The 285,579-nt window shown below is 38.8% G+C and overlaps 1 protein-coding gene, 1 non-coding gene and 2 pseudogenes across 2 annotated transcripts; 2 read left to right on the top strand and 2 right to left on the bottom strand.

The window, feature by feature from the left end:
- Nucleotides 1–22,204: 22,204 nt before the first annotated feature.
- LOC130876152 (uncharacterized protein C4orf19 homolog) lies at nucleotides 22,205–23,328 on the bottom strand (annotated as a pseudogene).
- A 22,707-nt stretch (nucleotides 23,329–46,035) lies between these two features.
- Nucleotides 46,036–179,093, top strand: LOC130875602 (leucine zipper protein 2-like). Its single transcript, XM_057771620.1, has 10 exons — nucleotides 46,036–46,104; nucleotides 56,579–56,692; nucleotides 62,365–62,435; nucleotides 67,645–67,726; nucleotides 79,868–79,930; nucleotides 135,781–135,843; nucleotides 142,135–142,197; nucleotides 172,391–172,465; nucleotides 178,006–178,170; nucleotides 179,079–179,093. Exons 1-10 carry the CDS (start codon nucleotides 46,036–46,038, stop codon nucleotides 179,091–179,093), a joined length of 780 nt encoding a protein of 259 aa, XP_057627603.1.
- A 36,945-nt stretch (nucleotides 179,094–216,038) lies between these two features.
- On the bottom strand, nucleotides 216,039–216,145 carry LOC130876678 (U6 spliceosomal RNA). Its single transcript, XR_009057330.1, has one exon. It is a non-coding gene; the product is annotated as a U6 spliceosomal RNA (small nuclear RNA).
- A 66,903-nt stretch (nucleotides 216,146–283,048) lies between these two features.
- Nucleotides 283,049–285,579, top strand: part of LOC130876159 (phospholipid phosphatase 2-like) — a 3,835-nt pseudogene continuing 1,304 nt past the window's right edge.

Genomic DNA, 285,579 nt, shown 5'->3' with positions numbered 1-285,579 from the left:
CAGGACAATGTTTTATATATATATTTAGATCATGTCTGTTCTTTAGCAAATCATTTTATACTTTGAATATTATAATAGTATGAGAAATAGTTAGAAAAATATAAAACATTGCCTTGAAGAATATTATAAGAATACTAAGATTATATTTGTAGAGTATATCTATAAGGATTAACTTTTTAAAAACAACTTTAAATTTCCAAGTGTGTGTGTTCATGTGTGTAGGTTTGAGTAGAGACCCCCAAAGTCCAGAAGATGCTGTGAGATCTACTGTCGGTGGAGTTTTAGTTGGTTGTATGCCACTTAATGTGAGTGTTAAGAACCAAGTTGAAACGTCTACAAGAGCAGTATTTGCTCTTAACTCCAGCCCCAGAACTACTTTTTCATCTGTGAATAGGAGATATAGAAGCTAACCAGTCATGGATGAATGCAAGGTGTTTCACATAATTTGACACAGAAGGACAGATTCACATGCCCTTTTCATTTTATGTACCTTCAGGTACATAAATGTTTGCTTTATTCAATGAAGGCAAAAAGATTAAGAATGCACCTAAGTTCAAACATTCTTTTCTTTTTAGCATAGCAAACCACTGCAATTACACTAGTAAAGAATGAGTTCTGGTGCTCAAATTGATCACCAGTCTAATTATATTGTCTCAATATGTAAATGACAAACTGATAGTTCCAGTGATGAACGCAGAACTATTGAGGAAGTGCTTAAACATTATTACATAAATATGAGCCTTTTGCATCACAGCGCTTGAGACTCTGCTCAGGAAATGGTCCCCAGGTAGAAGACAGATGCACTTCGAGGGTGTTCCATGTTTCTAGTATCAATAGCTGGTCACACACAGCTGATTCACAGCTCTTTGTGGGAGAAAGACTATTCTAGTACTGCTTACTCTGCAGAAGAATAAGATCTGAACAATTTTTCAGTAACATAAATGAACAATGTATACTTTGAGTATAAGGTTTTTAATTTAAGGAAACTGTTTTATTCCTGTTAACTTAAAATGTAAGAGCCGATTAAAGGCTTTGTTTTGCTTTCTTCCATGAGAATAATAGTCTCATGCTGTTACCTTTTGTTCAAGAAGCAGTGAATATTTAAACTTTTTAAACTTAAACATAAATATATTCATACTGCACTACAGAGAGGAAAAATATACTTTATCTTTATTTTGTAGAGGTAAAAAGAGAGAGAGGAAAAAAAAGAAAGAGCGAAGAAGAGAGAGAGAGTAGACCTTTATTGTAGTAATGGCCAGCACCTACATATGAGTACTTATCTACCAACAGTTCTTCAGCAGTACATACCCACCAGCATGTACCCATTAGAACCTACGCACTCACAAGAAACTATCTACAAATGCTTATCCACTCTTACCTGTCCACCAGCATCTATTCTTCAGTGTGCAACACCTCTGCCATTTCATCTGTAACTATCTACTACTACTTATGCATGAGCACCTGTCCACCAACACTTATCTACTCATGCCTGTCTAGCTGGAGCTATGCCTGAGTATTTATCACAGCACAGGTTACCCTAAACCTAACATGCCTAATGTGTGTTTAGGACTTTATAGTCTTCAATGTTAAAATTATTATTCCCTACAAAGAGAGTAAATCACAAAATACATAAATCATTTTGCATTGTGCACACTTCAGAGCAGCCTTTTAGAGAAGACTGTTACCTGGAGGACAGAATAGAAGTAATCCTACCAACAAGATTTTCAGAAGTGTAGATTTATATATTGTTGTGTGATGGATTAATCCCTCACAGACTTAGTCATGTGCAAATGCTTTATAGAACAGTTCCGTGAACGTTCAGATAAGATGTGTCCATTTGTGCACAGCTGAACCTTAATGCTCTCAGCAGGAAAAATCACAGCTTATGCATGGAACACCAAACTGCTCTTCTCCTTTACTGTGTAGCTGATGTGAAGGGGAATTCTTAAAACAAAACTAACAACAACAACAACAAAGAAATATAGCATAAGAATTCTAGGGTAAAGGTCTTGTTCTCAGGGATGCTATCAGCTGGAACTTCAGAGTTCAGGGAAAACTGGAAGGGACAGTTTTAGAAAGTGAATTAAGAAATGATACCAACTTCAGCACCCAAACCATTGCTTCCTTATCTTTCTTTATTTGAGCTCAAACAGGATAACAGTGTTTTTACATCCTGTGTAATTCTTTTCTCTCACTTCTCCAACTCCTTCCTTGCCCCATCCTGTTTTCACGACTACTACGGTTATCACACACACACACACACACAGAGTTAGTTTTGCACTTATTTGCAAGTATTTAGAGCTGACTATATAGGATTAGGGCCTCATCCAGGAAATGAGATCTTTCTCCGACCATCAGTTTTGCAGTTCCTAGAGAAGTGTGCCCTTGAGAAAATGGACGGTTTGGTTATGCTGCTGTCTAGTGACTTTCTCAGGCACACTGAGATGTCTTCCCTCTATCAGTTGTTGCTAACACTCAACTCTGGTTTATCTATTTAAATTTCATAAGGCAGCTTTGATTGTGCATGATTTTTTCTTCTGTTTTTCTTCTCCCTTCTTTGTTTCAAACTTGGAGAAAATTAATTGTGTCCTAAGTATTAGCAAGTGACTGTATGAGAATGAAAACTCCTCAGTTCAATACTGGGTTTTCTGAAATGGTGTCATATTTTAATTTTTAATGCATTATGTTTTCACAAGTAAACTTTATAAAGTTAACTTTATTAACCAGTTTACTCTCTGGATCAGCGCCCTAACTATCATAAGTCTTCTTGTGTGGTAGCTATTGTCGGAACTTTCTTGTATATAGTATAGACACAGTGTGCGAATTGACTTAACAACTGCTCTTTTAAAAACAAGGACAACATATCAGTACTCTCTTTGTAAGCTTCCCACTTATGAAGCTTGCTCGTACTCAGAAAGATCTCAGGAATAATAAAAGAAGGAAAGAAAGAAAGAGAGAGAGAGAGAGAGAGAGAGAGAGAGAGAGAGAGAGAAAGACAAGAAGAGAAAAAGAAAACCCTGAGGTGGCTAACAGTAATAGTTTCAGAACCATATGTTCTATTTTATTGGAATTCATTTTTCTTGTCCGGAAATGAGCATACTAGAATACCTTGACTCCTCCTCATGATGTAAAAATGGAAGTCAACAAAGTACCTTCCTGATTAAGTATCAGTATGTTATTTTGTGTTGCTTTTATTTCTTCAATTATTTTACAGATATTTTTATTGTATATAGAAAAAAACTTGAGCTTATAGGGATTAAATACATTGCTCAATGTACTAAAACTAATCATCAGACCCTTTTCCCCATGTTCACTGATCAAGAATTTGCCTTCCTCCAATTCAGATCTGTTGTCCCTGTGTCATGTGGATGACAAGGCTGGACAATGATCTACAAATGCTGACATTTCCTCTCAGATGGAGCTGAGCTAGAGTTAACCCATTCATTGAACATAATAACACTTACTCAGATGACTGGAGGACATCACATTCAAATGCAGTCCTGCAAACCTGCAAGTCGCGCATTTCTGTTTCCTATCACTCTAAAAGTACATAACTGTGTGACAGATACAGATAAAGCACCACTACATCTGTCCCTCCTACTCTCCTATTATTTTCCTGTTCTTGATTGATGTGGGTTTTATGTTAACAGATTTGTTTTTGTTTTTTGATTCGAAGTCTTAAGCTTTTAGTTTATGATTTGCTTCTTCCACAGTTAGGTTTCTGCTCATCAGAAGAGTTGTTTTGATAATTCTCATTTATAACAATAGGCTGTACTGAGACACCACCTACACCCTAAGGTAGAAAGTACCTTGGATAGATTACAAGCACACATAGGTTGGAAAAAAGCCAGTGATATTGGCTGGGTACATGTGTAGCTCTATTTCCACTGGCCTGTTTTTGCTCAGTTTTTATCTCAGTTTGGATTCTCCGTGAGGGCATAACGAGAGGCACTCCACCCCAATGCTTACTTTGCCATGTCTCTCTCAAGTGCTTTTCTGTATTTCAATGACCACGGAAGGAGTTATAACTGCAAGATCTCATCAGAATCAATAATATAAACACTCTCTTGATAGGAAGAACCATAAGACACAGAGACAAAGCATGAATGACTTTCTCAATTTTTTTAAAAGATTTTAATTGTTTTCTTAAACTTTATGTGTGTGTGTATATATCTGTACATGAGTATATGCAAGTAAATGTGGGTTCCCATGTATGCAAGAAACAAGTATTGGGTCCCCTGGAGCTAGAAGTATAGGATGTTGTGAAGAGCCTCACACGGGTGAAGGGAACTGAACTTTGGTCCTATGAAAGAATAGTAAGTCTTCACCACCAAGCTGTTTCTGCAATCCAGAGACTTAAGCCATGAAAGCAAGAGATTAATGCAGATTTCTGCATTCCCTATTTCTCTTTTAACCTCATTTTCTTACTAACAGCTATCACTAAGTCATAATATACATGTGCAGATAGGGAAGCATTTTGTCTTTGACTATTTTTTCTTCATTATGCAATCAGTACACACAATCCATTTTCATGATTGTTACAAAGTTACTGTTGTTTATATTAAGACATGATTGAATTATTCCTGATAAGGAATAAGAAGACAGCATTATTAATACCAACTGAAATAAATACATTAAATTTTTCTTGCTATTAATATAAACCAACATAATCTGGAAGGAATATGTTCAGAGAATTATAAACTGAAATCATGTAACTATTATGTGTTTATTGGTAATGAACTTCTCCAAGCATCGTGTTCCTCATTAAGTAATGGTTTATGACAGAAACCTGTTGTCACCTTCTGCTTGAAGCGTCAACTATTTTGACCAAGATCGTATAGCTAAGACAAGATTAGAATATGCATTTTTCTTTTTTCTTTTTATTAAAAATAGATTATCCCCTCTTCTCTGCTCCCTGTCACCACCTCTTCTCTCTCCCAGATCCATTCCGCCTTCTCTTCTTTTTCCCTTCAGAAAAGATCAGGCTTCCAAGAGAAAACAACCAAACACAACAAAACAAGATACAATAAACAAAGGCAAAAGCCCTCATATCCAGGCTGGACAAAGCAACCCAAAAAGAAGGAAACAGTTCCAAGATCAGGCAAAGGGCTCAGAAACACACACAATCCTACTCCCACTCCCCAGTCCTCTATGTTATGACTGTTAGCTTGATGTTTTTGCAGAAAATACATCTTTCAAATATGAAGTCACTGTCACTTTCCCTGAAGAGCCCTGTTATGACATTTGAAGAAATAAAGAGGCTTGCTATGTTACATGGGGTAAAAGATCAAGTGTTGCTTACTTTAATCTCATTGGAATAGCACAACAAAATTTTGCAGACTAGGCAGCTCGTGTAAACCATGTCCACGAAGCCCTCAAGGCTAGACTACTGTTTTCAGGTTCTCCTTGATTCGGTGTTTAGGAAATACATTTCCTGTCCTGGTGATTTGGTGATGGTACCTTCAAACTGAGTGTTTGATATTTATAATTATAAAGAGAGAGAGAGAGAGAGAGAGAGAGAGAGCACTTTAAGCCTTATTATAGCCTCAATTATTCTATCACCAAGTGAAAAGTGAAAACTCAAATGAACAGTCAGACATCAACACAGGAAGTTGTGGAGATAGAATTCAGTCCCCCGAGGACTAGAAGCATCTCTGCTAAGAGGACTAACAAATACAACAAAGATTGAGTTAGGCTTTACAAGGTGTTTCTGTGGTGGCGCAAATGAATGTAGACAGATTATATAGATATATACAGCTTTAATAAGGAAATAAACTTACAGGACCAAAGGTTCCCACGGTGTACCGGAAAAGCGGAGCAAAAGAAAAGGGGCTGCTGGGCTCATGCCCGGCAGATTTATCCGTAAACATTAGCCCGAGGCGAACACGCCCCCAATGGGTGGGGCTATGTCCCTACATCTCCCCCTTTTGTCTAAATAAGATAAAACCAAACCAAATACAACTATATACAATAATAACAAATAATAAATATAACAAACAATATTGAGAACAAAACTTTTGCTAAACATTCTATCTCAAGGAGTCTAAATAACATAGAGAGTAACTACAATTATATAATCTTCAACTCCATCAAAGATCTGAGAAGGGAATAAATATTACTTAACAATCGAGAGATATCCAAAAATGTGCAACAATTGACAGAGACAACTGACTACCTGGGCAATCACCCAAAGTCTCGTTTGCAATGTTGAGTCAACCAACTTTGGCTAAGGCCTAACATAACTGGCATACCATTATTAAAGGCAAGGAACTTTCTTAGGACTATCCTACCCTGTCTTGGCAAGATAAGACAATCCTGTTTCATCCACTTAGGGATATTCTGTATCTTTGTCAGAAGTTGAGGTATGGGCTTTTCTTAACCCAAAGGCCAGTTCTGCCAAGAAGACAAGCTCCCAGTGGAGTGTCTTTGGTGCTCAACGTTCTCTCGGGAGTAGAGTGGTGTTGCCAGGAGTAATTGTGTCTCTTTGGCATAGAAATTTTAGGTTAGATTAAAGGCCATTTTCTACAGCTCTTCGAAGAGGCTGAAGATCATACTATCTATACTAAATATAATCTTTATGTAACTAAAAGACCTGATAAACTTAAAAATAAATATGACAAACATATAATTCTCAATACCTATCTAACTTTGAAGACTAAAAGAATAAACAACTGTGCAATATATGAAGACAATGATCTTCAACTGTAAACAATGTCATAGTATCAGAGGTAGAAATGTACAATGTAATATGGTAGATGTATCAATACAATATAGACAAAGTTATAAGCATACTCATACAAAAATAGAGGTAGGAACACTCACATTCAATATTCAACATATCAGTATACAAGAAACAGTACCAGTACAATTTTCTATAAACAGTAATTCACAAATACCAATCATCCCAAAAAACCAGTTACCCCCTTCTTTTCCTCTTCTTTTTTTTTTTTTCAAAAAAAAAAAAATATCACCCCATCCCCTCAACCCTAAACCAACCATTAAAAGATGTCCCCAACCCTGAGGGCAAACTCTGTTGGGAGAGGAGATGTCGTCCTCTAAGATTGCTTCTAGCTGACATGGGGGCGACGTTCTTCTTAGGGGGTCCTGTGAAAGCAAATGATGGTAAAATTCCCAAATTAACCTTTGACCTAAGAAAATTATAACTAGTCTCAGAGCGTTTTGAGAAGGTCCGACCAGAGTGTTGTCAAAAATGTGCACCATTCAAAATTGTGTCTTGTAGTTGGTACCAAAAAACAGGTCTAATATTAGCGCTTTAAAAAAAAAAATTCATGACGTCATAAAAACCAGATGAAGTTGATGTTGTGGGGCCCCATCTTCATCCTGGAAACTTCAAAGATTACTGTAGGAAAATTTGTTGCTTGTTATGGGAAATTTAAACATTAACAACAAGGACATATACTGACATATAAAGAAAGACACAGATATGAGGAAAAGCAAAGAAAGTTTAAGACATATATATATATATATATATATATATATATATATATATATATAAAAATTAATACTTACAGAACAAGTCCCTCCATCAGTAATTAAATATTAGGAGTACCTTAAATTCTTTGAAGATGGATATTTTCCTGTGGAGATAAGAAGAGAACCCTACCCCCAACCTATCTGTATTACTTACCATCAGTATGATTGCCATCCATGTGATTGAATTGTTATTTATCTTTCCCAACTGGCTTCTCTTCATCAAAACGAACCTTTATCAATTTTGTTGGAATCCACAATTTTTCCTCACCTGTGGAGACAAGAGCAAATCCCCTTCCCCAACGCAGCACATCTCCTGGCTTCCATTGTGAGGTCAGCACGTCCTTGAAATAAACTGGTTGATTTAGTTCAGTAGACTTTTCCATTATCCAATGTCTTTCTGCAGCCGATGTTCCCTTCTCATTAGCGTTGAGGAAATTCAAGGTTAACAAAGCATTATGTAACCTATTTCTGGGGGTGTTTTCCACCCCTTTCTGTTTGTTCAACATATCCTTTATAGTTCGATTTGATCTTTCTATGACTGCTTGACCTGTAGGATTGTATGGTATACCTGTAACATGCTTGATATTGTAATAATCAAAAAACCGTTTCATTTTCCTAGAGACATAAGCAGGACCATTATCTGTCTTTATTTGTGTAGGTATACCCATGATAGCCATGACTTCTAATAAATGAGTGATAACTGAATCAGCTTTTTCTGAACTTAAAGCTGTTGCCCACTGAAAGCCTGAATACGTGTCAATGGTGTGATGAACATATTTTAATTTGCCAAATTCTGCAAAGTGGAACACATCCATCTGCCAGATTTCATTCCTTTGGGTGCCCTTTGGATTAGCCCCTGCAGGCAGTGGCGTTTGGTTATAGAAAGAGCAAGTAGGGCATTTCTTTACAATCTCCCTAGCTTGTTGCCATGTAATAGAAAACTCTTTCTTCAAACCTTTGCTATTAACATGATGTTTTTTATGAAATTCAGAGGCTTGTAGCACACTACCAATCAATAATTGATCAATTTCTGCATTACCTTGTGCTAGAGGACCTGGCAGACCCGTATGGGATCAGATGTGTGTTATGTACATAGGGCAAAGCCTGTTCCTAATCAAATCTTGCACCTGGATAAACAAAGAGGTTAGTTCTGTATCATCAGGTATAAATTCAGCAGTTTCAATATGTAAAATAACTCTTTCTGCATATTGTGAATCAGTAACTATATTAATAGGTTCTTTAAAATCCCTTAGCACCATAAGAATGGCATATAATTCTGCCTTCTGGACAGAATCATAAGGACTTTGTTCCACCTTACCCAAGTCTTCTGATTTGTAACCTGCCTTCCCTGATTTATTGGCATCAGTATAGAACGTACGGGCTCCAGTTATTGGAGTATCACGGACGATTCGAGGAAGGATCCAAGAAGTTCTCTTTATGAAGTTAAGCCTCTTGCTTTTTGGATAGTTGTTATTAATGTCTCCCAAGAAATTAGCACAAGCTCTTTGCCATGGTTCATTATCTTCCCATAATTTCTTTAGTTCATCAGCAGTGAAAGGCACTATAATTTCTTCTGGGTCTATGCCTGCTAGTTGACGAAGTCTCAACTTGCCTTTTATAATTAACTCAGAGACTTTTTCTACTTAAGTTTTCAGTTTCTTACTTGGTTTATGTGGTAAAAAGATCCATTCCAAGATAATATCATCTCTCTGCATTAAAATTCCTGTAGGGGAAATTTTTGATGGTAGTATGACGAGAATACAGTCGAGCTCTGGATTTACCCTGTCCACATGTGCCTGTTGTAATTTTTCCTCAATCATCGTCAGTTCCTTTTCTGCTTCAGCTGTTAATTCTCTGGGACTGTTTAAATCTTTGTCACCATCCAAGGTTTTGTTCAAATGAATTATTAGATCAGGTGTTATCCCAATAGCTGGCCGTAGACTGGAAATGTCCCCTAATAGTCTTTGAAAGTCATTAAGAGTCCATAGGCGATCTCTCCGAATTTGTGCCTTTTGTGTCTTAATTTTTTGTAAACCTATTTTATAACCTAAATAATTAACAGAATCTCCCTTCTGAATCTTTTCAGGAGCAATTTGCAATCCCCATTTTGGTAAAAGTATTTTTATTTCTTCAAACAGTCTGTTCAAGGTATCCATGTTTGAATCGGATAACAAAATGTCGTCCATGTAATGATATACTATCGATTTGGGAAATTTCTTGCGTATTATTTGCAATGGTTGATTCACAAAATATTGGCACAGGGAGGGGCTATTTAACATACCCTGGGGGAGGACGGCCCAGTGGTACCTCCTCGAAGGTTGAGAATTATTATAAGTAGGCACTGTGAAGGCAAATTTTTCTCTATCTTCTTTTTGTAAAGGTATAGTGAAAAAACAATCCTTTAAATCAATAACTATGAGAGGCCATCCTTTTGGCAATAAAGAGGGCAAAGGAATTCCAGATTGCAGAGAGCCCATAGGTTGAATAACCTTGTTGATAGCCCTGAGATCTGTCACCATTCTCCATTTACCTGATTTTTTCTTAACCACAAATACAGGAGAATTCCAAGGGCTGGTAGATTCTTCTATATGTCCAGCATCTAATTGCTCTTGTACCAACTGTTCTAAAGCCTGTAACTTTTCCTCAGTCAAAGGCCATTGCTTTGTCCATATTGGTTTCTCAGTCAACCATTTTAAAGGCAATGCTGTTGGTATCTCTGAAGGGACATCAATTGCTTGTTCTTGTACAGCCTGAATGGCCGGTTTTCTCCGTTTGTAATATCTTTTAATATTATCCCCAGAAATATAGGCTCTAGAAGTAGCAGGAATGTTAATTTGGGTATTCCATTGTTGTAATAGGTCACGACCCCATAAATTCATTGCAATATTGGCTACATATGGCCTTAATTTTCCTATTTGTCCCTCTGGACCTATACATTCAACCCATCTCGTGCTCTGCCTTACTCGAGATAGGGTTCCAATTCCCAGGAGCTGAACATTTACATTCTGAAGAGGCCAATATGGATGCCAAGATTCTGGGGTAATGATACTTACATCCGCACCTGTGTCCAGCAGGCCAGTAATAAAAATGCCATTTACACACACTCTCAGCTTTGGTCTTTGGTCATTTATAGAAGTTTGCCAAAACACACGGAACTCATCTTTCTGATCATTATTGCTTGTAACAGTAGGCATGGGGCTTTCTAATTGTCCTGACGAGTCACGTTCTCTGTAGTAACTGGAAATGACTGAACCATGTTTGCCATGGGGGCCTGTGAGGCCCCCCCTCTCACGTTTCCCGTCTGTATCAGGTTGCCTTGTCTATCTCTTGTAGACCTGCACTCATTCGTCCAGTGTCTGCCCTTTCCACATCTTCTACATAAACCTGAAGGCTGAGTCCTCCTATTTCTGTTATTTCTAGAAGATGCATTATTATTATTTCTGAAAATCCGTTGTCTACAATTCCTTTTCATATGACCCATTTTGCCACAATTAAAACATTTGGTATTCTGATGTCTCCTTTTACCATTGGAAATTGCTTCTTCTACCCATGCTTCAGTGCCATAGTCAAATGTATCAACATCTAGTGTATGCAAGACCCATTCTTCTAATGGCGCTGATCTGAGCTTTAAAGGTCCCAAAATCCTTTTGCATTCCACATTTGCATTTTCATAAGCCAAAGTCTCGATCATTATACGTCTTGCTTCTGGGTCAGATATCCCTATTTGTACAGCTTTAGTTATTCTTTGTAAAAAAAGAATAAAAAAAAAAGAAAAAAATACCTTAAAAAAATAACAATAGAAAACAGAAAAAAAAAGAAAAAAAATTTTCTTCACTATATTTAGTAGAGTACGTATGTTTTCATTACATGAGACTATCTTGCATGCATAGAATGTGCTTTTTTCAAATATGCACCTACTCTCACCATCCATGAATGTTAGCAGGTAGGAATAAAGTTTTCATGTCAGCCTCAACTTGATTTCTCCGTGTCCTATGACTTGACTATGTGATTTTCTATCCAACAGATCCTACCATCAAATTCCGTAGGGTAACCAAGAACAGTAGAAATAGCTTGTAGTGTCTGAGTGTACATAGTCAACATTCACAAATGATTTAAAACAGGTAACCCATACCTAGCACGGGGCATTGCATTTAATGGTCTATGGTATCTGGGAGAGGCATTATCCCCCAAACTATAAAATAACTCCATTTAAATGAGCTTTAGGTGTATATATTTTAGGAAAGAGACTACAGTCATATATTTCCATTAGGTTTTCTGCAAGGTCTTAATGTTAGTTATTCATCAACATACTCTCTCCACTGTGCTCTCCCATCATTCCTCACTTCACAATTTCTGCTCCAGTATTTCCAATTTCTGCTTTGTATCACATGTACTCTATTCCCCAAACAGTGAAATCTCAACTCTTTCGCACCTTTTATTTTACTGATATATATGTGTACTCCAGTTAAGTAGAGATACATGAAAATTCAAAACTAGAATCTGCAGGAACCAAAAGCTACGGAGAAACCCTGTCTCAAAAATAAAAAAAAAAACTAGAATCTGCATATGAGCACATTTAGCATTGTCTTATTTTATCTGCATTACCTCATTTAATCTGGTAATTCTAGCTCCAATCATTGCATGCATAGTTCATAATTCTATTTGAACTGTGTTTTCAGATGAATAAAATTTAATGTGTACATGCATCACAGTTTCAATATCCATTCATCAGTTGGTGGACATCTAGGCATATTCAATTTCAAGGCTATTGTGAATAGAACGACAATGAAAATGATCAAGAATTTTTATAGTCGGATATGCAGTACTTTTGGTATATTTCCAGGATTGATAGACATAGTGGATAATGTAGATATCTTTCCATACTTTTAGAAATCCTTAACACAAATTTCCATAGGACCTACATCAGTTTGTGTTCCATTTTACCCACATAAATGTCAGCATTTATTGTAATTTATGTTCCTTGGTAAAATGAAAGCTCAAAGAAGCTGTAATTAATATTTCACTGATTGCAAAGGAGATTGAACATCTTTTAACTCTTTCTCTGTCATTTATATTTCATCTGTTCTGAACACCTAGTTTAGTTCCTTGTGTTTTAAATGGGGTTGCTTGATTTTAATCGATATTTAAGTAAGTGTCAGTTGACAAGACCTTGGGACCTACAGTTCCTGTTATCCTAATTCTCTGATTTTGGATTAAGTTAGAACATTTGAGGTGTAATCTTGAAGCCATTCAATATTGCTGGGTGAATGGGTTATTCGGTGTTTGTAGTCTGTGCATGAGTGCATGAGGCAGCTTCTCTTGCCATATTGGGCACCATTACGTGGAAACACATGTTGATCTTTTGTGATTTGGGATATTTTCCTTTACATATTTCTTAATACACTTAAAAAAAAGAGAAATTTATCCTTCTTTCTCCTATCCTTGTTCTCCCTCCCAGTGTGTTCTCTGCTTACTCAAGGAACTTGCTATACATACTCCTCATGTACAGTATTCAAATCTCTTTTATGTCTCAGACTTAGAGATTCCAATATTCCAAGCTGTTTTATTGTAAATAGCTTGACTTCACGATAGCTCCATGACCAAAGATGACACATTGGATTTCCAAATACACATAGAGTGCAATAATTTCTACCACTTAACACACATATGATCACAATGTCTTTTATTTCTAAATTTTTTCCACTCTCCTCTCAAAAAGTTTTTATATCTGTGTTTTCTTTGCTCCCTGCACTTCTCTTCATGTTGGAACCTTCTTTGATCTTTGATTGCTCCAATCCCCTCCCTCTAATCACTGGATATAGTTTATAGAGGTTTAAATACCTTTGAGTTACGGATAATATTAAAAATTGTTTTATTCTACTATACTCTATAAAAATGTGGCTCTGGATTTTGGTTTTAGCCCTTCCCCTTCCAGATCTGAGCAAGCTATTCAAAAGTTTCTTTCAAATTTATCCAGTATCAGATTGGCCATCTGAATTTACAACAGGGAGAAGAATAAAAGAGAATAGTACAGGAAAAGACTCTGTGTGGTTTAAAGTATATAGAAAGCAATATTTTCCTACAGAGATTTTGGCTGATAACATGCTCCCCTCACTTATATCCCTAAAACTCCTGCTAAAGTATGAATTTTGCCTTAAGATTTTAAAGACAATTTTTAAAAACTTATTTGTCTGAGGATTTGTGATTTACTGGGAGTGGTTTAAAAATACATGAAATAATTAACAAAAGTCAGTTAAAATTTGTAACAAAAGACTTGATAATTAAAAAATCGGCTTATGTGTAATTTGGATTCGTCTTGTTTAAGAAAACTCATCAGACACAACATTCTCTATATGTGACTTTGATTCAATTTTTTATCTAAAATAGAATTTACTAACAGTAAATATTTGATGAATGTTTCTAAAATACAAAGTTTATAAGAGCCTAATTAGGACAACAGGAACTGATTTTGGGAAGCATGTGTGAGCAGTTATGTCATTGGTAACTGTGTTCAACACTAAGCATCTAGACAAATTAGATAAGAAGCTACATGTGTTTAAGAATAGTTACATTTGATAAATAAAATTTACAAAATCCTAAATTATATCCATGCTAGGAGAACCTGACTTGAAGGTGGACATATATCCTCTATGTCTTTGCTAACTTTATAAATATTTAACTATTTGAAAAAAACTAAGTCATATAGGAAGCTGATATTCTCTAAAGGTTCACTATGAATGAATCACAAAATTAATGTTCCCAGTCTCACTGTGCACTTTATTTATTGTTAGTATTTTATTTTGACACTAAAAAATCTTCACTTAAATCTTTAATGCAAAATTTTAAGACTCAAACTTAATAGATATAAAACTGTAAAATTGTAATTAACTGTTAGCATAAAAACAGACATGTGGATCTATGGAATTGAAATGAAGACCCTGATTTTTATCCAAACACCTATGAACACCTGATTGTTGACAAAGAAGCCAAAAATGTACAATGGAGTAAAGAAAGCATATTCAATGAATGATGCTGGCATAACTAGATGTTGAAATGTAGAAGAATATAAATAGATCATATCAATCACCATGCACAAAATTCAAGTCCAGTTGGAACAATGATCTCAATATAAATTCTGTTACTGAACCTCATACAAGAGAAAGCGGGAAGTAGCCTTAAACACCTTGGCACATGAGATTGCATCCTACATATAATATCAGTAACACAGACACCGAGAACAACAATTAAGAAATGGGACCTCCTGAAAATGAGAAGCTTCTTCAAGACAAAGGACACAGTAAATAAGACAAAAATGGCAGCCTACATAAAGAGAAATATCTTGACCAACCCAACATATGACAGAGTACTGATCTCCAAACTAAATAAAGAACTCAAGAAATTAGACATCAAAATACTAAATAATCCAATTAAAATGGAGTATAGCTCTAAACAGATAATTCTCAACAGAAGAATTTCAAATGACTAAAACAAATTTAAGAAATTGCTCAACATCCTTTGTAATCAGGGAAATACAAATAAAAAAAATTCTGAGATACAATGTTATACCTCTCTTAATGACTATGAACAAAAACTGTGATGACAGCTTATGTTGAAGAGAATATGGAGTAAGGTGAACCCTCATTCACTGATGGTGGGAGTGCAAACTTGTACATCCACATTGGAAATCAGTATGGTGGTTTCTCAGACTGGAAATCAATCTACCTCAAGACCCAACATTACCAATCTTGGGCATATACACAAAGGTTGTTCAATCATACCACAAGGAAACTTGCTCAACTAAGTTCATAGTATCATTAGTCACAATAGCCAGAACCTGTAAACAAGCTAGATGCCCCTCAAATGAAAAATGGATGAAAGAAATGGTGGTACAATTACGGAATAGAGTATTAATCTCTTATAAAAGCAATGACATCATGAAATTTGCAGGCAAATGAATAGAACTAGAAAAGAATTATCCTGAGTGAGATAACCAAGACCCAGAAAGACAAACACAGTATATACTCACTCATAAGTGAATATTGGTTGTAAAGCAAAAAATAACCATGCAATAATTCGTGGCCCCAGAGAGGCTAGGTAACAAGAAGGGCCCTAAAGGAGATGCACAGATCTCCCTAGAAAGAGGAAATAGATGAGATCTACTGGGCAAATTAAGGGTAAAGGGGTAGAGGAGAAGATGTAGGGGATGGGAACATGAACTACCGAGATGTTCGAATTGGTGGAGGGACAGAGAGGGAAAGCAATGAAAGAGATAACTTGGTAGAGGGAGCCCTTATGGGGTTACAGAGAAAGCTAGCCATAGGGAAATTTCCAGGAATCTATAGCATTACTATAGCTAAAAATCCTTGAAATAGTCAAGATGGTATCTGAACTGGCCTTCTTCTATAAACAGTTTGGTGACTCCCCTCATTGCTCCCAGAGGGCCTTCATCCAGTAACGAATAGAAGCAGATGTAGAAATCCACAGTCAAACACTGGGTCCAACTCAGGAATCCAGTTAAAAAGAGGGATGAGGGATTATTAGAGCATGAGGGGCAAGGATATAATGGGAAAACCCACAGACACAGCTGATCTTAGCTCCTGGGAGCACACAGACTCTGGACTGACAGCTGGGGTGTCTACATGGGGCCCTCTCTATGTGGGTGACAGTGTGACTTGGTCTGTTTGTGGAGCCCCTGGTAATGGGACTAGGATCTGTCACTGGTTCATGAGGGGGCTTTTTGAAGTACATTCACTATGGTGATATTCCTTCCTTATCTTTGTTGCAGGGGGAGTTGTTTGGTCCTGTCTTAACTTGATGTCCCAGGTTTTGTGAACTCCACATAGGAAGACTTATCTTTCCTGAGGAGTGGATGGGGGATCGGGAGGGGGTAGAGATGAGGTGCAATGGGAGTGGGGGGGATCTGTGGTTGGTACGAAAACTGAATAGAAAAAAAATTTTTTTTTTTGGTTTTTCGAGACAGGGTTTCTCTGTGGCTTTGGAGCCTGTCCTGGAACTAGCTCTTGTAGACCAGGCTGGTCTCGAACTCACAGAGATCCGCCTGCCTCTGCCTCCCAAGTGCTGGGATTAAAGGCGTGCGCCACCACCGCCCGGCTTAGAAAATTTATAATAAAAATAAAATGAAAAAATAAAATGAAAATAAAATAAAGTTGTAAACTATAGAAGATAATTAAGACATGCAAGTTACAATCCCTTACTTCAAACTCTACTACAGAGCTACAATACTGAAAATAGCCTGGTATTGGCATAAAAACAGGCAGGAGGACCAAAGAAACCAAATTGAAGACCCAAATATTAATTCACACACCTTTGAACACATGATTTTTTACAAAGAAGCAAAAAGTATCAAATGAAAAAAGGAAAGCATATTTAACAAATGGTGCCTGCATAACTGGATATCAACATGTTAAATAATGAAAATAGACCCATATCTATCACCATGCCAAAACTCAAGTCCAAATGGATAAAAGAACTCAACATAAAGACAACCACACTGAACCTTATAGAAGAGAAAGTGAAAAGCACACTTGAATGCAATGGCACTGGAGACCACTTTCTAAATATAACTCCAGCATCACAGACATTGAGAGAAGCAATTAATAAATGGGACCTCCTGAAACTGAAAAGCTTCTGTAAAGAAAGGGACATGGTCAACAAGACAAAATGACAGCTTACAGAAAAGGAAAAGGACCTTCACTAACCCCACATCAGACAGAGGTCTGATCTCCTAAATATACAAAGAACTCAAGAAATTGGTCATCAAAAGAACAATCAAACAAAAATATGAAATACAGATCGAAACAGAGAACTCTCAACAGAGGAATCTAAAATGGCTGAAAGACACTTAGGAAAATGTTCAACATCCTTAGTCATCAGAGAAATGTAAAACAAAACAACTCTGAGATTCCATCTTACCTGTAAGAATGGCCAAGGAAACACTCCTGCATTGCTGGTGGAAATGCAAGCTGTTAAAGCCCTTTTGGGTGTCAGTGTGGTGATTTCTCAGAAAATTAGGAAACAACCTTCTTCAAGACCCAGTAATACCACTTTTGGGTATATATCCAAAGGGTGTTCAGTCATGCCACAAGGACATGTGCTCAACTATGTTCATAGTAATATTGTATTTCATAGCCAGGACCTGGAAAAACCTAAATGCCCATTGACAAAAGAATGGATAAGGAAAATGTGGTACATTTACACAATGGAGTACTACACAGCAGAAAAAAATAACGGCATCTTAAATTTTGCAGGCAAATGGATGGAGCTAGAAAACATCATTTTGAGTGAGGTAACCCCGACCCAGAAAGACAGTTATCATATGTACTCACTCATAAGTGGTTTTTAAACATAAAGCAAAGAAAACCAGTCCACATATTACAATCACAGAGAGCCTAAACAACAAGAGAACCCTAAAAGAGACATACATAGATCTAATCTACATGGCTACTAGAAAAAGACAAGATCTCCTGAGTAAATTGGGAGCATGGGGACCTTGGGAGAAAGTTGAAGGATAGGGGAAAGGCAGGTAGGGGAAGAGAGAAAATGGTAGAGCTTAATAAAAATTAAAAATCAAAAATCAAAAAAGACATGCAAGTTAATGATAGGTTACTTTATAAACAATCAAACTTTTTAATGTACTCAGAGTGATGCTCTTTATTATGATGAGTACAAATGAAATGAGGGCAATTTTTAGCCTTCTGGATGTTCTATCAAGGGCAAGTCTGAAGAAAATAACCAATAATAAATAAAGTCTGTCTCCAATAAGGTGTAAATAATAAATTATATTATGTCCCTCAATGCCCTCAGAGAAATCTGCTGAAAATGGAATTTAAGTTACTCAGTGAAAAAGGCTTCCCATGATAGTCAAAAATACCAGCTTCTACAATCAGCAGCTGAGACTGTCCACAAACATAGCAGAAACAGACTCCACTTGGATCTTACCTCAGCTCTGAAAATTTGCACTTCTGGGCTAATAAATAGCACATGCTTTACCCACCACCAGGTCCTTGCCAGAGTGTAGGAACTATTGGACTGAATGTCATATTCTGCCTGGCCAAAGAAGGTTAGTTTTCTCAAGTTTCTCCTCTATAGTAAATCCTCATAGTTCTGATGGTTGAAGACTGATGCTGCCCGTTTGGCTGCCATAGCCTAAATAGTGTCTTGCGTGATATTCAAAGAGTGACAACCTCTGCTTCCAAAAAAGTCATTGAGAACACTATGGAGGAACCCAGGCTGACTGCCCAGGTATCTGGTGAAGTCTCTGTCATTTTTACAGATATAGATGCAACTTAGATTATATTTCCTGTTCATATTTATCCTTCTCAGATCTCTGATGGTGTTGCTAAAAAATTGTAGCTTTATAAGTTTAGCATCAATAGGTAGATCTACTCAGCTCCTCCAAACAAGGTTGTAGCTGCATAGTCAGTACATATCATATTTGAAAATCAGGTCTTGTTGTTTTTTTTTTTTTAAGATAATAGGTCATCTGCTCAAGAAGGCAGACTCACTGATAGGATTACATTGCTGACAGGTATCACACTGAGAAAGACAATCTCACAAAATAGGTTTAAATGAAAACTAAACTGATGTTACCATGATATTACTAGCAAAAATTTTTTAAAGATTTATTTATTTATTATGCATATAATATTCTGTTAACATATATTCACCAGAAGAGGCACCAGATCTCATTACAGATGGTTGTGAGCCACCATGTGGTTGCTGGGAATTGAACTCAGGACCTCTGGAAGAGCAGCCAGTGTTCTTAACCTCTGAGCCATCTCTCCAGTCCTAGCAAAAAAAATTTAATATTATTTTATTTAAAAGAACTTCTTTTTATTGCTTCCATTAATCAACCATTTATGTACCCTGGTAAAAGATGAGATGGGGCAAAATGGTTTAACATTGATGTAAATTTTGAGAGTTTTCAGATATGTAAATGTAAATTATCAAGGTCTGAGGAAGCGATTTAAGGCTTGAGAAAAGGAGATTTCAATATTTCAAAGGAGAAATTGTATTAATCAATGGAGATCTGATAAGCTATTTATTTATGTTTGACAAATATAGATATATTAATGAATAGAGATCAGATAAGCTTATTTATCTAGCCTCGCTAAAGCATCATAGTCAAAGGGCAACATTTTTAATTTAATTTCACTGTTTTCTGAATTTAGATTTATAAGTGGTTCTGATTGTGGTGAAAACATCTCTGATATTCATATTCAAATTCTGGACAAAAAAACAGGGAAAGAGTGTTCATGTTTGTATTCCCCTTTGGGTTCCAAGATTTTCCTACAGCTATATAGAATAAACCTACTGCACCTGTTTATAGACACCAATGAACTACTTTTTCTACAATGAGAATTTCAGTGCAGATCACAGGAAGTGATCATGGTAATGTATCTAAAATTTTTATCTCTATCTGTGAACTTGAAAATATTAAAAATATTCATGTAAGATTCAGAGTGGAGACTTTTAGCCACCTCTGACAGATCAAACAGACTCCAGATAAGTGTTGTTGTCAGTTAATAGTGCAAGCATTTCTGCCTACTGCCTATTCCTGAGGATTCGCTCTCTACATGCCCTGGTCTTGGCACTCTTTCTACCTCCTGTTTTACTGGTTTATTAAAGTTTCTATGCTCTGGATGTATTCCTAAGAGTATTTAAAATGACAAATAAATCAGTCATTTCCAGAGTTTTCTTTTCACTTACTCTATAACACCACAAATACTTAGAGGCCTAGAAGGGTGATTCCTGCTCACAGAGAAGTACATGGCTTGAACTTTCAAGAAATTACTTCTCAGTAGAGGACCCTCTTATTTTAGAATCAACGTTCAAAAGAACATGGGTAACAATTATAGGAACAACAGGGAAAAACAACAGGAAATCTGAAAACTCAAGTTAAATAACTCCTCCACAATATCATAGGTAACAAACAAATGAAGTCAAAGGTATTCAGAGAGATCAAATGCCAGATGAGTAAATCAAAAAGTGAAAAGATAATGACCTAGAGGAAAATAAAAACAAGCAAGTGAATTCAACTGGGCATTGAGACAAAACACAATGCTGTACAGGAAGAAAAAGTCTGAGGGGGAAAGGAAAAAAGCACTATATATGTATATGACTCAGTACTAAGAAGACAAATAAAAAAATACAAATACTAATAGGAAATTGAAATTCCTGGGGAAGGGAATAACAAATAGAAATGCTTGAAATAAAAATTACAAAACCGTCAATAAAAACACTGGAAAGTGACTCCAGCAGAACTGACAAGCAAAAGACAGAGTGTCAAGCATGAAGAATGTGATTTTTCTAACCACCACATTAAAATATTAAAGAGAAATTAATGAGTAATAAACCTGACTACAGTGTCCAAACTCTGATATCCATTAAAGAGAACCATGTGGGATAGGAGATGCTAAGATATCTATTAAAGACATGGGTATTTAACAGAAACTCTCCAAGTCTGTAGAAAAAAACCAAAACCAAACATCCAAACATATGACATTTAGATCCCTAAATATATGTAAACAGGGTGGAAACTCTCCTTTTCCTATCTGAGTCAGTGTGTGTAAAAATAATATAAGCTAACCATAGAATCACAGCATGAACAGACACAAAATTTAGTAATTTCCCTCTTTTTTTCTCTAACTGACTAGAAAAACAAAGAAGAGGAATACAATGGGCTGTAGTGGATTAATGAAAGAATAAAATTTGCAACTGAGTTTTACATTTTTGTGTTTATAATTCATTATTCTTAAAGGAATTACATGTGTACAGGGAGCATGCACTGTCATGTAGCCAGAATACCATCAGCACAGTCACACAAGTACTTACGTAGTGATATTGAATGATAGATCCGGTTTGCTATCAAAAAATATCTTCGTTACTTGAGATAGTTCTACTGTGATATAAATTGGAATAGAAGCACCTAGGATTATGTCAGCCTTCATAAAGGTGCTGGACATCCTGTATCTTTTTTTTGCTCTTACCAGACATTTAATGACACAAACCCCTCCATAAATGACTTTGCTGTTCCAAAACACTCATGAACTTGAAACTAAAACATGACACTTATTTTTAAGAAATATTTTGGCCAGACCCCACATCCTAAAGGAGATTAAAAAGTAATAGTGTAAAAAAAGTTAAGGTGAAGGTGTTTTCATAGCACGGCTAAGGACTAACCATTTGTTCACTGGCCACATCCGGTTCACCCTGAAAGCTGCAGAGTTTAACCTGATGTCCAACAAGTGGTTAGTGAGTAGTTCCCTGGGTGCCTGTTCCTGAAGTTAACCTCTGGTATACAGTAGGCACTTTAAGTGGATAGTTACCCTATCTAGGTCGGGTGACATATTTGGCTCTCAAAAAACAAGGTAAAGAAATACATTCAAATAGCACGGCCCATGTTTGTGTGCCCCTAGGATCGGGTGCGGGGATATATATCAAGGCATTCTCATGCACATCTGGACAGATGTTCCAGGGGAGCTTCCAGGGCCAGCAAGCAAGCTGCCTAACTTCTGCATTTGTTGTGGACATGGTCATGATGGCCCACACTTACTCTGATTCTAGCATTCTGAGTCAGAGTCCAGCTGCACAGAGGGGTGCCGTAGACAGTCGGCAGCCTGGCACAGGTACTGGCGATGGGGAGAGAACAGATGTAAACAAATGGTGCAGATGGTGAGGCCGCCTGGGGATGCCCGCAGAGTGGTTAGCCCCGTGTCCACCTGCTTCTTTCAGTGTGACTGCAGTTCACCTTATTGGGGCCCTTCACCTAGCCCCTCCCCTAATCTGCCTCTTCTGCATCTTCTCCCGCAGTGGCAGCTTCTAATGCTGCAAGGGCTTCGGCAACCTCAGCGTCCTCATCTACCATAACCCTGTCCCTGTCCCCATTGTAGGTGTGGGGGACTTCCCGCTCACTTCTAGAATCCACCACTGACGGAGGGTGAGTGGGACCCTCTTCTTTAAAGCAGACATTCAGAACTTCTGTTGGCCCTGCCTCATTCAGTGAGTCCCAGCTTCTCTTCAGGGAGAAGGGCAGGTTCAAACCCTGCTCACTCACGCTGGGGTGAATTGCCGGCAGGGGCTCCACCTCAGAATGGTTCTCAAAAAGATAATCCTTTTCTTCAGGGTCTTCACGGTCTACTGCAGGGCTCCAGAGCTGGGGGTAATCCGGGGCTGGTATGTGTAGGATGTGGTCAGCCACCGCCAAGACCTCAGCAGGGGCTCTGCAGTCTCCATGTCCCACCGTCTGGGTCTCTTCCGAGGTGGACACCGTGTGGCTTTGCTTCCGGCAGTCCTCTCCTTCGAGGAAGGGTTGAGCTGGGTGAGCACTGTCTATAGTGCCTTCCCAGGGGCTGCTGGCCCAGGAGCCACCGTCATCTTGGTGGGGCCTGACCAAATGCAGACTGGCAGTGGGGCTGATGCCATTGACAATACCCTGCTTCTCTGCACAGTGTCTCTTCTGAGTCCTCCTGAGGGAGTGGTCCTTGGTGAGGTAGACCAGATATATTATCTCTGTTCTCTGGCTTGGTCAGGCTCCCAGCATGCAGCGCGTTCCGGGGCACCTCAAACTCGCTGTTCTGGGTGCCTTTTAGTCTGACAGTGTCCTCCTCCAACTTGCAGCTGCTTACTTCGTTGACAAAGCCAGGGGAGGGCACTTGAACCGGGTCGAAGAGATAGCTCTGCATCATCTTACAGCATCTGCACCCCATCTGGATTATTTTTTGTTACCATCTGTTGGGGAGTTGGGGTCCATTAGGCTTCTATGGTGTTTGACTTCTCTTCCTGCGGCGGGGCAGCGTCTCCATGGTTGGGGCGCCCATGGCTTCGCTGGCCTCGGGCGTCCGCGCTGGGACTCATCAAAGAAATCTTAAGAGATGTCGTTTTGTAGTTTTAAGAGATTGAAGGAAAAAAAGAGATTTTTTTTCTCTAAAATGCAAATGGATCACTGCCATACTTAGGAAAATCTCATCACTAACATATTCATGGTTTGTTGGAGATCTTTTCCTTCAGTGAATGTCTTAGAGATTTGCTTTCAGATTGCTAAGCATCGCCTAGAATATAAAAACCTAAATGTTTCTGCTAATAATACACTGTCCTTAAAATGGGAATTTAACAATATATCCAAAGCAGTGATTCTTGATCTCAGCATACAGAAAGATGAATAAGGCTTGTTAATGTAATCAGGACCATGCAATTTTACATGCAGTTGAGGCATCATTAATCTCTCCTTAGTTTCCCATATTATTCTGTTCATTAAGCTTCTCATTGACTTTAGGAAACAAGTGAGCATAGGGCATTATAAAACATAGATCTGAAAGTTCAGTGTGAATATGCAACAATCTCCTGTTCCTAAAATATGCATCAAGGGTGTTCATTTTTACCTACTCCCAAAGTGAGCATTTTCATGCCAGCCTCCTCCTCAGCTGTCCAGCTCTACTACAAGAGCCTCTGGAGAGTCCCTTTCAGATTTCCTCCATGCTTTTCACCATAAGCCCTCAAAATGTGGAGCCCCACAAGCAACATTCCCTTCAGTCATTTTGTACTTAGAGTAACAGAAAGCTAATGAAATAACAAACTGAAAACTGGCCCCTCCTCAGGACTGATGTGTTGCAGGCTCTGTCTGACTGGCAGCTTAGACCATGGTACCTGGTTCTCTTCCAAGGTGTAGTGGACCCACCAGTCCCTAAACTGGACTATTCCAAGCTCGGAGTCTTCTCCTGCATTTTCACCTGCCGTCTGCTTGAATGCAAACGGGTTTTCTCACACTCTCAAACACAAACATTCCTGAGCCTTCCAGGCAGGGTTTGCCTGTCTCCCTGTTATTTGTTTATTTTCTTGTTTACAGAAAAATTTAAATATAAATTAGAGCACATATGTATACACATAATTCATCCACATGCACCGATATCACTATTTATTTAGAAAAAAAGACTGACGTAAGAGAACTAGGAAATAAACAGACATCTACTTTTGTTTCTTTGCTTTTGTCTTATTAAAAATTTCTATGGCTCATTTTATAAAGGACTGGATGAATTTCATTTTTTCAATCACATCTAATATGTGTAAGCGCTCAACACATTTTAAAAACATTTTTCACTTATGAATGAACTAAAATAATCCAGCAATAGTGATAACCTAATTTTGTCAAGGTAGATAGACAGATGTGAGGCAAACTTCAGCATTTCGACTCTGAGAGCTACACCTACCAAGTCCCCATAGTATCCTGCCTCTGTGCAAACCTGGCCTAGAATCCTTTTCCTGCACCCCAATTTGCTTGTTGTTATTGCCCTAAAATACAAATGTATCATGAGTCATTGACTGTATCACATTAAATATGTCCTCAGGTGTTTTTGTACTACTGTATAGCTAGCTCCAAAACTTGAACAATATTTACTTCAAAACATGGATCAAATATTTAACATGAATGTAGGTGCTTAGATAGACAGTTATTTTTAACATTTGTTGATTAAATCTGAAATGCATCGGAGGAGAACAAGGTTAGTTCAGAGGCTTGAGTTTCAGAAAATGCACGGCATTTCCCAAAGTGGATTTAATCTTGTCAAATGAGAAGCAAATTTACTTGCAAGAGAGTTCATATCATTACTAGGAAAGATTTATCCATCTTGAAAGGTATTTTTTTTTTTGTTTTTTTTTTGAGACAGGGTTTCTCTGTGGCTTTGGAGTCTGTCCTGGACCTAGCTCTTGTAGACCAGGCAAGGTATTTTTATGAAAAGTATGGTACCAGGTTGTGCCCAGGCACTGAGCTTGCTGTGCGGTAAATAGTCCCCACTTGATATATGCCATGTTAGGACATGAATGTAAAGGGGGACTTTTTTACCTCTCATTTCGAATCCAAGGGGCACTTACAGTAATTTCATATGCTAAACCCCCAATGCTAAACTGCTTCCTTTTCATTGGATCATAAAATAAAACGTGTTAGTTGAAAAGACCTTTTGTCACTGGGTGATAGTAGGTGTCATCAGCGCTAAGAAGTGAGGGCTGGCCTTGGGTTCAGACCTGAAGCGCTGACCCACTCATAAGAGTGCACACTTTTCAGTAGATGCTCAATTCTCTTGTGATGCGTTAAGCCATCAGAGCGCGGTTACCCTAAGTAAAGTCACCAGGGATGTAATCCAGTTCATTCTGATGGAACAGCAATGGACTGAGATGGGGGCGCAGGGAGTGAGAAGTCTCTCCCCTTTTCTATTTTAACCCATTTACTTCTCCATTCCAAACTCTTAATTAGCCTTTTCTCTAAAAGGGGCACTCATGTCCCAGAAGGTTTTCAATTAAAACCACAGCCAAAAGACTCTCTATATGCTGTTACATTTTATCGATTTTTCCATTTTAAGGGAACTGTTCCAAATGCTTTATTTTGAAAGGTACACTAAGATACAAGTTGCATTTCCTTTATTGTTTTCATGAAGGGCTTAACTATTAGATTCTGTGTCTGAGCTTTACGAGAACCCTGAGATACTTGAAGTTACACTTGGGATAGCGATTCCTCAGTGTGCATCTGTCATAACTGGAATTACTTAGCTCCCTTACCTGCTGATATTGTGACCTCTGCTTTCATGGCTCCTATCACTAGATTGTCAGCCCCTAGCTGTAACGGTGGTGTCAATGTTAGTTGCCACTACATAGACAGAACACAAAGTTGCTGAGCCTCTATTGCATTAATAACAGACTGGGAGATATCAGATGCTTATCTGCATTGGGTTACACATGCTGTGCAAGGATCTAAAAGCACTTGACTAATTTTGATAAACTGAATGAGAGGGGCTCTACATTAGGGTTGCTCTAAAGCCACGTCACTGAAATGAGCTGAAATGAATAATGGAACATAAGATAGAAGTAGGCTATCGGTTGTGAGCAAATTGTCAAAGTTTCAGGAAGTTTTTAGAAAATCAAGACTTTAAGGGTAAAGAAAAAAAGCCTAGTTTGTCAATAGAGCAGACCTCCATACTACCTGGAGATGTGTGACATGGGGATGGGATTAATTCTTCTCCAACATAATCCTGGAAATACTCAGATTTGTAGTTTAATCTTTGCTCACAAAGTTTACAAAGCTGAGTAGAGAACCTCTGGAGAGGCAGGAGGGTGACGTGTTATGGCCTTCTTCATCCTTATGTCTTCTTGTCTGAAAGTTAAAAGCAAGTCTTTAAGCACTGGTTACAAAACCAAAAGATAAATCCTTAACAGTATAGAGCCATCTTTAATCTATTACTGCCTGAAGAGTGTTAACCTGGTGTGGTGTTACTGTGTTAACCACTTATCCTGATCCAAACATAAGAAAAGTAGAACTTGGGCTATAGAAAACATCAAAGAGCCAAATTCACTAATAATTGAGAATACCTTGCTATCAAATGTCACACTTAGTAACTTCCCAAGCCACATTATGCTAGAATGGGAAGCCTCCCATGATCACAGACAGACCATGACTTCTGAATGTTGTAGCCGTCTATACTCATAAAATTCCTTTCTTGACTTGTATGAAAACCATATAAATATGGACTAAACTCTATGGGATTTTCACTTTTCTCTTTATTTGCACATGATGTATTATTCATGTGAACTTCACAGGATTTATGGTAAAAGCTATCAAATATGCAGTGAGAAATATGTTAGAGCCATGTCCCTTTCCCATTAACTAGATGGTGTCTTGAGTTATTCTGAACTACTTATGATATCATTTACAAAGGCAAATCAGTTTTAGCACATGGAAATTCTAGCTTAAGACAATTAACAAAATGCTTTTACCTCTTAATTGTAGTACCTGTGAGACTGTGGTGAGTTTTACTTATTTCAAAACATAAATCATTTCTGGAAAGATTTCAAAAAAGTCACACTATAATAGGTATTGTGAAGTGTTAAGATGGACTACAAGTTTTAGGGAAAGAAGAATTAATTTTGAAGTATTTTATATTAGTATAAATACTGTATATATTGAATCTATCAGTTCAAGATGCCTTAATGATGAGGATAATTGTATTAGTGGTAAACTATGACTCATCCTCCATGTGGGAAAGAAAAGACATTCATCAATCCAAAACACATTAAGACTCCACTGGACCCAATGGCCTAGGCTATTTCACAGTAAAAAACAATGAGAATGGCATGGCTGTGATTACTATTACCTAAACAGAGGACAGGTAGGGACTAAAAGAACAGGAAACAATCATGGAGCCACCTACATGAGACTGCATTAGGTCCTCTGCATACTTGCTGTGGCTGTTTAGCTTGGGTTTTCCTGGGACTCCCACAACAGAGGAAGTAGGGGTGTTTCTGACTCTTTTGTCTGTCCTTGGGTCCATTTACCTCCTACTGGATTGCCTTATCCAGCCTCAGTATGAGGGTGTATGCCTAGTCTTATTTCATCTTGTTACGCTGGGTTCTGTTAATATCCCTGTGAGGCTTGTTATTTTCTGAAGTGAAAAAGGGGAATGGAGGAGCAGTGGACCTGGGGGTGGGGAGAGGAGGAGATAAGGGAGGAGTGGAGGGAGGGGAGGCTGGGGTCAAGATGTATTGTATGAGAGAAGAAAAAATGAAAAGACAAAAAGATTATGAAACACGAGGCATCAGAGAATGAGTTCTGCCTCCCTTTCACTTCTTATTCTGCTCTGCATATTTATTGACTTCAGAAGTGTTCTTATTTCTATGTTAGTCAACATAAAACCACTCTGTGAAGGAATTAAAGGGATTGGAGATCACAGACTTTTAGAAGTAGGGCTTTTAGAGTAATGGAGAAATCTCACATGTAGAGAGAGTCCTTAACAAGATTAATCTCATTTTTATTTTTGAATAGCAGTTATTGGACGAGAGATATTTGTTGCTTTTTAGATAATTATCGAAACCTCAAAGAACAGTTTAAGTGTAGGAGAGAGCAAAAAGTAACCCCAGATTGGGTTGACACCCAAGAACATGAGTGTAAGCTATGATCATAGACAAGCCAACATCACCTCAATTGTGCTTTCTTCACAAATAGAGGTAACACATTTTCCTCATGTTTTATCAATTACTCAAGAAGCACAGGAGTATCAGTCATTACCACAGGGTTGATCATAGGTTCATTATCACCCATAAGCATTTTTTTTTTTTAGTTTATGAGACAATATACAGTCACGAAATGGAGCTAGTAGCCAGGCGGTGGTGGTGTACGCTTTTAATTCCAGCATTTGGGAGGCAGAGGCAGGTGGATCTCTGAGTTCAAGCACAGCCTGGTTTACAGAGCGAGTTCCAGGATGGTCAAGGCTACACAGAGAGAGGCTGTCTCTGGGCGGTTGGGTGTAGGGGAGGAAGAAAGAAAAAAATAGGACTGGCAAGCACAACGAAGCAGACAGGAAACAGGTTCCCGATTCAGCCCACCTCTGGTCTGTCCTTGCAACCCCTGCAGTCTGACCCTTACTACCTCTTGTCACTCATGGTAACAGTACTCAGAGGAAAGCTCACTGCTTCCAGGTCTGGGCTGGACAACACTGCCTTTGCACTGAGGAGGCTCATCCAGGGCACTGTTCATTGTACTCTGTGAAATCTCCACCTCGGGGTCATCCTTTAAAGAGATTTAAAAACTTCCTGACATGTTTGCCATTTAAGCAAGCTGAGTGCAGTTAAAGAAGCAGCACGGGACCTGGGAGCGACTTTAGGAAGTATCAAAATAATGAGTCTTGTTCCTTTTCTGCAAGAAGGCCTTCAACACCTCTCTGCTCTTCCTTATGCTTGCCTCCGGACAAGGTTTTAGTTTGGACAGTTACTCTCTTTGGGGTTTTCAGTTGCTCTTATATTTTCTATGTTCCCCTCTCCCTCACTTTTATTTTTTTATTTCTGCTTTTATTTTGTTTTTCTTCTCTTCTTGTTGCCCTGTTATCAGTGAGGCAGTATGAACTGATGCCCTACGATTTGTGAATTATAAGAGGCCATAATATCCCACGCTCAGAAATGCTCAGGGTCCTGTGGTAGGAAGATACTGTGTTTCAGTGCAGTTCTTCATCTTGGCTGGACTGAGCATGGCACCGTGCCTATAACTTGGGATATGTGGCTTCTCTCCTACACACACCGTTTTTCCCTCAGCGGTACCCTCATAGCCCTTCTCTCCTACACACACCGTTTTTCCCTCAGTGGTATCCTCATATCCCTTCTCTCCTACACACACCGTTTTTCCCTCAGCGGTACCCTCATAGCCCTTCTCTCCTACACACACCGTTTTCCCCTCAGCGGCACCCTCATATCCCTTCCCACTCACTATAGTTCGCTTTGTTCCTGTCTTCCGCTCTTGCATCCTTTACGAGGTGCTCTGTTGTACCAGGCTTTTTCTTATGGGTCACCAACCAGCACCCAAATCATGACACAGAGACTTATTATTAGTTTTGAATGCTCAGCGTTAGCTTAGCTCTTTTCTGGCCAGCTCTTTTAACTTAAATTAAACTGTTTCTGTATCTTCTGCCTCAGAGCTTTCTTTCTTTCTATACATCTTAACTTTCACTGCATCTTGTGTCTGACTGGCAGCTGCCTAGCTTCTGGCCCAAGGGGCTCTCATTCTCTCCTTCCTCGTCTCTGGAGCCTAGAGTTTTCCTCCTATTTATTCTTTCTACCTGGAAGCCCCACCTATCCCTTGTCTGCCTAGCTATTGGCCATTCAGCTGTTTATCAGACCAATCAGGTGCTTTACACAGCAGGGTGAAACAGATGTAACCGCATCTTTACACAATTAAGCAGATGCAGCATAAACAAAAGTAGGTGCGTCTTTGCCTAGTTCAGATAATATTCCACAACACTGTGTGCTCAACCTCTCCTTTTCTATGATGTCTAAAGGGACCACTGACCTGCACACCAAAGCCTCATACAGAGCCAATATACTCCTCTTGATTGTCTTTACTCAGTGTGTAAGATCTTGGCCTGAGTTTATGCTCTTGGAGTCAGCCCCAAGAACTATCATTTCTTGTCTTCCATCCTATATTCAAACATTAGCCAAAGATTAGAGTTTATATCTACAATATTTTTCTCAGATTGTTTTCACCTCCTCTCAAAAAAAAAAAATCTCAGAACTCTTTGCAAGATGTTATATGAAGATGTTAGAGTGATTTCACCAGCCTTTCCTCTCTCCTTACATTTCCTCCCTGATCACTAAAATCATCTTTCTGAAGCTCCGTTTTATTTCCATCATTTTGCTGCTTGCTTCTGTCTGCTGCTCCTACATACATAAATGATAATATTTAAATATGTTAACACAGACTCCATCTTATGCTGTTCTAATCCTAGTTCATCTGGTCTCCTGTCACTCTTCATAGAGTGCTCATAGCTATGCTCCATATACTGCCTTCACTTCTGCTTGATATGTTCTCTGTCCTAGAGAGTCCCCATCTGGTTTCCTTAGGCCATGCCAAATTGATATAGTTGTGGATAATGTTTTATTGCTCTGCCCTAGACACATACAGCATGATGGAACTGTTAGGAAGCTGAGAAGACAGGAGCAGCTGTTACCAGCAAATAAGAAATATGGGTTCTATATCCTTATAGGAAGACACTCCAATGTGTTCTTTGCTTTATGACAAAGGTCCCTATATTGGATAGTTTTATGTCAACTTGACACAATCTACAGTCATTTTGGAGGAAGGTACCTCAGTTAAAAACATAACCCTACTAGTCTGACCTGTGGGAATGCATGTATGCATTTTCTTGATCAATGATTAATACAGGAGGCATAAGCTTGCGGTAGATGGTGCCACAGCTGAGCAGGCAATCCTGGGTACTGAAAAAAATGAAGGATGAGCAAGGTATATGGAAAAAGATAGTAAGCAGTGTTCCTCCATGGCTGCTGCATCAGGTCCTGCCCTTCTCAGTAATGGAGTGTGACCTGAGTGTTGTAAGATGGAATAAACCCTCCCCCCCCCAAGTTATGCTCTGTCAAGTTGTTTTAGCACAACGGAAACCTTAAATCTGTTCACAATTATACATGACTCGCCAGGTCTCACAGTGTCCATCTGCTCCATAAGTCAAGTCTAGAACTTCTTTTTCCTACCTTTCTGACCAACTCCACAGCTTGACTTCAAAGGATCAACATTCATGTGGACTGGTAGGCAGACCCTGTTTCCTAGATCACATAAAGCACAGTCATTCCTGGATATCACCTTGAAGTGATGTTCACTGATTTTTGTAGCCAAAAGAGAGTCATTCATTCATTTATTTATTTTTTATTAAACTGTGTTATTCCTGATAAGGTTGTTTATTTTTTATTATAGTTTGTTTTTGTTGTGGTTGTTTTGTTTTATTTTGTTTGAGAACTGGTCTGGCTATGCATCCCTAACTGGCTTGACCTGTGGCAATCCTTCCTCCTCAGCTCGCTGGTGCTAGAACTTCAATATGAACACCACACTTAGAGTAGGGCTGTTTCCTCACAGTCGTGATGTGCACTATGGTCCTGTTTCCAGTGTCCCTCTGCCACACTCACTGTGTCAATAGTTGCACATTTATTGAGGCTTGTCTAGCAGGGTGAGTGATCTGATTTGTGAGTAGTTGCTTGAGGTGTTTATTTTGTAGGTGTGAGATAGCACGCCATGCCTGTCGACAATGATTTTGTCATGAGGGAACTCCCAGGAAGGCAGTGGCTTCTAAGATAATGACATTGTTGTCTTGGAGCAGTGTGTTCTCCAGTTCATATGCTCTCATGCTCCAAATCAGGTACACAGCCTCTATGCTTGTTTTTTTTCCTGTTTCTTTTGATGGGTGGCAGAGACATTCATTCTAGTTTTGAAAGGCAAATTCCATATAGGTGTAGAGGAAAATGATCTTTTTAGAGCCTTTAGAATATTAAACACTTCCCCATCCTGGTTCCAGTTTCAATTAACCTTTCACATTTTCATTTGCCTCCCTGAGTTTACAGACCCCAGCTTTAGTCTGCTGGTCTCTGGGGCACACACCCACTGCCCCCACGCCTTCCACTCCCCGGAGTTGCTTTTTATCATGGGTGTCTTAGTATTTCACTCAGACTGCTTTCTGCGAAAGGAGAGGACTTCATGCTAATTCCCCACCCACACCTACGTTTCTAACAATTTTTGAAAATTATTTTTGACCTTCCTTGATGTATATTGATTGCTACTTTTATAGAAATTGTATTAGCACTCTGTAATTGTTTATTTTCCTTTTATCACTTTATTCCCTTAAAAATATCACTCCAACAAATAATTACACAGTTCAGAATGGAAGATTTCTTTTTAGTGATGAGGACAGGGCAAGTGGCCAAAAAATTCCTCAATATAAACCTGTGTGACAAACTGGAAACAACTCTTTATTACTTGTTTATATTTTTATTTATTTTTAGCTTGACATTTCTCTCATGATTTTGGCCTTTTGCCAAGAATATTTTCTAGGCCACATTTTTGCCTTATATTCACTTATCTTTATCTTAATCCTTCCTTCAGAAGCTATTGATATTGTAGAAAAAGAGTTTCCCTCACTTTCTTCGACAAATATTTTGAACATTACCCACTGATGCTCTGGTACTCAAGTAAACCTTAGGGAAATTGCACCTTAACAACTGTTGGCTGTCCTTAAACATTCCCTCTTGTAGGGAAGCTCACTGGGACTCAAAATACTAAAGGTTTCTTTCTTTCTTTATTTTTTTTGTTGAAAAAAAAAATTCTGCCTCCTCCCCGCCTCCCATTTCCCTCCACCTCCCCCCACTCCTCTCCCCCTCTCTCCACTCCTCTCCCTCTCCCCCTTTCTCCACTCCTCTCCCCCTCCCCCTACTCCATTCCCCCTCCCTCTGGCCTGGGACTGAATAAGCATGGGATAAAACAGGACTCTCTGAACATGGTGGACAATGAAGGCTGATGAGAAGCCAAGGAAAATGGCACTAGGTTTCGACCCTAATACATGAACTGGCTTTGTGGGAGCCTAGCCTGTTTGGATGCTCACCTTCCTGGACCTGGATGGAGCAGGGAGGACCTTGGACTAAAGGCTTCTTAAGATGCTAGAGAAGTCGTGATTCTCAGGAGGCTCTGAAACTTGCAAGACTCACAAAGTTTCCAGGTCCCAAAGATGAATAAGCAGTCAGGACCACTGAGGAAAGAAGGCTCAACGTGCCAATGCCCAACCAGTCTTCTGGACATCTCCAGGGTTCCAGCATCAATGGCCACCAGAGCTGGACTATGCTTTCTGTGAGCTGCCTTTGATTTAACCACACTCCTCGAAAACTGTTCATTAATATTATTGTTTGTAACCCCAGTAATCTGTCTGTCATGGGTTCCCTATCTGGGAAGAGAAGAGTTTGTATGTCTCTCCCAGTGTCACACAACAAATGACGATTTTGTCACACTGAAGACAAATGCCAAACCCTTGGATCTTTAAGGAATAGCACTTAGCTAATTGTTGCCTCTTTGCAACTCTTGACTCTGTCTCAATCCTTACTCACCTGCCTTAGTCTAGTGCTGAGGCTACTAGAGGTAATTACATTATTTTACATCATTTCAGAGATTTCTACACTCTTCCTTGTGGATAAATTAGCAAACACAGTGTTAATTCTTGAGACTGAAGAATTGTTTCTTGTTCCTCTGTTTTCATTATGCAGTGAAGGAGAAGAGGATATGTCATAAAATTTTTATAGTTAAGATTTCAGTAGTGTTCGGAAGAAGAAGAGAACTAACTCTGCGACACAGAATTTTGGCAGAGTTGCCTGCTTTGTCATTTGCAGTCTCTTGTGGCTGTTTCTAGAAACAGATGACATTTCATGCTGGTCACATTTAGCGTTGGAAGTCCTTTAGCTCCTGAGTCAGTTCTGCAACACAAGCAGCACTGAGCCTTCATGCAGATGCTTCTGTGACAACGATGGAGTCTAATATAAAAGGGACCTTTGCCATGCCTTATAAAGATCTCCTTGCTGAAGTGATTCTGTTAAACAGTGCAGCAAATGTTCTTCTAAAGTACTTCTCCACACTGCTCTTTTTGTAAAGGTCTAAGCCCATTTGTCAAAAGATAAATTTGATGTAGCCCACTGACATTCATAGTATAAAATCCACTGCTTTGGGGACTCTGACTCATAGGCTTACTTACAGATTTTCTGTCAGTTTACAATGCTTATTACTTTCAAAATTTACCCATTGTTTAATTTTATTTCTTAAGAATTTTCCTAAGTTTCTATCTTCTCACCCACAATCCGAAATTATCAACTATTTATGCTGGAGTCTTGAAACTCATGCTGTTTCCTTGCCACTCTCTTTGAAGTTTCTCAGTAACTTGATATAAAAAATTAGGTTTAGCAACTTCTTATAATGCCTTTGGAACCAGTAGCCTGTGCTATATACTGGGCCATAGTTAATGCTGCATGATCTGGGATTAGGACAAGAACATACAAGCATTGCACTGTAAGATTTTCCACTCATGTGGATTTGGTCCACTTGAAGGACAGTCTTTATATAGATAATAGTTTTTCTTCTTATGTGTTTAGTTTCCTAACCTATGGAGTGAAGTGTCATTATTTTCTTAAAGTGTGTTGATAAGAATAGCATCATTGGTGATTTTACATGCTCAGTCACTGTGTGTGATGCTGTTGCAGTTTGCCCACAGTACACCTAGGAGACATACGGCTTCATGAGACCCATTTTGCATTGACACACTGAGTCTAAGAGGTGGTACACTTAATCAGGAACACAAAACGGCCGAGACACAGAAACTCACTTAGTCCTGATTGAGTTTTTCTCTGCTCTGAGATCATCTTATGTTAAATTTCAACATAATGGCAGACTCCTTATATACTTCTCTCCTCCCTAAGCTTGCTATGCCAGCTCAATTTTCTGATTTTCTATACTGTAACTCCTGGTGTGATACACTCTCACTACTAAGGCTCAGACACACTCTTCATTTACACATGTGTCAAAAATAGTCTCTGAGACTCAGTGAATTCCAAACATCTTTCCCCAGCTGACCTGAGGGTTTAATGTATTTGACTCACTCAAGTTAATGCTAACGTTATTAGTAACAGGCATTACTAACTAGCAGGGTGTTTGGAGGGCAAAGGTCCTGGTACTCACAGATCTACATGGAAAGCAGGAATGCTAAGCACACATGAGCATCCGCTCAATGGAATAGACACACAACCTGTTCTTCCATCCAAAAGATAGAAAGATTGGAGGTGATTCACAGCCTGGCGATCTGTGTTATCTGTTGGGCCAGGCCATATCAACCTCCTACAACCAGGACAGTAGATGGCTAATAATCTAACTGGCATTTACATTACCTGTACAGTTAGTGGCTTCCCCAAACACCGCAAGCAGGTCCAGAGATGACTACTAGTCCAAATGACCCCTACAGAATGTATGACTGAGACCAGTCAGATCCTTCCCTGGGCCCTTAAACTAGGACAGACAGCTTGTCTCGAGAACCCAGCTTCTGGGAAGAAATAGCACGTGCCTTGAATTGAGTTTCTATGTCATTATGTTTTCCTGTGCGCTGGGGATTGTATTACACCAGGAAACTTCCAGATTACATTGTGTTTAAACACACTGGCCATAAACTGCCTGGTGTCAGATCCCAATCTCACCTCTTTGGGGTTCTTTCCCTGCCTGACACCTGCAGGAACTCCCTCAGCTTGGAAACACTGACACCCTTTCAAAGAAAAACTTCCTTATCTACACTCTCACTCTAAGCCTGATGACCCTTTTCTTTCTCTCTGGAGCTCCAGGCTCATCTCAGAGAAAACTCCCTTCTTAGTATCTTAGTGTCAGTTGCATTCACTATTTAAAAAAATTAGAAATATTTAGTTTGTAATAACAATATTGGGAGCTGCAAAAACAAAAGTAAACATAAATTCTTTGCAACGTGTCACAGTCCCATTTATTTCTCTAAAATACTCATTCTTGTTCCCGAAGAGAAATCTGTGAAACACAGACAGAGTTCAACCCTCCCTGGATGTAGGTATGGGAAGCTCTGCATTCAGAATTTGCTACTTTAGAATTGGCTGTGGAAGAATTGCACTACAGAGAAAAGGTAGCATTTGTGTCCTGTTATTCTGTGCCTATCTTAGCAGTCTGATGATGGGATGTGTGCTGGAGAAGTGAGAATCTTCTGCTGTCCATTTTGACTTAGTAACTAGATTCCTCTCTTTTCTGAAATCCCCTGTCCTTTAAATTCACGCTCTGAGTGATCTCTTCAGTTTATTCATATCCAGGACAGAAGTGAGTGGCTAGTAGCTAACACTTTTCCACTTCTTGCTTATTACTATTGTAGATCACCAAAGTCAGAAACCAGTAAGATCACCCAAAGGTCAACTGTGCTTCGTTCTGACTTCCATCTCTCAAACACCCTGATTCCTGAGGGCTATGCTCTGTTTGCTGAGCACCACAGCTAAGGTTGGCCATGCCATCTCACTTCCTGGTTTTCTCCATCAGCAACAAGAGGATGCAGTCAAAGTTCCCAGCATTTGCTTCCCTGTTGTGATTCCACTGTAGTTAACAGTTCCAAGAATATTAACATCCAGATGCACAAATGACTAGAATCTCTGCTGTTCATTAGAACTGGATTATGCTTCTAACACAAATTTCTTTTTTAGTTTACTTAGCTTTCCTTCTTTAATCCCCTTCCCCAAACCTTTTCTCTCTCCTTTCCCTCCCCCCCCATATCCTTTCCCTTCCCTTCTCCACATCTCTCCTCTTCCTTTTCTTCCCCTTCCTCTTTCCTCTTCCTTAGCTTTCCTTTGGCCTAAGCTGACTCCCCACCCCTCTTCTTCTTTCTTTTTTCCCTACCCCTTATTGTTCCAGATTTTTTTTTTGTCCTTTGCTTCTTAACTGGTGTCTGAACGAAATGAATTCTCACAATCTCTACATCATACAACGGTTTTTCCTCTGATCTTAGAAATTGTAAAGATGTGTATAACAAGGAATGCTTCTTGATTGTTAGCAGGGATTCTAGGACACTTGCCTAAAGGGAAAATGGTGTGAGAAATCAATTCTTTTAGCTCTGGAATCACAGATTTTCCTCAGTAGAATTACAGCACTTGATATTGCTAAGTCTTCATTTCTGTAGTGCTTAGATAACCATTTTGCTATAAATTAATAACTGCATTCCTTGTTAATTATTGATGGTTAGTAATTAAAATTCTGGTGACTTGCAACTTTCTTGAAAATAGGAGATTTTCATCATACCTTCATGATCAGAGGGCTTTTAAAACAGAGCCTTTGAAAAAAAATTTAAAAAATTCACTTCCCAAATCTGGACTTGTTTTTAAGCCTGTTTTAGGTACGTTATCATCTGTGGAGCTTCCTTATATTGTAGAGCTCTAACTGCACAAATTTCTTCCCAGGCCACTGTAACAGACCTAACAATATGCTTAAGCAGTTTTGGATTTTTGCAACATTAGCCAAAGTTAAAACATATGGCATTATTTGTTAAAGATTTCATTTTATTTCCTCTCTCATCTCTTTCAAAATTTCTTTCCTTGATATCTACTTCTATGGTATATCATAATGACAAAGGAGAATAGGTACCAATATCCAACATGGGCTTTATGAACTATGCATACATGACTTGTATTCCATTATATCATTTCATCTCATGCAAAGAAATTTCAGATATCAGTCTTCCAGATGCCATTGTATGAGGTACAAGTTTGGTCCAATCAGAAAATTGTCATGTGCTTCAGGCCCCTACATCCCCATCTAGTTGTAGAACAAATGGGAACTTCTTTAACTAAGTAGGTGGCAAGGAGAACATTCCAGACTCACCCATATCCATTCCAGCACAAGTGTGAGGAAAGATGTAGCATAGCAGTGGCAAACTTGTTATACATGACTTTCCAAAAATACAATTCATTGAGTTTCTGGGCTTTTAAAGGTAGAAATATAGCATTGCAAGAAGCTTCACACATATCAAAATGTTTTTTATTGATTCCAGAAGCCTGTGTTTCAGATCATGTCATACAGTTATACATGTCATATTTCTGAAAAGGTCAGGTGCTTCCAGGTCAAATGTCAAGAAAATAACCAGGAAAGACTGTTGGTCCCACTAAAAGTTCTTTAACAGATTCGTCTCTAAACCAATACTAATAGCAACCTTGTGTATCAGAGATATTATTATGGAATTTATTTTGAAACTATAGAATAGGGGGAAAGTAACTAAAAAAGGAAGCATAGAATTCCACAGAAGTATAGAATTTTCCACTTGATAATATGTAAAACCATTATTCCTTTCTATCTATAAGACTGGAGTTTCTACATGACTCAGAATATATCCTAAAACATGAAACATTCAATGTTTGACAACTGTGGATCCATGCACAAATGCCCTTATGATCTTTGTGACTTAGACTGCATACTTAATATCAAGATAGCTTCATTTCACAGCGATGGTAAGCATAAGGAATGAATCTCAGGGAAAAGGGAAACCCAGAAATTAGTGAGAGATCAGGGACAGAAAAATAAAACAATGTGTATGTAACATACCAGTTGGCAGCTTGAGAGAGAGTTACAAAGCTAGGCTGGCTGAGAAAATTCTTTATTACCTTACACTGAAGTTATACCGATTATTTCCAAGTTGATGTATACTATGTGCGCTGATGTTTTCTGAGTTATGTATATTATGTGGACTGATGTTTTCTGAGTTGATACATACTATGTGCACTGATATTTTCTGAGTTAATGTATACTATGTATACTGAAGTTTTCTAAGTTGATGCTCACTATGTGGATTAATGTTTTCTGGGTTGATGTATACTATATATACTGATGTTTTCTGAGTTAATGTATATTATGTAGACTGATGTTTTCTGAGTTAATGTGTACTATGGGGGCTGACTGGGAGGTTTTTTTCTCCTAGTCTGGTTATTGATACTTTTTAGCACTCAGCCATATATCATCTTTGTTCATTCTAACCTAGCATTTTTCAGTAACACAAAAACTGTTTAGTTGCAAAGCACAAATTGTTTCTAGAGCATTTTAAACTTTCAACTTCTTTCTAATTCATCATGACTTTTGAAATCAGAACAAGAATATGAAAAATGACCTGGGTACTTTCTGAATTCATACCTATACATGGGCACTAAGTACTGAACCCATGAAATTCACAACAGTGTAGCTCTCAGGAAAAACAGAGGCCATAACATCTATGCAGAGTTCTAAACTGGACACAAAGATACCCACACCTTATCCTAGATTCTTGAGAGACTAAGAAGGATGATATGAGTTCAAGCCAGCCTGAGCAACCTAACCAAATCCTACTGAAAAATAAGTTCTTTGTGTAAATAAATAGAAAAAATGTTCTATTTATCATATAATTTATTTCTCATAATTTTTAGGATAATGTCCTAAATATTTCCCTTACATTCATTATGACATTATATATCCAACCAGAAAGTGCTAGGAAACAGGACAACCCTGTGTTTGTTTGAGACAGAAGTGTTTTAGCGGTATTATTGCACATTTATCACAATATCTTAATCAAGATCAGAAATACATACACATATAACAAAATTTACCTTAAATTTATATCAACAAAGCAAAATTTTTACCAATGTAAATTATTCATATCTATATCATATCCCTCTTTAAATGTAAAAGAACATTTATAAACAATATTTGGGAATATGGGCGCAGTTATTTCTCTCCAAACTGCTTTGTGCTGAATGGGGGTGCTGTTAATCAGGTCTTTCATGGTGTATCCTATGTGCTAGGTTAATCTCAGTCACCAGTTGAGTGAAGTAATTTTCTGAAGGTGTTGGTGACCTCTCAGGAGGGCTTGGTCTACCATACCATAGTGGTCTAGAAGCAATCCACAGGGTTTCATCTACTGTGAAAGCAAAAGAACCTATTTTTCAAAGCATCATATCCGTAGACCCAAATATTAAAGTCAAGATATCTTTATAATATATATGCTGATTTGGCTTAGCAGACCACACAATGAAATGTCTCTCTGGGGCCGGTCGGTGGTGGCGCACGCCTTTAATCCCAGCACTCGGGAGGCAGAGGCAGGCAGATCTCTGGGAGTTCCAGGCCAGCCTGGTCTACAAGAGCTAGTTCCGGGACGGGCACCAAAGCTACAGAGAAACCCTGTCTCAAAAAACAAAACAAAACAAAACAAACAAACAAACAAAAAAAAAAAACAAATGTCTCTCTGTAGTTAGCTCCTTTACAGTAAAAAAATTAAAGAAAACACAATAATATAAATAATTCAGACTCTGTGAATTTTATATTTTTATGTGACTTATTTTTACTTTTATCACTTTATTTTGCCTCTTTAAAGACTTTACCCCCTTTTTTTAAAGCATTAACTTTATATTATTACTATTATATGCTCTTTTTATTTTTTCCCAAGCCTCTGTACATTTATTAAACATTGTGACCCATTTAGAGGTCACTTATGTCTGAATCTGTCCCATTGTGAATCTTTAATTCTTTACTATCCAGGAGCACTTCTTAAAATGCTGAGCACTTCTTAAAAAGTTAAGTTGTTCCATGTAGGTATAATATGGTACTGCCTGTTTCCTACAACATCTAAACCTTAACTTTGCTATTATTATGATAAATACAATAATTTCTGCCTGAGATCATCACAGTTCAGCATGGCAGAGCTGTTCCTGCCTAAGAGCCATTCAGTGCCCCTGAGCCGCACACAGTTCTAGGCACACAGCCTTCTACATTGCCATTAAGCAAGCCGTAGCACTCTACTCACAAAACCACATCCAAATTCTCTGTCTCCTGCAAGAGACAGACAGAGGTTACACTAGGAGCATAGCCTAGAAAGCTGGCGTTTTAAAACTGCATGGCTTTTTTTTTTTTATCGCTACAGCTGAATCAGGAAAATTTCTCTTCAGCATGCCCCCAGCAAATAGCAAAAAGCTATGCTAAACTCTGTTTTGTTTTGTTTTTTTTTTCTGTGTGTCTAGAATTCCTTTTCAAGCCCTCTCAGGTTTTATGTGGAGTTAGTCGACCATGTTGGGTGCCACTCTATAGTAGAAGGAGTGGGCTGCATCCTGGCCACCTGGCTAGCTTAACCCCGCAATAACCACACAGAAATTGCATTCATTTAAACACTACCTGGCCCATTATCTCTAGCCTCTTATTGGCTAACTCTCACATATTAGTTTAACCCATCACCATTAATGTGTATTGCCACTTGACTGTGGCTTACTGGCATAAATCTAACCAACGTCCATCTCGGGCAGGAAAACCATGGGTTCTGCCTTTCTCTGCTTTCTTCCTCCCAGAATTCTGTTCTGTCTTCCCCGCCTACCTGAATTCTACCCTATCAACTAGGCCAAGGCAGTTTCTTTAATAACCAATGAAGGCAACATAAACAGAAGAACCTCCTACACCACACAGGAAGTCAAGATTTAAAAAATAACCACTTTGCATCTCCTTTTGTTCGATTTTGGACCTTGGGGTCTTTAGAACAAGGTGTTCTTGCCCCTTTAGACATCACCAAGAAGTGAAAGGCTATACAAAGTGGGAGCTATGAGGTAGCTTCAGTATACCTTTTCCTTTCTTTGTTTTGTATTGGTAGCCAGCACCTGCTTTACCAAAGAGCTTCCCCAAAGAGGGTATTTCTCCTTAATCTTTTTTTCCAACCCTTGCTCATGACTTACTGGAAAGCAAAACAAATGTTAGAGTATGAACCCAAACACACATTTTTAAATTTAGGAATATAGAAGTCATTCATAAATTGAGAATCGTGAGGCCACTGATAACAGGGAATCTAGAGGCTAGGTTTCAAAACCTATGTACACTGACTATTCTGCTCTATATTTACCTAGACACATTGCTAGTGATACTAGTAATAACTTTGAAAACTTATGCCTGTTGAAAATTCTTTGAAAATGCATAAGATAGGTGTGAATTCAGAACAGAATGTTATGTACAGAAGGCAAGGAACTGTAGTTACAATATTGCCAGTAACTCCAGGGCCGGTCATGTGCTCACCACTGTGATTACACACCATGACTAACACAAGTTTACTACAGCATCTGTGCTATTGAAAAGTAATATCTTTTTCCAAATTAGCTACTCATTTATTATATGTGAATTGAAGCTTTTAGATTCTGAATCTGAAGCAGGCCTACTCATACCTCAGGTGGGAAAAGTAGATGCAAATGATGAGGCCAGACTGGCTCCCTAAAGTTCAGTCATGCAGAAAAGGTCTCATGATGATGAACATCAAAGGACAAAAATGTGTCCTGAAGCCATCGTCTACTTAGAAGGTTATCGGAAACTTTAAAGGTCTGGCCTCTAAGGTTTCCTCTCAGGGTTCAAAAGAAGGGCTCTACAAAATAAATAAATAAATAAATAAATAAATAAATAAATAAATAAATAAATAAATAAAATCTGAGGGTTAAGAAATCTACTCAAAACAAGTTCTTTCCATATATGTCTCCTTATTGCTTGCTTTTCCATGTCCCCTGCTCTAATTCTTCTGTCTTGACTATAACTTCTTAGCTCGAATTCTTTGTCTCAGTTCTAATTCCAATTCCAATTCTCTGCCTTCTTCTTCTTCTTCTTCTTCTTCTTCTTCTTCTTCTTCTTCTTCTTCTTCTTCTTCTTCTTCTTCTTCTTCTCCTCCTCCTCCTCCTCCTCCTCCTCCTCCTCCTCCTCCTCCTTCTTCTTCTTCTTCGTCTTTCTCTTCTTCTCTTCATTTTCCTTTCTCTGCTAACTTCTGTGATACTTCAGTTCCAACTTCTGACCCAGCTTCTGTCAACTCTCTTTGTTCTCACCCAGATATATAGACTCACAAAATTTGGCAGGCATAGAGAGCAACCAGGCAACCTATGTAAATAGACAAGGGAAGTTTGTGGCCCTTGACCCTTTAGCACATTCTTCAAAATATAGCAATTTCTGAGGGCCTTTTAGCTCTGAAGTTTACACCTATTGCTCTAAGTCAGAGAAACAAAGAGGAGACCCAAGCCTCTAAATTATCAGACCTGGAGCTTGATGCCTATCAGAGGTATCAGTGGAAATTTTTCTTCCTCTGAGCTGTGAATAGATGATTAATTATGTTTCTTAAGAGTAAGACTCAAGCAGTAAATCTCCTGAATTAAAATAATCATTAAACTGAGTTGAAGGTGAGCATGAGGAGTTAGGAACATTTTAATGCAAGGTTTGTTTTAGGTCATTGTTTTTCTGATCTACAAGGTAAAGCCAGGGCATCCTTTTTTTTCTATCTATCTTAGCAGCTATGAATCGAAAACTTTGGGCATGTAGTAATTCTATGTCCTTGGGTATCTGGAATATCTTAAATGAAATACTTTTGTCTAGGTCTTAAACACTGTCCAAATGCCAGTCAAAAAAATATAATTGCAGGAAGGCAGATCTCTACATTTTCATTGAAGAAAAGAAAAGAGACATGGTAGTGGGAAGCAGGTTTCTTGACTGCGTGACTGTTTGCACAGATAGCTAGGGGATGTAATCAGTAAACCCTAATTGCATAGGGGAAATTGTACCCTGATCAAATAGTGCTGAACTGTGGAAGATAAATTCCAAATTGTAATAAATGGGGATAAGCTACAGAGAAATCTACCGCAAGAAACAACCAGTTTATTCATCAGGCAATAATTCTAACATGCCTTGCATCTTGGCCTAATCCTCCAGCAAAGTCTTTGGCTCTGATATATTGACCTCGTGGAATAAGGCTGATTAATTATTGAATGATCCTATTGCTCATAGCAGATGTTACAGAATGTGTCACCTTAAGCAGGCTTTATAATGGCAAGGGAAAGATGCCCTCTGTGCATCCATTTCCACTGTGAGTCTTGCAATTATGGGACATTTTATTTCTCAGATCAAAGGAGAAATTACATTCTAAGGTACATAAAGCTAACAGGACACTGGAGCTTTTGTCTGGCTCTTTCCTTTTACAAAGTTGGAGAGACAAAATAAGGCACAGTATCCTAACTGTTTATAGAAGATTTCAGCAGGGATAAAGTATCAATTTACTGTTTATTGAGTGGCAAAAAGGTATTACTTTTGTTGTAATAACAGAATGTTAGCATATAGGATTTCTAAAGCTTCCTCATATCTCTTTTGTATGTATTTTTAACTTTTTTTTGTCTTGGCCATTGAGGAGCATTAGTTGAGAGCCTGCCTCTACTTGGAAGGTTCTGGAAGATGAATTCCATGCTGCCCCTTGCTGTCCTTCTGTTCCTTCCTCTTTGCGGTTCACTTGTAACAGTGCCAGTTGCCATGGTGACCCTGCTTTCTTTGAATGCTTCCCAGAATGGCACTAACACCAGAAACTGGGCACAGCAATGGAAATATATATGCACAGCCCTGAAGTCCTTTCAAAATCCGACAAGTGTCCAGTAGCCCTGCTTTTCAGTCTGAAACTTGGCCTGCAGATTGGTAATTTTTATACATCTGGCTAATTTTCTTAGTTCCTGGTTTCCACTGCTTCCTGGGTAGGTAGCACTTTTCTCCTCTTAAGCATCTTCCCACATCTTTTGTCTTCAAACATCTTCGCTTGTTTAGAAGGAAATGAATGCCACAGGAGGTGTTCACAGTAAGAATGTAAAGGATCTCATCCTTACCAGTAATGCTTTAATATATCTCACCAGTACTCAGACATTGTTGGATACCTGCCTGATATAGGTATGAATAATTTGCATTGGTATGGATTTTAAGGTCAATTTTGTTATGTGTATATGTATTTCTGATCTTGATTAAGGTATTGTGATTGTGTAGTTCATTTAAAAATGTAATGTATAATTAGGAAATATAGGTTGCTAATGGATAATCATCAATAATAGTCAAATTTGTAGTCATGTTAGTTAGATTTTCTAGATATATAGAGATATATTTCAGTTAGATAGACATTCTTCATATCTTTCAAAGACTACAGAATATGGCATTTAAATGTTTTAATAACTTAGGACTTTTTATAGAAATGGGTTAGATCAATATGTAAGAACTAGCCAATAAGAGGCTGGAACTAATGGGCCAGGCAGTGATTAAAAAAATACAGTTTCCGTGTAATTATTTCGGGATATAAGCTAGCCATGCGGGCGGCTGGGTGCTGGGGACGTAGCCCCGCCACTCTTATTACAACACCTGCCCAGGGTGAGAGATCTTGCCCCCATGACCTGTGTACCTATGTCCTTCCCCTTAAGAAAAGAAAGAAGTAAGTGTCTAATGTCTAGACAAGCAAATGAATAAAGCATACATTGGATAACTAGAGAAATTTATTTGGCTAACTTGTATCTAAACATCTCTCTCAAAGAATGCAATAACAATGATGGGGTTTGAAGCAGCGTGTTAAGGGATATATGGGATGGTTTAAAGGGGGAAAGGAAGGAAGAAATGCTTTAATTTTATTATAATCTCAAAAATAAGTGAAGAGTAAGTGAAAATAACAGTGTCACAGGGAAAGTATAAAGAGAACAGAATTCTTAGAGATGAAACAAAACTGGAGTTTCATGTCTGAGCTAAATCTTCTGACGTCTCCTTTTTTACAATGTTTAAAATTAGCATTCAGTCAACAGAAAACCTAGTTGAGGTTTTGACTTCTGATCTTCAGAGAGAGGGTGAGATGAAGCATTGTGCTTAGAGATGCTGAATAGATGGCAAGTCAGAGACATGAGGGTGAACCTCGGATGCTGTGCAGGGTATTTAGAGATGCTGAAGAACTGGTAAGCCATAGTGAACCTCAAGTGTTCTTCAGGGCACTTAGAGATTATGAATAACTGGTGAGCCATAGACACCAGGTAGAACCATAGATGCCCTATAGGCCACTGTGTTGCTAAGTTTCTAAGCCCTGACAATTAATTGGTCATGTGGATTGAAGTGCTGAAAGCATTCTTTTTGACAGGGTCTTCATGTAGCTCTGAGGCTAGCCTCAAGCTATCAATCCTCCTTTCAACATTCTTTGGGGCTTGGATTACAGGCGTTAACCACCAAGACTAACTCTAAATTAATTTTTATCTCATGATATTTTCAACTTACTATGAGTATTTGGAGGATTTAACTCCACAGAATATCAAAAAGACACTTGTATAGCAAATTTGAAAGAAACTGTAAGGGATAGGAAGTGGGAGACAAGCACATGTTTTGCTAATACACATACGGTTTCAATATAATACATTTTGCACACACATGCACACACACACTTTGGTAGTTATGTACATGTTCTGTTCACCACAGATTTATTCATTAAAAGTTCATTTTAATTTTCCCAGGAGTCATTAGAACTTTTTCTAGATAATCCTTCTTTGAAATAAAGTTTCATTAAATAGTGCCTAGTTTTACACCCAAGTTTCCTAACATTTAGATACAATCATATAAACTCTGTTGCTATTTTCTTCTCTTTGCCTCTGTCCTCACATTTGTGTTGGTGCACCTGAAATGCATCTAGAGATGGTAGGAACTGTAGGAGACTTTAGCTAAACAGGACTTCCTAGTCCCAGGAGTACATCATGGAGGGAAGTCTCTGGCTCGAATCCTTCTGGGACATCTTCCTCTTTCAGCTGCTGTCTGCTCTGATCCTGAAGCAAGAAGGTTTAAGGAAACCTGAGGCAGGTAGGACTCGGTCCTTTTATCCCATTCCTCCCCTGTGGGACACAGCTGACAGGGAAAGCCCTTCTGTTGCCTAAGCTATGGTTATGCCCTGCTGGAGTCAGACTCAGTCAGTGTTCCTATGGGCCTCAGTAAAGGGCTTTAGGAGTGAAAATAAACATGAATGGATGGAATTTCTGAGACACTGTGAAGTCTAGAAAAGAAAAACATGGATAAATGTTATTCATGGACAAATGAAAAGTGATCGTTTCATTATTCCAGAGTTGCCTTTGGAGTTGTTGTCTGTGTAGAATTGGATGAGCCACAAAGACCTTTGGCGGTCATTTTACTTCTGGCTTTAGAAAATCCTATCCTCCTCCTCCTTGTTCCTCTCTCTCTCTCTCTCTCTCTCTCTCTCTCTCTCTCTCTCTCTCTTTCTCTCTCTCCTCTCCCCTCCCCCTTGCTCTCTCACTCTCTGACTAAACACAGTCTTCATAGGAGCTGAATCTAAAATGAGAAATTGGCTAAAGCAATAAAGTTTCCACACATAGCCAGGCAGAAGATTCATTTCACATATCAGACAGAATTTGAAACCATAGGTTCTTCTATTTAGTGGGCAAGGTGTTTTAGCACAGATACACAGCATTAATAAAACAACCAGCACATCAATTCTGTGTCAACTGGGTTCTGTTTCTCTGTGATGAATGGTCTGGTGATGCCTAGGGCAAGTTCTTCTGAAAATATTTATTACTTATCAAAAATAGATAGATATTCTATCTCTGGTATGAACTTTTTAATCACAAAGGATTTTAGTGCTTGATTTATCCATGAAAACCAATATTACCACAATCTACCCCCCGCCAGCACCTGTAAAGAATTAGTTATGTTTCCTTACAACTACGGATTTTATTTACCATATTTTCAGCAAACACTGCATAAAGGTATGATACATACTTTACCTATGGCTAAATATCAGTCATAGCTATAAAACTGATTTCAAAAGAAGAAAGGAAAAACAAGGATGAAGGGAGTAAAGGAGAGGAACACATGTTTGCTTAACATACCCTCAAGAAGAAAAAACTCAAAATATTTTTTAAAGTATCGAGCGTATTGGGTAGTTCCACAATTACGGAGAACAAGCCAAAATCCCAGTTGTGGTCAAATATCTAGCGACTTCTCTTACTGGAGTCAGGTATCTGCTAAAGTCCACATTGATCAGTAAGCAGGATGTCTGTGCTGTGACCTTTAGCTTAACCTGGGAAATGCCCCTCTTTACCTCACACCCTGTTAACACTCTGTAGAAAATGGGTGTTTTCTTCAGTCTGCCACTATGAAATAGCTGCATACATTTCTGTCCATCTTAAAATTAACTCATCACTCACTCCAAGAATCATGCTTTCTGAAAAGGATTCCTGAAATAAGCAAACAAGAAACAAACAGATAGGCACACATGAATACACACACACACGCATGCACGCACACACAACTAATGCATATATAGATGCATGTTCATACACATATGCTTGCATGTACATACATATGCACATACACGTGCATAGATGCATGCATGAACACATATGCGACACACACACACAAGCATGTGCAAGCAGTACTTAAGATTCAAGGGACTTTTTCCAGAGCAGTTTTTCTTACCAGGAAATAAGTAAGTTTCTCTTCAAAGTATCCTACACTGAATTAAGTGTCCTGTGAAATTATGTAACTTTGTAAATACGAAAGCAATTGGAACTTTTCCTGGGGGTGTCTTGTATATTTTCATAAATATCTCAAAGAGACTAAGCATCTCATTAAGTTTACCAAGCATCGTTTTCTTGTGAACTGTTATAGAAAATAGAAATATTAAAGTACCAAAAATAAATAGAAGACAAATTTCCCTCTAAACTTTCCCAAATCTTCTACACAGATGGAATGGCTTCCTCAATTGTTTTTGTAGACAGAGTTTTGCTTTTAATTTTTCTTTTTCTTCATACTTAATTTTTAAATGTTACTTCTTCCATATAAAAGCAGATACATTTACAGTCATGAGATTTGAACCAGCTGTTACTGAGCAGAGATATCAGTATAAACACTGCCTAGCACAGCTGTATTAAAAAAAGACATTGTGACTCCCATCTCACATCTACCCCTGGTATATGCTCAGTGAACAGCATGTATAATTGCTAGTTACTGCTGATTTTCTCCAACATGCTATCTTTGCCATACTTCCAATGGTACCTGACTATATTTGGAATAAATCCTAGTATCCCAATAGGAACACAAAAGTAGGGGGCAGGGCCATGGCATATGGCTTGAGAAATGGACTGTAAATAAGGCTGCTGTGACAGATGTCTGAATTCAAGAAAAGTGTAAGTGATAATTCCTTCAGTTAGCCTGAAATTATTTGACCTCTCATGATGTGATATCAAGTTGAAATATCTGCATTTTAATTTTAAAAAATTATCCCAGATGCTGTCACAGTAAGGAAAGCACTTCATTTTCAAATCTTTAGCATTTCAGAGTGAAGGCATAAAAGGTTTTCTTTATCAAAGGAAAGGAACAGGAGTAGGCAAAGCTCATGGTAGTGGGCTGATGAGTGGGCAGGGATTCTAACCAACAGCTGAAGAGGAAATATGTCTGTATCATCAACTGTCTATAACAAGGGAGGTTAAAGTGCACATTCCATTGCTTGCTTCAGATCTTGAACCCGAAACACATAAATAATATTTAAAAGAATACTATAGAAAGTGCTTAAACATAAGGTAAGAAAGCCTTAAGGGCCTCACAGAAAAACATAAACTCACATAGTTTAACTAGCAGTGTGTCCTCCCTATTAGCATGCAGATATGCTTCTTTAATAATACTGTATATGTAAATTAATTGTTGTAAAATAACTTTTGATGATACATGAACGGTAGTTCCATGATTCATACATGATTCATACATGTTCTTTGCATTTTTCTTAGCCAGGATTACAATAAGTTTATCTAGTGAAAATGTAAATTTCTCAGAAAGGATGGAAAGCTTTAGAAGCTCTAATCTAAGAGATTTTTTTGCATATGTCTGGCAACCTATGAATAATAGCAGAAACAGAGTGTTCCAAAAAGTGCATTCTGGTGACTCTGTGAACTACACTTGCCTAGGAGCAGGGTGTGACCAGAGAATGAGGTGGGGCTTGTAATCTGCTGTTACAGACAACTCAGCAAAGGCAGAGAATGAAAGGAGTATAAGGGAATAGCATTTACAGAATGGAAACAACAAACAAATCCCGTTAACAGCTACAACAAAATGACCAGGAATCTAAGAACACATTTTTGTGCATTTCAGATAATTCAATGCCCATAAAAGAATAAAAGAAAAGAAAAGAAGGCTTATCACAAACATCTGTGCAAAGTAATGAAGCTCTCCACTGCAATCAGGAGACAGCAAGACGATTATACAATAAATTCTATTAGATACTCAAGAATAAATATATCATTGAGTTTAGCAATAGATAATGGTAATAAAGAGAAATTACCATTATTTAAAATGCTATTGTTTATTATGTAGTAAATTTAAGTTTTTTTCAAATAAGTGTTTTAATAAATTTTCACTAAGAACAGAATCATGTATAAACATCTCATTCATATAAAATGGGGGTTTAAAGAGTTAATCTTGCTAACCACACTAGCATATTCTCAACATCTTTCAGCTGACTCTAAGTGGCAGAGAGCCATATCAGTGATAAAGAAACATGACTTTATCACAATAAAATGTAATTGAGAAAAAGTATTAAAGGCTGTAAGTATTTAGTAATACATGGAGTATGTAAGCATCAACTACAAATCTGCAATGGAAAGCATTAAGGGTATTGAAAAAAGCTAAAGGTTGTGGGAGCATCCTGGAGGGGAAAATATGTTAATGCCATTTCTGCAACATGCTCAATTTATGAACCACATTGTCATGCATACTACAGGTAAAATCAGATGCTATTCAAAGCCACTGAACTTACTGAATTTTATTTATTTATTTATTTATTTACTTACTGATTTTAAAAATAATCTTAAAAATATCAGTAGAGACAACATTAGGAAGTGACAAAAATTCTCTACCTGTCCTACTCATTAACTGACCTGTGCAGTTTGTTGACCACAGTTATCAAACAATGTATGACTATGCAAATATTCTGTGGAACACTTATTCCATTTATAGGCATTTAAATGTTTTCTGGTATGATCATATTCACATCTTAACAAGACAAGTCATATGAAATATCCATTATCCATACCAGTCAAAAGTACTATTCATAAACACACAAATAGTGGAATTTGAAGTAAAGATTGCCAAAATATTGTAAAGAATGGATATAAACAACCTGGTCATGCTTCTTTGGGCGAAATTATTGTGATGAAAGGGTGAGTGTAAATTGATGTTTCTCCCATATTTTCAATTCCTTAAATCTAAGATATATGTAGCATTTAATGGCTCATGAATTGTTTACCTGGGATTATGTCTGTTTGTTTATTTTTCTGTGTGTATCCAGTAACACAAGAATATTCATATTTACAAATCTCTGTAGTCAAGAATGAACCCTATATGATACATTTTTTGTAATGGATGAAAAAGTTTTTTTCTTATTTTCTCTTTTCAACATCACTTTGGAATTTCATCAAAGGGAGGGGTCACTGAATACATAGTGAAACCAGTTATGGGAGTGGGTAAAATCACATTGCTCAAAGAAACATGGTTTCCCATGCAAAGCAGTTGAAAATCAAGATGGCTATGAATGGATGATACATTGTCTGGAATAAAAAGATTAATTTACATAATTCATGGTTTCAAGAATAGGAGTATTCAATTGGCAATTAAATGAAAAAATATTCACAACAACAATAAGTTCAACAAAATGAGTAGTAATTACATATAATAATTCCATTGTGGTGCTCAATTGTAAAGTCCGCTGGAACAATATATGAGACTATGTGTATTGTTAGGTGGCTAGATGCCCAGATGTTATCTATGTCCATAACATAACTGAGTGAGTACAGTTTCAATTAAAATCTACAGAAAACTAACATTATAATTCTAAAATTCATTGAGAAGATTCAAAATGCAAAATCTTGTTGGTAAGACAAGAACAGTTGGAGGAAGCAAACTTAGGAAGAATGAGGATTAAACAGACTTTTAATGATTAAATCATTATATTTCTTTGAAATAGAACTTTTTTATAAATGAATCCGGATATAACACAAAAATACATTTGTCTCTTTTTCTTTTACTGTTCACAGACTGGTAAGTGGTTGATAGCTGATAGGTGATGATTGTGATAGATAAGTAGTAGATACATAAATAGATATGAGATAAAATATCAATTGATAAATGATAGATAAAGAGAGGATTCTTTTATGATGCATAAGAGATAATGAATAGATACATAGGTAGATAGATATATAAACAGGTATTTTCTACATAGAACAAGTATCAAAATCTATAACAAATAATGAGTTTAGAAATAGATTAGAGCTCCAGGCCCAAATGAGGAGCAGAAGGAGGGAGAACATGAGCAAGGAAGTCAGGACCACGAGGGGTGTACCCACCCACTGAGACAGTGGGGCTGATCTATTGGGAGCTCACCAAGGCCAGCTGGACTGTGACTGAAAAAGGATGGGATAAAACCAGACTCTCTGAGCATGGCGGACAATGAGGGCTGATGAGAAGCTAAGGACAATGGCACTGGGTTTTGATCCTACTGCATGTACTGGCTTTGTGGGAGCCTAGGCTGTTTGGATGCTCACCTTCCTAGACCTGGATGGAGGGGGGAGGACCTTGGACTTCCCACAGGGCAGGGAACCCTGACTGCTCTTAGGACTGGAGAGGAAGGGGGAGAGGAGTGCGGGGAGGGGGAGGGAAATAGGAGGAGGGGAGGAGGCAGAAATTTTTAATAAAAACAAAAGAAAAAGAAAAAAAGAGATAGATTAGAAAGCTGTCATGATTGGATTCTCTCTCTGTATCCATTGATACTATAACCTTTGACATATTAGAAGTAAATTCATTTGTAGATAGAATCTTTATAAAAAACAATCAAGTTAAACTATGTTTGTTATGTGGGGTATAAATAGGATTAGATTCTTATAAAAGGAAATAAATTGAACACAAAATCACAGGAAAAAATGATGTGCAAGAAATTGGGAGAGGACAGCTCTCTACACTGTGAGAATATTCTGTCACAGTCTCCAAAGAAGCCAAGCCTGAACCAGCTTGAATTTTTAGCTCAAGACTCCAAAATTGTGACTCAAACCATATTTTCATCATTACCCATTCTGTGTACTTTGTTGTGACCATCTTAACAAGATCTAACCCTACTAAAAATTAGGTAGAACTGATCCAGACAAATGGAAGCAAAAACTATAAAAATGGAGCCATTATCTCACAGAATACCTGAGAAGTATTTTAGAAAGTAGCTATAAATCTGTGCTGACTAGTTTCTGTCAAGGCAGCACAAGCTAGAGCTATGCAGAAGAGTGTGCCACCATGGCTGAGAAAATGCCTCTATAAGGCTGGTCTAGTGATTGGCATAGGAGGGTACAGTTCACAGTAGGCAGTGCTACCCCTAGCGTTAAGTCCTAGGTATCATCAGAAAGCAGACCGAGCGAGTCATGGAGGAAAGGCAGTAATCAACACTCTTCTGTGACTTCTGTATTAGTTTTTGCTTCCTGGTCTCTGTCTCGAGTTTCTGCTGACTTCCCTAAATGATAGACTATAAGCTGTAAGGAGAAAGAAGCTCTTTATTCCCCAAATTGTTTTTGGGTCATGGTCACTGTCACAGAAACAGTAAAGTAACTAATATAGATGTCATTCCTGTGCCATTTGCACATATTTTTTTTCAAGGGTAAAACAGTAATTTCCTTACCTGAACATGTAGAAAAATATCAAATATAAACGAATGTATTTTAGAGAATTCAAGCTGTCTAGCACATATTAAAATAAACTTACTAGTTTATGCCACAGAAATAATCAAGAAAATATGTGTATGGCCACATAACTGATTTTATTACTCTGTAAGAAAAAGAACAGTAGGAACATGCTAAGCATGCAGTGATAAGATTGATTGAACTGCACACAGAACAGAATGTGTCATAGCACCTGGCAGCAGGTAGAACCTCCAAGAGACACACAACCTATGGTAGAGCATGGGTGAAGGGTGAGCCTTTTGATTATTTATGTCTCTAAAGAAAAGTTGTTGGAAGATAAAGAAACACTTCCTTCAAACAGAACAGCATACAGTGATTGCCTCTGTCCATTTCCACTCTCTAGAGTTATGATGTAATCATAGAAATCAAATTAGAAAATGCCGATAATTGATTAAGTTCCATGGCTCTATTTCTCTAATTATTGTATCTTGTTCAAGATTATTGTGGCATTAACTAAGCAATAGATTGTTTAAAGTCCTGAAGTGCATTTTATCGCAAAGTTTAGGAGCACTAAATATGATAATGTAATTAAAACTGATTGCAAACTGTATGAAAATAGCAAAAAAGAAATAATAGTTATATTTAATTTAATGAAAAATCATCAATGATAAGCTAAAGCAATAGTGAATATTGTTACATGTAACAAAGAAGGAAGAAGCAACAGACGATAAATTTTATGGAAAGCACACTGGACATTTAGCTCCACACTCATAGCCAGGTCACCATTCTTGCTCTGATGTCAATGTATTTTTAGAGCCATAGCTGAGACAGGGAGCATGGAACTGACTGGTAGACCACTTCTATAATAGTGTTGCCCTTGGAAGTGATTTCTTATCTTATTGATTCAAATATATCTACTGGAAAATAGGGTGACCAGGAGCACTTACCTCCTGGAGTTCTTGTGAGTACAAAATGAGTTATGTGATCTCTCATGCAAAACATGGCCAATGTGTTTTTTTCATCAGTTTGATTTATAATGTATATGGTATTCTGGGGACATGTTTATTGTACAAGAGAAACCAAAGGCATGAAATCACACTGTACTTTTAGGTGAGACAAAGATGAATCATTATTATTATTAGACTCCCAAGACAGTCTAAAACTGGATGATTATTGATTAATCTTTGTTGGATTGGGTCATCTGCTTCAGGGCCATTGTAGAATAACTTGCTCCGCAGTTACATACCATTCCAATTCCCTTCATGCAAGAAGAACCTGAAGGGTGGCAAACACCTACACTTGGCAAAGAAACCACAAAAACAAAACCCAAAGCAGTCACTGAAGCCTACTCTAAATGAAATAAATTTCTTAACCACTGCTAAACTCCACAGTGCAAATGATTGTTCTACATGTCTGCAGAACACCCATGAAATTCACTAAGTTTCTCAGGAATAAAGACAAGACTCGTTTAGAAAACCTCATTATTTACATTGGAGGTCAAAACTCTATAAAGTTACAATTTAACACAAAAATGTGGGGGAAGCCAGTATCTCAAGTTTTATAAATGAACTAACATAGAGAAAGTCTGGTGCCCTTTTCTACAAGATCACAACGGAACTCAGCCACCTTTCACTGCGCAAGCAGGGCTCTCTAGCATTTCCTTGGTGAAGGGCTAAATAAAAGTTGCTGAAATCTTACACATGGCAACGTCACTACCGCTGTCTCTATCCAAAGAGCATGCAAATAATTTACAAGAGCAGGTTTTGTATTCATTTTATTTCCTTTGATGGAAGAAAATCAGTCTCTGTGTTTTCCTGTTTATTTGCTTTTCATGTAGTCAGGCACTCTCTGGTCTGGATCATTGTATGTTGGCTTCTGTGCCCATTCTCCACACCTTCACGCCAAGCATTCCAAACTCCCAATCTGGCCTTGTCTTTGCCCGACTAGAACATTTTCAGTTCACTATTATTCTCCAAACAGGGTCCCGAGTCCTAAACGTCACTTAGAAGCCTGCTGTGTCTCTTTCCCTCTTCCCACGTTTTCTTGCCAGATACCAGATCTCCCACTCCTTTATCGGAGCTTCACGGCTGACATGTATTCACTTAAAATAACTTTATTGACACTGGCAATACAAGTGCTTTCTCCCTTAGTCTAGCTAATTCATATTTACCTTTAACATATTTTCTTTCTTGCCCCAGTGTCCCATCACTCGAGCAAACACACATTTACTGCAGGCTGAGCTTTTCCTTGAATGTCAGCTTCATCTTTCTGTCCAAGTTCGCTGGAATTTCTGTGCTCATTGACTGCGTTTCAAAGTGGTTGTTCTTTTTCCCGCCTACCTTTAAGACCAATAGTGGTTCTTGGACATGTGTAAAATGGAATTCATTTCTCTTTGGGTTTTCTTTCCTGTGGACCAATGGTGAACACAAGTCCCCTGCTTTCTATTTGGCTCTACCCTCTAGTGTATTCCACAGTATAAAAACCTGCCTAAGCCTTTGGGATATTTCTCCAAACCCCGTCTCTTGCAACAGATATAAAAATGCCTAGAAAAATATAGTGCTATTATAGAAATCTTCTACTTTCTAAACCATACCGGCTAGACTACATTAGTACGTAGAAACTGTCCCGTGCTGGGGACCTTCGGTCTGCCTAGTTCTTTCTGCAAGTGAAATATTTCACCAGGCAGAGTGTGTGCGGGGCTCTCACACCTTTCTTCTGTGTTAGACAGGACTACGAGGAGCTAGAGAAGCAGCTGAAGGAAGTGTTTAAGGAGCGCAGCACAGTCCTGAGGGAGCTGACAAAGACGTCCCGAGAACTGGATGGGATCAAAGTCAACCTTCAGGTGAGCTGGAAACTGATTTTGTCACCCACTGGACGGATATACATTTTTAAATAATTTTCTCTACATTTCTGGGCTTTACCACTCCTGTTAATATTTATTATTGTTTTAGTTTTGAAATTAAAAGTCTTTTGAAATGATCTAGAGACCTGCAGTTTCCAAACAGCAAAAGGAGTTCTTGACATTACAAAGTGAGAAGAGAAATTAGACTGAGAGTCAAAGAATTTAGGAAGGATATTTAGAAGATAAATTTAGATTTTTTTTTCCCCTAGGATAGTTCTAAAGATCCTTTAAGCAACTTCTTTATAGAAATGGATAAATGTTTTACAAAGGAGACTATCATGTTTAAAACCAGAGAAAATAAAAGAAAGATACATTTCAGATAAACAAATCTTTCTAAAACATCTAGTAGTACTTTATTTTTCCTATGAAAGTACTTTTTGTCTTAGTTAAAATAGAAACTTTTTTCAATACGTTATGTCCTAATTATGATTTCTCCTCCCCTGATTCCTCTAGGTTCTCCCCACCTCCCCTCCCACTAGGATCTACCCCTTTCTGCCTCTTGTGAGAAAATAAACAGCATCTAAGGCATAATAATATAATAGTATAAAACAATCAGAGTAGGACAAAAACAAACAGAAGGAAAAGAGCCAAAGAAAAGCACAACAAACACATAAAGACACAGATACACCCATGTTCATCCCCATAGGAAACCCATAGGAAACATAAAAGCAGAAGCTAGAACGTATACACAAAGGACTGCAAGGTAAAAAGCTTTATGGACACAACATTGTGAGACAAAGAGTGACACTTTTTGATGTCTGAATTTGCACATTGCATTCACTGAGTACCTACTGTGTACTAAGTTCTTTAGGGGCACTGCACGGCTTAATTCTTTTGAATAAGTAGAGGAAATGGTACTTTGTGATTTTTTTATGGTGCATAAGCAATATATTCTAAAGACAGTAGTTATGAAAGTCAGTAAAGACTCCATCATTTAAATGTAAGCTAGTTTGCTCCAGAGACTTTTCACATACCACAGAACTGAGGCTGTCTGTGTGTTGTCTTGGGCCTCAAGGTCTGTATTATAGAATGTTGCCATGATGATACTATGGGGAAGATGATGGTGTGATGGCCTTTGGGAGACTGGACCAGGTTGGAGCATGACTTTTGGGTTCCCCCAAAAGCTCCTATATCCCACCCACCCAGCTCTCTCTCTCTCTCTCTCTCTCTCTCTCTCTCTCTCTCTCTCTCTCTCTCTCTCTCTCTCCCTCTCTCTCTCTCCTTCTTGCACTCCATACCTTGAGGTTGGACCCCTGTTCCTGTTCCGTGAGTTTTCCCCCTTAATAAAGAAAGGCCTTAAAATACATCATTTTGGAGTCAGCTTGGGATTATTTGACTTGCGTTCTCCCCCCTGCCACAAACACCACCACCTTTTACCGTTCAGCGTTCAGCTTCAATGGTGGTGGTGCAGTCAACCACTAGAGCATTGGTTTTGGTCCAGCTCACATGCTCAGTTATCTTTCCATAGTTCTTAGTTAATTCCCACATGAAAACATTATTGTAGTTACTAATCTTCCTTTATAGGTGCAAAAACAATGTTCAGAAAGAGCACACAGGTAAGCAATGAGTGGGACCAGCATTTGGATTTACTGTTTGAGCTCTTGTGCCACTTGTGCTGTGCATTGAGAGAGTAAAGCAAACCCCCACCCTACAGGAGTGGGATGCATGTAGAAGGATTAGAAGGTGCATGAAGCATAGTTCTGTGCATCTGGGCATCAGACTATGAAGAGTGAAGAGGAAGATTCATGAGGCTACACATTGATCTAGTTTTATTAGGAAAAGCCTAAGCAGAGATTACGGAGAACATTAGCAGGTAAACAAGCCTGGGAGGAATATTCACGACATCTGCCTGTCCTCATGGGGATGGAACACCTGGCACAGGAACTTATCATGAGCAGATGGCGAAATGCCCTGGAGAGATCAGTGATTACTGTGTTCCCGGGACACTCTTGTTTCCTTAGTCAAGGTGTCTTCTTATACACCAGAAAGTTGCTTAAGAAAAATGATCATGGAGCTGTGATTTTTAAAGGGGAAAATTGTCCCTGAAATATTGTTACAAGTTTGAGAATGACTTTTTTTATTTTGTGGCATATAATACACAAAATGGTCTTTTTTTTGTTGCTTAATCTTAATAAATCCTCTTAGCAAATTTTTCGCAAAATTAGCATGGCATTACGTTCATTATAAAGTGAAAAGTAGAGACTTAAGTAGCTCACTGGAGGTGGGTAAGTCATTCACATAAAAAAAGTGAGATCAGATTTCAAACATAAAGTAAATACATATATAACTATGTGTTATGGGACTTTTCCTGACAAAATATGAACAAAATGACCATTCATTCCAGATAGGGAACTAGTGACACCCCACAGGAACTATCCGACCTATGTTCAGCCTGGTGAACTGATGAGTTTACATGGAGTTTGTTAGGGGAGATGGGGGACATGAGGCTTGGACCCCAAGCAGTTACCCCATCTCACCAACCTCCAACAACCTCTGCTGGGACGTTGTGTTTCATTTATTTGCTTCAAAACAGGCCCTAGAGTTTACTTTGTAGTCACTGATGAACATGCCCATCTGGTCTTCATGCCTCCACTTCCTTATTATCAGGACTACACACACCTCCTGCTATGCCTACTTCTTTATGTAGTACCAGACTGTGTCCTGGAGATCTCCACATGCTAGGCAATCATTCTATATGCTGCTGAGTTGCATTGAAAAACTTATCCTGTCTTTAATAAGGTGATATTATTGGGCCCAGTATGGGGTAAGGCAGTTGGATGTAACCAGTCACTCTGATTTCAAAATAACTGGCACGTCCTGCCCAGAAGACAGAGTTCCTCAATACATTCAATAGGTCTTCCTTATCTATTTAGTTTACTATTTTATTTAAAAACATTTCTCTTTATTTAGTTTCTTCCTTATTTCTTAAAAGTATTTATTTCTTCATCTGTTTTTATTTCATGTGAACAAATGCTTTGCCTGCACATACCTATGTACCATGTGCATGCAGTTCACGTGGATTCCAGGGGGATGCTAGATCCCTTGAACCTGGAGTTACAGATTGTTGTGAGCCTACATGTGGGTGCTTGGAACCAAACCCATTTTCATTCCTCAAACTGTCCTCTTTGTCTGTTAGGGGAAGCTATTTTTCCTAAACACACAGAGCACTACTTACTGAATTCTTCCTACAGGGAGTCTCAGTTAACCCTTGTCAGCCCCTAGGTACCTCTGGTAAAGCGAACAGTGTATTATTCTCTCTTGAATACCAGGCAGAAACTGTTCGGGCAGCACCGTGCTTTACAAGTTATAACTCAGGCTAGGTGTCTGTTAAATAAACATTAAGGAACAATACACTCACCTCTAAACTGCCGTCATTCCTCTACCTTCGCAGCTACTCTGTAGAAACCTTTATTGCTATCTAAACTTTTAATATCCAGTATAAAGGTTACTCTATTGAACAGTTTACTGAGTATAAATAAGGATGTTATTAGGAAAGGTTTTATATGACAGATCCTCTGAGAAGAAGAACTTGTGGGGGAGCTTCTCTGTTCTAACTGACGGCTTCTGAATCCTGAATTTGCAAGTATATAAGTACTAATGACTAGAGTGACATATGTTATTTTCTTAGTACCTGTGTATCGTGACAAGGAATAAAATTACCTGGTCCTCTGTCTTTTTGTATCCTAACACCTTACTTAGAATAAGATACAGACATGAACAAAGAAGCACCTGCCTTTAACTGCTTTCAACTCCCATCAGGTTATTCTCTGAACTGTGCAGGGAAGCTTTATATGAGACCTCCCATTTGCTGGAACTACATAAGAGCTAATTCAAAATACCTTCCGTGGACACACTTTAAAGGAATGGGAGAAGGGATTTTTTTTTTAATTTATTTATTAAAGAATTCTGCCTCTTCCCCACTACCACCTCCCATTTCCCTCCCCGTCCCTCAATCAAGTCCCCCTCCCTCGTCAGCCTGAAGAGCAATCAGGGTTCCCTGCCCTGTGGGAAGTCCAAGGACCACCCACCTCCATCCAGGTCTAGTAAGGTGAGCATCCAAACTGCCTAGGCTCCCACAAAGCCAGTACGTGCAGTAGGATGAAAAACCCATTGCCATTGTTCTTGACTTCTCAGTAGTCCTCACTGTCCGCTATGTTCAGCTAGTCCAGTTTTATCCCATGCTTTTTCAGACCCAGGCCAGCTGGCCTTGGTGAGTTCCCGATAGAACATCCCCATTGTCTCAGTGTGTGGGTGCACCCCTCGCGGTCCTGAGTTCCTTGCTCATGCTCTCTCTCCTTCTGCTCCTGATTTGGACCTTGAGATTTCAGTCTGGTGCTCCAATATGGGTCTCTGTCTCTGTCTCCTTTCATCGCCTGATGAAGTTTAATATTCAGGATGATGCCTATATGTTTTTCTTTGGGTTCACCTTCTTATTTAGCTTCTCTAGGATCATGAATTATAGGCTCAATGTCCTTTATTTATGGCTAGAAACCAAATATGAGTGAGTACATCTCATGTTCCTCTTTTTGGGTGTCTTACCTCACTCAGGATAGTGTTTTCTATTTCCATCCATTTGCATGAAAAATTCAAGAAGTCATTGTTTTTTACTGCTGAGTAGTACTTTAATATGTATATATTCCATACTTTCTTCAATTTATTTGTGAAGAGACTTGTTGCAAGGAGAGAGGGCCTGTTTTTTTCCTGGCCGCCCAGCTAGCTTACACCTGAAATAATCACACAGAAACTGTATTCATTTAAATCACTGCCTGGCCCATTATCTCTAGCCTCTTATTGGCTAATTCTCACTTCTTGATTTAACCCATCTCTAATAATCTGTATATCACCATGAGGTCACAGCTTACTGGGAAAGATTTAGCATGTTGGACCTGGTATCTCCATGGGGGCTCTCTCACCCTACTTTCTTCCTCCCAGAATTTAGTTCTGTCTTTTCTAGCCTACCTAAGTTCTGCCCTATTAGGTCAAGAAGTTTCTTTATTAATTAACCAATGAAAGCAAAACACAAACAGAAGGACCTCCTACACCATATTCCCTTTTCTGTTTAAACAAAAAAGGCTTTACGTTTAACATAGTAAAATTATACATAACAAAACGAGACTGAGAAGCACATGAGATAACTCAGTGGGTGAAGGTGCTCTCCAGGAGAGTCCAGTGGCTGAAGTTTCATGCTTGGGACACGCACAAGTCTGAAATAGAAGGATTAACTCTGCAAAGCTGTCCTCTGACCTTCATATCTGCCTAATCACGTGTTTGACAACCCATATATAACATGTACACAATGCACACACACACACTTGAAAATAAAAATATTTAGTATTTACTTGAAAGAAAATGAGGTATTTGCAGGTTGTTTATCTCCAACATCTGAACAGTGAGCCTCCGCTCAAAGCTGTTCTTGTATTAAGAGTTTAATTTGACCAACTGTGCATCCTGAAACCTTGTGTGTGTCCTTGACACCATTAGTAGCTGGGAGAACTAATTTTTATATCTTTTATATCAATAAACCAAGTGCCTTAAAACCTGGCACTAAATATAGACAATAAAGTAAATGACAGGGTTTTATCTAAGATTCCTTTCCCGCATTTCTCTTTCAGTCTTTGAAAAATGATGAACAATCTTCCAAAACAGATGTTCAGAAGCTTCTGGAGTTGGGCCAGAAGCAAAGGTAAGACTGGGGTTCTATATTCCTTTCTAATCTTTCTTTTCTTTTCTTTTAGTTTAAGACTTCCTCCTCACTCCTATTTTTGCAATACTATTAAAGTATAGCCAGGGAGTTTATCAAAATCTATGTACTGTAATGTGTGAACTTATCTTCTTGTGGACACTTGAGTGCATATGAAATTTATCCAGTGCTTTGTGTGAAGAACTTCTCCCATTCGGGAGCTGTGGGTGGGATGTGAGAGTCTGCATTTCAGGAAGTAACTCGGTAAAGGTTAGTTATGCTCAAAACAATTAAGTGAATTGCTAAGACCTATATCCCTTGGGTTTGAATATTTTTTTAAATGGTCAAATTCATTCGAGTCCACATCATTCCATGTGGTCTGTTTGGTCAACAGGCAAAATGATGTTAAAAAAATTACACATCTCAAGTAACAGAATTATGTGTTTCTTAATCGTGTGTCCTGTCATCAGCCTGGGTCCCCACTGCTGACCTTACATACTGACTCTGAAACCTGTCATTGACGTGCTTTCACTTGAGGTCACACTGTGGTTAAAATATCCATGTCATACATTACTCTTCATTGTTTACAGTGATGAGTTATTGGTTTTAGCTATTAGATGTTAATGTTAAAATAATTTGATAGTTCTTTGTTTATTGTCTTTCTCGTGATTTATTTTAGCAACAGCAGTGGGCTATAGGCATGACAGACCCTTAGCCGTCTACGGTCTGGTTAATATTTAAACCCGTTTTTTCTTTTCTTTTTGTTTGTTTGTTTCTTTTGGTTTTTGTTTTTTATTTCTGTGTGTTTTGGGTTCCTCATTTGCAAAGTAAAGCTAATTATCTTAATGATTATAAAAAGGGCTCATTTGAAGGAATCTAAAGACTTTGACCTCTTAGAAATGGGAGTTACATAGTCTCCCCCATTCTACTGGGGCACTTGAAGTGTTGGAGTTGATAAAAATTGATCAAAAAAAAGAGATCTCATTTAAAAAGAAAAGTTTGGATATCTATTGACCAACACAATAACAATTTAACAAGGAATATATTTCTAAGAAAGCATATGAACAAAAGGAATCAGCCAAAACAAACTAAGATTTGTGGAAAATACTTCTTTAACAAAGAATTTTATTTAAATCAAAGCAGATGAATAAAAAAAAACATAATAGGGAAAAAAACACAAAAATAATATCTGCATAACTCATCAATTGTCAGGGATTAAAGAGGCTGGAGTAACTGGGTCTGATGCAAAACCTTTGAAGGGATGTTCCAGAGGGGATGAACTTTAGTGTCCAGCATTGAGACCTCACAGTGGGTAGCTCTGCAGAGAATGGAGCGGTTCATTTCAGGAGAATTATTATGCTGACTCTGTTGAGGATGAAAAGGAGATGTAGGCAGTTGGGAAGCCATGGTTTCAAGAGGAAAGGAAGGACTGTGGAAGGAAGACACATTTTTCTTAGAATCATATGGCTTCAGAAAGTTCAGCCTCCCTCACAGGAAAGCACAGGTGTGGGGCCTGAGCTGTGACAAAGACACAGACAATCCATGCCTTTGTTTTCACTATACATTCTCAGGTCCCTGTGTATGTTTATAACAACACAGAAAGCCTTTAGGTCAATCAGGAGGACAGCATTAAGTCTGTAAAATATGTTTAAGTAATCATCTACACCCCAACTTCATACATAAGTTCTCAGAGGACTAAATATCTGTTCCACCAAAAAGGTGAAAGAAAGCAGATATGTTCGCCCTGAAATATCAGAGTTTTACACAAAATTAGAAAAATTGGTGAATATAAATAACTCATTTTATGTGTATCATTAAAGTCAGCATAAAAATCTTCAGTAAATTTTAGCCATGGCTATAGGTAACTTTTTCAAAACAAAACTGTCTGACCTAGAATTCCCCTCATGAACAAATAAAGAACTTACAGAGTATTTGTGTGTATCTGGGGACAAATTTTTAAGTAAATCTAGAGGGTGTGAGAGATCCACATACAGCTACATGAAGAGATAACTGGATGGTTCACTGCTAACAAGAGAGAAATATGTTTGTAATAAGAGATGTAGAAATAACAGATTCTAAATAGCTTATAAGTGCTTGATAATCACATTAATAGATAAATGATAGATGGCTCACGGTGCCTTATTTCGACTATTAAATAGTACATGTTCATAATATATAACTACCTGGATAATATTCACAGAAGACCCTTGGGTTGATAGAGAGACATTAGACTACATAATGTCAGTACTAAAGAGCTGTAAGCAGAAAAACGACCCTGGGAGCGTCCTCAAGTGTCTTTAGAGTAAATGAGAAAGCATACTTTGTTCTCTCTGGTGACTTGGGGGAGGACTCAGAGTGCTATGAGACTATTGACCACTGATATGCTTTCTGAAAGCCAGAAGGAAGCTTGGGAGAGTGACAAGCCTTTACTCTGTAAATTACTGATTGACCCAGCAGCTCATCACCATCTGAAATTCATGCCTTCCTGAGAAAAAATGGAGATTAAAACCGAGATGAAAAAGCTGCCCAGTGCTTGCACAATATGAGAACCTATGCTAAGATAAACAAGTGTGTGAGCAATCTCACCCTGTCACTGGAGCTATCCAGTCTTAGAACTAGAAAGTTACTTCAGCATCAAAGAGGCCCCAAGGCAGCCAGGCCTAACTGGTCAAATCTTCCTGAGGTGTGGTGTGGTGTTGAAGCAAAGAAGCCTGAAATCATCTCGCATAGCATAGAAACTGTGCGCCTGGTCTGGGAGTCAGGCTCTAGAAGCTGGAGAACAGTGGGCTGGTTAAAATATATATATATATTAGAAAGGAGGACAGAATAAAGTGTGCTGAGAGTTGGTTGGTAGATGTAAGGCCAACTACCCATCACACAGTAGCTCTGCTTGACATAGATATGTACATTTCTCTGCTTCTACCATCTAAAAATATTGGACTCACTTATATTTATATTTGTGTATTTTATTTTATTGCAAAGGGTTTTTCTGATCATCTGTATGTGTACCACATGTATGCCTGGTTCCCATAGAAGTCAGAAAAGGGCAACTGGTCCCCTGGAACTTGATTATGGTGCTTGGAATTCAATCTGGGTCCTCCTACAAGAAGAACAAATGCTTTTAACTACCAACTCCCTCCAGACACTTTGTCCAATTTTTACTAACATATTACTGCTTGTTCTTTCTTGTTTCCTATTTGCCTATATAGCATGATATGGGATTTTTTTATTCCCTTGTCTTTTGTAATATAATTTTATTAGATTATTATTCATTGTCTAAAACTAACAATAGCTAGTCTAAACACAAAATTTAGAATGAGAAGTAGTAGTTATTATAAAATTATCTTGACTTTTTGTTGACTGCATAATTCATATTTTAACCTGTACTTGCAGAAGATTGTTTTTCCTTCTTCCCCAGCACCCTTTCTTCATTTTTCCCCTCTCAATAAAAGAAGTGTAATGCTTGTCTACATGTGTGTGCACATATGCTGTGAACACCTGCCACTGTCCCTGTGGGCCTCAGTTTTCTATCACTCACAGATAACATATTTAGATGTGATAGGTAACGTATGTATATCTATTGCATATGATCATATTTTATATTATATTGAATTTAGTATTTGAATATCATAGCAATATTTAATTATTATGTCACAAAAGTTCTTCAGTTAAAAATCTGGTATTCCAGATAAAAATATCCATATATGAATATACCCCCGAAAGTTGAAATTTAGCTTTAAACCAGGGATTATGGATTTGGCCGGGACCACAATGATTCCAAAATTTATTCTTTCTCTCCTACCTCCCTTTTGTTGTCTCCCCTGAAAATTAAATTTGGGTGATCGCAGTACCTAAAGTTGAGATCTAGAAAGCACAGAGTGTTACTGCTAGAGGAAAGAGCTTGTCCTATGGGGTATCATGAACAAAGAGTATACTCAGGGTCTCTATGAAGTTGTTTTCTTTTTTTAATGATTGTAAAATAAGTACTTTTCTCTTCTATACTCTCTGCTAACCATTTTGTTTATTGTGTCATTTAAACCTTGCCACAAGCTTACAAAGGATTTTTATTATTGTGTCCAGTTTTAAATGAGGAAATTTACAAGGAGGGAATTTTAACACTTGCCCAAATTACCAGAGCTAGTTTCCCAGAAATTGATGGCCAAATTTAAACCAGTTTTGATTCTCATGGAATAGAACAACACTTTGCTTGCTTGTTGTTGCTCTTAGGCAACTTTTCTAGGCACAGTCACATATCATATATGTGCACTCTATTACACACACATGTGCTTGTACATACACATGTACACACACACTAACTTTTATAATCTAATATTTTTGAGGTGATAGTTTGAGTGACAAAAGTCAAGTCAAAGCAAGTCAATAGCCTTAATCCAATATGCACAAATTGTAAATCTTTAAAAGAAATGAGTAAGCACATAAAATAATGGCTTTCATCTTGACATTCACAAACATGCACACACATGCATGCACATACACACACACACATAGTCACTGCATGATTGTTATTGCTCATTCCCATAACCCTTACACTGAGAAACTCTCTTGGCTTCCATTGTATCTGTAAGAAACAATGTGATATTTATCATCTCCAACCCCTGCAATCAAAACACATAGTCTGTGCATACTAATGATCTTGGGGCCCAATTTCCATGCATTTAGGTCATATATTTTCTTTCCTGTGCCCATTAAGCAATAGTTAGAATTAAATCTATTTTCCTTGTGTTTTCATGAAAAATTCTCAGGTTATAGCTAGGCCACAATACTGCAAAATTAAGAAATTAATGAGGATCAGAAGATTACCATAATTTCTTTCAGAATTCTATCATGACTTTTGACTTAACACGTTCACGCCCTACATGTCATCAGTGAAATTAGCTTTCCAACTTGAGTTGGTATATTGAGCTGATTGAACACATTCATTGTTCACATTGATTCACACACTGGGATTCTTATAAAGCCTAATAACAAGGCAATTTCCCTTAAATATCACCTGCTTTATGTGTGTGCATGAAAAGAAAGCCCTTTATTATCAGAGTATTTAGACGTAGCCTTTTGTATTGCTGTAGATTTTCATAATTATAGTTAGCTGTTCCTTAAATGTATTGATAGACAAACTTTTTTTTCGTAAGGTTCATGGGAAACAGTGGAATCATGTGGTATCTCTTCTTTGTTCTTTTTTCTACTAACCTAGGGAAGAAATGAAGTCTCTCCAGGAGGCCCTGCAGAATCAGCTTAAAGAGACATCTGAGAAAGCAGAGAAACATCAGACTACAGTGAGTGTGTTTGTGCCTCTTCTTTGGGTAATAGCTTAGGGTTGAGAAGTTATTTCTTCCTTTTCTCCAATCACAAAAGAAAAATACACTATAAAAAGAAAATAATGAAGTCTCCACAACAGAAGCTTCAGTCATTTTGATCAGCATAATATTTTGCCACAATTTACTATAAGAAAAGGGTGAACATTGTGTTTAATTTGGCAATCTTCTGACTCTCTATAAGGGATGAAGCAAGAGGCTGACCAGGCAGAGAACTGGATCACTTTAGTGATCACTTTAGTTGTTCCTGGGTAGTGTAGAAGCTGAACTGAAAGCCAGGTAACCTATGTAGATCCATAAGCTGTCCCAGACTACCATGGCATGGGAATCACTCAGGGGCAGGGCCATACTATCTGCTTGGTCATCCGTCCCACAGATTTTTCATAGGATAAGACCTATACTTTCAGGGTCCAACTGCTCCCCAGATCTTTTCAAGATGATGTCCTTTTGACACTCACACTGTGGCTCTTATCAGTGATATTCACCAGAGACAGGAAAATTGGCTCCTGAAGCAATGCTGGGATATCAGTCTCAAATTTATTTCTCAGACTCACTTTTGCACCTCTTGCAAAGATAAGACTTCTATATAATATCTAGTGCCTGAATCTCCTTTTAAAATTTATATAATACCAAACTTTGTTTGCTAGAGGTCAACAGATTTGAATGTATTACTGAGAAGATGGATGGAATGTTATACCCAGGGCCCACGAGGGGAAGGCTAGTGCTGGCCAGCAGAGAGAACTGGACAGTAGATCCCATTATGATTTCAGAGACAGTGCAATGGAGAGACAGCTAAAGAGGCTCAGAATGGGCAGTGTGAACAACACATAGAAGACATAGGAGCTACCCCACATTGTGGATCTAAGTCACTAGGGCAGGTCTGAAGTGGTTTGAAGTGGCTCTAGAGTGTGTTATTCTTCAGCTGATTGTTATTTGAAAGTATGGTCCTGAGAGTACATGACCTATTGTGGCTCCAGGGAAGGAGGCAGGAAGAGAGAGAAGGGTATTTCAAGCACATTATCAGGCTAGTGAGAAAGAAGCTGGTCCAGCACATGGTTCTTGGAACAGACTCCTTCTGGAGTGCCAATAAAATATAACATCAATTTTAGAAACAAGATTCATGAAGGTATCCATTTTGTTCAGTTACTGGAAGCACAGGCTCTCTAGAAACTGTGGTGAGCCTTTTATTTGCAAAGCTTCTGTAAACTTTGGCTGAAGTGAAAATGCCATGGGTACAGAGTATGGCCCCTGTGCCCCACCCAGCATGCTCTCCGTACCTTTCTTGTGGATTTCCCTCAGAGCTGTGACAATCCTATCCCCACTTTCCTCATATTTCTATTAAGCCCAAACCTGCTTGCGCAGACTGGCTTAGCATTCTGTTCTGAGGATAATTCCTAGTGAAACAGGATTCTGTGGACTTGATCAATTTCTGCCCGTTTGCTTATTTATCCAATTAAGACAGTGTAACACATTAAAATAATAAGGGCTATTATTACTATTAAAATAAGAATACTATACTATTAAAATATGAAATTTATTATATAGAAATTATATTATTATTATACAGAAATATTGTAATATATTTATAATTGAAGGTGTAATTATGTCTGGCTTATAGGCTATAGTAGACTTGAAAGTGATATCCCGTCCTTCCTTCTCTGCCCACCATTTTTATTACAAATTCACATATGATCATTTCATTTCCCTCAGGCTCTCCTACTGACTCCTACAAAGCTCTTCATTGGTGATTTTGATTCTATGCACACAAGGTACTAAGCAGAAGAGATGATGAATTGTAACTAACTTCAAAACTGTAGGCTATCATTGCCACTACCACCCACTAATGATACAGGAAGCATTCTCAAGGATGACATAGGATTAATGTCTGACAAGGGAAGACTCACATAATGTAGTCTGTTCTGAATCATTGGGGATGTTCTAATGTTTTATGCTAAGTCATTACTAATCAAAACCATTTAGTTACACAATCAGGACACTATCATGCGTCTCCAGCAGTTCTTCCTATAGGTTGACAATGAGCTATGTGAGATTGATCTGATGTTCAGAATCACAAAGGTTCCTGTCACAGGCGTGAGCTGTAGCACTGATCTGACGATGATCTCTGACTAAACACCTGAAACTTCACTGTATTTAGTAATTGCAAGACAACTCAATTTTGGTAATGCTTTGTATTTTCTTACCTACAGATGCACTATCATTGTTATTTAGTATAATTGTTTGAAATATGTTTAAAGTCACAGGCGTGCCCATATTTAGAAATACGTAAACATACACTAAAGTGTATGTAGACACATGATGGTGCTTCAGAATGATCATGTGCTGGGAAACAAAGAATTGTATTACAATATAAAACATATATCCTTTAGGCATTATTTGTGTTGGAAGATTATAATGAAGAAAAGTAATTTTCAACCTAAGCTGTCATCATTTTTTAATATTGCTAGCTCTAAGGCAGTGGGATGATGTGAAGAAGTACCATACGATAGGCTTCATTCCTGAAGTTAAAAAACTCGTCACATCACCCAACGTGACAACAAAAATCATAAAATGTATGTGTTACAAAGAGAGCAGCTCATAGAATAAAGCAAAGATTCCAAGTGACCAACTTCAAAGAAAGCCTCTCCTGAGGTGAGTCCAGGTGCGGAAAAGGAAGGACTCTTCTCGTTTTCTTTGATCTTCCCTGCAAAGAGATGAGAAAGAGATGAAAGGAAGATGGTGGGGATAACAGCAAGTATAATTGAGTAACGTTCAGTGCAGACACTGTATTTCCATAGTGGGAACTCTTTATGCGACTGAACTTTCATGGAAACTGACAACATGGAGCATCCAGGGACAGGGGGTGATCAAATATCTATGTGAGTTGTGTTAGTCCCACACACATAATGGCAGAACTAGAAGACTACTAAATACAAGAAGAAAAGCAAGCAAGCTTCCAAACTAACCAAATTCCTGATGTATTAGAAACCACAATGAATTAAAATAGTTTAACTATATTAACACAAAATCTTAAAATGGGAGCAATAAAGTTAGAAGTATTGGAAAATGTATATAAAGATGCTAAATTTGAAAATTGAAACTTTTACTGTTCATCATGAACAAATTAGGAAAATGAACACAACATAACATTCAAGGAAAACAACTACCAAGATCGTAATGTTTTCTAGAGAAAAATCTTTACAGACAAAGGTGTTACTAGCAATAGCTTTGCAAACCCCAGGAAAAACTGAAATTATCACACTCTGCTTTGCCCTAAGCATAGAACTTCACACACACAGCTTCAAACCCATCAATCTATATGTAAGAGCAAAGCAGAGCAAGTGACCAAATATTGTTAAAATGCCATCAGTAGTGTAAACTATTACAAATATCTGAGAAATCTCCAATAAAGTTTCTAAACAGGTGAAAACATATGATGTATAATAAAAAATAAAACATGAAATGGTACAAAAGTGATATTATATATTAAAAACTACTAGTTCTATATTAAAAGTTATTCTAGTTCATTTTTGTTGTGATTATTCTGTCTATTTAAGAGACAAGCCACACCAACTCCCTTCAGCCTCTCTCTCCCTCACCATCTTGGCTCTCTTTCTCTGTTCCTTTCTCTTCCCCCTCTCTGTCTCTCTCTCTCTCCTTTCTCTCCCTCTTTCTCTCTCTGGCTCTCTCTCACCCCCCTTCTCCCCTTTTTCCTTCCTCTCCATAACTCAACTAATAAATATATAATTCTATTCTGTATGATGTGCCCATTTATGTGCCTCCCACCTGCTGCCTGCCCACACCTTCCCAAGACCCACTGTCTGCCACCACAAGGATCCTGCAACAAGCTGCCAGGACCCACTGCAGCCACCTTGGTTTGTGGACCTGCCGTCACCGGGATCCCACAGCAAGCTGCTCGGGACCTGCACCAAATCCATAATATTTGGTGCCGTTAATTTATTTGCAATGGATGCGTCATTCCCTAATTTTGAAAAATACAGACCAAATTTCTCAGTATCATTTATATTAATGAGAAATAAAAATAATAGTTTGCAAAAAATGCTTAGTGATAGATTCCTTTAAGTTAGTTTGTTAATAAAAGAACTAATAACAATTCATTTAAGCTATCTTAAAAGTAAATAAATAATGACAATGGAATATTTACAAATGTGTCTGGCAAGGCCACATATGGCACCAAGAGCAAATGGCAAGCAATTATCTTCACGAACAATGCTGCAGTTACAAAACAAAATAATATCAAACTTGTTAAATCAACAAATTATAAAAAAGATTATTTATGATGGAAAAGTGAATTTGTAACAAATAATTAAAGGATGGTTCAAATATTTGCATTAAAAAATAATGGAAGCATACCATATCAATAATATCAAGATGAAGAATACATGATCAACAGATACACAAAAGGCACTTGATAAAATACAATCACTTCATGAAAAACTGAATGAATTAGGAAACAAAAATCTATATCTTAATGTACAGATCCCTTACAGACTCAAAAAGCTAATATTATATTCAATATTGAAAGTTTGAAAGCTTTATGACACTTTGAGCAAAAAAAGAATGCTAATTTGTCATGTTTTTTTTTATTTATTTTATTTTTTTAATTAAAATTTCTGCCTCCTCCCCGTTTCCCATTTCCCTCCCCCTCCTCCCACACATTGCCCCTCCCCCCACTCCCCTCCCCCTCTCCTCACTCCTCTCCCCCTCCCCCCACTCCGTTCCCCCTCCCTCTTGATACTGAAGAGCAGTCCAAATTCCCTGCCCTGCGGGAAGACCAAGGTCCTCCCACTTCTATCTAGGTCCAGGAAGGTGAGCATCCAAACAGGCTAGGCTCCCACAAAGCCAGTTCATGTATTAGGATCGAAACCTAGTGCCGTTGTCCTTGGCTTCTCATCAGAAAAATAAAAAGAAAAACATTATATATATATAATGTATTTGTGTGGTGTCTATACTAAGGACCTGTATGGTTAAAACCAAGAATACAACAAAGAGCCCTGACAAAGCATCAAAGCATTTTGGGTAAAAAGCCTTCAAATTGCCACTGAGTTCCTTTTGTGTTGGCTGTCTACTGGTGGGCATTGGGCCTGGCCTTAAAAGTGGTTTGTATATGCATTGAGACTCAATTGGAGGAAACTAATTTTCCCATCTGTTAATGGTTATCATTTGGAGATAGCTCCTGGGCTAACGATGAGGTCTTATGTCCACTTCCTATCTCATCATGGGACCCCATCTGGCCCAGACCTGTGCAAATCCTGTGCAAGCTACCACAGTCTCTGTGACTTTGCACCATCCTGCCGTCATTTGTTTCCTTAGTGTCCTTCACCCCTTCTGTCTCCTTCACACGTTTCCCTGAGTCCTGAAAGAGAGGAATTGATGGAGACATCCCATTTAGGATGGTCTCTCAATAGCTTGTGCAGACATCCCTTTTAGAACGGTCTCTCCACAGCTTGTCCAGCAGCAGGCTTCTGTATTTATTTGCATCTACTGTAGTACAAACCTTCTCTGCTGCTGGCTGAGGATGACACTGAGCTAAGTAAATCAGAACACTGTTAGAAGTCATTGTACTGTAATGTCACTTCAGCAGAATGGTAGTATTTTGTTTTCCCTTAAGGTCTCTGGCCTGTCTAGTCTCAGATTCTTGGCTGCACAGGCAGTGTCAGGCATAGGTTGCATTTCCTGAAGTGGACCTTAAGTTCAATCAGACATTGGTTGTTACTCACCAAAGCTTTGTGTCTCTACTGCACTAGCACATCTTGCAGGGAGGTCACCATCATATATCTAAGGTGTTGTAGCTGGATTAATGTTTACCTTTCTCCTTTGGAAGTGTGTGGAGTAACTTTGAGTATCATGAACACTGTTCGGTAGGGATGAATGCTTTACACAGGCACCAGTTCAATTTCTCCGTGTTTAATGATTTGTGTAGGTGTTTTCTTCAGTAATAGGCCTAGAGTTCCCATGGGGTCTCTTTGACCAACACTTAGATTAGATGTGACCCATTCCTGGAACTGGAGGCTTCATTTGGTGATGAGAGATGTTTATTTGGGGTTTATTTTCCCCATTACCCCATTACTTGGCCATTCCATTTAGATCACCTTCACATGTGTTTTAGAAAGCTTCTGCTGGACTAGGTTTCCATATGACCCCTTAAATGACCCTTAGTTTTTGTTCGCCTCACCAAGTTCCTTCCTACACTGACCTCCCTCTTCCTCCCTGTTTGATCCTATTGTTCCAGTGCCCCCACCCACAACATCCATCCATAACTATCTATTCTATCTGCCTTTCCTAAGATAATCCAACTTTCCACTACCCCTGGCACACCAGCTCCTAACTCTATACCTAACCTCTAGTTATGTGAATTGTAGCCTGCTTACCGACTTAACAGCTAGCATTCACGTATAAGTGAATGTATAGACTATTGTCATTTGGGATCTAGGTTGCCTTACTCAAGATGATTTTTTCCAACTCCATTCATTTATCTGAGAATTTCATGATTTTATTTTTTAACAGCTAAAGTAATATTCTATTGTATAAATGTATCACATTTTCCTCATCAATTCTTCAATTGATGGATATCTAGGCTGTCTCTAATTTCTGGCTATTATGAATACAACAGAAATGAACAATGGTGAGCAATTATCTCTGTAATAAGATCTAGAGTCCTTTGGATATATTCCCAAAAGTGGTATTGCTCAGCCTTGACACAGATCAGTTCCCATATTCTTGAGTAACCTGATTGCCGTCATGGGTGTACAAGATTGCACTCCTCCAGCAATGCAGGTTTCCTCCTCCACATCTTGTCTTCATTATCTGTCATTCTTTATTTGGTCTTGGCCATTCTGACTGGTGTAAGAAAAAAATCTCAAAGTAATTTTGATTTTCATTTCTCCAAAGACTAGGAAGTTGAATATTTCTTTAAGTACTTCTCAGTTATTTGTGGCTTATTTCTTCTTTAGTCATCTAACCCCTGGGGTGGTGCAACCCACCTTCAGGTAGGCTCCTGCCTTCTCAATAAAACCTCTCTGGAAACTCCTTCACAGATAGCTTTATGAGTGTTTCCCCTGCATTATCTAAATCTAATCAAGCTGAAAATGAAGATTAACCAGCCCAGAAAGCATGCTAAGAAAATGAAATCTTTATGTCAAAGAGCTTTCATCACTCTTGTGCTACCTTAAAGCCTGTCAAAGAAGCCCATGAGAGTATCCTGGTGTTCATAAACAGATCAATAAAGAAAATCTAGGACAAACACACAATGCAAACTTTTAATCTTTCCAGTGATTAAAGTTTTACTTTATACTCAATTGGGAAGACAAGGTAAGAACAGTTTGATGAACCTCTAACAGAACAGCTTGGGATTTTTCTTTCTACATAAACATCCTATGCTAAACATTGAATACATTTGTGTGTTGGACAAGTCTACTATTGCAAATCAATCACTAATTATTTTGCCTTCTAATACTTCTACAGTAATTAAAGTTGTGGTAAAAAAGGAAAGTTTTTGTAATTGCCTTGCCCTCGTTCTGATGGGGAATTGGATTTCAGGCTAGTAATATCATTATACCATTTCTGTAGTAATATGAGCTGCGTTCCTGGTGCCCGGCCGCCTGCACAGCTTTACCCGAATTAATTACACGGAAACTGTATTCTTTTAAACACTGCCTGGCCCATTAGTTCCAGCCTCTTATTGGCTAGCTCTTACATATTGATCTAACCCATTTCTAATATTCTGTGTAGCACCACAAGCTGGCTTACCAGGAAAGATCTTAACCTGCGTCTGTCTGGAGTGGGAGAATCATGGCGACTCACTGACTTGGCTTCTTTCTCCCAACATTCTGTTCTGTTTACTCTACCCACCTAAGGGTTGGCCTATCAAATGGGCCTAGGCAGTTTCTTTATTAACCAATGAAAGCAACAGATTAATACAAGATCCACCTCCATCATTTCTCCTTTTTCTGTTTAAACAAAAAAGGCTTTCATTTTAACATAGTAAGATTACATATAACAAAACAGTTATCAAGCAAGAATTACAGTTGTAATATTTATATCTATTTTATCCTTTATCATAACTAAGGAAAACTATAACTATAACTAACCATTCTTCAACTCCATCAAAGACTCCAGAAGGATATAATATTACCTAAGCAAACAAGAGATCCAAAACTCTAGAAATGACAGAGACATCTCACTGCCTGGACAGTCACCCAAAGTTCCTTTGTACCGTTGGGGCATCCATCTTTAGCCTTCAGGCCCATAGTATCCAGCAGACATTTTCATGAAGCAGGAAATTCCAAAGACAGTTCAGTCACTTTCTGCTGTGTCCTGCAGAATGTCTCTCAGACTCTTTCATAAGTTAGGAACCCCAAAAGACCATCTCACCTTTAGGCAAGTTCAACAGTCCTCTCTCTGAGGGTTCTCTGTGTCCAGTTTATGTATCAGTCCAGGCAAGAGGAGTTTCTTGCCCAAATGGCTAACCAACTCCATAAGGAGCGTCTTCGATGCCCATCTTCCTCTTGAAGTAGCTTGGTGCTGCCATGAGCAGACGTGTTTCATTGTCATGAAAAACCCTAAGTTATTAAAATATTTAAAATTTCATATTCTGTAGTCTTTGAAAGATATGAAGAATGCCTATTTAATTGAACTATATCTCTATATATCTAGAAAATCTAACTAACATGACTACAAGCTTGACTATTATTGATGATTTCCACTAACAACCTATATTTCCTAATTATACATTACATTTTTAAATGAACTACATAATCACAATACCTTAATCAAGAGCAGAAATAAATATACATATAACAAAATTGACCTTAAGATCCATACCAATACAAATTATTTATATCTATATCATATCCCCCTTTAAATGTAAAAGAATATTTATAAACAATATTTGGGAATATGGGCGCAGTTTTTTTTCTCCAAACTGCTTTTTGCTGAATGGGGGCGCTGTATTTAAATCTTTTATGGTGTAACCTGTGTGTCAGGGTCATCTCAGTCGGCAGTTGAATGAAGTAATTTTTTGAAGGTGTTCACAGCAACCTTTAAAGAGGGAGTGGTCTATCATACCATATTGGGATAGACGCAATCCATAGAGTCTCATCCTCTGTGAAAACAAAAGAAGACCCTCTCCAAAGCATCATATCCTTAGACCCATATTCTGAAATCATAATACCCTTATATCCATTCTGGTTTAGCTTGGCAGCCCATATAATGAAATGTCTCTCTGCATTTAGCTCCTTTATAGTCAAAAATTTTAAAGAAAACATAATAATATAAAGAATCCACGTAATGGCTTTGTGGGAGCCCAGGTAGTTTGGATGCTTACCTTAATAGACCTGTATGGAGGTGGGTGGTCCTTGGACCTCCCACAGGGCAGGGAAACCTGCTTGCTCTTTGGGCTGAGGAGGGAGGAAGACTTGATTGGGGGAGGGGGGGATGGAAGGTGGTGGCGGGGAAGAGGCAGAAATCTTTAATAATTAAATAAATTAATTAATAAAAAAATAAATAAAAGAGAAAAAAAAGAATCCAGACTCTCTGTGAATTTTTCATTTTTATGTGGCTTATTGTTTTATTTTTTTTAATCTATAACTATTTGTACTCTGTCTCTTTAAAGACTTTACCCGTTTTTTAAGACATTAACTTTATTTTTTTTATATATATATATTTTTCTCTCTCAAGCCTACGTACATTTATCCAACAGTGTCTGAATCAGTTTTATTGTGAATCTGTAATTTTTTTACTATCCAGGAGCATTTTTTAAAATGTTAAGCACTTTTTAAAAACTTAAGTTGCACCATGTACAGATAATACTGTACCACCTGTGTCCTGTTCAGTCCAAACGTTAACTGCGCTGTTATTATGGTAATTATAGCAACAGATTAATACAAGATCCACCTCCATCACATTTCATATTCAAAGGAAAGATATACTTTTATGGTGACCTTGATTGAATTTTGAATTGTGATCTTTTTATTCAAATGAAAAATTGTACAATTCTTCCAAAAATTACAATAAGCGAAGTTTTTCCAGGTCCAAACTAAAATTCTTTGAATTACAATAACAAACTTGTTTATTAAGTCATAAAACATGAAAGTGAAAGAGAATATATTTATGAAAATTTTTATTATGTGAGCAGCAGATACCCCTTGAAATGATCATGTTCCAACACACTTTTTATGAAGACAGAAAGATTTGTTTTCATCTCTGCATGGATATTGCAGTGAGAAATCATTCAGCTTTGGGTCCGCCTTGCCAAAGCCTGACAGACAGCAGGGATAGCAGGCTAGCAGGTGTGACGATGATAATTAAAGATATTAATGGTGTTTGGATGCATTTCATGACTCCTGTTAACTTTTATAGCTCAACTTGTCCTGGATGAGACATAATTCTAAGGCAAGAGTTGCCTCAAAGCTTCCATCTTCATCAAGCATAAAGAAGCACCTTTCTTCCATGCTTTGCTCACAGCAAACACTTGATATTCTTGTCTCTGAAAGCCATTATTGAAGTCAATACCAGGAATACTTATTTCTGCAGGGAAGTTAAATCCTGCTGGGATTCTAAGCCAGTGATCTCAAAATGCTAATATTTTAAAATATTCTGAATATATTTGAGTTTCATATTCTCATATGGCTGTGTGGAGTATTTAATGAATTACAAACCTGATATTGAAATCTATTTCAGTATATTCCTAATAAATGTGAATTTTAGCAATGCAAGCATACTGAATGTATCAATAAATGAAGGTTTGGCATCAGAATAGGTTATGTATGTAACTAAGGTTGCTTCCACTATTTCACAATTTAAAGTCTTTGTTAACCAACAAAATACTTATGTATAGAACTAGCTATGAAATTCACCTATCAGAAAGCATGCCCTGGTTCTGCTGATATATAAACTTTAAATAGTGTCACGCCATTACAGGTAAATATTTTGGATCACCAAAGGTCTTGAGTTTCCCATGTAATGGGACAGTGATTGTGATCAGTGGTATTTCCTTGACCTAAGCATCCACATAGTTTAAATTATCCTCGAGAATTAATGATTGAAACAATAGGCCGGGTAGTTCTTAAGCATTTTCTGTTTTATATATACCATCACTATCAGATGGTTCAGCTTGAGTATTCAGTAACAGATGGAGCTGTTATGTTCATAGATTCTCTAAGAGCAGGGCACTTACTGGTAACATAAGGCTCCAGCAGACCTTTATAGAAAGCAAAGATCAGGAGTCAGGTGCTATGGGTCTTCTAGAAAGTAGTACAGCTGTTTCAGCTCTTGAAGACATGAGAGACTCCATCTGGAATCATTCTTATACCTCTCTACCTATATGACTCAGATATCTGCATATGCCAGCTTCATCCCATCTCTGTGAAACCTGCTATTCTCTTCTTGCTAATCATTTGAACATGTCTTTTGACTTTCCACACCAAAAATGGTGGTCAATAACATCTTCTACCCATGTGAGCTACAGAACAGCTGGTTCTCTCTGGGTTCCTTAGCTGAAGCACCACGGAAAAGACAATAGATGCTTCTATAGTTTAGAGTCAAAATCTGGGGTAACTTTTACTGGGTGGTGGATTTCTCATACATGCTACCTGGGAAATAGTCATAATGGAAGCCGCCATGAAAGGATGGATGTAGATCGTGAAACTGAATTCTGGCCCTTTGTTTCTCTTCAAAAGAACCAAAATTATTTAATTCACTGTATTTGGAGTTATATCAGCTACTGTGATCTTTAGCACCTTGATTAAATTTTTGATATCAGCAGCCCCAATTTAATCATTTCCATAATTAGTTGAAAACAAATGTAGATTGATTGGTATTAAAAAGAATATCAATATATTTCACTAATATAAAATTATGTCTTTGAAAACTTACACAAGCTTTAATGTAATAAACTATATATATAATAATTTGAATAATGATATAGGAAATTAAGGTTTTGGTTAATGAAACTTTAATCCTTTCTTTTTTAATGTTTTTATTAAAACTGTAATAATTTCAGGATACCTCAAAATGATATAAAGTAAAAAAGAGCAAGGTAATATATCAATAAGGTGTATCCATACTATTCTATTTATTTTTCAGATTAATTTTTTGAAGACTGAAGTGGAAAGAAAGAGCAAGATGATCCGTGACCTACAGAATGAGGTAATTTTCACATTACAGGAAATTGTACACTAATCAAAGAATACACAAAGAAAATGCATGTAGACTTTTAACCAGAAGTTTGGAGAATTTGAATGCTCAGCTGAGCTGCAGTAACATAACCACGGAGAGCAAAAGTGCTGCAAAGAATTACTATCTCACAGCTGCAATGAGCTTAGGAAGTAGAAAGGATTTCATTCCATTGATTTTTATTTTTCAAGATAATTGGAACCTACTTCTAGGTTTGAATATTAAATCTGATTTTTAATTTATCGTTCTCTACATGCAGAGAAGCCCTTGTTAAAGCTCATCATCTGATGTTTCTAACTGCCCTAAAATGATAAGAAATGATGCATGTGGATATTTACTTTTGGAACAAGCAGTTTTAAATTTCTTTAAAGGAGTCTATAAATGTAGTAAACAACAAAAGAACCAAATGTCAATGAACATTGTTGTAGAGAAAACCCTAGTAAATTAAAAAGAAAACCCACTTCAGTTCAACTCTAAATATGTGACTGGAAATTTCTCTAAGGTAATCATTCCGTCCACTTGCCTCAGTGAACACAGTGCTGTGGAGGGGATACAGTATTTCATAATGTAATGGAGTGCTTCGCGTCACTATTCTTAATGGATTCCTGCACTGCCCATAGATGAACAGGTGCTAAGTTTTGCCTCACACACACCCTGAGCCCAAGATGAGCTCAGGATATTTTAGTAATATCTCCTCACAACATTCTAACCTTATTTCTGGTGACTTGCCATTCTCGGGATGAATTTTGACCAGCCCATTATTATGCGTAACTCTGACATAGCTTTTACGACATACTATGAATCATCCACATGAGTCCCTAGAGCTACTGGGGACAGTGCCAATGGCCAGGCAGCTCAGCATGGCAGAACTTAGCTGCCTTGGAGATCTGAGGCAAGGTGTCAGAAATAAAATCAGTGTAGCTCAGGTCTGTCTGAAGGTTTGGGACCATGATACCTCCCAGTTTCCTCTTAGCGTTTGCAGCCTTAGGCTAGTACCACTCTCTGACCTGGAGGAGTTCCGCTCTTGTTCACACTTGTGGCTTCATGGGGACTCTCTTCCTTTTCTAAAGTGTTATGTATAGGAATCCATTACTGAGTTTTAGTACCCACTCTACTCTGTCTTGACATTGTCTTGTTGTGACTGCATGTGCAAAACTCCTAGCTGTCAATCAGTTTGCATTTTGAGTTTCTAAGTGGATTGTGAATAGGAGATTGGTAGTCTTCAAACCATTCTAGGAGTTTTGATCTCTGGCGTATTAACAAAAGTATCTTAGCAACTTTTAATAGGCAAGGATCAGAAGTATTGCGTGTAAGTTCGCATGTCTTTGGAAAGGAGTAAGGAATTCACACTTTGGGATGTTCACCCACCACAGAAAACAATGCTTTATTTCTTATAGTGAAAATAATTGTTAGTTACACATTCACGTGAAGAAAGGGGTTAATTTTGGTGGTTTTTTTGTTGCTGGGGGCAATTTAAAGCAAGCTAACTAGCAAAGCATACATTTTACTTTCTGAATCAAGGCTGGAAGTGTCTGTTAGAAGAGGTTTTACATTAAAGCTAATGTGATTGAAATGGCCAAAGTGTAATACACAGAAAAATAAATATGAAGATGGCCTCTATCGTACATGACTACAGAAAAGAACTTTTTATTCGGCAAAGGAATTTTGACTTGGCATTTCAGAGGTAATGCTCGCTCATTGTAGAGATACTCATTCTCTCAGGGGAGTTGACAGTCTGCCTTAGACACTCCCTCATTTCATGTAGTGAGCAACTAATTCCACTATGTAAATTATTACTGAAAATACTGGTGAGCTACATACATTTGTGGAAGTTTAGAATTGGTCAAATTGGGAGTTCATCTGTGTTTACAGCCGTATCGGCACTATTTTTTTTTTTACCTGATAGATGATTATGACTCTAATTCTTCATAGAAAAGTAAATGTGAACTTTGGTTGTGTGTCATTTATTAAAGTCACTTTGCCATTCATCTACTTTGAATTGTTGGCATTTTAGAACATGTGGAAACAATGCATCTTAGACATTTGAAACTTGTTAAAACCCCAACAATGGTAAGCAATTACAATCATCATCGTGATTATACTTTGAGGTAATTAATTCATTAATCTGTATGCTTTGCGTAAGTATTTTCTTAAAATGGCTTAAGCAATCAAAACTCCATGAATAAAAATACCAGAGTATACTTGGCTTCTATCCTGTGTTCACAGACATCACAGATATCCTCATAGTCTCTCTACAAAGTAAACAAAAGTACCAGCCATTCACTTCACACACACTCCATCATAGGAACAGGGAATAGTGATAATTTTTTGGCTTGTTTTAACAGAAATTTCCAGAGAAGATTCTAAATTTTTGGCATGCCTACAACAATCATTACAGCCAGGAAAATAGGAAGTTCAGTTAGTCACGTCTTCTTCACACTTCTGTCCTTAAGTTGTGTAGGTTTTATTCAACTTAAATCAAATAGGTTTCCCTTGAGAAAGGAGGGTTCACTAGAGAAGAAGAGAAGATACCAGAGCAATAAAAGAAAATATATCTTGGAACACATTGACACTTCTATTACCTCCTGACTTCCAAGCTCTTTTTTACGGTAAGCTCCAGAATATAGAGGGTAAATCACAGTTTAATAAATTGTGATGCCCAAGGCAAGCAGAATATACTAAAGTACTGTGTTTTTCCCAGCATTGCTTCCTCATCTAGACTTCCTCCTCATTCTAAATATGTTAGGAGTCTGCAATCTTCCTGTTGTGCATATCTTTCAAGTATTTATCATCTCCACATCAATGGTGGCAGAAAACATCTTCTGATCTAACACAAAACAATCAATTCCCTCCACTTCTGTGTCTTGAAAGAGTTGGAGAACTGATTTCATTTTAGTCTTCCTGGTTTCATGACTCCCTGACCATTGTTTTCCATCTCCCCAGCTCTATGTACCCCAGAACCAGCATCATCACTGCTCATATAGCTTTTGAGTATCAGCTTGTCATGGTTTCCCCCTCTTAGTAAAACCTTACTCAGTCATCACTCAAATACATGGACTAAACCTAGGAGAGTTAAAATGTTACAAATTATTAGAGATTTAAGAAAAGGATATTTATGAGAAATTCCATTACAGAAAACCTAAGAAACTAAAAGGAGTGCTTCTCGCATAACAGGACAGATGAATGAACCCCATGTGTGAAACGTTAGAGGAAGAAGGTAAAATATGGAAATATTGCTTACAGTACCCATCGTGGAAACCAGATTTCCCCAGAGGTCATTATTTCAATGTCATAAAAACAATTCCTCTGTACTATACATAAATAAAAATCCATGAACCTCCCATTTAAGACCATTTGTAGCCTCATAAAATTAATGCATAATGGAAATCTTCACATCTTACTCTTTGACCCCTCCTAGCATTTAATCTTTCTGGATTGGATTATGTAGTCACTAATCTACCTGCCATTTGCACTCTGCACTTTTCAGAAGTAAAGGGCATGGTGCATAAAATCTGTCTATTAATATATATTAAGTGTGTAGTGCAGTTATATTAACAATAAAAGTATTGATTGTTTTGTAAATTACAAGAATGAAGACTAGCTTTTCAGTATTATATCTTCCATGCATTTTCTTGACCATGTGTGACTTCTGATCAATGTTTATTGAGTAAAAATAAATAATCCATTTGCAAGCAAGTTAAGACTATGATGGGTACACCCACAGAAACAGTCTACCTGAGCTAATGGGAGCTCACCAATTCCAGCCAAGCAGGGAAGCAACCAGCAGAGGACAAAACTAGTCCCTCTGAATGTGGGTGACAGTTATATGGCTGGGCCAGTCTGCGGGGCCACTGGTAGTGGCACCAGGATTTATTCCTACTGCTTCTACTGGCTTTTTGGGAACTTATCCTCTTTGGATGGATATCAACCTAAATATAGTAGGGAGGGCCTTGGACCTTCCCTAAAGCAATGTGCCTTGCCCTCTCTGATAAGTGGATGTTGGATAGGGGAGAGTAGATGGAGGGAATTGGAGAAGGGGAAAGATTGGGAACTGGGATTGGTATGTAAAATAAAAAATACAATTTGTTTTAATGAAATAAAAATAAAGTTATAAATGAATAAAGAAATATGCCTTAACCAGACTGTATTTTTTGCAACTTGAGTAGAATAGACAACTTTCATTATCAGATAATAACGAGACTATGAAATTATGAGAATTATTTCTTTTCAGATTTTCCATATGCATATATGTTGCATTCACATGCACATACAAGTCAATAAATAATAAAATACATTTCAAATATATAGAGTGGCTCTAAATCATGAATAATCAGCAAGGCACATGTTAATCAGTGCTGCTAAAAGATACTCCTGGTTTGTTTTTTCTTTAGCAAAGAGAGACATATTTTACATCAGTTACTAATGTACTTCATTGAAAAAACAAAAAATAAAAAAATAGAAATAAGGGATGGAAGAGAGGCAAGGAGGAAATAAACAGGGAAAGATGAAAAAAGGTTTATGTGGATTGATATTCAAAAAAGAGGATTCCCTTAAAGGTTTATTTTTGTTTGTTTGTGTGTGTGTGTCTCTGTGTGTGTGGTGTGTGTGTGTCTGCTGTGTATGTGTGCATGCAAGCTTGTGGTATGCATGTATGGATGTTTGTGTGCGTGTGTGAGCGTGTCTGTGTATGTGTGTGCTGTGTGTGCATGTGTGAGCAAGTGGTATGTGTATGGGTATATGTGCATGTATGGGTGTGTGTATGTAGGTGTGTGTTCATGTTTGTGTGTGTGTTTGTGTATGTGTGATATAAATAAAGGTGTCCATGGAGGTCAGAAAAAGGTTTCAGATGCCTTGAAGCTGGAGTTACAGGTGGTTGTGAGCCACTCACTGAATTCAGATCCTCTGCAAGCATGATACGTTGTCTACTAAGTCACATCTCCAAGTCAGGAGAGAATTTTGCCAACATTAGTGATGTAGTTACTTTCACTTGTGAATTTCACTAGTAATATAGGAATTTGGATTTTAAAATCCTGATGATTTTCTACATTTTACCTGTCAGAGTCAGTAATTTTAGACATTTAGTTTATAGAAACAAGAATATGTAACTCAGTGGGTGACTCCTGAGTGGCAAATAATCTCTGTGTGAATCCACTGAAGTGACCATAGGTGTAATAAGCAGTTGCCTGGCTTACTTTAAATTGTCTTTTGATTTACCTGAAGCATTTCTGAATATTCAAGAAATGCTCCTGTTTCCTTGTACTTTTATAAAATGACTGTCAAAATTTCCTGCCATGTCCTTAGTACGTGTCTTAGAAAGGTGGACCATCTGAAGTTATCAAGGTCATCAACCAAGCTACTTTTATAATTTTATCATTTAACATATACTTATGGCACTAAAATATTAATTTTTTACAAATATGTTATCTTCAGTTAGTACACAATATGGAGATGTTTTTAAATAATTACTTAAAATTATACACTCTATGTTCCTTCTTCAAGATATTATGAACTATCAGTATTTGGAAAGGGAAAAGGGCCTGAACTTAGGAATAGGAAGACATAGTGGTTCTATCTACTTATCATCTGTCTGTCTGTTTATCTACTTTCTACATCTATCTTCAATCTACGTAACATTTCTCACCATCTGTCATCCTAATAGTTTATACTCTAATATATCTATTTCAGTTTTAGTAATTAAATGTTACTTAAACATAGACACTAATGCCAGTCACATAGTTCTTTTGAGGGTACAATTGTACAGTTATAAGGACCGCTACCATTGTTCCCTTCCTTTCCCTTTCCTCATTAATGTAAAATGTGATTGCATGGATTTCTACATATTAACAATTATACCAATTATATATTCTTCAATTAAAACTTCCTGAATAATACACACATTTGCCTAAAACATGTCCCAAAACCTTATGCCACAGTTAGCTTTAAAAATATTCATGTAATAATTAAGATTTTTTTTTTCGAGACAGGGTTTCTCTGTGGCTTTGGAGCCTGTCCTGGAACTAGCTCTGTAGACCAGGCTGGTCTCGAACTCACAGAAATCCACCTGCCTCTGCCTCCCGAGTGCTGGGATTAAAGGCATGCGCCACCATTGCCCGAATAATTAAGAATTTTAAGGTGGTGAGATTATCCTGGATGACACTGAGAGTGACTCAAGTCACTCACAAATGTCTTCATGATAAAGAAGCAGAAAGCCTGTAAGATAACTGTCGATAACAGGACCTTTATGCTTGATGATTTGAGTTCTATCTGTGGACCCACAATGTTGAAAAGGAAGAACCCCTCTAAAGAGTTGTTTCCTGACCTATTCAAGTAAGCCATGGCATGCGAGCACCCCTGCATATACACACACACAAAATGAGTAGGGCAGGAGAGAGTGTGAGAGAGGAGAGAGAGAGAGTGAGAGAAGAGAGAGAAGAAGGGAGGGAGGGAGGGAGGGAGGGAGGGAGAGAGAGAGAGAGAGAGAGAGAGAGAGAGAGAGAGAAAGAGAGAGAGATCTGACTCATGCACAGGGTGGAGGCAATATGAAGAGGAAAAAAAGAGAGACTGGGAGATTGGAAGACAGAAAAACTTCAGCTAGAGCCAAGGACTGCCAAAAGCATAAAAAGGTAAGGGGCAAGTCTACCTTGGGAAGCTCTGGAGGAAATTTACTCCTTGAAAGAGGCAAGGGACAGATTCATTCTGGGATCTCTGGAGGGATCTTAAACTCTACGATTTTGCCCAAATGATTTCTAAATTTTGTCTTGTTTCTTTCTAGGACCAGAATACATTTCTATTGTTACCCTACTGTCTAGGTTGCTATTGCATTGCTGTAAAAAGACACCATGACCAAAGCAACTCAGAGAGAAAGAGAGAGAGAGAGAGAGAGAGAGAGAGAGAGAGAGAGAGAGAGAGAGAGAGAGAGAGCGCACATTTATTTGGGGATTGCTTATAGTTGCAGAGGTTTAGTCCATTATCACCTTGGCAGGAAGCTTGGAAAACTGAAGGCAGATATGGTGCTGGAGAAGTAGCTGGGAGTTATACTCAGATCCAGAGGTTACAGAAAGAACTAGCTAGGCACTGAGCCTGGTTGGGGCTTTTGAAACTCCAGTTGGCGCCAGGAAGCTGGGTATTCATGTAACAGCCTGATCATGCTTCTTGTTGCAGAATGTAGACTCTGGGACTCTGGATAAAGAAAACAGTTGAATTTTTTTGGAGGGGGCTTAATGAGCCATATTAGTGGGAACTTGGAAGACAGTGGTGCTGGGAGCAATGTAGATAATAATGGTCCAGCTCAAGATGTTGCAAGGGGTTACAATTAAGATTGTCTTAAATCTCAGAAGAGACTTGAACTTTTAGCTGTTTGTTCATTTGTTGTTTTTGTTTTGTTTCATTCTTTAACATAATTTCTTAATTGAATCTTTTGGAATTTTACATCATTCACTGTAATTCCGCTCACCCCTCAGCCCCTCCATATCTTCCTCTCACCTCTGCAGCATTCACCCAAAAGAAAACTTTGAAAAATCAAAACAAAATAAGCAAGCAAAGAGAAAAAGAAATAAAAAAGAAACTAAACAAAAAATTAACAAAAAAAATCATGTTTCCTGGGGAGTCTATACCAATTCACTCCAGTAAGACAGGACAAGGGCAGGGAAAGGAAATAATTTTGTTTAAATACAGCTTGGGGAATCAGTGGTTGTATCTAGGTTGCTTCCATGACCGTGGGGCAGAATTTGTGCAAAGGAGAATTTCTAGCTCGGGCAGATTCAAAAAGCCCAACCCAGCATGGGTAAGGACTCACAACAGCCAGTGTCTCCTCACCAACACTGGGGAAGCTCCTCTGAGTTTTCCTATTCTTCAGAATTGCTTACTTCCTGTATGCTACTCACAAGACAATGGCGTGGCACTTTCTTTGGCTTGTGAGTTTTACAAACTCCCAAGTCTCCTGAGCTTTCTCCTCAGGAGACACTTTCTTCAGTATAGAACAAAGAGCCACAAAGCAATGGCCAATTCTGTGTACTGTTATTAGTTATGAGACTGAGCAGAAATACTAGCAAGCATTCCATTTCTTCAGGAAAAACTTAAAGATTTTGGTACAATACACATGTATTTATCACAGTTTTCCAGAGTCGTGAGCACAAACCTATATAAGGAGGAAATAATATAAAAAGATTCCCCAAGCCCTCTCTGAAATCTTTGTCTAGTGTGGGGGAAAAAACTCATAAAGCCAATAAACTAACATAATAGCAGAATAGTGTGTAAGAGGGTTCACATACTTTATTCCTTGACCACACACACACACACACACACACACAAACAAACAAAAAAAAGGCTCATGATTTGTGATTAAAATATCCCAAGTGGTCAATGCTTGCATTCAACTTTCTTTCTCCTTGTTATTCAGAGTCCAGAATGATAGTCCACAGACAAGAGTGACACAAAATCAATGTGGTCCCTCTGAGCTCAGTTATCACAGATCAGTGACACACAGTCAGGAGATTGTTCTGAGTTCCATCATCACAGATAAGTGTGACACACAGTCAGGAGGTCGTTCTGAGCTCAGTCATCACAGATCAGTTACACACAGTCAGGAGGTTGTTCTGAGCTCAGTCATCACAGATCAGTGACTCACAGTCAGGAGGTTGTTCTGAGCTCCATCATCACAGATCAGTGGCACACAGTCAGGAGGTTGTTCTGAGCTGTCATCCTAACCTGATTTGCAAATGTCTCCAATTTTTAAACTCTCTTTGTTGCCTTCTTTCATTTCCTCTCCCTCCTTCAGTCAGAATATATAATTTGTTCATAATTTGGTTTGTTAATAAAAATAATTGTAGATTTATCTCAACCTCAGAGAACACACTGGATAGAGAAAGTTTCTTTTTCTTACCAGTCCCTAGCTTCTGAGCATCAAAATGATCCTAAGATTTCCCTCTCTTTGTGTTTGTGTGTTTGTGTGTGTGTGTGCATGTGTGTGCATGTGCTTGTGTCTGTAAAAGATGCTACAGACACCAGCAAAGAAAATAAACATTTCCATTTCCACTCTTGCTTCCCTATTTCTATCTTAAAAAACCTCTTACTACATCATGCTTTATTAATCATCTAAAAGTGATATTGACCATCTCAAATGAGCTATTTTATAGAAAGGGCACTTTGTGAATGAAGAACACCCACGCCTTTCCTCATGCCCTGGGGGAATTAAACGTAGCTCACTGTCTCGTGGAACAGTATAGCACAGCGTCGACTCCATGAGAATAGATGCACAATTTTCTTTGTCCAATAACATGAAGTATTTTTTAGCATCATATTCCCCAAATGGGTATAAAATCTGCCATATTTATTTTATTTTTTTCTCTTGATTTAGTTCATAACTTTAGAGTTCTTATCAATTTCCTTACTACAAATATTTATAATACCTGGTAAAATTTATTGCTTTATAAAGAGAGTCTTTGAGGCTTTCTTTTCTATACTCAAGTCAGTGACTGTGAATTTCAGGGCACTCCACACCTGTGTGTTTAATGCTCTTAACCTGCTTAAATGTCTTTTTTAAAAAAAAATATTTATTTATTTATTTATTTATTTATTTGTTATGTGTACAATATTCTATCTGTGTGTATGCCTACAGGTCAGAAGAGGGCACCAGACCTTATTACAGATGGTTGTGAGCCACCATGTGGTTGCTGGGAATTGAATTCAGGACCTTTGGAAGAGCAGGCAATACTCTTAACCGCTGAGCCATCTCTCCAGCCCCCTGCTTAAATGTCTTTAAGCATCATTTTGTCCCATCTTTTGTAAGCTTCCATTGACTCTGTCTCTCAAAGGTAAAGTGCTGGTGTTTTTCATTTCAAAATCAAAAGGAATATATTATCCAGCAGTGACGAATGAGAATCTCTGATAGGTTTATCCGATAGCAGAGTCTTTGTCTCAGACCACAAAACCATGTCCATGGTCATTGAGAGAACCTTTCTCTGAAACAGCGACAGTGAACACTCTGGTGCGGAGCAAGGCATCTTACATCCCATGCTGCTACCCCTAGAAGCTTGCACTCCGCAAAGTCCAGGGGTTTGTCTTTATTACTTATTTATGCAGTATTTTTGAAATATGTGTGTGTGCCTGCACATATATTACATGTATCCGTTCTCCAGATGTTAGATAAAATTCCCTTGTAATCAGCCCTTGAGGAAACTGTTGAAATTCCCAGAACTGTGTGAAAACGGAGAATCACCTCTGCTTGTCAGTCCTTTTTGTCTCACACTGACTTCCTCCTTGCTGTTATTCACACTTCAATTCTCTCTCCCTTTGTCCTGCTGCCTAGCTCCTCTGAGGTCTTTCAAACGTACACTTCCTATTAGGCCTACTCTTTTCCACCATATAAACCACCCACTACTATGGAATCTCTATTTCCAGTGCTACCAGGTAGGCCCTGCACCTCCTGCCCCTATAGCCTCCTGATCTCACCTTCACAAACCCTTCTGCCTGAGCTGCTACCGGTAGAACAATGATAAGGAGACAGCCACACCCGAAGGCAAGAGGAGAAGATCAGCAAGAGGCATGCTAACCCTTGGATGGTGTTTGCTCATGCAGACAATATAACAGCGCAAACAGCTCAAAGATAATATGGTCATGGTTCAAGAGAACAAAAGTCAAAAGCTGAATGACATGAGGAAGATAATCTAAGATGTAAAAATAGAATGCAACAAAGAGAATTACTAACAAAACTCAAATTGAAATGGTGTTGAAAATTAAAAACCAAATAGGCCATGTTAAGACCTCAGTGGAAAATGTCACACATAGAATAAAGCATATGTAAATCTCTCGCTGACTCTCAGTGTCTCTGTCTCTGTCTCTCTTCTCTCTCTGTCTCTCTCTCTTTGTATATATGTGTGTCTCCTAAATCTAAGGGAAGAAAGGCTGTCTGCACAGGCATGGGCAGTCTGTAGAACAAACATTACAGGACCAGAACAGAAGCTTTCCATGACATATAACATTTACCCTTTTCATGGTTTTATGTGTCTCCCTAAGTACAGATACTGGAGAACTGTTCCCTGGAGCAGCAGTCTAGAGGGACCTGAGTATGGTCCATGTACTGATGGTCTGCTTCATGAACGTTTCTTGGCAGTCAGGAAAGAACTGAAGCTACAACAGCTTTCATACTCTACTGTTTCTTTTGTCCCTCTCTCCATCCCGTCCTTCTTTCTTTCTCTCTTTCCTCCTTTCTTTCTTCCTTATTTCCACAAGGGGATTTAACAGCATGGAAAATTTGGACAGGCTCTTGAAACTCTGACATGTTTTATCCGGTGAAATTTTACAGCATCATTAAATGAGGCAAAGTCTCAATTTCTGCAAAGCATGTATAGAAATTTGAACATGTGAATGGGCACAGCTGGATATGGGTAGAAATTTACACCACCAGCCCCCATACAAAAGGGCAAAGGAAGAGGAGAGTCCTTAAATGCCTACCTAGGCCAGTCGACCATTGTGTATGAAAACTGGGCCCAAATGTAGAAGAGGTGACCTTGCCTGCCTAAGAAATGCTTTTATTTTTTAATATTTCTTAGAAATAGTATACCAACTTAGAGGTATTGTGGCCTAATTTGAGATAAGAGAAAAAATAATTGGTTTGCAGTCATGACATTCCCTCTAGAAAAATAGCCAAGCCAGATCCCTGTGATAGAGAAAATAGAAATCTCAAAGGCATTGAAGTCAGAGCACATCTTCAGAGCTGAACGAGGAGGGCAGGCTTTTTACAGACGGGCCTGTTTGGATGGAAGACCTGTTAGTCTCTCATATATAGGATATCTGATTTTCCACCGGTTTCAAATAACGTTTCCTATATGAAAATCATACTCGAAGAAACAGCTAAGTGAACAAACAGAAATGAATGTGTTCTGTCTCAGGCAGTTTTATTTTATCCTCAGCTTCAAATGTTGCTTGAGAAATGGCTGTTGAGCCTTGTAGAACCTTTACGCAAATGAACTAGTGTTTAATGGGGTGTCAGAAACGGCCATTGAGCTAATTTCTGTCTGGAACTGCCAGATGGGTTAGCATTTCATCTCTTCTCTCTTCTGAACACCTCACCTAAGCCCTGGCACCAGCAATTCCAAGGACATCAACTGCAGAAGTCATGTATTTCCTTAGCTGGTGAGTTCTTCAGAATGTGAGAGAAATGTGATGAAGTTTTTGAAGTTTTTGAGGTGGGAGAAAATGGACAGGGCCAGAGAGGCACCTACAGAATTAGCATTGAGTTTTTAGTTTGTTTCTTGTTGTTTGAGGCGTGGTCTCAAACCATGCATCACAAGTTGCCCTGAAAATCAAAGCCTCCTGCCCCAGCTTCCTTATTGATAAGATTACAAGGCTTGGGTCTTCATGCCTGAATTCAGAAGTATTTTTGGAGAATGAGGCCACTATAATTAAAATCCAAAATATATTTTAAATTAATACCCTTTTCCTCCTTTTCTTAGTATAAAAAAGAACTATATTTTGAGAGGTATATGCTCATATTTGTGTGTTTTATATATATAGTATATGTGTATATATGTGTATGTGTTATATATGTATTATGGGAGTGGTTTAGTGTATGTTATGTTTGTGGTATATGTATATTTGTGGGACGTATGTGATGTGTGTATAGTGTATATATGTGTGTGTTTATATGCTATGCGTGTGTTCGATCTATATGAGTGAGTATATATGTATATGGTATTTACATGCTTTGTATATATTTGTCTGTCGATATAATATGTGTGGCATGTGTAGGTTTATGTAGATATGCGTGTGGTGTGTGTGTGGTTGTTTGAGGGGGAATGAGTCTATGTATATGTGGTTTTCTCTTTGTGTGTGTGTGTGTGTGTGTATACATTTGCTTGTGCAACCCAGTGTGAAAATGATGCTGCTTAGGGAACCACCATATGAGTGGTTCACTTGGATATAAAGTGCAAATAAAATGGCTTTTTAAAAAAAATATTCAATGCATTATCTTGAACTTTCTCCTTATAATTTTACAGTGTGGAAACATGGCTTAAAATGACTGTCTTTTCATGACTCTGCAAGATCACAGAGCAGTGAGGAAGCATGTCTTCCCCACATAAGCATGGAGATCCAGCAACTGACTGCATGGAAATGCAGAGGCCAGCTGGGTTCACAGGCGGCTGTGTCCTGGCTATGGGCAGAATGTCCAAAACATAGCATGTTAACGAAAGTGAGGTGGAAGCTATGAACAGGTATTCAGGAAACTGAAAACCAGGGTATGGTGCCCATGTTTCTACAACGCAAGCCACAGTACCCATCTCCACTTATATTTTCAGTGTTGGTTACAGCCAGATCTGTAGCCCTGCGTTTTCTCTTCCATCAGTTCTGAGCTGAGTTCCATGGCAGTTAGTACCATTCTCCTTAAAGGAATTATAGGCCTCATGTTTTTTTTTTTTTTCTGGGGGTTCTACTTTGCCCTCACTAACCTTTGTTTTTTTCCAGCTTTGATTTCTACCTACAGGCCTACTGTGGTTTTAGAATTAATGTCAGAGACTGACTGGTCTTTATGGCTCCTTTCCTAGCTCATAATTCAGAACGTGTGAATACCCAGAATACATTACATCTCCTGTGTCACCTGATCTGCTTTTCCCTGTTTGTTAATGCCTTGCACACAGATAAGAGGCTTCATTAGTTGCTCCTTGTATATTCCTAAATATAACAGTATAACCTGCTCAATCTGTGTATTACTTCTATGTGTATTTCGGGGTGACCACTTGGTACTGAATAACCAATTGGTGTGCTCATCCCTGGGGGAGACTATTTCTCCTTCTCTCAGAATTCCATAGTTGCTTTCAGTTCTTTTTTGGAGTTTGATTGAGAAAAGGAAAGAGGGAAACTATATAATCATATTATAATTCAAAACGGAAACAATATAAATTAAAGAGAGGGATTGAAGATGTAGCACTTCTACATCTCATCCTGGATGTTTTCCAGCCCGGGCTTGCTATGCTCACATTGCTATGGAACTGTTAAAGACAACACTATCTCCTCTGTTGTTAAAACAAAACCATGTATTCATCTTAAACAGTACTGTTTATCCACACTGCATTCTGGTGTTCTAGAAACTCTGGCGGCTCAGCATAAGTCAGGCACAGGAGGGATGGAAATGAAGAAGAAAGGACAAAGAGGGCAGAAAGAAATTTAAGCAGACATGGAATCTAAAAATCTATGTGAACTCAACAAAGATGACAGAAGGTGGAAAAACAATCTATCTCTATCTACCCAGTAGCTGAAGACTTATTTTACTAGCAAGATGGCTATTCTAACTCCTCAGGAAAAGAGAGGATTCTGCAATTGACACTGACTTATTGGATTTGATGGTATAATGTTATGACATATATTTTTATTACATTAGTCTGAATCATGGGAAGGTATCTGAAAGAAATCTAAAGTACAGTGACTATTCAAGGCATAGTGGGAAATCTTTTCTGTAAATTAACAGAGAAACTGACTGCTTTGAAATACCATCTTAAGTTTCTTTTCTACTTTGAGCTCATTGTTTTGCTGGTAGACAAATGCATGAACTCTCTGGGCTCTTAAATGTCACAGACAGTTTGCCAGATGCAATTCCACACACAGAGCCAATGGTAGGCAGTCAGCTTCTATTTCTAGTTCCACAAATCAGCCACTTAGCCTCTCTTTACCCTTTAAACATATGCTTAATTTGTTTCTTGGTAAATTCCATGAAAATAATGTTAATATTGGTAAGAAAACATCTGTAAAGCAATTAAAATGACTCACTAAAATGGTAGAATTAGAATCTTCCTGTGGGTCTGTAGGAATTAGTGGTGAAATATTTCCTGTGTCCTATTTTGCCTGCCAAGTAACATCCACATTCAGAAAAATCTATGTTGAATACATTGAGCTTTTGTCAAGATTAATGAGTTATATACATATGTTTAAACTATTCACAAAACCAGTCATGATGAACTAACTTGAAACCTCAGTACTCCAGAGACTGAAGCAGGAGAATCATGAGGTCAAAACTACACTGAAGTATACATGTGACACTGACTCAAACAAATAGAAATAAGTATGCAGAATAGAGAGCAAGTCCTTATTCACTATAAACCTGAGGATATGGGCAGTGAGATAGCTCAGCAGAAAAGGTGCTTGCTGTCAATCCTGGCAACCCGAATTCAATTTCTGAGACCCACATAGTGGAAGGAAAGAACTAATACCACAAAGCTGTCCTCTGATCTTGACACCTAATGTGAATAATAGATTGATAATGGATGATAGGTAGATAGATAGATAGATAGATAGATAGATAGATAGATAGATAGATAGATAGACACAGACAGATGGACAGATGAACGGATGGACAGACAGACAGATAAATATAGACAAACTGGCATATGTAATAACAATAAGGCAATCCTGAAGGTGTGGCTTCTTGACAATCACCTCTTTCCTTTCTCTTCCCTGTGGTTCTACTCTGCCTTCTACAACAAAGAGCCTCTGCTCAGACATGTGGAGTCATTCTCTGTTTTGAAAGGTTATTGTCTGAGACACTCCTTGCTTCTACACCAGAGGCATCTTTGTGAAGAGGTCAAAGCAAGGGTTTTGTACTGTGCCCAGGTCCTAGTTCAAGTCTGCAAGACATGGAAAGATCTAAACTTCTCCATTCTTCAGACAGCAGCACCTATGTCAGTGCTTATCACATGAAACTAAAGACACGATCAACACTGTAAAGCTCTTACTGTGTCACGCATAATAAGTCAACTGGTATTCGTGGATAGTCTCATATTTACTCCAATTTGAAAGCATTCGTTGTATAAGTTAAAAATTTACAAATTTATTGCTGTAGAAATTTTTCCATTCTATTTTTCTCTTTATCCTTAGGAAAATGAATTACTTCTCCTTTTGTCATAACCTTATATAGTATAGGCAGCCATCCTGACACATAATTGAAATATTTTTAACTATCTGCCATGTTCACTGTTCAGTGAGGACTTACTTCTGGACACTTGGTTCTTGGTGTCAAGCTTGGAACAAAGGATATTTGTTACAAGCTTGCACAGAAGCAATGGATGCCCATTAAGTGATGTTCATAATTTAAAACCAAAACACCAGGTAGTTTGGATGTCCACCTTAATAGACCTGGATGGAGGTGGGTGGTCCTTGGACCTCCCACAGGGCAGAGAAACCTGCTTGCTCTTTGGGCTGAGGAGGGAGGAAGACTTGATTGGGGGAGGGGGAGGGAATGGGAGGTGGTGGCGGGGAAGAGGCAGAAATCTTTAATAATTAAATAAATTAATTAATAAAAAAATTAAAAAAATAAATAAATAAAACCAAAACACCAAAACAGCACTCAAGAGCAAAACATACAACATTGCCAAGTATGATAGGTCATTTCTACTCTTGCATGTGGCCAGAGAAGTTAAAGCAAATAATGCATGAGTTTGAGGTCCAACTGTGGTAGGTGCTGAAACATTATATTTAAAATATGTCTAGCAATAAAATGTCTCCTCTATCTCTAGAGAGAATATTTATGAACCTCCAACATTTCATGGAAGAAATTGAATTTTTCCTGATTCATGCAAATGTCTTTTCTTTGAATTCTGAAATGAATTTTGTGTGCAAAATGGACTTTCCTTCCAGCTCTGCCCCTGCAGAATGCCCTCTTCCAGTTACAACTGATTTGGTCACTAACCCAAAAGCTATGTTATCTTTTTGTGTTTAAAGTCATTGATGGTTTGTGTTAGGTGCAGCTTGGTATTTTTCAAGAGATAAACTTAAATCCCAGAATACTAAGCTTTCTAATCATTATTAAAGAATGCATATGGGAGAGCAAAATAGCAAGTATTTTTCAATTACATTCAACTAATACTGATTTTTTGCTTGATAATGGCAATCTTTGTTTGTTATTAAAATTACAGGCTTTAAACTAAAGCAGAAATGTGTTCAACTTTTCATAACTAAGTCCCTAACACATTTTTACAGAAAAACATATCTATGGATTTGTATCACTGTTTTAATAATTTCAAGAACAATAGTACAAATAACACTCTGCAGTAGAGGTAAAGGAATTCCATATTCATAAGTCTTTTAATACCAAGTAAGAAAATTTTGAAAAATGTGTTATAGTAACTCTGATGCCCACTAAAATACACTGTAACATTATTCAGATATTAATCAGAAGTTTTATACACTCACCCCCTGCATGTCTGGATTTAAAGCTCCTTTATCACACACACCCATTCCCTAGATGGCTGAACCTAAGCTTCCTTTAGCCCACTACACTCACTTGCTGGATATGTGGACCTAAGCTTTCTTTAGCAAATACACTCAACCCCCCTGGATGGCTGACTTACTTCTTTGTCGTTGGTTGTTAAGAATAAAAGCTCTGTGTATTTCGAATGTCAACATGTTCATTGTGAACAGAGTGGAAGCTGTTAACTGGCACCATTTTTACAGGGCTCAAAAACTAAGAATGACAGGATTCCTCTTGCAAAAGAGCAGAGGCAGAGGTCCTCATTCAGGATGGGTGGTTTGTAGTAGCGTATCTCTTTACATTTCTTTTTCTACTAATGACATTAGTCACATTTAGAATCCACGTCATTGATATGCCATCAGGTGTGCATTGGTTTCTACTAATGACATTAGTCAGGTTTAGAATCCAGGTCATTGATATGCCATCAGGTGTGCATTGGTAGCACCTTCTGTAAGCTTCCCCAACTATCTATTTCCTTATATGAGACTATTCTACTGAGGTTTGGTGAGGGATAAAAACAGTTTCCCATCTTGTTCCAACTTTTATCTTACTATTGATTACAGTAAATTTATCCTAAATTGTAGATGAAATTTTAGACAAGTAATATCCTCTTTAGAACCTTCCTTCCTCCGCAATAAAATAATTTACCATATTAACTCTAAAATTCCAGTCTCCCTCTTCCCCTGTTCTACCCCTCCCTCTTCTCCCCCTTCTTTTCTTCCTCCTTATTTTCTTTCTTCTTCTCTTCTCCTCCTCAACCTCCTCCTCCCTTTTCCTCCTGCAATTCCACCCAAGCAATAAATTGTAGAACAAAGTAGGAAAGAATTCTTTTAAATCCTTTGGAGCTGATTAAAGAAATGTGGAAATTGATTATAGCGAACTTGCATGAGACAAGATGTAAATAAATTGCATTTTCACTTACAGCATTTTAATTCAAAAATATTTTATTTGTTATTACTATTATATACAAATATATAAATGCTACATACTAGTTCATAAAACACAAGAACTAAGACAATATCACAAAACCAGCTTGACCCTGTCATAGTCAAATTCATATTTTTTTAACCTATGTGTTAAAATTAGATGTCAAGCCTCAGAATTTGTCTTGTCATTTGGTAAAATTCTAAATGGTTTACAGATGATAATCGTCTTACTTCTCAGCACAGGGGTCACTGTGACAGGTTAATTATCAATATTTCCACTTTATCACTGACAAGTAACCCCTGCCTGACATTGCCTCACTTCCTGCCCTGAAGTTTGCATGCCTGTATTTGTGAGTCTTTCTGTATGTTTAACATCTTTTGTGCTTACTTCTTGTCCAAAATTAAACCAGCATGTAAGAATTAACTTTTGAAAATGTTTTATTTGGTACAGTGTTTTTCACTTGTGAGTCTAGTACTTGGGAGGTAGAAGAAGGAGAGTGAGATGTTCAAAGTCATTATATGTTGTTTAGGGAGTTCAAAGCCAACTGAGGTTGCTTGAAGTCCTGTTGAAAACACATGCCAAAACAAAGATAGTGGAAGAATGAGTGATGGATGAATGAATGAATGGTAGAACAAATAAACAAATAACAGTTTTAAAGGCATAAACCTGGGACTAGAGAGATGATAGGTGGAGAAGAACGCTTCCTACTCTTGCAAAGGACTCTAATTCAGTACCCAGCACCCACATCTGGAAATTCACAAACTCCTATAACCCCAGTTCTAGGGGATCTGATGTCTTGTTCTGACCTTTGTAGGCACTCCCACATATTCATGTACTTGCACATATGCATAACTGCAAAATAGAACAAACCTATAAAAATGGCATGGACCCCAGAAAATTAATAAGAATAAATTTGTGCAAAATCTCTTGAGAAAAATATGCTCAGTGGTCTTGGGGCTTGAAATGATTCATGTGAAATCAGAGTTTCTCCATTGTTTATGTTTTGGAGATAATGTATATTTTGGAGAAAACATCACCATTCTCTATAAAAAGGGATTGTTTGTGTGTTATTAATATTACTACCATAGCAATTATATATATATATGTATATATATATATATGTATATATGTTTATATATTCATCACATTGTGACAGGCCATGTAGTAGTAGAAGGCAGAGATATTCTTGTGAAATGCTCATCTTCACATATGTGTTAAGACTTTGCCAAGAGTAGATACTCTACAAAGTTGGAAAACTTAAAGGAAATGGACAATTTTCTGGGTAAATATCACTTACCAAAATAAAATCAAGACAAGATAAGCAAATTAAATAGACCTATAACTTCAAAGACATAGAAACAGTCATCAAAAGTCTCCTAATCAAAAAAAAAAAAGTTCAGGACCAAATGGTTTCTGCTCAGAATCCTACAAGATTTTCATAGAAGAACTAATACCAATGCTCGTCAAACTGCTCCACACATTAGAAATAGAAGGAACAATTTCAAACTCTCTTCATATGGCTACAATTACCCTGTTACCCAAACTACACAAAGATATTACTAAGAAAGAGAATTACAGACCAATCTCACTCATGAACATTGAGACAAAAATACTCAATAAAATACTGGCAAACTAAATCCAAGAACACATCAGAAAAATCATTCTGAAGTAAGCTTCACCTTAGAGATGCAGGGATGGTTCAACATACAAAAAATCTGTCAATGTAATTCACCATATGGACAAACTGAAAAAGCAAAACAAAACAAAAACCACATGATCATCTCATTACATGCTGAAAAAGCCTTCAAGAAAATACAACATCCCTTCATGATAAAGGTCTTGGAGAGAGCAGGAATACAAGGAAAATGCCTAAACATAAAAAAGCAATATATAACAAGCCAACAGCCAATGGCCAACATCAAACTAAATGGAGAGAAACTCCCAGCAATCCCACTGAAATCAGGAACAAGAAAAACAAGGTTGTCTACTCTCTCCATATCTACTCAATATAGTTCTTGAGGTCCTAGCTAGAGCAATAAGACAGCAAAAGGTGGTCACGAGAATACAATCAGAAAAGAAGAAGTCAAACATTCACTATTTGCTAATGATATGATAGTTTACATAAGTGACCCCCAAAATTCTACCAAGGAACTTCTATGGTGCGGGAGAAATGTCTGTATTCTGTCAATCATGTTTTGAATAAACGCTGATTGGCCAGACAGGAAGTATAGGCTCATCAACCAGACAGGAAGTAGAGGTGGGGTGATGAGAACAGAATTCTGGGAAGGAGGAAGCCCATTTCCTGCAGTTTGCCCAGACCACTGAAGAAGCAAGATGTGAGCTGCCCTGCTGAGAAAGGTACCGAGCCATGTGGCTAACATAGATAAGGATAATGGGTTAATATAAGTTACAAGAGCTAATAAGAAGCCTAAGCTAATGTGCCAATCAGTTTATAATCTTTTTTTTTTTTTTTTGGTTTTTCGAGACAGGGTTTCTCTGTGGTTTTGGAGCCTGTCCTGGAACTAGCTCTTGTAGACCAGGCTGGTCTCGAACTCACAGAAATCCACCTGCTTCTGCCTCCCAAATGCTGGGATTAAAGGCGTGTGCCACCACCGCCTGGCTCAGTTTATAATCTTATGGAGACCTCTGTGTGATTTTCTTTGGGACTTGCTGGCTGTGGGGTACTGGGCAGGACAGATACCCCAATAAGCCAGCCCTCATGTTACACTTCTACAACTTATAAACACCTTCAGTAATTAGCAGGATGCAAGATTAACTCGAAAAAATCAGTAACCCTCTTTTACACAAATGTTTTATTTTTTAATGTGTGTGTTTGTGTGTGTATGCACACATTTGTGCAATTATAGTAATGTGCATTATTGTAGTGCCAAAGGATGTTATAAGAGAGAAACAGTTGCCTTCCTTGGTTTTGGAGTCACAGGAGGCTCTTGACTGCCTATTGATGATGGGAACCAATTGTGGGTCCTATGCAAGTTTGTCTAGTGCTCTTAGCTACTGGGATATCTCTCCCACTCACACCCAATGGATTTTTTTACACACAGTTGTATAAATAAGGAAATCTTGGGGACCTAAGGAGAATGGAAGGATTGGGGTTTCATAAGTAGAGAAGCATTTTATAGTGCATTGCTTAGGGAAGGGTACTTCTGACCTTACTTCTGCACTGTCCTTCTGGATTATTGGTACTGTACAGTTGTTCACACATTCCTTTTGACATCAATGTCTGTCAGCAGACACATAAAGGAACATACAGTTATAATTGTGAATGAAGTTTGAAACTTTCCCTTTTCCTTGTATTTTACTCTGTGTGATTTTTTTTTCCATTTGCCCCATTAAATTCCTGTTCCTACTCTACACTTTACAGACCATCAACAATTGGTGTTATATAGTATGATGCTGTCTATAAAGCACATTCTTGTCACCAACCTGACAGCTGGAATTTTCCCTATGAATTCATCACAGAGATTGTCTTATCAAAATGACTCAAAAGAGAATGGTTTTATCATTTTTGTTAAGCAACAGCACACATCGGAAATTCAAGTGTTATGGTTGTTTAACATTTAGATGTTTCTATAGTAAAATGTTCCCTTCATGAAGGTGTATCATTATCTCTGAAATACAATAAAAGACAGGCAAAAGATATTAGGTGTGATAATAGAAAGGGACAGTTCTTACAATAGGCATTAAATTAGAATTATTCATAAATTTTATTCAATGATGAGGAAAGCTCTTTAATGGAGCCATGGAAACTAAGAATAAAATAGATATATTTTACTTATTTGACATTTCCTGAAGGCTTACTCTGAAGTTACCCATTGCAAAGTGACAGGGAAGCATTCTGCAAGATGCACCATGCATCAGTGCAGTCTGTGCAAATACCCCAGAGTGCATTTCCTTTAGCCATGTGCTAGGCACCAAGCACAGCCTACAGCTATGTCCCCACAAGAAAAATCATACAACATTCATTAAAATAAAAGACAAAGCACTGTAGTGAAGAAATGCAGAGGTGAATACATGGAGGTGTCTCCAACAAACATAGAATTGTGGTTCAGGATAAACTGTTTTTATATTGTTAATCACATTCTGTCACCAAGCCTACAATGGAAATTTCCTTTATAGATTCATCACAGACAGTGTACTTCATATGTAAGCCAATAGCAAAGCCATGGTCATTGTCAAGAACTGTATGCTATGTAGAGTTGTATGTGTGAGTTTTATTTCCATCCTCAACAACCTGAAAACCTAGACATGTGAGCAGGCCTTTGTACTTTTCCACAAAGGCCTCCTGACTGTCCCACCTTTTGAACCATGTTAGTATCACAGAAGACTCTGGTTTTCAGTATATTCCAGGCTCAGTATTGGTTTGAAAAAGTAATGCAGTCCTACCTTCAGTGAAGTGGATTTCATGATTCTAGTGACAGTCTCATTTTTGCATTTAATATGTAATTTCTTCTCAGGTTGTGTTAATATACCACCAAGGCTCATGCTGTGAAATAAGTTTTATACACTTGAATGTATGATGTTCTCTGGGTTCCACTGAAATCCAAGCTAAAGAAGGGGAAGCCACACTGCCTGCAATGAGCCGGGAGATGATGCTATGCACACATCATCAGAAGCCATAAAGAAGGCACACACTTTGATGTATTGGAGTTCCTCCTAGTGATAATTCACAGAGGACCTTGTAACATTCCTCCTAGGCATATGTATAGCTTAATTTTCCCTACACTCACAACCTCCTTGTAAGATGTTGGAAAGGCCAACTCTCACTAGTTGCTTTTGGCAGTAGCCACAATAATAGAAAATGATTTAAAAAATAGTTTATTGTAAACATTAAGACATTTTGATTAAAATATAATCATAACATTTCTCTTTTCTCTTTCCTCACTCTAGTCTGTCCTATAACCCTACTCTCAAATTTATAGCCTTTTTCCTTGATTATGACTGGTACACACTCAGAGATACACACAATATACACACACTCTCTCAATCACATATATACATACACATATATTACAACCTGGTTAGTCTGTTTTTGTTGTTTGTGTGTCTGCATGGCTTCAGGGCTGGCTCTTTGATACTGGATAAACAATAGAGTCATCCTGGGGAGAGATTAATTCTCTCTCTCCCATAATTTGTTGGTTATGTATAGTTCTTTCTATAGGAGAAGGCACCAACAAATGTTCCCCTTTCATGTTGGTATGGCTATTGATATATTATTATTCTGGAATTTTTTATGCACTCACATCTAGGAGAGACCCTTTCATAGTAGACTTCCTTACAACTTGTCTCTGACAATCTTTTCGCCCATTCCCTCATGATGATCCCTGAGCCATAGGTACAAGAATGGTAATGTAGATATAGTAAACAACTGTGAAAGGATTTTGTTTTACTTACGGTAGAAATATAGAAACTAGGAATTGCTGACCATGACCACACCAATATTCCCTATTTATAAAGCAGACTCTAAAGCCCTAAGCACAAAATAAATGGAGATATCAATAGATAGAGGCACTTAAAATGACATTAGACATTTTATTTAGAAGCCTTGAATTTTCAAGAAATGACTGGAAAAAGTCATCCTTAACCAGTTTAACCATCTGGCCATGGAATCAGATCTGAGTGTTAGAAATACTACTGCAGCACCATACACTCAGAGAACATTACATATAGCGTTCTCATAGCTATAGTGAGCATTGCACATAAAGGAATTATCACAGGCAAGATGTGTATGGCAGAGTAAGAACATATCAACAAACTAGGTAATAATTGGGTAGAAATGAAATCGTTGAGTGAAATCTTATCTTCCTGAAATTTAGGAAAAGCTACACCCATGAAATCTTATCAGCATGGCTACCTAAGCACGAACTAAACCAGAACAACAGTAAAATATGAGGGAAACCTCACAGCACTTTAATTCTAGACAAAGAGCTATGGGAAAGCTAAGAAATTCTGAAAACAAGAGAAATAGTTTTCCTAGGGAAGACTGTTTTTCCCCTTCCCTAATAGTTATCTGATACCAAGTGGTCAGCACTGAAACCACACACATACACACACACACACACACACACACACACACATCTTTTTGCAGACTAGACTAAGCAGGGGATATTAATTACTTAGCAGTGTGTGTGATGTGCAATTAAACAAATAAATATTATGAATTTGAAAGTTAGCATGTGACAGTGTTCAGGAAAGTATGGAGGGAGAAAAGAGAAGAATGGAAAGTGATGTAATTATATTTAATTTAAAATATTTTTAAAATATCCATAGTTCTCTGAGCTATTGCTGAATACCTTTTTTTTGTTGTTTTTCTTTGTTTTTGGGTTGTTTTTTTTTTTGATTTTCGATAGAGGGTTTCTCTGTGGTTTTTGGAGCCTGTCCTGGAACTAGCTCTTGTCTCTGAATATCTTATGGGATCATAGGTTATCTGTCTGTATTCATAAATGCATTTTTACCTATATTAGTTATGTTTTAAAGCTTTGGTCTATATATTATTATTGATAATTGTCATTAATAGTCCTGCTTTATTGTGAGATAAACAGAGAAGAAAACAGTGGATGGACACTCTGTCACCTGCAGTGGAGTCTCACAGACACCCTGAATAGACAAATGAGCTGGGAAAAAGCCAAAGTTTCTGCAGAGCTGAGGTCTCTAGGTCTGAGTCAGTTCCACACATGCAGAAACATGAATGCAAGCACACAGATAAACAACAAAAAAATAAAAAAATATTAAAAATCTAAAAAGCAAGGCAAGTAGAAACACAGAAAAGAAAACAAAACTAAAGTTCCCCTGATGACTTGTGTTGACGACGGTCAAAGATAGAACTTAATCCCCAAACTAAAATCCCAATAATAGTCTATATATTTCTGTGATTCTGTGCAATCACAGTTGGTTATAATCTGACACAATGGCAGAATATTTCTCTCATATTATGTTATTATGACAGAAGTTTTATTTATTCTTGACCAAAGTGACAAGTCATTGAGAACCTGCTTCAGTTAACTTTCAATATATTTTCTTCTTCTTTTTTTTTTTTTGGTTTTTTTTTTATGTAGCATTTTTTTTATTGAAAAAAAAAATTTCCACCTCCTCCCCGCCTCCCATTTCCCTCTCCCTCCTCCCGCCCCTCTCCCCCTCCCCCCACTCATCTTCTCCTCCCTCTCCAGTTCCAAGAGCAGTCAGGGTTCCCTGCCCTGTGGAAAGTCCAAGGTCCTCGCCCCTCCACCCAGGTCTAGGAAGGTGAACATCCAAACTGTCTAGACTCCCACAAAGCCAGGACATGAAGTAGGATCAAAACCCCCTGCCATTGTCCTTGGCCTCTCGTAAGCTCTCATTGTCCGCCATGTTCAGAGAGTCCGGTTTTATCCCATGCTTTTTCAGTTACAGTCCAGCTGGCCTTGGTGAGCTCCCAATAGACCGGCCCCACTGTCTCAGTGGTTGGGTGCACCCCTCGTGGTCCTGACTTCCTTGTTCATGTTCTCCCTCCTTCTGCTCATCATTAGGACCTTGGGAGCTCAGTCCGGTGCTCCAGTGTGGGTCTCTGTCTCTATCTCCATCCATCGCTAGATGAAGGTTCTATGGTGATATGCAAGATATTCATAAGTATGGCTATAGGACAGGTTCATTTCAGGTTCCCTATCCTCAGGTGCCCAAGGAACTAACTGGGGACATTGCCCTGGGCATCTGGTAGCCACTCCAAGTTCAAGTCTCTTGCCAACCCTTAGGTGGCTCCCTTAACTAAGAAATAAGTTTCCCTGCTCCCCTATCCAACCTTCTTATATCCCCAATCATCCCCGTTTCCCCAAGTTCCCCTCATCCTCTCCTTCACACTTTTTTCTCTCCATCTCCCCTTACCCCCATCCCGCCCCACCCCCAAGATTCCAATTCTTTGCCCGGCAATCTTGTCTATTTCCCATAGCCAGGAGGATAAGTATATGTTTTTCCTTGGGTTTACCCTCTTGTTTAGCTTCTTTAGGACCACAAATTATAGACTCAGTGGCCCCCTATCCATGGCTAGAAACCAATTATGAGTGAGTATATCCCATGATCTTCTTTTTGGGTCTGGGTTACCTCACTCAGGATAGTATTTTCTATTTCCATCCATTTGCATGCAAAATTCGAGAAGTCATTGTTTTTTTACCACAGAATAGTACTCTAATGTGTATATATTCCACACTTTCTTCATCCATTCTTCCATTGAGGGACATCTAGGATGCTTCCAGGTTCTGGTTATTACAAATAATGTTGCTATGAACATAGTTCAACAAATGCTTTTGTCATATGATAGGGCATCTCTTGGGTATATTCCCAAGAGTGCTATTGCTGGGTCCAGGGGTAGGTTGATCCCAATTTTTCTGAGAAACCGCCACACTGATTTCCAAAGTGGTTGCACAAGTTTGCAGTCCCACCAGCAATGGATGAGGGTACCCCTTTCTCCACAACCTCTCCAGCAAAGGCTATCCTTGGTGTTTTTGATTTTAGCCATTCTGACAGGTGTAAGATGATATCTCAAAGTTGTTTTGATTTGCATTTCTCTGATCGTTAAGGAGGTTGAGCATGACCTCAAGTATCTTTTGACCATTTGAACTTCTTCTGTTGAGAATTCTCTGTTCAGTTCAGTGCCCCAATTTTAATTGGGTTAATTATCATTTGAACGTCTAGTTTCTTGAGTTCTTTATATATTTTGGAGATCAGACCTTTGTCTGTTGCGGGGTTGGTGAAGATCTTCTCCCAGTCAGTAGGCTGCCTTTTTGTCTTAATGACAGTGTCATTTGCTTTACAGAAGCTTCTCAGTTTCAGGAGGTCCCATTTATTCAATGTTGCCCTTAATGTCTGTGCTGCTGGGGTTATACATAGGAAGCGATCTCCTGTGCCCATATGTTGTAGGGTACTTCCCATTTTCTCTTCTATCAGGTTCAGTGTGTTCAGATTGATAATGAGGTCTTTGATCCATTTGGACTTGAGTTTTGTGCATGGTGATAGATATGGGTCTATTTTCATTCTTCTACAGGTTGACATCCAGTTGTGCCAGCACCATTTGTTAAAGATGCTTTCTTTCTTCCATTGTATACTTTTAGCTCCTTTATCGAAAATCAGGTGTTCATAGGTTTGTGGGTTAAAATCCGGGTCTTCTATACGATTCCATTGGTCGACTTCTCTGTTTTTATGCCAGTACCACACTGTTTTCATTACTGTAGCTCTGTAATAGAGTTTGAAGTCAGGGATGGTAATGCCTCTAGAAGTTCCTTTATTGTATAATATTGTTTTGGCTATCCTGGTTTTTTTGTTTTTCCATATAAAGTTGATTATTGTCCTCTCAAGGGCTGTGAAGAATTTTGATGGGACCTTGATGGGGATTGCATTGAATCTATAAATTGCCTTTGGTAGAATAGCCATTTTTACTATGTTGATCCTTCCAATCCAAGAGCATGGGAGATTCCTCCGTTTTCTGGTATCCTCTTCAATTTCTTTCTTCAATGCCTTAAAGTTCTTGTCAAATAGATCTTTCACTTCCTTGGTTAGAGTTACCCCAAGATATTTTATGCTGTTTGTGGCTATCGTGAAAGGTGATGATTCTTTTATTTCCCTCTCTGCTTCCATATCCTTTGTGTATAAGAGGGCGACTGATTTTTTGGAGTTGATCTTGTATCCTGCCACATTACTAAAGGTGTTTATCAGCTGTAGGAGTTCTTTGGTGGAGTTTTTGGGGTCGCTTATGTACACTATCATATCATCTGCAAATAACGCAAGTTTAACTTCTTCCTTTCTAATTCGAATCGCCTTTATCCACTTATGTTGTCTTATTGCTATTGCTAAAACTTCAAGAACTATATTGAAGAAGTTTGGAGAGGGTGGACAGCCTTGGCATGTTCCTGATTTAGTGGGATGGCTTTAAGTTTCTCTCCATTTAATTTGATGTTAGCTGTCGGTTTGCTGTAAATAGTTTTAATTATATTTAGGTATGACCCTTGTATCCCTAATCTCTCCAAGACTTTTATCATAAAGGGATGTTGAATTTTGTCAAATGCTTTTTCAGCATCTAATGAAACGATCAACATGTTTTTTTTCTTTCAGTTTATTTATATGATGGATTACATTGATAGATTTTCGTATGTTGAACCAGCCCTGCATCTCTGGAATGAAGCCTACTTGATCATAATGGATAATTTTTCTAATGTGTTCTTGGATTCGGTTTGCCAGTATTTTGTTGAGGATTTTTGCGTCAATGTTCATGAGTGAGATTGGCCTATAATTCTATTTCTTGGTTGAGTCTTTGTGTGGTTTTGGTATCAGAGTTACTGTAGCTTCATAAAAGGAATTTGGCAATGACTTCTCTGTTTCTATATTGTGAAATACATTAAGGAGTATAGGTATTAGGTCTTCTTGGAAGTTCTGGTAGAATTCCGCATTGAAACCATCTGGTCCTGGACTATTTTTGGAAGGGAGGTTTTTGATAACAGCTTCTAATTCTTGGCGACTAACAGGTCTATTTAGGTTGTTCACCTGGTCCTGGTTTAACTTTGGTATATGGTATTTATCTAAAAAAGTCTCCATTTCTTTTACATTTTCCAGTTTCGTGGCATACAGACTTTTGTAGTAAGATCTAATGATTCTCTGAATTTCCTCTGTGTCTGTGGTTATGTCCCCCTTTTCATTTCTGATCTTATTAATTTGCAAATTCTCTCTCTGCCGTTTGATTAGTTTGGATAGGGGTTTATCAATCTTGTTGATTTTCTCCAGGAACCAGCTTTTTGTTTCATTGATTCTTTCAATTGTTTTCTGTGTTTCTATTTTGTTGATTTCAGCCCTCAATTTGATTATTTCCAGTCTTCTACTTCTCCTAGGTGAGTCTGCTTCTTTTTTTTCTGGAGCTTTCAGGTGGGCTGTTAAGTCTCCAATGTGTGCTTTCTCTGTTTTCTTTAAGTGGGCACTTAGTACTATGAACTTTCCTCTCAGGACTGCTTTCATAGTGTCCCATAGGTTTGAGTATGTTGTTTCTTTATTTTCATTGAATTCAAGAAAGACTTTAATTTCTTTCTTTATTTCTTCCTTGATCCAGGTGTGGTTCAGTAGTTGACTGTTCAGTTTCCATGAGTTTGTAGGCTTTCTGGGGGTAGAATTGTTGTTGAATTCCAGCTTTAATCCATGGTGATCTGATAAGATACAGGTGGTTACTAATATTTTTTTGTAACTGTGGATGTGTGCTTTGTTACTGAGTATGTGGTCAATTTTCGAGAAGGTTCCATGAACTGCAGAGAAGAAGGTATATTCTTTCCTATTTGGGTGGAGTGTTCTATAGATGTCTGTTAAGTCCATTTGATTCATTACCTCCATTAATCCTCTTGTTTCTCTGTTAGGTTTCTGTCTAATTGACCTGTCCATTGGTGAGAGAGGACTGTTAAATCTCCTACTATTAATGTGTGCGGTTTGATGGCTGCCTTGTGGTTTAGCAATGTTTCTTTTATGTACATGCGTGCTTTTATATTAGGGGCATAGATATTCAGGATTGAGACTTCATCCTGATGAATTGCTCCTGTTATGAGTAGAAAATGTCCCTCTCCATCTCTTCTGATTGATTTAAGTTTGAAGTCAACTTTGTTAGAAATTAGTATGGCCACACCTGCTTGTTTCTTAGGTCCATTTACTTGATAAGCCTTATCCCAACCCTTTACTCTGAGTAAGTGCCTGTCTTTGTGGTTGAGGTGTGTTTCTTGTAAACAGCAGAATATTGGATCCTGTTTTCATATCCAATCTCTTAGCCTGTGCCTTTTTATAGGTGAGTTGATTCCATTGACATTAAGTGATATTAATGACCAGTGGTTGTTAACTCTGGTCACTTTTTTAGTAGTAGATTTTGTATGTTTCCCTTCTTTGAGTTGTGCTGGTGAAGGGTCTCTAGATGTCTGAGTTATTGTGGTCATTGTTGGACTCCTTGGTTATTAATTTTCCTTCTATTACTTTCTGTAAGGCTAGATTTGTGGCTACGTATTGCTTAAATTTGTTTTTATCCTGGAAAATTTTGTTTTCTCCATTTATAGTGAACGAAAGCTTGGCTGGGTATAGTAGTCTGGGCTTGCATCCACGGTCTCTTAGTTTCTGCAGTACATCTATTCAGGACCTTCTGGCTTTCAAGGTTTCCATAGAGAAGTCAGATGTAAGTCTGATAGGTTTACCTTTATAAGTAACTTAGCCTTTTTCCTTTGCAGCTCTTAATATTCTTTCTTTATTCTGTATGCTTTGTGTTTTGATTATTATATGGCGAGGGGATTTTTTTTTTTTTTGATCCAGCCTATTCTGTGTTCTGTATGCTTCTTGAACCTTCATAGGTATATCTTTCTTTAGGTTGGGAAAGTTTTCTTCTATAATTTTATTAAATATATTTTCTGGACCTTTGAGCTGTGCTTCCTCTCCTTCTTCTACTCCTATTATTCTTAGGTTTGGTCTTTTTATTGTGTCCCATATTTCCTGAATGTTTTGTGATGAGAGTTTGTTGACCTTGCTATTTTCTTTGATCAGCGTGTTTATTTTCTCTATGGTATCTTCAGAATCTGAGATTCTTTCTTCTATCTCTTGTATTCTGTTGGTTATGGTTGTTTCTATAGTCTATGTTCATTAACCTAGATTTTCCATGTCCAGCCGGCCTTCTGTTTGTGTTTTCTTCTTTGCCTCCATTTCAGTTTTCAAATCTTGAATTGTTTCCATTATCTGTTTGATTGTTTTTCCTTGGTTTCCTAGGGTATCTTTCACTGATTTACTCAATTCTTCAAACTTTCTGTTATACTTCTCATCCATTTCTATAAGGGCATTTTTTACATGCTGTTTAAGGGCGTCAATCACTTTCATAAAGTCAATTTTTTCTACTTCTTCATGATTAAGGTGTTCATGTCCTCCTGTTGTGAGGTCGCTGGGTTCTGGTGGTTTCATATTATTTTTCAGATTGTTGGGTGAATTCTTGCATTGACGCCTGCCCATCTCTTCCTCCAAATGCTCTCCTATGGATCGTCTTTTACAGGATCAGGTCTCCTTGCCTACTGATGCACCTTCCCAGTGATGGCACTCCCCAGTGATGGTTCTCCTGGTGCTCCAGTGATGTCTCTCCTGGTGCCAATATCAGATCTCTGTGCCCAATGATGGCTCTCCTGGTGCCGAGATTAGCTCTCTGTGCTGGTTGGGTAGTTCATAAACAAAGCACCTACCTTGCATGGTGCAGGCAGGCCAGAGTAACCAAGGAACTCCTGCACGCCTGCTTGCCCTGAGGATTCACCCCCAGCGCCCAGACAGGCTGAGCTGGGTGGTGTTATGTGCCCAAAGAGGGAAGGGGGCAGAAGGAAGAAGGGTTCTTGATGCAAGCTGGGTGGGATAGGAAGAGAGAGGCAATATGCAGGGAGTAGAGTCCCTGCAGGGAGTCCAGGAAGGATTTGGGGGATGGGGAACTTCTGAGTTCCCTGTCCCGGGCTGCTGCTGCGGGTCACAAACTCACCCCAATGATGGCTCTCCTGGTGCCAAGAGATCTCCGTGCTGGTTGGGTAGTTCATAAACAAAGCGCCTACCTTGCTTGGTGCAGGCAGGCCAGAGTAACCAAGGAAATCCTGCCCGACTGCTTGCCCTGAGGATTCACCCCCAGCGCCCAGACAGGTTGAGCTGGGTGGTGTTATGTGTCCGAAAAGGGAAGGGGGCAAAAGGGAGGAGGGTTCTGGATGCAAGCTGGGTGGGATAGGAAGAGAGAGGCAGTATGCGGGGAATCTTTTTTTTGTTTGTTTGTTTTTTTTGTGATGGAGTTTCACTGTAGCTTTGGAGCCTGTCCTGGAACTATCTCTTGTAGACCTACCTGGCCTTGACTCACGGAGATCTGCCTGCCTCTGCCTCCCAAGTGCTGGGATTAAAGGCATGCACCACTACCAACAGGCCCTATTAATATTACTTTTATTTAAAAAAATCCTTCACATATTAATCCACTGAAAATAAATTTTGCCCTAGTTATCACTCCACTAAAATACAAATATAAAATTTTTATGCAAATATACGAATAAAATCAATAATTTTCTGAATTTGTAACAGGTTAATTCTTTATTACTCTAGTTACTGACCTGCTTTCTAGATATTGTATGCTTGTATCCTGCTTCTGCTAGGAATATATCAATAGATATATTGTGTGTTTCTATAAGCTGCAGACCATTCTATATGTCAGATAAGTAACAAAGTCCAAAATGGATGTTTCTATCTGTTATATGAAGGAGAAGTGGACATGAATGGTCAAGCTGGGCTAGAAATACAACGTGTAGGGTCCAAGCAAAGAAGGCCACTAACAATGTCTGCTTTAAATAATTTACATTGGTATGGATTTTAAGGTCAATTTTGTTATATGTATATGTATTTCTGATCTTGATTACTGTATTGTGATTATATAGTTCATTTAAAATGTAATGTATAATTAGAAAATATAGGTTGTTAATGGACAATCATCAATAATAGTCAAGCTTGTAGTCATGTTAGTTAGATTTTCTAGATATATAGAGATATATTTCAGTTAGATAGGCATTCTTCATATCTTTCAAAGGCTACAAAATATGGCATTTAAGTGTTTTAATAATTTAGGGCTTTTTATGACAGTGAGACACGTCTGCTCCTGGCAACACCAGTTACTTCAAGAGGAAGATGGGCATCAAAGAGGCTCCTTATGGAGTTTAATAGCCATTTGGGCAAGAAACTACTCTTGCCTGGACTGTTGCATAAACTGGACACAGAGAACCCGCAAAAAAAGGACTGCTAAACTTGCCTAAAGGTGAGATGGTTTTTCAGGGTTCCTGACTCATAAAAGAGTCTGCGAGACATTCTACAGGACACAGCAAAAATGATTTGCATTGGTATAGATTTTAAGGTCAATTTTGTTATATGTATATGTATTTCTGCTCTTAAGGTATTGTGATTATGTAGTTCATTTAAAAATGTAATGTAAATATAGATTGTTAATGGATAATCATCGATAATAGTAAAGCTTGTAGTCATGTTAGTTAGATTTTCTAGATATGCATAGATATATTTCAGATAGGCATTCTTCATATCTTTCAAAGGCTACAGAATATGGCATTTAAGTGTTTTAATAATTTAGGGCTTTTTTATGACAATGAGACACATCTGCTCCTGACAACACCAATCTACTTCAAGAGGAAGATGGACACCAAAGAGGCTCCTTAAGGAGTTTGATAGCCATTTGGGCAAAAAACTGCTCTTGCCTAAACTGTTGCATAAACTGGACACAGAGAACCCGCAAAAAGAGGACTGCTAAACTTGCCTAAAGGTGAGATGGATTTTCAGGGTTCCTGATTCATAAAAGAGTCTGCGAGACATTCTACAGGACACAACAAAAAGTGACTAAACTGTCTTTAAAATTTCCTACTTCATAAAAATGTCTGCTGGATACTATGGGCCTGTAGGCCAAAGATGGATGCCCCAACGGTACAAAAAAACTTTGGGTGACTGTCCAGACAACAAGATGTCTCTGTCATTTCTAGAGTTTAAAGTTTCTTATTTCTTGTTTACTTAGATAATATTGTATCCTTCTAGAGTCTTTGATGGAGTTAAAAAATGGTTAGTTATAGTTATAGTTTTCCTTAGTAATGATAAAAGATAAAATAGATATAAATATTGTAACTGTAATTCTTACTTGATAACCATTTTATTATATATAATTTTACTATGTTAAAGTTAAAGCCTTTCTGTTTTGTTTAAACAAAAAAAAATGATGGAGAGTTACTTTCATTTAATAAAAAAACTGCCTTGGCCCATTTATAGGCCAGCCCTTAGGTGGGTGGAGTAAACAGACAAGATGCTGGGAGAAAGAAGCCGAGTAGGGAGTTGCCATGATTCTCCCACTCCAGACAGACGCAGGTTAAGATCTTTCCTGGTAAGCCAGCTCGTGGTACTACACAGAATATTAGAAATGGGTTAGATCAATATGTAAGAGCTAGCCAATAAGAGGCCGGAACTAATGGGCCAGGCAGTGATTAAAAGAATACAGTTTCTGTGTAATTATTTTGGGGCATAAGCCATGTGGGCGGCCGGGTGCCGGGGACGCAGCCCTGCCGCCCTTATTACAACAGTTAGACTTGTTGGTTTGCTGTGCACAGCTTTCCATTAGGATTTATCATCAACAGAAAGCAGGAGAGCAGAGCTCTGTGATCTCTGCAGGTGGAAGATGATGAAAGTGGGGAGTCCTAGGCTGCAACATCAAATCAGAGATGGAGAACAGGCATGCTGCCATAAGAAGGCAGCTGTGAGCTTCCTGCAGGAACATCTAGCAACTGCTACAAAAAATAAAAATAAAAAGAGCCCCTGCCAACAGCTGTATTCTCGCAGACAGAGAATCAGAGGCAAGCAGAGAGGCTTTGGGACACAATGAAGATGTGAAGAACCCAGGGAGCAAGCTTGACAGATGATGGAACTGCAGAGCTGGGGCCACCTGCACAATATCTGCAGAAGATGGAGCATGGCAAATTTCTAGAACAAAGGAGGAAGATGATCTCCAGGATTACCTCTTACTGAGGAGCTGTAGGCAGTTGGTAGCTGTTAGATGAAGTAGCATCACACTGAAGAGGTGGCCACTAGCATGATCCCAGTGACCCAGTAGACAACAGATGTGCAGCACTGACTAGATTCAGCTGAATTGGAAAAAGAAAAAGATGTGAAGTTGGAAGTAGAACAAATTGAGGCAAATGTGAGAGAGTTAGGAGGAGAAAATGGGTCATGTTTCATGGTATATGAGTATAGGCTTTTCAAGAATAAAGGAATATTAAACAAAGTCTTTGAAAACATGGAAATACCAAAGAAAGGGTTGCTTCCCCCCTTTTCTGACTGATAATGAACTATCAAGAATGAATAAATTTTTAAGAAATATTCAGTTCCTCTAAGGACTGTATCTACATGTGTCTGCTGATCCATGCTGGGTGACAGGAACAAAGGAGACAATAAATGATATATGAACAAGCAAATACTAAAGAAACTTTTGTCTCTATCCCCTAAAAGCTTGTTTTTATGATCTTTAGTTTTAATCATAAATTTGTGTTTGTATATGAGTGTAAGTGGCTACAGAAGCCAGATGTTGTATCTCTTGAAGTTATAAACAGTTGTGAAACACACAGCATGGGTTCTGGGAATCATGAATTTCTTGGAGTTACTAACAGTTGTAAGACATAGAGCATGGGTACTAGAAATCATGGATTCCTTGGAGTTACAGACAGTTGTAAGACACACAATATGTGTACTGGGAATCATGCACAGTTCTTCAGCTACAGAATTTGTTCTAAACACTGAGCCATGCCTCTACCTCAAGAGATTTATTTTTATTTTAATTTTTGTTTTTATAACATAATTACATTTCTTCCTTTTCACTCTTCTTCAAATCTATGGTCTCTTACTTCATTAATTTGTTACAGCATATATATATGTGTATATATATATATATACACATATATATATGTGTGTGTGTTTATTTTATAACACAATATAATTATATATAACAGAAAAATCTTGTTGTATACAAGATAAGAAAAGGTAATACATATTTGACCATAGAGTAAGAGAAGTCATTGAGAAAATGACCTTAAACACAAACAAAATGAAAGTGATTTCACATCAGCATTTTAGTACTCATGTTTGACAATATATATTTATTAAATGACCATACTATTCTTTGTAAGACTCCTGACCCTCACTCAATCAAAAGAGTCATAAAGTAATAAATAAGTCATCTCATCCTTTTGTGTGGAGGTTGATGTTGCTTTATGACAATAAAATAAAATAAAATTTATAATAACTATAAATTCTCCACTTTTTCCTAGTAATTGCAGTCTGCTTCCCTAAAGTTTAAGAAAACCACATGAACTACTGTAGCACACCCAAACAATTTCCTTTAATGTGTAGATAAAGATCTGTTCTGTCTTTCACCAAGCGTTAAATCAAGACAAATTAGAAAATGTGCTAAACTCACAAATTATGCAGAATCATTAAGAGTCTTATCAACTAGAGATTAGGCAGCACTTCAGACGAACAATTTATTCATGTCCTGGAATTAGAATACGATTGTGTTTTGCAAAGTTCCCTTTGTGTGTTTTGAAAGAGAAACTTCAGAAGTATTTACAACAGTGCTTGCAAAGCGTGTCCTGCTGGAAAGAAGACCATGTTGATTAGGTGAATGAATCAACCATTACAACATTTCTATGAAAACATGCGCACTTACAAACAAACGATGTGCTTCCCTTGTAACTTGGAATCTTGTGTGTGGAGCAGATCAGAGAAAAAACACTCAAACTGAAAGCCTTACTTTGTTCTAACAAAACACAAGTGGCTTTTAGATTTTATAATATATACATATACATATATATATATGTATATGTATATACATATATATATATGCATGGAACAATAATTAATGAAAAAGGATGTCTTTCCCTAGCTACTCCATGTCTCAGACAATTTATGACTAAAGGCATTAGGGGTATGTGGTGGTGGTGGTGGTGGTGGTGGTGGTGGTGGTGGTGGTGGTGGTGGTGGTGGTGGTGGTGATGGTGGTGTGCATGTGTAATAAAGGCATCAGGGGTATGTGGTATGGTAGTGGTGGTGATGGTGGTGGTGTGTGTATGCCTGATATGCTGTTGCACTGAATATACATGTGTATGAGGATTGAGTGTTTGGCAGTTGGCAGAATATCCATTTCATCTCTTCCACGATCCAGGGAACATTACAGAAGAGGAAGAAGAAGAAAGCAAAAGATGAACAATTTGATGTGCTTTGAAATAACAACATACACATTGTATCCAATAAGTTCACAGCAGTTGTCCTGCACCAGACCTGGACATGACTTGGCCCACGAATGTTCAGACATGGCTAGGGGAAGGGCTCACAGGGCCTGTCCCTGTCCTGGAGAGCTAGGGAGGTTGATGGTTACAGGATTAAGGAGAGTGATTTTCATCGGTGGGTTAGAAAGATACTGGTGGTCATGCATGCTCTAGGGGTCCTAATTAAACTTGGTGGGCTTTGAAACAAAACCAAATCCAAATGAAAACAGAAAGACATGATATTGGGAGGAAGGCTTATAGGGGGAGGGAGGAACTTGCTAAGTTGTAGAGGAATAAAAAAAAAAGTGGGTGAGGGATGAATACTACCAGAAGACACTTTATATGTTCAGAAAATTTACAGTGCATAAATTTAGCAGTAATTGTGCTTACTGGGTAATGCACATTCAAAATATTAATCTACATAACATCTTCCTGCATCACTGGCTCCCACTCACATAAACCTAGAAACTCAACTGTTCCTTTATATGTGTGACTATCTTACTTTATATAACTTAGCATCTGGTTAAATGAAATTCTGTTTTTTTTTTTTTTTTGGTTGTTGTTTAACTAAACCTGAAAAGTATAACACTGATTTAAAGATTGTCTCATTTTAACAAACAATCTACTTCATGTCAGAAAAAAAATGTCGAGACCAGTGAGTGCCTGACTAGAGGGCAGGCCTCAAGGTCTCCACCAAGGAAAGCGGGCCCCTGCTGCTGGGGCTGCAGTCTCTGCTGTGATCTCCTGGACCTGCTCTGCCTGCGCCCTACTTCCCTTAGTCCCTGGCTCTTTGGGGCATCCAGGAGTTCCTGTGTAGGTGCCGAGAAGTTTCATCGGGACGGGTGAGTGTGTACTATCCTGGGGCGGACTGTCCCGGTAGAGAGCACAAACGCCCCTACACTAAGGCTACCCAACAAGAGCAGTGAGTGCCTGCCTAGCGGGCAGGCCTCAGCAACCCCCCGAAAGGGAGTGCAGGCACCTCCAGCTTGTACTGCAGTGTCGCCTGTGTTCTACTCGACCCCGCCCTACCCCTTGCATTCGGCCTTCTTTACGCGGGTCATTGGAATACCACGCATCCATGTTTTGGTGTTGAGGAGTTCATCTGGAAGGGAACGGTTCCTGCCCCTACACTGAGGAGATACACCTAGAGAGTTAGTCACAGCAAAGACTGGTCCAAGACATCAGTCCTCTCCTGGCTCCATTTGAAGGAAAAGATGGGCAGGCGCCAATGCAAGAATTCCCCCAACAACTTGAAAGGCAACGTGACATCACCAGGATCCAGGAATCCCGAAATGAGAATTGTACACCCTAATCCAGAAGAATTAGAAGAATTCGACTCAAAAGTGAATTTTATGAAAATAATAGAGGACCTTAAACAGGAGGTGAAAAACTGCCACAACCAATTAGAGATTACAAACAAAAAGGTAGAGGAAATGAATAAATCTCTCAAAGATACCCAAGAAAACCAAGAGAAACAAGAAAAAGTAATCAAACAGGTAAGGGAAACGGTTCAAGACTTGAAGAATGAAGTGGAAGTAATAAAGAAAACACAAACCGAGGGAAGGATGGAGATGGAAAATTTGAATAAACGAACAGGAACTACAGAGACAAGTACTACCAACAGATTACAAGAGATAGAAGAAAGAATCTCAGACACTGAAGATACCATAGAGAAAATAAACACTCTCTTCAAAGAAAACAGCATAACCAACAAATTCTCATCACAAAACATTCAGGAAATCTGGGACACAATAAAAAGACCAAACCTAAGAATAATAGGGATAGAAGAAGGAGAAGATCTACAGCTCAATGGTCCAGAAAATATATTTAATAAAATTATAGAAGAAAACTTTCCCAACCTTAAGAAAGATATTCCTTTGAAGGTCCAAGAAGCATACAGAACACCAAATCGACTGGATCAAAAAAAAAAACATCTCCTCGTCATATAATAATCAAAACACAAAACATACAGAATAAAGAAAGAATATTAAGAGCTGCAAAGGAAAAAGGTCAAGTTACCTATAAAGGTAAACCTATCAGACTTACACCTGATTTCTCTATGGAAACCATGAAAGCCAGAAGGTCCTGGATAGATATACTGCAGAAACTACGAGACCATGGATGCAAGCCCAGACTACTATACCCAGCCAAGCTTTCGTTCACTATAAATGGAGAAAACAAAATTTTCCAGGATAAAAACAAATTTAAACAATACGTAGCCACAAATCCAGCCCTTCAGAAAGTAATTGAAGGAAAATCACAAACCAAGGAGTCCAACAATGCCCACAATAACACAGACATCTAATGACCCTTCACCAGCACAACTTGAAGAAGGGAAACACACAAACTCTACTACCAAAAGAAAGAAAGAAAGAAAGGAAAAATGACCGGAGTTAACAACCACTGGTCATTAATATCACTTAATATCAATGGACTCAACTCACCTATAAAGAGGCACAGGCTAAGAGATTGGATACGAAAACATGATCCAACATTCTGTTGCTTACAAGAAACACACCTCAACCACAAAGACAGACATCTACTCAAAGTAAAGGGCTGGGAATAGGTTTATCAAGCAAACGGACCTAAGAAACAAGCAGGTGTGGCCATACTAATTTCTAAGAAAGTTGACTTCAAACTAAAATCAATCAAAAGAGATGGAGATGGACATTTTTTACTCATAACAGGAACAATTCACCAGGATGAAGTCTCAATCCTGAATATCTATGCCCCTAATATAAAAGCACCCACTTATGTAAAAGAAACGTTACTAAAACTCAAGGCAGTCATCAAACCACACACACTAATAGTAGGAGATTTCAACACTCCTCTCTCACCAATGGACAGGTCAATCAGACAGAAACCTAACAGAGAAATAAGAGGATTAAGGGAGGTAATGAATCAAATGGACTTAACAGACATCTATAGAACATTCCACTCAAATAAGAAAGAATATACCTTCTTCTCTGCAGCTCATGGAACCTTCTCGAAAATAGACCACATACTCGGTAACAAAGCAAACTTACACAGTTACAAAAAAATATCGGTAACCACCTGTGTCTTATCAGATCACCATGGATTAAAGTTAGAATTCAACAACAATGCTATCCCCAGAAAGCCTATGAACTCATGGAAATTGGACAGTCAACTACTGAACCACACCTGGATCAAGGAAGAAATAAAGAAAGAAATTAAAGTCTTTCTTGAATTCAATGAAAACGAAGACTCAACATACTCAAACCTATGGGACACTATGAAAGCAGTGCTAAGAGGAAAGTTCATAGCATTAAGTGCCCACATAAAGAAAACGGAGAAAGCACACATTGGAGACCTAATAGCCCACCTTAAAGCTTTAGAAAGAAAAGAAGCAGACTCACCTAGGAGAAGTAGAAGACTGGAAATAATCAAATTGAGGGCTGAAATCAACAAAATAGAAACACAGAAAACAATCCAAAGAATCAATGAAACAAAAAGCTGGTTCTTGGAGAAAATCAATAAGATTGATAAACCCCTATCCAAACTAATCAAACGGCGGAGAGAGAATGCGCAAATTAACAAAATCAGAAACGAAAAGGGAGACATAACCACAGACACAGACGAAATTCAGAGAATCATTAGATCTTACTACAAAAACCTGTATGCCACAAAATTGGAAAATGTAAAAGAAATGGACACTTTTTTAGATAAGTACCATATACCAAAGTTAAACCAGGACCAGGTGAACAATCTAAATAGACCTGTTAGTCGCGAAGAATTAGAAGTTGTTATAAAAAACCTTCCCACCAAAAAAAGCCCAGGTCCAGACGGCTTTAATGCAGAATTCTACCAGAACTTCCAAGAAGACCTAATACCTATACTCCTTAATGTATTTCACAATATTGAAACAGAGAAGTCATTGCCAAATTCCTTTTATGAAGCTGAAGTTACTCTGATACCAAAACCACACAAAGACACAACCAAGAAAGAGAACTACAGGCCAATCTCACTCATGAACATCGACGCAAAAATAGTCAATAAAATACTGGCAAACCGAATCCAAGAACACATTAGAAAAATTATCCATTATGATCAAGTAGGCTTCATCCCAGAGATGCAGGGCTGGTTCAACATACGAAAATCTATCAATGTAATCCATCATATAAATAATCTGAAAGAAAAAAACCATATGATCATTTCATTAGATGCGGAAAAAGCATTTGACAAAATTCAACATCCCTTTATGATAAAGGTCTTAGATTAGGAATACAAGGGTCGTTCCTAAATATAATAAAAGCTATTTATAGCAAGCCGTCAGCTAACATCAAATTAAATGGAGAGAAACTCAAAGCTATTCCACTAAAATCAGGAACACGACAAGGTTGTCCACTCTCTCCATACCTCTTTAATATAGTGCTTGAAATTCTAGCAATAGCAATAAGACAACATAAGGGGATCAAAGGGATTCAAATCGGAAAGGAAGAAGTTAAACTTTCATTATTTGCAGACGATATGATAGTGTACATAAGCGACCCCAAAAACTCCAGCAAAGAACTCCTTCAGCTGATAAACACCTTTAGTAGCGTTGCAGGATACAAGATCAATTCCAAAAAATCAGTTGCCCTCCTATACACAAAGGATAAGGAAGCAGAGATGGAAATCAGAGAAGCATCACCCTTCACGATAGCCACAAATAGCATAAAATATCTTGGGGTAACCCTAACCAAGGAAGTAAAGGATCTATTTGACAAGAACTTTAAGTCAATGAAGAAAGAAATTGAGGAGGATACCAGAAAATGGAAGGATCTCCCTTGCTCTTGGATAGGGAGGATCAACATAGTAAAAATGGCAATTCTACCAAGGGCAATTTATAGATTCAATGCAGTCCCCATTAAAATCCCATCAAAATTCTTCACAGATCTTGAGAGGACAATAATCAACTTTATATGGAGAAACAAAAAACCCAGGATAGCCAAAACAATCTTATATAATAAAGGATCGTCTGGAGGCATTACCATCCCTGACCTCAAACTCTATTACAGAGCCTCAGTATTGAAAACAGCTTGGTATTGGCATAAAAACAGAGAAGTCGATCAATGGAACCGAGTAGAAGACCCTGATTTTAACCCACAAACTTATGAACACCTAATTTTTGATAAAGGAGCTAAAAGTATTCAATGGAAAAAAGAGAGCATCTTCAACAAATGGTGCTGGCAGAACTGGTTGTCAACGTGTAGAAGAATGAAAATAGATCCATATCTATCACCATGCACAAAACTCAAGTCCAAATGGATTAAAGACCTCAATATTAGTCTGAACACACTGAACCTGATAGAAGAAAAAGTTGGAAGTACTCTACAACATATGGGTACAGGAGATCACTTCCTACGTTTATCCCCAGCAGCACAGACATTAAGGGCAACATTGAATAAATGGGACCTCCTGAAACTGAGTAGCTTATGTAAAGCAAAGGACACTGTCTCTAAGACAAAAAGGCAACCCACTGACTGGGAGAGGATCTTCACCAACCCCGCAACAGACAAAGGTCTGATCACCAAAATATATAAAGAACTCAAGAAACTAAACTTTAAAATGCTAATGAACCCAATAAAAAAATGGGGCACTGATCTGAACAGAGAATTCTCAACAGAAGAAATTCAAATGGCCAAAAGACACCTAAGGTCATGCTCAACCTCCTTAGCGATAAGGGAAATGCAAATTAAAACAACTTTGAGATACCATCTTACACCTGTCAGAATGGCTAAAATCAAAAACACCAATGATAGCCTTTGCTGGAGAGGTTGTGGAGAAAGAGGCACACTCATTCATTGCTGGTGGGAATGCAAACTTGTGCAACCACTTTGGAAATCAGTGTGGCGATTTCTCAGGAAATTTGGGATCAACCTTCCCCAAGATCCAGTAATACCACTATTGGGAATATACCCAAGAGATGCCACATCAAATGACAAAAGTATCTGTTCAACTATGTTCATAGCAGCGTTGTTTGTAATAGCCAAAACCTGGAAACAACCTAGATGCCCCTCAATGGAGGAATGGATGAAGAAAGTGTGGAATATATACATATTAGAGTACTACTCAGCAGTAAAAAACAATGACTTCTCGAATTTTGTGTGCAAATGGATGGAAATAGAAAACATTATCCTGAGTGAGGTATCCCAGACCCAAAAAGAGGAACATGGGATGTACTCACTCATAATCGGTTTCTAGCCATAAATAAAAGACATTAAGCATATAATGTGTGATCCTATAGAAGTTAAATAAGAAAGTGAACCCAAAGAAAATCATATAGTCATCCGCATGGAGAGGGGGAAGTAGACAAGATTGCAGGGCAAAAACTGGGAAATTGCGGGTGAGGTGGCATGGGGCAAAGGGGAAATGGGATGAGAAATATGAGAAGGGGAGGATGGGAGGAGCTCGGGGGATTGGGATGGTTGGGATATAGGAAGGATGGATACGGGAGCAGCGAAGTATATATCCTATCTAAGGGAGCCATCTTAGGGTTGGCAAGAGACTTGACTCTAGAGGGGTTCGCAGGTGTCCAGGAATATGTCCCCAGCTGGTACCTTGGGCAACTAAGGAGAGGGAACCTGAAATGACCCTATCCTATACTGATGAATATCTTGCATATCACCTTAGAACCTTCATCTGGCGATGGATCGAGGGAGAGACAGATTCTCAATTTGGAGCAACGGTCTGAGCTCTTAAGGTCCAAATGAGGAGCAGAAGGAGGGAGAACAAGAGCAAAAAATCAGGACCACGAGGGATGCACCCACCCACTGTGACAGTGGAACTGATTTATTAGGAGCCCACCAAGGCCAGCTGGTCTGGGACTGAATAAGCATGGGTTGATTCCGGACTCTCTGAGCATGGCGGTCAATGAAGACTGATGAGAAGCCAAGGACAACGGCACTAGGTTTCAATCCTAATACATGAACTGGCTTTGTGGGAGCTTAGCCTGTTTAGAAGCTCACCTTCCTGGACGTAGATAGAAGACCTTCGTCTTCCCGCAGGGCAGAGAATTTGGACTGCTCTTCAGTATCGAGAGGGAGGGGGAATGGTGTGGGGGGAGGAGAAGAGGAGTGGGGATAGGGGGAGGGGAGTGGGGGGAGGGGGCAATATTTGGGAGGAGGGGAGGGAAATGGGAAACGGGGAGCAGGTGGAAATTTTAATTAAAAAAGAATAAAAAAAAAAAAAAAGAATCCTTCCTACCACATACTATGTTTTTATTTATTTTTTTTTATTTATTTATTTTTTATTTTTTTTTTTTTTTTGGTTTTTCGAGACAGGGTTTCTCTGTGGCTTTGGAGCCTGTCCTGGAACTAGCTCTGTAGACCAGGCTGGTCTCGAACTCACAGAGATCCGCCTGCCTCTGCCTCCCAAGTGCTGGGATTAAAGGCGTGCGCCACCATCACCCGGCTATGTTTTTATTTGAAATAATTTTTTTATTCTTTTTTACCAAAGATATTTAAGGGTGTAGAGTTCTGATTTTATATTTTATAGTATTTTTGTGTTATTTTTCTTCATTGTTAACATGGAATAATTCTAGAATTCCCTGAAGTCAAGTATTCTTTCATGAGCTAGAAAAATAATTTTAAAAATATTCTGCATATATTTACCTTGGCTTACAGGCAGTTGGGAATTCTAGATGTGAGCCAATATCCTCCGATTTATTTACCATTTGCTTTAAATCTGCAGGAACTTTACAATTATATTCTTTAATGAAAAGGAACTGGGGTAATTGTATTCCTTTTATTTTTATTTTGTAACTTTCTTGTGAATAGGAAATCAGAGAGATTAAATATTCATAATGTAAACTACATCCTTATAGTAGGGGGCCATTTGTTTGTTTCCCAGCTGCCCAGTCTCCTGAAATAACCACACAAAACTGTATTAATTAAATCACTGCTTGACCTATTAGCTCTAACTTCTTATTGGCTAGCTTTTACATCTTAATTTAACCCATTTCCATTATTTTATATTTTACCATGAGGCTCGTGGCCTCCTGTAAAAGTTCCTGCATATCTGTCTCCAGCAGCGGCTCCCTGGCTTCTCTCTCCTCTGCCTCCTTTCTCTCAGCATTCAGTTTAGTTTTCCCCACCTAGCTAAGTTTTGCCCTGCTATAGGTCCAAAGCAGTCCTTTATTAAAATCAATGGTATTCACAGAAACAGCGGGGAACCCCACATCACATCCTGACTTCACAAACACTAGTAAATTGGCATACATTGATGGATTTCTGAAATAAACATGCCTGGCTTAGATCTAAGCCTGGAATACCAAGGACTGTGAAAGATTTCTTTAAGTAGGTAGGGAAGTGGCATGCATGTTCATAAGGTAAAATTTAATCTCTAATGCATCAATGTCAGGAGATAATGGGTCCCTCAGGATGCTAAGAATGCAAACAGATTGTCAGGGAAGTGTATCACCAGGGGGTTCCTCATCAAGTGACAAGTCAGCTAAAACTTTGGTCTAGAATGTTCCAAACTCTAGAATCATTTAAAAAATTAATATCCATTGATTGTAAGTTGCTTTACCTATGGCATATCATGGCATCAGCCTAAGCTGATGAAGAACATGATTTTTAAAATGTTGTATCTGCCAGGGGTTGAGGAGTGATGTGTCCATGTTTAAATATTCACCTAAACCTTGTGGCTTCTACAATGTGCAAGATTTCCATTTTCAATGTGACATATTTGAAAGAATAAAACCATTTTGTGGCAATTTCAAAAAAAAAAAAAAACTTCTAAGCAAAAAGAGATATGAGCCTAATGCAGTCCATTAAAGTTGCCTATGCGTACCCAGAGTTAAGAGGCCCTAAAATAGAAAATGCTTTCCCCAGCAAGACATAGCAATGTCTATGTTTATTTTGGATATAACACTGCAGGTGTTTTTCCTTAGTTTAGATTTAATTGCACTCAGGAGACATTCATGTACAATTCTGCATATTTTCAACATCCTGGCCACAGTGGTATATTATATTTCATTTTAATTGAAAAAGAAAGGTGATAAATACATTTACGTACAGTTTTATTTGATGATATAAAGTTTGCTCAGCATCTAATTTTCATCATGAAAATTCACTGAGACCCCATCATTCCACCTTGTAATTAATGTATGGATTCATTGCTTTTCACTGGTTGCTACTGACTCTGATTGTCCTTTTCATTTCAAGCCTATTTTTTATTAAGTCTCTCAGGATTTCTATCTATTATATACAAATCCCTCCCTAAATTTTCACTTGCAAGCCATTAATCATTATTGGTAGCTGATTAGCATTTTATTTTATCTGGAAGTATATTCTAAAACATGGGGACTCTGGGCAGTTCTCTGTTGCTGTTTCCTACATTCAGAGAAGAGATACTGGACTTGTGGTTTTATATCTGTTTCACAAACCAGAGAGTGTGTACCTCTAGGCTACTCTGTGAAGTGTGCAGAAATCTCACCATCAAAGATGAAAACCAGATTTAACGGATTTTATTTGGTTGCATCTCTGCAGAGATGCCTCAGTGGTTTCTATGCAGTAATTTGTTATAGAGACCCAGGTTCAGTTTACAGCATTCAGATGGTGACCAATGACCCCCTCTCATGCCAGTTCTTCTGGATCAGACTCCATTTTCTGATCTCTGCAGACACTGACTATATATGGTGCATTGCCACATATGCAGATAATACAACCATAGAAATAAAAATGGCAAGAAAAAATGAATACACTATAGTGTGTTTGGACTTAAGCTTTAAAACACAGGCGGTGTGTATTATTAAGGAGCATCCACAAGCATTTCAAATGTAAGTACATGCTGGATTGCCAAAAAAAAAAGTGTAAGGATACTTTTGTCCTTAAGCCACTCCTCTTCTGAGCACCACCCAGTTGAGAGTCAATATCTACATAAGCAATTCACAGGGTCTTCTTTTTATTTCAGAGTCATACAGTGCAGTGACTTCAGCCTGACATCCTAGCAACTTCACTTTTCATTTAGAAGAGCTGCAGACCAAGGTCATGCATGATATATACTAAATTTATTTTTGAAGACCTGTTTTATGCTGTCAAGTTAGACTGTGGTAGATAACAGCACAAGAATCACAGGTTTCAAACTTAAAACAGATGCAGGAGTTGCCCATGCATGCAGAGGAAGTATCAACTGTCAACGTTCCTTGGGAGTAAATGATAATTTGTGAACATCGAATAACACACTTGTAGATCATGGTCTCCCTGCCTTGAGATGAGAAAATGTTTATGTCCTATCTTATCAGATATTCATGCTATTACTTCCTTTCCATTCCCAAGACTTGTCACAGAGGATCACAGGAATGCTGGTTTGAAGGTCTGTGTTGAGGATGCGCAACTGTGGTCAGATGAAGAAATAGGGCAGACATACGACTTTTGGTGGCGAATATTCAGGGTTACCCTCAGCAATGTCACAATCCATCAGCAATTCCCCTCTACTCTTCCATCCATTCACATTATTTTCTGTAAATGAATGCTGGAGGCTACTGCTCCTGGCACTGGAAGCATCGGAATATCAGGCAGAGATTCAGTTTCAATTAAGACTCAAAATTCAAAACTGAATATAAACAGCAGGGAAATGAAAAGCACAGCAATATAAAATAATGTTCCATCTTATAATAGAAAACTTTGTAACTTTTGTACCCACACTCTTGCATGTGTGACAGACTGTCCACAGCTCATGTCATGCTGCTTTACATATTGATATTCTTTTACTTGGACTGTTTGGCTCTGAAAAGTCTCAGTGAAATACTAAATACCATCAAAGTAACAATGTAGATTCTGAAAACAGCACATAATCACATCATATATTTATCTGAAGTGTTCATTGACTTTTAGATTTAAGTTCACACATGTAAATTTTATCCAATTTAATTCAAAACGTGGATATCATTATTTTTGCATTTTAGTTAATATTACATTAACACAGTCAAAAACCTTATAGGATTTGTCATTTCCATGTAATCTTATGCAAGCACATGAACATATACATATGTGTATTATACAAGTACACGGATTATTATCATTTTTCTAAAATTTGGAGCAGAATTTTATATATTTCCTTTAAAAATTTATTTTCCACATGAGCAATATGAATATACATTACAGAGATGAGTTATGGATCTAAATTATTCGTTGTCAGTGCCTATGTAATGAGCATCTGTATTGCATTCTTTGTATCTCTTGTCTTCCCTAATTAGGAAAGTGGATAATTTAAAAACATTTAGTACACAATTTATGTTTTTCATTTCTAAGACTGAAAACAGAGCCTGAAAGACAAATGTCACAGCATAACTAAGAATGAACTTAACACTCACTACTAGTAAGCGAAAACTTTAATATTTTTTTTAAATACCTTTGTATTGGTCACCTACTCCTGTGGTGGGGGGTCTGTTCAGATGTGTGCTTAAGATATTAAGTGGCATTCCTTTGGAGAAAACTTGTTTTGCCTTTGACTACAGATGTCAACTGCAAATAGCTTCTTGGTAGGGAAGGGACTCTATGTCCACTTCCCTCTCTCAGTACTGGACCCCATATTTCTTTTTTTATTTTTTTTTGCTTTGAAAGAGAAAGAGGAGAGAACATAAATTTAGTTGGGTAGGGAAATAGAAAGACTTTAGGAAGAGTGGGGGAGGGGAGGATAAAATCTGATCAAAATATATATATATTTTTTATTCTTTTTTACTTAAAATTTCCAACTGCTCCCCGTTTCCCATTTCCCTCCCCCTCCTCCCACATATTGCCCCCTCCCCCCGCTCCCCTCCCCTTATCCCCACTCCACTTCTCCTCCCCCTAGTCCACTCCCCCTCCCTCTCGATACTGAAGAGCAGTCCAAATTCCCTGCTCTACAGGAAGACCAAGGTCCTCCCACTTCTATCTAGGTCCAGGAAGGTGAGCATCCAAACAGGCTACGCTCCCACAAAGCCAGTTCATGTATTAGGATCGAAACCTAGTGCCATTGTCCTTGGCTTCTCATCAGCCTTCATTGTCCGCCTTGTTCAGAGAGTCCAGTTTCAACCCATGCTTATTCAGTCCCAGTCCAGCTGGCCTTGGAGAGCTCCCAATAGATCAGTTCCACTGTCACAGTGGGTGGGTGCACGCCTCGTGGTGCACCCAACCACTGAGACAGGGGGGCCGATCTATTGGGAGCTCACCAAGGCCAGCTGGACTGCTACTGAAAAAAACATGGGATAAAACCGGACTCTCTGAATGTGGTGGACAATGAGAGCTGACGAAAGGCCAAGGAGAATGGCACAGGAACTTTCATCTGGCGATGGATCGAGAGAGAGACAGAGACCCAATTTGGATCAACCGTCTGAGCTCTTAAGGTCCAAATGAGGAGCAGAAGGAGAGAGAACATGAGCAAGGAAATCAGGACCACGAGGGGTGCACCCACCTACTGTGACAGTGAAAATATATTTTAATAAAAATATTAAGATTCATTTTTCTGCTCCTCATTTGGACCTTAAGAGCTCAGTCCGTTGCTCCAAATGGGTCTCTGTCTCTATCTCGATCCATTGCCAGATAAAGGTTCTAAGGTGATATGCAAGATATTCATCAGTATAGGATAGGGTCATTTCAGGTTCCCTCTCCTCAGTTGCCCAAGGTACCAGCTGGGGACATCTCCCTGGATACCTGTGAGCCCCTCTAGAGTCAAGTTTCTTGCTAACCCTAAGATGGATCCCCTAATTAGGATATATATTTCTCTGCCCCGTATCCACCCTTCCTATATCCCAACCATCCCATTCCCCCATGCTCCCCCCATCCTCCCCTTCTCACGTTTCTCACCCCATTTCCCCTTAGCCCAATGCCACCTCACCCGCAAGTTCCCAGTTTTTGCCCGGCAATCTTGTCTACTTCCCCTATCCAGGAGGATGACTATAACATTTTTCTTTGGGTTCACTTTCTTATTTAGCTTCTCTGGGATCACAAATTATATGCTCAATGTCCTTTATTTATGGCTAGAAAAAAATTATGAGTGAGTAAATCCCATGTTCCTCTTTTTGGGTCTGGGATACCTCACTCAGGATAGTGTTTTCTATTTCCATCCATTTGCATGCAAAATTCGAGAAGTCATTGATTTTTACCGCTGAGTAGTACTCTAATGTATATATATTCCACACTTGGATGTCCCCAGTTAGTTCCTTGGGCAGCTGAAGAAAGGGAACCTGAAATGGCCCTCTCCTATAGCCATACTGATGAATATCTTGCATATCACCTTAGAACCTTCATCTGGCGATGGATCGAGATAGAGACAGAGACCCAATTTGGAGCAATGGTCTGAGCTCTTAAGGTCCAAATGAGGAGCAGAAGGAGGGAGAACATGAGCAAGGAAGCCAGGACCACGAGGGGTGCACCCACCCACTGTGACAGTGGAACTGATCTATTGGGAGCCCACCAATGCCAACTGGACTGGGACTGAATAAGCATGGGTTGAAACCGGACTCTCTGAACATGGCGGACAATGAAGGCTGATGAGAAGCCAAGGACAATGGCACTAGGTTTCAATCCTAATACATGAACTGGCTTTGTCGGAGCTTAGCCTGTTTGGATGCTCACCTTCCTGGACCTAGATAGACGTGGGAGGACCTTGGTGTTCCCGCATGGCAGGGAATCTGGACTGCTCTTCAGTATTGAGAGGGAGGGGGAATGGAGTGGGGGGAGGATAAGAGGAGTGGGGATAGGGGGAGGGGAGTGGGGGAGGGAGTAATATGTGGGAGGAGGGGGAGGGAAATGGGAAACGGGGAGGAGGCGGAAATTTTAATTAAAAAAGAATAAAATAAAATAAAAATAATAAAAAAGATTTATTTTTTCTTTTCTTTTTGAGATTATAACATACGGCATTTCCTCCCTCTAAACTCTCCCATACACCCTTTCTTGCTCTCTTTCAAACTCATGGCCTCTTTCTTCATTAATTGTTGTTATGTGGATATATGTATGTGTATAAATATAACATGCTCAGTCCATTATAGAGCTACTAGGAAGTATGTTTTCAGGGCTGACCATTCATTATTGGCCAAGTAGCTGGTTTCCTCTCCTGTAGATAAAACTATTTCTCCTACTCTTAGCACTCCTTAGTCGTCTATAGTTCTTTATGTAAAGTAGAGACCCTGTGGTCTTTCTCCTGTCCACTTGGCATGTCTATCGTTGTTATCTTTGTTCAGCTCATGCTGTACAAAGTCATGTTAATGAATCTTCATAAGCCTTGTAGACAGTATTAGACGACACAGTCTCATAGCAAATTCTGTGATCCTCTGGCTCACAGTCCTTCCAGCCCTTCTTCTGTAATATTCCCTGAGCATTAGGTGTAGGAAATATGCTCTAGCTGTAGCCACTGACACCGAGCTCAACAACCTGCCTTTTCATTGGTTCTTATGTAATAGTCTCTGTCTTTTGCAAAGAGAAGTTTCCTTGATGTGGAGTGATGACTAGACTTATCTGTGGGTATAAGGACAAAATTTAGAATGTACTTAAGATTATGCTTATCTAGCAAAGTCATAGCTATATGTTCTCTTCCAATATCCATAACTTCACACAAGTCTTGTATAGTTGCCTAGGTTTCCAGTATCAGGCATGATTTGCCTCTTACTGACAAGGTCTTAAATCCAATTAGAGAGTTCTTGGTTATGGTCAAGGTATGCTCCACCTCTGTACCCTTCATGTTGTCCTATTATGCTGCTTGTTCTTGTTCATAAGTGTCTCTCTTAGTCAGTGTTCTTTTGCACTGAAGAGACACCATGACCTCAGCAACTCTTCTAAAGGAAAGCATTTAATTGGGACTTGCTTAGTTCCAGAGGTTTACTCCATTGCAATGATGGCAGAAAACATGGTGGTTCACAGGCAGACATGGTTCTGGAGAAGTAGCTGAGAGTTCTACACCCTGAACCTCAGGCAACAGGAAGAGTTAGTAAGGCACTGAGGCCTAGCTTGGTTTTCTGAAACTTCAAAGCCCTCCCCCAGTGATACACTTTCTCCTACAAGGCTACACCCACCCCCAGCAAGACCACACCTCCTAACTCTAAGTAGCACTACTCCATGATGACCAAGCATTCAAATACATGATCTATGAGAGCCATTCTTATTCAAACTTGGTTGCTTCCCTCCTTCACAAGCTTGCATTGCTCCTTCCAGCATTATGAAAACTAGCCCTCATAGAAGAGACATTCATGGCAGTTGCAGCCTAAAGTCCCTTGAGCCCTGTGTCTGAAGGCATTCTTATTTTCTGGAATAGGTACTTCCTTACATTCTACCTCTCTGGTCAAAGGAAGGGCAATAGCAGTGTAGTCTTTATGGTTTAGGAGTCCTGAACAACCCTGACCAACTCAAAAAAGGGAAGACCATGCCTTGCCAAGGTCAGCACAGCTATTAAACAACACAGAACCTGGAAAGGAGAATATTGGTAGACAGAAACACAAGACTTGGGGTTCACTTGAGGCCAGCTGGCCTGGGTCTGAAAAAGCATGGGATAAAACCGGACTTGCTGAACATAATGGACAATGAGGACTACTGAGAACTCAAGAACAATGGCAATGGGTTTTTGATCCTACTGCATGTACAGGCTTTGTGGGAGCCTAGGCAGTTTGGATGCTCACCTTACTCGACCTGGATGGAGGTGGGTGGTCCTTGGACTTCCCACAGGGCAGGGAACCTGGATTACTCTTAAGGATGATGAGGGAGGGGGACTTGATGGGGGAGGGGGAGGGAAATGGGAGGTGGTGGCGGGGAGAAGGTAGAAATCTTTAATAAATAAATAAACAATAAAGTGCCAATCTGGAGAAAAAAAATTTATTAGTTTTTAATTTTTTTTCACTATTTATACTGGTTAACATATATTACATATATATTGTTTATTATATATGCAAATATGTATATATTCATATACATACATATGGAAAGTATAGAAATATATTAATTTAACGGTTACATATTTAATTGAAAAAAAATGAATTCTCCGCTTAATTCTAAGAAGGTCTACCTTACCATGAAAGTTAAGAGTCTATATTAAAATGTCATTTCCCTGAATATTAATCCTTTCATTTTCTTTTCTTTGTTTTTTAATTCAACAAACATTCATTTACAAGTTTCTGTATAATATGTGTTGGACTAAGCTCTGCCGTTGCATTCAGGAGGAGAAGGGACAAATAGACCTCTGCTTTATTGTATCTGCATTCTAGTTCAAAGGCTTTTCTAATTGAAGTGTGGGATACGCTAGTCCTATGCAAGGTCTTTAGGATAAAGGCATAAATTATTCTAAGTTCATCAATCAACATCTGCTCTGTTTCATTATGTTTCCTTTATTAAAAACAGATTTATTTTTTTTTCTCACATAAGTCCTGATTACAGTTTCCCCTCTCTCTACTCTTCCTAGTACCTTGTACCTCTGTCCCATCCAGATCCACTCCCTTTCTGTCTCTCTCCTGAATACAGACTTCTAAAAGATAATGATAAAATAATATAGATAAAACAAAAACTAACACATTAAATGTGGGCAAAAAAATGAACAGGAGAAAAGAACCCAAGGAAAGGAACAAGAAACTGAGACCCAATCATTCACACAGTCAATAATCCCATAAAAATATTAAACTGGCAGCCATAATACACTTGCAGAGGATGGTATAGACCCATGCAAGCACTGTGCAGGCTGCCTCAGTTTCCATGAGTTAATATTAGCTTTGTTCATGCTTATTTAGATGGCCTTGTTTTCTTGGTGTCCTCCATCCCCTCTAGCTCTTACACTCTTTCCTCTTCTTCCAAGGGATCATTTGAGTCCTGAGGGGAGGAAATTGATGGACACATCCCATCTAGGGCTGAGTGTTCCAAAGTCTGTCACTCTCTATATAATATCTGGCTGGGGATCTCTGTATTTGTTCCCATCTGATGCAGGAGGAATCTTCTCTAGTGATAACTGAGGAAGGCATTGATCTATGAGTATCGCCAAGTGTCATTAGAAGTCACTATATCCGGGAGCTGGGTGGCAGGAACGCAGCCCACAGCTCCTTCAACAGAATGGTAGAATTTGGTTTTATCCTGGGCCATGGGCTATCTATTCTCTGGTTCTTGGTAACCCTACCAGTGTCAGTTATAAATACCATATCTTGCAGTGAGCCTTAAGTTAAATCAGTTATTGGTTTGTTTCTCCAACCAGTTTTGTGCCTGTGCTACCATTGCCTTAACATATCATGCAGATAGGACACCATCAGGGATCGTTTGTGGCTGGCTTGGTGTTTAAGTCTATCTTGTGATGATTTAAGGTATTTTCCTGTACCAATGGCTGTAGAAACATAGGGATGAAAACTCTATGTAAGCGCCAGCTCAACATCTGCATCTTCAATGAGTTGTGTAGGTGTTACTTTCAGCAATGGGGCCTTGCCATCAGTTTGACTTCTTTAGCTAATAACTCAACTAATTAGTGACCCAATTCTGGAACTGGAAGCTTCATTTGGTGATAAGTCAGGATGGCCAGTCAGGACTCTGCCTTTCCCACTATTTAGCAGTATAATTTAGATCACTTTCAGCCTTCATATATGTATATATTTTAGGAAGCTTCTACTAGATCAGCCTTCCATAGTCCTCAAATGGCCTTTAATTTCAGCTGTCTCACCTACATTCCTTCCCTTCTCCCCTTCTTCCCTTCTCCCCTCCCTGTCACCACTTGATGCCTCCATTATGGCCCCCTTAGTCCTTCTATAATTCTTTATTACTATTTCCTAACAAGTTTTCTCTGTACCCCCTCATCCCTTGCTCTACACCTAACCTCTATAGTTAGATGAAGTGGAGATTGATTATTACTGGCTTAACTGCTAATATCCACATATAAAGGAATGCACACTATATTTGGCTTTCCAGATCTGAGAAACCTCACTCAGAATGATTTTTTCCTAGTTCCATCATTTATCTGTAAATGTAATTATTTCCGTTTTCTTTATCTGAGTAATACCCCATTACACACCCCATTTTATCTTTTCATTCATCGACAGAGACCTAGTTTGTTTCCAGAATCTGACTATTAGGTAAAGGCAGCAATGAACATTCATTCTGTAGTAGGATGAATCATCCTTTGAATATATCCCCAAGAGTGGTATAGATTCATCTTGGGGTAAATCAATTTCCATCTCTCTGAGGAATTATCACAGTGATTCCCATACAGGTTGTATAAGTGTGTACTACTACCAGCAATGGAAGAGTATTTCTTCTAGTCCACATCCTTGAAGCATTAAAGTTTACTAGTTTTATTGATCTTAGCTATTTTGACAGGTGTAAGCAGAAATACCAAAGTAGTTTTGATTTGCATTTTCCTAATGATTAAGGACATTGAAATTTTATGTGTCTCTCAGCCATTAGAGTCTCCTCTTCTGAAAATTCCCTGCTTATAACTGCAGACCATTTTTAAATGGGTTATTTGTTTTCTTAATATCTAGTATTTTATTTACTTATATATTTTGGATATTAGCCCTTTTTGGATGTGTATTTAGTAAAAATCGTTTGCTTTCTGTAGGCTGCAACTTTGTCTGGATGATAGTATCCTTTGCCTTATAGAAGCTATTCAGTTTCACAAGGTACCATTAATTATTTGTTGATCTTAGTGCCTGCATTAACAGTATTCTGTTCAGGAAGTCATTCCCTATGCCAGTGAGTTCAAGACTATACCCTACTTTCTGTTCTAGCAGATAGTTTTAAAATGAATAGTAAATTCTTTAGATAACCTGTAACTTTAGTCTGTGAGTCAAACAGAGTGATGTGGCTAAATTAAATGATGAAGTTCTTAATAACTTACCACCTTTTGTGTAAAATTCTCTTTTCCTTCCTCAGAATAAAAGCTTGAAGAACAAATTGTTGTCCGGAAGCAAACTGTGTGGGATTCATGCAAAAGAAGTGAGTAAATATGAACTTTTCACAAGTGTAGCTGGTTAAGATTATTACTGAATCAAATCTTGTATAATCTAAAGAACTAATGGCTTTTCCCCTAACACAAATGAAATACTTGATACAAAATAAAATACATTTTAGTTTTGGATGCTTCTAGTTATTCCAACATTACACAAATGAAAAAAAAAATGTACCCAATGTCATGTTCATAAACTGAATTTTTAACACCTATCTCATTGTATGAACCAATTCTCCCCAGCAGGAAATTATCAGATGCCCACTGTATTTTCCTTAAGCTTTGTGACATTTATATACCACCAGCAAAGTTCCTGGGATTATATTAGTTTACCAGGTAAACAGACCTGCTTATTCTATTTTCTGTGCAATTAGATTTTCTTATATATAACTCTAGGAACAACAAACATTTAGTCACAATAGTCAGTTTTATCTAACTCTGACCTGATGGTAAGTTCAAAATAGAAACAAAGAAAACCAGCCCTCAAATCACAATCCGAGAGAACCTAGAAAACAATGAGGACCCTAAGATACACACACACACACACACACACACACACACACATATAGATCTAATCACATGAGTTGTGGGGTAAAGGGAACACCCTTGCATTGCTGGTGGGAATGCAAGCTGATACAGCCACTTTGGATGTCAGTGTGGCAATTTCTCTTAAAATTAGGAAACAACCTTTCTCTAGACCCAGTAATACCACTTTTGGGTGTATATCCAAAGGATGCTCAATCGTGCCACAAGGACATGTGTTCAACTATGTTCATAGCAGCATTGTTTGTCATAGCCAGAACCTGGAAACAACCTAAATGCCCCTCAACCAAAGAATGGATAAGTAAAATGTGGTACATTTACAGAATGGATTACAGCACAGCAGAAAAATTAACAACAGCTTGAATTTTGAAGGAAAATGGATAGAGCTAGAAAACATCATTCTGAGTGAGGTAACCCAGACACAGAAAGACAATTATCACATGTACTTACTCATAGGTGGTTTTTAAACAAAGAAAGCTAGCCTAAAAACCACAATCCCAGAGAACTTAGACAACAATGCAGACACCAAGAGAGACTTGCATAGATCTAATCTACATGGGAAATAGAAAAAGACAAGATTTCCTGAGTAAATTGGGAACATGTGGACCTTGGGAGAGGGTTGAAGGGGATGGGAGAGTCAGGGAGAGGAGCAGATAAAAATGTAGAGCTCAATAAAAGTCAATTAAAAAATAGAACTGTATCTTGTAGGAACTATTAAGGAGAGTAGTAAAGTAATAGTGAAGTTTACAAGTAAATGTAGTTTAAAGACAAGCGTGTCTGTGTCTCAGGGGTACTTAGAAAGCATACATGAAGAAAACTTACCCACTGAACATCCCATGAATTATAAGGAATAGACAAGGAAGCATTTCCATTCCAGGAAGACCTGATGTCTATGAAGAAAATAGGAAGGAATGAAGCTTAATAAAAGAAAGATGACTTTACAGTTTGAAAGTTGACCCCTCCAAAGATGTCCAGAAGGGAGACCAAGAGTTGTTTAAACAGGTCCATCATTGTCTAACTATGAAATTACCTCATTTCCCTTATGTGACAAATACCTTTCCCATCACCTTTCTATAGATGAAATAGGGGAGTTAGGAAAAAATATGATCTCCCTTACTTTCCTGCTTTTAAGAACAAGGTCACATGCTTAAGCAATATGAGAGCTCAAAATATATTCTAAGACAAAGCCATTATCTAGAACACTATACTTCAAGCTTGCATGTAATATGATCATTTGGAGAATAAGTTTCATATATATATATATATACATATATATATACATATATATGTATGTATATATGAGAATGAATGAAATACACTGTAATTTGGCATCATATATACATATGGATGGATATATATGGATATATGTGCATATATGTATATATCCATCTATATGTGCATGTATATATATATATATATATGACATACATACATACACACAATGGATTAGGACATAGAAAGTAACTGTTGATTCTCTATAAAAAAAGGAAAATATAAGTGGTTAGTTTGTGGATCTGATGCAAGGAAGGAATTCATTTAGTCGCATTTTACTGTTTGGACAGAAATCAGCATGACCTTGTTCATATTATTGAAATTGTTGAAACAGGAAAAATGGGCATCGGGATTGTTTTGAATACTGTGATATAGTAAATAGAGTGGTGTTTTGAATAAGAAGTGTCTAAGCCAGGTGTGGTGCAGGCATCTGTGATACTAACACCTGGGCTATAAGACAGGAAGATCAAGAGTTCAAGGTCACTCTAACCCACAACACTGATTCTTGAGGGAGACTTGAACCATTCAAGACTTTATCTCAAGAAACAACAACAAAAAGGGAAAATATCTGGATAAAAGTTACACTGAACATGTTATCACATCCCCACAAAACTCAAGTAAAGGGAAGAAGGGGGCACTAGAAGTATCACTGGTGTTTAGAAAATTAAAGAGTTCCTCCATTTATAGTTTATCCTCTTCATTCAAGAATGTTCCTAATTTCCCTCAGCTCAGTGAAAATTAAATCTCATTTTTTTTCATCATTGTTATTCATGTTATCACCTTAATGGTTGAAATGCAGTTAAGTTCATATAATTTATTCATTTTGCCATATCTTGTTAAATATTTATAGAATAATATCAGAGCTCAGTATTCTGGGTTAAAAGGGAAATGTTTACACTGTCAAAATAGTATTTTAGAATAATATGCACAAAATTTTATTATTTGATTCATCATTATTTCTTAAAACAAAGTAACAATCTTTTGTGCTGGAGACTAGCTGAAAGCAGCTCATCATCTCGGCCAAGGGCTCTCGGCTCTGTACCCACACAGAAATGAAACACACTGTGATTTGGCATAGAAGACCATGTAATGTGGCTTTTCCTGGGGAGACGTGAACAAGTATGTATTCACTGCACATAGGGAACTAGAAGCAGAATGAATAGAGGCAGCTGCATCTCTGGAATCCTCACCACAGCATGGGCAGCAGATCATGAAAGCTGCATCCCTCTGGCTTTACTGCACGACCAAAGACAACTTAGTGAATTAGAGATTCCCCTCTACCCCGAAATCACCACTGTTTCTATGACCTTGCTCGACACTGCCAGGAGTCTTCTAAGTTCCTGGACTTCCTGGGCATAGTGAACGATAATTAGCTTCCCCAGTCTTCAGAACCTCCCTCCTCCCAGAGCTAATGTTTCAATCCAGATAAAATAGTTATACTGCAAACATTATAAACTGCAAACCCAACACCATCTGCCATTGCTACCACTATTATTTCATAAAGGGAAAGTTACTTGAACATAAATGTGTAGGAAAGAATTTCAGATTAGACTGCTGTCTCGTAAATAAGAACAAGGAGCTAAAATGTTCTGTCATGACTGCCTACAGTATCCTCATCCTCCAAGCTGTCATTGTCATTATCACAGCTTTAATTAGCTCATGCACATGCAGACACTTCATGACCTTCATGATCTTCATGACCTGATATTTGGAATTGCATTTACAATTAGCAGTGTATTAAAAATAAAGTCACTGAGATTCCAAATCTTGTATAATTTTTTAGAGGCTTATCCTTTTTGATAGTTTTAACTTATCAAAATATTGCTAACAAGCTAAGACAGTTAGCATGTTATATGTTTCAAATTAGCATACATTCCATAATAGATATATTACTTTAGATGTATTGTTTTTGAATAATCTTTATGAAAACCTAAGAAAGGATTTTGCTTATCACCATACTGATAATTTGTCTGGACTATGAAATACAGATGACATGAGAGTACAAAGAATTCATATCTTCATGATAACACAAGTGAAGAAATCAACTACGAATCTACCATGTTGTAGTCACTAAATGTATACACACATACACACATCAAAATAAAAAATAGAAAATAAAATCTCAATTTAATTCTCATTTTATATACTAAAACCATCACCTAATGTTTCTTTAAATATTTGTTGTTATAATGAAATGTTTAGATCCTAATGCATACCTTCTATGCAAATAGATTATAAGTGGATATCAGAAATAGTTGACATTAGTCCTTCACCTCTTCTGAGAAACTCCAGCACTAATTATCAGGACTGGAGATGGCACTGAATGGGTTACACAAATACTTACTATGAGCAGCAGTGACCTGCTGATTCTCACCCACACTTGTCAACTCTATTGAGAGAAAGACTTTCCCTGAGAGACTCTTTGGCTTGGGTAAGAGTCCTGAAGACCAGGTAGAACAGTATTGCTCATTAGGAAAGTGAGTGGCCTAAGTAATGATAACTATGTGAATTAGAATTGCCATAGAGATAAACTTAATGTGAGACAAGGCTCTGAATCGGTTATCATTATTTTGGACACTTGGGAGACTTTGTAATCAAAATAGTTATAGGAAGTATTAATGTCAACATAAAAGCATAAGTTCCAGAGTTTGAAGGGTCATGTGCAAATATTCTTCATTAATAGCCTCTGGAAAACCCATGTTTTTACTAGTAAGTTTCAGTCTTCTGATCATGAGCATAGTACTTTTATCTGCCACTATTAGAAAAAGAGAATAACTTTTGGTAGACATGGGATGCTTTAGAAAAGAAAAATGAAACGAGAAATTCAAATAGTTGGCTTTGTTACCAAACATTTTTAAGAAATACTTATAATTTAATTAAAATATAAATATATCATTCCACCTGCCTCTTATTCTTTCCAAGCTCCTAATCCCTGCTCCCTCTCAAATTCACAGGCTATGTTTTTTTTTCCTTACTGTTACATATACATATAAAAATATATAAAAACATTCTGTTAGTTATGTTTAGTGTTGCCTGCATATGTATGTTTCTAGGGCTGATGAGTTGGTATCTGGCGGTTCATCCCTGGGGAAGATTAATTCTCCTCTCCATCCTGCAATCTGGCCTGGCTTGGTTTTGAAAGGCTTGGTTAATGCTGTCACAGTTGCTGCGAGTCCATAAGTAGAGATGTCCTAGACTGCTTCACGAAGTCTCACATAATTTCAGATCATACAGTGTGCTCTTCTTCACATTATTCTGACTTTGGAATATGGGCCAAAAAAGGGAGCACCTACCATTCTTCATTCTGTTTTATATATTTGCCCCTTACCATATGTATATGTGAACATGTGTTTACGTATATGCCCATGTGGATGTTTCTCCCCAATGAAGTAAGCGGATCTATTATATCAAGAGTAAGAACTCAGTGAGCTGAAGTACTCTATAGTACTGGTAACTGCGTCTTTTCTAAAAGTTTCAGGAGACACAGTTTCCTTCTCCAACTTACAGATAAATTATAAGGATGCAGGTAAAGGTGTTTAGCAATATGTCACTGGGAGCAACTAAGTTTGTTAAACATTTTTATATTTGTAAGGATCTTGGTATAAAGCGTGGTCCTGTTCACCCTTGACTAATGGAGTTTTTCTGGCATTCTATCTGTTTGTTTGCTAGTGTCTGTTGAAAATACAGTGGACTAAATCCTTCCATGAATTTACACTCACGGATCTTAAAAAGCAATTCAGTAAAAACAAAGATAAAGGCATCCATATACATGCCTTTGTGTTGTAGGAGGTTGCTTGTTCATTTCCTGGCTTCACAGACACCAGAAATAACCTCACAGAAACAATATTATTTGCAATACTGTTTGGTCTATAGCTTAAGTATATTTCTGGCTAACCCATATCTTAAATTAACTCATCTCCACTAATCTGTGTATTGCCATGAGGCTGTGGCTTACCCTGTAAGGTTTTGTCTGTCTGTCTCCAGCTGGGCTATGTGGCTTCTCTCTGACTCTGTCCCGCTTTCTCCCAGCATTTACTTTAGTTTTTCCCTTCTTAGCCCTACTCTACCCTATCAGGCCAAGCCAGTTTCTTTATTAACCAATGGTATTCACAGAATACAGAGGGGAATCCCACATCACCTTTGGCTCTTAAAATTAGATTTTTTTAATCATGCCTCATTACAGATATTTTGCATGTTTGTGTGTAAAATAGAAGACAGAAAGTTATTTAAATAACACCTTTGTAAACATATGACTTTTTAAACAGACTGAAATCTTGCTTCCTGGCCCAGATGTCTACTTGTCTGATGTCAAAGCTAAATTTAGTCTTCTCTGTTGATTGCCCAAATTATAGGCTTCTGCTTAAGTAGGCTAAAGGGTTTACTCCTATGCAGTGTGGAAAATTTAAATATTCAAGATTGAAAATAAAAGTTAGCATAGGCACTAATGCATATCTCTGCTTTTACAGTCGGAAAAAATCCAAGCCCAACTGAAGGAGCTCCGTTATGGGAAGAAAGATTTATTATTTAAGGTAAGCATCTTGGCCGCTTTTCCTCCTAAATGTCTGCCCAACATCTAACATGCTCAAAATAGGACTTTGGCTAATTGAAATTTCCTGGACATTCTAAAGAAGAATTACTCTTGGCTGAGTTGGGGTTCCCTTCGTTTTCCTACCTATTAAGGAAAGCATATAAGTAAATCACTAGGCCCTTTGGTTGTCCAAGGAAGATTTGGTTCTAATGTATTTAAAGCTCCTCTTCCTAAGGTTTAGCAGGGTTGCCTTTGGTATATGCTCAGAGACTAGAGGGATAGATTGAGGAAGTTTTTGCACATACAGTTGACCTTGCAATCTTCACAGAAGTTTACTGACATTCAGTCATGGGTCTGTTTCATCAAAACCTGAATTTCAGAAATCTGCATCCACTGAGAATGTGAAGAGTGGAATCCTTAGGGATTCACGGTCCTGAATTCCTGGACTTTAGGAGCATTTTCTTCTGTCACGGGAGGTTTTGCAGATATGACTAAATTACAGACCTTTAAAGGGAAAGATTAGGTTTATTAGCACTGATTTAAATATTTGAATCTTTTTACCAATGAGGCAAGAATGTCAAAATGTCAAGAGAGGAGTGAATGTGGTTATAGAAATTGCAGAATAAAGGATAAGGGGCATAACCCCCAGCTTCCTTGATTTAACCCTGAGAACAGACTTTCTATCCCATCAGCCCACTTTCAAATAACCACATGGAGATTTCTTTCTTTCTTTCTTTCTTTCTTTCTTTCTTTCTTCTTTCTTTCTTTCTTTCTTTTTTTTTTTTTATTTTCAAGACAGGATCTCTCCGTAGCTTTTTGGTTCCTGTCCTGGAACTAGCTCTTGTAGACCAGGCTGGCCTCGAACACACAGAGATCCGCCTGCCTCTGCTTCCCGAGTGCTGGGATTAAAGGCGTACGCCACCACCGCCTGGTGAGATTTCTTATTAATTATAAAAGCTCAGCCAATAAATTAGAATTGCTCCTAATGAGCTCTTACAACTTATATTAACCCATTTTTATCAATCTATGTGCTGCCACCTGACTCCTGTCATGTACCTGTCCTCTTGAATGCCTTGTTCTCTTTCCATCTGGCTAATGACTGCCCTTCTTAATCCCAAAGAGCTCTCTCCCTGTCCAAAAGTGTCACCCAACTTCTTCCTGCCTAGCTATTAGCCATTTAGTTCTTTATTAAACCAATGCGAGCAACACGTCTTCACAGTGTGCAGAAAGATTGTTCTACAGCATATACCCAATGCATTCATTTAAGATTTGTCATCTTGAAAACTATAGAACATTCTGTGTTGTATAACTGAGTTCATGAGAATTCCTTACAGCCCCTTGATTCTCACCCAGGAACAGAAAGTAAAGGCCCTTGACTTGTATTCTTTTTCTTTCTTTCTTTCTTTTTTTTTTTTTGTATTCTTTTTCAATGTACTTTTTCTTCTGGAGTACTGAGATAATTACTTAGGTTTTTATAAGTAGATGTAATAATAATTAGTAAAATAAGATTAAATTATATGTAATATTTACTTTTCAACACATTTCCACTGTAATGATCACCAAAAGTGAAAAAAGAATGGTTTACTAAATTTTAAGGTATAACCATTTTAGTAAATGTGGGAGTGAGGTGATTTCTACTGGAAATAGTGAAAGATGACAGAGTGGTGTGCTGTACTTGCTCTTGGCTTTAGAATCAGAGGGAATGTCCTGATTTTGCCAACAGGTATTTGCACATAACATATGATTCTGTCACATCTTGACAAATGCTCTTCCTGCCTTTGCTTTGGTGACCTTTAATCCACAGTCTCCAAAGCCCTAAGAAAACACTGCCAGACATGAAGGCCCAAATACCTGGGGAAAATTGTCATTGTTTAGGACTAATTTCAGTAGAGAATAAACAAAGATTGTTAATTGGATTGAATAAAGAACAAGATAGCATAACTGCGTAAAGAGAGACTCAGAAGGACTTGTCCGTGCCATCACCTCTCAGCATTTCTGGCATTCCTCCCTACTGAGGGAGACTTGGCCTGTCACCTCTAGAATGTTGTGTCTATGACCTGCAATTAGCCATTGTAGATCAGAGTATGCCCTACAGCTAGCCTTTCCAAAGAACCACAGAAGAAGGCAGGGTTTTCCTGGTCAGTGTCATGGCTGTATTGAGGAAGAACTAGTTTCTATGACTCACTGTGGGGAAGAGAAGGCTGGACAAGTTCACATAGCTAATATCTGAGACTCATCCAGCATTGTGAAATTGAAAGCAGTCAACACTCTAAGATGATCAGTTTATTATTAAGTATTTTGAAAGATAAGATATTTTGTGTGTAGAAGCTTGTCTTCTTCCAGTCTGAGTACCCTTGCTTGACTAGAGGGTCTTTTTATGGGGGCAAATGTGTCAAGTCATAGTGGGACTATGAGGACATATCACAATCCTGGACCTGTAAATATGTTATAAATTTCATTGTGTTTGTGTTTCCCCTATTTCAGACTGTGTTCATTGTGGACAGTGATGATAACTCTATTACCCTTTCCCATTGGCTTCCCACCCATCTAGATTCAAATTCTCATTCCAAAATTTGATACAGTCTTCAAAATTCACTCCTAGATGGTATTCAAATGACAGGCTTTATGCCATGGTGTTTCTGCAGAGACACCCTCTTCAGATAAGATTGGATCATTTCTGCCTCATCATTCCAGTGGTAATTGAAGGCCATTGTAATGCATTATAAAAGTTAGACCTGTGAAACCTATAACATATCTGAATGTTAGAGAAGCCAGTCAAAATAAAGACAGAGATGCTGATAGCACACTGCCCTTTGGATCTGAGAGTTGAATTGAGCCTGGGATTGCTGCTTGCCTTTACAGACTCTTGTCCATTCCATCATGCTATGTTTATGACTTGGCCTCCCAAGCAGCCTTCTCTCTGGAAAGGGCCTTTAATTTACACTACAAGAAGGTGATTCCATATTTCTATTGGCACAAATAGAGTAGTCAGTTATCATGAACCTCTTGGAGAAAAATCACTTGCATTCAGGAACTGTCTGGAGGTACTCTAGCTGCACAAATGAGATGCTATAATGGGGGAGGATGTCCATTGTTTTCTCATCCTTTTTTTTTCTTAGTTCACAGAAAATTAAACCCATAATCCTAGTCAGACGTGTTCAGTTTAGTTTCTGAAATTGTAAACTAGAGGTCACAGCACATTTTAGGTACATAGTTGAGCACTTTGAAGTTACTCTTCAGGAAGAGTCCATTCTTCTCAATACTTATAGTTAACCACTCTCATATAGCTGTCATTTCCAATTAAATAAGGAAAAATACAGTAATGTCTCTATTCCAAACTTACAACTTATTACCATAAAATAAAAGAAAGAGTAATGAACATCCAGGGATTTGGCCCTCTATATAATTTTTAAAGTGCCTTGTTTACCTATCGTTCCTCCTAATGGCGAAGAAAGCAGATTCAAATGGCAGGAGCAAACTGCTGTCCTTTGAAGACCTTTTGGCAGCAGCATTGGATGTTTGTCATAAACTGGGTGTGGTATGTCCCTTTAAACTTAGAACTCTAGATGCAGAGGCAGGCAGATTGCTATGACTTCCAAGACAGCCCAGGGCTGTGTACTGGGTCCCTGTCTCTGAAAACAAAGAAACAAAGCTGAATCTGCATCTGTGAACACCTTTGATTTAGCTCTTATATTGTTTGTGCTCTTTGTTCACTACAAGGGTGTTCATTAACCTTTGAGTAATGAAAGAGAAGATAGTTGTGTACTGTAAATGCATAAAGCATTGAGCGACAGACACTATTTTTGTACTTTTCAAAAAGGAGAAACAGACCACTATAAATTTCATCCCTCATAGGAATGGCCAAGGAAGAATCCTTAGGAAGTTCATATTGGACATCTTTTACCAGTGATAACATAAGCAGTAAAATCACTAGACCTGAATTTATCCTATTGAAGAAGTATTTGGTAATTTGGTCCCTGCATGTTCACGTGAAAAACAAGTCACATCTATTTATCTTAAGATGAATGCATAAGAGAGCATAATAGACTCTCCACAATAGAAGGATCCTGTCAACATTACCTGTTTCAGGTTCCACAAAACTCACTCTAATCCCCCTGACAGCACCACCTCTGTAAATATTTGACAATTAAGATCTATAACATTCCAAAGCAAGGTTCTTCTTTCTTCCTGAAAAGTCATTGGAAAAGTCTCTTCTCTTTCTTTTATACCTCCTATCCCCACAGAGATACCAGGCTTCTCAATGACCATTTCCCCCAGGTCCTCTACCCCTGTGTCCATAGTTTCTGTTTTAGACACTTGTTTCTCTGAGGTTCCTTCAGGAGGAACAAAAAGAACACTTTTAACACTTTGGTTAAAACTACTTTTAACCAAGAGTAGAGCTAATTGCCCAGTGAAATAGCCTGAAGGTGCAGTACTCTGCAGAATGGTAGCAGACAACAGAGATAACTTCAGTGTCTGAACTATGACACTCAGTTGGAAGTTAGAAATTGCAGCCACCAATACATATTTCTAAACTTTAATCCAATCCGTGTGGTATTAAAATTTACAAGTGGCATATCTTCCTACACTGCCTCAGTTATTACTACTTAACCTCCAGAATGCGGAGTACAAGTCTTCCTCTGAATCAGAAGTTTCCACATTGTATGTATGATGTGATACACAGTAGCAGTAACTTTCTATATTCTGGGTAGGAGTTGGTGCTCAATCCCTGTTTCTTACAACATGAGAAGAGAACACAATACAAAAATTAATCTACAATAGAGTCTAGGATGGTAGAGCATGAGCCAGCTGACAGAAGAGACATACAGGTCAGACTATGATCACCAAGAGCCATCGGAATGTTACTCTATCAAGCCACACCATCATCTAACAGATGCACACAGATGTCTGCTTGTTCTGTACACTAGTTTGATGTAACTAAAAGCATATATAACTGAAGGAAGGGAGTCCTTTCCTTTTAGCTAGATTATATACCTAGAAAGAGAGATTATGGGAAGCTGATTGTTTAATATCTATTTCTATATCAGGACCAAGTAGGTAACATCCAAACATACATACTTCAGTTATTTATGAAACTGAAATGACATTCAAAATTAAAATGTGGATAACAAGGCACTTAATAATTTCTTCAAGTATTCGTGAGTTGTCTTCCTGAACAATTTTTATTTACCAAAAAATTATTACCTCACTTGACTTTATTCATTCAATTTAAGAAATACATTCTACTCAGTGTCTGGGGTATATAAAATTATATTCCAAGCTATACTTTGCATTTCATCTTATGAAAACACACTGAAAATCACAAGAGGAGCTGTTTGTCTGCTTCACTTTGCACATACACATACACATGACTTAGCACACAGACACATGCAAGCCCATAGAAACTTCAGGAGAGAGCCCAGCTCATGTTACATAAAAATGTTATTAGGAAATAAAACAATATATATTTAATAATTTAGTTTTGTACATTGATTGCTGTATAAGTGCTGTAACATGTAATCAAAATAGAAGAGTTGTAATTACTTTGTATGTGTGCTTGTGTGTGTACTTATTAGTTTTTCTCATGTGGCACAAATGTCCATATGGGCACACACTCATATAGGTGTGCTTGTATGTGGATGCTCACAGTTTGCATCTACCTCAGTCACTTAGAAATTTTAGTTTTTTCTTTATTATTAAAGTTAAAATGCATACATTTTGCATACATTTTAATTAACATATTAAATTAAAGCACCATTTCCCTTTTTCTTTCCTCTCTCCAGACCCTCCCAGCCTCTCTCCCTCCTCCTCTCCCATGTCCCCTTGATCTTAAATTAGTAGCTTTCTTTTTCATAGATTTTTTTATTGTGACATGTATGTATGCACAAATACATAAAATTCAATATGCTGAGTCTTTCTTTACTATTTAGACATATGGTGTCAAGTTTGACTACCTTGCATTGGATGGCCAATAAGGGTTCACCCTAGCAGAGAATAATTCTCCTTCCCCTACCAGTTATTAGTTTTCTGCAATTATTTGTTTAAGCACAGATCCTGAGAAAATGGCCCCCTAAAACGTTAGCATGTCTATTCATATTACTACTCTCCTGGCCTTGTTTGTGCACCATTTCTAGAATAGGGTCTTTCATAGCATACTTTCTGATATTCTGGATCTCACAATGTTTCTGCTCCTCTTTGATGATATTCTCCAAGCCATAGATACAAGGGCTCTGATGCAGATGTAGCCACTGGGATTTGCCTCCCCTTGATCTGTTGATCTCTGCATTGTATCTAAGTGTGGCTTTCCATAACAGTCTCTATTTGTGTGAGCAGAAGCTCTTTGAGGAAGGGTGGCTGCTACACTGACCTGTGGGTGTGAGGATAATATTTAGAATGTATTAAGGAATTATGCTGGTCTAACAATGTGGCAGTAGTAGATACTTTTCTAAGATTCATGACCTCACTAGCTAGGTTTCTAGTACCAGGCATGATTTTACTCATGAACATGGTACAATGTAGAAAATTGATTTAACATGTATCATGCCATAAACACATTCAGCAGTATAGTTATGTATACTATTACTGTGTACTATTACCAGTCCTTGCTATTGGCACATCCTCAGGTAGTGCAGGATTTCCCACAAAATCATCACAAGCATGCATCCATAAGTAATTCTGACATTTAGTAAGCTATGATATCACTAGGTAGCAGGAAGCTTCCAAGCCATTTCAACCTCAGAACCACATTATCTTGTAAATAATCTCATTTATTATTTTTTATTTTTCATTGCTTTATAAATAATACCATTCAAAATTTCTACTTCCTCCCCCTCCTCCCATTTCCTTCCCACTCTCTCCTCCTCCCTCCAGTCCTACGAAAGGGCAGGTACCCTGCCCTGTGGGAAGTCCAAGGCCCTCCTCCCTCCATTCAGGATTAGGAAAGTGTGTATCCAAACAGACCAGGATCCCATTCAGTAGAGACAAATCCCAGTGCCATTATCATTGGCTTCTCAGTTGGCCCCAATTGTCAGCCACATTCAGAGGGTCCAGTTTGATACAATGTTCATTCAACCCCAGTTGAGCTAGATTTGGTGAGCTCCCATTAGCTCAGGCACACTGTCTCAGTGGGTGGACTAACCCCTGGTGGTCTTGACTTCCTTGCTCATATTTTCCCTCCTTCTGCTCTTCAAATCGACCTTGGGAGCTCAGTCCAGTGTTCCAATGTGGGTCTCTGTCTCTATCTCCATCTGTTGCCGGACAAAGGTTCTATGGTGATATTCAAGATAGTCATCAGTCTGACTATGGGACAAGGCCAGTTCAGGCACCCTCTCCTCCACTGCCCAGGGTCCTAGCTGGGGACATCCCCATGGACACCTGGAAAGCCCTCTAGAACCAAGCCTCTTGCCAACCCCAAAATTAACTCCCTTAATTAAAATATCTTCTTCCCTGCCCCCATATCTGTCCTTCCTCCATCTCAACCATCCCACTCCCCCAAGCTCTCCCGAACCCTCCCCTTCTCCCTTCTCTCTCCTCTCTCCCCTTCCCATACCAACCCCACCCCTATTCTTTCAACTTTTGCGATCTTGTCTGCTTCCAATTTTCAGGAGTATCTATATATGTTTTTCTTTGGGTTCACCTTATTACTTAGCTTTTCTGGGATCGTAAACTATAGGCTCAATGTCCTTTGTTTATGGCTAGAATCCACTAATGAGTGAGTACATACCCTATTTGTATTTTTGGGCCTCACTCAGGATAGTGTGGGACATCTTATTTATTATTACATTTTTGTTTCACTAATACAGTTGATACATTTTAGTGATAATAAAGAAAACAAATATACAAAACAGATTTCCACTTTCAATTAGTTATTGGTTTTAAGAAAACATAGCTAAATGTTGTGAAAGCCCCTTTTCTGCTACTGTGGTGTGAATGATCAGAGAAAGGGATTTGGTAATCAGGTATTTTATTAATGCCTCACAATTAGCTTCGTACAAGAATCAGTTTGGATTAGACCTTGTAGACATTATGCCAACTCTATATAGGTGCTTGACAGTATTTAAAGAAAAGAAAAGAAATGATGATGATGGAACCAAAGGGAAAGAAAGAGTGCCATCTGTATTGAAAAAGAAACCCAATCCAAAAGATAGTAGTGTGAACTTGAATCATTAGTGTACAGTGGAAACAAGTGCTGAAAAATGTTATGATCATAAAGAGAGTCAAAAAAGAGGTTAGAGAGAGATGCTGAAATGAAATCTGAAGAGAAAGACCTATTTAAAAACTGCCTATGGAGAGAAGAAATTTGATATTGCATGTAATTCTACTCTTTTAGATAGGAAAAACACCAAGCATCTACAGGCTTACAGATGTGGTGATGAACCTTCTTCTCTTGTCTTTCTTTGTATATGGTTGCTGGACATTTATTGTTTGAGACCATGAGAACTATGCTAGCATCAACTTGGACTCACACTGGGGCTTCCCACTCAGCAGCAGCTTCATTGGCTCTAGTTTATTTTTCTTCAGTAGTTCCCAACTTGTAACTGCTGTTGCAGTTTGATACAACTTATTTATATCTTTTACTTTTGTTGTGTGTGCATTTGAGTAAAGACCCCCAAGGTTGTCATCATGTGTCTTCTTCATTGCTCTATACTTTTACATATGGAGACAGGATCTCTACTGAACCTGAAGTTTGTCAATTCTGTCTCAGTTAGCCAGTCAATTTAACCCAAGATTCTCTATCTCTGCCTCTTTAATTCTGGGATTAGAGATGACTACCATACTCACCCAGATTTTATGTGTGTTTGGGATTCTGATGTCTGATACTCACACTTACACAGCAAACAATTTATCCACTAAGTATTCTCCCAGTCTCTATTTATGTCATTATAATTGCTGCATAATAACTGCATATATGTGTAGAGGCATGACAGCTTGCACTAATATAAAGCAAAATGATGAATTTGAGAAATTTCCTCTCAACCATCTTTTAAGTACAGTTATTAAGAGATAAAATATTTAAAATACTTGGAAGAACATAGAGAAAGGGGAACTCTTACATATAAATGGTGGGGTATAAATTAGTGTAGTCAATGTAGCAAATAATATGGGGCTGCCTCAAAAATCTGAAATATTGGAAGCAAGATTGTCTGTTGGGGGAGGAGACTATGGGGGCAAGGGAGTGAGGTAAGGATACCACAGTACAGGACATATGCTTAAACTACATTTCATTCTATACAAGCATGAAACTGGCCTTATGGGATTCTGCAAGGTCAGACATATTGTGCAAAATTCTCAAAAATTTGATAAAAGTGAGAAAAGTCTCAAAATAAATACAAGCTGCAAATCACACATGTATATATAATTATAGTATATCCTACTAATATGTATAAATACTATGTGTCAATTGAATTGTAAAGGAACTCCCCTGAAAAATCATTAGTGATTCTTCTAGCAACCCTCTACAGAAATAAAATGCACTTAAATACAAAAAAAGCAAATAAATAGAATCAAAATAAAAACTTTAAGCCAGAACTTTATATTCCCAGAAACCCTACTTCTGCATCTATCCTAGGAGAAGGAATCACTGTTCTGAAGAAGGAAGATTAAATTCTAGTGTTTACAACATACTAAAATCATAGTATTCCACAATAACCCATTATATAGTAAAAGTACACAGAAGAGAGTATCTTCAGAATAAATACCGTAAAGGCAAGATCAGTGGCTGATCAAGGTAACATGCTAACTCAAAAGACTTTGGCATTAGGCTTGCCTAAAACAAAGGAAGAGAGAGAAGACAGTTGATAGTATAGAAGCATTGTACCCATATGATAGAATAAAGCACCTCATAATCTATTATTTTCCTATTTTTTCTAGTAAGAAATTTAATGAGGATGGAAATTTCACTGCTACTCAATGGAGTATGAAACTTTTCTCATTTAAACTAAATACTTGACTATTAAATAAAGAGAAAATAACCTGAGTAATAGGGTTATTATTCAAGGTTCTCTAGAGAAACAGAGCATTATGCATTCCAATAATTCTGTGGTATTTCACAGTAACTTATACATATATATATATATACATATATAAGTATGTGAATAAGTATATATATATATATATATATATATATATATATATATATATGGATTTATTAGAATGTCTTGCAGGCTGTGGTCCAGTTAGTCTAACAATGACTTTCTGTTAATAGATCATTCAAGAATCCAGTTGTTGTTCATTCCACAAGGCTGAATTCTCAGCTGGTCTTCAATATACATTGGAATTCTTCAGAAGGAGGCTCTAATGCCAATGAAGGAATGAACTTTCTAGCAAGAGTAAGGGCAAGAAGGCAAAGAGAGAGTAAGGCTCCTTCTTCCATTTACTTTATATAGAATGACACAAGAAACAGTGGTCCCAATGTTCATCTTCATTCTTCAATAAAAATTAAAGATACCAATCTTTAGTTTTAATTAGCTGCTCTTCCCACCTCAAAAGAGTCAGAGTAAAGGTAGGCCTTTCCACTTCCAATGACTAAATTAATAAAAATCCTTCACAGTTGTACCCGTCTGCTTGGGTTCTAGTTAATTCCAGATGTAGTCAAGTTGACAATCAAGAATAGCTATCACACAGGGAGGTGTCCAGTGACATTTTTACCTGTCTTAGGTGGCTTCCAAACTTGTATTTCATCTAGAGCTGGATCACTCTCTTCATCATTGATCTGTAGAGGAACCGAGATAGCTCAGTGTTTAGAAACAGGGACGATTACCCTCACGTATGTAATATACTGTTAGTTATGGTATGAATTTGAACACAGGTGAATTTCTATGTTTTCATCTACAAAATGACAGTAATGGTAGCCTTTCTATCAAATAGTTATTTTGAAAATAAGATGAATAAATTTAGCTGAATTGTCAACTCATTTTCCTACCTGGCATGTAAAGCAGAGGAAGAATTAGCTTTTGTTGTACATAAAAACTCAAAATTTTACTTTATTTTTTTCATAATATCAGCAATCCATTAATCTTGAGCTTAGATAACCCTGGGTTTTTCTCCTGTTGACGGAGTTGTGTGATCTCACTTTTTTTTTTTCTGAACTTGTCACCATACTACAGAAGCACAAAATGAACCTAGCGGTTGTTCACTAAGTGTGAGCTGCCTTCTCTTCTTCTTCTGGTTTACTTTTTCCTTTTGTTTTTTTAATATCTGCAGATGAAACAGATTTTATCTGTTTTCCCCCATTTTCCTGGCATTATTAGACATGGGGAGATAAAAACTGTGACTCTAGTGTTTTGATAGAAGGAAAAACATCTAATCCATAGACTACAGTAGAAGACATATGAACCCTCTCACTGCATCATGAAATGTACAAAGCTAATTTCCTTTTCAATGTAATGTACTTATAGCTGTTAAAGTGTGAGTGTGTGTGTATGTGTGTATGTGCATGCGTGAGTGTGTGAGTGTGCACATGCATGTGTGCGTTGTGTGCATGTGTGCGTGCATGTGTGTGAGTGTGTGTGTGTGTACGTGATTGCATGTGTGTGCGTATGTATGTGTGCATCACTAAAATAGCAAACTTTCTCTAATACCCATATCTGGACTGAACTATTTTAAAATTAGAATAATTTTCAAAAGCTGATAGTATCATAATGTGCAAGCACATTATATAATCTTTGTTTATGCTTTTGTGCTCCGTCTCTGTTCAAAGAGAAATATGAGGATAATAAACTCTAATTATTACAAATTATGAGACTCGTCCACAGATGTGAATTTATCAAATGGATCAATATGAAACTGATCTACTCAATATGTGTTTCTCAAGAACATTCAGGAGTTTTGGCATTGGACTGGATACAGACCATGTCTAAAAAATTATTTGAATATAATTCTTTAGCAGAGTATCATGCATCATCTGTTGCAGAAGAATGGAGACCCTGAATTATTTTCCTTTCTCATAGTATCATTATCTCTACTACATATTCTAAAAACCTACCACACAGGCTGTGTACCCAATACACACACACACACATATTCATATACTTATATAGTAAAATAAGCTTTACTGAGTAAAAATTTGCATATAATACTTGTTCTGCTCTGGAAACTTGGCTAGTCAGTTGTTTAAATGTTGCCTTTCTTTTGTGTTCATGGTAATGAGTGTATATTATAATTTGATTTTGTTAAGATTGATAGTGAGAATACATTTCTGCTCTCAGTTTTGTTTGAGTATCATCTCTGTGGAAATATGTGTTTTATCTATCTAAACATATCATATTATCACACTAATTTTGTTCCTACATATATTTCAGGGACAAGTTCATTGCCAGCCATAGTTGTTCAGATGTTTTCCCCAAGTTTTTATCGTTCCTTTTTCTTACATGGGATTTTCTTTTTTATTAATTAGTTAATTTATTTAATTATTAAAGATTTCTGCCTCTTCCCCGCCACCACCTCCCATTTCCCCCCTCCCCCAATCAAGTCTTCCTCCCTCCTCAGCCCAAAGAGCAATCAGGTTTCCCTGCCCTGTGGGAGGTCCAAGGACCACCCACCTCCATCCAGGTCTATTAAGGTGAGCATCCAAACTACCTAGGCTCCCACAAAGCCATTACGTGCAATAGGATCCAAAACCCATTGCCATTGTTCTTCAGTTCTCAGTAGTCCTCATTGTCCGCTATGTTCAGCGAGTCCGGTTTTGTCCCATACTTTTTCAGACCCCGGCCAGCTGGCCTTGGTGAGTTCCCGATAGAACATCCCCATTGCCTCAGGATTTTCAAAGTTAAAATGTAGCTTTTGTGAAGTCAAAATTTTTTTAACGTTTCCTAAACGTTAAAATTTTTTGCTTCTAATATTTTGCTCCTCTTGTTACTGGGGAAGACTTTGCTTAGCTGTGTGCACCGGGGCTCACCCTGATGTCTTCTTAGAGATGTTTCAGAGGCCTAGAAAAATCATCAGCAGAGATTTAAACATCCTATCATGAGCGAATCACACAGATTAATTTTCTTTGTTAGTATCTAGTTGTTTCAGAGCAAGGTGAGAGCAGGCTGAGAAGAACACAGAAGACAATTATCCTGACTAGAACTCCCCCCCCCCCATGCTGTATAACTCCTGTGTCATGGAATCAAATTTTATGTCATTTTGAGTAGGGTTCGGTGATGAGGCTTTGTCTCTGAAGCTATTGCAAGACCTAAGTACTTTGAATATGAAGCATAAAAAGAAAAATGAGAAATCTGATTTTGATTCAGATTTATGATTTTCAACACTTCTGATTTTACCTGTGACTGAGCAATTTTCATCAAATTATGCAAATTCTTAGTTTTAGCTTCAAAATGAGGGATGCCCAGAAGAGATTCAAATGCATAATAATGATTCACTCCTTTTCTTGTCTGTTACATCCCATGCTTCATCTCTCCAACTGTGCCTGTTCTCCTGGAAGAAAACACATTACATTCTGCATGCAGCTCAGTGTCTCTTTTTGCGTTCCACCATGGCTATATGAATGACAGTTCCTTTTCTCTGTTGGATTGTTTAATGAAGTCAAGCTAATACTCGTCTATTCCAATTTACTTAGCCACAGCAGTGGGATGTTGTGGAGTTCAGAGTGGAGGAGGTGGAAAACCTGATGTCGCTCTGGAGATGTCAAAGAGGTGGTGGTGTTATGATTGGAACCTTTCCATAACATTTTTAGGAAGAACACGTTTACCCTTGACTTTGAGTAAGAAGTCATTACCCAGATAAAGGAATTGTGGAAGGTGCTTTTGGAGTAGACAGAGTAGTACCACAGTTTATGGTCCCAAGACATCAGAGGACATCAAGAGTGACCATTTTGAAAAACAAAACAAAAATCATATAGGACTGAGTACTGAGTGACATTTGGCACAGGCTGGGACCTGGAGCTGAAACTGGAAGCTTCAATTATCAGGTGCTGTGTTTTGCTTGTTTTGTTGTTGCTGCTGTTGTTTATTTAGGTTTGGTTTGGTTTGGTGGGTTTGTTGTTTTTGTTTTGGACTCGGGGTAGCAGCTGTAACTTCAGTACTTCCTAAGCTTTTCCTGGACTTGAAAGAAGATTAATATGGATAGAATTAGCCTTCTATGCACATTATTTCTTACTCTATTTATACGCGCGTGATTTTAGCACAGTGCAGTAGAAAACTGAGTGCACGTCAATTCTCTTTAAATCCGTGCAGAGAAATCCTCGGTTCTTTGCAAGCTGGAAGCCACATTTCAGCATTAATTGCCAGCTGCCACTGGCAAGAGCAACATATTCCCGAATAGGCTCCTATCTGCCAGCCCTAGCGATTAGAACTACAATTGGCTGTCAAGATGCAACCTTCCTGCATCTTTTCCTCTCCGCCCCACTGTTTCCATAATGGGACAGCTGGAACAATGCATAGGAGCATGTGACTTCAGGAACTACGGTAAGATCTGTGAGGGGCTACCAGCGCAGCGCCCATTCATTCACTTATAACCTCAGAAAAGTTAGAACCCTTTTCTTACAAGCTCCTCTTCAGTCAGCTCAGACCCATCCCATTTCCAAGCACTTACAGGGATCCCAAGTGTCTGCCTGCCACTATGAATGGAGCAACCTCTTGTTTAAAAGTCTCAAACCAGACCACTTTGTACTGCTCACTTTCCCATTGCCTGTGCACTTCTTACACAAATGCTGCTGCTTCCAAGGCTGTCCTGGAACTATCTTCAAACTCTTCATTCCTATAACATCAAACACTGGAAACAGGGTCTCACTTTCCTGTAGTTTTCCGTTCCCCATCTTAGCTCTCCCTGGGACTTGTTTCCTTGCCGTGCAATGTCTTCACGGATATCCTTCACTTGGCTAATTATGACAAACTTTTGAAACTGACGCTGTAGAGCTAGAGCTTTTTGTTGTTGTTTTTTAAAGAGTGCCTCGTATAGCCAGATCACGCCCAATTTTCCTGCCAGGATTATAGTAGTACTCCTACTATGTCCAACTCGTGATAGCTTTAATAATGTAAAATCTGTCCATTTAATGCACAATGCAATGTTTTCACTAGCTTCCTTGGTACGGGCAGCCAAGGATGAATTAAATCACAGAGCTGGATGTAAATTTGGGCAGCTACGAGGAAGAATGTGGGATGATACGGTTTATGAATATAAATGATCATGGTAAATGACTGTATTAAGTAGCACCTGAATTGATAAATAGAAAGATGGATGGAGGAATAATAAAAGACATTAAAAACAATCATTACAAGGTATTTTCCCACATACAGAAATAAATGAAATGCATAATTAATGAATTCCTTGTCAGTTCCTTGGATTAGACTAAGATCACCACGTACTCAGCCCTGACCAACTGGATTAAAGGGAGTGCAGCCGCAGGAGAAAGAGGTACATGGCCCCTCCTGGGCACAGTCTGAGACCTGCAATCCCCCTTCAGGGAACTGGTGGCACATGAGATGAACAGAAACTGAGTTCTTTTTGCCTTTGTAGAAGCAATTGAGATAATTAATTGAGTTACAAAAAGTCGATTTTGCTAAAACTAAAACAAAATTACAGTGGTAATTTCCAAATAATTGTCTCATAGGCAAAAATTAATACTTTTTAAAAAATTATATATAGCCAAAATTATGTATATCAGAATTTTGCCTTTCTTTTTTCTCTCAGCATTTTCTTTATCACATTTAAGCCCAAGGACAAATCTTTCATGCAACTAAACATTTAATACTCTCTTATTAAGAAGGAAATTTCATAAGGGATTAAGTTAATTATCTTCCTATGTTTCTACAACTGGAAAATATCTGCTATTGAAGACTTCCACTAGAAGCTTTCTGAGGGATTGTGAGCCTAGCATTTCCTAGCATAATAGAGGTCCTGGGATTGATACCGAGTTTGGGGAAAGAATCTGTATCTTCCTTGTTTTCTGTGACAATTTCACGAACTCCTTCAAGTGAAGTCTGGCTTGTATTCAGTTGGCCCAGGAGGGACATCCCCTGGCACTGGCTTGGGATTCAGAGAAGCAGAATTGGCATCCTACTGGCATAAAACCAGTCCAACACTTCCTAGTTTACTGCTTTTGCACAAGTGTGTGTTAGCTGGGGCAAGGCATCCAGATGAGGTGCATGGGCACCAGCTGCCACACACTAGTGGGATCCTGAGTCTGTGAACTGCCAGGACTTATCAAGGCTTTCTTTCCTCCTTTCCTAAGTGCTAACAACAATATGTGTCACATTTTGGGATGGCCGAAGTAGTCAGCCCCTCCATGCAGCCCATTTTGGCATATATGCACTATTCTACAAATCCCTTGGGTGATTTCTTCCATTTTAGAGAAGAAAAGCCAAAGCCTTGAAAAATAAGGACCTTTTCTTAATTCTTTTTTATTTATTTATTTATTTATTTATTTATTTATTTATTAAAGATTTCTGCCTCCTCCCTCCCATTTCCCTCCCCCTCCCTCAATCAAGTCCCCCTCCCTCGTCAGCCTGAAGAGCAATCAGGGTTCCCTGCCCTGTGGGAAGTCCAAGGACCACCCACCTCCATCCAGGTCTAGTAAGGTGAGCATCCAAACTGCCTAGGTTCCCACAAAGCCAGTACGTGCAGTAGGATCAAAAACTCATTGCCATTGTTCTTGAGTTCTCAGTAGTCCTCATTGTCTGCTATGTTCAGCGAGACCGGTTTTATCCCATGCTTTTTCAGACCAAGGCCAGCTGGCCTTGGTGAGTTCCCAATAGATCATCCCCATTGTCTCAGTGTGTGGGTGCACCCCTCGAGGTCCTGAGTTCCTTGCTCGTGCTCTCTCTCCTTCTGCTCCTGATTTGGACCTTGAGATTTCTGTCTGGTGCTCCAATGTGGGTCTCTGCCTCTGTCTCCTTTCATTGCCTGATGAAGGTTAATATTCAGGAGGATGCCTATATGTTTTTCTTTGGGTTCACCTTCTTATTTAGTTTCTCTAGGATCAGGAATTATAGGCTTAATGTCCTTTATTTATGGTTAGAAACCAAATATGAGTGAGTACATCCCATGTTCCTCTTTTTGGGTCTGGCTACCTCACTCAGGATAGTGTTTTCTATTTCCGTCCATTTGCATGCAAAATTCAAGAAGTCATTGTTTTTTACTGCTGAGTAGTACTCTAATATGTATATATTCCATACTTTCTTCATTCATTCTTTCATTGAAGGGCATCTAGGTTGTTTCCAGGTTCTGGCTATTACAAACAAGGCTGCTATGAACATAGTTGAGCATGTACTTTTGTTGTATGATAGGGCATCTCTTGGGTATATTCCCAAGAGTGGTATTGCTGGGTCCAGGGGTAGGTTGATCCCGAATTTCCTGAGAAACTGCCACACTACTTTCCAAAGTGGTTGCACAAGTTTGCATACGTATAACCCCAGCAGCACAGACATTAAGGGCCTCATTGAATAAATGGGACCTCCTGAGACTGAGAAGCTTCTATAAAGCAAAGGGCACTGTCACTAAGACAAAAAGGCAACCCACTGACTGGGAGAAGATCTTCACCAACCCCGCAACTGGCAAAGGTCTGATCTCCAAAAATATAAAAAGAATTCAAGAAACTAGACCGTAAAAGGCTAATCAACCCAATTATAAAATGGGGCACTGAGCTGAACAGAGAATTCTCAACAGAAGAAGTTCAAATGGCCAAAAGACACTTAAGATCATGCTTAACTTCCTTAGCGAGCAGGGAAATGCAAATCAAGACAACTTTAAGATACCGTCTTACACCTGTCAGAATGGCCAAAATAAAAATCACCAATGATAGCCTTTGCTGGAGAGGTTGTGGAGAAAGGGGTACACTCATCCTTTTCTTAATTATTAAGGCAAGTAAATGGGAGGGAGTAGGGGCATGTCAAGACTTTTACACTAGGTTCCATTGTTCTTCCCATAGCTCTAATAATGAACATTTAATTAAGTCTAAGCCATTAAGTGTGAGTAAATATTTCAACCAAGGTTGTGATTGTTCTTTGTAGATTTCTGCTTAGGCTCCAATTATATTTTATCTTTTGTTGCAGCTTTAGTCATTAACCCAATTAGCTCAACTAAGACGCACTTAAAACACAAAAATAAAATTTGTATTATCGGACCTCAGAAAATATTCAAACACATCCTCAGTCCGGTACTACACTTGGGGAGTTACTTTTTGTAGGGTAGAAGGAGACTCTTTCTCTTTGTGTGCCACAGTGAAAGTCATAAAACCCCAAGCAGAACTTGACAGCAGTCCTTTTAACAGCAGCTGCCCCACCCACCCAGGAGCTGCCCTGCTACCACAGCACAGAAGCTGAGGGGACAGGATCTGCTTGGTTTGCATGTGTTTAACTCACAATTTGCATATTTACTGGCCCATACAAAATTATTGGTTTATATTTAGAATCGACCTGAAGTGGTTGGAGTGATGCTTTCCATTGTCTCAGTAGGTTTTCCCATGTCTGTGAAGTTCTGTAAACACCTTCACAACCAAGGCATTAGCGCATCTGCTGTGTGATTTTCTTAATCCTGACAGTTTCACAATTAAGCTTAATAAACACGTAAAGTTTCCATGAGAGTTCGTATTTACCTTTAACTGAATATAACAAATAATATTCAATAAACACATATCTGTGAATCAGTCTGAATGTTTTTTTTATTTAAATTGGTCCAGCTTATCAATTTTCAATGGATGTATTTATTGGCAAGTGCCTTTAAAAACAAGTTTAAGGCTGATAAAATGATGCCCCAATACTAGACAAAGTAGACTGATAAGAAAAATATCAACCCACTTAATAATAGATTATCCATGTTATTGTTATTATTTTTATGATATACTAAGAAACATGTATTCTGATCACTTTTTTTTTTTTTTTTTGGTTTTTCGAGACAGGGTTTCTCTGTGGTTTTGGAGCCTGTCCTGGAACTAGCTCTTGTAGACCAGGGTGGTCTCAAACTCACAGAGATCCACCTGCCTCTGCCTCCCGAGACACTGAGGATGTTCTTTCGGGAACTTACCAAGGCCAGCTGGACTGGGTCTGAAAAAGCATGGGATAATACAGGACTCACTGAACATAGCGGACATTGAGGACTGCTGAGAAGTCAAGAACAATGGCACTGGGTTTTGATCCTTCTGCACATACTGGCTTTGTGGGAGCCTAGGCTGTTTGGATGCTCACCTTAATAGACCTGGAAGTAGGTGGGAGGTCCTTGGACACCCTACAGGGTAGGGAACCCTGACAGCTCTTAGGGCTGATGAGAGTGGAGGAGTTGATTGGGGGACGGGCAGTGGCAGGGAAGAGACAGAAATCTTTAATAAATAAATAAATTAAAAAAAAAGAAAAAAATTAGTCTCACTTCTAGCCACATATTGTCCTTTTAATAATTTATTATAGATTATTCAGTATTTCTCTCTATGGCTTTCAAGTCAAATAAACATCAAATCTCAAAAAAAAAATCACAGGGCCTGGTTTAAATCTTAAAAAAAGAAAAGAAAAGAAAAGAAAAGAAAAGAAAAGAAAAGAAAACTGAGTGCTGGGATTAAAGGCGTGCGCCACCACTGCCCGGCTTCTGATCACTTTTAGAATACTGTTAGAATATTGATTCTAATCTACAGTAAGATATTCTAAGTCACATTTTAATGTTAAAGGGATGTATTTGGACAGTCATTATTGGAATATTGATTCTTCCAATCCCTTAGCATGGGATGTCTTTTCATCTTCTGGTTTTTTATTCAGTTTCTTCATTGGGTGACAACATTTATGTGGTAGAGGTCTTTCATTCCATCAGTGAGGTTTACTTCCACTTTATTTATTCAATGCCTATTGTGGACTGGAGAGATGGCTCACAGGCTAGAGATGGGTCAGTGGTTCAGAGCACTGCCTGTTCTTTCAAAGGTCCTGAGTTCAATTTCCAGCAACCACATTGTTGCTCACAGCCATCTGTAATGAGATCTGGTGCCCTCTTGAGGAAGAGACCTGGTCAGTCATCCTAATCAACTTAGACCATGAAACTCAATATGGTCAAGTTCAACAGAATCACCATACATAGGCTGTCCATTGCCAGAGCATATATTTCAATTTTGTTTTCCATTTTATTGTGACTGGGATTGTTTCCCTGATTTCTTCTTCAGTCTGCCATTTTATGTAGGAAGCCTACTGATTTTTAGGGGTTAACTTTGCATCTTGTTATTTTGTAGGAATATAACTATGTAAGTTTTTAATGGAGTCTTTGGGGATTCTTATGTAAATAAGGTGATTCACATATCACCTGAAAACAGGAATGCCTTTATTAATTTCCTAACCTTTTTAAATTTTAATTAATTAATTAATTATTAATTAATTTCCCAACCTTTTTATTTCCTTCTTTGTCTTATTACTCTATGCCCTCAGACACAGTGTTGAATAGAGAGCGTGGATACCATCGCCTTGTTCTTGCTCTTGATAGGAATCTGAGTTTGTCTCCATTTAGTATGGTATTGGAGATAAGCATGCCATATGTGCCTTTATTAGCTTGAGGTATGGTTTTCCTGCCCCTGATGAGATGATCCTGTGGTACCTGTTTTTGAGTCTGTGCTATGCCAAGGATAGCATACTGATTTACATTCATTGAACCTTCCCTGTGCTTCTGGAGTCAAACCAGCTCGAGTGTGGTAATGGTCTTTCTGAAAACAGCTTGATTCAGTTTTCTAGCATGATTTTGAGAACATTTGTCTCTCTGTTTATCAGGGAGATACATCTGAAATTTTCATTTTATTTTCTTTGTGTTACCTGGATTTAAAATCAAGATAAGACTTCATAAAAAGAGTTTGGGTACCTTGTCCTTTTCTGCTTTGTAGATTAATCTGAGTAGTATAAGTGTTAATTTTTCCTTGACGTTATGATGAAATTCTGTGATGACTATCTGGTCCTTCTGTGATGACTATCTGGCTTCATTTTGACGGGGAAACTTAACTTTTTGCTTGTTATGGATATATTTGTATCACATTGAGACTATTTTGATTTGTTATGGGCATCTCATAACTTGTACCTTTCTCTTAAGTTTTTCAATTTATGGGATACAGATTTTTCTAAAGATTTCTTTATGATTTTCTGAATTTTATTGATACCTGTTATAATATTTGCCTTTTTACTTCTAATTTTATTATTTAATGTCTTCTCTCTCATGGATAACTTGCTTCTGCATTTCTCAGTATTGCTATTGCTTATCTTTTCAAAGAACCAACTCTTCATTATACTGGTTCACTGTATTTTTTGTTTGTTTTTATTCATTAATTTGAGCACCAATTTTCATCATTTCTTCCCATGTATTATTTAGGGTTTAGTTTTCTCTTGGCTTTAAAATCCTGCAAGTGCATCTGCATTATTAACGTGAGAATTCTCAAATTTTTAATAGATTTCAAGAGACTGACATTCATTTTTTAGATGTCTATGTGAGTGATCAGTGAACAGACAATGCTAGCTAGCTATTTTCCTCACTACTGTAAAACACCTAAAGAAATAAGCTTGAAGAAAGGAAAGGTGCGATCTGGGACCCCAGCCTATGGGATTGCACTGCCAACATTAATATCCTTTCTGGAAATACATCCCCCAACACACACACAGCCACCTCCAGAGGTGTGTTTCCTAAGTGATTCTGATTCCTACCAAGATGTCAGTTGAGATTAACTGTCACTCATTGTCTTCATAGTGTGGCGGCCATACCTTCAAGCAGCTGTGATAGACAACATCCAATATCCAGCATTATTTTTGTTCATACTCTAAATGACAGGAGGAGAAGAATATGATACTGAGAATTCCTCATGGGAAATGAAGTCATAGGTTTCTTCAAACAACTGGCATTTGAGAAAATGACTTAACACTCTGAGAACTGAGAAGTGAGGGATTTGCAATATGAGCTTTATAATCTTCATTTTCTAAAACTTAAATCCAGTTATTTCCTTTACCTACATTCAATAATTGACACCATTTTGTTGTTTTCTTTTGTTTAGTTTTCACAGATAGCCATGAGGCAAAAAAAAAAAAAACCTATAGCAGTCCTCCAAGCTCTAAATGTCCTCATATTTAACAATTTCATACTATTGAATTCCATTCACCAATTAGTATTTAATGCATATAAAATCAGTGGTTCTTGAGAAAATTATGTTATATACAAGTACAAAAAGGGTGGCATTGTCATGACAGGAAAACCTCCACTCCACACCCTCTGCATCCTCATATTCTATGGCTCCCATCCCATGGTTAGTATAGCTTCTGTAAGCAAATCAACCACATTTTGTTTCTATTGGTTTCACTTTGAGACAGCCATGAAGGAGTTCAAACCAAAGCAAACTCTGTGGTTTGTTATTGTTGTGAGTTTTTTCTCTACTAACAACCATAAAATAAATTTTCAAGGAAAATGTATATACCAAGAAGAGTAGGAATCTGACTTACTGGTGTGTGGACAGGGGCATTGGTATGTGTTGTTGCTCTCAGAAAATTAATTTACTAAGTAGGAATTTTGAAAGAGTGTTTAGGAAATGCATCCAGAAGGGCTGCTGCTCTGTGCAGGACTCAAACAATAAACTAAACCCATTCTCCCGGTGGCAGAAAAATATGAATAAATAGAGATGTTATTGACATTCAGCAAATGATTCTCATATAAGAAATAAAGTACCTTTAAAAAATAACCCAATTGTGTAAATGTATCACATTGTCCTTATCCATTCTTCAAAAGAGAAAAAAATAACAACAGCTTGAATTCTGCAGGAAAATGGATGGAGCTAGAAAACATCATTTTGAGTGAGGTAACCCAGACCCAGAAAGACAATTATCATATGTATTCACTCATAAGTGGATTTTAAACACAAAGCAAAGAAAACCAGCCTACAAATCACAATCCCAAAGAACTTAGACAACAATGAGGACCCTAAGAGAGACGTACATAGATCTAATCTACATGGGTAGTAGAAAGACAAGATCTCCTGAGTAAATTGGGAGTATGGGGATCTTGAGGGAGAGTTGAAGGGGAGGGGAGAGGCGGGGGGGGGAGCAAAGAAAATGTAGAGCTGAATAAAAATCAATAAAAAATAAAAAAGAGGAAAGAGGATGCTTTGTCTAATTTTTGATTAAAGAAAAAACTTTTGATAAATAACCCAATTGACTTAGTCCTGAAATCAATAAAACACTGTGGGTTGTGTCTCCTATGCTACTATGCTAGTCATTAATGTGCACAAGCCATCAATCCTTGTAACCATTACCCTGGACTGAGCTATTGCTTTTTCAGGACATTTATGTATAAGTACATGTTGAGTGTTTGTCAGTCTTGTGATTTAGTACCAACGAAGGTTTAACTGAGTTGTGAGAAAGTGAGAGACACGTTTCGTAGCTCAGCATGTGACTTGGCATCATGTTTGCTCACCTGCTCTCCCATTGATGAAATGTTAACTAGACATGCCCTGGGTACGCAACAGTATACTGAAAATTATTGACTTAGTAATCAACAAAACAAATGCAAGATCCAGTTGTCAATGATACTCCTTTGTGATGGAGTCAGGCAAAAATATATCAAGTCTAGAAACAGATAAATAACGACTGCAGCCAATGGGGCAGCATTAAACCAGTCTGTATTGTGGTAGCCATGGAAATTGTTCAAATGGTGGAGCACTTTCATATTTGTTGGTAAATAATCTTCAATTTACTTATTTCCACTCATCCTATGGAACACTTTGTATCTTCTTGGCTCTTAGTTGTCACTTGCCAATTAAATGGCAATCTCTTTTATCCCATTGGCTTGGTTGCAGTGCCTTGATAATTTGGAAGTATCTATTTGCAGCAGGTAGGTGACATTCACTTGTTCTTTATCTCGAGCCTGGATGGAGTGCTGCTTACTCTTCCATGGAATTTATAAGAGTGGGGTAGGATTATTAGAAGGCTGCTATGGAAATACTTCTTATGTATTACATGAAATTACTGAACTTTTCCCATTACACTTCCCCTCTGCCTTTGGGTACAGATGTAAGCTATGATGTTATTTGGCAATAGTTTAGAGTTTGATTCACAATGACAGTAAGACCCACTGCTTGTGCTGTCTGTCATGTGGCTCCTTTGGTCCAATGCCATGAGAGACGGCAAATGGGAGTTGCCAACATCATGCTAATCTTTCTCAGGCTCAAAATGTGAGCTCTAAACTGTCCAAATTTAATTGGGCTCATTGTCTTTCTCCTGGATGAATCTATGGGATTCAGCAAGTGTGTGGCAAGCCAGCTTCTGAGTGAGCGTTCACCAGGATGCTAATTAGAAACTGTCTGACTGTTAAAAATCCCTGTCTGTTAGAAAACCCTTAGATCTTTCCTGCACCCAGGACAATGTTTTATATATATATTTAGATCATGTCTGTTCTTTAGCAAATCATTTTATACTTTGAATATTATAATAGTATGAGAAATAGTTAGAAAAATATAAAACATTGCCTTGAAGAATATTATAAGAATCCTAAGATTATATTTGTAGAGTATATCTATAAGGATTAACTTTTTAAAAATAACTTTAAATTTCCAAGTGTGTGTGTTCATGTGTGTAGGTTTGAGTAGAGACCCCCAAAGTCCAGAAGATGCTGTGAGATCTACTGTCGGTGGAGTTTTAGTTGGTTGTATGCCACTTAATGTGAGTGTTAAGAACCAAGTTGAAACATCTACAAGAGCAGTATTTGCTCTTAACTCCAGCCCCAGAACTACTTTTTCATCTGTGAATAGGAGATATAGAAGCTAACCAGTCATGGATGAATGCAAGGTGTTTCACATAATTTGACACAGAAGGACAGATTCACATGCCCTTTTCATTTTATGTACCTTCAGGTACATAAATGTTTGCTTTATTCAATGAAGGCAAAAAGATTAAGAATGCACCTAAGTTCAAACATTCTTTTCTTTTTAGCATAGCAAACCACTGCAATTACACTAGTAAAGAATGAGTTCTGGTGCTCAAATTGATCACCAGTCTAATTATATAGTCTCAATATGTAAATGACAAACTGATAGTTCCAGTGATGAACGCAGAACTATTGAGGAAGTGGTTAAACATTATTACATAAATATGAGCCTTTTGCATCACAGCGCTTGAGACTCTGCTCAGGAAATGGTCCCCAGGTAGAAGACAGATGCACTTCGAGGGTGTTCCATGTTTCTAGTATCAATAGCTGGTCACACACAGCTGATTCACAGCTCTTTGTGGGAGAAAGACTATTCTAGTACTGCTTACTCTGCAGAAGAATAAGATCTGAACAATTTTTCAGTAACATAAATGAACAATGTATACTTTGAGTATAAGGTTTTTAATTTAAGGAAACTGTTTTATTCCTGTTAACTTAAAATGTAAGAGCCGATTAAAGGCTTTGTTTTGCTTTCTTCCATGAGAATAATAGTCTCATGCTGTTACCTTTTGTTCAAGAAGCAGTGAATATTTAAACTTTTTAAACTTAAACATAAATATATTCATACTGCACTACAGAGAGGAAAAATATACTTTATCTTTATTTTGTAGAGGTAAAAAGAGAGAGAGGAAAAAAAAGAAAGAGCGAAGAAGAGAGAGAGAGAGTAGACCTTTATTGTAGTAATGGCCAGCACCTACATATGAGTACTTATCTACCAACAGTTCTTCAGCAGTACATACCCACCAGCATGTACCCATTAGAACCTACGCACTCACAAGAAACTATCTACAAATGCTTATCCACTCTTACCTGTCCACCAGCATCTATTCTTCAGTGTGCAACACCTCTGCCATTTCATCTGTAACTATCTACTACTACTTATGCATGAGCACCTGTCCACCAACACTTATCTACTCATGCCTGTCTAGCTGGAGCTACGCCTGAGTATTTATCACAGCACAGGTTACCCTAAACCTAACATGCCTAATGTGTGTTTAGGACTTTATAGTCTTCAATGTTAAAATTATTATTCCCTACAAAGAGAGTAAATCACAAAATACATAAATCATTTTGCATTGTGCACACTTCAGAGCAGCCTTTTAGAGAAGACTGTTACCTGGAGGACAGAATAGAAGTAATCCTACCAACAAGATTTTCAGAAGTGTAGATTTATATATTGTTGTGTGATGGATTAATCCCTCACAGACTTAGTCATGTGCAAATGCTTTATAGAACAGTTCCGTGAACGTTCAGATAAGATGTGTCCATTTGTGCACAGCTGAACCTTAATGCTCTCAGCAGGAAAAATCACAGCTTATGCATGGAACACCAAACTGCTCTTCTCCTTTACTGTGTAGCTGATGTGAAGGGGAATTCTTAAAACAAAACTAACAACAACAACAACAAAGAAATATAGCATAAGAATTCTAGGGTAAAGGTCTTGTTCTCAGGGATGCTATCAGCTGGAACTTCAGAGTTCAGGGAAAACTGGAAGGGACAGTTTTAGAAAGTGAATTAAGAAATGATACCAACTTCAGCACCCAAACCATTGCTTCCTTATCTTTCTTTATTTGAGCTCAAACAGGATAACAGTGTTTTTACATCCTGTGTAATTCTTTTCTCTCACTTCTCCAACTCCTTCCTTGCCCCATCCTGTTTTCACGACTACTACGGTTATCACACACACACACACACACACACACACAAACAGTTAGTTTTGCACTTATTTGCAAGTATTTAGAGCTGACTATATAGGATTAGGGCCTCATCCAGGAAATGAGATCTTTCTCCGACCATCAGTTTTGCAGTTCCTAGAGAAGTGTGCCCTTGAGAAAATGGACGGTTTGGTTATGCTGCTGTCTAGTGCTTTCTCAGGCACACTGAGATGTCTTCCCTCTATCAGTTGTTGCTAACACTCAACTCTGGTTTATCTATTTAAATTTCGTAAGGCAGCTTTGATTGTGCATGATTTTTTCTTCTGTTTTTCTTCTCCCTTCTTTGTTTCAAACTTGGAAAAAATTAATTGTGTCCTAAGTATTAGCAAGTGACTGTATGAGAATGAAAACTCCTCAGTTCAATACTGGGTTTTCTGAAATGGTGTCATATTTTAATTTTTAATGCATTATGTTTTCACAAGTAAACTTTATAAAGTTAACTTTATTAACCAGTTTACTCTCTGGATCAGCGCCCTAACTATCATAAATCTTCTTGTGTGGTAGCTATTGTCGGAACTTTCTTGTATATAGTATAGACACAGTGTGTGAATTGACTTAACAACTGCTCTTTTAAAAACAAGGACAACATATCAGTACTCTCTTTGTAAGCTTCCCACTTATGAAGCTTGCTCATACTCAGAAAGATCTCAGGAATAATAAAAGAAGGAAAGAAAGAGAGAGAGAGAGAGAGAGAGAGAGAGAGAGAAAGACAAGAAGAGAAAAAGAAAACCCTGAGGTGGCTAACAGTAATAGTTTCAGAACCATATGTTCTATTTTATTGGAATTCATTTTTCTTGTCCGGAAATGAGCATACTAGAATACCTTGACTCCTCCTCATGATGTAAAAATGGAAGTCAACAAAGTACCTTCCTGATTAATTATCAGTATGTTATTTTGTGTTGCTTTTATTTCTTCAATTATTTTACAGATATTTTTATTGTATATAGAAAAAAACTTGAGCTTATAGGGATTAAATACATTGCTCAATGTACTAAAACTAATCATCAGACCCTTTTCCCCATGTTCACTGATCAAGAATTTGCCTTCCTCCAATTCAGATCTGTTGTCCCTGTGTCGTGTGGATGACAAGGCTGGACAATGATCTACAAATGCTGACATTTCCTCTCAGATGGAGCTGAGCTAGAGTTAACCCATTCATTGAACATAATAACACTTACTCAGATGACTGGAGGACATCACATTCAAATGCAGTCCTGCAAACCTGCAAGTCGCGCATTTCTGTTTCCTATCACTCTAAAAGTACATAACTGTGTGACAGATACAGATAAAGCACCACTACATCTGTCCCTCCTACTCTCCTATTATTTTCCTGTTCTTGATTGATGTGTGTTTTATGTTAACAGATTTGTTTTTGTTTTTTGATTCGAAGTCTTAAGCTTTTAGTTTATGATTTGCTTCTTCCACAGTTAGGTTTCTGCTCATCAGAAGAGTTGTTTTGATAATTCTCATTTATAACAATAGGCTGTACTGAGACACCACCTACACCCTAAGGTAGAAAGTACCTTGGATAGATTACAAGCACACATAGGTTGGAAAAAAGCCAGTGATATTGGCTGGGTACATGTGTAGCTCTATTTCCACTGGCCTGTTTTTGCTCAGTTTTTATCTCAGTTTGGATTCTCCGTGAGGGCATAACGAGAGGCACTCCACCCCAATGCTTACTTTGCCATGTCTCTCTTAAGTGCTTTTCTGTATTTCAATGACCACGGAAGGAGTTATAACTGCAAGATCTCATCAGAATCAATAATATAAACACTCTCTTGATAGGAAGAACCATAAGACACAGAGACAAAGCATGAATGACTTTCTCAATTTTTTTAAAAGATTTTAATTGTTTTCTTAAACTTTATGTGTGTGTGTATATATCTGTACATGAGTATATGCAAGTAAATGTGGGTTCCCATGTATGCAAGAAACAAGTATTGGGTCCCCTGGAGCTAGAAGTATAGGATGTTGTGAAGAGCCTCACACGGGTGAAGGGAACTGAACTTTGGTCCTATGAAAGAATAGTAAGTCTTCACCACCAAGCTGTTTCTGCAGTCCAGAGACTTAAGCCATGAAAGCAAGAGATTAATGCAGATTTCTGCATTCCCTATTTCTCTTTTAACCTCATTTTCTTACTAACAGCTATCACTAAGTCATAATATACATGTGCAGATAGGGAAGCATTTTGTCTTTGACTATTTTTTCTTCATTATGTAATCAGTACACACAATCCATTTTCATGATTGTTACAAAGTTACTGTTGTTTATATTAAGACATGATTGAATTATTCCTGATAAGGAATAAGAAGACAGCATTATTAATACCAACTGAAATAAATACATTACATTTTTCTTGCTATTAATATAAACCAACATAAACTGGAAGGAATATGTTCAGAGAATTATAAACTGAAATCATGTAACTATTATGTGTTTATTGGTAATGAACTTCTCCAAGCATCGTGTTCCTCATTAAGTAATGGTTTATGACAGAAACCTGTTGTCACCTTCTGCTTGAAGCGTCAACTATTTTGACCAAGATCGTATAGCTAAGACAAGATTAGAATATGCATTTTTCTTTTTTCTTTTTATTAAAAATAGATTATCCCCTCTTCTCTGCTCCCTGTCACCACCTCTTCTCTCTCCCAGATCCATTCCGCCTTCTCTTCTTTTTCCCTTCAGAAAAGATCAGGCTTCCAAGAGAAAACAACCAAACACAACAAAACAAGATACAATAAACAAAGGCAAAAGCCCTCATATCCAGGCTGGACAAAGCAACCCAAAAAGAAGGAAACAGTTCCAAGATCAGGCAAAGGGCTCAGAAACACACACAATCCTACTCCCACTCCCCAGTCCTCTATGTTATGACTGTTAGCTTGATGTTTTTGCAGAAAATACATCTTTCAAATATGAAGTCACTGTTACTTTCCCTGAAGAGCCCTGTTATGACATTTGAAGAAATAAAGAGGCTTGCTATGTTACATGGGGTAAAAGATCAAGTGTTGCTTACTTTAATCTCATTGGAATAGCACAACAAAATTTTGCAGACTAGGCAGCTCGTGTAAACCATGTCCACGAAGCCCTCAAGGCTAGACTACTGTTTTCAGGTTCTCCTTGATTCGGTGTTTAGGAAATACATTTCCTGTCCTGGTGATTTGGTGATGGTACCTTCAAACTGAGTGTTTGATATTTATAATTATAAAGAGAGAGAGAGAGAGAGAGAGAGAGAGAGAGAGAGAGAGAGAGAGAGAGCACTTTAAGCCTTATTATAGCCTCAATTATTCTATCACCAAGTGAAAAGTGAAAACTCAAATGAACAGTCAGACATCAACACAGGAAGTTGTGGAGATAGAATTCAGTCCCCCGAGGACTAGAAGCATCTCTGCTAAGAGGACTAACAAATACAACAAAGATTGAGTTAGGCTTTACAAGGTGTTTCGACCCATGAGACCTTAGTCTACCTTCATTCAGATCATACTGTTCTCTGCACACATATCAAATGGCTCTGTAACTTTGTGCTTTTCATCTGAATTTTAAATTCAACTATACATCCTTTTTCCGTGAAGAACATATATGTTGAGTATAGTGTTTTCTCAAACGTGCTGCCTTCCTTCTCTGTTACAGGCCCAACAGCTCACCGAACTGGAAAAGAAGTTAGCTGTTGCCAAAAATGAGCTTGAAAAAGCAGCTCTTGACAGGGTAAGTTGCCATCCAGGAGCCATCATGTGTGTGCTTGCTGCTGCCTGCGGTCATCCAGAGCAATTCTAGACTCTGCACAAAAGCTGGTCATTGAACTCCTGAATGTGTAATGGCTTCCTTGTTCTCATTTTTTCTGCCACATTCAATTGAGTGAACTCTGTGGGTTTGTTATTCAGTTTTTTGTTTATCTTACTGGCACATTTATTCCATAACACTGTGGGTAGATGTGCTTAATGTGGAAACCATGCTGTTCTCTGATAACTTTGGAAGAAACAAAGAAAATGGAAGTAACCATGAGTTGTAAAAAAATGTATCTTAAATGCCTGTCCCTTGGCACTCGTCCTCATGTTCGAGAGCTTGGAAATTGGCACAAGGATATTATATGTGTCAATAATCAAAAATATAGGACTTCATATATATATATATATATATATATATATATATATATATATATTGTATAGTCATACTTTGGAATACATTTTCAAACACAAAAATTACAAATAAAATACATTTTGTCTATAAGTAATAACTGTTCAAACAAATGAAAAACTATTTAAAGTATTTATGGAGGTAGAATAAGTGAAAGAACAAATATTAAAATTAAGTATTTAATTGTTTTCTGAGAAATATAGTGTAGATGACTGTGAAGAACACTTGCATGTATGTGTTTCACCCTCCACTCATTGAATGAATGCAATGTAATAGTCTGTGCTAGTACTGAATAATACATAAATATGGCATGTATGTTAAGCATGTAATATATATGTAGACATTGGGTACATGCTGCCTTCGTATTTATTTGTATTACAAATATTTGTCTATCTCTCTGTAATTTATGCACCATACAGATGTGTTAAGTAGTTATGAAGACATCTTTCCATATTCAATTCAGACTGCTGCTAACCTTGTTCATATTTTTTTCTATATATCCTTGTAATTCTCAAAGTCATCTTGGCTAAACCTAAAGTGTTGTGCCTTTCTACAATTAGTAATAATTTTATGGATAATATTGAACAGGGACACCAGTGCATTTGTGAACTTTACTTTTTCAATAATTCCTTATATGCACTCAGAGAATCTGGAAAAAAAAAAAAAGAGGCTGCCCCTTAATTACCAGAATTGAACTGTGGGCATTTCACTGTGGAACAGGTAGGAGAGAGACCATGTAGGATTGGTTCCCTGAAGATCTTCAGGTTTCACATTTTAGGAAACCCTATACTGTATGGATGCTTTGATACTGTGCCATACATTTTGCACTATATGGTAAGTTTAAGACCAGGCTAAATTTTGCTGCTTAGGATGTGACTATGTCTCTCATAAGCATATATCTTTGCTCTGTTATGATCCAAACATCTTCACAGCTGACAGAGTATGTAGACTGTGTCATAACAGAGAAATTATAAAGAATGTATCCTGAATGTTAATGGTGTTCCTTTGTAAGATTTGGAGGCCTGAGACAAACTAAATATTCAGAGAAGTAAGTAGATATCTCACCAACCTTAGTCCTTTGGAATTACCATTTATTAATTTATCCAAGTTATTAACATTTAATAGTTAAGGGCAGCCAGACTTCTATTCTTTGGGGTAGATCAGGCATAATTTATTTTACCAAAAATTCGTTTTATAAAAAATTTAATTTCAAGGTTTTTCCAGGGATATTCACCTCATCTCTTCCAACTCCTGCTCTGTCACTTTTTACAAAGGACATGGGATTTTTGTAGAGTTAGTGGAATTAGAAAACCAAGAGGAAGATACAATCTTAAGTTTTCCTAGCTCACATTAAAAAAATTATTCTGTATTTGCTGCCACTGTCTCTAAAAAATGTATTAAATCCTAAGAAGACATTGAGTCTTCAAGGTCCTGAGGCAATCTCTCAACTTCTAAGACTATCATTTCTGGCCATTGAATTGTTCTTTCTAAAATATTCTTTCTGGTTTGACATGATATAATTACTTAACTGATAATGGTTATTGGATTTTGAAATAGCTATTATGAGATGTTATTATGTTGGACACTACAGGAATAAAACAATGTATGAGACATGGTCTTTGTTCCGATATCAAATATAATGGACCAATCAGGAAATAATACTTTCTGGACCACAAGACAATAGAATAATAGAGAATTAATCTTGCATTGCAAGTATTTGTGGATAACACCAAATTCCAGAGTCACAGCGCACTCTGTTTTTTGGAAATGGCCCAGGGACAGAACTTGGGCTATCACAGAGTTGTTTCTTCACCTTTAGTGCCATGTGCTTGTTTCACTATCCATCTCTTTCATGTGCATCACTGTGCAGTGAGCCCATACCCTGCCACAGCATGCTCTAGTCTGGGAGCTGCGGCTAGAGAGTCTCCAGGGACTCTGCTCCTATATTTAGGTGATGACTTTTGTTGATGGGCCATGTTCAAATCTCCCTGGTGCTACAATTCATAGCCATACCACTGAGAGCTGAGGGATGACTGAATTTTTATATATATATAACTAGTCTGACAGCCTGGCATGTAGAAAATACCCCAAAAGCTTATCCGTTAGTATTATTAGTGAGTGAGATAAGATTGCTTTTCTATGATGAGCAGTTTGTCTTTAAACTTCATAATTCTGTCACCTCTTTTTTGGTACATAGAACTATAAAAAAACTTTTTACATTATTAGACATTGATTTTAACAAATATCAAGCAAGATGCATATGAAATTTACAAACTAGCTCTAAATTCAGGTGGAAAGGTTATCTCAATCTATAGTGGAAAAAACTACAGTTTAAAGTAAATGTCGTTCACCTCTCTCTACTGCTTCTATATGAGACTTTTTTATACATCATGCATGTTCTCCTTTTAGATATATTTTGTCTCATGCTCAAATAACCTTAACTATCATGTAAATACTATGAGAACATCTTCACATCCCAACTTTGTTCTCAATGTTATTTCTAGTGAATGAAGTGTGAGTTTATTATACCAAAATAACCAAAAGAATCTTAAGATCTATGAATCAATTCTGAGCTTCCAGAAAGCTATTATTTATTGAGCTACAAATGGATTACACTGAAAATGGGGCCATTTTAGCTACAGAATTTACCACTTCAAGAGTGGAGGGAAAAACAAATGGGAAAAATAGTTTGGAGATAGGAGGAAAAGGGTAAATCAAGAATTACCTGAAAAAAGATTAGTTCTTCAGATCCAGAGGAAAGCATGCTATACATGTTGTCTCATACATCAGTAAAGAATGTCTGGTTGTAGTGAACTTCAAAGTAAATAGTCGACTGAAGTTCCAGTATAGACATCCCTAGAAGTATAATGATGACAGACTTTGTCCCTGGGCCTGTGTGAATACAGCACTGGCAGCATCAGAAACAGGCTTGTTCAGTTGGAAGCATGATCTTGGGGTGGTAGGAAAACAATGGCACTGATTCTGGTGACAAATCTCACACCATGGTCCTTGGTAGTTATCTATCTAGGCTGGCAACAAAGAACTGTACTGAAGCGTATGACAGGAGGTCCTGGTGCAGATTACAGTCCCAAGAAAGAAACACAGGAAGAAAGATGTTAAGAACAGCCTGAAGCAGAATACAAATGGCTCTCTACACCCCTTTAACGGTTAAAGACAGAGAGTTGATTAAATTAACCTGGAGATTTCCTGATGAGGACAGGGCCTCATGTGACACTGAATTTAAAGCAAAATTCAATATATGTGCAATGTCTTTCACAATATGATAGAGCATTTAAAACCACCACTTCATGGCTAGTCATTAGTTTGAGCATCTGAGTTGAGTTATTGCTCTGACTTAGAGATTGATGTACCTAATCTGTTAGATGTATGGTGTGAACAGTACGAAAGAAAAAGAATCATGCAAACAGGAAACAATGTTGCTCTCTGTGGGTTCTCAGCATAGAAACCCTCCATTATATATTTTCACCTCCATATTTATATCCATCTCATACTGGTAATTAGGTCAGTCCCATGCCAAAAAACACATAATCTTTAATATGCCCAATACTGTTCAAAAGCCCAAAGGCCAATAGTCATCTTTCATTTTAAGATTGATTTTTCTTTTAAATTATGAGTGTAGGTGTGGTGGGTCAGGGTATTTTATATATAAGCACAGTGTGACAGAAGACAGAGTCGGATGTGCTGATGCTGGGAACCAAGCTCCAGTCCTGGACAGGAACAGTGTATTCTCCTAACTGCTGAGCCATCTCTCCAGCCTTAAAAAGATGCCATGGAAACCCCCTGTGTGGGGCACTCTTTTCAAATGGTTTCACACTGTTCTCCCTAGAACCTTCTGTGAGTGAGGGTTTAGCCTAAATGTCCCTTCCTATTGTCCTCACGTAGAGTGTGCAATCACAACTTAACTGTACCAATAATGTTATCAGTTATATGCAGTTTATTGGTATCTGTTCCATAACACCCACTTTAACTACACTCAGATGTGTTTTCTCTGTGAACTACATGTGACATCCGTCTGCTCCAGTTTCTGCTTTGAAGACCTATTATAAACCTCACTAAGCACAATGAACAACATCCTGCAGCCTGACTGTTATGCTCTCTTGAAATGTTCTCCATCAAACCAGTCAGTTCACTGCTTTTCAATTCATCACTATGCTCATTTCATTGTCAGAGAATTTGCCAGGATGTAGCATATGTAACCTCTTAACCAATGTCTGATACAATCCTCACCCTCTGAGGCCTCCTGAGCCAAGGTTCACGGTTCTCAGTTCTGCTGGGATACTGATCCTCCGTACCCCCACCAAAATCACCTACCAAATACTGCTTCCAGTTTCTTAGAATAATCTTACCTGACATTTCCAACTGTTCCATATCCTCTTGTAAGCCAAAGACTTACAGACAACATGATCAGGTCTACGGCAGTAAGAGACCCATATCTTGGAATCAATTTTCTGCCTTAGTTATTTTTCTCAACAATGCAAACAAATACCTGGTGAAAAGCCTCTTAAAGATGGAAGGACATAGTCTAGTTCATGGTTCGAAGGGTTCCATGGGTATCCAAACTGTTGACAATGTGAAATGACACCATGAGTACCAATGTGTTGGACCACATTCATAGTTCATGACAATGCCTGAGACACTCCTGGGTCATCCTAGGAGAGAATACATGGTAGCAGGAATGGCTCTCAGATGCAGCGGCAGTAGATTGGGATGCTTGATCAAATCTCACTAAATCAGGTAGCAGAAAGAGATGAAGGAAGTTGGAAGAGCTAAAAGGATGGAGAAGGAGAGAGAGCAAGAGAGAAATCAGAGATCAAAAACAAGGTCATAAGTATGCTCTTGCTATGTTAACTTAAGGCCTGTCGCCCAGTGTTCCATTCCCTCATCCTAGATTCCAGAGCCTTGACTCTGCCACCAGTCGGGCACAAGGTGTTCAAGTAGAGAAGCTACTGTAGGCATCATATTGAAGCAGAGGAAGAAATTTCATTTGAAAACCTGTCGCTATTTGTATGGGGGGAGTGTATTATAAGACCAATGCAGGGAATGGGAACAAGAACCATAGGTAAAAATATTATTCTTCCCCTTGCTCTCAGGAATCACAGATGAAAGCAATGAAAGAGACTGTACAACTCTGTTTGACGTCAGTTTTCCGTGATCAGCCTCCTCCTCTCAGTCTCTTCACATCAAATCTATCACAGACGTTGCATCCACCCAGGACACTTGCTTCCAAGATTCCAGATTCAAGGACAAAAAGCGAGGTACGTTTGTTTCTTTTTTTTTTTCCATGTGTTAGCAGTGATGACTATTAGTGTATGGTTTTTAAACTTCGTTGTGTATACTCAACACACTGGACCCATGTAGGACAACCAATTCACTGAATGGTTATTAGGCAGCTCTCAGTAGAGAGTAGCTCAGTCTGCAGTTCCCATGACCACCCAGGGAAGGCTGTCAGAAAGCAATGCTCTATTATCAAAGAGCTTGGTTCATAAGCAGGAAATTTTAATTGTTTTCATTACAACAACAAAATAATAGAAAAAAGAGTTATCAGTAATTTTAAAACAAGTATTTGCATTACATTCTCATAAACAACAAAGCTAGGAGCCTTCTTTAGAGGCTTAAGCTACATCATCACAGAATATGCACATTAAAAGTAAGTATATCTCATTCAGCCCATGAGAATCATTTTACAGTATGTAAAAAAATTCTAACTTGAAGGAATTCACCACATAGTTTTTCAGTTAGATCACTTTGTATTGGCTTCCATTCGTTTTATTTATATCTTAAGGAATTTTAATGTGTTTCCATGTTTTTGAACAACTGATTTGAAAGTTGTCTTAAAAAAACTTCCCAACAATCAATTACCATCAGAGGTTCAGTGGCTTCCTCCCCACTTTGTTTTGATCTCTAAAACAACAGCTTAGTGTGGTCTATATGTAAATAAACTCAGACAACCTGAAAGAGCTTTTGGAGAAAGGCTGTGCTCTTGGAGGAGTATCCTCCCTTGTCATTTGCAGTTAGGATGCATGCTGTGCACAGCAGCCTGACATAGACATGCAAGGCTGTACAGGTAAGGTCTAAGACTTGAGCAACAGGGATACAGCATGAGCACTGTGTTGTACTGCAGATGAGGTCACTTCCTGTCTACTTTTTATTCTCCTTATTCTAGCATTGCTACTTGTGATTGTGAGCATAAAAGTTTTAGTAGTTTATGTAATCTCATGATATATTAACATATTGTCCTGTAAGAAATTCATGAAATTGTATGTCCAATGTTTCTTTTTATCACCTTTGCTCTTATTGTGTGTTGGAGAATATGTATAATTTCAAAGCAAGTGTTTTCCATACATTTTTCCTGTTCTACTCATGAAAATTCTAGGTTTGAGATACTGGATGGTTTATATCCCAAACAATACAAGCACATGAAACTGTAGTGTTCTATGTTCATCAGCAAATTTCTTAAAATAGCCAAAACCAGACAGTTTCCTGCCCTTTCACTGAGGCTACCAACCCAGAGTAGTGAGGGCCTGACTAGAGGGCAGGCCTCAAGGTCCCCGCCAGGGAAAGCGGGCCCCCGCTGCTGGGGCTGCAGTCTCTGCTGTGATCTCCTGGACCTGCTCTGCCTGCGCCCTACTTCCCTTTGTCCCTGGCTCATTGGGGCATCCAGGAGTTCCTGTGTAGGTGCCGAGAAGTTTCATCGGGACGGGTGAGTGTGTGCTATCCTGGGGCAGACGGTCCCGGTAGAGAGCACAAACGCCCCTCCCCCAGCTCCTGCTGCAAAGCTTTCTCTCCTACACACCCGCCCCCACCCCCACCCCCAAGCCTGCCTTGTCTGCAAGGTCCTTTACTGTGGAACAGTTTCCTGCCCTTTCACTGAGGCTACCAACCCAGAGTAGTGAGGGCCTGACTAGAGGGCAGGCCTCAAGGTCCCCGCCAGGGAAAGCGGGCCCCTGCTGCTGGGGCTGCAGTCTCTGCTGTGATCTCCTGGACCTGCTCTGCCTGCGCCCTACTTCCCTTTGTCCCTGGCTCATTGGGGCATCCAGGAGTTCCTGTGTAGGTGCCGAGAAGTTTCATCGGGACGGGTGAGTGTGTGCTATCCTGGGGCAGACGGTCCCGGTAGAGAGCACAAACGCCCCTCCCCCAGCTCCTGCTGCAAAGCTTTCTCTCCTACACACCCGCCCCCACCCCCACCCCCAAGCCTGCCTTGTCTGCAAGGTCCTTCGCTGTGGAACAGTTTCCTGCCCTTTCACTAAGGCTACCAGCCCAGACCAGTGAGTGCCTGACTAGAGGGCAGGCCTCAAGGTCCCCGCCAGGGGAAGCAGGCCCCTGCTGCTGGGGTTGCAGTCTCTGCTTGTGATCTCCTGGACCTGCTCTCCCTGCCCCCTATTTCCCTTGGTCCCTGGCTCATTGGGGCCACCAGGAATCCCTGCATAGGTGCTGAGAAGTCCCATCTGGATGGGTGAGTGTGTGCTATCCTGGGGCGCACTGTCCCGGTAGAGAGCACAAACGCCCCCCCCCCCAGCTCCTGCTGCAAGGCTTTCTTTCCTACACACCCGCCCCCCACCCCCACCCCCAAGCCTGCCTTGTCTGCAAGGTCCTTTACTGTGGAACAATTTCCTGCCCTTTCACTGAGGCTACCAACCCAGAGTAGTGAGGGCCTGACTAGAGGGCAGGCCTCAAGGTCCCCGCCAGGGAAAGCGGGCCCCTGCTGCTGGGGCTGCAGTCTCTGCTGTGATCTCCTGGACCTGCTCTGCCTGCGCCCTACTTCCCTTTGTCCCTGGCTCATTGGGGCATCCAGGAGTTCCTGTGTAGGTGCCGAGAAGTTTCATCGGGACGGGTGAGTGTGTGCTATCCTGGGGCAGACGGTCCCGGTAGAGAGCACAAACGCCCCTCCCCCAGCTCCTGCTGCAAAGCTTTCTCTCCTACACACCCGCCCCCACCCCCACCCCCAAGCCTGCCTTGTCTGCAAGGTCCTTAGCTGTGGAACAGTTTCCTGCCCTTTCACTAAGGCTACCAGCCCAGACCAGTGAGTGCCTGACTAGAGGGCAGGCCTCAAGGTCCCCGCCAGGGGAAGCAGGCCCCTGCTGCTGGGGTTGCAGTCTCTGCTTGTGATCTCCTGGACCTGCTCTCCCTGCCCCCTATTTCCCTTGGTCCCTGGCTCATTGGGGCCACCAGGAATCCCTGCATAGGTGCTGAGAAGTCCCATCTGGATGGGTGAGTGTGTGCTATCCTGGGGCGCACTGTCCCGGTAGAGAGCACAAACGCCCCCCCCCCCAGCTCCTGCTGCAAGGCTTTCTTTCCTACACACCCGCCCCCCACCCCCACCCCCAAGCCTGCCTTGTCTGCAAGGTCCTTTACTGTGGAACAATTTCCTGCCCTTTCACTGAGGCTACCAACCCAGAGTAGTGAGGGCCTGACTAGAGGGCAGGCCTCAAGGTCCCCGCCAGGGAAAGCGGGCCCCCGCTGCTGGGGCTGCAGTCTCTGCTGTGATCTCCTGGACCTGCTCTGCCTGCGCCCTACTTCCCTTTGTCCCTGGCTCATTGGGGCATCCAGGAGTTCCTGTGTAGGTGCCGAGAAGTTTCATCGGGACGGGTGAGTGTGTGCTATCCTGGGGCAGACGGTCCCGGTAGAGAGCACAAACACCCCTCCCCCAGCTCCTGCTGCAAGGCTTTCTCTCCTACACACCCGCCCCCACCCCCACCCCCAAGCCTGCCTTGTCTGCAAGGTCCTTAGCTGTGGAACAGTTTCCTGCCCTTTCACTAAGGCTACCAGCCCAGACCAGTGAGTGCCTGACTAGAGGGCAGGCCTCAAGGTCCCCGCCAGGGAAAGCGGGCCCCTGCTGCTGGGGCTGCAGTCTCTGCTGTGATCTCCTGGACCTGCTCTGCCTGCGCCCTACTTCCCTTAGTCCCTGGCTCATTGGGGCATCCAGGAGTTCCTGTGTAGGTGCCAGAAGTTTCATCGGGACGGGAGTTCACCTGGAAGAGAACGGTTCCTGCCCCTACACTGAGGAGATACACCTAGAGAGTTAGTCACAGCAAAGACTGGTCCAAGACATCAGGCCTCTCCTGGCTCCATTTGAAGGAAAAGATGGGCAGGCGCCAATGCAAGAATTCCCCCAACAACTTGAAAGGCAACGTGACATCACCAGGATCCAGGAATCCCGAAATGAGAAGTGTACACCCTAATCCAGAAGAATTAGAAGAATTCGACTCAAAAGTGAATTTTATGAAAATAATAGAGGACCTTAAACAGGAGGTGAAAAACTGCCACAACCAATTAGAGATTACAAACAAAAAGGTAGAGGAAATGAATAAATCTCTCAAAGATACCCAAGAAAACCAAGAGAAACAAGAAAAAGTAATCAAACAGGTAAGGGAAACGGTTCAAGACTTGAAGAATGAAGTGGAAGTAATAAAGAAAACACAAACCGAGGGAAGGATGGAGATGGAAAATTTGAATAAACGAACAGGAACTACAGAGACAAGTACCACCAACAGATTACAAGAGATAGAAGAAAGAATCTCAGACACTGAAGATACCATAGAGAAAATAAACACTCTCATCAAAGAAAACAGCATAACCAACAAATTCTCATCACAAAACATTCAGGAAATCTGGGACACAATAAAAAGACCAAACCTAAGAATAATAGGGATAGAAGAAGGAGAAGATCTACAGCTCAATGGTCCAGAAAATATATTTAATAAAATTATAGAAGAAAACTTTCCCAACCTTAAGAAAGATATTCCTTTGAAGGTCCAAGAAGCATACAGAACACCAAATCGACTGGATCAAAAAAAAACATCTCCTCGTCATATAATAATCAAAACACAAAACATACAGAATAAAGAAAGAATATTAAGAGCTGCAAAGGAAAAAGGTCAAGTTACCTATAAAGGTAAACCTATCAGACTTACACCTGATTTCTCTATGGAAACCATGAAAGCCAGAAGGTCCTGGATAGATATACTGCAGAAACTACGAGACCATGGATGCAAGCCCAGACTTCTATACCCAGCCAAGCTTTCGTTCACTATAAATGGAGAAAACAAAATTTTCCAGGATAAAAACAAATTTAAACAATACGTAGCCACAAATCCAGCCCTTCAGAAAGTAATTGAAGGAAAATCACAAACCAAGGAGTCCAACAATGCCCACAATAACTCAGACATCTAATGACCCTTCACCAGCACAACTTGAAGAAGGGAAACACACAAACTCTACTACCAAAGGAAAGAAGGAAAGAAAGGAAAAATGACTGGAGTTAACAACCACTGGTCATTAATATCACTTAATATCAATGGACTCAACTCACCTATAAAGAGGCACAGGCTAAGAGATTGGATACGAAAACAGGATCCAACATTCTGCTGCTTACAAGAAACACACCTCAACCACAAAGACAGACATCTACTCAGAGTAAAGGGCTGGGAAAAGGTTTATCAAGCAAACGGACCTAAGAAACAAGCAGGTGTGGCCATACTAATTTCTAAGAAAGTTGACTTCAAACTAAAATCAATCAAAAGAGATGGAGATGGACATTTTTTACTCATAACAGGAACAATTCACCAGGATGAAGTCTCAATCCTGAATATCTATGCCCCTAATATAAAAGCACCCACTTATGTAAAAGAAACGTTACTAAAACTCAAGGCAGTCATCAAACCACACACACTAATAGTAGGAGATTTCAACACTCCTCTCTCACCAATGGACAGGTCAATCAGACAGAAACCTAACAGAGAAATAAGAGGATTAAGGGAGGTAATGAATCAAATGGACTTAACAGACATCTATAGAACATTCCACTCAAATAAGAAAGAATATACCTTCTTCTCTGCAGCTCATGGAACCTTCTCGAAAATAGACCACATACTCGGTAACAAAGCAAACTTACACAGTTACAAAAAAATATCGGTAACCACCTGTGTCTTATCAGATCACCATGGATTAAAGTTAGAATTCAACAACAATGCTATCCCCAGAAAGCCTATGAACTCATGGAAATTGGACAGTCAACTACTGAACCACACCTGGATCAAGGAAGAAATAAAGAAAGAAATTAAAGTCTTTCTTGAATTCAATGAAAACGAAGACTCATCATACTCAAACCTATGGGACACTATGAAAGCAGTGCTAAGAGGAAAGTTCATAGCATTAAGTGCCCACATAAAGAAAACGGAGAAAGCACACATTGGAGACCTAATAGCCCACCTTAAAGCTTTAGAAAGAAAAGAAGCAGACTCACCTAGGAGAAGTAGAAGACTGGAAATAATCAAATTGAGGGCTGAAATCAACAAAATAGAAACACAGAAAACAATCCAAAGAATCAATGAAACAAAAAGCTGGTTCTTGGAGAAAATCAATAAGATTGATAAACCCCTATCCAAACTAATCAAACGGCGGAGAGAGAATACGCAAATTAATAAAATCAGAAACGAAAAGGGAGACATAACCACAGACACAGACGAAATTCAGAGAATCATTAGATCTTACTACAAAAACCTGTATGCCACAAAATTGGAAAATGTAAAAGAAATGGACACTTTTTTAGATAAGTACCATATACCAAAGTTAAACCAGGACCAGGTGAACAATCTAAATAGACCCGTTAGTCGCGAAGAATTAGAAGTTGTTATAAAAAACCTTCCCACCAAAAAAAGCCCAGGTCCAGACGGCTTTAATGCAGAATTCTACCAGAACTTCCAAGAAGACCTAATACCTATACTCCTTAATGTATTTCACAATATTGAAACAGAGAAGTCATTGCCAAATTCCTTTTATGAAGCTGAAGTTACTCTGATACCAAAACCACACAAAGACACAACCAAGAAAGAGAACTACAGGCCAATCTCACTCATGAACATCGACGCAAAAATACTCAATAAAATACTGGCAAACCGAATCCAAGAACACATTAGAAAAATTATCCATTATGATCAAGTAGGCTTCATCCCAGAGATGCAGGGCTGGTTCAACATACGAAAATCTATCAATGTAATCCATCATATAAATAATCTGAAAGAAAAAAACCATATGATCATTTCATTAGATGCGGAAAAAGCATTTGACAAAATTCAACATCCCTTTATGATAAAGGTCTTAGAGAGATTAGGAATACAAGGGTCGTTCCTAAATATAATAAAAGCTATTTATAGCAAGCCGTCAGCTAACATCAAATTAAATGGAGAGAAACTCAAAGCTATTCCACTAAAATCAGGAACACGACAAGGTTGTCCACTCTCTCCATACCTCTTTAATATAGTGCTTGAAATTCTAGCAATAGCAATAAGACAACATAAGGGGATCAAAGGGATTCAAATCGGAAAGGAAGAAGTTAAACTTTCATTATTTGCAGACGATATGATAGTGTACATAAGCGACCCCAAAAACTCCAGCAAAGAACTCCTTCAGCTGATAAACACCTTTAGTAGCGTTGCAGGATACAAGATCAATTCCAAAAAATCAGTTGCCCTCCTATACACAAAGGATAAGGAAGCAGAGATGGAAATCAAAGAAGCATCACCCTTCACGATAGCCACAAATAGCATAAAATATCTTGGGGTAACCCTAACCAAGGAAGTAAAGGATCTATTTGACAAGAACTTTAAGTCAATGAAGAAAGAAATTGAGGAGGATACCAGAAAATGGAAGGATCTCCCTTGCTCTTGGATAGGGAGGATCAACATAGTAAAAATGGCAATTCTACCAAGGGCAATTTATAGATTCAATGCAATCCCCATTAAAATCCCATCAAAATTCTTCACAGAGCTTGAGAGGACAATAATCAACTTTATATGGAGAAACAAAAAACCCAGGATAGCCAAAACAATCTTATATAATAAAGGATCGTCTGGAGGCATTACCATCCCTGACCTCAAACTCTATTACAGAGCCTCAGTATTGAAAACAGCTTGGTATTGGCATAAAAACAGAGAAGTCGATCAATGGAACCGAGTAGAAGACCCTGATTTTAACCCACAAACTTATGAACACCTAATTTTTGATAAAGGAGCTAAAAGTATTCAATGGAAAAAAGAGAGCATCTTCAACAAATGGTGCTGGCAGAACTGGTTGTCAACGTGTAGAAGAATGAAAATAGATCCATATCTATCACCATGCACAAAACTCAAGTCCAAATGGATTAAAGACCTCAATATTAGTCTGAACACACTGAACCTGATAGAAGAAAAAGTTGGAAGTACTCTACAACATATGGGTACAGGAGATCACTTCCTACGTTTATCCCCAGCAGCACAGACATTAAGGGCAACACTGAATAAATGGGACCTCCTGAAACTGAGTAGCTTCTGTAAAGCAAAGGACACTGTCACTAAGACAAAAAGGCAACCCACTGACTGGGAGAAGATCTTCACCAACCCTGCAACAGACAAAGGTCTGATCACCAAAATATATAAAGAACTCAAGAAACTAAACTTTAAAATGCTAATGAACCCAATAAAAAAATGGGGCACTGATCTGAACAGAGAATTCTCAACAGAAGAAATTCAAATGGCCAAAAGACACCTAAGGTCATGCTCAACCTCCTTAGCGATAAGGGAAATGCAAATTAAAACAACTTTGAGATACCATCTTACACCTGTCAGAATGGCTAAAATCAAAAACACCAATGATAGCCTTTGCTGGAGAGGTTGTGGAGAAAGAGGCACACTCATTCATTGCTGGTGGGAATGCAAACTTGTGCAACCACTTTGGAAATCAGTGTGGCGATTTCTCAGGAAATTAGGGATCAACCTACCCCAAGATCCAGTAATACCACTATTGGGAATATACCCAAGAGATGCCACATCAAATGACAAAAGTATCTGTTCAACTATGTTCATAGCAGCATTGTTTGTAATAGCCAAAACCTGGAAACAACCTAGATGCCCTTCAATGGAGGAATGGATGAAGAAAGTGTGGAATATATACATATTAGAGTACTACTCAGCAGTAAAAAACAATGACTTCTCGAATTTTGCGTGCAAATGGATGGAAATAGAAAACACTATCCTGAGTGAGGTATCCCAGACCCAAAAAGAGGAACATGGGATGTACTCACTCATAATCGGTTTCTAGCCATAAGTAAAAGACATTAAGCATATAATGTGCGATCCTATAGAAATTAAATAAGAAAGTGAACCCAAAGAAAATCATATAGTCTTCCGCATGGAGAGGGGGAAGTAGACAAGATTGCAGGGCAAAAAATGGGAACTTGCGGGTGAGGTGGCATGGGGCAAAGGGGAAATGGGATGAGAAATATGAGAAGGGGAGGATGGGAGGAGCTCGGGGGATTGGGATGGTTGGGATATAGGAAGGATGGATACGGGAGCAGCGAAGTATATATCCTATCTAAGGGAGCCATCTTAGGGTTGGCAAGAGACTTGACTCTAGAGGGGTTCGCAGGTGTCCAGGAATATGTCCCCAGCTGGTACCTTGGGCAACTAAGGAGAGGGAACCTGAAATGACCCTATCCTATACTGATGAATATCTTGCATATCACCTTAGAACCTTCATCTGGCGATGGATCAAGGTAGAGACAGAGTCTCAATTTGGAGCAACGGTCTGAGCTCTTAAGGTCCAAATGAGGAGCAGAAGGAGGGAGAACAAGAGCAAAAAATCAGGACCACGAGGGATGCACCCACCCACTGTGACAGTGGAACTGATTTATTAGGAGCCCACCAAGGCCAGCTGGTCTGGGACTGAATAAGCATGGGTTGATTCCGGACTCTCTGAGCATGGCGGTCAACGAAGACTGATGAGAAGCCAAGGACAATGGCACTAGGTTTCAATCCTAATACATGAACTGGCTTTGTGGGAGCTTAGCCTGTTTAGAAGCTCACCTTCCTGGACGTAGATAGAAGACCTTCGTCTTCCCGCAGGGCAGAGAATTTGGACTGCTCTTCAGTATCGAGAGGGAGGGGGAATGGTGTGGGGGGAGGAGAAGAGGAGTGGGGATAGGGGGAGGGGAGTGGGGGGAGGGGGCAATATTTGGGAGGAGGGGAGGGAAATGGGAAACGGGGAGCAGGTGGAAATTTTAATTAAAAAAGAATAAAAATAAAAAAAAAAAAAAAAAAAAAAAAAAAAAAAGAAAGGAGGGAGGAATGGAGGAAGAGAGGAAAGGAGAGAAAAGAAAAAAAAAAGTGCTGTAGGACCTTGTTGTGAATTAGATCTGCCAATATCGATGCTGTAAAAGCCAATTCTCAAGTTGTATACCAACATCTGTTTCTCAAGCACTGATTAAAATAAATATTTTTCCGTTGCAAAAAAAAAAAAAAAAAAAAAAAAAAAAAAAAAAAAAAAAAAAATAGCCAAAACCACACTTTCCACACAACGCAATACTGAGGAGTAAGTAAGCCATGGCCTCTTTCCTCTAGTATTATGTCTGTAACAGACACAAATATCATCTAAAACTGGTGGCTCCCAGCCAAGTATCCCTACATTCTGGGAGCATGTGACTTTTGTCTCCAACTCAAACTATATTGCTTAAATGAATTATTAGAACTAAGTTTTTTATGACCTTGGATATATTGAGGAAATTACTAAGGGTTACTTTTATTGATTTTCTAGGACTAAATGTATTTCCTGTCATTGAAATTAATAAATATTTATTATCTTTCATGGTTTATCACAGAGCAAGGAGGATTTAGCCAAGCAGTATTCATATTGCTTATTTTTCAAAAACCAATAATAAAAATTCAATTGTTTAAGATGAGTTTCTATAAATCTAGGGTAATGTAATGTATAGTATTGTGTTTTAGAGATTTGCATTAAAAGCTTGTCTAATGTTTATGTTTCATCTGCATTCTTCATCTTTTTAATAGTGGCAGAAATTGTGTTTTATGGGTGCTCAGGGCATAATCTCTACCCAGGCCCCAGCAGATAATATTTTTCTTAGTCCTGAATCATATAACCTGGTGTAGTGTGTACAAGAAAATCAAGCTCATTTGTCACGAATGACACTTTCTCTATAAAAGAAAAGTAACATGCTTTGTGTATGAAGGCAGAGATTGAACACAGGGCCATGAACAACCTAGGCAAACGTTCTCCCATCGAACTACAGTCTCAGTCCACACATAGTTTGTTTGTTGTTTATTTTTTTTTCAGGCAAGCCTCGAACAAAAGGCTTAAATTAGTACATTGAACTGGTTAACTATTAGAGAGAGTTTGTTGTAGCCCATGAAGACGTATGCCTGACACAGGTGTCTAAGAGTCACTCTGTTCTGTCACTTTGGAATCCTGTCCTCTTGTAGGGTCTGAAATAGCTATAGCAATATGAGCACTTAAAATAAGGTTCTGTTTTCCATTCCACTGCATCAATTTTAATTGAAAAATAATATACAAAATGATGTCTTTCATTTTGATGTTTCCATACATGGTAAGTCTTTGTACACTGTACACTTTGTACACACTATAACCTTCCTTTCCCCTTCCTTCCTCCTGGTAGTCATCCTTCTCCATATAGCCTTTGCCTATTTATCTCTATATTTATAATTTTAATCTATATATCTGTATCATTATCTATCTAGCTGTCTGCCAACACCAATCTATTATCTATAAGGCATTATCTATCTAATCTATCATATAATACTTCATCATTATCTATACAATATTTAAGGGGACAATGTGCTAATTTTTCTTGCTGGGTCTGGCTTATATTGTTTAATACAATGAGATACAGTTTTACACATTTTCCTGATGATAATATAATCCTGTTTTCTGTGTCTCAGTGACCCTCATTGTGTTTAGGTAGCATGTATTCTTTTGATGTTCATCTGTTGATTGGCATTTAATTTAATTTCATATCCTGACTATGGTGATAATTCCATAATTGAGTGTGATGCTCATTCATCCCTGTAGTATGTGGAGATCAAGTGTGCAACTCTGTGGTATTTAGATACCACAGAAGAGTTGTGCTGGCTTCAACTTTTTGAGGAATTTTCATTATTATCTTCATACATTGACTGCAAATACCATAATTCCCACCATCAAGGAAATACTCTTTCATTATATTCTTGCCAGTGTTGGTTGTCTAATTCCTGGATTATAGCTGTTCTGACTGAGATGGACTCTCTATCTACCATTAAAAATATTTTAAACATGAGTACCCCTTTCTTTTCTGTTTGATTCATCTGCTTGTTTATTTTTGAGGATTACTTTGTTGAATCCTTTATATATTCTAGATTTTAATCCTGTGTTAAATAGATATCCATCTGGGACTTTCTCTCATTCTGTCAGCTATCTCATTGCCGTGTTAATTGCTTTCTTTGCTGAACAGAAACACTTCTATTTCATGCAGTTGTCAAGAATCTGTCTTGAAAAGTTTTCCATGACAGGTTTGAAGCATTAGGTCTTACATTAAGCTTATTGTTCCATTTGGATAACTGTGTACAGGGCTAGAGAAGGGACCTAGCCTCGTTCTTGTTCATGCTAATATCTGTTTTTCTCAGCACAAGGTTCGAAAAGGCTGATTTTTCTCTAATGTGTACTTTTTGATATCTTTATTGGAAACAAACTGCTTGTCACTGTATGGATTTATTTTCAGGCCTTCATTTCCCTTTCGTTGTTCCACTCTCCTGTTTTGGTGCCAGTGCTGTGTTGATTTCATTAATATAGTTCTGCAGAACAGTTTGAATAAGGTCTTGTTTATCTTCAGTATTTCTTCTTTTGCTCAGTATTGTGTGAGCTATTTGGAATTACCTATCCTTGTATGTTAATTGGAACATTTTCTCCTAGTTTGGGCATCAAGTTTTCATCAGGGTTACCTTCAACCCATCAGTCACTTTCAGTTTCAGTAACACTGCCATTTAAACAGTCTTAGTTCTGCTGCTCCTGGACCGTGGGAGCACTCTGTGTCCTCCAGTGCCCTCTTCCATTCTTTCTTCAGTCTCACAGTTTCCATTTTAAAGTTTTTCTCTCTTGGCTATATCTATGCCTTGCTGCTATTTTATTTTTCTCTTGAAACGTTTATGGATGTGATTTTCTTCCCATTTTTTTTCTGCTTTTGAAATCTTCCTCGGCAGTGTTTTGTGGGGCTCTCCATGGAATTTGTGAGACATATCTAAAATAACCATTTAAGCCTGTATAGAGAAAAAGACAAAAATAGCTCAAATGGTAACATTCGATATTATTTTATTCCTCCTAGAAGGTTCACGATGTAAGCCTTCTGCTTCTATCCAAGCACATTGGTATGTGTGTGCTGTATGTGCATACATTGTGTACATGTGTTATATATGTTTACATATTTTAAAGTCACATATTTGTCTCACTACTACAGGCTTGTAAGTTTATTGGAGAAAATTTGTAAAATAATTCAAATGCTTTCTCCTCATTTTGTGCTTATCTCCTTGGCTACTATAGCATGCCTTCTCTGTGAGCCATCAGCCCCACAGCTCATACCCGCTCTACAATGTTCCTGTCACCTGTATGGTAGCATGCCTGTTCTGTGAGCCATGCCCACTCTACAATGTTCCGGTCACCTGTATGGTAGCATGCCTGCTCTACCATGATCCTCCCACTGGTGTTTCTCCTAAGCAGATACAGTTATATTTTTTTATTCTCCATTATTGCATCCTCCACCATTGTTAATATGATTCTCTCTGATGTGAGAGCTTGCTTTTAACCTTCTCAGGAGGATGTTTTTACGGCACCCCTGCTGTGACAACAGAGATCTACTGGCTCCCACCATGGTCTGTCTTGTACTCAGGAAGGTGACTGAGCTTACCTTCTTGACTAGCCTGGCATGGTGTTTTCAGAGAATTAACTTGAAATGGAATTTAATGTGTGTCTATTTTCTTACTCAACAAAGAAAATATGCTTCATTCAACTAGATTGCTTTGTACACATATATGATGACTGTGCTAGACTCTCTAGACAGCATTTGAAGGTACATGGATTTGTTTAGGGCAGATCACCAAATCTTGTATGGTTTTAATTTTTAAATTTAATTTTAGTGTTTAGAATCCCATGATCTGAATGTCTTTGATTAAAGATAAAGATTAAGGGTATTATTGGTTCCAAATGTGTCTGGGAGAATGTTTTGGTGGTCTCTAGCCATTTGTTTTGTAGATAACAGTGTTTGAATAGAATGGCAAGTGCAAAAGTGTAAACTAGGAAATATCACTTCCATTTTGTACAAAGTAAACAAACTGGACTGGGAGCTGATTTCTTTGTTCTTGTAACAAGTCATGGCACCTTGGCTAGGGTATAAAAATGGCAATTGGACTCCAGGGTATAAAAATGGCAATTGGACTCCAGGTATGCTGATAAAGAAAACTTGTGTATACTCGCAGTTAAAGGTGTTGCTGACCTCTTGATCAGTAGAAGGTGTACAGAGATGAGACCAAGGTGGCTCTCAGAGTTTGCATCCACAGATGGCATAAACCGTAACAGAGAACTTTAAATTAAAGCCAACTGGCATGTTTCCCATATGCTACTAAATGATTAAAATAGCTATGCTTTTATAATATTAGGTCTTTCAGGTCTGTGCACAAAAACACAAGGAAAGCCACCACCATGTTTGTAAAGCTGTTGTGGAAATAGAGTGAAAAGATTGACCATTTAGTAGTATGGATCCCTGGGAACGTGGGCAATAGAATCATGGAGTAAAAACATGAACTAAAAAGCCCTGGGAGAGGTCTCTGCCATTAAAAGCATGGACCTGAATTCAGTCTGCAGAAGCCATGTCAGATAGCTCACAAGCAATTTTAGCTCCACAGAATCTTACCTTCACACAAGAGAAACATGCACAAAAATAAAAAATACAACAAACACTCAAACAATCAAGTCCTTAGCAAGGTCTCACTCATTTTTCAAAATAGCTATTAACAATCTCAAAATAGTTCCTCAACTGCCCCATTGTGAGGACACAATGTACTGACTCACAAAATGGTAACATTACTTTTAGCAAGGCAGTGAAGCAAAACCAAGAAAATTCCTTTACCACCAGAGGTCACCATAGCTATGCTATAAACGAAAACAAATAAATGAAACACACATGGACTAGACCAGGAAAATGCTGAAATTGTGTTAAGGGGACCCATGTTTTAATCCACCCCAGAATATGTAATTTTGTTGATCTTGGCCTTTCTGCATACAGCTCACATTATCTTGGTGTCTGCCATATTTACATGGGTGAAAGTCACAGTCCTGAGAGCTCCACAAATGCAAAAGGATGGCATGCTAATTTATAAAACATAATTTCTTATTGATTATTAGGAAATTTCACATCATGAACTTCAATTTCACTCACCTCCCAGTCCATCCATATCCACCACTCACTCCCGCAGAATGCCCCCCAAATTAATTAGAAACAAAATAAACAACAAAAAAGAAGACCTTGTTCAGCTTTCCAACACCCCTTCATTTATCCTAGTAGCATAGGAAGCTGCAATGTGTCAGGTAGTATCTGTTGTCCAATCAACCCCACCCACAAAATGCACACTGCAATGACTTATTTGTCTGGCTCAAGGCCTCTGATTTCTGGCACACCATCATCACTGGGCCCTCACTGAAACTCCTCTCAAGTATCCTGTTGTTTCTTGAGTTCTTTATATATTTTGGTGATCAGACCTTTGTCTGTTGCAGGGTTGGTGAAGATCTTCTCCCAGTCAGTGGGTTGCCTTTTTGTCTTAGTGACAGTGTCCTTTGCTTTACAGAAGCTACTCAGTTTCAGGAGGTCCCATTTATTCAATGTTGCCCTTAATGTCTGTGCTGCTGGGGATAAACGTAGGAAGTGATCCCCTGTACCCATATGTTGTAGAGTACTTCCAACTTTTTCTTCTATCAGGTTCAGTGTGTTCAGACTAATATTGAGGTCTTTAATCCATTTGGACTTGAGTTTTGTGCATGGTGATAGATATGGATCTATTTTCATTCTTCTACACGTTGACAACCAGTTCTGCCAGCACCATTTGTTGAAGATGCTCTCTTTTTTCCATTGAATACTTTTAGCTCCTTTATCAAAAATTAGGTGTTCATAAGTTTGTGGGTTAAAATCAGGGTCTTCTACTCGGTTCCATTGGTCGACTTCTCTGTTTTTATGCCAATACCAAACTGTTTTCAATACTGAGGCTCTGTAATAGAGTTTGAGGTCAGGGATGGTAATGCCTCCAGACGATCCTTTATTATATAAGATTGTACTACTCAGCAGTAAAAATCAATGACTTCTCGAATTTTGCGTGCAAATGGATGGAAATAGAAAACACTATCCTGAGTGAGGTATCCCAGACTCAAAAAGAGGAACATGGGATGTACTCACTCATAATCGGTTTCTAGCCATAAAATAAAAGACATTAAGCATATAATGTGTGATCCTATAGAAGCTAAATAAGAAAGTGAACCCAAAGAAAATCATATAGTCATCCGCATGGAGAGGGGGAAGTAGACAAGATTCCAGGGCAAAAACTGGGAACTTGCGGGTGAGGTGGCATGGGGCAAAGGGGAAATGGGATGAGAAATATGAGAAGGGGAGGATGGGAGGAGCTCGGAGGATTGGGATGGTTGGGATATAGGAAGGATGGATACGGGAGCAGCGAAGTATATATCCTATCTAAGGGAGCCATCTTAGGGTTGGCAAGAGACTTGACTCTTGAGGGGTTCGCAGGTGTCCAGGAATATGTCCCCAGCTGGTACCTTGGGCAACTAAGGAGAGGGAACCTGAAATGACCCTATCCTATACTGATGAATATCTTGCATATCACCTTAGAACCTTCATCTGGCGATGGATCGAGGTAGAGACAGAGTCTCAATTTGGAGCAACGGTCTGAGCTCTTAAGGTCCAAATGAGGAGCAGAAGGAGGGAGAACATGAGCAAAAAATCAGGACCACGAGGGATGCACCCACCCACTGTGACAGTGGAACTGATTTATTGGGAGCCCACCAAGGCCAGCTGGTCTGGGACTGAATAAGCATGGGTTGATTCCGGACTCTCTGAGCATGGCGGTCAATGAAGACTGATGAGAAGCCAAGGACAATGGCACTAGGTTTCGATCCTAATACATGAACTGGCTTTGTGGGAGCTTAGCCTGTTTGGACGCTCACCTTTCTGGACGTAGATAGAAGGACCTTGGTCTTCCCGCAGGGCAGGGAATTTGGACTGCTCTTCAGTATCGAGAGGGAGGGGGAATGGAGTGGGGGGAGGAGAAGAGGAGTGGGGATAGGGGGAGGGAAGTGGGGGGAGGGCAATATTTGGGAGGAGGGGAGGGAAATGGGAAATGGGGAGCAGGTGGAAATTTTAATTAAAAAAGAATAAAAATAAATAAATAAGTAAAAAAAAAAAAGAGTTCAAAAAAAAAAAAAGTATCCTGTTGTTGCTGTGATTCATGGAGATCTTGTGGTCCTCAGTCCAAGGACCAGTCCTCTCATGTACTCCAGCAGGTCACAGATGAGGCAGCTGCTAGGGTGGACAGCCCAAAATCCAGAATGTGGATCTGGGTGTTAGGTCTCTGATCAGTTGGGCCACTAGGACTATCTATCTCAGGCCCAGAAGCAGAGATAGCTCTCCTCCTACACCGATGCCATTAGGTTAATTCTCCCATGCTTGTGGTAAGGGATGTGGTCATCACTCCCAAGTGCCAGGGTCAGCTTTTCCATGGGGGATGATGGGAGAGTGTCTCCAGCTCTCCTACTACAGTGTCCAGTGAGAGGCAGGGCCAACTGTCTCAGAGCCAGTGAGAGTCAGGGCTGGCACAGCATGGCCCTTGAATTTCAACACAGACATGCTAATTTTTTTTATTACCAAAGTCATTTATGCTCCAGGGATCTAAACAGGAGTTTCCTGGAATCTGAGCAAAACTAGCATACTTCTTGGTGCCCAGAGTCTTAGTAAACATGGGTTTTTAATTACCTTCCTATCTGCCAAAAGTCTTTGGCAAAGAGGTTCTTAAGAATAATCAGTATGGTGCACCTGCAAACATCACATACCAAGTTTCTCACACTGGATCATATTTTCAAATTACTGGGTGTTTCAAAGATGCCCGGTTTGACTATTAACACTCTAGATTCCAATGTAATCCAGGACACAAGCGAGTTTGGGAGTCACTTGAAATGCCTAAAATACAATCAAGACTGAAAGTAAATAAAATATGGCCTATGGACTTAAGAAAGAATTCAATCCCAATATAAGCACGTACCTTCTTCTACTCCACTGCTAATAGAAGAGATTTCTTATATAACCCCATCGAAGTGGTATGTCTTAGACATTTTTCTTTCTATGTGATATACTCACTAGTTAACCACTTAGTTATACCTCACACCTACTGCCCTTGCATGCAGACATATGTAAGACATCCACACCTACTATGAGGATAAAAATGAAGAAATAAATATACATATTTTTATGAAAAACATCAAAATTATATAAGATACATGAGAAAATTTATTTTTTCCCTCTCTTTTTTATTGGTTTTTATTGAGCTCTACATTTTTCTCTGTTCCCCTCCCTGCCTCTCCCCTCCCCTTCAACCCTCTCCCAAGGTCCCCATGCTCCAAATTTACTCAGTAGAAAAAGACAAGATCTCCTGAAAAAAATATTTATATTTTGAGCATGTGAGGTCATAATGTTTTGTTTGATGACTGCCCCTGATCTGTCCCTACTCTGTCAATTAATATATGATGGTATGTATCACATGTTACAATCAAAACATATATATTGGGATTCTGGGCATAGCTTAAGGGTAGAGAACATGACTAGAATTTTCAAAACCATGTGTTTAGTTCACGATACCACAAAAAGATGGTTATATAAATGCATATATATATATATATATGTGTGTGCAGAGAATAAATTATAAAATATGTATTTGAAACAGGGAGTATAAGGTGAGAACTCTGTGTTACCTTGTTTGTGACACAGATGCAGAGGTGTGCTGTTCAGAGCGGTACACGTTTAAATCTTCATAAATATTCTTTATTGGTAGAAAAGTTGAGGAAGGTATGGATCATGACGATTTGGGAATCTTGAAATATTTCAGAGTTTGTTAGCAGCCAAAGCCTAGAAGCCATTTAATCCTTCTAAAATTAAATCGGAACAAAACATTATTGGTGAGAATATTGCCTTCAGTACTTCTCAGAAGTCAGGTAATATTCAGAGAAAAATCTTGTTACCATGTGCAAAGAAGACAGTGTCTCCTTTACTTTCTATTTCCACCAATATTTCTGACATTTTCTTCCTTTTCAGTTTGTTTATTATCTGATAATTTTATTCAGGTGCAAAATGTTTTATGATCATATCCACCCTTTGTTTTCATTGTGTTTATATGCACACACAATACTTTTCCCAATAGTTTTTCATAAGACATGATTTCCCTCTTTATCCTGATTAAATCTTCAAATGTCTTGACATCTTACAATAGAAAAATGATAGTAGATACTACATAGACAAAGCAATGAAGTGTGGCATTCTTGATGAAAAGTACTTAAAATTTATAACATGCTCTTGTGATGTTTTAGGACTATAATGAAAAGCAATCTACTGTTAAATACAAACAAATTCAGTTAAAGGGCAGTAAAAATAATAATAGCATATGAGGGTATCAGGGTGATGAAAAAGGAGATGGTAAAAGGAGTGAGTAACCTCAAAATACATCACACTCAGGTATAAAAATGGAAAGGAAAGCTTGTTTTGTAGAAGTAATATATATTAGTGAAATGCATTGGTAGAGTATACATCAGTAGACCAGTATCTCACAGTTATTTTGGAAACATTGGATTATCTAATAAAATTAATAGGTGCTGAAGAGATGTCTTAGAAGCTAAAAGCAATTGCTATGCAAGCATAAAGATTCTAAATCTGAATCCCTAGGTAACATAAAAAAACTAGGAATGGCTACCTATGTTTATAACATCATACTCTTGGAGTCAAAATAGGATAGTCGATGCTGCTATTTGGTGCCAGCCTTGGCGTGGGAGGTCCTTCTGTATATGTATTGCTTTTATTGGTTACTGAATAAAGAAATTATTTTGGCCTATAAAAGGGCAGAATAGAGCTTGGGGGGAGAACTAAGCTGAATGCTGGGAGAAAGAAGGCAGAGTCTCAAGATGCCGTGTAACCGCCAGAGGAAAATGATGAGAGCTGCTAGCTGGAACCTTGCTAGAAGGCCATGAGCCTCATGGTAAAATATAAAATAATAGAAACGGGTTAATTTAAGATGTAAGAGTTAGCCAGAAATATGATTAAGCTTTGGCCAAGCAATGATTTAAATAATATACTGTCTGAGTGATTATTTTGGGAGACTGGGCTGCAGGGAAACAAGTGGACTTCCAACTACGCAGCCTAGCTCCAGCTTCATAAGAGACTGAGTCTCAGATGAGGAAGGTTACAAGTGATAGACTAGAGCATCCCATGTTCTGTTCTGGTCTTCACAGGTGTGCATACATCCCTCCTGCCACATGCACCTATACCACACACATTCTCTGCACTCACACATACACAAAGAATAAAAATAAACAGAAAGTCATCTAAAATGAGTAAAAGTATTGAAAATGCTCATTGTTATGTAGAGTATGAATTTTACTCAAGCAGTGTGTGAGCTCGACAATAGCGTTAAGGTACCTCTAAAAGTAGAGTATCACACTAATTGTTGCAAATTAGGTTTTAGTATTATGTATTAATTAACTCATTTTTTGTTCACTGCATAGCACAAGGTATTTAATAATGCCCTTCATAACTTAGAACACCACCATTCCAATAAAATTATTGCTCTTCCAAATTAAAATTTTCATGAATATCAGTACCAGAAACAAATAAAATGAAATTCATAGAGCATGGAATTAAACCATGTTTCTGTTTCCTTTCTTAATTGTTACTTTTATATCTTCAAAATTATGTTCTACAAGAAATCTTTGCCTAATAAAACTATAGAAGAAGATTCTTTCTGTATAGATTGAATGGAACATCATTTTATCCTGTTATTGATACATTCAATAATGTTATCTTTTGAGCTGAAGTGAGATGATAAATCAACACTTGAGGGTACAAACAATTCACTGACTAGATTCATCTGTTCATTGTTATCCTGTGTCCACAATCTCAACTCAGAATGTAGTTTTATCTTTGTAGAGAGGTGTGGGGAATCACTTGGTTTTGTGGTCTGCTGGTCATCCATCCATGAAGACAAAGAGGCAGAAGCAATGAAGAGATTGTATGGCCTGTGAACTTGATGTAAACAGCTGTCTGGGAAACAGACTTCAGGGAATCAGGAGGATCCTGGGAACAAACCCTAATTTCCATTAAATGGCATGGTCCTATTATAAGTCTCCAAGAATAAGTCTTAGTTATCGTACATTCAGCAGGCGTGCCTTCTAGCAGAAATCAGTGCCAAGGGTCAACCTAAAGATAAAGATAAATTTGGCACCTGGCTTAGAGACAGTTTTCAGATAAAATCAGTCCTCCAGCCCCAGGTAGAGAGCAAGATATTTTGCTGGGAAGGGAGGGAGTCTCCATGTCACTGAGATTTTGGAGAAAGCTGCCAGGCCATGATAGACTGTAACTTCTGACCAGCCAGCAAGGCCATCTAACAGAGAGGATAGCAAAGATTATAGCTTGTAAGATTACTTTGCTAATTTAATAATCATTGATGTTCTGTTATGAGACTACATATTTCAGTGGTGAAAAAAAATTACTCACTTCTTAGAACTTCTTCACAGCCTCAGGCTTTCCCATAGAATAAACATGTCAGATTAGCAGCCACATGGCAGTGGCTTATGCCTTTAATTCCAGCACTGGGGAGGCAGAGGCAAGCAGCTATCTGTGAGTTCTAGGCCATCAGAGGTTACAGAGTGAGTTCCATAACAGACTCTAAAGCTACACAGAGAAATGCTGTCTCTAAAACAAAACAAAAAAATGAATATCAGAATAGCTAGATTATTTTACAGGAAAACATAACTAAATAGTTGATATTCAGATAATAAACACGTTGATAGCATTCTCTTTGGAATCACATATTGTTTCCTAAGCCCCTGGCAATGTTCAAAGTATTCATAAAACCTGATTCTGAGACAAAGGCCCTAGACTCTCATTATAGAAAGATTATGAAGCTATGTTTTAAGCCATGGTCCCTCAAAACAATACTAGAGAGGGATGGAGGACAATTTCAATTTACATGCCCAGAGATCATTTAGTGAGGATAAGCAATGAACTCATTAGTCTATGTATTAATAAAATGAGTCTGACTACATATATTTTTAAATTTTGTTGTGTTGACATGTTTTTGGCAGAAATATGATTCAGAATATTATCAATGGAAAACTATTAATTGACTTCAATGAACTGGAAGCTTTTGGTCCTTGTACCACTGTGGGAGTCAGCAGCTCATGTCCTGAAGTGATAGTGAAGTAAGAGTTACTCTGCCTTGTACACTTACCTGGCTGTGCTGGACTTCCTCTCTCTCCTCTAAGGGCCTTCAAGTTCCTTATGGCTTTAGACACAATAGAATGCATGTACTTGGAGTTTATCAACTGTTTAAAGTTCTACATAAGATGAATATCTGACAATCTGAATAAAATTATAATTTCCCCTTGCACATCCCACTGTTAATTTGTAAAATTTAAATTCAGTTGCTTCATTCCCTTAATTTATGTGAAACTTGTGTCAAGTCAACCCCTTCCAAATTTAAAAACCTTAAATTTCTCAATGATGGAGAACATGTATAAGCTGTGTAAATGTTTATTATTTGGATCAATTGCAAAATGAATGATTAATTGGTAGATGACTGCCAAGATAATGTCTGTTCAACCATTTGACGATTGGATCAGTCTTGAAGACAGACTATAATAAAATTATTAATATACCAATTGATAGGAATATATTGTACATAGGTCACAAAGTAGTATTAATGCATGTTTAGTGGTATTATCAACTAACCTAAGAGTTTGCTCAAGTGGAGAAGGGATAGCAGCTACATGGAAGTAGGCCAACATTCTCTCAAATCCTTCCAGATATTTTATTTCATCTGTAATATTTTCAACCTTGTTCCAATTACTGGTGAAGTTCTACTTATTTCCCATGGGTTCATCTTTATTTTAACTTTTTAAAAAAAGTTTGACTTCTTTTAAAGTTTCTATTGCATTATAAGACTTTTATTATGCTTATTTGGTATGCTGTATTGTGCCCATGTCACTAGACCCACAAGCAAGATCACCACAGAGCCGGTGTCCAATGTAAACACACAGGGGTTTATTGATTATAAGCTCAAGCCCAGACTATCACGTGTGAAGGAGAACAGCCCTGAGTCTCTATGATGGAGGTGGGTCATCTTTCTATCTGTTGTTTCATTGGTTAAGTAATAAAGAAACTGCCTTGGCCCCTTTAATAGGACAGAAAATTAGGTAGGCGGAGTAGACAGAACAGAATGCTGGGAGAAAGAAGCCGAGTAAGGAGTCGCCATGATTCTCCCACTCCAGACAGACGCAGGTTAAGATCTTCCCTGGTAAGCCAACTCGTTGTGCTACACAGAATATTAGAAATGGGTTAGATCAATATGTAAGAGCTAGCCAATAAGAGACTGGAACTAATGGGCCAGGCAGTGATTAAAAGAATACAGTTTCCATGTAATTATTTCGGGGCATAAGCTAGCCATGTGGGTGGCTGGGTGCCGGGGACGCAGCCCCACCACTCATATTACAACATCTCTGGAGATGGAATTTTTTTAAAGGGAAAAACCACAATCAGGGAGATACAAGTCTTGATGTTTCAGGATTGGATAGGGGTATGCAACTTTTAAATTCACTGATTAAGGTCTGGTATAATATCCAAACAAAGGCTATCAATAGCCACAAGGACATCTAGGGCCTGCACATCTAGGTCTGTCCTGCCTGGGTGGGGTCACCCTGACTCGGCCCTGCCAGTTTGCAGCCTTTCTTGGAATTGCTTGTGATTAAGTTCATCCACTGGCTAAACCCTGTCTTAAATGGAATTCTTTCTCAAAATGGAGTTTGTTCTACTCCTTCATCCTTGGAATGCTGCAGCAGGCTTTTCTTTAGGCTACTAACCAGCTCCCAAATCAGGACATAGAGAATTCTTATTAGTTATGAATGCTTGGCCTTTTCTTAGCTCTTATTTTAATCTGCTTTGCTTCATCTATATTTTGCCTCTGGGATTTTTACCTTTCTTTTTTCTGTATATCTTCTTTCCTGCTGTCTCCACATCCGGCTGGCAACAGCCTGACTTCTGGCCCCAGGTATGTGCCTCTCTTTTTCATTCTCTCTTCCTTCCCTCTTCTGTTCAGATTTCTCCTCCTACCTATTCTCCCTACCTGCCAGCCCTACCTATTCCTCTACTGCATAGCTATAGGCCATTCAACTTTTTATTAGAAAAATCAGGTGCCTTCAGCACACAAGGTGAAACAAATGCAACACATCTTTACATAATTAATGCAGCCTAAATACATGCAACATATCTTTCCATTGTTAACAAAGGCAGCATAAATAAATGTAACACATCTTTGCCAAGTTAAATATATTCCACAACAGAATGCTGCCCTGGTTTTATCAGCTAGTCTATGACTTCCTCATGAATAAATACTTGAGAAATTTACATTTCATCTCAAACACAGAAAATAGACTTTTATTAGATGCAGTGATGGGTGATTTGAAATTTACTACTAAGGCTGATGAGCTAGAATGTGGTAAAAAGATAAATAAAACTAAACTTTGCCATCAATTTAATTCCCTCTGCTTCCTCCCCCCTCCCCCCTCTCTCACACACACACACAGAGAGAGAGAGAGAGACAGAGACAGAGACAGAGAGACAGAGAGACAGAGAGACAGAGAGAGACAGAGAGTAGAGAGAGTAAAGAAATGGTTGGATTCTGTTCATTATGTTTTTCTTCAGATTACACACAATCTAATGTGATCAGGTGATGAGTTAACTATTTCTCCTGAAATGCCTTAATTGAATATGGAAATGATGAAGTTAAATTCCATGATAAGAGGCATCTAAGTTGTTTTTGCTTACTAATACATTAAAAAAATCCTAGATCAGGAAGTGTTGTGCAGAGATCAATCAAACATTTGCTGCATATGTGAGTGTATTAAAAAGAAGTGGCAGCTACTGACATTGACATCACCTATTTTATCAAACCTTTTTCAAATTAAATAATATGGATATATTTCTTCTCTTATATACTCTAAAATCTTATTTTGAGGTATAATAATGCTTCTAAAACACTATAGCCAATGTATTGGTTATATATATATATATATGTATGTATATATATATATGTGTGTGTGTATGTATATAGCTTCTGTATTTGATGTCCTTCTTATGGAAATTATTATGTATGTGTCATTACTTTCATGGTTCCTAAATCTTACATCACTCAATATTTTCTTCAAATATACATACTCATACTTTCAGCATTTTTTCAGAAATATTTTTATCAAACACATTTGAAATATATAACATGATTTAAATCTGTAATTTTCTACTGTTTCAGAGGAAATACAATATATTATATGAAAGCAAATTAAAGTTTACCACTAAAAGAATCCTTTATGCTATTGACTGATAATGAAACTGAATCTCTGAAAAATAAGACTCTTGCCAAGAAGTAGAATCTGTTTTCTGGTTTGTTGGCTCTCAATCTGAAACACTATCTTTCCCCAGTCTCTGCTATATTGGCTCATCTAGTCAGAGCACTTAGAAAGTATAGGCTGGAAGATAAATTAATTCCAGCAGATGTCTTCATTGGACTTTCCATTGCTAAGAATGATCATCCTTTGAGGAGAAAAAAGGAGAAGAACTAAACAGTGAAGATTTAAACAGTCACTATCGATACCCTTTCCATTTCCCGAGGATTGCTTTGTTTAGGATCTGGGAGAACCTGCTTAGAAAATATATCGGGAAAAAGAACATCAGTCTTTATTTTGTTAGATACTAGTCTCTTCTTTTGGTTTGGCATGTCATACCTAATATTAGACACATACATTACATATCAGGACTAGGTATACATGTATGTATATGTATACATACATGAGTGTATATGATAGTGTTTATGTTGTGTTTCTTAATGAATTCGCCATTTACCAGTATGCAAAACATGCCTTTCTTTGCCTTTTATTCTGACAACTCAAACTTAAGCTAGAGTAGCCCTACTAGCTTTCCCATAAGGAATATATTTTGCAGTTGTTTTATTCCTAATCTGTTTCTCTTTCATGGATATTTCTCCCATTTCTCCAATTTAAATTTTTTGAATCAATTAAGTTAATATATCTATTGTCACTTCCCACTTCTGTTCTTCATGACAACATCATGTTGTCCTTACTGAGTTGAGCTCCTCATCATGTTGCTGTATGTAAACAAACAGAATTCTTCATTACCAAATTTTTCATTTTTGATTGTAAATTTTAACCACCTATAATTTATTTTCTACTCTCCTTCTCTAAATGGAAACATGCTCCCTTAACAACCCTTTGAATACTAGTATATATTTTTGGATTCTTGTACATCTCCTTGATATTTGTGATCCAAATAACAGATACCCCTTTTTGATGTCCAATTTTAAAAGTTTGAAAAATAATATGTTCATTGGCCTACAATGCAGAAATTACGTGAAAGACTAAGGTAGCATATGTTTGGTGGAGTCCCAAGATCATGAAGGGCATTGATGTAGACTGCACAGTCACATGAAGGCATTGTGAGTACGTGGAGCAGGCATAGAAGATGTTCCCAGAACCCTGGTGACATCACTAATTGCAAAATGGAAAATTCTAGAAGTCTTCTAATTTAGTATTTCACATCAAATTCTTGAAGGCCAAACTACACTTAAGACTGGCTGGTGACTAAATAAACATGTAATACACTGAGCCTATGATAATAAAATATAAACAATTTTTTCAAAAACAACAACAAAATAGATGAAATTCCCAGATGACTCTCCATGTCCAGGGTCTCAGCAGCTGTGGATTCAATCAATCACAGACCAATCTCAAGTACTGTTAGAATGTTGACTGTTCTGAACATTTATAGACATGTATTGTGAATTCCTGAACAATACAGTAAATATATAATTTACTTTTGCTAGGGATTGCAAGTCAACTAGAGGTAATTAAAGTTTCTGAAGGACAGACATGCATGGCTGAGTTTATACACACATATGATGATGGTCTATAGGAGGAACCTGAAAATGGATGGAATTTGGCATCTGGGAGGTTGTGCTGAAATTGGTTCCCATAGATTTTGAGGAAACATGTGGAGAAATACCAAGTGTTCAGAACTAAAATCATGCACATGTAGTCAACATTGTATGAACCCAGCAAATTGTACTATTAGGTTTATTTTCCTAGATGAATATTAATAGCAATCATTAAAACAGAGGAGTCCTTGAATTCAGGAGGAACAAGGAGACCCAGGGAGGGTGGAAGGACAGATTAAGAGTGGTAAGGGAGTGAATATATTTTAATTAAATTAAAACTACTTCTAATGTTTATTAGTTTGCAGTATCATGTAACTGGTACTTGAGAAGCAGTTTGGTTTTTCTCCAGGTGAGTGGTAGCAGCTTACAGTCATGGGAGTCTTTATTCACACTGTCTGTGAAGTCATTACTGGAGTGCCAAGTGCACATGTAGACTAGGAACAATAAGGAGTTGCATGCCATAATAATAATAATAACAACAACAACTATGGAAGACTGAAATAAGACAAGTAAAGACAATGTCAGTTACAAAGAGTTCAGTAAGAAAGTTTCAGACTTAATAGTACGGGTTACATTGTAATGACCTTTTCAAGAATACAAGCTAACTTTTCTGGAACAATGTATTGAAGGAAGTATAGGATAGTCCTGGAAAGGAGGACTGGTTCGGAAGAATCGCCGATGGTTACCAACAGGACTCAGAGACATCTTGCATGAGACTTTCTATGTCGGACAATGTTTTAAGTGAAGATTTTGGTGTTCCTACTTTGGTTTTGGTTACCACATTTTTCTCCTCTTTTTTTTAACAGTCTTATGCATTTAGATTGCTTTTTCAACTTTTGAAATTGCTTGGCCCATTCTGTTTTAAATATAAATATTTTTAAATCATGCATTTTATTACAAAGGATGACTTGACATTTTAAATTTGTGTAATATACTTTATTAGAAATCTAATAAAATTTTAAAAGAAATGTGCTCTTCTCATGGTGCATTAGTTCTTCATAAAAATATTTTTTAAGTAAGAAGCATACTTTAAATTTTTATGCTTCGTGGAAAAGGGGAATTCTTAACAATAAAATCAGTAAAAGAGGAAGATAAGCCTAGATTTTTCTCAATGTACCCCAAACGGTGAAGAGCGGCACAGTCAGGGAAGGGTATTAGTTACATGCAAGATTCCAGGAGTTTCTGTGTTCTAGAACAATTCTTCAGAAGGTCAGAGTTGTCCCTTAAAGCTGGAAAAGGCCAGGAAGTATAGACCAGGTTAGTGCCCCCAGGAGATTCAAGAACACTGATTTTGGAGAAACAAAACCAGCAGGGTTCAGTGATTACTCATCAAGGTAAAGTCCTGTCTCCAGTCTAAGAAACTGAGGTTGACCCCAGAACCTACATGATAGAAGGAAAGAGCCAACTCCTACAAATTGTTCTCTGACCTATAAATATACACACACATGCACACACCACACACACACTAAATAAGTAACTAAATAAAATGCAAAAGAAAATTTAAGTAAAAAAATTACATAATTATTGCCTAAATTTCTATAAATTTACCTGAAAAGATAAGGTTTCTTATAAATGTCATTTTCCAGATTTTATTCTTAATTTGAGGATATATTACAATATGGATGCATATTTTCATTACTATCCTTTCCTATAGAAATGCTTCTAAATATTGTGAGCTCCCCATCCCTAGAATCCCCAAATGACCCTCATGCCTGGAAATGTCTTCATGATGAACCTGGTGAGGAATGGGCTGAAGCCCCACAAGAGGACAAGCAGAGCACCCTGCACGGTCAGCAAAGATGAAAACTGAGCTTGGAATGCAAACTTAACTGGGGGACAGTGAAGGCTAAAGATGCAGGGAAAGGCCAGGAAACACAAAGTACTGAGAGACTGTAACCTGCTGTGCATACTCACCCTTCATAATTGGGTAGGACTTCATCATTATTGACAGACTATTTTCTGTCGCTATTAGCTGAAAATTGAGTAAAAGAGAGAGTTGTGTTGTTTTTGTTGTTGTGGTGATGGTAGTGGTGATGGTTTTGAATTTTTTAATACTCAAGTGAGTAGTTTCTGCAGAATGGTGTGTTTGTTCTTATTTACTAATAACTACTTTATACAAATCCCCTATGAGAACATTTTTATTTCTTTCTCAGTAATTATCTAACTGACAAGCAGTTCAAAGCTGGAATGGTAGCAACAAACAAAGTACTAAGATATTTTACTATTCTTCAACTTAAATGTATTACTCAAGAACTATCCTAAGGTGGGAACTCTAGAGGTTATAAGTTAAAATATGTTAAAGCTACATTCCTACTGGGGTAACCCAGTGCAGAAGAGAACAACAGTGCATACATTTTCTGTTGAAATGTAAAAGAAGGACTCAGGTGTTATGAGTCCTATGGAAGTAGAAGTCTTAAAGCAGCTTGGCAAGTGGTTGGCAGTTTCCTTGGATCACACCACATTCTCTCACCTGAGTACTGAGCCTCACACCTACAGCTTCTCAGACATGTCACTATGCCCCTTGAAAATTATTTCTTTATTTATTTGATTTACTGATTTTATAAATGGAGCCAACCTTTGCTGCATGAGTAGGACTTGAACTCATAAGGTCAAGGGCTTCTCTTACCAGGTGTCCCCAGTGGAAATCACTTGGCTTTTACTAAGCAAGTCTTCATGATGTTAAAATGATTTCTAGGAAACTTTGATGTGTACAGAGATGTCCCTACAGATGGCTTTTTCCCTCTTATCCTCTCTTCTTCTACTCTTGTTTGTTTCTTCTCATCATTTCCTCCTCTTCTTCCTTCTTTTCTTTTGCTATAGCAAGTAACACAGAGGAGATAAAACCTTAGAGGAATACATCACACCATTTGAGTTGAAAAGAATATGTAAAAGATGTTGGAACCACGCAGTCATGTTTAACATCTGATTTAATTGTATGAAGAAGATACTGAAAGAGCAAAGAACAAGACTTTTTGTTTTGTTCCTATTGTTTGTTTATTTTGGGAGAGATATTTGTACTTTTATTCTTCTCTCATACAATACATCCCAACCATAACCTCTCCTCCTTTCTTTCTCCTAATTCTCTACCACCTCCCTTCTCTCCCAGATCCACTACTCCTCCATTTCCCTTCAGAAGAGTAGGCCTCCCAGTGACATCAACTGAACAGAGCATAACAAGATGCAATAAGACTAGGCATAAACCCTCATATCAAGACTGGATGAGGCAACCTAGTAAGAGTAAAAGGGTCCCATGAGCAAGCAAAAAAGTCAGAGACACCCCCATACCTGCTGTTAGGAATCTCAAAAGAACCCCAAGCTAAACAGCCACAGCAAGTATTCAGAGTGCCTAGTGAAGACTCATGTAGGCTCCATATCCCCCCCCAATCTTTGTGAGCCCCTATGTGCCCTGCTGTTGTAAGGAGGCCACTTATTTCATTTCCAGTCCTTCAGCCCTGAAATAATACACATAGAAACTGTGTTAATTAAATCACTGCTTGGCTCATTAGCTCTAACTTCTTTTGGCTAACTCTTACATCTTAATTTAACCCATATCTAGTAATCTGTGTATCGTGGCTGTGGCTTACCAGGTAGAGTTCTGGTGTTTGCCTCTGTCTGGGCTATATGACTCCTCTCTAATTCCACCCTTCTTTCTCTCAGCATTCAGTTTAATTTTTCCCACCTGGCTAAGTTCTGTCCTGCTATAGGTCCAAAGCAGTTTCTTTATTAATCATGGTTTTCACAGCTCACAGAGAGGAATCCCACACCATCCTGCTTAGTTTATTCTGTGGGTCATGCTCTGATGTCCTTGACCTCTCTGGTTCCTCCAATCCTTCTTCCTCTTCCTACAGTTCTGTTTCAAGTTTGGTTTTGGGTCTGTGCATCTGCTCCCATCAGCTGATGGATGGAGCCTCTCTAATGATTAATGGGCTAGGAATGTATCTATGAATATAGCAGAGTATCATTAGAAATCATTTCAATGAGATTTTTGCTGTTTGGCTTGGTTTTACTTTTTGTTTGTTATTTTCCTTTGGTCAGTCTTATTTGGTTCTAGGCCAGGCCTGTAAGCCATCCTGAATTCTGGTTCCTGGTCATGGACATGATCTCTGTCCCTATGGCTTGGGTCTCAAGTTACGTCAGTCGTTAATTTGTCACACCACAAGTTTTGAGCCACCGTTGACCCATCTTGCAAGTAAGACAGGCTCAGGGTTGAAGAATTTGTGGTTGGGTTGGCAGGCTCTTACAGCATAGAATAAGTCACCATCGTCAGAAGCATCAAAACATAATTTGATTTTTCTGAGACAATGAATATCTCAGTCCCAGTATCATATTTAAGAGCTAGGATAAAAACTCCCTTCCTCAGGGTCTATTTGCAATAAGCCAGCATTTCCCTATATTACCAAAAATATCAAAATTTACTGTTGTTGGCCTTGATGACAGATGTTAGAGATTTATAGAAAAAAAAGAGACATTGTCACAGACTTTTAGAATATCCCCATCTCATTGTTAGTCAGTATTCACAAGAACTAAAATAAGATACTTAAAGTAACAGATTCTGTCAGAGCAGTCATCTCGACAATCCTTACTGGAATGGAAGACTTTTCCCGTGGTGTAGTGCTCTGACAATGCACCTTATTGGAGAAATTATCTCACTCCCAAAGCTATTCTTGACCCAACATTCCTCAGTGTCTCAGTTCCTCAATGCTCTCCTCCAATTGCAATGACTCTCTACAGCATCTGTGTCCTCTGTATCCACATCTCAGGAAGCACTTTTACTCCTTGTTCAATTCCAGTTTCCTAAAAACTAACCTTTTGTTCTTTTCCACATTTTTTTCATTACCTAAGATTAGGCAAGAAATCTTGAGGGTGAGAATGTGGGTCAAAGAATCCTGGCAGCAGTATTCTGTAGCTGCAGGGGTCCTGAAAAGGGGGTGTAACAGTTCCCAAGATCCACATTTGGATGCCAAATGTTGAAGGTGAGGACATGGGTCAAAGAATCTTAACAGGCTAACTCCAAAATATTTCAATTATATTTTCTTTATTATAAGGAGTGAAGTCATGAGACAGGAATGAGAAGTCCAACCTCAGGTGTGTAGCATGGAAACGAGAGAGAGAGAGAGAGAGAGAGAGAGAGAGAGAGAGAGAGAGAGAGAGAGAGAGAGAGAGAACCCTGGGTGGGCAGTTTCCTCTGGGTACCCAAAAGGTCACGCCCTAAACTGCTCCAACCTCTTAAAGATCAGAGGTTGACAGAGCTTCCCCATCAAATAAATATGACTATTGTTATTTCATCACTTTTTCGAATGTTATATACTTAATAAAATATACATAAACACTAGAAAACATCTGCTTTACCTAGAGCTATATTTCAGTGGTAAATATTTTTGGATAAATGAAGCACAAGGTATATGTTCAATCTTCAGAGAACCTCATAAAAGCAACCATCAATGAAAGAGACAAGGAAAAGACAGTCTGTTTAAATTATAAAATGGCCACATATATATTGTGTATGCTAATAATGCATGGACCCAACTCAGACACATACATATCATTCTGGAAATGTTATATTGTTGTGTCCTAATGAAGATTCTATGCCATCCTTTACAATATAATACCTTTAATGGAGGATTTCAAAATGTTTGACTTGGATTTTGATACCTTTTTATATATTTGAGATTTGTCCTTTTTTATTAGAGAACCAATAGCCTTGGATAGACTGTTAGAAGAGTTTTATATTATTTTGGCTTGAAAAGAATAGGAAACATTGAAAGCTGAGAAAATGAGTCTCTGGCATGGAAGTATTCCATTTGCTGCTAGGAGAAATTCTCACAAATTTAATGACCTGATGCCACAGATGAACTCCCACACACCTAAAGACGAGAATTGTGAGACCTGGCAATATAACACTTCCTCTGTGGGACTCTGCTAAGCTTTATTTTGGCCTTTGAAAGTGAGTTGAGCAGTCCTGGGCTGGGTCAACATTAACCAGACCCTGTACTTATTCAAGCAAACAATAGCTCTTGAAGCAACAACCCTCTAAAGAATACAATCCTTTTTTGAATTTGGGTTCTTGCATTCCAACAATGATTACCACAACAGCACAAAACAACCAAGGTGGGTTGACCTCATTTGGCAGGTCATCATAATTACAAGCCCTACAAAGATACATAAATTGTCTGACTTCCATCTTATTTACATGCTAATATAGAAGTGGACTCTGGACTTTGTTCCAAAAACTCGGTTTTCATTCCAATGTTCAACAGACTGAGTACAGTTTTTAGTTTTTCTTAGTTCTATGTCATAAAGACAAAATCCAGTTTCAGGATTATATTCTTTAGGTTTCAACGTAATAATTCTCTTAATTAAGCACAATACTTTTTATTTTTTTATTTTTATTTTTTTTGGATTTTCGAGACAGGGTTTCTCCGTAGCTTTTGGTTCCTGTCCTGGAACTAGCTCTTCTTGACCAGGCTGGCCTTGAACTCACAGAGATCCGCCTGCCTCTGCCTCCCGAGCGCTGGGATTACAGGCGTGCGCCACCACTGCCCAGCTGCACAATACTTTTTATAATGATGGATTTTTTAAACTTTTTTTGCATGGATGGTCACAGCGATAATGTCATAGATAATTTATTCCTTTTGTTCAAAGTATTGTTATAGATTGCTTTAAATTTAAATAAAAACAGAGTATGATAATTTTTTCTTGACAAATTTATGAGGACTGTAATACTGTCATTTTTTTACCTTTTCCTTTTTGTAAACTTAACAGGATGAAAATTTCCCAAACAACATAATAAAAACACATGATAATAAGTTGGAGATGAAGGGGAGATAAATGCATGTATTAATTATACTTCTTATCATGGTGACTATATACCGCTGGAAGCAACCTGAACAAAGAAGTAGTGATCAAGTTCCATGGCTTTAAAGTGGCATCCATTATTGTGGCAGGGGAGGTTTGATTGAGTCAATCATGACAAGGCAGGTTTGATTGTTTCAGTTATGTCAATTTAAGAAAAGTTCATGGTTACAGAAACATGGGACTAGAGCGCTTCAGATAATGTTAGATTATTAAGCCAAGCGTAGAATGCAAAATGGCTCAAAACTATCATCTTCAAAGATCTGACAATTGCAGACTATGACTGAGCCAGTTCAGCATTGCATCCTATGTCTCAAAATCTCTGAAATCAGTGTCACTAGCTGGTGATTAATGTCCAAGCTTATGAATGTGAGTATATTTCATATTAAAAACACAACATCCCACTCTTGGACACCACAGTATCATTGTCATCTCATGATTAAAATGTGTTTAGTTAAATGTGAAGATTATCCACAGTCTTACACTAGTCAAAATATCAAAGTCTCCTTTGAGACTCTTGGTAAAGTCAATACAAGTTACACATTCCCAGTGTACAATGATATGGTATAAACACTCCCATTCCTAGAACAAGAATCAAGAATAGAGAAAGAATAGTCCAGACCAAACAATAATAAAACCTGATAAAACAAGGATCATACCCCACAGCTTCCGATCTGGAGTGAGGAAGCCAAGGGAGAGTATTGGCACTCAAGTGCACTTAAGAACCCACACCTCCATCCCTGGTGTTGTCGTATAAAGGCACATATAGAGTCTCTCCAGCTGTTTCCACACAGTGCCTGCAGCTCTCCTTAGTAGACATCATATATTTGAAGCATCTCTAACATCCTGGAATCCTCATTGGCACTTTGGATTCACATTCACAACTGCAGAGTGAACTCCTCTGGCCTGGGAATCCAAACCTGGTCCTCAGTGACTGGCCTTATCTCCTTTTCTCTGGAAAAATTTGATGGACCCATAACTTTTATTCTATATTCTGACAAATACAAAATCATGTACACGACCAAAAATTCTGTGACCAGCTCAAGATAAACTCTAAATCTTCTTTACAAACATTACATCAGCCTCTGAGTGCCTGTATGGTGAACTGAGAACATTTCCTTGTGTGATCGTTTTGAGAAGGCCACACTGCAGGTTCTGTCTTCATGGGCTTTTTCTTTTCAAAAGAAACTCTTTAAAATGAATTTGCTGGGTTACATACCGGAACACTTAATGGGAAAAATCTTGTCCTTATAATATCATTTCTGAATGGGTTCTTCTTTTTAAGACTTTTTGATTTTAATTACATATAGATGTGTGGATATGTGCATGTCATTGCAGGTGTCTGCAGTCACCAGAAGAAAGAGTCAGATTTCTTGTGATCTGCCCAATGTTGGTGCTAGGAATTGAAACTGGGCCATGAGGAAAAGCAGCCAGTGCTCTTAAGTGATGAACCATCTCTCCAGCATAGGGCTACACTAGATCATCTATATATATGTTATGGTTATTAGCTTTATGTTTCTGTAGGACTCTTAACAGTTGGAGTGGGAAGATATATCTCTGACTCTTTTGCCTGCCCCTGGGACTGTCTTCCTCATACTGGGTTGCCTTGCTCAGTCTTGATATAATGGTTTGTTATGCCATGTTCAGTTGATTTACCTGGAAGGTCTGCTCTTTACTGAAAGGAAGCAGAGGAGAAGTTCATCTGGGGAAGGTAGGATTGAGGGGGGCATAAAGGAGTGGAAGGAGTGAAAATCTGTACTCAGGATGTATTGAAAATTAAAAAAATAGAAAAAAGATCATGTGTATTTGGGTCACATTTTTATTTTTAAAATTTCCTTTTCATTTAACATATCAACCCCAGTTCCCCCTCCCTTCTCTTCTCCCACCTCCCTACCTCCCCCTTATTCTTACCTTCCATCAATTCCTCAGAGTGGGTAAAGACGGCCTTGGGAAGTCAACAAAGTCTGGCACACCAACTTGGGGCAGGACCAAGCCCTTGCCCCACCCCCTCATCCCATATAAAGTCTGAGCAAGGTATTCTTAGTCTACTGAAGGACTTTATATAGGGTGAAACACTCACAGACTTTCCAAATCCCCCTTTAGCATGTCTATTGTTGTTGTCTTTGTTCAGCTTATATTACATATAGTGTAAATTAATGTATTCTTTAAGTTGTTCAGATCTTGTCCTCATTGTGACTGCCAGGGAGAGTCACTCTCAGTATTAATGTTTGATATAGCCTCTTACTTTAAAGCCATGTCTTCATTTCATCTGTGAGTTGCAGGTAATGGGAAGAAGGTGGTGGGTACACTACTGATTTTGCCTGGAACAAATACAGGTTTGGCTCTTGTTAAGGATGTGTTTCTTTGACTGGACAGATGGCTCAGAGTTAGGAGTATAACTGTGCTTGAGGACTTGAGATTGATCGTTCACACTCACATGATGGCTCCTAACTATCTGTGACTCGGTTTCAAGGGGATTCAGTGTTTCTTACAGCCTCTTCAGCTACCAGTTATGCATGTGGTGAATGGACACATGTTTTGTATTGAGTCAAGTTACCAGATGACTGATTGGGTAAATAACATAATGATAAAAACAGCATGTTTTTTTCTTCACATCCCAAAGGAACTTAACCCAGAACAGAGATTGGGGCCATTTGTCATTTGCTATCTTCAAAGTGTATCAAAGAGATTGATGAACATGTAAGAGTATCATTCTTTATTTTAAATGGATAGGATTTTTAATTTGCCCTAAAGTCACTGAATCAAAAAAAAGCACACAATAAAATATTTCTTTATAGCTCCCAATGAAAACAGAAAAAAAATATTTGTAGGAAGAAATGTTTTCGTAATGGGATGAAACAACATAAACTCAAAATGTACAGGTAAGGGTTAGCTCTATCACTTATTTTTAAAAAGTTTATATGAATAGCTGGTCAAATCTAAAAGGATATCTCACTTGAAATGTTATCTATATGGATTTCACGTAGACCACATGGCTATATACTGTATTGGAATGTCCTCACAGGGCTCTGTCACAGAACAAGTAACAAAGAAAAACAAACCCCAGAGTCCTTTCTTTCAAACAAAGAGGAAACAAGTGGGGTTGAAGAAACTGTTCAAATTTCATCTTCTTGATGAAGTGACTTGAAGTCTCTTTGTTCTCCTTTACCACCTGTGAATACTCCTAGACTTCCAAATTCTGTGGCTTCTTCCAGCAAACTTTCCTATTCCTTCTAGACCCCCTTCCTCAGCCTCCAAAACCTCCTCTGCCTCCACCTAGAAAACCAAAGTAACCTTCACCTTTAGGTTTGGCCCAGTCCCATGTTTGTTTCCATCACTTTCTCCATCTTCTGTGGCCTCCTTGGCAGCTTTTGTGTCTTCCTCGATATTGAACCCTACAAAGTCAAACTCTTTGGATGAACCAGTTTCCCAATCAGTGACTATTCTTGTTTGAACAGAACCCTTAAATGATTCTTTAAAGGTCTTTTCAGTGGCATCCTCTGACAGACCTTTGACAAACAGAGGTTTTGGATGGCTGACTTCTTGCAATAGGCAATGCCCTGGTTCTTTGTAACTCCAACCTGATTCTTCTGCCCTTGATTTCCAATTTGTTCCAGAAGTTTCAAGATTCTTTAGCATCTTCAAATGAAGCAGATTCAAATGCATTCCCTTTAAATTTGCTCTTTGGATTATGGGCACTTTGATAAAAGTTGCTTTCTCAGATACTTCATGAAGAGTTTCTTCTGTTGCACCGTCGAAAAGATTACATCAAACAAAGTTTCTGATTCACCACTCCAAGTGCTACTCTTTCCAGCTCTCTCTTGCTTTTGTCCTTTCTTCCATCCAAGTACTAACCAGGCCTGACCCTGCTGAGCTTCCAAGATTAGACTATATAGGGCATGTTCAGAATGGTATGGCAGTAGAAGGCTTCGTCCTTTCTCTACAGGGTTGTAAAGTGAAACGTATTGCCTATCAATTCCTGCCCCCTACTTTTCTTCATAATTTTCCTTTACATCAGCTCTGTCTTAAATTCAGTATGAGCAATCCCTCACTCTTCCCATCTTGAGGACAAATCTGATCTCTACGGTATCTTCAAACACTTTTTATAATTCATTCCAAATGATGCTGAGAGGGTTTTTTTTTTGATAAATATGAAATGCTTCATTAATTTGTATGTCATTCTTATGGAGGGACCATGGTAATCTTCTCAGTATTATTCCAGTTTTAGTATATGTGCTGCTGAGATGAGCATAAAGGTGTCACTGATAGCTTTTATCTTTTCTGTTCCTTAAAAAGTGCAAAACAGGTGTAAATTTATGTCTTATAAACAAGGTTGGGGAAGAAGAAAAATATAACTCTCAATTCCTCCTAGGTTTCAATGAAGTTAGGCTTAGGTATCAAGGGAAATTACTTAATTGCTGTTTTCAGCCAAAGCTCAACACCTTGTTAAATTAATATTGGAACTGATAAATGAACTAGTGCTTTATTTACTATGAGTTTGCTAATATTCCATAAACCTTGCTAGTCTCAATGCAATAAACATTTTACCATGTTTAAGAATTTTTTTCAATAATTTTTAGCACACTGTTTTTTTGAGAATGCTTTTTTATGAAGGAGTACAGTTACTTGTGGACATCTATGGGAGTACCACGTAGAATAACTGAGGATTCTGGCTGGGTTTTCTGTACTCTGCCCAGATTCTGTTCTACTCTTGGGCTTCCTAGAGGACAACCATGAACCTTCCCATAGTGAGTTACACATTACTTGTACTTTTCTTTCAGTCAGGGTATTTTGTCTCTCTTAGTGTTCCTAATGATATAAATTTTATAATGATATTTCAGTTCCCCGAGGTAAACAGCTTGCTCTTTGAAGGAACAGAATCCATGTAACCACCTAGGTATCTTCTGTAATGTTGCAACATATTTTCTGTCTAGTTGAGAAAATGTAGCAGTATGTATTTATTATATCTCAGACAAGCTAGGGATTAATATAAAGAAGAAGGGCAAGATTCCTGTCTTTTGAGAAATAAAGATCAATAAGTAAAAGCTTAGTACTTGAGAAATGTGCATAATCTATGGGAAAAATCCATTAGGCCTCACTAATGCAAAAATTTAACAAATTATTGTTCTTAATTTCAAAGAAAAGAATTGTAAGACACCTTTGAAAGATGTATTATATAATAATGTCTATTTTCTTTTTTAGGGTGTAAAGATGACATTGTATTTTATGTCATGTAACCACATAAATCCATGTTTTGTGAAAACCTATTTCTTTTATTGTTAATGATACATTTTTTCTTCTTTTTTCTCTTTATCTCTCTCTCTTCACAGAAAACTTCTCCAGGAAACCATGAGAGCTCCCGAGTTCAGTCAACAAAGGAAGAGATGAGGAGAACTTCTGGAAGATTTATATCCACAAAATTGGGAGAAAAAACATAATCACATAATAACTTCAAAAAATAAACAATTCTCACTTTGAACAAAAGAACAGTGTGCCCTCAACTTCAATGTTAAAGACCAAAATAACAAGGACCTGTTGAGACCACAACAATAATCAAGGGGAGGATTTAGAGAGTCCAGAAAGACCCAGGGATACCGTATGTTGCTATATGTAGGTAGAATATCCATGTTCTATTGGGAGAAGCAAGTATGGGAGCTCAGGCAAGTTTGTTCCTTGCCCAATAGTCATATATAAATGCCTGGATGGCTATAGTTTTATCTTTCTGTTAAAACTGTCCACAAAAGTAAATGGAAAATTCATGGTCAAGAATTCTAGAGTTCTTCATACATACACTGGAAACTCCACTGTTCACTTTGGTAAGTAGATTTTAAGTAAACTTAGACTTCAAGAACAGAAAGCACCCCTATCTTCTCCCAGAGAATGAAATTTAAATTGAATTCAAACCCTTTAAGGGGGATAAGAATAGTGCTGAGTATATAAATTTTAAAAATCTCTTTTAGGAAAGCATTTTAACAACAAAGTGAAGCTCCTTTTGTCGATTTTCAATCAATTGGATCAATGCTGCAAAACATACTACCCCTTGACTGGCTACCATAGAAAGCCACTCCTTTTGCTAATTCTAGCCATAAGTGCTTCTCACAGCATCAGTCAGTAGAACATTGTTGGGTTTACAGAGAGTACAAAAATATTCCCCCCCCCCAAAAAAAACACTCCTCTGGTAAAGACATACCACCCCAATGATCAGAAACCACGCACACACACACACACACACACACACTCATATATAAAAAAATTCAAATGTATGTTTATATATGTGTGTATGCATATGTACATGTATATAGTAAAATTGATAAAGAAGTACATTAATAGGTGGCCGATTGTATGAAGCAGTGCTGAAGGTCTCTCAGTGTTCAACATATTTAGAGAGTACTGCAGGGTGTCAGCTTTTAAAAATAGTTTCTGACATATAATGTATATATTAACTTAATCTTCAGCTCTCGTAAAGTGGGACATTTACAACAAAAAGTCTGAATGAAGAAAAAATGAATAAATAAATAAGAGACAAAGAAGCAAAGAATGAAAGAAGAATGCATTAAAAAACCAAGAAATGGCATGGACTAGTAGAACATCATGATAGGATCAGGGAGGTGGTAGGGTGGCAAGTAAGATGAAATAAAAAGTGCCAAAATTAGGAGGGACAGATAAACAATAAAGTAATATGTATTTGGATAAGAATGCCATGTAAAATATATGAATTTAGGGCTGGAGAGATGGCTCAGTGGTTAAGAGCATTGCCTGCTCTTCCAGAGGTCCTGAGTTCAATTCCCAGCAACCACATGGTGGCTCACAACCATCTGTAATGAGGTCTGGTGCCCTCTTCCTGACTGTAGGCATCCACAGACTGAATATTGTATATATAATAAATAAATAAATATTAAAAAAATAGAAAGGATGAACTTTTAAAAAAATATATATGAATTTAAAATTGCTACATAAAATATTTTACATATACAAACATATTCTCTTTTATGTATAATATATATTAGTTTATGTAACAAAATTAGTGAGAAAAGAGACCATAAATGTTCTATGAAAGAAATTTTTATTTATTTATTTTTTATTTTTTTAGATTGTTTTTATTGAGCTATAGCAACAAGTGTTCTTAACCACTGAGTCATCTCTCCAGCCAGCCCTCACCCCAAATTAAAAAAATAAATGAAATAAGTGATGTGATTATGTGCACATGAGTACAAAGGCCAGAAGTGAGTGTTTGGGTTCTCTGGAGCTTGAGCTGCAGGTGTATGTGAGCCACTCAATGTGGGTGTTGGGATCTAAACTCAGGTCCATTTTGCTATCTCTCTAGCCCAAGTGACAATCTTTTAATTCTATATTCTAATGTGTAAAAAGAGCCTGCCTGATGCCTGAAACTGCACAATCCATAAAACAAGGTTCACTTCTTGGAAACTAGCTTTAATTAATAATTTAAAGACAGAAAGACAACAACCTGTTTTTTGTTCTTTCAATTTGAGTACCATCCAAAAATAGTCAAAGTGTGTTCCCATGATTGCTTTGAGTTTTGACTAAAATAATACAGTTTCTGTGTGGTTATGTCGGGTCTAAGCTATTCAGGCAACCAGGATGAATGAGCAGGTCCTCCTCCTCCTACACATCAGTAAAAACAATTCTGCTGTGCAGAATATTTTACCTAGAGAATCAAGCTGCTCTTACATAGTTTCACTAATTTTGTTCATAGATGAAAAACACCATCTCTCTTACCTCTTTACCAAAGAAACCCTACTATCTTAAATTATTCTAACCAAATGTGATTTTCACAGTTTGCGTCAATGGAATACTGATGGGTTAAGAGATTATACAGAATTATCCTTTCTATTTAGCTCAAACATCCCTCTAGTGAAATTGGCACTTCCCCAATGCTCAGAGACCATATGTAAAAAATATAAAGGGGATACATCCTTAGGTGGTGAATAGTACAGTAGCCTCATATAGAAATTCACTCATAGTGGGATGAGAGGCAATGTCTAAGACCTCTCAGTATGCAACAGAGACACCCTGTCATGGTGAGGAGTACAGGTGCTGGGCTATGTTCAGGACCCCAGGCTCAACATAACATATACTGGATTCAATTTTCCCAGGTGGTAGTGACACTCTGGTTCATAGAATTTAAATACCTTCAGATAAACTATCCTAGGCAGCAAACAAATTCAAGAAAATCACATCCTTCATCAACCTCAGTCTCATCTATGAAATGGTGTAAGACATTGCTGAATACAGGTAAGAATGAAAAACTTACCCTTTTGTGAATAACATTGAGTTCTTAAGTGTCACCATCAAGAGATTTGCTTGTCTTGGATGAGGATATCAAATAAAACTAGTCTTTGACCAGCTATTTCACAGACTGTATTCAGAGAAATTAGGAAACCTTGCATTAGAAAATAGTTACCATTGCTTGTCACTTTCGAAGGATTTATCCAATGTCTGATTTGGAAACTCACCTTCAATGTGAGTGGATATTAAAAGGGGTATAATGGCAGGCACATACCTTGGAACCTTACAGTACTCCAGTATACCACTGCTTCTCAGCTGTTCTCTGCTTTTTGAGTCCATGATATGAGCAGAGCGTATTCTGCCATGACTAACAGGTAACCATTATGACCTAATTTTCTGTCACTATGTAATAAACTTCTACATACTAAGCCAACCACACCCACTTGTGTTCTCAAACTATATCTTCTTTTAGTTTATCAGAGCCTCTTTCTGACTTGAAACTATTTTATTCCCCTTATCACACAGTTAAATACTGTGACTACAATCTAGCACACATGTAAATAAAGGCATCACAATGCCACTCTGGTATACTGATGAGCACATAGATGTATTCTCATATTTCCAGAATGAAGACACTACTTTTGTGCCCCTGTCTCAATCAGCCCCTTGTAACTAAGGAAGAAAAGTGAGCTTCTTACTCTCTTCATTATGTGAACTTGACCCCAAAGGCAGGGTGAAAATAAGAGGACAAAATTGGTGAGTGAATAAATGTTTCCATATGAAAAAATTATCACCACACACAGAAGGACAGAATAATACACACCTTCACTGAATGGACACACGTACATAAGCACATGTACAGAACACAACAAAATGATACCTATGCTCACAAGCACATGTACTCACACATATTTTATGCCCTTGGTAACTAAAGGTGAACGTTTTCTCTAGATTCTTAGTAAATTAACTTTTTTTCCCTTAAGAAAAGCTTCTCATAAACCAGTATGAAGTCTATTCCTCTCTAAGTCATTAATCTACAGAGACAACATGATTATGGTTGAGATCTATGGGAAAATGTAATTTTCTCCTTGAAGAAGAGAAAATATTTACCAACATATGTCAAGGAAGGCCCTTTTTGCTAACAACTTCTCTTTATTCATGAGGCCAAACTGTTAGGTCTCAATAGAGAATATTTATTTAATTTAATTGCCTGAAATGTTGATCTTTATGTTTTGAGAATGCAGTCTTTTGTATCCTTACAAAAGTAAAGATAACTGATTGACCTTTGGCCTCCACATGTGGGTTGCATAGTATTTTCCTGTGGTTCCCCTGGAAGTGTAATCAGAACCTCTCTATGGTGCCTGTGTTGACATTTTGGTTCCTATTTCCCATTCTAGGATGATTTGTAAGTTCTTGATGCAGGCAAAGGGGCTTTGTTATAAACTCACCTTGATATACATTAATTTATTAATTGACAAGGTAGTCCTGGTTCTCTCAGAAAAGAGGAAGATGAATAGTGGGATGTAGGAAAGAGAAGGATTGAAGATTATGGAAAGAAAAGAGGACAAAGAAACTGTGACTGGTATGTATATTAAATGAATGAACTTAATAAAGAAAAAGAATAGATATCCATGGTGAGAAGGATATATGTGTCTCTTATTTGATAACTGGACTATAATTGATGCTTCATTATGCCACCTTTTTTTCTTTTTTGTGTGTGTGTGGGGGGGTTCGAGACAGGGTTTCTCTGTAGCTTTAGAGCCTGTTCGGGAACTAGCTCTTGTAGATCAGGTTGGCTTCAAATTCACAAAGATCTGCCTACCTCGCCTCCCAGGTGCTGGGATTAAAGGCATGTTCCACCACCACCTGGCTCATTATGCCACATTTGAGACTTATGTCTGTATGGGGCTTCTACCATAAACACATTTTGGTTCCCTTGGTTTCATCTTAAAACTTGGAGAGAACAAATTTAATTCTTTCTATAATCACTATATACAAGAATCACATTGTGATAACATCTTAATATTTAAGGCTTAGCTTCTTCTCCAGAGGACATACATAAAATAATTTCCCCCTTGTGATTTTATGGATTTTGTAAAATCAAACCCAATCTTAGTTAAAAATTACAGCAGATTTATTCATTTTTCCAACTGTGACTTCCCAGCATCCTCACAAGGAAGGCTCTCTAGCTATGGAATTTCATGGATGGAAGTATTTCTACATTTTGACCCTTACTGTACTCCAGAAACAGTAGGGTTGAGGTTCTACAAATAAAAAATAAATCAGGTGATTCAGAATACAACTTTGTTGAGTAAAACACAAGAACTTTGAAACCTGAAAACATTGAACTCTTACTATTCCACAGGTTCTAAAATGTATCCCAAACAAGTTTAAAAATCTCTGCTTCTACTTATGTTCACCATGATAGAAACACAACATTTTGCAACATGTTACTACATATCCACTAGCAAAAAATGAGACCAAACCAGCATTTCAATATACAGGGCACCCTTCAGAGTGTATTGATACTGGGCAGGATAATTGCTTTAAGAAACATTGTCTGACGTGTACTTTTTCAACTCTTTTTGTTACTTAATGTATGTAGTAAGAGCTATCATTGGGCACACACACACTATATATACACACACATATATATAATTTTTGAATCAATCTTATTTTATGTATCAATAAAAACAGTTTCCTCTCTGTTACCTCCTCTCACTCCTCCTAGCTCCCAACCACCCTAACCACCATCTACCCCTCAGATAGGTTGAGGTCTCCCATGGGGTGTCAAAAAAGTCTGTACCATCACTTGAGGCTGAACCAAGGTCCTTCTTCTATATCTAGTGTGAACAAGATACCCCTTCATAGGAAATGGGCTCATACACTAGGGATAAGTACTGGTTCTACTGCTGCTGGCCCCACAAATCATCCATGCCTCAGAACTGTCACCAGCCACAAGGCCTAGTTTTGTTTTATTCAGGTTCCCCAGCTGTCAATCCAGAGTTAGTGACCTCCTACAAGCTTGAGTCAGATGTTTCTGTGGGTAACCCAATCATGGCCTTGGCTTCTTTTCTCATAATATCACTCCTCCCTCTCTGTGACTGTACTCCAGTTCAGCCCAGTGCTGAGCTATGGATCTCTATACCTGCTACCATCAGTTACTGAATGAAGGTTTTGTGATGACAAGGTAGTCTTCAATTTGATTATAGGGGAAGGGAAGTTTAAGTACCTTCTCCACTATTGCTGAAGTTCTCAGCCGGGGTTTTCCTTGAGGTTTCTTTTGAGTTTCCCTAGTACCTGATTTCTGGCAACTCTACAATGGCTACCTCTTTCAAGGTATCTCTTCCTTGCTCACTCATGGTGTTGTATACCCAACTCTATCTTCCCATTCCCAAAAGTTCTTCCCACTCCTTTCTCCTCTTCCCACTACCATGCTACCTTCACCCCTCCCACACACTGACACTTTACAACAAAGATAATTGCAACTTCCTGTTCCTGAGGGGGGGAATCCATGTATGTCTCTCTTAGTGCTCTCTTTGTTTCCTGAAATTGTGGAATACAGGATGATTATGTAATATCCACTTAAGGATGCAAACATACTGTGTTTGTCTTTCTGTGCCTGAATTACCTCATTCACGATGGTTTTATTCTATTTCCTCTCATTTGCATGCAAATTTCAATATGTCATTGTTTTTTACCACTGACTATTACTTCATTGTGTAAATGTACAACATTTTCTTTATCCATTCATCAGATGAGAGGCATCAGGTTGTTTCTAGATTCTGGCTACTACAAATAATGCTGCTATGAACATAGTTGAACAAAGATCTTTTTATTATAATTGAGCATCCATTAAGAATATGCCAAAGAGTGGTATTGCTGGGACCTGAGGTAGTTTCCCAGTTTTCTGAGAAACTGCCTTACTATTTGCCAGAGTGGTTGTACAAGATTTCTTTCCTACCAGGAATGGAGGAATTCTCTCCTTACTCTTCATGCTCTCCATCATAGACAATCATTGAATTTTTGACAGTAGCCATTCTGACTGGTGTAATAAGGTACCCCAGAATCATTTTGTTTTGCATTTCCATGATGGCTAAGGATTTTGAACATTTCTTTAAGTGTCTTTTTGTCATTTGAGATTCTTCTGTTAAGAATTCTCTGTTTAGTTCTGTACCCCATTTTTTTAAAAAAATGATTCTTTAGAATTTTGATGTCTAATTTCTTGAGTTCTTTTTTTAGTGTTTTCTTTATTTTTATTGCTTTATAAATAATACCATTCAAAATTTCCACTTTCTCTCCTCCCATTTCCCTCCCACTCCCCCATCACCCTCCCCCTGCCCCTTCCAGTCCTAAGGGAGGGTAGAGTACCCTGCCCTGTGGGAAGTTCAAGGCCGTCCCCCTCCATCCAGGCTTAGAAAGGTATGCATCCAAATAGACTAGGATCCCAAAAAGCCAGTACATGCAGTAGAGACAAATCCCAGTGCCATTCTCATTGGCCCATCACTCTGCCAATTGTCAGCCATATTCAGGTTCAGTTTGATCCCATGCTCATTCAGTCCCAGTCCATCTGGCTTTGGTGAGCCCCCATTATATCAGGCACACTCTCTCAGTGGGTGGACAAATCCCTTGCAGTCCTGACTTCCTTGGTCACATTCTCCCTCCCTCCCTCTGCTCTTCAACCGGACCTTGGGAGCTCAATCCAGTGCTCTGATGTGAGTCTCTGTCTCTATCCCCATCTGTCACCTGACAAAGATTCTATGGTATTATTCAAGACATTCATCAGTCTGACTACGAGACAAAGCCAGTTCAGGCTCCCTCTCCTCCACTGCCCAAGGTCCTAGCTGGGGTCATCCCCGTGGACTTCTGAAAACCCCTCCAGAGCCAAGCCTCTTGTCAACCCCAAAATGGCTCCCTTAATTAAGATATCTTCTTCCCTGCTCCCACATTCGTCCTTCCTCCATCTCAAACATTCCACTCCCCCAAGCTCTCCTCAAATCTCCCCTTCTCCCTTCTCCCTCTCCTTCTCCCTTTACCCCCACCCCACCACCAAACCAATGCTCCCAACTTTTGCCTGGTGATCTTTTCTGCTTCCAGTTTCCAGGAGGATCTATATATACTTTTCTTTGGGTTCACCTTATAACTTAGCTACTCTAGGATCACGAACTATAGGCTCAAGGTCCTTTGTTTGTGGCTGATTAGTGAGGACATAACATATTCGTATTTTTGGGTATGGGTTATCTTACTCAAGATAGTGTTTTCTATTTCCATCCATTTCCATGCAAAATTGAAGATGTCATTGTTTTTTGTTTTTTTTTTTTTACCACTGAGTAGTACTCTAGTGTGTAGATGTGCCACACTTTATCCATTCTTCCATTGAGGGGCATCTAGGTTGTTTTCAGGTTCTGGCTATTACAAGTAATGTTGCTATGAACATATTCGAACAAATGCTTTCGTAGTATGATTGGGCATCTCTTAAGTATATTCCCAAGAGTGGTATTGCTGGATCCTGAGGTACGTTGACTCCCAATTTTCTGAGAAACTGACACACTAATTTCCAAAGTGGTTGCACAAGTTTGCATTCCCACCAGCAATAGATAAGTGTTCCCCTTACTGCACATCCTCTCCATCATAGGTTATCATTGGTGTTTTTTATTTTAGCCATTCTGACAGGTGCAAGATGGTATCTCAAAGTTGTTTTTACTTGCATTTCCCTGATTGCTAAGGAAATTGAAAATGTCCTTAAGTATCATTTGGCCATTTGAAATTCTGATGCTAATTCTCTGTGCTGTTCAGTACTCCATTTTTAATTGGGTTATTTAGAATTTTAATGTCTATTTTCTTGAGTTCTTTATATATTTTGGAGATCAGACCTTTGTCTGATGTAGGGTTGGTGAAGATCTTCTCCCATTTGGCAGGCTGCCTTTTTATCTTAATGACTGTGTCATTTGTTTTACAGAGCTTCTAAGTATCAGACGGTCCCATTAATTCATTGTTGCTCTTATTGTCTGTGCTACTAGGGTTATACATAAGAAGTGGTCTTTTGTGCCCATGTATTGCAGGCTACTTCCCACTTTCTCTTCTATTGGGTTCAGTATAGTCGGATTTTTATTGAGGTCTTTAATCCATTTGGACTTGAGTTTTGTGCATGGTGATAGATATGGATCTATTTTCATTCTTCTATGAGTTGACAACCAGTTATGCCAGCACCATTTGTTAAAGATGCTTTCTTTCTTCCATTGTATAATTTTAGCTTCTTTGTCAGAAATTAGGTGTTCATAGGTTTCTGGATTAATGTCCATGTCTTCAATTTGATTCCATTGGTCAATGTCTCTGTTTTTATGCAACCAAGCTGTTTTTATTACTGTGGCTCTGTAATAGAGTTTCATGTCAGGGATGATAATGCCTCCAGAAGGTCCTTTATTGTATAGGATTGTTTTGGCTATCCTGGGTTTTTTGTTTTTCCATGTAAAGTTGATTATTATTCTCTCAAGGTCTTTGAAGAATTGTGTTGTGATTTTGATAGGGATTTCTTTGAATATATAGATTGCCTTTGGCCACACCTGCTTGGTTTGTAGGTCCCCTTGATTGGAAAACCTTTTCCCAACCCTTTACTTTGAGGTAGTGTCTGTCTTTGAGGTTGAGGTGTGTTTCTTGTAAACAGCAGAATGCTGAATCCTGTTTACATATCTATTCTCTTAGCCTGTGTCTTTTATAGGTGAATTGAGGCCATTGATATTAAGCAATAATAACGACCAGTGATTGTTAGCTCCAGTTATCTTTTGGTAGTATTGTGTGTTTCCCTTCTTTGAGTTATGCTGGTTGGGGTTTATCAGATGCCTGTGTTATTGTGGGTGTAGTTATCTTCCTTGGTTTGTGGTTTTCCTTCTAGTACTTTCTGTAAGGCTGGGTTTATGGATACATATTGTTCAAATCTGTTTTTGCCATTGTTTATCTTGTTTTCTCCATGAATGGTGAATGCAAGCTTTGCTGGGTACAGTAGTCTGGGCTTGCATCCATGATCTCTTAGTGTCTGCAGCACATCTATCCAGGATATTCTGGCTTTCATGGTTTCCATTGAGAATTCAGGTGTAATTCTGATAGGTTTTTCTTTATATGTTACTTGAACTTTTTCTTTTGCAGTTCTTAATATTCCTTCTTTGTTCTGTATGTTTTGTGTTTTGACTATTATATGGCAAGGGGATTTTTTTTCATCCAGTCTATTTGATGTTCTGTAAGCTTCTTGTACCTTCATAGGAATATCCTTCTTTAGGCTTGGAAAGTTTTATTTTATAATTTTGTTGAATATGTTTTCTGGGCTTTGAGCTGGAATTCTTCTCCTTCTTCCACCCCTATTATCAGATTTGGTCTTTTCATGGTGTCCCATGTATTTTGAGTGTTTTGTGTTAAGAATTTGTTGGATTTGCTGTTTTCTTAGATCAGTGAGTCTATTTCCTCAATAGAATCTGCAGCACCTGAGATTCTCCTATCTCTTGTATTCTGTTGGATATACTTGTCTCTGTAGTTTCTGTTCATTTACCCAGAGTTCCCTCAGTTTGTGTTTTCTTCATTACCACTATTTCAACCTTCAAATCTTGAACTGTTTTCTTTACCCATTTGATTGCTTTTTCTTGGTTTTCTTGGGTTTCTTTAAGGGATTTGTTAATTTCTTCCAGCGGTTTGTTTGTCTTCTCCTCCATTTATTTAAGGGAGTTTTTCATTTCCTCTTTAAAGATCTCCCTCATTTTCATTAAGTAAAGTTTAAAACCATTTTCTTCTATATCTTCTGGGTTAGGATGGTCAATTCTTCCTGTTGTGTGTCCTCTGGGTTCTGGTGGTACCATGTTGTTTTTTAGGATGTTGGAGTTCTTGCATTGGCACCTTCCCACCTCTTCCTTCAACTCTTATGTCTCTTATGTCCACCATGAATTGGTCCTCATGGAGCTCACAGGCATTGATGCATTTGGGAGCAGGGTGGATGGCTTCCTAACACACAAGCGCCCTTCGGGCTGCTCTTATATTCACCAAGTATTGGTCTCCAAAGAGCTCACAGGGAAAGATGTGTTGGGGGCGGGGTAGATGGCTGTCTAGCAGACCAGCTCCATGCTGGTGCTGGGAATGCCAAAGGCATCTGGTGAGGGGATCCCTGGCCTTTCTCCCACGTGGAGGTTTTAGGGAATGGGGAGTCCAGGGTCCCAAGGCCACTGTTGTCTCACCTCTTATGTCCAACAAGTCTTACCATTTTTCTAAACATGTGTTTATCAAGTGAGTGATAGAGGTTGAAGCTAAAGCCTGGATCTTTAAAAAACAAAGGAGAAATTAATGCTTTTTACCTTACACATTTGATGGACCTATTCATAATCTGTTCTTTTCTCGCCATTTTTATGGTATCTCATCCCTGCCCATTCTCTTTTTCTATTAATTTTAATGACCTTGTGCTATACCCAGTGTGGCAGTGTCCTGGTCACAACTCCTTCCTGATGGTCAAGATGAGTCTGACAGAAGACCTAGATTATGAGGTCACAATGAGTAGTGCTGATGTCTTGTGCAATATAGAAGGTGGGGCAGGAGGCAGCTCCTGCCAGCTATCACAGGCAGGGAAGACAAAGCACTCCCTAATCCAGAATTTCTCCAGCTTGCTTCCTGCATCTAGAAGTGGGTGTTTCCCACTGCATGATGCCAAAAAAAGGTACAAGAGACCTACAATAAAAGTCATATTCATCTACTTGATGACATTGAGTTTGCCTTCATCTTTTTCATCCTGAAGATATACTACTTTATTTAGGCTACATGTGGGAGAAGTCTGTCCTAACATTAAAGTAACTCAATACATGAACAGCAGTGAATTTTGTAAGACCACAGCAAGAAGAAAGGAACTTGATAAAGAACATTGAATGCTGCCTGTCTTCTCGATAGAGTACCAATATTTTATTTCTCTCACATAAACTTGCAAAGAGTTCATCACTATAATAAATAGTTTTGGTCAGTTAGAAGATAGACATAGGTCACTAATGATCTAACCAATTTTTGATTGAATCTCTCACTCACCGTGAAAGAATAGGAGAGTTGAAAGTGCAAATTCCTCACCACCAAAGTCTCCATCTTAAATCTGAGTTCTTTTTCTTGTCTTCTCTTACTTCTCTGATGATATCCTGTCTTACATGTGAGTACACTGGTGTTGGTTTAAAGTTATAAGTAAAATGATTTTATAGTAGAATTTATGACATGTCTCAAGGCTAATATTGAACTTCCTAAGGCAAGAAGGCTTTACAAGTTATCCTCCAAGATTTTTCTTGAATCATTGGCTGAATTAAACATCTTTAATATTTACTCATATTTTGCAGTGTTTCTGTTTACTGATAGTTACCTTTTTTGTCTTGAAATATTTTAATTTTATGTAGTTTTATTTATTGATTTTTGAGAGTATTTCCCATAATATCTGAGTCTTATTCTAAAATTTCCTCCCTATACTTTTAATATTGGAGTGTTTTCCCTATTTTTGACCATGTGTAAAAATCAATTCAATGTTTACCAATATCTAGACTTAAAATAATATTTTCTTTTTATGAATCAATATGTTTTCTTCCTTTATTTGTTTCATAGTGGCCTACTCTACCTCTCCCTGGATTGATGTTCCTCTTTCATTCTCCCACAATTGCTTTGGAAACTTGTGGGTATTCCAACCAAGGTCAGCTCTAAATATGTGGGGTTTTTGTTTGTATATTTTGTTTTGGTACTTAAATTTAAAAGTGAAATGCTTTTAAATAAAGGCTACTACTGAACTTCCCAAGCCAAGATGTTACAAGGTGACATCCATTTATTTCCTCAGTCTGTACTTATAGCAAACATACATGTCAGTCAGTGTTACACTTCAATACATTCCAATCTATATCTCCTGGAGAGAAAAACACTGAGAAAACAATAAAATCAATGTGACCTCCTGAAACTGAGAAGATTCTATAAAGCAAAGGAAACAGTCAATAAGACAAAAAGGCAGCCTATACAATGAGAAAAGATGTTGGCCAACACCCCACATCAGGCAAAGGATTGATCTCCAAAATATATAAAGAACTCAAGAGGTCTGCAAGGTCCTTGGAACATGGTAATAAACCCTGCTCCCATGCTGGAGGGATCTGGAGAGTCAGACAGTTTGTCTGCAAGGTCCTTGGAACCCAGCAAGAAAATGTGCTCCCATGCTGGAGGGACCCAGAGAGGTCTTTGTAGCCCAGTGAGAGGCACTGCTCCCATGCTGAGGGAGTTCAGAGAGCCCAAATTCTTGTGTACCAGGTCTTTGAAACCCAGTAAGAAACCCTGTTCACATGCTGGGGGGATTCAGAGAAGAAGAGATGGACAGGTGCCAATGAAAGAATTCCTCCAAAATCCTGAAAAGCAACATGATAATACCAGAATCTAGCAAACATGCAACAGGAAGACCTGAACATCCTAACCCAGAAGAAGTAGAAGAAATCAACTTTAAATGTAACCTTATGAAAATGATGGAGATCCTTAAACAGAAAGAGAAAAACTCCTTTAAAGAAATGGAAGAGAAGATAAGCAAAAAGTTAAAGAAATTAATAACTCCTTCAAAGATACCCAAGAAAACCAAGAAAAAACAATCAAACAGGTAAAGGAAGCAGTTCAAGACTTCAAGATGAAATGGAGGCTATAAAGAAAACACAAACTGAGAGACGGCTGGATATGTAAAATCTGGATAAAGGAACAGGAACTACAGAGACAAGTATAGTCAACAGAATGCAAGAGAGAAAAAAGAATCTCAAGCACTGCAGATTCTACTGAGGAAATAGACTCATCCAACTAATTCTAAACAAAAAACATCCAGAAAATCTGGGACACCATGAATAGTCCAAACCTAAGAATAATAGGAGTAGAAGATGGAGGCCCAGAAAATATATTCAACAAAAATATAGAAGAAAACTTTCCCAACCTAAAGAAGGATATTCCTATGAAGGCACAAGAAGCATACAGAACACCAAATAGACTGGATCAAAAAAACCTCATCATATAATAGTCAAAACACACAGAATAAAGAAAGAATATTAAGAGCTGCAAAAGAAAAAGGTCAAGTAACATATAAAGGAAAACCTATCAGAATTACACCTGACTTCTCATTGGAAATCATGAAAGTCAGAAGGTCTTGAATAAATGTGCTGAGACACTAAGAGACCATGGATGCAAGCCCAGACTACTATGGGCAGAAAAGCTTGCATTTACCATCGATGGAGAAAACAAGATATACAATGACAAAAACAGATTTAAAAAATATGTATCCAGAAACCCAGTCTTACAGAAAGTACTAGAAGGAAAACCTCAACTCAAGGAAGATAACTACACCCACAATAACACAGGCATCTGATAAACCCCAACCAGAATAACCCAAATAAGGGAAACACACAAACAATACCACCGAAAGATAACCAGAGTCATTATTATTATCACTTAATATCAATGGCCTCAATTCACCTATAAAAAGACACAGGATAAAAAAATAAAAAATAAATTTAAAAAAGACACAGGCACACCTCAATCACAAAGACAGACATCTACTCACAGTAAAGGATTAGGATATTGAAGTGGGAGTGGCGGGGCTGCGTCCCCGTCACCTGGCCACCCGCACAGCTAGCTTTATTCCCGAAATAATTACAAGGAGACTGTATTCTTTTAAACACTGCCTGGCCCATTTGTTTCAGCCTCTTATTGGCTAGCTCTTACATATTGATCTAACCCATTTCTAATATTCTATGTAGCACCACGAGCTGGCTTACCAGGAAAGATCTTAACCTGCGTCTGTCTGGAGTGGGAAAATCATGGTGACTCACTGATTCACTCGGCTTCTTTCGCCCAGCATTCTGTTCTAAAGTTTACTCCACCTACCTAAGGGTTGGCCTATCAAATGGGCCTAGGCAGTTTCTTTATTATTTAACCAATGAAAGCAACAGATTAATACAAGACCAACCTCCATCATTTCCCCTTTTACTGTTTAAACAAAAAAGAAAGGCTTTCACTTTAACATAGTAAGATTACATATAGAAAACAGTTATCAAGCAAGAATTACAGTTACAATATATCTATTTTATCTTTTATCATAACTAAGGAAAACGATAACTATAACTAACCATTCTTCAACTCCATCAAAGACTCCAGAAGGATATAATATTACCTAAGCAAACAAGAGATCCAAAACTCTAGAAATGACAGAGACATCTCGCTGCCTGTACAGTCACCCAAAGTTCCTCTGTACCATTGGGGCATCCATCTTTGGCCTTCAGGCCCATAGTATCCAGCAGACATTTCCATGAAGCAGAAAATTCTAAAGCAGTTAACTCACTTTCTGCTGTGTCCTGGAGAATGTCTCATAGACTCTTTCATAGGTCAGGAACCATAAAAGACCATCTTACCTTTAGGCAAGTTCAGCAGTCCTCTCTGCAGGTTCTTTGTGTCCAGTTTATACATCAGTCCAGGCAAGAGCAATTTCTTGCCCAAATGGCTATCAAACTCCTTAAGGAGCCTCTTTGGTGCCCATCTTACTCTTTTTTTATTTTTATTTATTTTTTCTTGAAAAAAAATTTTCTGCCTTCTCCCCGCCTCCCATTTCCCTCCTCCTCCTCCATGCAAAATTCGAGAAGTCATTATTTTTTACCACAGAGTAGTACTCTAATGTGTATATATTCCACACTTTCTTCATCCATTCTTCCATTGAAGGGCATCTAGGTTGCTTCCAGGTTCTGGCTATTACAAATAATGCTGCTATGAACATAGTTGAACAAATGCTTTTGTCATATGATAAGGAATCTCTTGGGTATATTCCCAAGAGTGGTATTGCTGGCTCCAGGGGTAGATTGATCCCAATTTTTCTGAGAAACCACCACACTGATTTCCAAAGTGGTTGCACAAGTTTGCAGTCCCACCAGCAATGGATGAGGGTACCCCTTTCTCCACAACCTCTCCAGCAAAGGCTATCCTTGGTGTTTTTGATTTTAGCCATTCTGACAGATGTAAGATGATATCTCAAAGTTGTTTTGATTTGCATTTCTCTGATCGCTTAAGGAGCATGACCTTAAGTATCTTTTGGCCATTTGAACTTCTTCTGTTGAGAATTCTCTGTTCAGATCAGTGCCCCATTTTTTAATTGGGTTAATTATCATTTTAAGGTCAGTTTCTTGAGTTCTTTATATATTTTGGAGATCAGACCTTTGTCTGTTGCGGGGTTGGTGAAGATCTTCTCCCAGTCAGTAGGCTGCCTTTTTGTCTTAATGACAGTGTCCTTTGCTTTACAGAAGCTTCTCAGTTTCAGGAGGTCCCATTTATTCAATGTTGCCCTTAATGACTGTGCTGCTGGGGTTATACATAGCAAGTGATCTCCTCTGCCCATATGTTGTAGGGTACTTCCCATTTTCTCTTCTATCAGGTTGAGTGTGTTCAGATTGATACTGAGGTCTTTGATCCATTTGGACTTGAGTTTTGTGCATGGTGATAGATATGGGTCTATTTTCATTCTTCTACAGGTTGACATCCAGTTGTGCCAGCACCATTTGTTGAAGATGCTTTCTTTCTTCCATTCTACACTTTTAACTCCTTTATCGAAAATGAGGTGTTCATAGGTTTGTGGGTTAAAATTTGGGTCTTCTACACAATTCCATTGGTCGACTTCTCTGTTTTTATGCCAGTACCATGCTGTTTTCATTACTGTAGCTCTGTAATAGAGTTTGAAGTCAGGGATGGTAATGCCTCCAGAAGTTCCTTTATTGTATAAGATTGTTTTGGCTATCCTGGGTTTTTAGTTTTTCCATATAAAGTTGATTATTGTCCTCTCAAGATCTGTGAATAATTTTGATGGGACCGTGATGGGGATTGCATTGAATCTATGGTCAATTTTCGAGAAGGTTCCATGAGCTGCAGAGAAGAAGGTATATTCTTTCCTATTTGGGTGGAATATTCTATAGATGTCTGTTAAGGCCATTTGATTCATTACCTCCATTAATTCTCTTATTTCTCTGTTAGGTTTCTGTCTAATTGACCTGTCCATTGGTGAGAGAGGAGTATTAAAGTCTTCTATTATTACTGTGTGCGGTTTGATGGCTGCCTTGAGTTTTAGCAATGTTTCTTTTACCTACGTGGGTGCTTTTATATTAGGGGCATAGATATTCAGGATTGAGACTTCATCCTGATGAATTGTTCCTGTTATGAGTAGAAAATGTCCCTCTCCATCTCTTCTGATTGATTTAAGTTTGAAGTCAACTTTGTTAGAAATTAGTATGGCCACACCTGCTTGTTTCCTAGGTCCATTTACTTGATAAGCCTTATCCCAGCCCTTTACTCTGAGTAGGTGCCTGCCTTTGTGGTTGAGGTGTGTTTCTTGTAAACAGCAGAATGTTGGATCCTGTTTTCGTATCCAATCTCTTAGTCTGTGCCTTTTTATAGGTGAGTTGAGTCCATTGACATTAAGTGATATTAATGACCAGTGGTTGTTAACTCCGGTCATTTTTTTCAGTAGTAGATTTTGTGTGTTTCCCTTCTTGAGATGTGCTGGTAAAGGGTTTCTAGATGTCTGAGTTACTGTGGTCATTGTTGGACTCCTTGATTAGTGATTTTCCTTCTATTACTTTCTGTAAGGCTGGATTTGTGGCTACGTATTGTTTAAATTTGTTTTTATCCTGGAAAATTTTGTTTTCTCCATTTATAGTGAACGAAAGCTTGGCTGGGTATAGTAGTCTGGGCTTGCATCCATGGTCTCTTAGTTTCTGCAGTACATCTATCCAGGACCTTCTGGCTTTCAAGGTTTCCATAGAGAAGTCAGGTGTAAGTCTGATAGGTTTACCTTTATAAGTAACTTGGCCTTTTTCCTTTGCTGCTCTTAGTATTCTTTCTTTATTCTGTATGCTTTGTGTTTTGATTATTATATGGCGAGAGGATGTTTTTTTTTGATCCAGCCTATTCGGTGTTCTGTATGCTTCTTGAATCTTCATAGGTATATCTTTCTTTAGGTTGGGAAAGTTTTCTTCTATAATTTTATTAAATATATTTTCTGGACCTTTGAGCTGCGCTTCTTCTCCTTCTTCTATTCCTATTATTCTTAGGTTTGGTCTTTTTATTGTGTCCCATATTTCCTGAATGTTTTGTGATGAGAATTTGTTGGCCTTGCTGTTTTCTTTGATCAGCGTGTTTATTTTCTCTATGGTATCTTCAGAATCTGAGATTCTTTCTTCTATCTCTTGTATTCTGTTGGTTATGCTTGTTTCTGTAGTCTCTATTCGTTTACCTAGATTTTCCCTGTCCAGCTGGCCTTCTGTTTGTGTTTTCTTCTTTGCCTCCATTTCAGTTTTTAAGTCTTGAACTGTTTCCATTATTTGATTGTTTTTCCTTGGTTTCCTAGGGTATCATTCACTGATTTAATCAATTCTTCAAACTTTCTGTTATACTTCTCATCCATTTTTATAAGGGCATTTTTTACATGCTGTTTAAGGGCGTCAATCACTTTCATAAAGTCAATTTTATCTACTTCTATGATTAAGGTGTTCATGTCCTCCTGTTGTGAGGTCGCTGGGTTCTGGTGGTTTCATATAGTTTTTCAGATTGTTGGGTGAATTCTTGCATTGGCGCCTGCCCATCTCTTTCTCCGAATGCTCCCCTATGGATCTTCTTTTACCGGATCAGGTCTCCTTGCCTACTGATGTACTTTCCCAGTGATGGCACCCTGCAGTGATAGCTCTCCTGGTGCTCCAGTGATGTCTCTCCTGGTGCCAATATCAGATCTCCGTGACCAAAGACGGCAATCCTGGTACCCAGATTAGCTCTCCCACTGATAGCTCTCCTGGTGCCAAGATCAGATCTCCGTGCAGGTTGGGTAGTTCGTAAACAAAGGCCTTACCTTGCTTGGTGCAGGCAGGCTGGAGAGACAAAGGAAGTCTCGCCTGCCTACTTGCCCTGAGGATTTGCCCCCAGCGCCAGACAGACTGAGCTGGATGGTGTTATGTGCCCAAAGAGGAAAGGGGGCAGAAGGAAGAAGGGTTCTGGATGCAAGCTGGGTGGGACAAGAAGAGAGAGGCAGTATGCAGGGTGTAGAGCCCCTGCAGGGAGCCCAGGGAGTATAGGGTGGGGGATGAGGAACTTCAGAGTTCCCTGTCCAGGGCTGCTTCCGCTGCTGCCAGTCAGGTCACAAACTCACCCCGCTGCTGTCTCTCCTGGTGCCTAGATCAGATCTCCGTGCAGGTTGGGTAGTTTGTAAACAAAGGCCTTACCTTGCTTGATGCAGGCAGGCTGGAGAGACAAAGGAAGTCTCGCCTGCCTACTTGCCCTGAGGATTTGCCCCCAGCGCCAGACAGACTGAGCTGGATGGTGTTATGTGCCCAAAGAGGAAAGGGGGCAGAAGGAAGAAGGGTTCTGGATGCAAGCTGGGTGGGATAGGAAGAGAGAGGCAGTTTGCGGGGAGTAGAGTCTCTGCAGGGAGCCCAGGAGGGATAGGGGGGTGAGGAACTTCTGAGTTCTCTGTCCAGGGCTGCTGCCACAGGTCACAAACTCACCCCAATGATGGCTCTCCTGGTACCAAGATCAGATCTCCATGCTGGTTGGGTAGTTCGTAAACAAAGTGCCTACCTTGCTTGGTTCAGTCAGGCCAGTGAAACAAAAGAAATCCTGCCTGCCTGTTTGCCCTGAGGATTCATCCCCAGCGCCCAGACAGGCTGAGCTAGGTGGTGTTATGTCTAAATAAATCTGGGCACCCATCTTCCTCTTGAAGTAGATTGGTGCTGCCAGGAGCAGACGTGTCTCATTATCATGAAAAGCCCTAAGTTATTAAAACATTAAATGCCATATTCTGCAGTCTTTGAAAGATATGAAGAATGCCTATCTAGCTGATATATATCTATGCACATCTAGAAAATCTAACTAATATGACTAAAAGCTTGACAATTATTGATGATTATCCATTAACAACCTATATACATTACATTTTTAAATGAACTATACAATCACAATACCTTAATCAAGATTAGAAATATGTATATACATATAACAAAATTTACTTTCAAATCCACACCAATGCAAATTATTCATATATATATATATATATATATATATATATATATATATATATATCATATCCCCCTTTAAATGTAAAAGAACATTTATAAACAATATTTGGGAACATGGGCACAGTTTTTTTCTCCAAACTACTTCCTGCTGAATGGGGGCGCTGTATTCAGATCTTTCATGTTGTAACCTGTGTGTCAGGGTCATCTCAGTCGGCAGTTGAGTGAAGTAATTTTCTGAAGGTGTTCACAGCAACCTTTCAGGAGGCTGTGGTCTATCATACCATATTGGTATAGATGCAATCCACAGAGTCTCATCCTCTGTGAAAACAAAAGAAGACCCTCTCCAAAGCATCATATCCTTAGACCCATATTCTGAAATCATAATACCCTTGTATCCATTCTGGTTTAGCTTGGCAGCCCATATAATGAAATGTCTCTCTGCACTTAGCTCCTTTACAGTCAAAAATTTTAAAGAAAACACAATAATACAAAGAATCCAGACTCTGTGTATTTTCCATTTTTACGTGGCTTATTTTTCTTTATTTCTTTTAATCTATAATTATCTGTACTCTGTCTCTTTAATGACTTTACCCTTTTTTTAAGACATTAACTTTATTCTTTATATATTTTTTTCTCTCTCTCAAGCCTACGTACATTCATCCAACAGTGTCTGAATCTGTTCTATTGTGAATCTGTAATTTTTTTACTATCCAGGAGCATTTCTTAAAATGTTAAGCACTTCTCAAAAACGTAAGTTGCACCGTATAGGAGTAATACGGTACCGCCTGTGTCCTGCCCGGTCGAAACCTTAACTGCGCTGTTATTACAGTAATTAGGGTAGTTCCTGCCTGAGACCACCACAGTTCAGCATGGTGGAGCTGAGCCGCTCCTGCCTCAGAGCCATTTGGTGTCCCTGAGCCACTCACAATTCCAGGCACACAGCAGTCCACATTGCCATCAAGCAAGCCGTAGCAGTTTATTCCAAATGATCCATTCAAAGACTCTCTCTCCTGCAGGAGCCAGACAGAGATTGTGATGACGGCACAGCCCAGAAAGCCAGTATTTTAAAACAGCCAGTTTTTTCCTGCTGCTAAGTCAGGACAATTTCTTTGCGGCACGCAACCCACAAACAGCAAAAAGCTGTCTTAAATTCTCTCTCTGTCCTTTTAAAGCCCTCTCAGGTTTTGCCTGGAGTTCATTACACGTTAGGTGCCAGTCTGTTGAAGTGGGAGTGGCGGGGCTGTGTCCCCGGCACCTGGCTGCCTGCAAGGCTAGCTTTATTCCCGAAATAATTACAAGGAGACTGTATTCTTTTAAACACTGCCTGGCCCATTTGTTTCAGCCTCTTATTGGCTAGCTCTTACATATTGATCTAACCCATTTCTAATATTCTGTGTAGCACCACGAGCTGGCTTACCAGGAAAGATCTTAACCTGCGTCTATCTGGAGTGAGAAAATCATGGTGACTCACTGACTCGGCTTCTTTCTCCCAGCATTCTGTTCTGTTTACTCCACCCACCTAAGGGTTGGCCTATCAAATGGGCCTAGGCAGTTTCTTTATTAATTAACCAATGAAAGCAGCAGATTAATACAAGACCTACCTCCATCATTAGGAAAAGATTTTTCAATCAATTGGACCTAAGAAACAAGTGGGTGTGGCTATACTAATTTGTAACAAAATTGACTTCAAACTAAAATCAATTAGATGGACACTTTATACTCATAACAGGAACAATCCATAAAGATGAAGTCCCAATTCTGAATATCTATATCACTAATATAAAAGCACCCACTTATGTAAAAGAAACATTACTAGAACTTAAGGCAGACATCAAACACCACACACTAATAGTAGGAGACTTCAACACTCCTCTCTCACCAATGGACAGGTCAATCAGACAGAAATCTAATAGAAAAAAAGAGAATTGATAGAGGTAATGAATCAAATGGACTTAATCATTTTTAGAACATTCCACCCATACAGAAAAGAATATACCTTCTTCTCAGCATCTCACGGAACCTTCTCGAAAATTGACCACATACTCAGTAACAAAGCAAGCTTCCACAGACACAATAAAATATTAGTAACCACCTGTGTCTTATCGGATCACCATGGAATAAAGTTAGAATTTAACAATAATTCTATCACCAGAAAGCCAACAAACTCATGGAAGCTGAACAGTCAACTACTGAACCACACCTGGGTCAAGGAAGAAATAAAGAAATTAAAGTCTTCCTTGAATTCAATGAAAATAAAGACACAACATACCCAAACCTATGGGACACTAAGAAAGCAGTGCTAAGAGGAAAGTTCATAGCTCTTAGTGCCCACATTAAAAAAATGGAGAAAGCTCACATTGGAGACTTAACAGCACAGCTGAAAGCTCTAGAAAGAAAAAGAAGCAGATTCACCCAGGAGGAGTAGAAGACGGGAAATAATAAAAACTGAGGGAAGAAATCAACAAAATAGAAACACAGAAAACAATCCAAAGAATCAATAAATCAAAGAGCTGGTTCTCTGAGAAAGTCAATAAGATTGAAAAACTTTTATCAAAACAAATCAAAAGACAGAGAGAGAACATGCAAATGAGCAAGATCAGAAATGAAAAGCGGGATATAACAACAGGCACTGAGGAAAGTCAGAGAATCATTAGGTCTTACTACAGAAGTTTATATGCCACAAAGTTGGAAAATGTAAAAGAAATGAACTTGTTTATAGATAAGTACCACTTACCAAAATTAAATCAAGACCAGGTGAACAATTTAAATAGTCCTATAAGTTGTGAGGAAATAGAAGCTGTCATAAAATAACCTCCCAACCAAAAAAAGCCCAGGACCTGATGGTTTTAATGCAGAATTTTATCAGAACTTCCAAGAAGAGCTGATACCTATACTCCTTAATGTGTTTCACATCATAGAATCAGAAGAGTCATTGCCAAATTCTTTTTCTGAAGCTACAGTCACGCTGATTACAAAACCACACAAAGACCCAACCAAGAAAAAGAATTATAGGCCAATCTCACTCATGAACATTGATGCAAAACTCCTCAATAAAATTCTGGCAAACAGAATCCAAGAACACATTAGAAAAATTATCCATTACGACCAAGTAGGCTTCATCCCAGAGATGCAGGGCTGGTTCAACTTATGAAAATCTATCAATGTAATCCACCATATAAATAAACTGAAAGAAAAAAAAATATGATCATTTCATTAAATGCAGAAAAAGCATTTGACAAAATTCAACACCCCTTTACGATAAAGGCTTTGGAGAAGTTAGGGATACAAGGACCATACCTAAATATAATAAAAGCAATATATAGAAAGAAAACAGCTAATATCAAATTAAATGGACAGAAACTCAAAGCCATTCCACTAAAATCAGGAACAAGACAAGGCTGTCCACCCTCACCATATCTCTTCAAAATAGGTCTTGAAATTCTAGCAGTAGCAATAAGACAACATAAGGAGATCAAGGGGATTAGAATCCAAAAAGAAGTCAAACTTTCGTTATTTGCAGATGATATTATAGTGTACATGAACGATCCCAAAAACTCTACCAAAGAACTCCTACAGCTGATAAATAACTTCAGTGATGTGGCAGAAAACAAGATCAACTCAAAAAATCAGTAGCCCTCCTATACACAAAGGATAAAAAAGGAGAGAGGCAATTCAGAAAAACTTCACCGTTTACGATAGCCACAAATAGCATAAAATATCTTGGGGTAACTCTAACCAAGGAAGTGAAAGTTCTATTTGAAAAGAACTTGAAATCTTTGAAGAAAGAAATTGAAGAGGACACCAAAAAATAGAAGAATTGCCCATGCTCTTGGATGGGTAGAATCAACATAGTAAATTTTGCAATTCTACTAAAGGCAACCTATAAATTCAATGCAATCCCCATTAAAATCCCAACAAAATTCTTCACAAACCTTGAGAGAACAATAATCAACTTTATATGGAAAAACAAACAAACAAACAAAAACCCAGGATAGCCAAAACAATCTTATACAATAAAGGAACTCTGGAGGCATTACCATCCCTGACTGATGGAGGAGGGTCAGCTGTCTATGTGTTACTTTCATTGGTTAATAAAGAAACTGCCTTGGCCCTTTGAATTAGGTAGGCAGAGTAGATAGAACAGAATGCTGGGAAGAAGGCAATTAGTAAGGCAGACACCATGGAGTGAGCCGCCAGGTCAGACATGCTGAATCTTTCCTGGTAAGCCACCACCTCGTGGTACTAAACAGATTATTAGAAATGGGTTAATCAAGATGTGAGAATTAGCCAATAAGAGGATGAAACTAATGGGCCAGGCAGTGTTTAAATGAATACAATTTGTGTGTTGTTATTTCGGGGCATAAGCTAGCCAGGTGGCTGGGCGGCAGGAATGCAGCTCATATTCCTTCTACATCTGATTTCAAACTCTATTGCAGAGCTACAGTATTGAAAACAGCTTGGCATTGGCATAAAAACAGAGAAGTTGACGGATGGAATAGAATAGAAGACCCAGATATTAATCCACAAACCTATGAACCCCTGATTTTCGACAAAGGAGCTAAAAGTATACAATGGAAGAAAGAAAGCATCTTCAAAAATTGGTGCTGGCATAACTGGATGTCAACGTGTAGAAGAATGAAAATAGATTCATATCTATCACCATGAACAAAGCTCAAGTTCAAATGGATTAAAGACCTCAATATTAATCTGAACACACTGAACCTGATAGAAGAGAAAGATGGAAGTAGTCTAAAACACATGGGCACAAAAGCAAAGAACAATACTTAGTCACAAATGCAGCCTTACAGAGAATACTAGAAGGAAAAGCACAAACCAAGAAAGACAATAACACCCATAATAACACAAGCATCTAACAACCCTCCACCAGCACAACTTAAAGAAGAGAAACACACAAACACTACCAACAGAAAAAATAACTGGAGTTAGCAATATCATTAATATCACTTAATATCAATGGACTCAATTCACCTATAAAAAGGCACAGGTTAAGAGAATGGATACGAAAACAGGATCCAACACTCTGCTGTTTACAGGAAACACACTTCAACCTCAAAGACAGACACTACCTCAGAGTAAGTGTTGGGAAAATGTTTTCCAATCAAATGGTACAAAGAAACAATCAGGTGTGGCCATACGAATATCTAACAAAATTGACGTTAAGTTAAAATCAAGCAAAAGAGATGGAGAAGGACACTTTATTCTCATACAGAAACAATTCATCAGGAGGAAGTCTCAATCCTGAATATCTATGCCCCTAATATAAAAGCACAGACATATGAAAAAGAAACATTACTAGAACTCAAAGCATACATCAAACACCAAACTCTAATAGTAGGAAATTTCAAAACTCCGCTCTCACCAATGGACATTGCAACGAGACAGAAACTTAACAGAGAAATAGAAGAACTAGCAGATGTAATGAACCAACTGGACTTAACAGACATCTATATAACATTCCACCCAAACAGGAAAGAATATACCTTCTTCTCAGCATCTCATGAAACCTTCTCAAAAATTGATCATATAATTCGTAACAAAAAAAAAGCCATAGATAGAAAGAAATTGTAGTAACCACCTGTGTACTATTGAATCACCATGGAATAAAGTTAGAATTCAACAACAATTCTACCCCCAGAAAGCCTACAAACTCATGAAAACTGAACGGTCAACTACTGAACCACACCTGGGTCAAGGAAGAAATAAAGAAAGAAATTAAAGTCTTCCTTGAATTCAGCAAAAACAAAGACACAACATACTCAAACCTATGGGACACTATGAAAGCAATGCTAAGAGGAAACTTCAAAGCACTAAGTGCCGACATAAAGAAAACTGAGAAAGCACACATTAGAGACTTAACAGCACACCTGAAATCTCTAGAAAAAAAGAAACAGACTCACCAAGGAGGAGTAGAAAGACTGGAAATAATCCATCTGAGGGATGAAATCAACAAAATAGAAACACAGAAAACAATCCAAACAATCAGTGAAACAAAAAGCTGGTTCTTGGAGAAAATCAACAAGATTGACAAACCCCTATCCAAACTAATGAAACAGCAGAGAGAGAATATGCAAATTAATAACATCAGAAATGGAAGGGGGGACATAACCACAGACACAGAGAAAATTCAGAGAATCATTAGATCTTACTACAAAAGCCTGTATGCCACAAAATTGAAAAGTTTAAAGGAAACGGACACTTTTTTAGATAAGTATCATATATCAAAGTTAAATCAAGACCAGGTGAACAATTTAAATAGACCTGTAAGTCATGAAGAAATAGAAGCTGTTATAGAAAAGCTCCCTACCAAAAAAAGCCCAGGACCAGATGGTTTCAATGCAGAATTCTACCAGAACTTCCAAAAAGACCTAATACCTATACTCCTTAATGTATTTCACAAAATAGAAACAGAAGAGTCATTGCCAAATTCCTTTTATGAGACTACATTACCCTGATTCCAAAACCACACAAAGACTCAACCAAGAAAGAGAATTATAGGCCAATCTCACTCATGAGCATCTACACAAAAATTCTCAATAAAATACTGGCAAACCGAATCAAAGAACACATTAAAAAATTATCCATTATGATCAAGTAGGCTTCATTCCAGACATGCAGAGCTGGTTCAATATATGCAAATCTATCAATGTAATCCATCATATAAATAAACTGAAAAAAAAACATATGATAATTTCATTAGATGCAGAAAAAGCATTTGACAAAATTCAACACCCCTTTATGATAAAGGTCTTGGAGAGATTAGGGATAGAAGGGTCTTACCTAAATATAATAAAAGCTATATACAACAAACCGACAGCTGAAATCAAATTAAATGGACAGAAACTCAAAGCCATTCTACTAAAATCAGGAACATGACAAGGCTGTCCACTCTCTCCATACCTCTTCAATATAGTGCTTGAAGTTCTAGCAATAGCAATAAGACAATATAAGAAGATCAAGAGGATTTGAATTGAAAAAGAAAAAGTTAAAGTTTCGTTATTTGCAGATGATATGATAGTGTACATAAGCGACCCCAAAGACTCCACCAAAGAACTCCTACAGCTGATAAACACCTTTAGTAATATGGCAGGATTCAAAATCAATTCCAAAAAATCAAAGGATAAAGAATCAGAGGGAATTCAGAGAAACATCACCTTTCACGATAGCCACAAAGAGCATAAAATATCTTGGGGTAACTCTAATTAAGGAAGTGAAAGATCTATTTGACAAGAACTTTAAATCTTTGAAGAAAGAAATTGAAGAGGATACCAGAAAGTTGAAGGATCACCCTTGCTCTTGGATTAGGAGGATCAACATAGTAAAAATGGGAGTTCTACCAAAAGCAATCTAAAGATTCAATGCAATTCCCATAAAAATCCCAACAAAATTCATCACAGACCTTTAGAAAACAATAATCAACTTTATATGGAAAAACAAAAAACCCAGGATAGCCCAAACAATCCTATACAATAAAAGTAATTTTGGAGGCATTACCATCTCTGACTTCAAACTCTATTACAGAGCTGTATGTTGCAGGAGCTCCTTCTGCTCCTTCAGCCTATAGCCACTGAGATACCAGCCCACTGGGGCGTGATCTCTCTCCCTTTAAAAAAGCGGCAACTTCCCTCTGCTCTTCTCTGGCTTCTGGCTCCTCTTTCGGCGACTAGGCTCCCTTTCTGATTGAGCAGAGGGCTGTTGTCTGGGATGGTGATCTGTAAGTTTTTCCCCTTTAAATAAATAGCTTCTGTATTGGTCATAATTCCAAAATGGTGTGGGATTGTTTGTGACTTACACTTTCAGCTACAGTAATGAAAACAGCCTGGTATTGGCATAAAAACATAGATGTTGACCAATGGAATCGAAGCGAAGACCTGGATATTAACCCACACAACTATGAACACCTGATTTTTGACAAAAAAGCTAAAATTATACAATGGAAGAAAGAAAGCCTCTTTAACAAATGGTTCTGGCATAACTGGATTTCAACATGTAGAAGATTGAAAATAGATCCATATCTATCACCATGCACAAAACTCAAATCCAAATGGACTAAAGGCCTCAATATAAATCTGACCATGCTGAACCTGACAGAAGAGAAAGTGGGAAGTTGTCTGCAATACATGGGCACAGGAGACCAATTCCTACGTATAACCCCAGTAGCACAGAAAATAACAGCAACAATGAAAAAATGGGACCTCCTGAAACAGAAGCTTTCTTTTTTTTTTTTTTTTTTTTTTTTTTTTTTTTTTTTTTCTTTTATTTATTTTTTTATTCTTTTTTAATTAAAATTTCCACCTGCTCCCCGTTTCCCATTTCCCTCCCCTCCTCCCAAATATTGCCCCCTCCCCCCACTCCCCTCCCCCTATCCCCACTCCTCTTCTCCTCCCCCCACACCATTCCCCCTCCCTCTCGATACTGAAGAGCAGTCCAAATTCTCTGCCCTGCGGGAAGACGAAGGTCTTCTATCTACGTCCAGGAAGGTGAGCTTCTAAACAGGCTAAGCTCCCACAAAGCCAGTTCATGTATTAGGATTGAAACCTAGTGCCATTGTCCTTGGCTTCTCATCAGTCTTCATTGACCGCCATGCTCAGAGAGTCCGGAATCAACCCATGCTTATTCAGTCCCAGACCAGCTGGCCTTGGTGGGCTCCTAATAAATCAGTTCCACTGTCACAGTGGATGGGTGCATCCCTCGTGGTCCTGATTTTTTGCTCTTGTTCTCCCTCCTTCTGCTCCTCATTTGGACCTTAAGAGCTCAGACCGTTGCTCCAAATTGAGAATCTGTCTCTACCTCGATCCATCGCCAGATGAAGGTTCTAAGGTGATATGCAAGAAATTCATCAGTATAGGATAGGGTCATTTCAGGTTCCCTCTCCTTAGTTGCCCAAGGTACCAGCTGGGGACATATTCCTGGACACCTGCGAACCCCTCTAGAGTCAAGTCTCTTGCCAGCCCTAAGATGGCTCCCTTAGATAGGATATATACTTCGCTGCTCCCGTATCCATCCTTCCTATATCCCAACCATCCCAATCCCCCGAGCTCCTCCCATCCTCCCCTTCTCATATTTCTCATCCCATTTCCCCTTTGCCCCATGCCACCTCACCCGCAAGTTCCCAGTTTTTGCCCTGCAATCTTGTCTACTTCCCCCTCTCCATGCGGATGACTATATGATTTTCTTTGGGTTCACTTTCTTATTTAACTTCTATAGGATCACACATTATATGCTTAATGTCTTTTATTTATGGCTAGAAACCGATTATGAGTGAGTACATCCCATGTTCCTCTTTTTGGGTCTGGGATACCTCACTCAGGATAGTGTTTTCTATTTCCATCCATTTGCACGCAAAATTCGAGAAGTCATTGTTTTTTACTGCTGAGTAGTACTCTAATATGTATATATTCCACACTTTCTTTATCCATTCCTCCATTGAAGGGCATCTAGGTTGTTTCCAGGTTTTGGCTATTACAAACAATGCTGCTATGAACATAGTTGAACAGATACTTTTGTCATTTGATGTGGCATCTCTTGGGTATATTCCCAATAGTGGTATTACTGGATCTTGGGGTAGGTTGATCCCAAATTTCCTGAGAAATCGCCACACTGATTTCCAAAGTGGTTGCACAAGTTTGCATTCCCACCAGCAATGAATGAGTGTGCCTCGTTCTCCACAACCTCTCCAGCAAAGGCTATCATTGGTGTTCTTGATTTTAGCCATTCTGACAGGTGTAAGATGGTATCTCAAAGTTGTTTTAATTTGCATTTCCCTTATCGCTAAGGAGGTTGAGCATGACCTTAGGTGTCTTTTGGCCATTTGAATTTCTTCTGTTGAGAATTCTCTGTTCAGATCAGTGCCCCATTTTTTTATTGGGTTCATTAGCATTTTAAAGTTTAGTTTCTTGAGTTCTTTATATATTTTGGTGATCAGACCTTTGTCTGTTGCAGGGTTGGTGAAGATCTTCTCCCAGTCAGTGGGTTGCCTTTTTGTCTTAGTGACAGTGTCCTTTGCTTTACAGAAGCTACTCAGTTTCAGGAGGTCCCATTTATTCAATGTTGCCCTTAATGTCTGTGCTGCTGGGGATAAACGTAGGAAGTGATCTCCTGTACCCATATGTTGTAGAGTACTTCCAACTTTTTCTTCTATCAGGTTCAGTGTGTTCAGACTAATATTGAGGTCTTTAATCCATTTGGACTTGAGTTTTGTGCATGGTGATAGATATGGATCTATTTTCATTCTTCTACACGTTGACAACCAGTTCTGCCAGCACCATTTGTTGAAGATGCTCTCTTTTTTCCATTGAATACTTTTAGCTCCTTTATCAAAAATTAGGTGTTCATAAGTTTGTGGGTTGAAATCAGGGTCTTCTACTCGGTTCCATTGATCAACTTCTCTGTTTTTATACCAATACCAAGCTGTTTTCAATACTGAGGCTCTGTAATAGAGTTTGAGGTCAGGGATGGTAATGCCTCCAGACGATCCTTTATTATATAAGATTGTTTTGGCTATCCTGGGTTTTTTGTTTCTCCATATAAAGTTGATTATTGTCCTCTCAAGATCTGTGAAGAATTTTGATGGGATTTTAATGGGGATTGCATTGAATCTATAAATTGCCCTTGGTAGAATTGCCATTTTTACTATGTTGATCCTCCCTATCCAGGAGCAAGGGAGATCCTTCCATTTTCTGGTATCCTCCTCAATTTCTTTCTTCATTGACTTAAAGTTCTTGTCAAATAGATCCTTTACTTCCTTGGTTAGGGTTACCCCAAGATATTTTATGCTATTTGTGGCTATCGTGAAGGGTGATGCTTCTCTGATTTCCATCTCTGCTTCCTTATCCTTTGTGTATAGGAGGGCAACTGATTTTTTGGAATTGATCTTGTATCCTGCAACGCTACTAAAGGTGTTTATCAGCTGAAGGAGTTCTTTGCTGGAGTTTTTGGGGTCGCTTATGTACACTATCATATCGTCTGCAAATAATGAAAGTTTAACTTCTTCCTTTCCGATTTGAATCCCTTTGATCCCCTTATGTTGTCTTATTGCTATTGCTAGAATTTCAAGCACTATATTAAAGAGGTATGGAGAGAGTGGACAACCTTGTCGTGTTCCTGATTTTAGTGGAATAGCTTTGAGTTTCTCTCCATTTAATTTGATGTTAGCTGACGGCTTGCTATAAATTGCTTTTATTATATTTAGGAACGACCCTTGTATTCCTAATCTCTCTAAGACCTTTATCATAAAGGGATGTTGAATTTTGTCAAATGCTTTTTCCGCATCTAATGAAATGATCATATGGTTTTTTTCTTTCAGATTATTTATATGATGGATTACATTGATAGATTTTCGTATGTTGAACCAGCCCTGCATCTCTGGGATGAAGCCTACTTGATCATAATGGATAATTTTTCTAATGTGTTCTTGGATTCGGTTTGCCAGTATTTTATTGAGTATTTTTGCGTCGATGTTCATGAGTGAGATTGGCCTGTAGTTCTCTTTCTTGGTTGTGTCTTTGTGTGGTTTTGGTATCAGAGTAACTTCAGCTTCATAAAAGGAATTTGGCAATGACTTCTCTGTTTCAATATTGTGAAATACATTAAGGAGTATAGGTATTAGGTCTTCTTGGAAGTTCTGGTAGAATTCTGCATTAAAGCCGTCTGGACCTGGGCTTTTTTTGGTGGGAAGGTTTTTTATAACAACTTCTAATTCTTCGCGACTAACAGGTCTATTTAGATTGTTCACCTGGTCCTGGTTTAACTTTGGTATATGGTACTTATCTAAAAAAGTGTCCATTTCTTTTACATTTTCCAATTTTGTGGCATACAGGTTTTTGTAGTAAGATCTAATGATTCTCTGAATTTCGTCTGTGTCTGTGGTTATGTCTCCCTTTTCGTTTCTGATTTTGTTAATTTGCGTATTCTCTCTCCGCCGTTTGATTAGTTTGGATAGGGGTTTATCAATCTTATTGATTTTCTCCAAGAACCAGCTTTTTGTTTCATTGATTCTTTGGATTGTTTTCTGTGTTTCTATTTTGTTGATTTCAGCCCTCAATTTGATTATTTCCAGTCTTCTACTTCTCCTAGGTGAGTCTGCTTCTTTTCTTTCTAAAGCTTTAAGGTGGGCTATTAGGTCTCCAATGTGTGCTTTCTCCGTTTTCTTTATGTGGGCACTTAATGCTATGAACTTTCCTCTTAGCACTGCTTTCATAGTGTCCCATAGGTTTGAGTATGTTGAGTCTTCGTTTTCATTGAATTCAAGAAAGACTTTAATTTCTTTCTTTATTTCTTCCTTGATCCAGGTGTGGTTCAGTAGTTGACTGTCCAATTTCCATGAGTTCATAGGCTTTCTGGGGATAGCATTGTTGTTGAATTCTAACTTTAATCCATGGTGATCTGATAAGACACAGGTGGTTACCGATATTTTTTTGTAACTGTGTAAGTTTGCTTTGTTACCGAGTATGTGGTCTATTTTCGAGAAGGTTCCATGAGCTGCAGAGAAGAAGGTATATTCTTTCTTATTTGAGTGGAATGTTCTATAGATGTCTGTTAAGTCCATTTGATTCATTACCTCCCTTAATCCTCTTATTTCTCTGTTAGGTTTCTGTCTGATTGACCTGTCCATTGGTGAGAGAGGAGTGTTGAAATCTCCTACTATTAGTGTGTGTGGTTTGATGACTGCCTTGAGTTTTAGTAACGTTTCTTTTACATAAGTGGGTGCTTTTATATTAGGGGCATAGATATTCAGGATTGAGACTTCATCCTGGTGAATTGTTCCTGTTATGAGTAAAAAATGTCCATCTCCATCTCTTTTGATTGATTTTAGTTTGAAGTCAACTTTCTTAGAAATTAGTATGGCCACACCTGCTTGTTTCTTAGGTCCATTTGCTTGATAAACCTTTTCCCAGCCCTTTACTTTGAGTAGATGTCTGTCTTTGTGGTTGAGGTGTGTTTCTTGTAAGCAACAGAATGTTGGATCCTGTTTTCGTATCCAATCTCTTAGCCTGTGCCTCTTTATAGGTGAGTTGAGTCCATTGATATTAAGTGATATTAATGACCAGTGGTTGTTAACTCCGGTCATTTTTCCTTTCTTTCTTTCTTTCCTTCTTTTGGTAGTAGAGTTTGTGTGTTTCCCTTCTTCAAGTTGTGCTGGTGAAGGGTCATTAGATGTCTGAGTTATTGTGGGCATTGTTGGACTCCTTGGTTTGTGATTTTCCTTCAATTACTTTCTGAAGGGCTGGATTTGTGGCTACGTATTGTTTAAATTTGTTTTTATCCTGGAAAATTTTGTTTTCTCCATTTATAGTGAATGAAAGCTTGGCTGGGTATAGTAGTCTGGGCTTGCATCCATGGTCTCGTAGTTTCTGCAGTATATCTATCCAGGACCTTCTGGCTTTCATGGTTTCCATAGAGAAATCAGGTGTAAGTCTGATAGGTTTACCTTTATAGGTAACTTGACCTTTTTCCTTTGCAGCTCTTAATATTCTTTCTTTATTCTGTATGTTTTGTGTTTTGATTATTATATGACGAGGAGATGTTTTTTTTTGATCCAGTCGATTTGGTGTTCTGTATGCTTCTTGGACCTTCAAAGGAATATCTTTCTTAAGGTTGGGAAAGTTTTCTTCTATAATTTTATTAAATATATTTTCTGGACCATTGAGCTGTACTTCTTCTCCTTCTTCTATCCCTATTATTCTTAGGTTTGGTCTTTTTATTGTGTCCCAGATTTCCTGAATGTTTTGTGATGAGAATTTGTTGGTTATGCTGTTTTCTTTGATGAGAGTGTTTATTTTCTCTATGGTATCTTCAGTGTCTGAGATTCTTTCTTCTATCTCTTGTAATCTGTTGGTGGTACTTGTCTCTGTAGTTCCTGTTCGTTTATTCAAATTTTCCATCTCCATCCTTCCCTCGGTTTGTGTTTTCTTTATTACTTCCACTTCATTCTTCAAGTCTTGAACCGTTTCCCTTACCTGTTTGATTACTTTTTCTTGTTTCTCTTGGTTTTCTTGGGTATCTTTGAGAGATTTATTCATTTCCTCTACCTTTTTGTTTGTAATCTCTAATTGGTTGTGGCAGTTTTTCACCTCCTGTTTAAGGTCCTCTATTATTTTCATAAAATTCACTTTTGAGTCGAATTCTTCTAATTCTTCTGGATTAGGGTGTACACTTCTCATTTCGGTATTCCTGGATCCTGGTGATGTCACGTTGCCTTTCAAGTTGTTGGGGGAATTCTTGCATTGGCGCCTGCCCATCTTTTCCTTCAAATGGAGCCAGGAGAGGCCTGATGTCTTGGACCAGTCTTTGCTGTGACTAACTCTCTAGGTGTATCTCCTCAGTGTAGGGGCAGGAACCGTTCCCTTCCAGATGAACTCCCGTCCCGATGAAACTTCTCGGCACCTACACAGGAACTCCTGGATGCCACAATGAGCCAGGGACAAAGGGAAGTAGGGTGCAGGCAGAGCAGGTCCAGGAGATCACAGCAGAGACTGCAGCCCCAGCAGCAGGGGCCCGCTTTCCCTGGCGGGGACCTTGAGGCCTGCCCTCTAGTCAGGCACTCACTGCTCTGGGTTGGTAGCCTTAGTGAAAGGGCAGGAAACTGTTCCACAGCTAAGGACCTTGCAGACAAGGCAGGCTTGGGGGTGGGGGTGGGGGGCGGGTGTGTAGGAAAGAAAGCCTTGCAGCAGGAGCTGGGGGGGGGGGCGTTTGTGCTCTCTACCGGGACAGTGCGCCCCAGGATAGCACACACTCACCCATCCAGATGGGACTTCTCAGCACCTATGCAGGGATTCCTGGTGGCCCCAATGAGCCCGGGACCAAGGGAAATAGGGGGCAGGGAGAGCAGGTCCAGGAGATCACAAGCAGAGACTGCAACCCCAGCAGCGGGGGCCTGCTTCCCCTGGTGGGGACCTTGAGGCCTGCCCTCTAGTCAGGCACTCACTGGTCTGGGCTGGTAGCCTTAGTGAAAGGGCAGGAAACTGTTCCACAGCTAAGGACCTTGCAGACAAGGCAGGCTTGGGGGTGGGGGTGGGGGCGGGTGTGTAGGAGAGAAAGCCCTGCAGCAGGATCTGGGGGAGGGGCGTTTGTGCTCTCTACCGGGACCGTCCGCCCCAGGATAGCACACACTCACCCGTCCCGATGAAACTTCTCGGCACCTACACAGGAACTCCTGGATGCCCCAATGAGCCAGGGACAAAGGGAAGTAGGGCGCAGGCAGAGCAGGTCCAGGAGATCACAGCAGAGACTGCAGCCCCAGCAGCGGGGGCCCGCTTTCCCTGGCGGGGACCTTGAGGCCTGCCCTCTAGTCAGGCCCTCACTGCTCTGGGTTGGTAGCCTTAGTGAAAGGGCAGGAAACTGTTCCACAGCTAAGGACCTTGCAGACAAGGCAGGCTTGGGGGTGGGGGTGGGGGGCGGGTGTGTAGGAAAGAAAGCCTTGCAGCAGGAGCTGGGGGGGGGGGCGTTTGTGCTCTCTACCGGGACAGTGCGCCCCAGGATAGCACACACTCACCCATCCAGATGGGACTTCTCAGCACCTATGCAGGGATTCCTGGTGGCCCCAATGAGCCCGGGACCAAGGGAAATAGGGGGCAGGGAGAGCAGGTCCAGGAGATCACAAGCAGAGACTGCAACCCCAGCAGCAGGGGCCCGCTTCCCCTGGTGGGGACCTTGAGGCCTGCCCTCTAGTCAGGCACTCACTGGTCTGGGCTGGTAGCCTTAGTGAAAGGGCAGGAAACTGTTCCACAGCTAAGGACCTTGCAGACAAGGCAGGCTTGGGGGTGGGGGTGGGGGCGGGTGTGTAGGAGAGAAAGCCCTGCAGCAGGAGCTGGGGGAGGGGCGTTTGTGCTCTCTACCGGGACCGTCCGCCCCAGGATAGCACACACTCACCCGTCCTGATGAAACTACTCGGCACCTACACAGGAACTCCTGGATGCCCCAATGAGCCAGGGACAAAGGGAAGTAGGGCGCAGGCAGAGCAGGTCCAGGAGATCACAGCAGAGACTGCAGCCCCAGCAGCGGGGGCCCGCTTTCCCTGGCGGGGACCTTGAGGCCTGCCCTCTAGTCAGGCCCTCACTGCTCTGGGTTGGTAGCCTTAGTGAAAGGGCAGGAAACTGTTCCACAGCTAAGGACCTTGCAGACAAGGCAGGCTTGGGGGTGGGGGTGGGGGGCGGTTGTGTAGGAAAGAAAGCCTTGCAGCAGGAGCTGGGGGGGGGGGGCGTTTGTGCTCTCTACCGGGACAGTGCGCCCCAGGATAGCACACACTCACCCATCCAGATGGGACTTCTCAGCACCTATGCAGGGATTCCTGGTGGCCCCAATGAGCCCGGGACCAAGGGAAATAGGGGGCAGGGAGAGCAGGTCCAGGAGATCACAAGCAGAGACTGCAACCCCAGCAGCAGGGGCCCGCTTCCCCTGGTGGGGACCTTGAGGCCTGCCCTCTAGTCAGGCACTCCAACAGAAGCTTTCTTAATGCAAAGGACATGGTCATTAAGACAAAAAAGCAACTTACTGAATGGGAGAAGATCTTCACCAATCCCGCATCAGACAAAGATCTGATCTCCAAAATATATAAAGAACTCAAGAAACTTGACATTAAAACTCTAATTAACCCTATTAAAAAATGGAGAACTGAACTGAACAAAGAATTCTCAACAGAAGAAGTTCAAAAGGCCAAAAGACACTTAAGGTCATGCTCAACCCCTTTAGCAATCAGTGAAATGCAAATCAAAACAACTTTGAGATACCATCTTACACCTGTCAGAATGGCTAAAATCAAAAACACCAATGACAGCCTATGCTGGAGAGGTTGTGGAGTAGGGGGAACACTCATTCATTGTTGGTGGGAATGCAAACTTGTGCAACCACTTTGGAAATCAATGTGACAGTTTCTCAGGAAACTGGGAGTCAACCTACCTCAGGATCCAGCAATTCCACTCTTGGTAATATACCCAAGAGATGCCAATCATACTACAAAAGCATTTGTTCAGTTATGTTCATAGCAGCATTATTTGTAATAGCCAGAACCTGGTAACAACCTAGGTGCCCCTCAATAGAAGAATGGATAAAGAAGATGTGTCACATATATATTTCAGAGTTCTGCTCAGCAGTAAAAAACAATGATCTCTTGAACATTGCATGCAAATGGATAAAAATAGAAAAGACTTTACTGAGTGACCCAATAAGAGGAATATGGTATGTACTTACTCATAAGCAGATTCTAGCCATAAACAAAGGACATTGAGCCTATTGTTCGTGATCCTAGAGAAGCTAAATAATAAGGTGAACCCAAAGAAAAACATATTTATCCTCCTGGATATTGCAAGTTGACAAGATTGTTGGGCAAAAGTTGGGAGCAGGGTGGTAGGGGTGGACTGGGGGAAGGGGAGATGGGGAGAGAGAAGGGAGAAGGGGAGGATTGGGGAGATCTTGGAGGAATGGGATAATTGAGATGGAGGAAGGGTGGATATGGGAGCAGGGAAGAAGTTATCCTAACCAAGGGAGCCATTTTAGGGTTGGCTAGAGTCTGGGCTCCAGAGGGGTTCTTAGGTGTCCAAGGAAATTTCCCCAACTAGTTCGGTGGGCAGCAGAGGAGAGGGCACTTGTACTGGCCTTATCGTAAAGCCACACTGATGAATATCTTGCATATCACCATAGAACCTTCATCTGGTGATGGATGGAGATAGAGACAGAGACCCACATTAGAGCACTGGACTGAGCTCCCAAGGTCCAAATGAGGAGCAGAAGGAGGGAGAACATGAGCTTGAAATTCAGGACCGCAAGGGATGCGTCCACCCACTGAGACAATGGGACTGATCTAATGGGAGCTCACCAAGGCCAGCTGAACTGGGACTGATGGAGCACGTGATCAAACAGGACTCTCTGAATGTAGCTGACAGTGAAGGCTGACTGAGAAGCCAAGAACAATGGCACTGAGTTCTTACTCTACTGCATGGACTGGCCTTTGTGGGAGACTAATCTGTTTGAATGCTCACTTTTCTTGACCTGGATGGAGGTGAGAGGACCTTGGACTTCCCAAAGGGCAGGAAACCCTGTCTGCTCTTAGGACTGGAGAGGGAGAGGAAGAGGAAGTGGGGGGAGTGGAAGGGAAATGGGAGGAGGGGAGGAGGTGGAAATTTTTAATAAATAAATTTTAAAAACACAGTCCAGACAGGGAGCTATTGAAGAGAGTCCGTAAAAATGTGATAAAATTGCTGAAGGAGGCCTTAGGGTTTCAGGGGATTGGATAGGATGGGGTGCAGTGAGGTAGGGAGAACAGGAGATGCTGGCCTGTCATTCCTCTGGATGAGATGCTGCAGCCTGACTGGGTGACGGTGAGGCCCCATGTATTCGAGGACTACTAGAAGCATGAGTTCATGTTCATTGTGGCCTGGAATGAGATTGAAGGCATGTTTGGCATAACTTGTCAAAGAGGGATGGCCCAGTGGCAGAGGAGTGGTTCCAGGGAACAGATGGGGACTCCTGAGCAAAATGGAAGCCACTGCCTCTGCCATAGCACTCCAGAGCCTCTGCCTGCAGAAGAGCCCAGCCTGGGCTGTGCAAGTCTCTGTGCTTAGTGCATGCAGTCCCTGGGGAATCCTCTCCTCTCCTGTGTCCGGCCAGCATAGGACCAGAGAATCCCCTCCATTGCCTCATGAGCTCAAGGTAAGACTGCTTCATAGAGGCAAGGAATCCCAAGATGCAGTCCCAACAGCCATGTCAGCCCCTCTGGAGTGCCTGGTGTCTTCCTTGCCAGTGGTGAGGGCCTGCTGGCAGTCTCCAAGAAGATCTATGATGTAGGAGGGTCACCTGTCTTTGTGTTACATTCATTGGTTCATAAAGAAACTGCCTTGGCTTTTTGATAGGCCAGCCCTTAGGTAGGTGTAGACAGAACAGAATTCTGGGAGAAAGAAAGCAGAGTCAGGCTGATGTCATGAAACTCCGGCCCGAGATGGACGTAGGTTAGAATCTTCCCAGTAAGACACCACCTCGTGGTGCTACACAGATGATTAGAAATGGGTTAATCAAGATGTGAGAATTAGCCAATAAGAAGGTGGAACTAATGGGCCAGGCAGTGTTTAAATAAATAATTTCCATGTTATTATTTCCAGGGCTAAGCTAGCTGTGGAGGAGCTGGGAAGGATGAAAAGCAGGCCTGCTGGCCTCATCACTACAGATCTAGATACCTGAAATGGTGTGGGAAGAATAGATTCCACTGCTGCTCACAGACTAGGAGCCATAGCCACCTTCCTTCCACTGCAGAGCTGGAGTTTCTGGCTGAAGAGTGCAGCTGTGGCAGGTCTTCTTCCAGGATCTGTTGACCCTGCACCAGCAGCTGTGATTGTGAAACTCTCAGCTGGAGTCTTGTCTTATTATCTTTCCCTAAGCACCCTCTGGCACATGCAGGAATCTGACCAAGCAGGAGATGGACGCTCTGTGTCACCAGCTCCAGGTCTCCCTGGGCCAAGACCTGGACAAGTGCAGTTGGAAAATCCTTTCCCAGGCGATTTTCACCAATACCCACAGGGAGAAGCAGGTAGGGTGAGTGTCTTAGGGCTTAGGGCTTAGAGTTGGGGCATTTTAGCTGGGATACTAATCACTCACCTCTTCTTCCTTTGGATCAGGTAGTGTTTGTGCCTCTAGGGGCTATTCTTGTTCTGATTGACTCAGTTGGTGTTACAAATACAGTTTTCTATAGCCCAACATTGATAATGTACATGAAGAGCATGTGTGTGTATACATATACACACACATTGCATGTATTTATGTATGTATGTAGCTAATGGTACAGGCAGTCCAGACAGAAAGCTATTGAAGAGAATCCTTAAAAATGTGATAAAGTTGCTGAAGGATATAGATCTTCACAAATCATGGGTTTTCCTGTCTTGCAGAGGGCTGGGAATTGACTTAGCAATCTTTAAGGACCTGGACACTGAGTTTGACCATGTTCCCATGAATATATGGGAGACACATATTCAGCTTGGTGTATTTTTTCTCCTTTTTTTTTGAAAGGAGAAAAGTGTAAAAAAATAAATCTGGGAGGAATGGGAAGAGCGTGTGCTCCGTGTATATTGTATGAAATTCCAAAGTGAGGATGGATGCTTAAAAGAAATCCCACACAATTTCAGAACTGAAAAATAGATGGTTAATTATTTAGGAGTATACTTACAAATCAGAATCCCCTGTTTGAATGGAGATCAGAAAACAAAACCCACAACGGGAACAGAGAGTCCTGAAAAGAGGCTGAAAGCATGCTCCACATTGGCATATATAAGAGGCCACGCCCTAGTGGGCGGGTCACCAACAGCTGTAAGACTTCCTACAGGACAAACCCACCACCACCTCACTGTAAGGGTACTGGGATCACAGAATCCTGCCACTGCATTCTCTTTTTTGTGTGTTCTGTTAATCTGAACTCAGGGCCTAACATTTGCAAAGCAACTGCTTTGCACACTGATTCAGATCCAATTTGATTATGAACTTCTTTATAATGTGTACCTAAATTTAAATATAAAACACTGTAAAGTAACTATTCATAGTTAGTGTTCAGTAAATTTGGCTCTATCATATCTGCCGTTATTATCTTAATCATGTACAATAATAGAAAGATCGTCTGCAAGTCGCACCCAGAAGCATACAATCATTTGTTCACTGAGCCTCTTAAATTGACATTTTGTCAATGAATACATTGAGGAAAAGGTAATGTCTCTCAATCATGAATAATCTCCAAACAGATACTGTATATGTGTGTGTGTGTGTGTGTGTGTGCATGTGTATTCAGTTTCAAATATTTATTATTTTCTTTATGAGTATATATTTGTAGTGTTAGAGTATGTCGTCTGAGTACATATACCCCCAGAGGGAAAAAAGGTGTCAGATTCCTTGGAGCTGTAGGTAGAGATGGTCGTGAGCTACTTGATGTGTTGTGACCTCTGCAAGAGAAGCCAGCACTGTTGGCCAATGAGCCATTTCTCTAGCCCCTATGTGTAAATAGAACAAATGACAGATTCAAAGAATAGAATAATTATTTGAAACACCCTGCCTGGATGATCCTTCTAGCAATGAAGGGAAGAAGAGATGTGAATCAAGATCACTATTATTGCTATTTTAGTGCAGCTCTTTGCACTGCAATTCTTATGAAAACCTAATTACCAAGTCACCAACAGTTCCTTGAGACTCATAGGACTGCTCACAGTGATCTCCATTACTCTAGTGCCGGGACTCATTAACTCCTCAGAACGCACCGCGCACGCATGCGCACGCACACACACACACACACACACACCACAATAGCAAACCACCTCATTTGACAACATGGTGTATCTGGTGATACCCTTTCAAAGGCCCTGCAAACCTGGAGTTTGACTGTCCTGTGCTCTGTTGCTATTTCTTTGCATTATTCCCCACAAATAAATGAATATTTCAAATTCTTTCTGAAGTACACCTAAGGATTTATAGATAACCCCATAGAGGAATATGCACACATTTGTAGATGGATATGTGATAGTCTAAAATATTGTAAGTTTTAACTTTTATTAGCAGTGACAAAAAGAAAATGATTGTCAAAATGTCACCCAGATCATGAGCGAAAGAAAGAAAAGCCAGTTTCTCAGTAGTTTCAGCTTCCCTGTCACTTCACAGCCTGTGCTATGCAAAGAAGACTGGGAATTCAACTGACCCATGGCTGCACCCTAACCACTGAGCTGTCATCCAGTCCTCCCAAATGCAAATATCCCACTCCAGCCCTCCAACAGGATCCCTCTCACCCCCTCCACCTCCCCTGTCACCTTAATCCTCACCACTCTCACCCTCTCCCTCACTATCCTCACCAGCCCCACCCTTGGCTCTCGAGGCCCCACCATTTTTGCCTGGGCTTATTTCTCACACTCTGAGGTTGTACACTGCCCAGTCCTATACAGAGCCCAGCCTTCCCCAGGAGCTCTGTGCATGAGAAAACAGCCTCTTCTTCCCTTCTTGGAGGCAGCCACTGGTAAGCCATGTTTCCCCCATGTGAAAGCAATAAACTCCACCCAGAAAGACTTCAGTAAAGTGTAGCTCAGGTTTCCTAACAGTTAGACTCCCCTGGCATCTGGTTAAAATTAAATTAAAAAGCTAGGGCCTTGACATTCACGTCCAGCCAATGTCTCCTCACACCCAGGTTTTGCAGTTAATCTGACAGCCAGTATTTCCAAAACACAACTGTTTGCACTGAAAAACTGCACATGTATTTTTTCTTTTAGATGGGAAGTCGGCAGGTATGTATAGGTTTTGTCTGCCAGGCTGGATAAATTGGTGCCATTTCCATTTCTCCTTTTCATTCCTTCTTTTTAGTGAGAGTTTGACTTCTTCTTTTCCAATTTATTTCCCTTAATCTCTTTTTGTTGTCTTATTGCTCTAGCTAGAACTTTAATTACTATATGCATAGATATGGAGTATGGAATACCTTGTCTTGTGCCTGATCAGCTGGAACACTTTGTGTTCCTCTCCATTTAGTTTGATGTTGGCTGTTGGGTTGCTGTATAATATGTTGCCTTTATTATGTTTAGTTATGTCCTTCTATCCTTGCTCTCTCCAAGACTTCTATCATAAAGGGGTGTTGAATTCTGAGTAATGATAGGGAAACTCTGTTAATCAATCACAGCTAATTGGGACATGGCAACCTGGTCCCCAGGAAGAAAAACCAGAGGATCCAGGCACGCGCACGCTTTCTCTTCACGGTGCCTGCCTGACCTATCAGACTTCAGAACTCCCATTATTATAGTGTAAGTTTGCCCCTATTTAACCATTAAAGTATTCCTGTTACTCTTGAGCTAGCCTGGTTACTTATTATACCAAACTAATTCGCAACACCTGGCACCAAATGTGTGGCTTTTAGAGCCCTTTATGGCACAGGCCAGTTGGGGCCAGGTGCCGCGTTCATTTGTGCATAGATAGCTGCATCTCTGTGCTTTCCCCGCCGTTGCGCACTTTGGATCCCCTCTGGACTGCGCACTTGCATCCAGTCCAGTTCCCCTCCCTCAGCCGCTGGCTGCAGCTCCAACCCCCCCTCCATCAAGCCAGTCTGCCTTTGCCTCCCGATTCACCGCCGAGGGGTAAAGGCCATTCCTGTGAGCTTTCCCAGCTCTGCAGCCACTGGAGTGGGTGACCTGTGATTGTAACTTCTTGATTTGAGTATATCTTTCAGTATTTTGTTTACATTCAGCTATCTAAAACCAAGCATGTGGATTCAGATGCACCCCACCACCTACTGGCAGGCAATGCTTATTGCACCTACTCCATCTGATTGAACCACAGGTAAGATTTAAAATTTTGAATTAAAAAAGGGCAATATGTCAGACAATTCAACCATCCAAGATTTCCATAGCCTTTTAACTTACACCATGTATGAGGTCTTACAGGATGCACTGGACATCACTCTGACATGGCTATTTCTAGGATTCACCTTTTTTCTTGTATTCTGTAATTTTTTTTGTAAAAATATGGTTTGAGAGTCCAAATCTACAAAGAAACCCTGTCTCGAAAAACAAAAAACAAACAAACAAACAAAATATGGATTGAGAATAAGAAAATTATGCAGTCTTTAGGAACTGAATCCAGGCTTCTTAGAAAAGAAGTTGGAAATCCACAGAAGGACATGACGATCTTAACTAACAGTCAGCTGAGGTACTTTTACACACAACAAAGACTGAGGCCAATCTCCAAGAAAAATATTGGAGTTCTCAAAGAGGATACTAGGTCTTTGTTTAATATGACTTGGTCAACTGAGCTAATTTTGGAAAAGGTAAAGTCTAATAGTAATTCATTTAGAGAGAGATTCAGTGCTCTGGAAAAGGAAATGGCTGATTTGACACATAAAATTCAGTACATGACAGTGGGTACTGAAACATTATTTGAGAGGATTCGCACTGTTGAACGTATTAATCGGACTCTGTCGAAGGGGTATGACAGATTGACTGATAGAATGTCTCTCCAAGAAGATAATATACATCCCATGAGGATTATGTCCATGGATGAGATATTATCTCTAATGGACAGACTTTATACCCTAAAATCCTTAATGAGGGCATTAGAGCAGAATACTGGACAGGAGATCCAGACCTTGCAGAAGGCAATGGCAAACAGATTTGAAAAGATTGAGGAAATTATCGACTTTGATGACTAGGAGCAAAAGGCAAGAAGGCACAATTTAACTTTGTCAGTGTGTAAAACTCCAGTAATAACATCAGAAAAAGTAGCCAGCTCCAAATACCCTAAGGTTATCAAGGAATATACATGGGAGCCCATAAGCATGTGTGATTTAAAAGAAACTAAACAAGCTATTGTGACTTACAGACTACATTTGTCCTTTGTTAGAGAGAGGGTCAAAACCTGGATTTTCAGTAACAAAGTCACATCTCATGATTGGGCTCAGTTAACCTCAGCTGTCCTAGAAAGTGGGCCACAATTGCATTGGAGATGCCTTCTTAAAGAGGAAGCAATAATTTTAGAACAACAGGAAAGAGCAAAAGGAACTGAGATTTCCCTAGATCAAATTCTAGGTGACAGACTTTACACTGATCCTCAGGACCAAGCTCTTTCTGATGACCACTCCCTAACTGTATGTACTGTAGTGGGGAGCTGCAGGCCTCTTCCCACAGCCTGGCTTATGGCTGCCTGGCTAGCTTATGCCCCAAAATAATGACACGCAAACTGTATTCTATTAAACACTGCTTGGCCCATTAGCTCTAGCCCTTACTGGCTAATTCTCATATCCCGATCAACCCATCTCAAATAATCTGTGTAGCACCATTCTTACTGGGAAAGATTCAGCATGTCTGACCTGGTGGCTGGCTGCATCGCGTCTGCCTCTGAGAGGAGCTGCCCTGCATCTGAGCTCACTTCCTCTTCCTCCCAGCATTCTATTCTGTCTACTCCACCCACCTAAGGGATGGCCTATCAAATGGGCCAAGGCAGTTTGTTTATTGACAAATGACCTTCCTCCATCATTTCCCCTTTTTCTGTTTAAACAAAAACGGAAGGCTTTAACTTTAACATAGCAAAATTACATATAACAAAACAGTTATCATGAATTACAATATTTACATCTATTTTATCTTTATCATAACTAAGGAAAACTATAACTAACTATATATTCTTCAACTCCATCAAAGACTCCAGAAGGATATAATATTACCTAAGTAAATAAGAAATAAGCAACTTCCAAACTCTAGAAATGACAGAGACATCTCGCTGCCTGGACAGTCACCCAAAATTCCTCTGTACCATTGGGGCATCCATCTTCGGCCTGAAGGTCCATAGTATCCAGAGACATTTCCATGAAGCAGGAATTTTCAAAGGCAGTTCAGTCACTATCTGCTGTGTTCTGCAGAATGTCTCGCAGACTCCTTCATGAATCAGGAACCCCGAAAGATCATCTCACCTTTAGGCAAGTTCAGTAGTCCTCTCTCTGCGGGTTCTCTATGTCCAGTTTATACAATAGTCCAGACAAGAGCAGTTTCTTGCCCAAATAGCTATCAAACTCCATAAGGTGCCTCTTCGATGCCCATCTTCTGCTTGAAGTAGATTGGTGCTGCCAGGAGCAGAGTGTCTCATTGTCATGAAAAACCCTAAGTTATTAAAACACTTAAAATGCCATATTTTATAATCTTTGAAAGATATGAAGAATGCCTATCTAAAATATATCTATGTACATCTAGAAAATCTAACTAACATGACTACAAGCTTGACTATTATTGATAATTATCCATTAACAACCTATATACATTACATTTTTAAGTGAACTACACAATCACAACACCTTAATCAATATCAGAAATACATATACATATAATAAAATTGACCTTAAATTAATGTCAGTAAACCAAGATTCATATCAATGCAAATTATTTACATCTATATCATCTCCCCCTTTAAATGTAAAAGAACATTTATAAACAATATATGGGAACATGGGCGCAGTTTTTTTCTCTCAAACTGCTTCCTGCTGAATGGGGGCGCTGTTATTCGGGTCTTTTATGGGATAACCTGTCTGCTAGGTTCATCTCAGTTGGCAGTTGAGCAAAGCAATTTTTTAAGGGTGTTCACAGCAACCCATCAGGAGGGCGTGGTCTATCATACCATATTGGGATCGAAGAAGCAATCCATAGAGTCTCATCCTCTGTGAAAACAAAAGAAGAAACTTTTCCAAAGTACCATATCCTTAGATCCAAATTCTGAAGTCAAGGTATTTTGAAAATATCTATCTTGGATTAGTTCAGCAACATTTATAAACAAATATCTTTTAACAGCTGTTGCTCCTTCCTCAGCATTCAAACAATTCAAACAGAGCATAATAGCATACAGTATCAAGATTCTCATTGTATTTTCCATCTTTGTGTGGCTTTATTTTAACCTCTATTTCGTTTACTTTTACTTTTATTTTATATTTTCTGTATATCTTCATCCTGGAATAACTCTTTAGACCAAGCTGTCCTTGAACTCTCAGAGATCCATCTGTCTCTGCCTCCCAGGCATGGGTATTAAAGGCGTGTGATACCACACCTTGAAGTCACAGAGGTCAATCACCCTCTGCCTCCAAGTGTTGGGATTAAAGGAGTGTACTACCACACCCAACTACTCTCTTTCTTCCTTATTTTTTTAAGAACTTTAACATTTAGCCTGCATATATTTTTAAGTACACTGTAAATCATTTAAAGGTTTTCTTTGTCTTTGAATCTCTCTTTACTGTATCTCTCTCTTTTTCTGACCACACGAGCCTTTAAATTACTGAGAAATATGGGTAGGATTAAAGCCCGGGGCAATGTCCCCAGTTAGTTCCTTGGGCACCTGAGGATAGGGAACCTAAAATGAACCTATCCTATAGCCATACTAATGAATATCTCGCATATCACCATAGAACCTTCATCTAGTGATGGATGGAGATAGATACAGAGACCCACACTGGAGCACCGGACTGAGCTCCCAAGGTCCTAATGAAGAGCAGAAGGACGGAGAACATGTACAACGAAGTCAGGACCACGAGGTGTGTACCCACCCACTGAGACAGTGGGGCCGATCTATTGGGAGCTCACCAAGGCCAGCTGGACTGTGACTGAAAAAGCATGGGATAAAACCGGACTCTCTGAACTTGTCGGACAATGAGAGCTGACCAGAGGCCAAGGACAATGGCATGGGGTTTTGATCCTACTTCAGGTTCTGGCTTTGTGACAGTTTGGAGGTTCAGCTTCCTAGATCTGGATAGAAGGGGGAGGACCTTGGACTTTCCACAGGGCAGGAAACCCAGACTGCTCCTGTGACTGGAGAAGGAGGAGAAGAGGAGTGGGGGGAGGGGAGAGGGGCAGGAGGAGGGGGAGGGAAATGGGAGGCGGGGAGGACGTGGAAATTTTTTTTTTCAATAAAAAAAAAAGAAAACTTTCCCAACCTAAAGAAAGATATACCTATGAAGGATCAAGAAGCATACAGAACACACACACAAAAAAACATCCCTTCATCCTATAATAATCAAAACACAAAGCATACAGAATAAAGAAAGAATCTTAAGAACTGCAAAGGAAAAAGACCAAGTTACTTATAAAGGTAAACCTATCAGACTTACACCTGACTTCTCTATGGAAACCTTGAAAGCCAGAAGGTCCTGGATAGAGGTACTGCAGAAACTAAGAGACCATGGATGCAAGCCCAGACTAATATACCCAGCCAAGATTTCATTCACTATAAATGGAGAAAACAAAATTTTCCAGGATAAAAGCAAATTTAAACAATACATAGCCACAAATCCAGCCTTACAGAAAGTAATAGAAGGAAAATCACAAACCAAGGAGTCCAACAATGTTCACAATAACTCAGAGATCTAGAGACCCTTCACCAGCACAACCCGAAGAAGGGAAACACACAAACTCTACTACCAAAAAAGTGACCAGAGTTAACAACCACTGGTCATTAATATCACTTAATGTCAATGGACTCAACTCACCTATAAAAAGGCACAGGCTAAGAGATTGGATACGAAAACAGGATCCAACATTCTGCTGTTTACAAGAAACACACCTCAACCACAAAGACAGGCACCTACTCAGAGTAAAGGGCAGGAAAAGGCTTTTCAAGCAAATAGACCTAAGAAAGAAGCAGGTGTGGCCATACTAATTTCTTTTTTTTAATTCTTTTTTTAATTAAAATTTCTCCTGCTCCCCGTTTCCCATTTCCCTCCCTTCCTCCCAAATATTGCCCCCTCCACCACTCATCTCCCCCTATCCCCACTCCTCTTCTCCTCCCCCCACACCATTCCCCCTCCCTCTGGATACTGAAGAGCAGTCCAAATTCTCTGCCCTGCGGGAAGACGAAGGTCTTCTATCTACGTCCAGGAAGGTGAGCCTCTAAACAGGCTAAGATCCCACAAAGCCAGTTCATGTATTAGGATCGAAACCTAATGCCATTGTCCTTGGCTTCTCAACAGCCTTCATTGTCCACCATGCTCAGAGAGTCCAGTTTCAACCCATGCTTATTCAGTCCCAGAGCATCTGGCCTTTGTGGGGTCCCAATAAATCAGTTCCACTGTCACAGTGGGTGGGTGCATCCCTCGTGGTCCTGATTTCCTTGCTCATGTTCTCCCTCCTTCTGCTCCTCATTTGGGCCTTAAGAGCTCAGACCGTTGCTCCAAATTGAGTCTCTGTCTCTACCTCGATCCATTGCCAGATGAAGGTTCTAAGGTGATATGTAAGATATTCATCAGTATAGGATAGGGTCATTTCAGGTTCCCTCTCCTCAGTTGCCCAAGGTACCAGCTGGGGACATCTCCCTGGACACCTGCGAACCCCTCTAGAGTCAAGTCTCTTGCCAACCCTAAGATGGCTCCCTTAGTTAGGATATATACTTCGCTGCTCCCATATCCACCCTTCCTATATCCGAACCATCCCAATCCCCCGAGCTCCTCCCATCCTCCCCTTCTGATGTTTCTCATCCCATTTCCCCTTTGCCCCATGACACCTCACCATCAAGTTCCCAGTTTTTGCCCTACAATCTTGTCTACTTCCCCTCTCCAGGCAGATGACTATACGATTTTCTTTGGGTTCACTTTCTTATTTAGCTTCTCTAGGATCACAAATGATATGCTCAATGTCCTTTATTTATGGCTAGAAACCGATTATGAGTGAGTACATCCCATGTTCCTCTTTTTGGGTCTGGGATACCTCACTCAGGGTAGTGTTTTCTATTTCCATCCATTTGCACGCAAAATTCGAGAAGTCATTGTTTTTTACCGCTGAGTAGTACTCTAATATGTATATATTCCACACTTTCTTCATCCATTCCTCCATTGAAGGGCATCTAGGTTGTTTCCAGGTTTTGGCTATTACAAACAATGCTGCTATGAACATAGTTGAACAGATACTTTTGTCATTTGATGGGGCATCTCTTGGGTATATTCCCAAGAGTGGTATTACTGGATCTTGGGGTAGGTTGATCCCAAATTTCCTGAGAAATTGCCACACTGATTTCCAAAGTGGTTGCACAAGTTTGCATTCCCACCAGCAATGGATGAGTGTGCCCCTTTCTCCACAACCTCTCCAGCAAAGGCTATCATTGGTGATTTTTATTTTAGCCATTCTGACAGGTGTAAGATGGTATCTCAAAGTTGTTTTAATTTGCAATTCCCTTATCGCTAAGGAGGTTGAGCATGATCTTAAGTGTCTTTTGGCCATTTGAATTTCTTCTGTTGAGAATTTCTGTTCAGTTCAGTGCCCCATTTTTTTATTGGGTTAATTAGCATTTTAAAGTCTAGTTTCTTGAGTTCTTTATATATTTTGGAGATCAGACCTTTGTCTGTTGCAGGGTTGGTGAAGATCTTCTCCCAGTCAGTGGGTTGCCTTTTTGTCTTAGTGACAGTGTCCTTGCTTTACAGAAGCTACTCAGTTTCAGGAGGTCCCATTTATTCAATGTTGTCCTTAATGTCTGTGCTCCTGGGGATAAAGGTAGGAAGTGATCTCCTGTACCCATATGTTGTAGAGTACTTCCCACTTTTTCTTCTATCAGGTTCAGTGTGTTCAGACTAATATTGCGGTCTTTAATCCATTTGGACTTGAGTTTTTTGCATGGTGATAGATATGGATCTATTTTCATTCTTCTACACGTTGACAACCAGTTCTGCCAGCACCATTTGTTGAAGATGCTCTCTTTTTTCCATTGAATACTTTTAGCTCCTTTATCAAAAATTAGCTGTTCATATGTTTGTGGGTTAAAATCAGGGTCTTCTACTCAGTTCCATTGGTCGACTTCTCTGTTTTTATGCCAATACCAAGCTGTTTTCAATACTGAGGCTCTGTAATAGAGTTTGAGGTCAGGGATGGTAATGCCTCCAGATGATCCTTTATTATATAAGATTGCTTTGGCTTTCCTGGGTTTTTTATTTCTCCATATAAATTTGATTAATGTCCTCTCAAGATCTGTGAAGAATTTTGATGGGATTTTAATGGGGATTGCATTGAATCTATAAATTGCCCTTGGTAGAATTGCCATTTTTACTGTGTTGATCCTCCCAATCCAAGAGCAAGGGAGATCCTTCCATTTTCTGGTATCCTCCTCAATTTCTTTCTTCATAGACTTAAAGTTCTTGTCAAATAGATCCTTCACTTCCTTGGTTAGTTACCCCAAGATATTTTATGCTATTTGTGGCTATCGTGAAGGGTGATGCTTCTGTGATTTCCATCTCTGCTTCCTTATCCTTTGTGTATAGGAGGGCAACTGATTTTTTGGAATTGATCTTGTATCCTGCAACGCTACTAAAGGTTTTTATCAGCTGAAGGCGTTCTTTACTGGAGTTTTTGGGGTCGCTTATATACACTATCATATCGTCTGCAAATAATGAAAGTTTAACTTCTTCCTTTCCAATTTGAATCCCTTTGATCCCCTTATGTTGTCTTATTGCTATTGCTAGATTTTCAAGCACTATATTAAAGAGGTATGGAGAGAGTGGACAACCTTGTCGTGTTCCTGATTTTAGTGGAATAGCTTTGAGTTTCTCTCCATTTAATTTGATGTTAGCTGACGGCTTGCTATAAATAACTTTTATTATACTTAGGTACGACCTTTGTATTCCTAATCTCTCAAAGACCTTTATCATAAAGGGATGTTCAATTTTGTCAAATGCTTTCTCAGCATCTAATGAAATGACCATATGGTTTTTTTCTTTCAGTTTATTTATATGATGGATTACATAGATAGATTTTCGTATGTTGAACCAGCCCTGCATCTCTGGGATGAAGCCTACTTGATCATAATGGATAATTTTTTAATGTGTTCTTGGATTCCGTTTGCCAGTATTTTATTGAGTATTTTTGCGTTGATGTTCATGAGTGAGATTGGCCTGTAGTTCTCTTTCTTGGTTGTGTCTTTGTGTGGTTTTGGTATCAGAGTAACTGCAGCTTCATAAAAGAAATTTGGCAATGACTTCTCTGTTTCTATATTGTGAAATACATTAAGGAGTATAGGTACTAGGTCTTTTTGGAAGTTCTGGTAGAATTCTGCATTGAAGCCGTCTGGACCTGGGCTTTTTTGGTGGGGAGGTTTTTTATAACAACTTCTAATTCTTCGCGACTAACAGGTCTATTTAGATTGTTCACCTGGTCCTGGTTTAACTTTGGTATATGGTACTTATCTAAAAAAGTGTCCATTTCTTTTACATTTTCCAATTTTGTGGCATACAGGTTTTTGTAGTAAGATCTAATGATTCTCTGAATTTCCTCTGTGTCTGTGGTTATGTCTCCCTTTTCGTTTCTGATTTTGTTAATTTGCGTATTCTCTCTCTGCCGTTTGATTAGTTTGGATAGGGGTTTATCAATCTTATTGATTTTCTCCAAGAACCAGCTTTTTGTTTCATTGATTTATTGCATTATTTTCTGTGTTTCTATTTTGTTGATTTCAGTCCTCACTTTGATTATTTCCAGTCTTCTACTTCTCCTAGGTGAGTCTGCTTCTTTTTTTTTTCTAAAGCTTTCAGGTGGGCTATTAAGTTTCCAATGTGTGCTTTCTCCGTTTTCTTTAAGTGGGCACTTAATGCTATGAACTTTCCTCTTAGCACTGCTTTCATAGTGTCCCATAGGTTTGAGTATGTTGAGTCTTCGTTTTCATTGAATTCAAGAAAGACTTTAATTTCTTTCTTTCTTTCTTCCTTGATCCAGGTGTGGTTCAGTAGTTGACTGTCCAGTTTCCATGAGTTTGTAGGCTTTCTGTTGATAGCATTGTTGCTGAATTCTAACATTAATCCGTGGTGATCTGATAAGACACAGGTGGTTACCGATTTTTTTTGTAACTGTGTAAGTTTGCTTTGTTACCAAGTATGTGGTCTATTTTCGAGAAGGTTCCATGAGCTGCAGAGAAGAAGGTATACTCTTTCTTATTTGAATGGAATGTTCTATAGATGTCTGTTAAGTCCATTTGATTCATTACCTCCCTTAATCCTCTTATTTCTCTGTTAGGTTTCTGTCTGATTGACCTGTCCATTGGTGAGAGAGGAGTGTTGAAATCTCCTACTATTAGTGTGTGTGGTTTGATGACTGCCTTGAGTTTTAGTAACATTTCTTTTATGTAAGTGGGTGCTTTTATATTAGGGTCATATATATTCAGGATTGAGACTTCATCCTGATGAATTGTTCCTGTTATGAGTAAAAAATGTCCCTCTCCACCTCTTCTGATTGATTTTAGTTTGAAGTCAACTTTCTTAGAAATTAGTATGGCCACACCTGCTTGTTTCTTAGGTCCGTTTGCTTGATAAACCTTTTCCCAGACCTTTACTCTGAGTAGATGTCTGTCTTTGTGGTTGAGGTGTGTTTCTTGTAAGCAGCAGAATGTTGGATCCTGTTTTCATATCCAATCTCTTAGCCTGTGCCTCTTTATAGGTGAGTTGAGTTCATTGATATTAAGTGATATTAATGACCAGTGGGTGTTAACTCCTGTCATTTTTCCTTTCTTTCTTTTGGTAGTAGAGTTTGTGTGTTTATCTTCTTCAAGTTGTGCTGGTGAAGGGTCGTTAGATGTTTGAGTTATTGTGGGCATTGTTGGACTCCTTGGTTTGTGATTTTCCTTCTATTACTTTCTGTAAGGCTGGATTTGTGGCTACGTATTGTTTAAATTTGTTTTTATCTTGGAAAAATTGTTTTCTCCATTTATAGTGAATGAAAGCTTGGCTGGGTATAGTAGTCTGGGCTTACATCCATGGTCTCTTAGTTTCTGCAGTACCTCTATCCAGGACCTTCTGGCTTTCAAGGTTTCCATAGAGAAGTCAGGTGTAAGTCTGATAGGTTTACCTTTATAAGTAACTTGGCCTTTTTCCTTTGCAGCTCTTAATATTCTTGCTTTATTCTATATGCTTTGTGTTTTGATTATTACATGGTGAGGGTATTTTTTTTTTGATCCAGTCTATTCGGTGTTCTGTATGCTTCTTGAACGTTCATAGGTATATCTTTCTTTAGGTTGGGAAAGTTTTCTTCTGTAATTTTATTAAATATATTTTCTGGACTGTTGAGCTGCACTTCTCCTTCTTCTATTCCTATTATTCTTATTTTTGGCCTTTTTATTGTGTCCCAGATTTCCTGAATGTTTTGTGATGAGAGTTTGGTGGATTTGCTGTTTTCTTTGATCAGTGTGTTTATTTTCTCTATGGTATCTTCAGAATCTGAGACTCTTTCTTCTATCTCTTGTATTCTGCTGGTTATGGTTATTTCTGTAGTCTCTATTCATTTACCTAGATTTTCCATGTCCAGTCGGCCCTCTGTTTGTGCTTTCTTCCTTCCCTCCATTTCAGTTTTCAAGTTTCCATTATCTGTTTGATTGTTTTCCCTTGGTTTCCTAGGGTATAATTCACTGATTTACTCAAATCTTCAAACTTTCTGTTATACTTCTCATCCATTTCTGTAAGGGCATTTTTTACATATGGTTTAAGGGTCTCTAGCCCTTTCATAAAAGCAGTTTTTTCTACTTCTTCTTGTTTAATGTGTTCATGTCCTCCTGATCTAAGGTTGCTGGGTTCTGGTGGTTTTATGTTCTTTTTTGGATTGTTGGGTGAATTCTTGCATTGGTGCCTGCCCATCTCTTCCTCCGAATGCTCCCCTATAGATCTTCTTTTACAGGATCAGATTTCCTTGCCCACTGATATAACTTCCCAGTGATGGGACTCCCCAGTCATGGCTCTCCTGTGACTAGATCGGATTTCCATGCTGGTTGGGTATTTCGTAAACAAAGGGCCTACCTTGCTTACTGCAGGCATGATATTGAGACAAAGGAACTACCGCCCGCCCTCTTGCTCTCAAGATTCAGTCCCAGAGCCCAAACAGGCTGAGCTGGGTAATGTTATGTGCCCGAAGAGGGGAGCGGGCATAAGTAATTTTATAGTTAAACTTGGAACATGTAAGTTTAAGCAGTGTTCTGGAAATTTTTCTTTTGGCATCATAGGGGGATGAATGTGTCTACAAATGTTTGAAGAAACTGGAGTTTTAGGATAGGTTTATATTAACAATAAATATGTCATTACACCTGTATTATAGAGTTTTAAGGAATTTTATACTCTTTTTTATTATACTTCCCTCAAATTAATGATTAGGCCTATTGCTCAATTTTAAAGGTACTTCTGAAAAGTGTTTGGAGACTGATGAACATTGAGTGTATAATTTGCTTAAAAATAACTTTGTCCTAAACCTAGATTTTTCCAGGCTTGTATACACTATAAGCTTTTTTCAGTTTTATTTTTTTTAAATCATCAGATAATTCTTTTGTTTCTGAGACAGGGTCTCAATATGCAGCCCTGACTTACCTGGAATTTGCTAAGTAGACCAGGCTGGCTTCAACTCGCAGAGATCCAACTGCCTCTGCTTTTCAAGTGTTGGGATTAAAGGTATAAGCTTCCACGGTGTCAAGTTTTAGATGTCTTAAGAAGTAGTTGTTCTCACATGAATTTAGTTTAGATATTTTGTATTTATTTGATTTAAAAATCTTGTTCTTTTCTAGATTCTATATTATAATTATTGAAAATATTTCAAAGTTTATAGTTTTATAAATAATATAATGCCAAGTTCAAATGGAGAATAACTTTATTCCTATATGCCTTCTTTTTCAGTTATGTGCACAGTGAACATATATGTTTATTATTCTTTTTAAATTTGACATTATGAACATTAAAAAATATGAGCATATAACTCAAAATTAGTTCTTGATGACCGTAATATAGTATGCTTATCTACCTTATTTTTTGTGTTGAATATTTAGTTTGTTTCTCGTGTCTGCTATAGAGAATACTGATAATAACTTTTCTACAAATGGACTGAAATTTACTTTGAATCTTTTCGACAAATTTCCCAAGATTATATTAGGGAATAAAAAGTCTGAAGGTTTTAATATATATTTTAATACATATATATATATACATGTATACATATGAATACATAGATATACTTTATATTTATTAGTACAAGCATATTTAAATATGTTTAAATATATTTAGATAATTAAATGCATTTATTACAAATGTAGTATTTTATTTATTTTCATAAATACTGAATAGTGGCAGACAAGTAAAATAACTCAGAGTCACAAAGCTAGGTGGCTCCAGGGTCCGAGTTTTCTTTGTAATCCTACCTGTTTTGATGATATTTCCAAGTGGCTCTTTCAAATGAGTATCACACCTGTTTTCAGTCAATTTCATTGTAACAATTAGTATCCAATAATAATTTTTAACACTAAATTTAATAGATAAAAATGATACATGTTTATTCCCTAGAAGTACTTGATAAGAAAGATTAACTTATAAGTTAAACTATGTTCATTGGAAACGCTTTCCTGTGTGATAGGTATGGTTCATGACCACATACAAAACAGTGAAAATTGGCTATGGCTACATATTATGGAGGTTTCTAGACTGAATTAATCTTTGGGACAAGCAATGATTATTGTATTAGAAAACTGGAAAGAAATACATGTAGGTTCAGATTTACGCAATTTAACATAAGTCATATAACTGTTTCTTAAACAATGATTTTTATTGAATAAAATTTGGAGTAAAAAGAAAAAATTCTTTGGGGACTTGCCATGTTGTTTATTAACTTTAAAAATAGCTTTTAACTTTAACATAATAAAATTACATATAACAAAATAGGTATTAGGCAAAAATTACAATATTTCTATTTACTTTACCTTTTATCATAACTAAGGAAAACTATATCTATTTTTTCTTCAACTATATCAAAGACTCCAGAAAGATAAAATATTACCTACGAAAAGAGGAAGTACCTTGTAAGCAACTTTCAAAACTCTAGAAATGACAGAGACATCTCTCTGTCTGGACAGTTACCAAAGTTCTTCTCTACCATTATGGCATCCATCTTCAGCCTACAGGCCAATAGTATCCAGCAGACTTTTTCATGAAGCATGAAATTTCAAAGACAATTCTGCCTATATTGGGAGTTTGCCAGTCACCTTCTTCTGTATTCTGCAGAATGTCTTGCAGATTCTTTCATGAAGCAGGAACACCAAAGGATCGTCTCACCTTTAGACAAGTTCAGCAGTCATTTCTCTGTGGGTTCTGCATGTCCAGTTCAACTAGCAAACTCCATAAGGAGCCTTTTTGATGCCCATCATTTTCTTAAAGAAGCTGATGCTGCCAGGAGCAGATGTGTCTCACTGTTTTGAAAAGTCTTAAGTTCGTTTACATTTTAAATGTCTCTGAAAGATCTGAAGAATACCCATCTAACAGAAATACATCTCTGTACATCTAGAAAGTCGAACATGACTACAAGCTTAACTATTATAGATAAGTATCTATTAACATATATTTCTTAATTATACATTACATTTTTAAATGAGCTACACAAAACAATACCTTAATCAAGATCAGATATATATATGTGTGTGTGTGTATAACAAAATTTACCTTAAATTTGTATCAATATAGCTAGATCCATACCAATGCAAACTACACCCCTCTATAGCTTATCCCCCTCTAAGTGTAAAGAGGCATTTACAAACAATATTTGAGAATATGGGCACAGTACTGTCCGAACTCCTTTCTGCTTTTTATAGGGAAAAGAATTTTCTTTGAGGCGGTCTTTACAGCAACCTTTCAGGAGGTCTTGATCCATTAAACCATATTGGTCTGGGAGCAATCCACAGGTTCTCATCTTCTCTGAAAACTTAAGAAGAACCTCCTTTCAAAAGAAACATATCCTCAGACTCAGATTTTGGAATCAAGATACCTTTATATTGGTTTAACTTAGCAGTCCATACAATGAAATGTCTCTCTGTACTTAGCTCTTTCACAGCCAAAAAATTCAAAGAAAACACAATAATATACATAATCTAAACTCTTCTGTGAATTTTCCAACTTTACATGGCTTATTTTCCTTTACTCCTTTTAATCTATTACTGTCTATACTCTGTATCTTTAAAGACATTTTTCACTTCTTTTTCAACTCTCTTTTTTCTCTCTTCCAAGCCTACATACATTTATCCAACACTGTGAGCCATTTAGAGTTCTATTTGTCTGAATCTTTCCTTATTGCCTTATCTGTAATTCTTTACTGTCTGGAAGAGCTTTTCAAATGGTAAGCAGATCAGTTGCAGCTGCGGATGCTGGCTCTGCCCCTCTCCACTTTCAAAATTGTAGACATGCCATTACTGCCAGATCTCAGAAGAGCTGCGCTTAGCACTTTAACTCTGAGAATGAATGTGCAGCAAATGAACCCTTTTTATCTGAGTGACAGCTAAATCTGCCATACAGCACACTGCGCCGCCTGGAAATATCTCTTTGTATGGTGGCTGGAATCTGCCATGCTCTCCTGCTTGTGCACACCTAGTAGAACTGATCCCACCAACTGCCCAGAAGGAGAGCGCTGAGCCATGGGCATGGTTGCAGTTTCTTTCCTCCAGACCCTGAGTAGACACACAAACACCTGAGCCCACAAATGCCATTAAAAAGCTCCATAGCTAGAGTTTGCTCTGGCAGCATGGAATAACCACACAGAAACTATATTAATAAAATCACTGTTTGGCCCATTAGCTCTCACTTGTTATTGGCTAACTCTTTTTTTTTTTTATTTTTATTCTTTTTTAATTAAAATTTCTACCTGCTCCCCATTTCCCATTTCCCTCCCCTCCTCCCAAATATTGCCCTCCCCCCACTTCCCTCCCCCTATCCCCACTCCTCTTCTCCTCCCCCCACTCCATTCCCCCTCCCTCTCGATACTGAAGAGCAGTCCAAATTCCCTGCCCTGCGGGAAGACCAAGGTCCTTCTATCTACGTCCAGAAAGGTGAGCGTCCAAACAGGCTAAGCTCCCACAAAGCCAGTTCATGTATTAGGATCGAAACCTAGTGCCATTGTCCTTGGCTTCTCATCAGTCTTCATTGACCGCCATGCTCAGAGAGTCCGGAATCAACCCATGCTTATTCAGTCCCAGACCAGCTGGCCTTGGTGGGCTCCCAATAACTCAGTTCCACTGTCACAGTGGGTGGGTGCATCCCTCGTGGTCCTGATTTTTTGCTCATGTTCTCCCTCCTTCTGCTCCTCATTTGGACCTTAAGAGCTCAGACCGTTGCTCCAAATTGAGACTCTGTCTCTACCTCGATCCATCGCCAGAAATTTGGGATCAACCTACCCCAAGATCCAGTAATACCACTATTGGGAATATACCCAAGAGATGCCACATCAAATGACAAAAGTATCTGTTCAACTATGTTCATAGCAGCATTGTTTGTAATAGCCAAAACCTGGAAACAACCTAGATGCCCTTCAATGGAGGAATGGATGAAGAAAGTGTGGAATATATACATATTAGAGTACTACTCAGCAGTAAAAAACAATGACTTCTCGAATTTTGCGTGCAAATGGATGGAAATAGAAAACACTATCCTGAGTGAGGTATCCCAGACTCAAAAAGAGGAACATGGGATGTACTCACTCATAATCGGTTTCTAGCCATAAAATAAAAGACATTAAGCATATAATGTGTGATCCTATAGAAGCTAAATAAGAAAGTGAACCCAAAGAAAATCATATAGTCATCCGCATGGAGAGGGGGAAGTAGACAAGATTCCAGGGCAAAAACTGGGAACTTGCGGGTGAGGTGGCATGGGGCAAAGGGGAAATGGGATGAGAAACATCAGAAGGGGAGGATGGGAGGAGCTCGGAGGATTGGGATGGTTGGGATATAGGAAGGATGGATACGGGAGCAGCGAAGTATATATCCTATCTAAGGGAGCCATCTTAGGGTTGGCAAAAGACTTAACTCTTGAGGGGTTCGCAGGTGTCCAGGAATATGTCCCCAGCTGGTACCTTGGGCAACTAAGGAGAGGGAACCTGAAATGACCCTATCCTATACTGATGAATATCTTGCATATTGGCTAACTCTTACATATTAATTTAACCTTTCTCCATTAATCTCTGTATCACCATGAGGTCGTGGCCTACCAGCGAAGATTCAGCACATCTATGGTGGCAGACCCATAGCATCTCCCTGACTCCACCCTTCTTTCTACCAGCATTCAGTTTAGTCTTCCCTGACCTATCAACAGGCCAAGCCAGTTTCTTTATTCCTTAATAGTAATCACATTCCCACAGAGGAGACTCCCACATCACCCTCCTGAAGGAAAGGGCAATTTCATGAGGTTCACAGAACTCACTACCCCTCAATAGCTCCACTCAAGACTCTTCCCCTCCCAAAAATAACATAAGAGGTAAATCATCAACTCCAGTAGAATGTCACTGGTAAAGATGTGAATAATTAGACTAAAAAAAATTCCAAAGGATTTAGCTGCCTTGGAGTGCCCATACTCCTAGGTTTAACCCAAATAATCTTACCAGTCTATCAAGCTATACTTGGTTGAAATTCTTTCTTTGGTCAGTCAGTGCCCTTCTGTTTAGGAAGAAAATTCACACAAGAATTATAACTTTAAAAAGACATTTCCTGTTAATTTCAATGGACTAAAAGAACTACATTTATTTTGAGCAGGTCAAATTATCAGCCAACCTGTTCTCAAAATCCCAGTGCTGTATCCACAGTATAAATAACAAGTAACTGAAAGATATTGATGTAAGAGTTCAGTATGACATTTACACTCAGTGAGTTCTGCCTTAGAGAAATCCATTCCATTGTGTACTGTGTTTCAAGTAGAAGTGATGTTTAGCTCAAAGTGGGTTTTCCATATCACTGGTGATGACTTATAGAAAATTGATAAGCCTCTTACAGATAAAATGATGCAAAGAAAGAAGATCCAGATCATGTGATGATGCCTTCATTATACTGACCCCCTGGATTTCAACAAAACCCTGTAGTGAATATTTGTAATAATAATAATAAAGAATATGTGTTACTCAGTTGTGAAAAATAAGCTGTAATCTTTAAGTAAGTACATAGGCAAAAATTTTAGGGCCAATTATCTTAAAGCAAAAAGATTATGTGTGTATGAGATTATAAAGAGCCAAAGAATGTCTTTAGGGCCTGATCCATGAAGTATATAGATCAGTCCAACACTATTCTCTTAGAAGCACCATTATCACCACATCAAAGACTTTATATTAAGATTCCATCAACTCCCGCCATGTATTTCTTTATCGGATCTAAATATATATTTTAAATTATGCATAGTTTAATTTTGTTCTTGTAGATTTTGGCATTTGATCAGGCTCCTCAACATCTTCAAAAACCCTTGGAGATGAAAAATCAAGAAAGAAATTAAGACACTTTCAGGCATCATTATATATTCTTAAATAATAGTTACTTTAAAATTTTGTTGTTAAGTGACTTGGATGATAAAGAGAAAGTGGGTCTTGGAAGAGTTGAATGGGATAAATATGGTCAAAACACATCGTACAAAGCTCAAAACTCTCAAACAACTAGTTAAAATTATTTTAAAAACAAAATAAAACTCTGACATAAAGTGTCTGGTATAAATGCAACCAGGCACAAAAAATGACAGGATTTAATGTTTGCTTATCCACCTGCCAGAATGCATCTTTTCTAACATGCAGTGAAACCAGCTCGTGGAATTAAACAAAAGCCTGTTGATGCCAGAAAAAGTTCAAAGCTCCTATGAAATAAACTCTCTACCTTGGGTGTCATCACTTTCTCCATGTCTGAACCCTTAGTTGCTTATCTCTATTATACATGATATTGTGATAATTAAGGAGGTGAGAGGCGGGTTATGGGAGGAGAGGGAGGGAGGTTGGAGGAGGGGTAGAAGTGGGAATTTGGATTGGTATTTTTTTAAAAGTAATAAAATAAAAAAAAAAATCTCACTGCTGTCCTGCATACTCTATTGAGAAACTGCCTGCCAGTCACCATGATGGATCCCAAGGAATCTTATTTTTGTGCTGAATTATATGATGTAGGTGCTTATCAGATCAGTTATTTGGTAACTCCCACAAGCTTTGCTCATGATTGTCCTGACCCATCTTGCAGGTAGGGCACTATTAAAGAGTTTGTGACTGGCCTGGTATTTATATTTTCATTTGATAGCATGCAGAGGATCTTTTTGCATAAAATATGCTGGAACATAGGAGTGAAGACTCTTTGTAGACATCGGCTCAACATTTCCTTGTTCAATGTATGTGTTGGCTTCAGCAAGAGCCTTTGCTGTCAGTATGTGGAGAGCAAGCTACAGTCTTGGCAACAGCCTGAGTTGTTTGGGGATTCCCATGGACGCTTTTCTCTGACAGTTCAATGAGTTGTAACCAATTCTGAAATCCTCATTGGGTAACAGGATATTACCAGTGGTGACTCTGTTTCCTCATCCCCATTATTTGGATATTTCATTTAGATTGACTTCACATATGCATATATTTTAGAAAGTTTCTTCTGTATTAGCTTTCCATACTATCCCTCAAAGATCCATTAATTTTAGCTGTCTCTCCCTGTATTCCCTCTTACAACCCCTTGTCACCTCCTCTGCCTCATCTGCTCACCCCATTTCAGCCACCTACCCATCCATATCTATCCTGTTTCCCATTCATTATAACATGTATCTGTTCCCTTTAGTCCCTTATTCTATACCTACCCTCTGTATTTCTTTGGATTATAGCATGGTTATCACTGACTTCATATGTAACATCCACATATAAGTTGATACATACTGCATGGGCTGAGCAATTCTCCACCATGTAAACGCACCACATTTTCTTCATTCTTTGAAGGCATAAGTCAGAAAATAATGCCACACCAATTCAAAATGAGAGATAATAAAAGGGTTATTTTTAAGGGTAAAACTTACAGATCACTGACCTTGACTACAGCCCTCTGAGTGAAGAGTAACAGAGCCAGAAGAGAGAGCAGGCTCACGGTTACTGCTGCTTTTATCGTATAAGAGGACATGCCCAAATGGGCTGGCATCTTCAAGGCTACTGGCTGAAGGAGCAGAATGTGCTCCCACATTACCTCCCCTTTTTATTTAAATAAGAGAGTTCCAAACCCAATACAAAACTATATACACTAGGAAAAGATATCAAGAATAAATAGAATTACACCCAGCATAAACAATATTAAGCAAAGAACATATGCTAAATGTTTTAATAAACAGTCTATCTTATGGAGTCTAAGTCTTCTATAGGAAATGGCTTGGCTAGATCATAAGAGTACAGTAACTACAACTATCTAATCTTCAACCTCATCGAAGGTCTGAGAAGGGAGATAATATTACTTGAGCAGGCAGGAAGTACAATCAAGTAGCTTCCAAAGCAAGCAATATATGAGGGACACAAATAGCCTACTAGGCAATCACCCAAAGTCTCATTTTGCAACGTTGAAGCAATCAAATTTGGCTAAGGCCTAGCTTAACTGACAGACCATTTCAGAGGCAGGAAATTTTTCAAAACCGTCTTACCCTGTCTTAGTAAGGTTTGACAGTTCTGCTTATCCATTTCCGGATACTATGTAACTTGTCAGTAGTTGAGGCATTGTCAGTTCCTTGTTCAAAGGTCAGTTTTGCCAAGAAGAACACAAATTCCAAGTAGAGTGTCTTCGGTGTTCATCATCCTCTCGGGAATAGATTGGTGCTGTCAGAAGCAATCATGTCTCATATCAACAGAACCCTAAATTATTAAAATGCCATGTTCCACAGATCCTTGAAGTGGTTGAAGATTACCTAACTGGATAGAATATAATCTCTATGTATCTAAAGAACCTAATTTATCTGTATGTACAACAAACATGAACAACTATTGACCTATAATAATTAATGCCTGTATAACTTAAAGACTAAAACTTCATGACAGAATATTCAATAATCTGTAAGCAAATCTGTAACAAATGAGAATAATGGCCTCAAAATATAAACATCTATAAGGATCTTGATCAGAGTTAGCAGTAATATATAATACAATATGAATATATACCCTAAAAGTTGTATCAGTATACAAAATGTCCTAAACCGAGACAGAAACACACATACATACAATCTGACAAAAGAACTTTGTATAGATGTATAAATAATGTAAACAAAAGTAACAAATATAATTTGAACTTGTATCAATATACAAAAACTATAGCAATGTAAATTATCCATAAATAATAGCTCACAAGTATTCACTCTATTACCCACTATTACTGCCCCCCTCTTTTCTTTGAACAAACATAGATTTCACCCAACCCTCTATCTAGTATGAGTAATAATAACAACCCCTAAACAGTGTTCCCAACCCTAAGGACAAACTTTTTGGGTATAGGGGACATCATCTTCTAGAATTACTTCCTGCTGTCATGGGAGCGATATTGTCTAAATAGAATCCTGCAAAAATTAAGTGGTGGTTAAGTTCCAAAATTACTGTCTAGCATAGTTGCAAAAATTTCTGAGCAATTTTTGTTTTTGTTTTCAACATTCTCCTTTGGAGTTTTTCCAGAATATAAGAAGGTGCACCATTTCAGGAGCTGGTACCCAAAAAAGCGGTCTTAGAGTAGCACTGTCTATATCACGATGTCATCTCAATTAAGTACAGTGGTTGCTGTGGGGCCTCATCTTCTTCCTGGAAACTTCAAAGTTTACAGCAGGAAAAGGATCTGTAGAAAAATCTATTGTTCATCATGGAAAACTTAAACATCATTCATATAAACATATATACAATGAAGAATATGATATAGACAAAATAATCATGGAGAAAGTAGATTTTTTTCTAAAGTCTTCCTTCTGTTTATAACAGATGGCTCCTGATATGAGACAGAAACTCTGAATGTTCATTTTACCAAGCTTGGATTTAGAGAGGTACAAAGCCACTTCAAAACCAGGTATACACACGTATGTGTGTGTGTATAAATTGTAAGTGTAAACAGTACCTGGATTCATAAACCATATTTTGTTTTCTAGATGCCTCTTAGTGGATAATCATTTTTCCTTCTGTCAGCAGATTATAGAAAGAGCAGGTAGGACATCTCTTTATAATCTCTTTAGCTTGTTGCCATGTGATAGAAAACTCTTTCTTTAAACCTTTTCCATTGACGTGATTTTTTTTATATAAATTTCAGAGGCCTGCAACAGGCTTCCAATCAATAATTGATCAATTTCTGCATTACCTTGTGCTAGAGGACCTAGCAGACCCGTATGGGATCAGATGTGTCATGTACATAGGACAAAGCCTATTCCTGATCATGTCTTGCACCTGGATAAACAATGAAGTCAATTCTCTATGAACGGGTATAAATTCAGCGGTTTCAATATGCAAGATAACTCTTTCTGCATATTGTGAATTGGTAGTTATATTAAGAGATTCTATAAAATCCCTTATCACCATAAGAATGGCAAATAATTTCACCTTCTGGACAGAATTATAAGGGCTTTTTTCCACCTTGCTGAATTCATCTGATTTGTAATCTGCCTTCCCTGATTTATTAGCATCAGTATGAAATATATGGGCTCCAGTTATCTAAGCATCACATATGATACGAGGAAGAATCCAAGAAGTCCTCTTTCTGTGGTTAAGCCAATCGCTTTGGGGATAGTTGCTATTAATTTCTCCAAAAATCTAGCACAAGCTCTTTGCCATGGTTCATTGTCTTCCCATAACTTTCTTATTTCATCAGTAGTGAAAGGCACTACAATCTCTGGTGGTTCTATACCTGCTAGCTGACAAAGTCTCAATTTACCTTTTATTAATTCAATTCAAAAACTTTTTCCACACAAGTTTTTAATTGTTTACTTGGTTTATGTGGTAAAAAGATCCATTCTAAAATAATATCTTCCCTCTTCATTAAAATTCCCACAGGAGAAATTCTGAAAGGCAGTATGACAAGAAAGACACTAGGATTTCGACTCACCCTATCCACATGTGCCTCCTGCAATTTTTTCTCAACCATCGTCAGTTCCTTTTCTGCTTCAGCTGTGATTGTCTGGGACTATTCGAATCATTATCACCATCTAATGCTTTGTTTACATGAATTATTAGATCAGGCACCTTGGTGTTCCTATGCAGACGGAGCAGTCCAACCAACTGTCGCTAAGGCTGCAGGAGCCATGAAGAACACCAGTGACCCCATGGGTAGCTCATCAGGGGCTGGAATGAGATGGGAAGGAGCCATTGTACTTCAGTATGGTGTGTAGAGGCTGTGGCTGCTGGTGCTGAGTCAGTCCGAGGGAGGTCTAAGGTAGGGCCAGAGTGCAGCATGGTAGAGCTGCTCAGTAGCTGGACTCATTAACAGAAGTCACCCGAGGCGTTTCCCATGGGGTCATGGCAGAGCGACCATGATCCCAGGACAGAAACCATGTGGGCAGGATTTGCACTGTGTGCCTTCCCTGGCTTCCCACAGCCTCTCTGCCCTTCCTCATCCTGACTCTGGTGAAGACACCATAAAAACGAGGGTTCCACTGCAGAGATGACTCTATCCGGTACCCCTACCGTCCAGACACGATCACCCACGGACTCATGGCTGGGGTCATCATCACAGCCACCATCATCCTTGTAAGGCGGAAAAGTACTCAGGAGGGGGCCGGGTGAGCCCTGCCCTGAGGTAGGTAGGGCCCAGCTCCCTAGCAGGATGCACCCTGGGAGCCGTGTCTGCCGCGCACTCTGCAGCTGTTCCGTTGGCAGGTCTCATCGGGGGAGGCCTACCTGGTGTACACAGACCGTCTCTATTCACGATCCGACTTCAACAACTACGTGGCCGCCATCTACAAGGTGCTGGGGACCTTCCTGTTTGGGGCCGCCATGAGCCAGTCTTGGACCGACCTGGCCAAGTACATGATTGGCCGGCTGAGACCCAGCTTCTTGGCTGTCTGTGACCCTGACTGGAGCCAGGTCAACTGCTCTGACTATGTACAGCTGGAGGTGTGCAGGGGCAGCCCTGCCAACGTCACTGAGGCCAGGTGGGTACTGACTGCAGCCCAGGCAAGGCTCTGAAGGACAGAAAATCTGGGGCTTGGTGAATGGAGAAAACCTGTCAGCAGAGGCAGGTGGAGAAGCTGGTCATGGGTTTTCCTCTGTGATGTGTGCAGGCACATAGTGGGCAGGTAGTCTCAGGATTCAGTTGTCTGGGAGGCAGTGGCCTGCCCTGCAGGGGTGGACTGGCTGCTGTTTGTGCCTCAAGGTTTGTGACTGAGTTCTTTCCTCTTCAGGGTCCTCTGTGGTGAGCTTGTTTGCTCTTGGCACCATTTCCCTGCCCATCCTGCTCTTCTGAGCTGTGCTTTTCATGCCTGGTGTGGCCTGTGTGTCCGTACCCACACTCTGTCATCTCCGCTGACCCCTCTCTGTCTGTTGGCTCCCATCAGCCATAAGTCCTTCCAGTGCTTTTTCTCCTTCAATACTACGGGCATTTTTCACACCCATAATGCAGTTTTAGATTTTTGAGACAGGATCTCACTGTGTAGCCCAGAATGACCTCAAACTTCTCGGCTTCCTGCCTTAGTATCCCGAGTGCTGGGGTGACAGGCTTGTGTCACTATGGCTGGCGTAGACTGTCTCCTCGGCTTCTGTTTCTTCCTTCTGTCCTCACAGATGTTCTCATCTCTGGAAATTTCCGGTGACTGGTTGAAGTGTCTGTCCCCTAAGCTTGGCACTCGTGTCTCCGTATGGACTGCTTTATGTGCGTGTGTTAGTGTGTCCACATGTGTGTGTAGGCCAGTAGTCAGCCAATAGCAAGTGTCTTCCTCAATTGCTCTCCACCACACGTAAATGTGTGTTTTCCTGCATGTATGTGTGTACACCACATTTGTGCAGGAGTCCATGGAGGTCTGAAGAGGACATCAGATCCCCTTGAACTGGAGTTACAAGAGGTTGTTAACAGCTGTGTGGGTGCTGGGAACTGTACCCTGGTCCTCTGCAAGGGCAGGAAGTGCTCTTAACTCCAGAGCCACCTCTCCAGTCCCTCTCCACATTTTATTTTAAGACAAGGTCTCTTACTGAAGCTGGAGCTGTACAATTCTAGACTGGCCAGCAAGCTCCAGGGAGCCATCTGTCTCCAGCTCCCCAGGCCCGGGATTACGGGAGTGCTCCACACCTCACTTTCCCCATGAGTGCTTGGATGGAGTCTGTGGTCTGGGATTACGGGTGTTCTCCACACCTCACTTTCCCCATGAGTGCTAGGATGGAGCTCAGGTCCTCATTCTTACAGAGCAGGCTCCTCACTAACCATCATCCCAGCTCCTTAGACAGCTTGTGTATTAGTCATGCTATTTGTGTGCATGTGTGTTTTCTCCGCATGTGCTCTCTCTCTCTCTCTCTCTCTCTCTCTCTCTCTCTCTCTCTCTCTCTCTCTCTCTCTGTATGTATGAATATATCTATGTATATATCTATCTCTATCTATTTTCCTATAAAACAGTGATTTTTGTCTCTTTATGGCCATACTGATGATCAAATCAATGGCTTTGACTCACACATGCCAGGCAAGTCTCTCTAACACCAAGTTCCAAGGGGAGAATGGACAGTGCTCACCATCTACTTAGTGACTCCCCTGAGGGAACAATGTGGACGGCCATGCCGTGAGGGTCTGTTGTCAGCGTAGTGATTGACAGGATTGACATACATTTCTCTGTTTTCTGGGTGCTAGGGTGGAGCTAGGGGCTCTGTCTTAGCCCTACTTTGTCTGCCAGGGTTGTGGAGTGACTCTGGGGGTGCACTGGGGTGCCTGGTCCTTCTGAGCCTCCAAAGCATAGCCCCCAGGTTGCTGCTTGAGCTCTGAGGCAGCGGTGACTGATATCTTTATAAGCTGAGGTGATATCAGTACCCCGGACCACCAGCTGTCGCAACAGCGGCCGTGACAGTATTGGGTGACAGTACTGGGTTACGGTGGCCGTATTGGGTGATTGCCACCCTCAGTGTGGTCTTGCTGGCCAGGCCTGCTCCAGGAGCAGGTAGGAGCCGGTCGGGGAGTTGGAGTTGGTGAAGTGGGAGTGAGGAGGGGAGATGTTCACTCCATGGTGAGTGTCCTGTGTGTGTAAGCATTC

Source organism: Chionomys nivalis, chromosome 6 (assembly GCF_950005125.1).
Source record: "Chionomys nivalis chromosome 6, mChiNiv1.1, whole genome shotgun sequence".
Lineage (NCBI taxonomy): Eukaryota > Metazoa > Chordata > Mammalia > Rodentia > Cricetidae > Chionomys > Chionomys nivalis.
The sequence above is the reverse complement of the archived record's forward strand: the minus strand, read 5'-3'. Positions and strand labels throughout refer to the sequence as shown.

Bases quoted from the DNA above. Each gene is read 5' to 3' on its own strand.
- LOC130875602 (XM_057771620.1), top strand. From the start codon at position 46,036: ATGGCAAGTCAGAGACATGAGGGTGAACCTCGGATGCTGTGCAGGGTA. The intron at 46,105-56,578 runs GTAAGCCATAGT...TGTGTTAGACAG, and splicing joins TTAGAGATGCTGAAGAACTG to GACTACGAGGAGCTAGAGAA. The intron at 56,693-62,364 runs GTGAGCTGGAAA...TTTCTCTTTCAG, and splicing joins GGATCAAAGTCAACCTTCAG to TCTTTGAAAAATGATGAACA.